Below are 284,727 nucleotides of genomic sequence, written 5' to 3'. Positions count from 1 at the left end.
TTTCCTGAGGCCACCAGAGCGGGTCAGTGAGGTCCCCGTCGTAAGTCGACATCACCTGCCGCAACTCGAGAAAATCCAGGAGGTTTTGCCCTCCAGGCGAGATGAGGCTCATTTCCGCTGAGGCTTCTCGAGGCTAATCACGTCTAAACACTGGAACTTCCAAAGGGTCCTTCACACCCTTGCTGCAACTCAAGAAGTTCCCCGACATACCCGTCTGCACTCGAGAGGAAGCACGTGGGGTCCCGCACACATCCAGGGGAGCCCCGTTTCCGCCTCCTAGCTTGAGATGAGGGATTCTTTCCCTGTTTCGTAGGGAAAGAATTCCCGGCGTTCCCGTCGCATCTCAAGAGGAGGCGCTCTCCACAGGAAAGGCGAGAGGAACTCCAGGGTCGTGTCACCATTCCAAGAGTCCCCCAGATGTGTCAGTCCATTCCAGAGGAACCTGTTTTCCCTGCACTGCCTTGATGTTCAAGCCGAGGATCGACTCCCACCACGTGTGCACGTGGGACAGCCCTGTGGGAAAGCCTCGTGGGAAAGCCTCGTGGGAAAGACTCGAGGGAAAACCATAGATCCTTTGATCCACGCGGCGGACTGCGTGACACTGCTGCTACTGCTCTGGAGGAAAGCGCAAGTGCATGCCCGCATTCGAGACGAGGACTGACTCGCCTGGGGAAACTCCAGAAGTACCCCAAGATCCATGTCAGCACTGGAGAGGAATCCTCAGGTTCCGGCCCCGACTCCACACAAGGTCTTAGGCCCCGGCATCGACGGGAGAGGAATTCCGAGAGGCCCCCGAGGAACTCACATGGGGACTGGCCTTTCCTGAGGCCACCAGAGCGGGTCCCTGAGGTCCCCGTCGTAAGTCGAGAGCACCTGCCGCAACTCGAGAAAATCCAGGAGGTTTTGCCCTCCAGGCGAGATTAGGCCCATTTCCGCTGAGGCTTCTCGAGGCCAATCACATCTAACCACTGGAACTTCCAAAGGGTCCTTCACACCCTTGCTGCAACTCAAGAAGTTCCCCGACATACCCGTCTCCACTCGAGAGGAAGCACGTGGGGTCCCGCACACATCCAGGGGAGCCCCGTTTCCGCCTCCTAGCTCGAGATGAGGGATCCTTTCCCTGTTTCGTAGGGAAAGAATTCCCGGCGTTCCCGTCGCATCTCAAGAGGAGGCGCTCTCCACAGGAAAGGCGAGAGGAACTCCAGGGTCGTGCCACCATTCCAAGAGTCCCCCAGATGTGTCAGTCCATTCCAGAGAAACCTGTTTTCCCTGCACTGCCTTGACGTTCAAGCCGAGGATCGACTCCCACCACGTGTGCACGTGGGACAGCCCTGTGGGAAAGCCTCGTGGGAAAGCCTCGTGGGAAAGACTCGAGGGAAAACCATAGATCCTTTGATCCACGCGGCGGACTGCGTGACACTGCTGCTACCGCTCTGGAGGAAAGCGCAAGTGCATGCCCGCATTCGAGACGAGGACTGACTCCCCTGGGGAGACTCCAGAAGTACCCCAAGATCCATGTCAGCACTGGAGAGGAATCCTCAGGTTCCGGCCCCGACTCCACACAAGGTCTTAGGCCCCGGCATCGACGGGAGAGGAATCCCGAGACGCCCCCGAGGAACTCGCATGGGGACTGGCCTTTCCTGAGGCCACCAGAGAGGGTCCCTGAGGTCCCCGTCGTAAGTCGAGAGCACCTGCCTAAACTCGAGAAAATCCAGGAGGTTTTGCCCTCCAGGCGAGATGAGGCCCATTACCGCTGAGGCTTCTCGACGCCAATCACATCTAACCACTGGAACTTCGATAGGGTCCTTCACACCCTTGCTGCAACTCAAGAAGTTCCCCGACATACCCGTCTCCACTCGAGAGGAAGCACGTGGTGTCCCGCACACATCCAGGGGAGCCCCATTTCCGCCTCCTAGCTCGAGATGAGGGATCCTTTCCCTGTTTCGTAGGGAAAGAATTCCCGGCGTTCCCGTCGCATCTCAAGAGGAGGCGCTCTCCACAGGAAAGGCGAGAGGAACTCCAGGGTCGTGCCACCATTCCAAGAGTCCCCCAGATGTGTCAGTCCATTCCAGAGGAACCTGTTTTCCCTGCACTGCCTTGACGTTCAAGCCGAGGATCGACTCCCACCACGTGTGCACGTGGGACAGCCCTGTGGGAAAGCCTCGTGGGAAAGCCTCATGGGAAAGACTCGAGGGAAAACCATAGATGCTTTGATCCACGCGGCGGACTGCGTTACACTGCTGCTACCGCTCTGGAGGAAAGCGCAAGTGCATGCCCGCATTCGAGACGAGGACTGACTCGCCTGGGGAGACTCCAGAAGTACCCCAAGATCCATGTCAGCACTGGAGAGGAATCCTCAGGTTCCGGCCCCGACTCCACACAAGGTCTTAGGCCCAGGCATCGACGGGAGAGGGATCCTGAGAGGCCCCCGAGGAACTCGCATGGGGACTGGCTTTTCCTGAGGCCACCAGAGCGGGTCAGTGAGGTCCCCGTCGTAAGTCGACATCACCTGCCGCAACTCGAGAAAATCCAGGAGGTTTTGCCCTCCAGGCGAGATGAGGCTCATTTCCACTGAGGCTTCTCGAGGCTAATCACGTCTAAACAATGGAACTTCCAAAGGGTCCTTCACACCCTTGCTGCAACTCAAGAAGTTCCCCGACATACCCGTCTGCACTCGAGAGGAAGCACGTGGGGTCCCGCACACATCCAGGGGAGCCCCGTTTCCGCCTTCTAGCTTGAGATGAGGGATTCTTTCCCTGTTTCGTAGGGAAAGAATTCCCGGCGTTCCCGTCGCATCTCAAGAGGAGGCGCTCTCCACAGGAAAGGCGAGAGGAACTCCAGGGTCGTGTCACCATTCCAAGAGTCCCCCAGATGTGTCAGTCCATTCCAGAGGAACCTGTTTTCCCTGCACTGCCTTGACGTTCAAGCCGAGGATCGACTCCCACCACGTGTGCACGTGGGACAGCCCTGTGGGAAAGCCTCGTGGGAAAGCCTCGTGGGAAAGACTCGAGGGAAAACCATAGATCCTTTGATCCACGCGGCGGACTGCGTGACACTGCTGCTACCGCTCTGGAGGAAAGCGCAAGTGCATGCCCGCATTCGAGACGAGGACTGACTCCCCTGGGGAGACTCCAGAAGTACCCCAAGATCCATGTCAGCACTGGAGAGGAATCCTCAGGTTCCGGCCCCGACTCCACACAAGGTCTTAGGCCCCGGCATCGACGGGAGAGGAATCCCGAGAGGCCCCCGAGGAACTCGCATGGGGACTGGCCTTTCCTGAGGCCACCAGAGAGGGTCCCTGAAGTCCCCGTCGTAAGTCGAGAGCACCTGCCTAAACTCGAGAAAATCCAGGAGGTTTTGCCCTCCAGGCGAGATGAGGCCCATTACCGCTGAGGCTTCTCGACGCCAATCACATCTAACCACTGGAACTTCGATAGGGTCCTTCACACCCTTGCTGCAACTCAAGAAGTTCCCCGACATACCCGTCTCCACTCGAGAGGAAGCACGTGGTGTCCCGCACACATCCAGGGGAGCCCCATTTCCGCCTCCTAGCTCGAGATGAGGGATCCTTTCCCTGTTTCGTAGGGAAAGAATTCCCGGCGTTCCCGTCGCATCTCAAGAGGAGGCGCTCTCCACAGGAAAGGCGAGAGGAACTCCAGGGTCGTGCCACCATTCCAAGAGTCCCCCAGATGTGTCAGTCCATTCCAGAGGAACCTGTTTTCCCTGCACTGCCTTGACGTTCAAGCCGAGGATCGACTCCCACCACGTGTGCACGTGGGACAGCCCTGTGGGAAAGCCTCGTGGGAAAGCCTCGTGGGAAAGACTCGAGGGAAAACCATAGATCCTTTGATCCACGCGGCGGACTGCGTGACACTGCTGCTACCGCTCTGGAGGAAAGCGCAAGTGCATGCCCGCATTCGAGACGAGGACTGACTCCCCTGGGGAGACTCCAGAAGTACCCCAAGATCCATGTCAGGACTGGAGAGGAATCCTCAGGTTCCGGCCCCGACTCCACACAAGGTCTTAGGCCCCGGCATCGACGGGAGAGGAATCCCGAGAGGCCCCCGAGGAACTCGCATGGGGACTGGCCTTTCCTGAGGCCACCAGAGCGGGTCACTGAGGTCCCCGTCGTAAGTCGAGAGCACCTGCCGCAACTCGAGAAAATACAGGAGGTTTTGCCCTCCAGGCGAGATGAGGCCCATTTCCGCTGAGGCTTCTCGAGGCTAATCACATCTAACCACTGGAACTTCCAAAGGGTCCTTCACACCCTTGCTGCAACTCAAGAAGTTCCCCGACATACCCGTCTGCACACGACAGGAAGCACGTGGTGTCCCACACACATCCAGGGGAGCCCCGTTTCCGCCTCCTAGCTCGAGATGAGGGATCCTTTCCCTGTTTCGTAGGGAAAGAATTCCCGGCGTTCCCGGCGCATATCAAGAGGAGGCGCTCTCCACAGGAAAGGCGAGAGGAACTCCAGGGTCATGCCACCATTCCAAGAGTCCCCCAGATGTGTCAGTCCATTCCAGAGGAACCTGTTTTCCCTGCACTGCCTTGACGTTCAAGCTGAGGATCGACTCCCACCACGTGTGCACGTGGGACAGCCCTCTGGGAAAGCCTCGTGGGAAAGCCACGTGGGAAAGACTCGAGGGAAAACCATAGATCCTTTGATCCACGCGGCGGACTGCGTGACACTGCTGCTACCGCTCTGGAGGAAAACGCAAGTGCATGCCCGCATTCGAGACGAGGACTGACTCCCCTGGGGAGACTCCAGAAGTACCCCATGATCCATGTCAGCACTGGAGAGGAATCCTCAGGTTCCGGCCCCGACTCCACACAAGGTCTTAGGCCCCGGCATCGACGGGAGAGGAATCCCGAGACGCCCCCGAGGAACTCGCATGGGGACTGGCCTTTCCTGAGACCACCAGAGCGGGTGCCTGAGGTCCCCGTCGTAAGTCGAGAGCACCTGCCGCAACTCGAGAAAATCCAGGAGATTTTGCCCTCCAGGCGAGATGAGGCCCATTTCCGCTGAGGCTTCTCGAGGCCAATCACATCTAACCACTGGAACTTCCAAAGGGTCCTTCACACCCTTGCTGCAACTCAAGAAGTTCCCCGACATACCCGTCTCCACTCAAGAGGAAGCACGTGGTGTCCCGCACACATCCAGGGGAGCCCCGTTTCCGCCTCCTAGCTCGAGATGAGGGATCCTTTCCCTGTTTCGTAGGGAAAGAATTCCTGGCGTTCCCGTCGCATCTCAAGAGGAGGCGCTCTCCACAGGAAAGGCGAGAGGAACTCCAGGGTCGTGACACCATTCCAAGAGTCCCCCAGATGTGTCAGTCCAATCCAGAGGAACCTGTTTTCCCTGCACTGCCTTGACGTTCAAGCCGAGGATCGACTCCCACCACGTGTGCACGTGGGACAGCCCATTGGGAAAGCCTCGTGGGAAAGCCTCGTGGGAAAGACTCGAGGGAAAACCATAGATCCTTTGATCCACGCGGCGGACTGGGTGACACTGCTGCTACCGCTCTGGAGGAAAGCGCAAGTGCATGCCCGCATTCGAGACTAGGACTGACTCCCCTGGGGAGACTCCAGAAGTACCCCAAGATCCATGTCAGCACTGGAGAGGAATCCTCAGGTTCCGACCCCGACTCCACACAAGGTCTTAGGCCCCGGCATCGACGGGAGAGGAATCCCGAGAGGCCCCCGAGGAACTCGCATGGGGACTGTCCTTTCCTGAGGCCACCAGAGCGGGTCCCTGAGGTCCCCGTCGTAAGTCTAGAGCACCTGCCGCAACTCGAGAAAATCCAGGAGGTTTTGCCCTCCAGGCGAGATGAGGCCCATTTCCACTGAGGCTTCTCGAGGCTAATCACATCTAACCACTGGAACTTCCAAAGGGTCCTTCACACCCTTGCTGCAACTCAAGAAGTTCCCCGACATACCCGTCTCCACTCGAGAGGAAGCACGTGTGTCCCGCACACATCCAGGGGAGCCCCGTTTCTGCCTCCTAGCTCGAGATGAGGGATCCTTTCCCTGTTTCGTAGGGAAAGAATTCCCGGCGTTCCCGTCACATCTCAAGAGGAGGCGCTCTCCACAGGAAAGGCGAGAGGAACTCCAGGGTCGTGCCACCATTCCAAGAGTCCCCCAGATGTGTCAGTCCATTCCAGAGGAACCTGTTTTCCCTGCACTGCCTTGACGTTCAAGCCGAGGATCGACTCCCACCACGTGTGCACGTGGGACAGCCCTGTGGGAAAGCCTCGTGGGAAAGCCTCGTGGGAAAGACTCGAGGGAAAACCATAGATCCTTTGATCCACGCGGCGGACTGCGTGACACTGCTGCTACCGCTCTGGAGGAAAGCGCAAGTGCATGCCCGCATTCGAGACGAGGACTGACTCCCCTGGGGAGACTCCAGAAGTACCCCAAGATCCATGTCAGCACTGGAGAGGAATCCTCAGGTTCCGGCCCCGACTCCACACAAGGTTTTAGGCCCCGGCATCGACGGGAGAGGAATCCCGAGAGGCCCCCGAGGAACTCGCATGGGGACTGGCCTTTCCTGAGGCCACCAGAGCGGGTCCCTGGGGTCCTCGTCGTAAGTCGAGAGCACCTGCCCCAACTCGAGAAAATCCAGTCGGTTTTGCCCTCCAGGCGAGATGAGGCCCATTTCCGCTGAGGCTTCTCGAGGCCAATCACATCTAACCACTGGAACTTCCAAATGGTCCTTCACACCCTTGCTGCAACTCAAGAAGTTCCCCGACATACCCGTCTCCACTCGAGAGGAAGCACGTGGGGTCCCGCACACATCCAGGGGAGCCCCGTTTCCGCCTCCTAGCTCGAGATGAGGGATCCTTTCCCTGTTTCGTAGGGAAAGAATTCCCGGCGTTCCCGTCGCATCTCAAGAGGAGGCGCTCTCCACAGGAAAGGCGAGAGGAACTCCTGGGTCGTGCCACCATTCCAAGAGTCCCCCAGATGTGTCAGTCCATTCCAGACGAACCTGTTTTCCCTGCACTGCCTTTACGTTCAAGCCAAGGATCGACTCCCACCACGTTTGCACGTGGGACAGCCCTGTGGGAAAGCCTCGTGGGAAAGCCTCTTGGGAAAGACTCGAGGGAAAACCATGGATCCTTTGATCCACGCGGCGGACTGCGTGACACTGCTGCTACCGCTCTGGAGGAAAGCGCAAGTGCATGCCCGCATTCGAGACGAGGACTGACTCCCCTGGGGAGACTCCAGAAGTACCCCAAGATCCATGTCAGCACTGGAGAGGAATCCTCAGGTTCCGGCCCCGACTCCACACAAGGTCTTAGGCACCGGCATCGATGGGAGAGGAATCCCCAGAGGCCCCCGAGAAACTCACATGGGGACTGGCCTTTCCTGAGGCCACCAGAGCGGGTCCCTGAGGTCCCCGTCGTAAGTCGAGAGCACCTGCCGCAACTCGAGAAAATCCAGTAGGTTTTGCCCTCCAGGCCAGATGAGGCCCATTTCCGCTGAGGCTTCTCGAGGCTAATCACGTCTAAATACTGGAATTTCCAACGGGTCCTTCACACCCTTGCTGGGACTAAAGAAGTTCCCCAACATACCCGTCTCCACTCCAGAGGAAGCACGTGGGGTCCCGCACACATCCAGGGGAGCCCCGTTTCCGCCTCCTAGCTCGAGATGAGGGATCCTTTCCCTGTTTTGTAGGGAAAGAATTCCCGGCGATCCCGTCGCATCTCAAGAGGAAGCGCTCTCCACAGGAAAGGGGAGAGGAACTCCAGTGTCGTGCCACCATTCCAAGAGACCCCCAGATGTGTCAGTCCATTACAGAGTAACCTGTTTTCCCTGCACTGCCTTGACGTTCAAGCCGAGGATCGACTCCACCACGTGTGCACGTGGGACAGCCCTGTGGGAAAGCCTCGTGGGAAAGCCTCGTGGGAAAGACTCGAGGGAAAATCATAGATCCTTTGATCCACGCGGCGGACTGCGGGAAACTGCTGCTACCGCTCTGGAGGAAAGCGCAAGTGCATGCCCGCATTTGAGACGAGTACTGACTCCCCTGGGGAGACTCCAGAAGTACCCCAAGATCCATGTCAGCACTGGAGAGGAATGCTCAGGTTCCGGCCCCGACTCCACACAAGGTCTTAGGCCCCGGCATCGACGGGAGAGGGATCCCGAGACGCCCCCGAGGAACTCGCATGGGGACTGGCTTTTCCTGAGGCCACCAGAGCGGGTCCCTGAGGTCCCCGTCGTCAGTCGAGATCACCTGCCGCAACTCGAGAAAATCCAGGAGGTTTTGCCCTCCAGGCGAGATGAGGCTCATTTCCGCTCAGGCTTCTCGAGGCTAATCATGTCTAAACACTGGAACTTCCAAAGGGTCCTTCACACCCTTGCTGCAACTCAAGAAGTTCCCCGACATACCCGTCTCCACACGAAAGGAAGCACGTGGGGTCCCGCACACATCCAGGGGAGCACTGTTTCCGCCTCCTAGCTCGAGATGAGGGATCCTTTCCCTGTTTCGTAGGGAAAGAATTCCCGGCGTTCCCGTCGCATCTCAAGAGGAGGCGCTCTCCACAGGAAAGGCGAGAGGAACTCCAGGGTCGTGCCACCATTCCAAGAGTCCCCCAGATATGTCAGTCCTTTCCAGAGGAACCTGTTTTCCCTGCACTGCCTTGACTTTCAAGCCAAGGATCGACTCCCACCACGTGTGCACGTGGGACAGCTCAGTGGGAAAGCCTCGTGGGAAAGCCTCATGGGAAAGACTCTAGGGAAAAACATAGATCCTTTGATCCACGCGGCAGACTGCGTGACACTGCTGCTACCGCTCTGGAGGAAAGCGCAAGTGCATGCCCACATTCGAGACGAGGACTGACTCCCCTGGGGAGACTCCAGAAGTACCCCAAGATCCATGTCAGCACTGGAGAGGAATCCTCAGGTTCCGGCCCCGACTCCACACAAGGTCTTAGGCCCCGGCATCGACGGGTGAGGAATCCCCAGAGGAACTCGCATGGGGACTGGCTTTTCCTGAGGCCACCGGAGCGGGTCCCTGAGGTCCCCGTCGTCAGTCGAGATCACCTGCCCCAACTCGAGAAAATCCAGGAGGTTTTGCCCTCCAGGCGAGATGAGGCTCATTTCCGCTGAGGCTTCTCGAGGCTAATCACGTCTAAACACTGGAACTTCTAAAGGGTCCTTCACACCCTTGCTGCAACTCAAGAAGTTCCCCGACATACAGGTCTCCACTCGAAAGGAAGCACGTGGGGTCTGCACAAATCCAGGGGAGCCCCGTTTCCGCCTCCTAGCTCGAGATGAGGGATCCTTTCCCTGTTTCGTAGGGAAAGAATTCCCGGCGATCCCGTCGCATCTCAAGAGGAAGCGCTCTCCACAGGAAAGGGGAGAGGAATTCCAGGGTCGTGCCACCATTCCAAGAGACCCCCAGATGTGTCAGTCCATTACAGAGGAACCTGTTTTCCCTGCACTGCCTTGACGTTCAAGCCGAGGATCTACTCCCACCACGTGTGCACGTGGGACAGCCCTGTGGGAAAGCCTCGTGGGAAAGACTCGTGGGAAAGAATCTAGGGAAAACCATAGATCCTTTGATCCACGCGGCGGACTGCGTGACACTGCTGCTACCGCTCTGGAGGAAAGCGCAAGTGCATGCCCGCATTCGAGACGTTGACTAACTCCCCTGGGGAGACTCCAGAAGTACCCCAAGATCCATGTCAGCACTGGAGAGGAATGCTCAGGTTCCGGCCCCGACTCCACACAAGGTCTTAGGCCCCGGCATCGACGGGAGAGGGATCCCGAGAGGCCCCCGAGGAACTCGCATGGGGACTGGCTTTTCCTGAGGCCACCAGAGCGGGTCCCTGAGGTCCCCGTCGTCAGTCGAGATCACCTGCCCCAACTCGAGAAAATCTAGGAGGTTTTGCCCTCCAGGCGAGATGAGGCTCATTTCCGCTGAGGCTTCTCGAGGCTAATCACGTCTAAACACTGGAACTTCCAAAGGGTCCTTCACACCCTTGCTGCAACTCAAGAAGTTCCCCGACATACCCGTCTCCACTCGAAAGGAAGCACGTGGGGTCCCGCACAAATCCAGGGGAGCCCCGTTTCCGCCTCCTAGCTCGAGATGAGGGATCCTTTCCCTGTTTCGTAGGGAAAGAATTCCCGGCATTCCCGTCGCATCTCAAGAGGAGGCGCTCTCCACAGGAAATGCGAGTGGAACTCCAGGGTCGTGCCACCATTTCAAGAGCCCCCAGATGTGTCAGTCCATTCCAGAGGAACCTGTTTTCCCTGCTCTGCCTTGACGTTCAAGCCAAGGATCGACACCCACCACGTGGGCACGTGGGACAGCCCTGAGGGAAAGCCTCGTGGGAAAGCCTCGTTGGAAAGACTCGAGGGAAAACCTTAGATCCTTTGATCAATGCGGCGGACTGCGTGACACTGCTGCTACCGCTCTGGAGGAAAGCGCAAGTGCATGCCCGCATTCGAGACGAGGACTGACTCCCCTGGGGAGACTCCAGAAGTACCCCAAGATCCATGTCAGCACTGGAGAGGAATCCTCAGGTTCCGGCCCCGACTCCACACAAGGTCTTAGGCCCCGGCATCGACGGGAGAGGGATCCCGAGACGCCCCCGAGGAACTCGCATGGGGACTGGCTTTTCCTGAGGCCACCAGAGCGGGTCCCTGAGGTCCCCGTCGTCAGTCGAGATCACCTGCCGCAACTCGAGAAAATCCAGGAGGTTTTGCCCTCCAGGCGAGATGAGGCTCATTTCCGCTCAGGCTTCTCGAGGCTAATCATGTCTAAACACTGGAACTTCCAAAGGGTCCTTCACACCCTTGCTGCAACTCAAGAAGTTCCCCGACATACCCGTCTCCACACGAAAGGAAGCACGTGGGGTCCCGCACACATCCAGGGGAGCACTGTTTCCGCCTCCTAGCTCGAGATGAGGGATCCTTTCCCTGTTTCGTAGGGAAAGAATTCCCGGCGTTCCCGTCGCATCTCAAGAGGAGGCGCTCTCCACAGGAAAGGCGAGAGGAACTCCAGGGTCGTGCCACCATTCCAAGAGTCCCCCAGATATGTCAGTCCTTTCCAGAGGAACCTGTTTTCCCTGCACTGCCTTGACTTTCAAGCCAAGGATCGACTCCCACCACGTGTGCACGTGGGACAGCTCAGTGGGAAAGCCTCGTGGGAAAGCCTCATGGGAAAGACTCTAGGGAAAAACATAGATCCTTTGATCCACGCGGCAGACTGCGTGACACTGCTGCTACCGCTCTGGAGGAAAGCGCAAGTGCATGCCCACATTCGAGACGAGGACTGACTCCCCTGGGGAGACTCCAGAAGTACCCCAAGATCCATGTCAGCACTGGAGAGGAATCCTCAGGTTCCGGCCCCGACTCCACACAAGGTCTTAGGCCCCGGCATCGACGGGTGAGGAATCCCCAGAGGAACTCGCATGGGGACTGGCTTTTCCTGAGGCCACCGGAGCGGGTCCCTGAGGTCCCCGTCGTCAGTCGAGATCACCTGCCCCAACTCGAGAAAATCCAGGAGGTTTTGCCCTCCAGGCGAGATGAGGCTCATTTCCGCTGAGGCTTCTCGAGGCTAATCACGTCTAAACACTGGAACTTCCAAAGGGTCCTTCACACCCTTGCTGCAACTCAAGAAGTTCCCCGACATACAGGTCTCCACTCGAAAGGAAGCACGTGGGGTCTGCACAAATCCAGGGGAGCCCCGTTTCCGCCTCCTAGCTCGAGATGAGGGATCCTTTCCCTGTTTCGTAGGGAAAGAATTCCCGGCGATCCCGTCGCATCTCAAGAGGAAGCGCTCTCCACAGGAAAGGGGAGAGGAATTCCAGGGTCGTGCCACCATTCCAAGAGACCCCCAGATGTGTCAGTCCATTACAGAGGAACCTGTTTTCCCTGCACTGCCTTGACGTTCAAGCCGAGGATCTACTCCCACCACGTGTGCACGTGGGACAGCCCTGTGGGAAAGCCTCGTGGGAAAGACTCGTGGGAAAGAATCTAGGGAAAACCATAGATCCTTTGATCCACGCGGCGGACTGCGTGACACTGCTGCTACCGCTCTGGAGGAAAGCGCAAGTGCATGCCCGCATTCGAGACGTTGACTGACTCCCCTGGGGAGACTCCAGAAGTACCCCAAGAACCATGTCAGCACTGGAGAGGAATGCTCAGGTTCCGGCCCCGACTCCACACAAGGTCTTAGGCCCCGGCATCGACGGGAGAGGGATCCCGAGAGGCCCCCGAGGAACTCGCATGGGGACTGGCTTTTCCTGAGGCCACCAGAGCGGGTCCCTGAGGTCCCCGTCGTCAGTCGAGATCACCTGCCCCAACTCGAGAAAATCCAGGAGGTTTTGCCCTCCAGGCGAGATGAGGCTCATTTCCGCTGAGGCTTCTCGAGGCTAATCACGTCTAAACACTGGAACTTCCAAAGGGTCCTTCACACCCTTGCTGCAACTCAAGAAGTTCCCCGACATACCCGTCTCCACTCGAAAGGAAGCACGTGGGGTCCCGCACAAATCCAGGGGAGCCCCGTTTCCGCCTCCTAGCTCGAGATGAGGGATCCTTTCCCTGTTTCGTAGGGAAAGAATTCCCGGCATTCCCGTCGCATCTCAAGAGGAGGCGCTCTCCACAGGAAATGCGAGTGGAACTCCAGGGTCGTGCCACCATTTCAAGAGCCCCCAGATGTGTCAGTCCATTCCAGAGGAACCTGTTTTCCCTGCTCTGCCTTGACGTTCAAGCCAAGGATCGACACCCACCACGTGGGCACGTGGGACAGCCCTGAGGGAAAGCCTCGTGGGAAAGCCTCGTTGGAAAGACTCGAGGGAAAACCTTAGATCCTTTGATCAATGCGGCGGACTGCGTGACACTGCTGCTACCGCTCTGGAGGAAAGCGCAAGTGCATGCCCGCATTCGAGACGAGGACTGACTCCCCTGGGGAGACTCCAGAAGTACCCCAAGATCCATGTCAGCACTGGAGAGGAATCCTCAGGTTCCGGCCCCGACTCCACACAAGGTCTTAGGCCCCGGCATCGACGGGAGAGGAATCCCCCGAGGAACTCGCATGGGGACTGGCCTTTCCTGAGGCCACCAGAGCGGGTCCCTGAGGTCCCCGTCATAAGTCCAGAGCACCTGCCGCAACTCGAGAAAATCCAGGAGGTTTTGCCCTCCAGGCGAGATGAGGCCCATTTCCGCTGAGGCTTCTCGAGGCTAATCACGTCTAAATACTGGAATTTCCAACGGGTCCTTCACACCCTTGCTGGGACTAAAGAATTCCCCGACATACCCGTCTCCACACGAAAGGAAGCACGTGGGGTCCCGCACACATCCAGGGGAGCCCCGTTTCCGCCTCCTAGCTCGAGATGAGGGATCCTTTCCCTGTTTCGTAGGGAAAGAATTCCCGGCGTTCCCGTCGCATCTCAAGAGGAGGCGCTCTCCACAGGTAAGGCGAGTGGAACTCCAGGGTCGTGCCACCATTTCAAGAGCCCCCAGATGTGTCAGTCCATTCCAGAGGAACCTGTTTTCCCTGCTCTGCCTTGACGTTCAAGCCAAGGATCGACACCCACCACGTGGGCACGTGGGACAGCCCTGTGGGAAAGCCTCGTGGGAAAGCCTCGTGGGAAAGACTCGAGGGAAAATCATAGATCCTTTGATCCACGCGGCGGACTGCGTGACACTGCTGCTACCGCTCTGGAGGAAAGCGCAAGTGCATGCCCGCATTCGAGACGAGGACTGACTTCCCTGGGGAGACTCCAGAAGTACCCCAAGATCCATGTCAGCACTGGAGAGGAATGCTCAGGTTCCGGCCCCGACTCCACACAAGGTCTTAGGCCCCGGCATCGACGGGAGAGGGATCCCGAGAGGCCCCCGAGGAACTCGCATGGGGACTGGCTTTTCCTGAGGCCACCAGAGCGGGTCCCTGAGGTCCCCGTCGTCAGTCGAGATCACCTGCCACAACTCGAGAAAATCCAGGAGGTTTTGCCCTCCAGGCGAGATTAGGCTCATTTCCGCTCAGGCTTCTCGAGGCTTAACATGTCTAAACACTGGAACTTCCAAAGGGTCCTTCACACCCTTGCTGCAACTCAAGAAGTTCCCCGACATACCCGTCTCCACACGAAAGGAAGCACGTGGGGTCCCGCACACATCCAGGGGAGCACTGTTTCCGCCTCCTAGCTCGAGATGAGGGATCCTTTCCCTGTTTCGTAGGGAAAGAATTCCCGGCGTTCCCGTCGCATCTCAAGAGGAGGCGCTCTCCACAGGAAAGGCGAGAGGAACTCCAGTGTCGTGCCACCATTCCAAGAGTCCCCCAGATGTGTCAGTCCATTCCAGAGGAACCTGTTTTCCCTGCACTGCCTTGACTTTCAAGCCAAGGATCGACTCCCACCACGTGTGCACGTGGGACAGCCCTGTGGGAAAGCCTCGTGGGAAAGCCTCGTGGGAAAGACTCGAGGGAACACCATAGATCCTTTGATCCATGCGGCGGACTGCGTGACACTGCTGCTACCGCTCTGGAGGAAAGCGCAAGTGCATGCCCGCATTCGAGACGAGGACTGACTCCCCTGGGGAGACTCCAGAAGTACCCCAAGATCCATGTCAGCACTGGAGAGGAATCCTCAGGTTCCGGCCCCGACTCCACACAAGGTCTTAGGCCCCGGCATCGACGGGAGAGGAATCCCCAGAGGAACTCGCATGGGGACTGGCCTTTCCTGAGGCCACCAGAGCGGGTCACTGAGGTCCCCGTCGTAAGTCGAGAGCACCTGCCGCAACTCGAGAAAATACAGGAGGTTTTGCCCTCCAGGCGAGATGAGGCCCATTTCCGCTGAGGCTTCTCGAGGCCAATCACATCTAACCACTGGAACTTCCAAAGGGTCCTTCACACCCTTGCTGCAACTCAAGAAGTTCCCCGACATACCCGTCTGCACACGACAGGAAGCACGTGGTGTCCCACACACATCCAGGGGAGCCCCGTTTCCGCCTCCTAGCTCGAGATGAGGGATCCTTTCCCTGTTTCGTAGGGAAAGAATTCCCGGTGTTCCCGGCGCATATCAAGAGGAGGCGCTCTCCACAGGAAAGGCGAGAGGAACTCCAGGGTCATGCCACCATTCCAAGAGTCCCCCAGATGTGTCAGTCCATTCCAGAGGAACCTGTTTTCCCTGCACTGCCTTGACGTTCAAGCTGAGGATCGACTCCCACCACGTGTGCACGTGGGACAGCCCTCTGGGAAAGCCTCGTGGGAAAGCCACGTGGGAAAGACTCGAGGGAAAACCATAGATCCTTTGATCCACGCGGCGGACTGCGTGACACTGCTGCTACCGCTCTGGAGGAAAACGCAAGTCCATGCCCGCATTCGAGACGAGGACTGACTCCCCTGGGGAGACTCCAGAAGTACCCCATGATCCATGTCAGCACTGGAGAGGAATCCTCAGGTTCCGACCCCGACTCCACACAAGGTCTTAGGCCCCGGCATCGACGGGAGAGGAATCCCGAGACGCCCCCGAGGAACTCGCATGGGGACTGGCCTTTCCTGAGACCACCAGAGCGGGTGCCTGAGGTCCCCGTCGTAAGTCGAGAGCACCTGCCGCAACTCGAGAAAATCCAGTCGGTTTTGCCCTCCAGGCGAGATGAGGCCCATTTCCGCTGAGGCTTCTCGAGGCCAATCACATCTAACCACTGGAACTTCCAAAGGGTCCTTCACACCCTTGCTGCAACTCAAGAAGTTCCCCGACATACCCGTCTCCACTCGAGAGGAAGCACGTGGTGTCCCGCACACATCCAGGGGAGCCCCGTTTCCGCCTCCTAGCTCGAGATGAGGGATCCTTTCCCTGTTTCGTAGGGAAAGAATTCCTGGCGTTCCCGTCGCATCTCAAGAGGAGGCGCTCTCCACAGGAAAGGCGAGAGGAACTCCAGGGTCGTGACACCATTCCAAGAGTCCCCCAGATGTGTCAGTCCATTCCAGAGGAACCTGTTTTCCCTGCACTGCCTTGACGTTCAAGCCGAGGATCGACTCCCACCACGTGTGCACGTGGGACAGCCCATTGGGAAAGCCTCGTGGGAAAGCCTCGTGGGAAAGACTCGAGGGAAAACCATAGATCCTTTGATCCACGCGGCGGACTGGGTGACACTGCTGCTACCGCTCTGGAGGAAAGCGCAAGTGCATGCCCGCATTCGAGACTAGGACTGACTCCCCTGGGGAGACTCCAGAAGTACCCCAAGATCCATGTCAGCACTGGAGAGGAATCCTCAGTTTCCGACCCCGACTCCACACAAGGTCTTAGGCCCCGGCATCGACGGGAGAGGAATCCCGAGAGGCCCCCGAGGAACTCGCATGGGGACTGTCCTTTCCTGAGGCCACCAGAGCGGGTCCCTGAGGTCCCCGTCGTAAGTCTAGAGCACCTGCCGCAACTCGAGAAAATCCAGGAGGTTTTGCCCTCCAGGCGAGATGAGGCCCATTTCCACTGAGGCTTCTCGAGGCTAATCACATCTAACCACTGGAACTTCCAAAGGGTCCTTCACACCCTTGCTGCAACTCAAGAAGTTCCCCGACATACCCGTCTCCACACGAAAGGAAGCACGTGGGGTCCCGCACACATCCAGGGGAGCACTGTTTCCGCCTCCTAGCTCGAGATGAGGGATCCTTTCCCTGTTTCGTAGGGAAAGAATTCCCGGCGTTCCCGTCGCATCTCAAGAGGAGGCGCTCTCCACAGGAAAGGCGAGAGGAACTCCAGGGTCGTGCCACCATTCCAAGAGTCCCCCAGATATGTCAGTCCTTTCCAGAGGAACCTGTTTTCCCTGCACTGCCTTGACTTTCAAGCCAAGGATCGACTCCCACCACGTGTGCACGTGGGACAGCTCAGTGGGAAAGCCTCGTGGGAAAGCCTCATGGGAAAGACTCTAGGGAAAAACATAGATCCTTTGATCCACGCGGCAGACTGCGTGACACTGCTGCTACCGCTCTGGAGGAAAGCGCAAGTGCATGCCCGCATTCGAGACGAGGACTGACTCCCCTGGGGAGACTCCAGAAGTACCCCAAGTTCCATGTCAGCACTGGAGAGGAATCCTCAGGTTCCGGCCCCGACTCCACACAAGGTCTTAGGCCCCGGCATCGACGGGTGAGGAATCCCCAGAGGAACTCGCATGGGGACTGGCTTTTCCTGAGGCCACCGGAGCGGGTCCCTGAGGTCCCCGTCGTCAGTCGAGATCACCTGCCCCAACTCGAGAAAATCCAGGAGGTTTTGCCCTCCAGGCGAGATGAGGCTCATTTCCGCTGAGGCTTCTCGAGGCTAATCACGTCTAAACACTGGAACTTCCAAAGGGTCCTTCACACCCTTGCTGCAACTCAAGAAGTTCCCCGACATACAGGTCTCCACTCGAAAGGAAGCACGTGGGGTCTGCACAAATCCAGGGGAGCCCCGTTTCCGCCTCCTAGCTCGAGATGAGGGATCCTTTCCCTGTTTCGTAGGGAAAGAATTCCCGGCGATCCCGTCGCATCTCAAGAGGAAGCGCTCTCCACAGGAAAGGGGAGAGGAATTCCAGGGTCGTGCCACCATTCCAAGAGACCCCCAGATGTGTCAGTCCATTCCAGAGGAACCTGTTTTCCCTGCACTGCCTTGACGTTCAAGCCGAGGATCTACTCCCACCACGTGTGCACGTGGGACAGCCCTGTGGGAAAGCCTCGTGGGAAAGACTCGTGGGAAAGAATCTAGGGAAAACCATAGATCCTTTGATCCACGCGGCGGACTGCGTGACACTGCTGCTACCGCTCTGGAGGAAAGCGCAAGTGCATGCCCGCATTCGAGACGTTGACTGACTCCCCTGGGGAGACTCCAGAAGTACCCCAAGATCCATGTCAGCACTGGAGAGGAATGCTCAGGTTCCGGCCCCGACTCCACACAAGGTCTTAGGCCCCGGCATCGACGGGAGAGGGATCCCGAGAGGCCCCCGAGGAACTCGCATGGGGACTGGCTTTTCCTGAGGCCACCAGAGCGGGTCCCTGAGGTCCCCGTCGTCAGTCGAGATCACCTGCCCCAACTCGAGAAAATCCAGGAGGTTTTGCCCTCCAGGCGAGATGAGGCTCATTTCCGCTGAGGCTTCTCGAGGCTAATCACGTCTAAACACTGGAACTTCCAAAGGGTCCTTCACACCCTTGCTGCAACTCAAGAAGTTCCCCGACATACCCGTCTCCACTCGAAAGGAAGCACGTGGGGTCCCGCACAAATCCAGGGGAGCCCCGTTTCCGCCTCCTAGCTCGAGATGAGGGATCCTTTCCCTGTTTCGTAGGGAAAGAATTCCCGGCATTCCCGTCGCATCTCAAGAGGAGGCGCTCTCCACAGGAAATGCGAGTGGAACTCCAGGGTCGTGCCACCATTTCAAGAGCCCCCAGATGTGTCAGTCCATTCCAGAGGAACCTGTTTTCCCTGCTCTGCCTTGACGTTCAAGCCAAGGATCGACACCCACCACGTGGGCACGTGGGACAGCCCTGAGGGAAAGCCTCGTGGGAAAGCCTCGTTGGAAAGACTCGAGGGAAAACCTTAGATCCTTTGATCAATGCGGCGGACTGCGTGACACTGCTGCTACCGCTCTGGAGGAAAGCGCAAGTGCATGCCCGCATTCGAGACGAGGACTGACTCCCCTGGGGAGACTCCAGAAGTACCCCAAGATCCATGACAGCACTGGAGAGGAATCCTCAGGTTCCGGCCCCGACTCCACACAAGGTCTTAGGCCCCGGCATCGACGGGAGAGGAATCCCCCGAGGAACTCGCATGGGGACTGGCCTTTCCTGAGGCCACCAGAGCGGGTCCCTGAGGTCCCCGTCATAAGTCGAGAGCACCTGCCGCAACTCGAGAAAATCCAGGAGGTTTTGCCCTCCAGGCGAGATGAGGCCCATTTCCGCTGAGGCTTCTCGAGGCTAATCACGTCTAAATACTGGAATTTCCAACGGGTCCTTCACACCCTTGCTGGGACTAAAGAATTCCCCGACATACCCGTCTCTACACGAAAGGAAGCACGTGGGGTCCCGCACACATCCAGGGGAGCCCCGTTTCCGCCTCCTAGCTCGAGATGAGGGATCCTTTCCCTGTTTCGTAGGGAAAGAATTCCCGGCGTTCCCGTCGCATCTCAAGAGGAGGCGCTCTCCACAGGTAAGGCGAGTGGAACTCCAGGGTCGTGCCACCATTTCAAGAGCCCCCAGATGTGTCAGTCCATTCCAGAGGAACCTGTTTTCCCTGCTCTGCCTTGACGTTCAAGCCAAGGATCGACACCCACCACGTGGGCACGTGGGACAGCCCTGTGGGAAAGCCTCGTGGGAAAGCCTCGTGGGAAAGACTCGAGGGAAAATCATAGATCCTTTGATCCACGCGGCGGACTGCGTGACACTGCTGCTACCGCTCTGGAGGAAAGCGCAAGTGCATGCCCGCATTCGAGACGAGGACTGACTTCCCTGGGGAGACTCCAGAAGTACCCCAAGATCCATGTCAGCACTGGAGAGGAATGCTCAGGTTCCGGCCCCGACTCCACACAAGGTCTTAGGCCCCGGCATCGACGGGAGAGGGATCCCGAGAGGCCCCCGAGGAACTCGCATGGGGACTGGCTTTTCCTGAGGCCACCAGAGCGGGTCCCTGAGGTCCCCGTCGTCAGTCGAGATCACCTGCCTAAACTCGAGAAAATCCAGGAGGTTTTGCCCTCCAGGCGAGATTAGGCTCATTTCCGCTCAGGCTTCTCGAGGCTTAACATGTCTAAACACTGGAACTTCCAAAGGGTCCTTCACACCCTTGCTGCAACTCAAGAAGTTCCCCGACATACCCGTCTCCACACGAAAGGAAGCACGTGGGGTCCCGCACACATCCAGGGGAGCACTGTTTCCGCCTCCTAGCTCGAGATGAGGGATCCTTTCCCTGTTTCGTAGGGAAAGAATTCCCGGCGTTCCCGTCGCATCTCAAGAGGAGGCGCTCTCCACAGGAAAGGCGAGAGGAACTCCAGTGTCGTGCCACCATTCCAAGAGTCCCCCAGATGTGTCAGTCCATTCCAGAGGAACCTGTTTTCCCTGCACTGCCTTGACTTTCAAGCCAAGGATCGACTCCCACCACGTGTGCACGTGGGACAGCCCTGTGGGAAAGCCTCGTGGGAAAGCCTCGTGGGAAAGACTCGAGGGAACACCATAGATCCTTTGATCCATGCGGCGGACTGCGTGACACTGCTGCTACCGCTCTGGAGGAAAGCGCAAGTGCATGCCCGCATTCGAGACGAGGACTGACTCCCCTGGGGAGACTCCAGAAGTACCCCAAGATCCATGTCAGCACTGGAGAGGAATCCTCAGGTTCCGGCCCCGACTCCACACAAGGTCTTAGGCCCCGGCATCGACGGGAGAGGAATCCCCAGAGGAACTCGCATGGGGACTGGCCTTTCCTGAGGCCACCAGAGCGGGTCACTGAGGTCCCCGTCGTAAGTCGAGAGCACCTGCCGCAACTCGAGAAAATACAGGAGGTTTTGCCCTCCAGGCGAGATGAGGCCCATTTCCGCTGAGGCTTCTCGAGGCCAATCACATCTAACCACTGGAACTTCCAAAGGGTCCTTCACACCCTTGCTGCAACTCAAGAAGTTCCCCGACATACCCGTCTGCACACGACAGGAAGCACGTGGTGTCCCACACACATCCAGGGGAGCCCCGTTTCCGCCTCCTAGCTCGAGATGAGGGATCCTTTCCCTGTTTCGTAGGGAAAGAATTCCCGGCGTTCCCGGCGCATATCAAGAGGAGGCGCTCTCCACAGGAAAGGCGAGAGGAACTCCAGGGTCATGCCACCATTCCAAGAGTCCCCCAGATGTGTCAGTCCATTCCAGAGGAACCTGTTTTCCCTGCACTGCCTTGACGTTCAAGCTGAGGATCGACTCCCACCACGTGTGCACGTGGGACAGCCCTCTGGGAAAGCCTCGTGGGAAAGCCACGTGGGAAAGACTCGAGGGAAAACCATAGATCCTTTGATCCACGCGGCGGACTGCGTGACACTGCTGCTACCGCTCTGGAGGAAAACGCAAGTGCATGCCCGCATTCGAGACGAGGACTGACTCCCCTGGGGAGACTCCAGAAGTACCCCATGATCCATGTCAGCACTGGAGAGGAATCCTCAGGTTCCGACCCCGACTCCACACAAGGTCTTAGGCCCCGGCATCGACGGGAGAGGAATCCCGAGACGCCCCCGAGGAACTCGCATGGGGACTGGCCTTTCCTGAGACCACCAGAGCGGGTGCCTGAGGTCCCCGTCGTAAGTCGAGAGCACCTGCCGCAACTCGAGAAAATCCAGTCGGTTTTGCCCTCCAGGCGAGATGAGGCCCATTTCCGCTGAGGCTTCTCGAGGCCAATCACATCTAACCACTGGAACTTCCAAAGGGTCCTTCACACCCTTGCTGCAACTCAAGAAGTTCCCCGACATACCCGTCTCCACTCGAGAGGAAGCACGTGGTGTCCCGCACACATCCAGGGGAGCCCCGTTTCCGCCTCCTAGCTCGAGATGAGGGATCCTTTCCCTGTTTCGTAGGGAAAGAATTCCTGGCGTTCCCGTCGCATCTCAAGAGGAGGCGCTCTCCACAGGAAAGGCGAGAGGAACTCCAGGGTCGTGACACCATTCCAAGAGTCCCCCAGATGTGTCAGTCCATTCCAGAGGAACCTGTTTTCCCTGCACTGCCTTGACGTTCAAGCCGAGGATCGACTCCCACCACGTGTGCACGTGGGACAGCCCATTGGGAAAGCCTCGTGGGAAAGCCTCGTGGGAAAGACTCGAGGGAAAACCATAGATCCTTTGATCCACGCGGCGGACTGGGTGACACTGCTGCTACCGCTCTGGAGGAAAGCGCAAGTGCATGCCCGCATTCGAGACTAGGACTGACTCCCCTGGGGAGACTCCAGAAGTACCCCAAGATCCATGTCAGCACTGGAGAGGAATCCTCAGGTTCCGACCCCGACTCCACACAAGGTCTTAGGCCCCGGCATCGACGGGAGAGGAATCCCGAGAGGCCCCCGAGGAACTCGCATGGGGACTGTCCTTTCCTGAGGCCACCAGAGCGGGTCCCTGAGGTCCCCGTCGTAAGTCTAGAGCACCTGCCGCAACTCGAGAAAATCCAGGAGGTTTTGCCCTCCAGGCGAGATGAGGCCCATTTCCACTGAGGCTTCTCGAGGCTAATCACATCTAACCACTGGAACTTCCAAAGGGTCCTTCACACCCTTGCTGCAACTCAAGAAGTTCCCCGACATACCCGTCTCCACTCGAGAGGAAGCACGTGTGTCCCGCACACATCCAGGGGAGCCCCGTTTCTGCCTCCTAGCTCGAGATGAGGGATCCTTTCCCTGTTTCGTAGGGAAAGAATTCCCGGCGTTCCCGTCACATCTCAAGAGGAGGCGCTCTCCACAGGAAAGGCGAGAGGAACTCCAGGGTCGTGCCACCATTCCAAGAGTACCCCAGATGTGTCAGTCCATTCCAGAGGAACCTGTTTTCCCTGCACTGCCTTGACGTTCAAGCCGAGGATCGACTCCCACCACGTGTGCACGTGGGACAGCCCTGTGGGAAAGCCTCGTGGGAAAGCCTCGTGGGAAAGACTCGAGGGAAAACCATAGATCCTTTGATCCACGCGGCGGACTGCGTGACACTGCTGCTACCGCTCTGGAGGAAAGCGCAAGTGCATGCCCGCATTCGAGACGAGGACTGACTCCCCTGGGGAGACTCCAGAAGTACCCCAAGATCCATGTCAGCACTGGAGAGGAATCCTCAGGTTCCGGCCCCGACTCCACACAAGGTTTTAGGCCCCGGCATCGACGGGAGAGGAATCCCGAGAGGCCCCCGAGGAACTCGCATGGGGACTGGCCTTTCCTGAGGCCACCAGAGCGGGTCCCTGGGGTCCTCGTCGTAAGTCGAGAGCACCTGCCGCAACTCGAGAAAATCCAGTCGGTTTTGCCCTCCAGGCGAGATGAGGCCCATTTCCGCTGAGGCTTCTCGAGGCCAATCACATCTAACCACTGGAACTTCCAAATGGTCCTTCACACCCTTGCTGCAACTCAAGAAGTTCCCCGACATACCCGTCTCCACTCGAGAGGAAGCACGTGGGGTCCCGCACACATCCAGGGGAGCCCCGTTTCCGCCTCCTAGCTCGAGATGAGGGATCCTTTCCCTGTTTCGTAGGGAAAGAATTCCTGGCGTTCCCGTCGCATCTCCAGAGGGGGCGCTCTCCACAGGAAAGGCGAGAGGAACTCCTGGGTCGTGCCACCATTCCAAGAGTCCCCCAGATGTGTCAGTCCATTCCAGACGAACCTGTTTTCCCTGCACTGCCTTTACGTTCAAGCCAAGGATCGACTCCCACCACGTTTGCACGTGGGACAGCCCTGTGGGAAAGCCTCGTGGGAAAGCCTCGTGGGAAAGACTCGAGGGAAAACCATGGATCCTTTGATCCACGCGGCGGACTGCGTGACACTGCTGCTACCGCTCTGGAGGAAAGCGCAAGTGCATGCCCGCATTCGAGACGAGGACTGACTCCCCTGGGGAGACTCCAGAAGTACCCCAAGATCCATGTCAGCACTGGAGAGGAATCCTCAGGTTCCGGCCCCGACTCCACACAAGGTCTTAGGCACCGGCATCGATGGGAGAGGAATCCCCAGAGGCCCCCGAGGAACTCACATGGGGACTGGCCTTTCCTGAGGCCACCAGAGCGGGTCCCTGAGGTCCCCGTCGTAAGTCGAGAGCACCTGCCGCAACTCGATAAAATCCAGTAGGTTTTGCCCTCCAGGCCAGATGAGGCCCATTTCCGCTGAGGCTTCTCGAGGCTAATCACGTCTAAATACTGGAATTTCCAACGGGTCCTTCACACCCTTGCTGGGACTAAAGAAGTTCCCCAACATACCCGTCTCCACTCCAGAGGAAGCACGTGGGGTCCCGCACACATCCAGGGGAGCCCCGTTTCCGCCTCTTAGCTCGAGATGAGGGATCCTTTCCCTGTTTTGTAGGGAAAGAATTCCCGGCGATCCCGTCGCATCTCAAGAGGAAGCGCTCTCCACAGGAAAGGGGAGAGGAACTCCAGTGTCGTGCCACCATTCCAAGAGACCCCCAGATGTGTCAGTCCATTACAGAGTAACCTGTTTTCCCTGCACTGCCTTGACGTTCAAGCCGAGGATCGACTCCACCACGTGTGCACGTGGGACAGCCCTGTGGGAAAGCCTCGTGGGAAAGCCTCGTGGGAAAGACTCGAGGGAAAATCATAGATCCTTTGATCCACGCGGCGGACTGCGGGAAACTGCTGCTACCGCTCTGGAGGAAAGCGCAAGTGCATGCCCGCATTTGAGACGAGTACTGACTCCCCTGGGGAGACTCCAGAAGTACCCCAAGATCCATGTCAGCACTGGAGAGGAATGCTCAGGTTCCGGCCCCGACTCCACACAAGGTCTTAGGCCCCGGCATCGACGGGAGAGGGATCCCGAGAGGCCCCCGAGGAACTCGCATGGGGACTGGCTTTTCCTGAGGCCACCAGAGCGGGTCCCTGAGGTCCCCGTCGTCAGTCGAGATCACCTGCCGCAACTCGAGAAAATCCAGGAGGTTTTGCCCTCCAGGCGAGATGAGGCTCATTTCCGCTCAGGCTTCTCGAGGCTAATCATGTCTAAACACTGGAACTTCCAAAGGGTCCTTCACAACCTTGCTGCAACTCAAGAAGTTCCCCGACATACCCGTCTCCACACGAAAGGAAGCACGTGGGGTCCCGCACACATCCAGGGGAGCACTGTTTCCGCCTCCTAGCTCGAGATGAGGGATCCTTTCCCTGTTTCGTAGGGCAAGAATTCCCGGCGTTCCCGTCGCATCTCAAGAGGAGGCGCTCTCCACAGGAAAGGCGAGAGGAACTCCAGGGTCGTGCCACCATTCCAAGAGTCCCCCAGATATGTCAGTCCTTTCCAGAGGAACCTGTTTTCCCTGCACTGCCTTGACGTTCAAGCCAAGGATCGACTCCCACCACGTGTGCACGTGGGACAGCTCAGTGGGAAAGCCTCGTGGGAAAGCCTCATGGGAAAGACTCTAGGGAAAAACATAGATCCTTTGATCCACGCGGCAGACTGCGTGACACTGCTGCTACCGCTCTGGAGGAAAGCGCAAGTGCATGCCCACATTCGAGACGAGGACTGACTCCCCTGGGGAGACTCCAGAAGTACCCCAAGATCCATGTCAGCACTGGACAGGAATCCTCAGGTTCCGGCCCCGACTCCACACAAGGTCTTAGGCCCCGGCATCGACGGGTGAGGAATCCCCAGAGGAACTCCCATGGGGACTGGCTTTTCCTGAGGCCACCGGAGCGGGTCCCTGAGGTCCCCGTCGTCAGTCGACATCACCTGCCCCAACTCGAGAAAATCCAGGAGGTTTTGCCCTCCAGGCGAGATGAGGCTCATTTCCGCTGAGGCTTCTCGAGGCTAATCACGTCTAAACACTGGAACTTCCAAAGGGTCCTTCACACCCTTGCTGCAACTCAAGAAGTTCCCCGACATACCCGTCTCCACTCGAAAGGAAGCACGTGGGGTCCCGCACAAATCCAGGGGAGCCCCGTTTCCGCCTCCTAGCTCGAGATGAGGGATCCTTTCCCTGTTTCGTAGGGAAAGAATTCCCGGCATTCCCGTCGCATCTCAAGAGGAGGCGCTCTCCACAGGAAATGCGAGTGGAACTCCAGGGTCGTGCCACCATTTCAAGAGCCCCCAGATGTGTCAGTCCATTCCAGAGGAACCTGTTTTCCCTGCTCTGCCTTGACGTTCAAGCCAAGGATCGACACCCACCACGTGGGCACGTGGGACAGCCCTGAGGGAAAGCCTCGTGGGAAAGCCTCGTTGGAAAGACTCGAGGGAAAACCTTAGATCCTTTGATCAATGCGGCGGACTGCGTGACACTGCTGCTACCGCTCTGGAGGAAAGCGCAAGTGCATGCCCGCATTCGAGACGAGGACTGACTCCCCTGGGGAGACTCCAGAAGTACCCCAAGATCCATGTCAGCACTGGAGAGGAATCCTCAGGTTCCGGCCCCGACTCCACACAAGGTCTTAGGCCCCGGCATCGACGGGAGAGGAATCCCCCGAGGAACTCGCATGGGGACTGGCCTTTCCTGAGGCCACCAGAGCGGGTCCCTGAGGTCCCCGTCATAAGTCGAGAGCACCTGCCGCAACTCGAGAAAATCCAGGAGGTTTTGCCCTCCAGGCGAGATGAGGCCCATTTCCGCTGAGGCTTCTCGAGGCTAATCACGTCTAAATACTGGAATTTCCAACGGGTCCTTCACACCCTTGCTGGGACTAAAGAATTCCCCGACATACCCGTCTCCACACGAAAGGAAGCACGTGGGGTCCCGCACACATCCAGGGGAGCCCCGTTTCCGCCTCCTAGCTCGAGATGAGGGATCCTTTCCCTGTTTCGTAGGGAAAGAATTCCCGGCGTTCCCGTCGCATCTCAAGAGGAGGCGCTCTCCACAGGTAAGGCGAGTGGAACTCCAGGGTCGTGCCACCATTTCAAGAGCCCCCAGATGTGTCAGTCCATTCCAGAGGAACCTGTTTTCCCTGCTCTGCCTTGACGTTCAAGCCAAGGATCGACACCCACCACGTGGGCACGTGGGACAGCCCTGTGGGAAAGCCTCGTGGGAAAGCCTCGTGGGAAAGACTCGAGGGAAAATCATAGATCCTTTGATCCACGCGGCGGACTGCGTGACACTGCTGCTACCGCTCTGGAGGAAAGCGCAAGTGCATGCCCGCATTCGAGACGAGGACTGACTTCCCTGGGGAGACTCCAGAAGTACCCCAAGATCCATGTCAGCACTGGAGAGGAATGCTCAGGTTCCGGCCCCGACTCCACACAAGGTCTTAGGCCCCGGCATCGACGGGAGAGGGATCCCGAGAGGCCCCCGAGGAACTCGCATGGGGACTGGCTTTTCCTGAGGCCACCAGAGCGGGTCCCTGAGGTCCCCGTCGTCAGTCGAGATCACCTGCCGCAACTCGAGAAAATCCAGGAGGTTTTGCCCTCCAGGCGAGATTAGGCTCATTTCCGCTCAGGCTTCTCGAGGCTTATCATGTCTAAACACTGGAACTTCCAAAGGGTCCTTCACACCCTTGCTGCAACTCAAGAAGTTCCCCGACATACCCGTCTCCACACGAAAGGAAGCACGTGGGGTCCCGCACACATCCAGGGGAGCACTGTTTCCGCCTCCTAGCTCGAGATGAGGGATCCTTTCCCTGTTTCGTAGGGAAAGAATTCCCGGCGTTCCCGTCGCATCTCAAGAGGAGGCGCTCTCCACAGGAAAGGCGAGAGGAACTCCAGGGTCGTGCCACCATTCCAAGAGACCCCCAGATGTGTCAGTCCATTCCAGAGGAACCTGTTTTCCCTGCACTGCCTTGACGTTCAAGCCAAGGATCGACTCCCACCACGTGTGCACGTGGGACAGCCCTGTGGGTAAGCCTCGTGGGAAAGCCTCGTGGGAAAGACTCGAGGGAAAACCATAGATCCTTTGATCCACGCGGCGGACTGCGTGACACTGCTGCTACCGCTCTGGAGGAAAGCGCAAGTGCATGCCCGCATTCGAGACGAGGACTGACTCCCCTGGGGAGACTCCAGAAGTACCCCAAGATCCATGTCAGCACTGGAGAGGAATCCTCAGGTTCCGGCCCCGACTCCACACAAGGTCTTAGGCCCCGGCATCGACGGGAGAGGAATCCCCCGAGGAACTCGCATGGGGACTGGCCTTTCCTGAGGCCACCAGAGGGGGTCCCTGAGGTCCCCGTCGAAAGTCGAGAGCACCTGCCGCAACTCGAGAAAATCCAGGAGGTTTTGCCCTCCAGGCGAGATGAGGCCCATTTCCGCTGAGGCTTCTCGAGGCTAATCACGTCTAAATACTGGAATTTCCAACGGGTCCTTCACACCCTTGCTGCGACTAAAGAAGTTCCCCATCATACCCGTCTCCACTCGAGAGGAAGCACGTGGGGTCCCGCACACATCCAGGGGAGCACCGTTTCCGCCTCCTAGCTCGAGATGAGGGATCCTTTCCCTGTTTCGTAGGGAAAGAATTCCCGGCGTTCCCGTCGCATCTCAAGAGGAGGCGCTCTCCACAGGAAAGGCGAGAGGAACTGAAGGGTCGTGCCACCATTCCAAGAGACCCCCAGATGTGTCAGTCCATTCCAGAGGAACCTGTTTTCCCTGCACTGCCTTGACGTTCAAGCCGAGGATCGACTCCCACCACGTGTGCACGTGGGACAGCCCTGTGGGAAAGCCTCGTGGGAAAGACTCGAGGGAAAACCATAGATCCTTTGATCCACGCGGCGGACTGCGTGACACTGCTGCTACCGCTCTGGAGGAAAGCGCAAGTGCATGCCCGCATTCGAGACGAGGACTGACTCCCCTGGGGAGACTCCAGAAGTACCCCAAGATCCATGTCAGCACTGGAGAGGAATCCTCAGGTTCCGGCCCCGACTCCACACAAGGTCTTAGGCCCCGGCATCGACGGGAGTGGAATCCCGAGAGGCCCCCGAGGAACTCGCATGGGGACGGGCCTTTCCTGAGGCCACCAGAGCGGGTCCCTGAGGTCCCCGTCGTAAGTCGAGAGCACCTGCCGCAACTCGAGAAAATCCAGGAGGTTTTGCCCTCCAGGCGAGATGAGGCCCATTTCCGCTGAGGCTTCTCGAGGCTAATCACGTCTAACCACTGGAACTTCCAAAGGGTCCTTCACACCCATGCTGCAACTCAAGAAGTTCCCCGACATACCCGTCTCCACTCGAGAGGAAGCACGTGGGTCCCGTACACATCCAGGGGAGCCCCGTTTCCGCCTCCTAGATCGAGATGAGGGATCCTTTCCCTGTTTCGTAGGGAAAGAATTCCCGGCGTTCCGTCGCATCTCAAGAGGAGGCGCTCTCCACAGGAAAGGCGAGAGGAACTCCAGGGTCGTGCCACCATTCCAAGAGACCCCCAGATGTGTCAGTCCATTCCAGAGGAACCTGTTTTCCCTGCACTGCCTTGACGTTCAAGCCGAGGATCGACTCCCACCACGTGTGCACGTGGGACAGCCCTGTGGGAAAGCCTCGTGGGAAAGCCTCGTGGGAAAGACTCGAGGGAAAACCATAGATCCTTTGATCCACGCGGCGGACTGCGTGACACTGCTGCTACCGCTCTGGAGGAAAGCGCAAGTGCATGCCCGCATTCGAGACGAGGACTGACTCCCGTGGGGAGACTCCAGAAGTGCCCCAAGATCCATGTCAGCACTGGAGAGGAATCCTCAGGTTCCGTCCCCGACTCCACACTAGGGCTTAGGCCCCGGCATCGACGGGAGAGGAATCCCCAGAGGCCCCCGTGGAACTCACATGGGGACTGGCCTTTCCTGAGGCCACCAGAGCGGGTCCCTGAGGTCCCCGTCGTAAGTCGAGAGCACCTGCCGCAACTCGAGAAAATCCAGGAGGTTATGCCCTCCAGGCGAGATGAGGCCCATTTCCGCTGAGGCTTCTCGAGGCCAATCACATCTAACCACTGGAACTTCCAAAGGGTCCTTCACACCCTTGCTGCAACTCAAGAAGTTCCCCGACATACCCGTCTGCACTCGAGAGGAAGCACGTGGTGTCCCGCACACATCCAGGGGAGCCCCGTTTCCGCCTCCTAGCTCGAGATGAGGGATCCTTTCCCTGTTTCGTAGGGAAAGAATTCCCGGCGTTCCCGTCGCATCTCAAGAGGAGGCGCTCTCCACAGGAAAGGCGAGAGGAACTCCAGGGTCGTGCCACCATTCCAAGAGTCCCCCAGATGTGTCAGTCCATTCCAGAGGAACCTGTTTTCCCTGCACTGCCTTGACGTTCAACCCGAGGATCGACCTCCACCACGTGTGCACGTGGAACAGCCCTGTGGGAAAGCCTCGTAGGAAAGCCTCGTGGGAAAGACTCGAGGGAAAACCATAGATCCTTTGATCCACGCGGCGGACAGCGTGACACTGCTGCTACCGCTCTGGAGGAAAGCGCAAGTGCATGCCTGCATTCGAGACGAGGACTGACTCCCCTGGGGAGACTCCAGAAGTACCCCAAGATCCATGTCAGCACTGGAGAGGAATCCTCAGGTTCCGGCCCCGACTTCACACAAGGTCTTAGGCCCCGGCATCGACGGGAGTGGAATCCCCAGAGGAACTCGCATGGGGACTGGCCTTTCCTGAGGCCACCAGAGCGGGTCCCTGAGGACCTCGTTGTAAGTCGAGAGCACCTGCCGCAACTCGAGAAAATCCAGGAGATTTTGCCCTCCAGGCGAGATGAGGCCCATTTCCGCTGAGGCTTCTCGAGGCTAATCACATCTAACCACTGAAACTTACAAAGGGTCCTTCACACCCTTGCTGCAACTCAAGAATTTCCCCGCCTTACCCGTCTCCACTCGAGAGGAAGCACCAGGGTCCCGCACACATCCAGGGGAGCCCCGTTTCCGCCTCCTAGCTCGAGATGAGGGATCCTTTCCCTGTTTCGTAGGGAAAGAATTCCCGGCGTTCCCGTCGCATCTCAAGAGGAGGCGCTCTCCACAGGAAAGGCGAGAGGAACTCCAGGGTCGTGCCACCATTCCAAGAGTCCCCCAGATGTGTCAGTCCATTCCAGAGGAACCTGTTTTCCTTGCACTGCCTTGACGTTCAAGCCGAGGATCGACTCCCACCAGGTGTGCACGTGGGACTGCCCTGTGCGAAAGCCTCGTGGGAAACCTCATGGGAACGACTCGAGGGAAAACCATAGATCCTTTGATCCACGCGGCGGACTGCGTGACACTGCTGCTACCGCTCTGGAGGAAAGCGCAAGTGCATGCCCGCATTCGAGACGAGGACTGACTCCCCTGGGGAGACTCCAGACGTACCCCAAGATCCATGTCAGCACTGGAGAGGAATCCTCAGGTTCCGGCCCCGACTCCACACAAGGTCTTAGGCCCCGGCATCGACGGGAGAGCAATCCCGAGAGGCCCCCGAGGAACTCGCCTGGGGACTGGCCTTTCCTGAGGCCAGCAGAGCGGGTCCCTGAGGTCCCCGTCGTAAGTCGAGAGCACCTGCCGCAACTCGAGAAAATCCAGGAGGTTTTGCCCTCCAGGCGAGATGAGGCCCATTTCCGCTGAGGCTTCTCGAGGCTAATCACATCTAACCACTGGAACTTCCAAAGGGTCCTTCACACCCTTGCTGCAACTCAAGAAGTTCCCTGACATACTCGTCTCCACTCGAGAGGAAGGACGAGTGTCCCGCACACATCCAGCAGAGCCCCGTTTCCGCCTCCTAGCTGGAGATGAGGGATCCTTTCCCTGTTTCGTAGGGAAAGAATTCCCGGCGTTCCCTTCGCACCTCAAGAGGAGACGCTCTCCACAGGAAAGGCGAGAGGAACTACAGGGTCGTGCCACCATTCCAAAAGTCCCCCAGATGTGTCAGTCCATTCCAGAGGAACCTGTTTTCCCTGCACTGCCTTGACGTTCAAGCCGAGGATCGACTCCCACCACGTGTGCACGTGGGACAGCCCTGTGAGAAAGCCTCGTGGGAAAGCCTCGTGAGAAAGACTCGAGGGAAAACCATAGATCCTTTGATCCACGCGGCGGAATGCGAGACACGGCTGCTACCGCTCTGGAGGAAAGCGCAAGTGCATGCCCGCATTCGAGACGAGGACTGACTCCCCTGGGGAGACTCCAGAAGTACCCCAAGATCCATGTCAGCACTGGAGAGGAATCCTCAGGTTCCGGCCCCGACTCCACGCAAGGTCTTAGGCCCCGGCATCGACGGGAGAGGAATCCCGAAAGGCCCCCGAGGAACTCGCATGGGGACTGGCCTTTCCTGAGGCCACCAGAGCGGGTCCCTGAGGTCCCCGTCGTAAGTCGAGAGCACCTGCTGCAACTCGAGAAAATCCAGGAGGTTTTGCCCTCCAGGCGAGATGAGGCCCGTTTCCGCTGAGGCTTCTTGAGGCTAATCACATCTAACCACTGGAACTTCCAAAGGGTCCTTCACACCCTTGCTGCAACTCAAGAAGTTCCCCAACATACCGGTCTCCACTCGAGAGGAAGCACGAGGGTCCCGCACACATCCAGGGGAGCCCCGTTTCCGCCTCCTAGCTCGAGATGAGGGATCCTTTCCCTGTTTCGTAGGGAAAGAATTCCCTTCGTTCCCGTCACATCTCAAGAGGAGGCGCTCTCCACAGGAAAGGCGAGAGGAACTCCGGGGTCGTGCCACGATTCCAAGAGTCCCCCATGTGTTTCAGTCCATTCCAGAGGAACCTGTTTTCCCTGCACTGCCTTGACGTTCAAGCCGAGGATTGACTCCCACCACGTGTGCACGTGGGACAGCCCTGTGGGAAAGCCTTGTGGGAAAGCCTCGTGGGAAAGACTCGAGGGAAAACCATAGATCCTTTGATCCACGGGTCAGACTGCGTGACACTGCTGCTACCGCTCTGGAGGAAAGCGCAAGTGCATGCCCGCATTCGAGACGAGGACTGACTCCCCTGGGGAGACTCCAGAAGTACCCCAAGATCCATGTCAGCACTGGAGAGGAATCCTCAGGTTCCGGCCCCGACTCCACACAAGGTCTTAGGCCCCGGCATCGACGGGAGAGCAATCCCGAGAGGCCCCCGAGGAACTCGCCTGGGGACTGGCCTTTCCTGAGGCCAGCAGAGCCGGTCCCTGAAGTCCCCGTCGTAAGTCGAGAGCACCTGCCGCAACTCGAGAAAATCCAGGAGGTTTTGCCCTCCAGGCGAGATGAGGCCCATTTCAGCTGAGGCTTCTCGAGGCTAATCACATCTAACCACTGGAACTTCCAAAGGGTCCTTCACACCCTTGCTGCAACTCAAGAAGTTCCTTGACATACTCGTCTCCACTCGAGAGGAAGGACGAGTGTCCCACACACATCCAGCAGAGCCCCGATTCCGCCTCCTAGCTGGAGATGAGGGATCCTTTCACTGCTTTGTCGGGAAAGAATTCTGGGCATTCCCGTCCAATCTCAAGAGGAGGCGGTCTCCACAGGAAACGCGGGAGGAACTACAGCATCGTTCCACCATTCCAAGAGTCCTCCAGAAGTCTCAGTCCATTCCAGAGGAACCTGTTTTCCCTGCACTGCCTCGACTTTCAAGCCGAGGTTCGACTCCCACCTCGGTGATACGTGGGAGAGCACTGTGGGAGAGCCTTTTGGGAAAGCCTCGTGGGAAATCCTCAAAGGAAAACCAGAGATCCCATGATCAACGTGACAGGAAACGTGACACTGCTGGTACAGCTCGGGAGGACAGCACACGTGAATACCCCCTCTGGAGACAATGACTGACTCCCCTGGGGAGACTCCAGAAGTACCCCAAGATCCATGTCAGCACTGGGGAGGAATCCGCAGGTTCCGGCCCCAACTCCACACAAGGTCTTGAGTCCCGGCATCGATGGTACAGGAATCCCGAGAGGCCCCTGAGCAACTCGCATACGGACTGGCCTTTCCTGAGGCCACTAGAGAGCGTCCCTGAGGTCGCCGTGGTAAGTCGAGAGCAGCTGCCACAACTGGATAAAATCCAGGAAGTTTTGCCCTCCAGGCGAGGTGATGCCCATTTCCACTGAGGCTTCTCGAAGCTAATGACACCTAAACTCTGGAACTTCAAAAAGGTCCTTCACACCCTTGCTTCAACTCACGAGGTTCCCTGACATAACCGTTTACACTAGAGAGGAAGCACGAGGGTCCTTGCCACATCCAGAAGAGCCCCGTTTCCGCCTTGTAGCTCGAGATGAGGGATCCTTTCCCTGCTTGGTCGAGAAAGAATTCGGGGCATTCCCGTCGCATCTTAAGAGGAGAAGCTCTCCACAGGAAAGGAGAGAAGAACTCCAGGGTCGTGCGACCATTCCCAGAGTCCCCCAGATGTCTTCGTCCATTCCAGAGGAACCTGTTTTCCCTGCACTGCCTTGACTTTCACGCCGAGGATCGACTCCCACCACAGTGGCACTTGGGACCGCCCTGTGGGAAAGCCTCGTGGAAAATACTCGTTGGAAAACCTCGAGGGAAAGCCACAGATCTCATGATCCATGCTCCTGGAACCAGACACTGCTGCTACCGTTCTGGAGGAAAGCGCACGTGCATGACCCCCTCTCGAGACGAGGACTTACTCCCCTGGGGAGACTCCAGAAGTTCCCCCAAGATCCATGTCAGCACTGAAGAGGAATCCTCATGTTCCGCCCCGACCCCACACAAGGTCTCAGGCCCCGGCATCGAAGCGAGAGGAATCCCGAGAGGCACCCGAGCAACTCGCATGAGGACTGGCATTGCCTGAGGCCACCAGAGCGAGTCCCTGAGGTCCCCGTCGTAAATCGAGAGCACCTGCCGCAACTCGAAAAAATCTAGGAGGTATTGCCCTTCAGGCGAGAAGAGCCCATTTCCGCTGAGGCTTCTCGAAGCTAATCAAACCTAACCTCTGTAACTTCCAAAAGTTCCTTCACACCCTTGCTGTAACTCAAGAAGTTGCCTGACATACCCGTCTCCACTCTATAGGAAGCACAAGGGTCCCGGCCACATCCAGAGGAGACCCGTTTCCGCCTCGAGATGAGGGACATTTCGCTGCTTTGTCGGGAAAGAATTCCCGGCGTTCCACTCTCACCTCAAGAGGAGGTGCTCTCCACAGGAAAGGCGAGAGGAACTCCAGCGTCGTGCCACCATTCCAAGAGTTCCCCAGAAGTCTCAGTCCATTCCAGTGGAACCTGTTTTCCCTGCACTGCCTCGACTTTCACGCCGAGAATTGACTCCCACCACAGTGGCACGTGTGACAGCCCTGTGGGAAAGCCTCGTGGGAAAGCCTCGAGGGAAACCACAGATCCCTTGTTCCAGGCGATGGAAAGCATGACACTGCTGCTACCGCTCTGGAGGAAAGCACACGTGCATGCCCCCATTTGAGACGAGGACTTACTCCCCTGGGGAGACTCCAGAATTACCCCATTATCCATGTCAGCACTGGAGAGGAATCCTCCGATTCCGGCCCCGCCTCCACACAAGGTATTAGGCGCAGGCATCGAAGGGAGAGGTATCCCGAGAGGCCCACGTGCAACTCGCATGGGGACTGGCCTTTCCTGAGGCCACCAGAGCGGGTCCCAGAGGTCCCCGTCGTATGTCGAGAGCACCTGCGGCAACTCGAGAACGTCCAGGAGGATTTGCCCTCCAGGCGAGATGAGGACCATTTCCACTGAGGCTTCTCAAGGCTAATCACACCTAAGCTCTGGAACTTTCAAAGGGTCCTTGACACCCTTGCTGCAACTCAAGAAGTTCCCCGAGATACCCCTCTCCACTCGAGAGGAAGCACGTGGGTCCCACCCACATCCAGAAGAGCTCCATTTCCGCCTCGTAGGTAGAGATGAGGAATCCTTTCGCTGCTTGTTCAGGAGAGATTCCTGGGCGTTCCCGTCGCATCTCAAGAGTAGGGGCTCTCCACAGGAAAGCTGAGAGCAACTCCAGCGTAGTGCCACCATTCCAAGAGTCCCCCAGATGTCTCAGAACATTCCTGAGGAAACTGTTTTCCCTGCACTGCCTTGACTTTCACGAGGAGGATCGACTCCAACCACGGTCTCACGTGGGACAGCCCTGTGGGAAAGCCTCGTGGGAAAGCCTCGAGGGAAAGCCACAGATCCCTTGATCCACGCGACAGGAATCGTGACGCTGGTGCTACAGCTCGGAGGAAAGCGCACGTGCATGCCCCCATTCGAGACGAGGACTTACTCCCTTGGGGAGACTCCAAAAGTACTCCAAGATCCATGTCAGTACTGGAGAGGAATCCTCATGTTCTGGCCCCGACTCCACACAAGGACTTAGGCCCCGGCATCTACGGAAGAGGAAACCCGAGAGGACCCCGAGCAATTCGGATGGGGACGGGCCAGTCTTGAGGCCACCAGAGCTGGTCCCTAAAGTCCCCGTCGTAAGTCGAGAGCACCTGCGGCAACTCGGGAAAATCAAGGAGGTTTGGCACTCCAGGCGAGATGACGCCCATTTCCGCTGAGGGTTCTGGAAGGTAATCACATCTAACCTCTGGAACTTCTAAAAGGTCCTTCACACCCTTGCTGCAACTCAAGAAGTTCCCTAACATACCCATCTCCACTCGAGAGGAAGCACGACGGTCCCGCCCACATCCAGAGGAGCCCCGTGTCCGCCTCGTAGCTCAAGATGAGGGATCCTTTCGCAGCTTTTTCGGGAAATAATTCTGGGAGTTCCTGTTGCATCTCAAGTGGAGGCGCTCCCCACAGGAAAGGCGAGAGGAACTCCAGCGTCGTGCCACCATTCCCAGAGTCCCCCAGATATCTCAGTCCATTCCAGAGGAACCTGTTTTCCCTGCATTGCCTCGAGTTTCACACCGAGCATCGACTCACACCACGGTGGCACGTGGGACAGCCCTGTGGGAAAGCCTCATGGGAAAGCCTCGTGGGTAAGCCACAGATCCCATGATCGGCGTGCCGGGAGGGGTGACACTGTTGTTACACCTCGGGATGAAAGCGAACGTGCATGCCCCCTCTAAAGACGAGTACTGCCTCCCCTCGGGGGACTTCAGAAGAACCCCAAGATCCATGTCAGCACTGGAGTGGAATCTTCACTTTCCGGCCCCGACTCCACACAAGGTCTTAGACCCCGGCAAGGACGGGAGAGGAATCCCGAGAGGCCCCCGAGCAACTCGCATGGGGACTGGCCTTTCCTGAAGTCACCAGAGCGGGTCCCTGAGGTCCCCATCGTAAGTCGAGAGCACCTGCCCCAACTCGAGAAAATCCAGGAGGTTTTGCCCTCCAGGCGAGATGAGGCCCATTTCCTCTGAGGCTTCTCAAGGCTAATCACACCTAATTTGTGGAAATTCTAAAAGGTCCTTCACACACTTGCCGCAACTCAAGAAGGACCCCGACATACCTGTATCCACTCTAGAGGGAGCACGAGGCTCCCTCGCACATCCAGGGGAGCCCCGTTTCTGCCTCATAGCTCGAGATGAGGGATCCTTTCCCTGCTTGTTTGGGAAAGAATTCCCGTCGTTCCCGTTGCATCTCAAGAGGAGGCCGTCTCCACAGGAAAGGCAAGAGGAACTCCAGGGCCGCGCCACCATTCCGAGTCCCCCAGATTTCTCAGTTCATTTCAGAGGAACCTGTTTTCCCTGCACTGCCTCGACTTTCTCGCCGAGGATCGACAGCCACAACGGCGGCACGTGAAGCAGCCCTGTGGGAAAGCCTAGTGGAAAGCCTCGTGGGAAAGCCTCGAGGGAAAGCCACAGATCCCTTGATCCACGGGACGGGAAGAGTGACACTGCAGCTACAGCTCTGGAGGAAAGCACACATGCATGCACCCATTAGAGACGAGGACTTACTCCCCTGGGGAGACTCCAGAAGTACCCCACGATCCATGTCACCACTGGAGAGGAAACCTCATGTTCCAGGCACAACTCCACACAAGGTCTTAGGCCCCGGCTTCGAAGGGAAAGTTATCCTGAGTGGCCCCCGTGCAACTCGCATAGGGACTGGCCTTTCCTGAGGCAACCAGAGCGGGTCCATGAGGTCCCCGTCGGAAGTTGAGAGCACCTGCCGCAACTCGACAGAATCCAAGAGGTTTTGCCCTCCAGGAGAGATGAGGCCCATTTCCACTGAGGCTTTCCGAAGTTAATCACACCTAACCTATGGAATTTCCAAAAGGTCTTTCGCACCCTTGCTGCAGCTCAAGAAGTTGCCTGACATACCCGTCTCACATCTAGAGGAAACACGAGGGTCCCGGCCACATCCAGAGGAGCCCCGTTTCCGCTACGTAGCTCGAGATGAGGAATCCTTTCGCTGCGTGTTCGGGAAAGAATTCTGTGCATTCCTGTCGCATCTCAATTAGGAGGTGCTCTCCACAGGAAAGGCTAGAACTCCAGCGTCGTGCCACCATTCCCAGAAAACCCCAGATGTTTCATTCCATTCTAGAGGAACCTGTTTTCCCTGCACTGCCTCGACTTTCACGCCGAGGATCGACTCCCACCACGGTGGCACGTGTGACAGCCCTGTGGGAAAGCCTGGTGGGAATGCCTCATGTTAAATCCTCGAGGGAAAGCCACAGAACCCATGACTCACGCGATGGGAAGCGTGAAACTGCTGCTACAGCTCAGGAGGAAAGCGCACGTGCATGCCCCTTCTTGAGACGAGGACTGACTTCCCTGGGGAGACTCAAGAATTACCCCAATATCCATTTCAGCACTGGAGAGGAAGCCTCAGGTTCCGGCCCGACTCCACACAACCTCTTAGGCCCCGGCATCAACGGCAGTGTAATCCCAGGAGGCCACCGAACAAGTCGTATGGGGACTGGCCAGTCCTGAGGTCACCAGAGCGGGTTCCTTAGGTCACCGTCGTAAGACGAGACCACCTGCCAAAACTCGAGAAAATCCAGGAAGTTCTCCCATCCAGGCTCGATGAGGCCCATTTTCGCTGAGGCGTCTCGAGGCTAATCACATCTAACCTCTGGAACTTCCAAAGGGTCCTTAACACCATTGCTGCATCTCAAGAAGTTCCCCGACATACCCCTCTCCACTCGAGAGGTAGCACGTGGGTCCCGCCCACATCCAGAAGAGCTCCGTTCCCGCCTCGTAGGTAGAGATGAGGGATCCTTTCACTGCTTGTTCGGGAGAGAATCCTGGGCGTTCCCGTCGCATCACAAGAGGCGGCGCTCTCCACAGGAAAGGCGAGAGGAACTCCAGGGTCGTGCCACCATTCCAAGAGCCCCCAGATGTCTCAGTCCATTCCGGAGGAACCTGTTTTCCCTGCACTGCCTTGACTTTCACGCCGAGGATCGACTCCCACCACTGTCTCACGTGGGACAGCCCTGCGGGAAAGCCTCGTGGGAAAGCCTCATGGGAAAGCATCGAAGGAAAGCCACAGATCCCTTGATCCACGCGACGGGAAGCATGGCACTACTTCTACTGCTCTGGAGGAAAGCGCACGTGCATGCCCCCATTCGAGACGAGGACTTACTCCACTGGGAGACTCCAGAAGTACCCCCAAGATCCATGTCAGCACTGGAGAGGAATCCTCAGGTCCCGGTCTCGACTCCACACAAGGTCTTAGGCCCCGGCATCGAAGGGAGAAGAATCCCGAGAGGGCCCCGAGCAACTCGCATGGGAACTAGCCTTTCCTGAGGCCACCAGAGAGGGTCCCTGAGGTCCCCGTCGTAAGTAGAGAGCACCTGCCCCAACTCGAGAAAATCCAGAAGGTTTTGCCCTCCAGGCGAGATGAGACCCATTTCCGCTGAGCCTTCTCAATGCTAATCACACCTAACTTCTCGAAATTCCAAAAGGTCCTTCACACACTTGCTTCAAATCAAGAAGTTTCCCGACATACAGGTCTCCATTCTAGAGGAAGAACGAGGGTCCCGCCCACATCCAGAGGAGCCCCGTTTCCGCCTCGTAGCTCGAGATGAGGGATCCTTTCCCTGCTTGGTCGGGAAAGCATTCCCAGCGTTCACGTCGCATCTGAAGAGGAGGCGCTCTCCACAGGAAAGGCGAGAGTAACTCCAGGGTCGTGTCCACATTCCAAGAGTCCAGCAGATGTCTCAGTCCATTCCAGAGGAAACTGTTTTGCTCCACTGCTTCGACTTTCATGCCGAGGATGGACTCCCACCATGGTGGCACGTGGGACAGCCCTGTGGGAAAGCCTCCTGGGAAAGCCTCGGGGGAAAGCCTCGCGGGAAAGCCACAGATCCCATGATCGACCCGACGGGAAGCGTGACATTTCTGCTCCAGCGCGGGAGGAAAGCCCATTTTCATGTCCCCTCTAGAGACGAGGACTGACTCCCCTGGGGAGACTCCAGAAGTACCCAAAGTTCCATGTCAGCACTGGAGAGGAATCCTTAGGATCCGGCCCTGACTCCACACAAGGTCTTAGGCCCGGCATCGACGGGAGAGGAATCCCGAGAGGCTCCCGAGCCACTGGAATGGGGACTGGCCAGTCCTGAGGCCACCAGAGCCGGTCCCTTAGGTCACCGTCGTAAGACGAGAGCACCTGCCGCAACTCGAGTAAATCCAGGAGGTTTTTCCCTCCAGGCGAGATGAGGCCCATTTCCGCTGAGGCTTCTCCAGGCTAATCACTTCTAGCCTCTGGAACTTCCAAAAGGTCCTTCACACCCTTGCTGCAACTCAAGAAGTTGCCTGACATGCGCGTCTCCACTCTAGAGGAAGCACGAGTCTCCCATCCACATCCAGAGGAGCCCCGTTTCTGCCTCGTAGCTCGAGATGAGGGACATTTCGCTGCTTTGTCCGGAAAGAATTCCCGGCGTTCCCCTCTCACCACAAGAGGAGGCGCTCTCCACAGGAAAGGCGAGAGGAACTCCAGCGTCGTGCCACCATTCCAAGAGTCCCCGAGATGTCTCAGTCCATTCCAGAGGAACCTGTTTGCCCTGCACTGCCTCGGCTTTCACGCAGAGGATCGACTCCCACGCAGAGGATCGACTCCCACCACGCTGGCACGTGTGACAGCCCAGTGGGAAAGCCTCGTGGAAAAGCCTCGTGGGAAAGCCTCTAGGGAAAGCCACAGGTATCTTGATCCAGGAGATGGGAAGCGTGACACTGCTGCTGCCGCTATGGAGGAAAGCGCACGTGCATGCCCCCATTTGAGACGAGGACTTACTCCCCTGGGGAGACTCCAGAAGTACCCCAAGATCCATGTCAGCACTGGAGAGGAATCTTCAGGTTCCAGCACCGCCTCCACACAAGGTCTTAGGCCCCGGCATCAAAGGGAGAGAAATCCCGAGAGGCCCCCGAGCAACTTGCATTGGGACTGGCCTTTCCTGAGGCCACAAGAGCGGGTCCCTGAGGTCCCCGTCGTAAGTCGAGAGTACCTGCCGCAACTCGAGAAAATCCAGGAGGTTTTGCCCTCCAGGCGAGATTAGGCCCATTTCCGCTGAAGCTTCTCAAGGCTAATCACATCTAAGCCCTGGAACTTCCAAAAGGTCCTTCACACCCTTGCTGCAACTCAAGACGTTCCCCGACTTCCCTGTCTCCACTCTAGAGGAAGCATGAGGGTCCCGCCCACATCCAGAGGAGCCCTGTTTCTTCCTCGTAGCTCAAGATGAGGGACACTTTCCCTGCTTGGTCGGGAAAGAATTCTGGCATTCCTGTCGCATTTCAAGAGGAGGCGCTCTCCACAGCAAAGGCGAGCGGATCTCCAGCATCGTGCCACCATTCCAAGAGTCCCCCAAATATCTCAGTCATTTCAGAGGAACCTGTTTTCCCTGCACTGCCTCGACTTTCACGCCGAGGATCGACTCAAACCAAGGTGGCACGTGGGACCCCTGTGGGGAAGCCTCGTGAGAAAGCCTCCTGGGAAAGCCTGGAGTGAAAGTCACAGATCCCTTGATCCAGGCGATGGAAAGCGTGACACTGCTGCTAGAGCTCTGGAGGAAAGCGCAGGTGCATGTCCCCATTCGAGATGAGGACTTACTCCCCTGAGGAGACTCCAGAAGTACCCCAAGATCCATGTCAGCATAGGAGAGGAATCCTCAGGTTCCGGCCCCGCCTCCACACAGGCCTTAGGCCCCGGCATCGAAGGGAGAGGAATCCCCAAAGGCACCCGAGCAACTCGAAGGGGACTGGCCTTTCCTGAGGCCACCAGAGCGGGTCCCTGAGGTCCCCGACATAAGTCGAGAGCACCTGCCGCAACTCGAGAAAATCCAGGAGGTTTTGCCCTCCAGGCGAGATGGGGCCCATTTCCGCTGAGGCGTCTCAAGGCTAATCACACCTAACATCTGGGACTTTCAAAAGGTCCTTCACACCCTTGCTGCAACTCAAGAAGTTCCCCGACATACCTGTCTCCACTCGAGAGGAAGCACGAGGGTCCCGCCCACATCCAGAGGAGCCCCGTTTCCGCCTCCTAGCTCGACATGAGGGATCCTTTGGCTGCTTGATCGGGAAAGAATTCTGGGTATTCCCGTCCCATCTCAAGAGGATGCGTTTTACACAGGAAAGGCGAAAGGAACACCATCGTCGTGTCACCAAACCAAGAGTCCCCCATTGTCTCAGTCCATTTCAGAGGAACCTGTTTTCCATGCACTGCCTCGACTTTCACGCCGAGGATCGACTCCCACCACGGTGGCACATGGGACAGCCCTGTGGGAAAGCCTCGTGGGAAAGCCTGGTGGGAAATCCTCCAGGGAAAGCCACAGATCCCTTGATAAACGCGACCGGAAGCGTGACACTGCTGCTACCGAACGGGAGGAAAGCGCACGTGCATGACCCCATTCGAGACGAGGACTTACTCCCCTGGGGAGCCTCCAGAAGTACCCCAAGATCCATGTCAGCACTGGAGAGGAATCCGCAGGTTCAGGCCCCGACTCCACACAAGGTCTTAGGCCCCGGCATGGACTGGAGAGGAATCCCGAGAGGCCCCCGAGGAACTCGCATGCTGACTGGCCTTTCCTGAGGCCACCAGAGCCGGTCCCGGAGGACCCCGTTATAAGTCTTGAGCACCTGCCGAAACTCGAGAAAATCCAGGAGGTTTTGGCCTCCATGCGAGATGAGGACCATTTCCAGTGAGGCTTCTCGAGGCTAATCACACCTAACCTCTGGAACTTCCAAAAGGTCCTTCACACCCTTGCTTCAACCCAAGAATTTCCCCGACATCCCCGTCTCCACTCTAGAGAAAGCACGAGAGTCCCGCCCACCTCCAGAGGAGCCCGTTTCCGCCTTGTAGCTCGAGATGAGGGATCCTTTCCCTGCTTGGTCGGGAAAGAATTCCCGGCGTTCCCGTCGCATCTCAAGAGGAGGCGCTCTCCACAGGAAAGGCGAGAGGAACATCAGCGTCGTGCCACCATTCCAAGAGTCCCCCATATGTCTCCGCCCATTCCAGAGGAACCTGTTTTCCCTGCACTGACTCGACTTTCACGCCAAGGATCGACTCCAACCACGGGGGCACATGGGACAGACCTGTGGGAAAGCCTCTTGGGAAAGCCTCGTGGGAAAACCTCGAGGTATAGCCACAGATCCCTTGTCCACGCGTCGGGAAGCGTGACGCTGCTGCTGCCGCTCTGGAGGAAAGCGCATGTGCATGCCCCCATTCGAGACGAGGACTTACTCCGCTGAGGAGACTCCAGAAGTACCCCAAGATCCGTGTCAGCACTGGAGAGGAATCCTCAGGTTCCGGCCCCGACTCCACACAAGGTCTTAGGATCCGGCATCCAACGGTGAGGAATCCCCAGAGGCCCGCGAGCAACTCGCATGGGGACTGGCCTTTCCTGAGGCCACAAGAGCGGGTCCCTGAGGTCCCCGACGTAATTCGACAGCACCTGCCACAACTCGAGAAAATCCAGGAGGTTTTGCCATGCAGGCGAGATGAGGCCCATTTCGCTGAGGAGTCTCGAGGCTAATCACACCTAACCTCTGGAACTTCCAAAAGGTCCTTCACACCCTTGCTGCAACTCAAGTAGTTCCCCGACATACCCCTCTCCACTCTAGAGGAAGCACGAGGGTCCCGCCCACATCCAGAGGAGCCCCATTTCCGCCTCGCCCCTTGAGATGAGGGATCCTTTCCCTGCTTGGTCGGGAAAGAATTCTGGGCATTCCCGTCGCATCTCAAGAGGAGGCACTCTCCACAGGAAAGGCGAGAGGAACTCCAGCGTCGTGCCGCCATTCCAAGAGTCCCCCAAATATCTCAGTCCATTCTAGAGGAACCTGTTTTCCCTGCACTGCCTCGACTTTCACGCCGAGGATCGACTACCACCACGGTGGCACGTGGGAGAGCCCTGTGGGAAAGCCTCGTGGGAAAGCTTTGAGGGAAAGCCACAGATCCCTTGATCCACGCGACGGTAGCGTGACACTGCTGCTACCACTCTGGAGGAAAGCGCACGTGCATGCCCCCATTGGAGACGAGGACTTACTCCCCTGGGAAGACTCCAGAAGTACCCCAAGATCCATGTCAGCACTGGAGAGGAATCCTCAGGTTCCGGCCCGGATTCCACACAAGGTTTTAGGCCCTGGCATCAAAGGGAGAGGAATCCTGAGAGGACCCCGAGAAACTCGCATGGGGACTGGCCTTTCCTGAGGCCACCAGAGCGGGTCCCTGAGGTCCCCGTCGTAAGTCGAGAGCACCTGCCGCAACTCGAGAAAATCCACGAGGTTTTGCCCTCCAGGTGAGATGAGGCCCATTTCCGCTGAGGCGTTTCGAGGCTAATCACACCTAACATCTGGGACTTTGAAAAGGTCCTTCACACCCTTGCTGCAACTGAAGAAGTTCCCCGACTTACCTGTCTCCACTCGAGAGGAAGCACGAAGGTCCCACCCACATCCAGAGGAGCCCCGTTTCCGCCTCCTAGCTTGACATGAGGGATCCTTTCCCTGCTTGGTCGGGAAAGAATTCTGGGCATTCCCGTCCCATCTCAAGAGAATGCGTTCTCCACAGGAAACGCGAAAGGAACACCAGGGTCGTGCCACCAAACCAAGAGTCCCCCATTGTCTCAGTCCATTCCAGAGGACCTGTTTTCCCTCTGCTGCCTCTACTTTCACGCCGAGGATCGACTCCGACCACGGTGGCACGTTGGACAGCTCTGTACGAAATCCTCGTGAGAAAGCTTCGAGGGAAATCCTCGAGGGAAAGCCACAGATCCCATGATCGACGCGATGGCAAGCGTCACACTGCTGCTACAGCTCGGGAGGAAAGCGCACGTGCATGTCCCTTAGAGCGGAGGGCTGACTTCCCTGGGGAGACTCCAGAATTACCCCAATATCCATTTCAGCACTGGAGAGGAATTCTCAGGTTCCGGCCCCGACTCCACACAACAACTTAGGTCCTGGCATCAACGGGAGTGTAATCCCAGGAGGCCACCGAACAAGTCGTATGGGGACTGGCCAGTCCTGAGGTCACTAGAGCGGGTTCCTTAGGTCACCGTCGTAAGACGAGACCACCTGCCAAAACACGAGAAAATCCAGGAAGTTCTCCCATCCAGGCTCGATGAGGACCATTTCCGCTGAGGCGTCTCGAGGCTAATCACATCTAACCTCTGGAACTTCCAAAGGGTCCTTCACACCCTTGTTGCAACTCAAGAAGTTCCCCGACATACCCCTCTCCACTCGAGAGAAAGCACGTGGGTCCCGCCCACATCCAGAAGAGCTCCGTTTCCGCCTCGTAGCTGGAGATGAGGGATCCTTTCGCTGATTGTTCGGGAGAGAATCCTGGGCGTTCCCGTCGCATCGCAAGAGGAGGTGCTCTCCACAGGAAAGGTGAGAGCAACTCCAGTGTCGTGCCACCATTCCAAGAGTCCCCCAGATGTCTCAGTCCATTCCGGAGGAACCTGTTTTCCCTGCACTGCCTCGACTTTCACGCCGAGGATCGACTCCCACCACAGTCTCACGTGGGACAGCCCTGTGGTAAAGCCTCGTGGGAAAGCCTCGAGTGAAAGCCACAGATCCCTTGATCCACGCGACGGGAAGCGTGACACTGCTGTTACAGGTCGGAAGGAAAGCGCACGTGCATGCCCCCTCTCGAGACGAGGACTCACTCCCCTGGGGAGACTCCAGAAGTGACCCAAGATCCATTTCAACACTGAAGAGGAATCCTCATGTTCCGGGCCCAACTCCACACAAGGTCTTAGGCCCCGGCATCAAAGTGAGAGGAATCCCAAGATGCCCACGAGAAACCTGCATGGGGACTGGCCTTTCCTGAGGCCACCAGATCGTGTCCCTGAGGTCCCCGTGGTAAGTCGAGAGCACCAGCCGCAACTCGAAAAAATCCAGGATGTTTTGCCCTCCAGGCGAGAAGAGTCCCATTTCCACTGATGCTTCTCGAGGCTAATCACACCTAACCTCTGGAACTTCCAAAAGTTCCTTCACTCCCTTGCTGCCACTCGAGAAGTTCCCCGACTTACCCGTCTCCACTCTAGAGGAAGCACGAGGGTCCTGGGCACATGCAGAGGAGCCTCGTTTCCGCCTAGTGGCTCGAGATGAGGCATCCTTTCGCTTCTTGGTCGGGGAAGAATTCTCGGCGTTCCCGTTGCATTTCAAGAGGAGGCGGTCGCAATAGGAAAGGCGAGAGGAACTCCAGCGTCGTGCCACCATTCCGAGAGCCCCCAGATGTCTCAGTCCATACCAGAGGAACCTATTTTCCATGCACTGCCTCGACTTTCACGCCGAGGATCGACTCCCACCACGGTGGCACGTGGGACAGCCCTGTGGGAAAGCCTCGTGGGAAAGCCACGTGGGAAAGCCTCGTGGGAAAGCCACGTGGGAAAACCTCGTGGGAAAGCCTCGAGGGAAAGCCACAGATCCCTTGATCCACGCGATAGGAAGCGTGACACTGCTGCTACTGCTCTGGAGGAAAGCGCACGTGCATGCCCCCATTCGAGACGAGGACTTACTCTCCTGGGGAAACTCCAGAAGTACCCCAAGATCCATGTCAGCCCTGGAGAGGAATCCTCAGGTTCTGGCCCCGACTCCACACAAGGTCTTAGGCCCCGGCATCGAACGGAGAGGAATGCCGAGAGGCCCCCGAGCAACTCGCATGGGGACTGGCCTTTCCTAAGGCCACCAGAGAGGGTCCCTGAGGTCCCCGTTGTAAGTCGAGAGCACCTGCCGCAACTCGAGAAAATCCAGGAGGTTTTTCCCTCCAGGCGAGATGAGGCCCATTTCCGTTGAGGCTTCTCGAAGCTAATCAAACCTAAAGTCTGTAACTTCCAAAAGGTCCTTCACACCCTTGCTGCAACTCAAGAAGTTGCCTGACATACCTGTCTCCACTCGAGAGGAAGCACGAGGGTCCGGCCCACATCCAGAAGAGCCCCGTTTCCGCTCGTAGCTCGTGATGAGGGATCCTTTCGCTGGTGGCCGGGAAAGAATTCCCGGCGTTCCCGTCGCATCTCAAGAGGAGGCGCTCTCCACAGGAAAGGCGAGAGGTACGCCAGCGTCGTTCCACCATTCCAAGAGTCCCCCAGATGTCTCAGTCCATTCCAGAGGAACCTGTTTTCCCTGCACTGCCTCGACTTTCACGCCGAGGATCGACTGCCACCAAGGTGGCACGTGAGACAGCCCTGTGCGAAAGCCTCGTGGGACAGCCCTGTGGGAAAGCCTCGTGGGAAAGCCTCGTGGAAAATCCTGGAGGGAAAGCCGCAGATCCCATGACTCACGAGATGGGAAGCGTGACACTGCTGCTACAGATCAGGAGGAAAGCGCACCTGCATGCCCCCTCTCGAGACGAGGACTGACTCCCCTGGGGAGACTCCATAATTACCCCATGATCCATGTCAGCATTGGTGAGGAATCCTCAGGTTCCGGCCCCGACTCCACACAACTTCTTAGGCCCCGGCACCGACGGGAGAGGAATCACGAGAGGCCCCCTAGCAACACGCATGATGACTGGCCTTTCCTGAGGCCGCCAGAGCGGGTCCCTGAAGTCCCCGTGGTAACTTGAGAGCACCTGCTGAAACTGGGGAATATCCAGAAGCCTCTCCATTCCAGGCGCCATGAGGCCCATTTTTGCTGAGGCATCTCGAGACTAACCACACCTAACCTCTGGAATTCGAAAGGGTCCTTCACACCTTTGCTGCAACTCAAGAAGTTCCCCGACATACGCGTTCCTCTTCCCATTCTGCCATAATGGTGGTGACATCTGCATATCTAAGTTTATTGCTATTTCTTCCGGCAATCTTGATTCCAGCTCAGGTATCTTCCATCCCAGCATTTTTCATGATGTAGTCTGCATATAAGCTAAATAAACAGGGTGACAATATACAGCCTTGACATACTCCTTTTCCTTTTTGGAACCAGTATGTTGTTCCATGTCCTGCTCTAACTGTTGCTTCCTGACCTTCATACAGATTTCTCAAGAGGCAGGTTAGGTGGTCTAGTATTCCCTTCTCTTTCAGAATTGTGGCTAAAACAACAGTATAAGGACCTTTCCGATGTCAGGCCAAGGAATTGTGTTTCCAGTCATTGAGCCACACCTGATCACTGAGCACAAATTCATGAATCTGTTCCTCAAGGGGGAATGATATTTTTTTTTACACAAACTTAGTTACCTGATTTATTACCTTACCTAATTGTTCCAGCTGCTGTGAAATCCCACCTCCTTACTTGTGGCAAATCTGCTAACACCTGCCTCATTTGGGGTGGGGGGTTCTCCCATAGAAAATTTCATAAGGACAACAACAATGGGAACGTGCAGTTACCCGTAATATGAGTAAGTCTGCCAGAAGCAAGCCCATCCATGTACAGTCAGTCTCTATGATCCATTTTGAAAGAGTCTCTTCAAGAGTTTGGTTGTTTCTTTCCACCATTCCAGAACACTGGGGCCTATATGCTGTATGTAATTTCCACTGATATTTAGAGCTTCACATACCTGTTAATTAACGCAGCTACAAAGACAGGGCCATTGTCGGATTCTATACTGGTTGGAAACCCAAGTCTGGGAATTATTTCTCAAATCAGCGAGCTACTTCATTTTCTTTTTCAGATCAGGTAGGGAAGGCCTCTGCCCAACCAGAGAAGGTACCTACTATTCTAGTAAGTAATGATAACAGGTGACTGCCTTTGCTTCCCCGAAGGGACACTCGCTTTCCCTGCATCCTGAGAACTCCACGTCTCAGCCAGTTGGAAAAGCGCTTCTTGGAGGTCATTATTCAGGGGCAATTTCCCCTGGAGCCCGGGGCCATAGGGAGTGGCTCCACACTCCCAGGGAAAGGCAGAGCCACAGCCACACATCTGTCCCATCCCCTTTGCTCTGTAGGAGAGCTCTAGTGAGCCTAGGTCTGTCAGGAAAATTCTTGGCTCCTATGGGGACACATTCTATGTGTGAAACTGCATACAGGACCGAGGGGCCACAGGGCGCCTGTTTCTCTCGGGGCCGGAGGGGTGGGGGGCCTGAAGCAGTGCGGCCCAGCAACAGCTTCCACATCCATCCAATTGCTCTTTTCTTACCTCTGATAGAACTAGCTTTGTTCCAGCCTTTGGCAATTTGGAGGCAAGCGGGCCCCACTTCCTCCCCAAGGAGGCATGGGACCTACTTTGAGTGGAAAGGCCCCTCACGGAGCTGAACCCAGGAAGGCACCCAGTCATGTCTGACACATTCCTGCATCCTGCTTCTTCATGAGCAATACCGCTATAAGCTAGGAATGTCTTTCCAAGGCTCAGAAAGGACAGGGGAGATGCATGGTGCTGCCTCTGGAATTTCGGTCCTCTGAGCAGACCTGGAGGTCTCCCCTTGAAGAAGCAAACCAGTTTCTTCCAAATACAGGCTTGCAAACACACACTGGGTGGCTGCCTCTTCTTCCCTGAAGGACGATCACTTTCCCCACATCCTGTGAACTCTGCATCCCAGCCTGCTGGAAAAGCGCTTCTTGGAGGTCATTTTTCAGGGACAATTTTCCCTGGAGCCCGGGGCCGTAGGGAGGGCCCCATGCTCGCTGGGAAAGGCAGAGTCACATCCACAGTCTGTTCTATCCCTTTTGCCCTGTAGGAGAGCTCTAGTGAGCCTAGGTCTGTCAGGAAAATTCTTGGCTCCTATGGGGACACATCCTGTGTGTTAACCTGCATATGGGACCTAGGGGCCACAGGGCGCCTGCTCCTCTCGGGGGGTAACCTGAAGTGGTGCGGCCCAGCAACAGCCTGAACATCCATCTAATTGCTCTTTTCTTCCTTCTGATAGAGCTAGCTTTGCTTCTCGCTTTGGCATTTCGGAAGCCAGGGGGAGCCCCACCGCTGTTGTCCTGGGGTCTATTGGAGGTACCAGGTCTACTGGACCCCAGCATGGCACCCGACCCCCTCAGACACACTCCCGCAGCCTCCTTCCCCATGGGCAGGACTGTTCTGACCTAGGAATGTGTTCCCAAGGCTCAGAAAATGCAGGGAGACACACGGCCCTGACTCTGGAACTGAGGCCGTTGGAGCAGGCCTGGAGGTCTGACGTCTGAGACGGCAAACGCTTGCTGCGAGATACAGGTGTGAAAACACACTCTCTGGGGCTGCCTTTCCTTCCTCCAAGGAAGATAGCTTTTCCAGTCTCCTCCGTGCTGAGTCATACAAGGCTGGAAAGGTCTGGCTTAGAGGGCATTTCTCAGCGGCAATGGCCCCTGAGGCCCTGCACCCAGGGAGGGATCCTACCCTCCCAGGGGAAGTCAAAGCAACCTCCAAACAGCTGTTCTATCATGTTTCCTCTGCAGGAGGGAGCTAGTGAGCCCAGGTCTGTCTGGAACGTTCTTGGATCCTGCGGGGAAATCATCCTGGGAGCCCACCTGGATACCAGTCGTAGGGGCTAACATCTGCATTTTTCTTCCTTGGAGCCCTAACGCAGTACAGCCTAGCAACTGCTTGAAAATCCATCCTGTTGCTGTTTTCTTCCCTCTGACAGAGCGAGCTTTGCTCCCCACTTTGGGATTTCAGAAGCAAGGTGGTGGCCTGCAACTCCTTGCCTGGGGTCCATTGGAGGTGCAAGGTGCCCTCGACCAGGTGACCCCAGCATGGCACCTGGCCCCCTCAGACACACTCCCGCAGCCTGCTTCCCCATGGGCAGGACTGCTCTCCCCTAGGAATGTGTTTGCGAGGCCAGGAAACTGCAGGGAGACACAAGGCCCTGATTCTGGAATGGAGTCTGTTGGAGCAGGCCTGCAGGTCTTATGTCTAACAAGCCAAACACTTGCTGCAAGATACAGGCCTGAAAACACACTCTTGGGCTGCCTTTCCTTCCTCCAAGGAAGAGAGTTTTCTCAGCCTCCTGTGGGCTGAGAGTCACACAGGGCTGAAAAGCACTTACTGGGAGATTAGTTTTCATTGGCCATGGCCCCTGAGGCCCTGTGCTCAGGGAGGGCTCCCTCCCTCCCAGGGAAAGTCAAAGGAAGCTCCAAACGGCTGTTCAATCATGTTTCGGAGAGAGTCATTGCCAAGGCAGGTTTATAAGAAGTTCGAGGGTCCCCAAGGAGAGAGGGGTCTAGAATTCTCAAGGAGGAAGAAAGGGCACACTTTTTTCCCTCTACATTCCTTCGGATTACATAACAATCATGCATCCTTCTTGAGGACGGTCTCTGGAAAAACCTTCTGGCTAATCCTGTTATCTTAAAATGTAAATGATGGGAGTAGGTCTAGTGAGTCTTTACAACCTCCAGACATTCTTTTGTTCGTTGTAATAACTTATTGGAGAGTATATAACTCCATTACTAACACTAGCAAGGGGGTACACTTTCTGCCCCTTGTGATGTCTCTGTCAGAAGCTTTCTCTATCTCCTTTCTACTTGAATAAAACTCGATTGCACAAAAGCTCTGAGCAATCAAGCCTCGTCTTGGGCCCTGGATTGAATTCTTCTCCTCCATAAGCCAAGAATCCCAGCATCTTTTCGTGGCTCAGCAACAATATTTCATTTCCTCTGCAGGAGAGAGCTAGTGAGCTTAGGTCTGTCTGGAACATTCTTGGATCCTGTGGGGAAAATATCCTGTGCACACATCTGGATACTGGGCCTAGAGGCCAAAATTCGCATTTCTTTCCCGCGGAGCCCTCACGTGGTGTGACTTAGCAACTGCTTGAAAATCCATCCCATTGCTGTTTTCCTCCTTCTGACAGACAGAGCTAGCTTTGTTCCCTGCTTTGGGATATCTCAACCGAGGGGCCGGTCCATAGCTACTCGCCTGGGGCCCATTGGATGTGCAAGGTGCCCTCGACTAGGTGACCCTAGCATGGCACTCAGCCCGCTCAGACACACTCCCGAGGCTTCTTTCTCATGGGAAGCACTGCTCCAACCTAGGAATGTGTCTGCAATGCTTGGAAAGTGCAGTGAGACACACAGCCCTGACTCTGGAATTGAGGCCCTCAGAGCAAGCCTGCAGCTCTGATGTCTGAGAAGCAAAACACTTGCTGCAAAGAGAGGCCTGAAAACACACTCTCTGTGGATGACTTTCCTTCCTCTAAGGAAGACAGATGTCCCAGTCTCCTGCTTCCTGCATGTCACACAGCTGGAATGCGCTTGCTTGGATGTCATGATTCAGTGGCAATGACCCCTGAGGCCCTTTGCCCAGGGAGGGCTCCCACACTCATAGGCAAATCAAAGCAACTTCCAAGTGAGTCAGCTCTTCACATCAAGTGGCCAAAGTATTGGAGTTTCAGGTTCAGTATTAGTCCTTCCAATGGATATTCAGACCTGATTTCCTTTAGGATGGAGTGGTTGCGTCTCCTTGTAGTCTAAGCGACCTACAAGCATCTTCTCCAACACCACAGTTCAAAAGCATCACATTTTCAGCTGTCACTTTCTTTATAGTGCATCTTTCATATCCATCCATGACATATGGAAAAACCATAGCCTTGACAGGATGGATCTTTGTTGGCAAAGCAACGTCTCGGCTTTTTAATATGCTGTCTAGTTTGGTCATCACTTTTCTTCCAAGTCATAAATATGTTTTAAGTTCATGGAGGCAGCCATCACCTGCAGTGATTTCCAAGCCCCCCAAAATAGTCTGCTGCTGTTTCCAATGTTTTCCCATCTATTTGCCATGAAGTGATGAGACTGGATGCAATGATTGTAGTTTTCTGAATGCTGAGCTTTAAGCTAACTTTTTCACTCTCCTCTTTCACTTTCATCAGGAGACTCTTTAGCTCTTCTTCACTTTCTGCCATAAGGGTGGTGTCATCTGAATATCTGAGATTATTGATATTTCTCCCAGCAACCTTGATTCCAGCGTGTGCTTCCTCCAGCCCAGTGTTTCTCATGCTGTACTCTGCATATAAGTTAAATAAGCAGGGTGACAATATACAGCCTTGACATGTTCCTTTTCCTATGTAGAACCAGTCTGTTGTTCCATGTCCAGTTCGAACTGTTTCTTCCTGACCTGCATACAGGTTTCTCAAGAGACAGGTCAGGTGGTCTGGTATTCCCATCTCTTTCAGAATTTTTCCCAGTTTCTTGTGATCCACACAGTCAAAGGCTTTGGCATTGTCAATAAAGCAGAAATAGATGGGTTTTTTTTTCCGGAACTCTCTTGCTTTTTCAATGATCCAGTGGATGTTGGCAATTTGATCTCTGGTTTCTCTGCATTTTTTAAATCCCTCTTGAACATCTGGAAGTTCACAGTTCATGTGAACTTGGAGAATTTTGAGCATTACTTTACTAGTGTGTGAGATGAGTGCAATTGTGCAGCAGCTTGAATAGTCTTTGTCATTGCCTTTCTTTGGGATTGGAATGAAAACTGACCTAATGACTAGATGTTTTCAATTGCATATGCTGAAAGAACTGGGTGTGCAGTTTTGAAGGAAAAAAAAAATCATTTTAACCCATTTTCTCTGAAGTGCAAGGCATATCATGGCCATCCCTGAATCATAAAGTCACCTTTTCTTTATGTAGTCATAGTTTCATGCCTAAATTATAGGCCAACTCGTGCTCAACTTGACTCTGATGTCAGGGGCAGATCAACTGATAAAAAGCTTGGATTGTCCCTCTGGAGGAAAGTGAGATCTTGGTCCCACGAGAAGAATCTGAAGGGTTAAGGGAACTTGCAAGAGTGGGGAAAGCTTAGTCCATCCTACATGTACCAAAATCTTAAATAAGGCTTATTTACTTTACCGAAGTAAAAAAACAGATGATGAAAACAATTATAAATCAATGAAAGGTAGAGAAACTCATAGTCTGTGATCAAAAATTGCATTCTAAGAAAACTTTGTTCTCTTAACCTAGAGAGGAGACTAAATTGCATCTGGTACCAGCTTACCAGAAGACAAGCAAACAAACAAACAAATTATCAGTAAGCTTAAAAAAAGTATTTTCCATATATCTTGAAGTAGCAGTATTTCTGCAAAGGCATCAGTGTGAAACCACAGAGGACATGGTTAAAACCTGATGAAATAGAAATTGACAATGTCATCTGGTCACTGCTGCGACTTGAAATGCTTTAATATGATAACTAGAATGATAACTGACAGCATTTGACCAGGACATATCAGATTTTCACGGATGTCATATCATTTCTAGGATATCTATATTAGGAACTGAAGGAATCTTTGAACCTAGGAAAGAAAACAACAGTCTCAAAGGCCCTTGCTGAGTCATCTAGCAGCAAGGAATGTCTTTGCAAGGATCGCAAAGTGAAGGGAAGATACACCGACCTGCCTCTGCAACTTCGGTCCTCTGAGCAGATCTGGAGGTCTCCCTTTGTATAAGCTAACCTGTTCCTTCCAAATAGAGGTTTGCAACACAAAACAAGTGGCCGCCTATTCTTCCCCGAAGGAGGCTCTCTTTCCCCACATCCTGCAAACTCCCTTTCCCAGCCTCCTGGAAAAGTGCTTCTTGCAGTTCCTTTCAGAAAATCCTATGGACAGAGAAGCCTGGTAGGCTGCAGTCCATGGGGTCGCTGAGGGTCGGACACGACTGAGCGACTGCACTTTCATTTTCACTTTCATGCATTGGAGAAGGCAATGGCAACCCACTTACTGTTCTTGCCTGGAGAATCCCAGGGACGGGGGAGCCTAGTGGGCTACCGTCTATGGCGTCGCACAGAGTCGAACACGACTGAACCAACTTAGCAGCAGCAGCAGCAGCAGCAGCAGCAGTTCCTTTCTTAGGGGCAGTTATCCCTGAGATTGGGACCTGGAAAGGCAGAGCCACCTCCACACACACATCTTTTCTGTCCCCTTTCCTCTGGAGGAGAGCTCTAGTGAGCCTAGGTCTGTCAGGAAAATTCTTGGCTTTGACGGGATCACACCCGGTGTGTGAACCTGCATACCCGACCTAGGGGCCACAGGGCACCTGTTTTGCTCGAGTGGGTCCTGGAGGGGTGCAGCATAGCAAGAGCTTAAAGATCCATCCAATTTGTCTTTCTTTTACCTCGGAGAGAACGAGTTTGCTCCACCTCCACCCTTTGGCAGTGTGGAGGGAAGAGGGCACAACCCTCTCCCAAAGGGGACATAGGGCCTACCAGGAGAGAAAGGCCCCTTGAGGAGCTGAGCCCAGGTAGGCAGCCAGTGATGTCAAGCACACTCCCGCTGCTTGCTTCTTCATGGGCACTCCGACAATCTGCTAGGAATGTCTTGGCAAGGATCTCAAAGGGAAGGGGAGATACATGGCCCTGTCTCTGGAACTTCAGTCCTCTGAGCAGATCTGGAGGTCTTGAGTTGTATAAGCAAACGTGTTCCTTCCAAATAGAGGCTTGCGAACACACCCCCGGTGGTTGCCTCTTCTTCCCCGAAGAAGTCTTTCTTTCCCCACATGCTGCGAACTCCCTGTCCCAACCTCCAAGATTAGCGCTTCTTGCCATTCCTTTCTTAGAGGCAGTTATCCCTGAGCTTGGGGCCGTAGGGAGTAGCCCCACACTCACAGGGAAAGGCAAAGACTCCTCCATACATCTCCTCTATCCCCTTTGCTCTGGAGGAGAGCTTTAGTGAGCCTAGGTCTTTCAGGAAAATTGTTGGCTTGGACAGGATCTCACCCTGTTTGTGAACCTGCATACCCAACCGGGGGCCACAGAGCACCTGTTTCAGTAAAGTGGGCCCTGAAAGGGTGCAGCCTAGCAAGAGCTTGAAAATCCATTCAATTGCTGTTTTTGTACCTCTGACAGAGCGAGCTTTGCTCCACCCTTTGGCAGTGTGGAGAAAAGAGGCATGACACCCTCCCCAAGGGGACATGGGGCCTACTTCGAGAGGAAAGGCCCCTTGTGGAGTTGAGGCACACAGTCGTGTCAAACACACTCCCACTGCTTGCTTCTTCATGGGCACTCCCGCTATCAGCTAGGAATGTCTTTGCAATGATCACAAAGGGAAGGGGAGATACACGGCCCTGCCTCTGGACCTCCGGTGCTCTGAGCAAATCTGGTCTCCCGTTGTTGGTCAAGTTCAAGTTCAAGGTCAAGGTCAAGTTCAAGTTCAAGTTCAAGGTCAAAGTCAAGGTCAAGTTCAAGTTCAAGGTCAAATTCAAGTTCAAGGTCAAAGTCAAGTTCAAGGTCAAGTTCAAGTTCAAGGTCAAAGTCAAGGTCAAGTTCAAGTTCAAGTTCAAGGTCAAGGTCAAGTTCAAGTTCAAGGTCAAGTTCAAGTTCAAGGTCAAAGTCAAGTTCAAGTTCAAGGTCAAGTTCAAGTTCAAGGTCAAAGTCAAGGTCAAGTTCAAGTTCAATGTCAAAGTCAAGGTCAAGTTTAAGTTTAAGGGCAAGGAAAAGGTAAGGGCAAGGACAAGTAAGGCCAAGGACAAGGCCTAGGGAAGGCCAAGCCGAAGGCCAAGGGCAAGGGCAAGGGCAACGCCAAGGGTAACGCCAAGGCCCAGGCCAGGGCCAAGGCCAAGGCCGCCAAAGCGAAGCCCAAACCCCGTAACGACTGACAGAAGGCAGAAGGCACTAAGCCCGTGTGCAGAGGAAGCCACTGAAGGCGGCAAGGCCACAGAGCTCCCCGACTCCCGTTCCCACAGGAAGATGTGAGGATAAAGGGCCTCATCCCAGCACAGCACCCGCTCCCACCGGCCCCTGACTCCCGCAGCACGCCCCCTAAAACAACACTGTCTTCCCAGAAAAGAGAACGGAGAAGCCATGTGTGTGCCAAAGGAGCAAGATGAACGAACGATGCAACGCCCTCCAACTTTGGGCACACCTGACGCCTGGGAACCCCGGGCCTGGCCGATGGGTCCCCGCCGTTCTCGGGCGGGAGCGGGGGTCGACACGTGGGCCGAGAGCCCTTGCCCGGGCCACCCGCAAATCCCCTGAGACGTGATCCGACCCCAGGGACCGAGGGCAAACGTACCGCTTGAGGTGCTGGAGGAGCTGGACGAAGCCATGGTGGGAGAGGCACACAGGAGCGCTGCAGACTGCTGGCCGAGTGGGCGGGGACCCAGCAGCCCAGGACTCTGGAGAGCGGGAGGCGTCTCCGCCCCCATTGACGTCAATAGGGTTTGAGTGCGTAGATGGAGGGGGCCGCCCCTGGCCTCTTTCCAAGCAGAGACCCTGGACGGAGTCCCGTGGAGTGAGTGGGCTTTTCCCGGGCACAGCTGTGCCCCGGACCGCCAAGATCCCCGTTGGGGTGGGTGGGCAGTTCGGGGGCTTTGGTTTGTGGCCCTCCCTCACAGCGGATGGTGGGATCAACCCCGGGTGGATCAATCAGGGGCCCTCAGCAGTGCCAAGGGAGCTCACCGCCCAGGAAACGCCCCCTAGGTCCCTTTGAATTGGCCGCCCACGCCCCCTTTCCCAGCCTGCCTTGTTCTGGGGTTTCCCACCTTTTCACATACCACAGGTCCCTGGGCCTGGACTGTCCCCCGCTGGCTCCTCCGAGGCATTCCGGGACAACGGACGCTCTCTCCAGCGCCTCCACCTAGATCCCACGCTGTCCTCGCCTCCATATGCCACCTGCGCCTCCCCAACTCCTCCGTGGGCTCCTGGCGTCCTTTCCCTACAGCAGTCCCAGAGCACCAGCCCCGAGGGCTTTGAGTTGCCTGGAGCCCAAGGCTCCGGCCAGAGACCTGAGGGGCCAGCGTCTGGACCGGCAGCTAATGCCATTAGGGGCTTTTCTCATGTGGAGCCTGAGGCCAACATCCGTGGCAACCCCCAAGCGCCAATGCCCCGGAGATACACGCCCAAGGGGACAGTGTACCCCCTATGTGGGGAAGGAGGTTCCTGTTTTCCCAGCACTGCATGGTGGCACGTGGAATAGCCCTGTGGGAAAGCCCATGGAAAAGCCTCGAGCGAAAGACACAGATCCCTTGATCCACAAGACGGGAAGCGAGACACTGCTGCTACTGCTCAGGAGGAAAGCACACCTGCATGACCCCACTCGAGACGAGGACTGACTCCCCTTGGGAGACTCCAGAAGTACGCCAAGATCCATGTGAGCACGGGAGAGGAATCCTCAGGTTCTGGTCCGACTACACACAAGGTCTTAGGCGCCGGCATCGACGGGCGAGGAATCCTGAGAGGCCACCGAGCAACTCGCATGGGGAATGACCTTTCCTGAGGCCAACAGAGCGGGTCCATGAGGTCCCCGTCGTAAGTCGAGAGCACAAGCCGCAACTCGAGAAAACCAGGAGGTTCCCCCCTCCAGGCGAGATGTGGCCCATTTTGGCTGAGGCGTCTCGAGGCTAATCACATCTAACCTCTGGAACTTCCAAAGGGTCCTTGACACCCTTACTGCAACTCAAGAAGTTCCCCGACATACCCGTCTCCAGTCGAAAGAAAGCACGGGGTTCGGCCCACATCCAGAGGAGCCCCGTTTCCACCTCGTAGCTCGAGATGAGGGATCCTTTCCCTGCTTGGTCGGGAAAGAATTCCCGGCGTTCCCGTCGCATCTCAAGAGCAGGCGCTCTCCAAAGGAAAGGCGAGAGGAACTCCAGGGTCGTGCCACCATTCCCAGAGTCCCCCAGATGTCCCAGTCCATTCCAGAGGAACCTCCTTTCCCTGCACTGCCTCGACTTTCACGCCGAGGATCGACTCACACCAGGGTGGCACGTGAGACAGCCCTGTGGGAAAGCCTCGTGGGAAAGCCTCGTGGGAAAGCCTCGAGGGAAAGCCACAGATCCCATGATCGACACGACGGGAAGCGTGAAACTGCTACTACAGCTCGGGAGGAAAGCGCACGTGCATGCCCCCTCTCGAGACGAGGACTGACTCTCCTGGGCAGACTCCAGAAGTACCGCAAGATCCATGTCAGCACTGGAGAGGAATCCTCAGGTTCCGCCTCCGCCTCCACACAAGGTCTTTGGCCCCGGCATCGAAGGGAGAGGAATCCCGAGCGGCCCCCGAGCAACTCGAATGGGGACTGGCCAGTCCTGAGGCCACCAGAGCGGGTGCCTTAAGTCACCGTCGTAAGACGAGAGCACCTGCCGCAACTCGAGAAAATCCAGGAGGTACTCCCCTCCAGGCGAAATGAGGCCCATTTCCGCCGATGCTTCTCGACACTAATCACAACTAACCTCTGGAACTTCCAAAAGGTCCTTCACACACTTGCTGCAACTCAAGAAGTTCCCCGACTACCCCTGTCCACTCTAGAGGAAGCACAATGGTCCCGGCCACATCAAGAGGAGCCCCGTTTCCGCATTGTAGTTCCAGATGAGGGATCCTTTCCCTGCTTGGTAGGGAAAGAATTCTGGGCGTTCCTGTCGCATCTCAAGAGGAGGCGCTCTCCACAGGAAAGGCGAGAGGAACTCCAGGGTCGTGCCACCATTCTCAGAGTCCCCCAGATGTCCCAGTCCATTCCAGAGGAAGGTGTTTTCCCTCCACTGCCTCGACTTTCACGCCGCAGATCGACTCACACCACGGTGGCACATGGGACAGCCCTGTGGGAAAGCCTCATGGGAAAGCCTTGTGGGAAAAACTCGAGGGAAAGCCACAGATACCATGATGCAGTTGATAGGAAGCGTGACACTGCTGCTACAGCTCTGGAGGAAAGGGCACGTGCATGCACCCATTCGAAACGAGGACTTACTTCCCTGGGGAGACTCCAGAAGTACCCCAAGATCCATGTCAGCACTGGAGAGGAATCCTCGGGTTCCGGGCCCGACTCCACACAAGGTCTTAGGCTCCAGCATCCAAGGGAGAGGAATCCCGAGAGGCCCGCGACCAACTCTCATGGGGACTGGCCTTTCCTGAGGCCACCAGAGCGGGTTCCTGAGGTCCCTGTCATAAGTAGAGAGCACCTGCCGCAACTCGAGAAAATCCAGGAGGTTTTGCCCTCCAGGCAAGATGAGGCCCATTTTCGCTGTTCCTTTTGAAGGCTAGTCACACCTAACCTCTGGAACTTCCAAAAGGTCCTTCACACCCTTGCTGCAAATCAAGAAGCTCCCCGACATACCCGTCTCCACTCGAGAGGAAGCACGCGGGTCCTGCACACATCCAGAGGAGTCCCGTGTCCGCCTCGTAGCTCGAGATGAGGGATCCTTTCGCTGCTTGCCCGGGAAAGATTTCTGGGCGTTCCTGGCGCATCTCAAGAGGAGGCGCTCTCCACAGGAAAGGCGAGAGGAACTCCAGGGTCTTTGCGCCATTCCCAGAGTCCCCCAGATGTCTCAGTCCATTCCAGCGGAACCTGTTTTCCCTGCACTGCCTCGAGTTTCACGCCGAGGATCAACTCCCACCACGGTGGCACGTGGGACAGCCCTGTGGGAAAGCCTCGAGGGAAAGCCACAGATTCCTTGATCCACGCGACAGGAAGTGTGACACTGCTGCTACTGCTCTGGAGGAAAGCGCACGTGCATGCCCCCATTCGAGACGAGGACTTACTCCCCTGGGGAGACTCCAGAAGTACCCCAAGATCCATGTCAGCCCTGGAGAGGAATCCTCAGGTTCCGGCCCCGACTCCACATAAGGTCTTAGGCCCCGGCATCGACGGGAGAGGAATCCCGAGAGGCCCATGAGGAACTCGCATGGGGACTGGCCTTTCCTGAGGCCACCAGATCTGGTCCCCGAGGTCCCCGTCGTAAGTCGAGAGCACCTGCCGCAACGCGAGAAAATCCAGGAGGTTTTGCCCTCCAGGCGAGATGAGGCCCATTTCCACTGAGGCTTCTCGAGGCTAATCACATCTAACCACTGGAACTTCCAAAGGGTCCTTCACACCCTTGCTGCAACTCAAGAAGTTCCCCGACATACCCGTCTCCACTCGAGAGGAAGCACGAGGGTCCCGCACACATCCAGGGGAGCCCCGTTTCCGCCTCCTAGCTCGAGATGAGGGATCCTTTCCCTGTTTCGTAGGGAAAGAATTCCCGGCGTTCCCGTCGCATCTCAAGAGGAGGCGCTCTCCACAGGAAAGGCGAGAGGAACTCCAGGGTCGTGCCACCATTCCAAGAGTCCCCCAGATGTGTCAGTCCATTCCAGAGGAAGCTGTTTTCCATGCACTGCCTTGACGTTCAAGCTGAGGATCCACTCCCACCACGTGTGCACGTGGGACAGCCCTGTGGGAAAGCCTCGTGGGAAAGCCTCGTGGGAAAGACTCGAGGGAAAAACATAGATCGTTTGATCCACGCGGCGGACTGCGTGACACTGCTGCTACCGCTCTGGAGGAAAGCGCAAGTGCATGCCCGCATTCGAGACGAGGACTGACTCCCCTGGGGAGACTCCAGAAGTACCCCAAGATCCATGTCAGCACTGGAGAGGAATCCTCAGGTTCCGGCCCCGACTCCACACAAGGTCTTAGGCCCCGGCATCGATGGGAGAGGAATCCCGAGAGGCCCCCGAGGAAGTCGCATGGGGACTGGCCTTTCCTGAGGCCACCAGAGCGGGTCCCTGAGGTCCCCGTCGTAAGTCGAGAGCACCTGCCGCAACTCGAGAAAATCCAGGAGGTTTTGCCCTCCAGGCGAGATGAGGCCCATTTCCGCTGAGGCTTCTCGAGGCTAATCACGTCTAACCACTGGAACTTCCAAAGGGTCCTTCACACCCTTGCTGCAACTCAAGAAGTTCCCCGACATACCCGTCTCCACTCGAAAGGAAGCACGTGGGGTCCCGCACACATCCAGGGGAGCCCCGTTTCCGCCTCCTAGCTCGAGATGAGGGATCCTTTCCCTGTTTCGTAGGGAAAGAATTCCCGGCGTTCCCGTCGCATCTCAAGAGGAGGCGCTCTCCACAAGAAAGGCGAGAGGAACTCCAGGGTCGTTCCACCATTCCAAGAGTCCCCCAGATGTGTCAGTCCATTCCAGAGGAACCTGTTTTCCCTGCACTGCCTTGACGTTCAAGCCGAGGATCGACTCCCACCACGTGTGCACGTGGGACAGCCCTGTGGGAAAGCCTCGTGGGAAAGCCTCGTGGGAAAGACTCGAGGGAAAACCATAGATCCTTTGATGCACGCGGCGGACTGCGTGACACTACTGCTACAGCTCTGGAGGAAATCGCAAGTGCATGCCCGCATTCGAGACGAGGGCTGACTCCCCTGTGGAGACTCTAGAAGTACCCCAAGATCCATGTCAGCACTGGAGAGGAATCCTCACTTTCGGAACCCGAATCCACACAAGGTCTTAGGCCCCGGCATCGACGGGAGAGGAATCCCTAAGGGCCCCAAAGGAACTCGCATGGGGACTGGCCTTTCCTTAGGCCACCAGAGCGGGTCCCTGAGGTCCCCGTCGTAAGTCGAGAGCACCTGCCGCAACTCGAGAAAATCCAGGAGTTTTTTCCCTCCAGGCGAGATGAGGCCCATTTCCGCTGAGGCTTCTCGAGGCTAATCACATCTAACCACTGGAACTTCCAAAGGGTCCTTCACACCCTTGCTGCAACTCAAGAAGTTCCCCGACATACCCGTCTCCACTCGAGAGGAAGCACGAGGGTCCCGCACACATCCAGGGAAGCCCCTTTTCCGCCTCCTAGCTCGAGATGAGGGATCCTTTCCCTGTTTCGTAGGGAAAGAATTCCCGGCGTTCCCGTCGCCTCTCAAGAGGAGGCGATCTCCACAGGAAAGGCGAGAGGAACTCCAGGGTCGTGCCACCATTCCAAGAGTCCCCCAGATGTGTCAGTCCATTCCAGAGGAACCTGTTTTCCCTGCACTGCCTTGACGTTCAAGCTGAGGATCGACTCCCACCACGTGTGCTCGTGGGACAGCCCTGTGGGAAAGCCTCGTGGGAAAGCCTCGTGGGAAAGACTCGAGGGAAAACCATAGATCCTGTGATCCACGCGGCAGACTGCGTGACACTGCTGCTACCGATCTGGAGGAAAGCGCAAGTGCATGCCCGCATTCGAGACGAGGACTGACTCCCCTGGGGAGACTCCAGAAGTACCCCAAGATCCATGTCAGCACTGCAGAGGAATCCTCAAGTTCCGGCCCCGACTCCACACAAGGTCTTCGGCCCTGGCATCGACGGGAGAGGAATCCCGAGAGGCCCCCGAGGAACTCGCATGGAGACTGGCCTTTCCTGAGGCCACCAGAGCGGGTCCCCGAGGTCCCCGTCGTAAGTCGAGAGCACCTGCCGCAACACGAGAAATTTCAGGAGGTTTTGCCCTCCAGGCGAGATGAGGCCCATTTCCGCTGAGGCTTCTCGAGGCTAATCACATCTAACCACTGGAACTTCCAAAGGGTCCTTCACACCCTTGCTGCAACTCAAGAAGTTCCCCGACATAACCGTCTCCACTCGAGAGGAAGCACGAGGGTCCCTCACACATCCAGCGGAGCCCCGTTTCCGCCTCCTAGCTCGAGATGAGGGATCCTTTCCCTGTTTCATAGGGAAAGAATTTCCGGCGTTCCCGTCGCATTTCAAGAGGAGGCGCTCTCCACAGAAAAGGCGAGAGGAACTCCAGGGTCGTGCCACCATTCCAAGAGTCCCCCAGATGTGTCAGTCCATTCCAGAGGAACCTGTTTTCCCTGCACTGACTTGACGTTCAAGCCGAGGATCGACTCCCACCACGTGTGCACGTGGGACAGCCCTGTGGGAAAGCCTCGTGAGAAAGCCTCGTGGGAAAATCTCGAGAGAAAACCATAGATCCTTTGATCCACGCGGCGAACTGCGTGACACTTCTGCTACCGCTCTGGAGGAAAGTGCAAGTGCATGCCCCCATTCGAGACGAGGACTGACTCCCCTGGGGAGACTCCAGAAGTACCCCAAGATCCATCTCAGCACTGGAGAGGAATCCGCAGGTTCCGACCCCGACTCCACACAAGGTCTTAGGCCCCGGCATCGATGGGAGAGGAATCCCGAGAGGCCCCCGAAGAACTCGCATGTGGACCGGCCTTTCCTGAGGCCACCAGAGCGGGTCCCTGAGGTCCCCGTCGTAAGTCGAGAGCACCTGCCGCAACTCGAGAAAATCCAGGAGGTTTTGCCCTCCAGGCGAGATGAGGCCCATTTCCGCTGAGGCTTCTCGAGGTCAATCACATCTAACCACTGGAACTTCCAAAGGGTCCTTCACACCCTTGCTGCAAATCAAGAAGTTCCCCGACATACCCGTCTCCACTCGAGAGGAAGCACGTGGGGTCCCGCACACATCCAGGGGAGCCCCGTTTCCGCCTCCTAGCTCGAGATGAGGGATCCTTTCCCTGTTTCTTAGGGAAAGAATTCCCGGCGTTCCCGTCGCATCTCAAGAGGAGGCGCTCTCCACAGGAGAGGGGAGAGGAACTCCAGGGTCGTGCCACAATTCAAAGAGACGCCCAGATGAGTCAGTCCATTATAGAGGAACCTGTTTTCCCTGCACTGCCTAACGTTCAAGCCGAGGATCGACTTCCACCACCTGTGCACTTGGGACAGCACTTTGGGAAAGCCTCGTGGGAAAGCCTCGTGGGAAAGACTCGAGGGAAAACCATAGATCCTTTGATCCACGCGGCGGACTGCGTGACACTGCTGCTACCTCTCTGGAGGAAAGCGCAAGTGCATGCCCGCATTCGAGACGAGGACTGACTCCCCTGGGGAGACTCCAGAAGTACCCCAAGATCCATGTCAGCACTGGAGAGGAATCCTCAGGTTCCGGCCCCGACTCCACACAAGGTCTTAGGCCCCGGCATCGACGGGAGAGTAATCCCGAGAGGCCCCCGAAGAATTCGCATGGCGACTGGCCTTTCCTGAGGCCACCAGAGCGGGTCCCTGAGGTCCCCGTCGTAAGTCGAGAGCACCTGCCGCAACTCGAGAAAATCCAGGAGGTTTTGCCCTCCAGGCGAGATGAGGCCCATTTCCGCTGAGGCTTCTCGAGGCTAATCACATCTAACCACTGGAACTTCCAAAGGGTCCTTCACACCCTTGCTGCAACTCAAGAAGTTCCCCGACATACCCGTCTCCACTCGAGAGGAAGCACGTGGGGTCCCGCACACATCCAGGGGAGCCCCGTTTCCGCCTCCTAGCTCGAGATGAGGGATCCTTTCCCTGTTTTGTAGGGAAAGAATTCCCGGCGTTCCCGTCGCATCTCAAGAGGAGGCGCTCTCCACAGGAAAGGCGAGAGGAACTCCAGGGTCGAGGCACCATTCCAAGAGTCCCCCAGATGTGTCAGTCCATTCCAGAGGAACCTGTTTCCCTGCACTGCCTTGACGTTCAAGCCGAGGATCGACTCCCACCACGTGTGCACGTGGGACAGCCCTGTGGGAAAGCCTCTTGGGAAAGCCTCGTGGGAAAGACTCGAGGGGAAACCATAGATCCTTTGATGTACGCGGCGGACTGCTTGACACTGCTGCTACCGCTCTGGAGGATAGCGCAAGTGCATGCCCGCATTCCAGACGAGGACTGACTCCCCTGGGGAGACTGCAGAAGTACCCCAAGATCCATGTCAGCACTGGAGAGGAATCTTCACTTTCGGAACCCGAATCCACACAAGGTCTTCGGCCCCGGCATCGACGGGAGAGGAATCCCGAGAGGCCCCCGAGGAAGTCGCATGGGGACTGGCCTTTCCTGAGGCCACCAGAGCGGGTCCCCGAGGTCCCCGTCGTAAGTCGAGAGCACCTGCCGCAACTCGAGAAAATCCAGGAGTTTTTGCCCTCCAGGCGAGATGAGGCCCATTTCCGCTGAGGCTACTCGAGGCTAATCACATCTAACCACTGGAACTTCCAAAGGGTCCTTCACACCATTGCTGCAACTCAAGAAGTTCCCCGACATACCCGTCTCCACCCGAGAGGAAGCACGAGGGTCCCGCACACATCCAGGGGAGCCCCATTTCCGCCACCTAGCTCGAGATGAGGGATCCTTTCCCTGTTTCGTAGGGAAAGAATTCCCGGCGTTCCCGTCGCCTCTCAAGAGGAGGCGCTCTCCACAGGAAAGGCGAGAGGAACTCCAGGGTCGTGCCACCATTCCAAGAGTCCCCCAGATGTGTCAGTCAATTCCAGAGGAACCTGTTTTCCCTGCACTGCCTTGACGTTCAAGCCGAGGATCGACTCCCACCACGTGTGCACGTGGGACAGCCCTGTGGGAAAGCCTCGTGGGAAAGACTCGTGGGAAAGACTCGAGGGAAAACCATAGATCCTTTAATGCACGTGGCGGACTGCGTGACCCTGCTGTTACAGCTCTGGAGGAAAGCGCAAGTGCATGCCCGCATTCGAGACGAGGTCTGACTCCCCTGGGGAGACTCTAGAAGTACCCCAAGATCCATGTCAGCACTGGAGAGGAATCCTCACTTTCGGAACCCGAATCCACACAAGGTCTTCGGCCCCGGCATCGACGGGAGAGGAATCCCTAAGGGCCCCAAAGGAACTCGCATGGGGACTGGCCTTTCCTTAGGCCACCAGAGCGGGTCCCTGAGGTCCCTGTCGTAAGACGAGAGCACCTGCCGCAACTCGAGAAAATCCAGGAGTTTTTTCCCTCCAGGCGAGATGAGGCCCATTTCCGCTGAGGCTTCTCGAGGCTAATCACATCTAACCACTGGAACTTCCAAAGGGTCCTTCACACCCTTGCTGCAACTCAAGAAGTTCCCCGACATACCCGTCTCCACTCGAGAGGAAGCACGAGGGTCCCGCACACATCCAGGGAAGCCCCTTTTCCGCCTCCTAGCTCGAGATGAGGGATCCTTTCCCTGTTTCATAGGGAAAGAATTACCGGCGTTCCCGTCTCCTCTCAGGAGGAGTCGATCTCCACAGGAAAGGCGTGAGGAACTCCAGGGTCGTGCCACCATTCCTAGAGTCCCCCAGATGTGTCAGTCCATTCCAGAGGAACCTGTTTTCCCTGCACTGCCTTGACGTTCAAGCTGAGGATCGACTCCCACCACGTGTGCACGTGGGACAGCCCTGTGGGAAAGCCTCGTGGGAAAGCCTCGTGGGAAAGACTCGAGGGAAAACCATAGATCCTGTGAACCACGCGGCAGACTGCGTGACACTGCTGCTACCGATCTGGAGGATAGCGCAAGTGCATGCCCGCATTCCAGACGAGGACTGACTCCCTGGGGAGACTCCAGAAGTACCCCAAGATCCATGTCAGCACTGGAGAGGAATCCTGAGGTTCCGGCCCCGACTCCACACAAGGTCTTAGGCCCCGGCATCGACGGGAGAGGAATCCCGAGAGGCCCCCGAGGAACTCGCATGGGGACTGGCCTTTCCTGAGGCCACCAGAGCGGGTCCCTGAGGTCCCCGTCGTAAGTCGAGAGCACCTGCCGCAACTCGAGGAAATCCAGGAGGTTTTGCCCTCCAGGCGAGATGAGGCCCATTTCCGCTGAGGCTTCTCGAGGCTAATCACGTCTAACCACTGGAACTTCCAAAGGGTCCTTCACACCATTGCTGCAACTCAAGAAGTTCCCCGACATACCCGTCTCCACTCGAGAGGAAGCACGTGGGGTCCCGCACACATGCAGGGGAGCCCCGTTTCCGCCTCCTAGCTCGAGATGAGGGATCCGTTCCCTGTTTCGTAGGGAAAGAATTCCCGGCGTTCCCGTCGCATCTCAAGAGGAGGCGCTCACCACAGGAAAGGCGAGAGGAACTCCAGGGTCGAGACACCATTCCAAGAGTCCCCCAGATGTGTCAGTCCATTCCAGAGGAACCTGTTTTCCCTGCACTGCCTTGACGTTCAAGCCGAGGATCGACTCCCACCACGTGTGCACGTGGGACAGCCCTGTGGGAAAGCATCGTGGGAAAGCCTCGTGGGAAAGACTCGAGGGAAAACCATAGATCCTTTGATCCACGCGGCGGACTGCGTGACACTGCTGCTACCGCTCTGGAGGAAAGCGCAAGTGCATGCCCGCATTCGACACGAGGACTGACTCCCCTGGGGAGACTCCAGAAGTACCCCAAGATCCATGTCAGCACTGGAGAGGAATCCTCAGGTACCGGCCCCGACTCCACACAAGGTCTTCGGCCCCGGCCTCGACGGGACAGGAATCCCGAGAGGCCCCCGAGGAAGTCGCATGGGGACTGGCCTTTCCTGAGGCCACCAGAGCGGGTCCCCGAGGTCCCCGTCGTAAGTCGAGAGCACCTGCCGCAACTCGAGAAAATCCAGGAGTTTTTGCCCTCCAGGCGAGATGAGGCCCATTTCCGCTGAGGCTACTCGAGGCTAATCACATCTAACCACTGGAACTTCCAAAGGGTCCTTCACACCATTGCTGCAACTCAAGAAGTTCCCCGACATACCCGTCTCCACCCGAGAGGAAGCACGAGGGTCCCGCACACATCCAGGGGAGCCCCGTTTCCGCCTACTAGCTCGAGATGAGGGATCCTTTCCCTGTTTCGTAGGGAAAGAATTCCCGGCGTTCCCGTCGCCTCTCAAGAGGAGGCGCTCTCCACAGGAAAGGCGAGAGGAACTCCATGGTCGAGGCACCATTCCAAGAGTCCCCCAGATGTGTCAGTTCATTCCAGAGGAACCTGTTTTCCCTGCACTGCCTTGACGTTCAAGCCGAGGATCGACTCCCACCACGTGTGCACGTGGGACAGCCCTGTGGGAAAGCCTCGTGGGAAAGCCTCGTGGGAAAGACTCGAGGGAAAACCATAGATCCTTTGATGCACGCGGCGGACTGCGTGACCCTGCTGCTACAGCTCTGGAGGAAAGCGCAAGTGCATGCCCGCATTCGAGACGAGGTCTGACTCCCCTGGGGAGACTCTAGAAGTACCCCAAGATCCATGTCAGCACTGGAGAGGAATCCTCACTTTCGGAACCCGAATCCACACAAGGTCTTAGGCCCCGGCATCGACGGGAGAGGAATCCCTATGGGCCCCAAAGGAACTCGCATGGGGACTGGCCTTTCCTTAGGCCACCAGAGCGGGTCCCTGAGGTCCCCGTCGTAAGTCGAGAGCACCTGCCGCAACTCGAGAAAATCCAGGAGTTTTTTCCCTCCAGGCGAGATGAGGCCCATTTCCGCTGAGGCTTCTCGAGGCTAATCACATCTAACCACTGGAACTTCCAAAGGGTCCTTCACACCCTTGCTGCAACTCAAGAAGTTCCCCGACATACCCGTCTCCACTCGAGAGGAAGCACGAGGGTCCCGCACACATCCAGGGAAGCCCCTTTTCCGCCTCCTAGCTCGAGATGAGGGATCCTTTCCCTGTTTCGTAGGGAAAGAATTCCCGGCGTTCCCGTCGCCTCTCAAGAGGAGGCGCTCTCCACAGGAAAGGCGAGAGGAACTCCAGGGTCGTGCCACCATTCCAAGAGTCCCCCAGATGTGTCAGTCCATTCCAGAGGAACCTGTTTTCCCTGCACTGCCTTGACGTTCAAGCTGAGGATCGACTCCCACCACGTGTGCACGTGGGACAGCCCTGTGGGAAAGCCTCGTGGGAAAGCCTCGTGGGAAAGACTCGAGGGAAAACCATAGATCCTGTGATCCACGCGGCAGACTGCATGACACTGCTGCTACCGATCTGGAGGAAAGCGCAAGTGCATGCCCGCATTCGAGACGAGGACTGACTCCCCTGGGGAGACTCCAGAAGTACCCCAAGATCCATGTCAGCACTGGAGAGGAATCCTCAGGTCCCGGCCCCGACTCCACACAAGGTCTTAGGCCCCGGCATCGACGGGATAGGAATCCCGAGAGGCCCCCGAGGAACTCGCATGGGGACTGGCCTTTCCTGAGGCCACCAGAGCGGGTTCCTGAGGTCCCCGTGGTAAGTCGAGAGCACCTGCCGCAACTCGAGAAAATCCAGGAGGTTTTGCCCTCCAGGCGAGATGAGGCCCATTTCCGCTGAGGCTTCTCGAGGTCAATCACATCTAACCACTGGAACTTCCAAAGAGTCCTTCACACCCTTGCTGCAACTCAAGAAGTTACCCGACATACCCGTCTCCACTCGAGAGGAAGCACGTGGTGTCCCGCACACATCCAGGGGAGACCCGTTTCCGCCTCCTAGCTCGAGATGAGGGATCCTTTCCCTGTTTCGTAGGGAAAGAATTCCCGGCGTTCCCGTCGCATCTCAAGAGGAGGCGCTCTCCACTGGAAAGGCGAGAGGAACTCCAGGGTCGAGGCACCATTCCAAGAGTCCCCCAGATGTGTCAGTTCATTCCAGAGGAACCTGTTTTCCCTGCACTGCCTTGATGTTCAAGCCGAGGATTGACTCCCACCACGTGTGCTCGTGGGACAGCCCTGTGGGAAAGCCTCGTGGGAAAGCCTCGTGGGAAAGACTCGAGGGAAAACCATAGATCCTTTGATCCACGCGGCGGACTGCGTGACACTGCTGCTACCGCTCTGGAGGAAAGCGCAAGTGCATGACCGCATTCGAGACGAGGTCTGACTCCCCTGGGGAGACTCTAGAAGTACCCCAAGATCCATGTCAGCACTGGAGAGGAATCCTCACTTTCGGAACCCGAATCCACACAAGGTCTTCGGCCCCGGCATCGACGGGAGAGGAATCCCTAAGGGCCCCAAAGGAACTCGCATGGGGACTGGCCTTTCCTTAGGCCACCAGAGCGGGTCCCTGAGGTCCCCGTCGTAAGTCGAGAGCACCTGCCGCAACTCGAGAAAATCCAGGAGTTTTTTCCCTCCAGGCGAGATGAGGCCCATTTCCGCTGAGGCTTCTCGAGGCTAATCACATCTAACCACTGGAACTTCCAAAGGGTCCTTCACACCCTTGCTGCAACTCAAGAAGTTCCCCGACATACCCGTCTCCACTCGAGAGGAAGCACGAGGGTCCCGCACACATCCAGGGAAGCCCCTTTTCCGCCTCCTAGCTCGAGATGAGGGATCCTTTCCCTGTTTCGTAGGGAAAGAATTACCGGCGTTCCCGTCTCCTCTCAAGAGGAGGCGATCTCCACAGGAAAGGCGAGAGGAACTCCAGGGTCGTGCCACCATTCCTAGAGTCCCCCAGATGTGTCAGTCCATTCCAGAGGAACCTGTTTTCCCTGCACTGCCTTGACGTTCAAGCTGAGGATCGACTCCCACCACGTGTGCACGTGGGACAGCCCTGTGGGAAAGCCTCGTGGGAAAGCCTCGTGGGAAAGACTCGAGGGAAAACCATAGATCCTGTGAACCACGCGGCAGACTGCGTGACACTGCTGCTGCCGATCTGGAGGATAGCGCAAGTGCATGCCCGCATTCCAGACGAGGACTGACTCCCCTGGGGAGACTCCAGAAGTACCCCAAGATCCATGTCAGCACTGCAGAGGAATCCTCAAGTTCCGGCCCCGACTCCACACAAGGTCTTCGGCCCCGGCATCGACGGGAGAGGAATCCCGAGAGGCCCCCGAGGAACTCGCATGGAGACTGGCCTTTCCTGAGGCCACCAGAGCGGGTCCCCGAGGTCCCCGTCGTAAGTCGAGAGCACCTGCCGCAACACGAGAAATTCCAGGAGGTTTTGCCCTCCAGGCGAGATGAGGCCCATTTCCGCTGAGGCTTCTCGAGGCTAATCACATCTAACCACTGGAACTTCCAAAGGGTCCTTCACACCCTTGCTGCAACTCAAGAAGTTCCCCGACATAACCGTCTCCACTCGAGAGGAAGCACGAGGGTCCCTCACACATCGAGCGGAGCCCCGTTTCCGCCTCCTACCTCGAGATGAGGGATCCTTTCCCTGTTTCGTAGGGAAAGAATTCCCGGCGTTCCCGTCGCATCTCAAGAGGAGGCGCTCTCCACAGGAAAGGCGAGAGGAACTCCAGGGTCCTGCCACCATTCCAAGAGTCCCCCAGATGTGTCAGTCCTTTCCAGAGGAACCTGTTTTCCCTGCACTGCCTTGATGTTCAAGCCGAGGATCCACTCCCACCACGTGTGCACGTGGGACAGCCCTGTGGGAAAGCCTCGTGGGAAAGCCTCGTGGGAAAGACTCGAGGGAAAACCATAGATCCTTTGATCCACGCGGCGGACTGCGTGACACTGCTGCTACCGCTCTGGAGGAAAGCGCAAGTGCATGCCCACATTCGACACGAGGACTGACTCCCCTGGGGAGACTCCAGAAGTACCCCAAGATCCATGTCAGCACTGGAGAGGAATCCTCAGGTTCCGGCCCCGACTCCACACAAGGTCTTAGGCCCCGGCATCGATGGGAGAGGAATCCCGAGAGGCCCCCGAAGAACTCGCATGGGGACCGGCCTTTCCTGAGGCCACCAGAGCGGGTCCCTGAGGTCCCCGTTGTACGTCGAGAGCACCTGCCGCAACTCGAGAAAATCCAGGAGGTTTTGCCCTCCAGGCGAGATGAGGCCCATTTCCTCTGAGGCTTCTCGAGGCCAATCACATCTAACCACTGGAACTTCCAAAGGGTCCTTCACACCCTTGCTGCAACTCAAGAAGTTCACCGACATACCCGTCTGCACTCGAGAGGAAGCACGTGGTGTCCCGCACACATCCAGGGGAGCCCCGTTTCCGATTCCTAGCTCGAGATGAGGGATCCTTTCCCTGTTTCGTAGGGAAAGAATTCCCGGCGTTCCCGTCGCATCTCAAGAGGAGGCGCTCTCCACAGGAAAGGCGAGAGGAACTCCAGGGTCGTGCCACCATTCCAAGAGTCCCCCAGATGTGTCAGTCCATTCCAGAGGAACCTATTTTCCCTGCACTGCCTTGACGTTCAAGCCGAGGATCGACTCCCACCACGTGTGCACGTGGGACAGCCCTGTGGGAAAGCCTCGTGGGAAAGCCTCGTGGGAAAGACTCGAGGGAAAACCATAGATCCTTTGATCCACGCGGCGGACTGCGTGACACTGCTGCTACCGCTCTGGAGGAAAGCGCAATGCATGCCCGCATTCGAGACGAGGACTGACTCCCCTGGGGAGACTCCAGAAGTACCCCAAGATCCATGTCAGCACTGGAGAGGAATCCTGAGGTTCCGGCCCCGACTCCACACAAGGTCTTCGGCCCCGGCATCGACGGGAGAGGAATCCCGAGAGGCCCCCGAGGAAGTCGCATGGGGACTGGCCTTTCCTGAGGCCACCAGAGCGGGTCCCTGAGGTCCCCGTCGTAAGTCGAGAGCACCTGCCGCAACTCGAGGAAATCCAGGAGGTTTTGCCCTCCAGGCGAGATGAGGCCCATTTCCGCTGAGGCTTCTCGAGGCTAATCACGTCTAACCACTGGAACTTCCAAAGGGTCCTTCACACCATTGCTGCAACTCAAGAAGTTCCCCGACATACCCGTCTCCACTCGAGAGGAAGCACGTGGGGTCCCACACACATCCAGGGGAGCCCCGTTTCCGCCTCCTAGCTCGAGATGAGGGATCCGTTCCCTGTTTCGTAGGGAAAGAATTCCCGGCGTTCCCGTCGCATCTCAAGAGGAGGCGCTCACCACAGGAAAGGCGAGAGGAACTCCAGGGTCGAGACACCATTCCAAGAGTCCCCCAGATGTGTCAGTCCATTCCAGAGGAACCTGTTTTCCCTGCACTGCCTTGACGTTCAAGCCGAGGATCGACTCCCACCACGTGTGCACGTGGGACAGCCCTGTGGGAAAGCATCGTGGGAAAGCCTCGTGGGAAAGACTCGAGGGAAAACCATAGATCCTTTGATCCACGCGGCGGACTGCGTGACACTGCTGCTACCGCTCTGGAGGAAAGCGCAAGTGCATGCCCGCATTCGACACGAGGACTGACTCCCCTGGGGAGACTCCAGAAGTACCCCAAGATCCATGTCAGCACTGGAGAGGAATCCTCAGGTACCGGCCCCGACTCCACACAAGGTCTTCGGCCCCGGCCTCGACGGGACAGGAATCCCGAGAGGCCCCCGAGGAAGTCGCATGGGGACTGGCCTTTCCTGAGGCCACCAGAGCGGGTCCCCGAGGTCCCCGTCGTAAGTCGAGAGCACCTGCCGCAACTCGAGAAAATCCAGGAGTTTATGCCCTCCAGGCGAGATGAGGCCCATTTCCGCTGAGGCTACTCGAGGCTAATCACATCTAACCACTGGAACTTCCAAAGGGTCCTTCACACCATTGCTGCAACTCAAGAAGTTCCCCGACATACCCGTCTCCACCCGAGAGGAAGCACGAGGGTCCCGCACACATCCAGGGGAGCCCCGTTTCCGCCTACTAGCTCGAGATGAGGGATCCTTTCCCTGTTTCGTAGGGAAAGAATTCCCGGCGTTCCCGTCGCCTCTCAAGAGGAGGCGCTCTCCACTGGAAAGGCGAGAGGAACTCCAGGGTCGAGGCACCATTCCAAGAGACCCCAGATGTGTCAGTCAATTCCAGAGGAACCTGTTTTCCCTGCACTGCCTTGACGTTCAAGCCGAGGATCGACTCCCACCACGTGTGCACGTGGGACAGCCCTGTGGGAAAGCCTCGTGGGAAAGCCTCGTGGGAAAGACTCGAGGGAAAACCATAGATCCTTTGATGCACGCGGCGGACTGCGTGAGCCTGCTGCTACAGCTCTGGAGGAAAGCGCAAGTGCATGCCCGCATTCGAGACGAGGTCTGACTCCCCTGGGGAGACTCTAGAAGTACCCCAAGATCCATGTCAGCACTGGAGAGGAATCCTCACTTTCGGAACCCGAATCCACACAAGGTCTTAGGCCCCGGCATCGACGGGAGAGGAATCCCTAAGGGCCCCAAAGGAACTCGCATGGGGACTGGCCTTTCCTTAGGCCACCAGAGCGGGTCCCTGAGGTCCCCGTCGTAAGTCGAGAGCACCTGCCGCAACTCGAGAAAATCCAGGAGTTTTTTCCCTCCAGGCGAGATGAGGCCCATTTCCGCTGAGGCTTCTCGAGGCTAATCACATCTAACCACTGGAACTTCCAAAGGGTCCTTCACACCCTTGCTGCAACTCAAGAAGTTCCCCGACATACCCGTCTCCACTCGAGAGGAAGCACGTGGTGTCCCGCACACATCCAGGGAAGCCCCTTTTCCGCCTCCTAGCTCGAGATGAGGGATCCTTTCCCTGTTTCGTAGGGAAAGAATTCCCGGCGTTCCCGTCGCCTCTCAAGAGGAGGCGATCTCCACAGGAAAGGCGAGAGGAACTCCAGGGTCGTGCCACCATTCCAAGAGTCCCCCAGATGTGTCAGTCCATTCCAGAGGAACCTGTTTTCCCTGCACTGCCTTGACGTTCAAGCCGAGGATCGACTCCCACCACGTGTGCACGTGGGACAGCCCTGTGGGAAAGCCTCGTGGGAAAGCCTCGTGGGAAAGACTCGAGGGAAAACCATAGATCCTGTGATCCACGCGGCAGACTGCATGACACTGCTGCTACCGATCTGGAGGAAAGCGCAAGTGCATGCCCGCATTCGAGACGAGGACTGACTCCCCTGGGGAGACTCCAGAAGTACCCCAAGATCCATGTCAGCACTGCAGAGGAATCCTCAAGTTCCGGCCCCGACTCCACACAAGGTCTTCGGCCCCGGCATCGACGGGAGAGGAATCCCGAGAGGCCCCCGAGGAACTCGCATGGAGACTGGCCTTTCCTGAGGCCACCAGAGCGGGTCCCCGAGGTCCCCGTCGTAAGTCGAGAGCACCTGCCGCAACTCGAGAAAATCCAGGAGGTTTTGCCCTCCAGGCGAGATGAGGCCCATTTCCGCTGAGGCTTCTCGAGGCCAATCACATCTAACCACTGGAACTTCCAAAGGGTCCTTCACACCCTTGCTGCAAATCAAGAAGTTCCCCGACATACCCGTCTCCACTCAAGAGGAAGCACGTGGGGTCCCGCACACATCCAGGGGAGCCCTGTTTCCGCCTCCTAGCTCGAGATGAGGGATCCTTTCCCTGTTTCGTAGGGAAAGAATTCCCGGCGTTCTCGTCGCATCTCAAGAGGAGGCGCTCTCCACAGGAAAGGCGAGAGGTACTCCAGGGTCGTGCCACCATTCCAAGAGTCCCCCAGATGTGTCAGTCCATTCCAGAGGAACCTGTTTTCCCTGCACTGCCTTGACGTTCAAGCCGAGGATCCACTGCCACCACGTGTGCACGTGGGACAGCCCTGTGGGAAAACCTCGTGGGAAAGCCTCGTGGGAAAGACTCGAGGGAAAACCATAGATCCTTTGATCCACGCGGCGGACTGCGTGACACTGCTGCTACCGCTCTGGAGGAAAGCGCAAGTGCATGCCCACATTCGACACGAGGACTGACTCCCCTGGGGAGACTCCAGAAGTACCCCAAGATCCATGTCAGCACTGCAGAGGAATCCTCAGGTTCGGGCCCCGACTCCACACAAGGTCTTAGGCCCCGGCATCGATGGGAGAGGAATCCCGAGAGGCCCCCGAAGAACTCGCATGCGGACCGGCCTTTCCTGAGGCCACCAGAGCGGGTCCCTGAGGTCCCCGTCGTAAGTCGAGAGCACCTGCCGCAACTCGAGAAAATCCAGGAGGTTTTGCCCTCCAGGCGAGATGAGGCCCATTTCCGCTGAGGCTTCTCGAGGCTAATCACGTCTAACCACTGGAACTTCCAAAGGGTCCTTCACACCCTTGCTGCAACCCAAGAAGTTCCCCGACATACCCGTCTCCACTCGAGAGGAAGCAAGTGGGGTCCCGCACACATCCAGGGGAGCCCCGTTTCCGCCTCCTAGCTCGAGATGAGGGATCTTTTCCCTGTTTCCTGGGGAAAGAATTCCCGGCGTTCCCGTCGCATCTCAAGAGGAGGCGATCTCCACAGGAAAGGCGAAAGGAACTCCAGGGTCGTGCCACCATTCCAAGAGTGCCCCAGATGTGTCAGTCCATTCTAGAGGAACCTGTTTTCCCTGCACTGTCTTGACGTTCAAGCCGAGGATCCACTCCCACCACGTGTGCACGTGGACAGCCCTGTGGGAAAGCCTCGTGGGAAAGCCTCGAGGGAAAGAATCGAGGGAAAACCATAGATATTTGATCCACGCGGGGGACTGCGTGACACTGCTGCTACCGCTCTGGAGGAAAGCGCAAGTGCATGCCCGCATTCGAGACGAGGACTGACTCCCCTGGGGAGACTCCAGAAGTACCCCAAGATCCATGTCAGCACTGGAGAGGAATCCTCAGGTTCCGGCCCCGACTCCACACATGGTCTTAGGCCCCGGCATCGACGTGAGAGTAATCCCGAGAGGCCCCCGAAGAATTCGCATGGGGACTGGCCTTTCCTGAGGCCACCAGAGCGGGTCCCTGAGGTCCCCGTCGTAAGTCGAGAGCACCTGCCGCAACTCGAGAAAATCCAGGAGGTTTTGCCCTCCAGGCGAGATGAGGCCCATTTCCGCTGAGGCTTCTCGAGGCTAATCACGTCTAACCACTGGAACTTCCAAAGGGTCCTGCACACCCTTGCTGCAACTCAAGAAGTTCCCCGACATACCCGTCTCAACTCGAGAGGAAGCACGTGGGGTCCCGCACACATCCAGGGGAGCCCCGTTTCCGCCTCCTAGCTCCAGATGAGGGATCCTTTCCCTGTTTCGTAGGGAAAGAATTCCCGGCGTTCCCGTCGCATCTCAAGAGGAGGCGCTCTCCACAGGAAAGGCGAGAGGAACTCCAGGGTCGAGGCACCATTCCAAGAGACCCCCAGATGTGTCAGTCCATTCCAGAGGAACCTGTTTTCCCTGCACTGCCTTGACGTTCAAGCCGAGGATCGACTCCCACCACGTGTGCACGTGGGACAGCCCTGTGGGAAAGCCTCGTGGGAAAGCCTCGTGGGAAAATCTCGAGAGAAAACCATAGATCCTTTGATCCACGCGGGGGACTGCGTGACACTTCTGCTACCGCTCTGGAGGAAAGTGCAAGTGCATGCCCCCATTCGAGACGAGGACTGACTCCCCTGGGGAGACTCCAGAAGTACCCCAAAATCCATGTCAGCACTGGAGAGGAATCCGCAGGTTCCGGCCCCGACTCCACACAAGGTCTTAGGACCCGGCGTCGATGGGAGAGGAATCCCGAGTGGCCCCCGAAGAACTCGCATGGGGACTGGCCTTTCCTGAGGCCACCAGAGCGGGTCCCTGAGGTCCTCGTCTTAAGTCGAGAGTACCTGCCGCAACTCGAGAAAATCCAGGAGGTTTTGCCCTCCAGGCGAGATGAGGCCCATTTCCGTTGAGGCTTCTGGAGGCTAATCACGTCTAACCACTGGAACTTCCAAAGGGTCCTTCACACCCTTGCTGCAACTCAAGAAGTTCCCCGACATACCCGTCTCTACTAGAGAGGAAGCACGTGGGGTCCCGCACACATCCAGGGGAGCCCCGTTTCCGCCTCCTACCTCGAGATGAGGGATCCTTTCCCTGTTTCGTAGGGAAAGAATTCCCGGCGTTCCCGTCGCATCTCAAGAGGAGGCGCTCTGCACAGGAAAGGCGAGAGGAAATCCAGGGTCGTGCCACCATTCCAAGAGTCCCCCAGATGTGTCAGTCCATTCCAGAGGAACCTGTTTTCCCTGCACTGCCTTGACATTCAAGCCGAGGATCGACTCCCACCACGTGTGCACGTGGGACAGCCCTGTGGGAAAGCCTCGTGGGAAAGCCTCGTGGGAAAGACTCGAGGGAAAACCATAGATCCTTTGATCCACGCGGCGGACTGCGTGACACTGCTGCTACCGCTCTGGAGGAAAGCGCAAGTGCATGCCCGCATTCGACACGAGGACTGACTCCCCTGGGGAGACTCCAGAAGTACCCCAAGATCCATGTCAGCACTGGAGAGGAATCCTCAGGTTCCGGCCCCGACTCCACACAAGGTCTTAGGCCCCGGCATCGACGGGAGAGGAATCCCGAGAGGCCCCCGAGGAACTCGCATGGGGACTGGCCTTTCCTGAGGCCACCAGAGCGGGTCCCCGAGGTCCCCGTCGTAAGTCGAGAGCACCTGCCGCAACTCGAGAAAATCCAGGAGGTTTTGCCCTCCAGGCGAGATGAGGCCCATTTCCGCTGAGGCTTCTCGAGGCTAATCACATCTAACCACTGGAACTTCCAAAGGGTCCTTCACACCCTTGCTGCAACTCAAGAAGTTCCCCGACATACCCGTCTCCACCCGAGAGGAAGCACGAGGGTCCCGCACACATCCAGGGGAGCCCGGTTTCCGCCTCCTAGCTCGAGATGAGGGATCCTTTCCCTGTTTCGTAGGGAAAGAATTCCCGGCGTTCCCGTCGCCTCTCAAGAGGAGGCGCTCTCCACAGGAAAGGCGAGAGGAACTCCAGGGTCGTGCCACCATTCCAAGAGTCCCCCAGATGTGTCAGTCAATTCCAGAGGAACCTGTTTTCCCTGCACTGCCTTGACGTTCAAGCCGAGGATCGACTCCCACCACGTGTGCACGTGGGACAGCCCTGTGGGAAAGCCTCGTGGGAAAGCCTCGTGGGAAAGACTCGAGGGAAAACCATAGATCCTTTGATGCACGCGGCGGACTGCGTGACCCTGCTGCTACAGCTCTGCAGGAAAGCGCAAGTGCATGCCCGCATTCGAGACGAAGTCTGACTCCCCTGGGGAGACTCTAGAAGTACCCCAAGATCCATGTCAGCACTGGAGAGGAATCCTCACTTTCGGAACCCGAATCCACACAAGGTCTTAGGCCCCGGCATCCACGGGAGAGGAATCCCTAAGGGCCCCATAGGAACTCGCATGGGGACTGGCCTTTCCTTAGGCCACCAGAGCGGGTCCCTGAGGTCCCCGTCGTAAGTCGAGAGCACCTGTCGCAACTCGAGAAAATCCAGGAGTTTTTTCCCTCCAGGCGAGATGAGGCCCATTTCCGCTGAGGCTTCTCGAGGCTAATCACATCTAACCACTGGAACTTCCAAAGGGTCCTTCACACCCTTGCTGCAACTCAAGAAGTTCCCCGACATACCCGTCTCCACTCGAGAGGAAGCACGAGGGTCCCGAACACATCCAGGGAAGCCCCTTTTCCGCCTCCTAGCTCGAGATGAGGGATCCTTTCCCTGTTTCTTAGGGAAAGAATTCCCGGCGTTCCCGTCGCCTCTCAAGAGGAGGCGCTCTCCACAGGAAAGGCGAGAGGAACTCCAGGGTCGTGCCACCATTCCAAGAGTCCCCCAGATGTGTCAGTCCATTCCAGAGGAACCTGTTTTCCCTGCACTGCCTTGACGTTCAAGCTGAGGATCGACTCCCACCACGTGTGCACGTGGGACATCCCTGTGGGAAAGCCTCGTGGGAAAGCCTCGTGGGAAAGACTCGAGGGAAAACCATAGATCCTGTGATCCACGCGGCAGACTGCGTGACATTGCTGCTACCGATCTGGAGGAAAGCGCAAGTGCATGCCCGCATTCCAGACGAGGACTGACTCCCCTGGTGAGACTCCAGAAGTACCCCAAGATCCATGTCAGCACTGCAGAGGAATCCTCAGGTTCCGGCCCCGACTCCACACAAGGTCTTCGGCCCCGGCATCGACGGGAGAGGAATCCCGAGAGGCCCCCGAGGAACTCGCATGGGGACTGGCCTTTCATGAGGCCACCAGAGCGGGTCCCCGAGGTCCCCGTCGTAAGTCGAGAGCACCTGCCGCAACACGAGAAATTCCAGGAGGTTTTGCCCTCCAGGCGAGATGAGGCCCATTTCCGCTGAGGCTTCTCGAGGCTAATCACATCTAACCACTGGAACTTCCAAAGGGTCCTTCACACCCTTGCTGCAACTCAAGAAGTTCCCCGACATAACCGTCTCCACTCGAGAGGAAGCACGAGGGTCCCTCACACATCCAGGGGAGCCCCGTTTCCGCCTCCTATCTCGAGATGAGGGATCCTTTCCTGTTTCATAGGGAAAGAATTTCCGGCGTTCCCGTCGCATCTCAAGAGGAGGCGCTCTCCACAGGAAAGGCGAGAGGAACTCCAGGGTCTTGCCACCATTCCAAGAGTCCCCCAGATGTGTCAGTCCATTCAAGAGGAACCTGTTTTCCCTGCACTGCCTTGACGTTCAAGCCGATGATCCACTCCCACCACGTGTGCACGTGGGACAGCTCTGTGGGAAAGCCTCGTGGGAAAGCCTCGTGGGAAAGACTCGAGGGAAAACCATAGATCCTTTGATGCACGCGGCGGACTGCGTGACCCTGCTGCTACAGCTCTGGAGGAAAGCGCAAGTGCATGCCCGCATTCGAGACGAAGTCTGACTCCCCTGGGGAGACTCTAGGAGTACCCCAAGATCCATGTCAGCACTGGAGAGGAATCCTCACTTTCGGAACCCGAATCCACACAAGGTCTTAGGCCCCGGCATCGACGGGAGAGGAATCCCTAAGGGCCCCATAGGAACTCGCATGGGGACTGGCCTTTCCTTAGGCCACCAGAGCGGGTCCCTGAGGTCCCCGTCGTAAGTCGAGAGCACCTGTCGCAACTCGAGAAAATCCAGGAGTTTTTTCCCTCCAGGCGAGATGAGGCCCATTTCCGCTGAGGCTTCTCGAGGCTAATCACATCTAACCACTGGAACTTCCAAAGGGTCCTTCACACCCTTGCTGCAACTCAAGAAGTTCCCCGACATACCCCTCTACACTCGAGAGGAAGCACGAGGGTCCAGCACACATCCAGGGGAGCCCCGTTTCCGCCTCCTAGCTCGAGATGAGGGATCCTTTCGCTGTTTCGCAGGGAAAGAAGTCCCGGCGTTCCCATCGCATCTCAAGAGGTGGCGCTCTCCACAGGAAGGGCGAGAGAAACTCCTGGGTCGTGGCACCATTCCAAGAGACGCCCAGATGTGTCAGTCCATTCCAGAGGAACCTGTTTTCCCTGCACTGCCTTGACGTTCAAGCCGAGGATCGACTCCCACCACGTGTGCACGTCTGACAGCCCTGTGGGAAAGCCTCGTGGGAAAGCCTCGTGGGAAAGAGTCGAGGGAAAACCATAGATCCTTTGATCCACGCGGCGGACTGCGTGACACTGCTGCTACCGCTCTGGAGGAAAGCACAAGTGCATGCCCGCATTCGAGACGAGGACTGACTCCCCTGGGGAGACTCCAGAAGTACCCCAAGATCCATGTCAGCACTGGAGAGGAATCCTCAGGTTCCGGCCCCGACTCCACGCATGGTCTTAGGCCCTGGCATTGACGGGAGAGGAATCCCGAGTGGCCCCCGAGGAACTCGCATGGGGACTGGCCATTCCTGAGGCCACCAGAGCGGGTCCCTGAGGTCCCCGTCATAAGTCGAGAGCACCTGCCGCAACTCGAGAAAATCCAGGAGGTTTTGCCCTCCAGGCGAGATGAGGCCCATTTCCGATGAGGCTTCTCGAGGCTAACCACATCTAACCACTGGAACTTCCAAAGGGTCCTTCACACCCTTGCTGCAACTCAAGAAGTTCCCCGACATACCCGTCTCCACTCGAGAGGAAGCACGTGGGGTCCCGCACACATCCAGGGGAGCCCCGTTTCCGCCTCCTAGCTCGAGATGAGGGATCCTTTCCCTGTTTCGTAGGGAAAGAATTCCCGGCGTTCCCGTCGCATCTCAAGAGGAGGCGCTCTGCACAGGAAAGGCGAGAGGAACTCCAGGGTCGTGCCACCATTCCAAGAGTCCCCCAGATGTGTCAGTCCATTCCAGAGGAACCTGTTTTCCCTGCACTGCCTTGACGTTCAAGCCGAGGATCGACTCCCACCACGTGTGCACGTGGGACAGCCCTGTGGGAAAGCCTCGTGGGAAAGCCTCGTGGGAAAGACTCGAGGGAAAACCATAGATCCTTTGATCCACGCGGCGGACTGCGTGACACTGCTGCTACCGCTCTGGAGGAAAGCGCAAGTGCATGCCCGCATTCGAGTTGAGGACTGACTCCCTTGGGGAGACTCCAAAAGTATCCCAAGATCCATGTCAGCACTGGAGAGGAATCCTCAGGTTCCGGCCCCGACTCCACACAAGGTCTTCGGCCCCGGCATCGACGGGAGAGGAATCCCGAGAGGCCCCCGAGGAAGTCGCATGGGGACTGGCCTTTCCTGAGGCCACCAGAGCGGGTCCCTGAGGTCCCCGTCGTAAGTCGAGAGCACCTGCCGCAACTCGAGAAAATCCAGGAGGTTTTGCCCTCCAGGGGAGATGAGGCCCATTTCCGCTGAGGCTTCTCGAGGCTAATCACATCTAACCATTGGTACTTCCAAAGGGTCCTTCACATTCTTGCTGCAACTCAAGAATTTCCCCGACATACCCTTCTCCACTCGAGAGGAAGCACGTGGGGTCCCGCACACATCCAGGGGAGCCCCGTTTCCGCCTCCTAGCTCGAGATGAGGGATCCTTTCCCTGTTTCGTAGGGAAAGAATTCCCGGCGTTCCCGTCGCATCTCAAGAGGAGACGCTCTCGACAGGAGAGGCGAGAGGAACTCCAGGGTCGTGCCACCATTCCAAGAGACCCCCAGATGTGTCAGGCCATACCAGAGGAACCTGTTTTCCCTGCACTGCCTTGACGTTCAAGCCGAGGATCGACTCCCACCACGTGTGCACGTGGCACAGCCCTGTGGGAAAGCCTCGTGGGAAAGCCTCGTGGGAAAGACTCGAGGGAAAACCATAGATCCTTTGATCCACGCGGCGGACTGCGTGACACTGCTGCTACCGCTCTGGAGGAAAGCGCAAGTGCATGCCCGCATTCGAGACGAGGACTGACTCCCCTGGGGAGACTCCAGAAGTACCCCAAGATCTATGTCAGCACTGGAGAAGAATCCTCAAGTTCCGGCCCCGACTCCACACAAGGTCTTAGGCCCTGGCATCGACGGGAGAGGAATCCCGAGAGGCCCCCGAGGAACTCGCATGGGGACTGGCCTTTCCTGAGGCCACCAGAGAGGGTCCCTGAGGTCCCCGTCGTACGTCGAGAGCACCTGCCGCAACTCGAGAAAATCCAGGAGGTTTTGCCCTCCAGGCGAGATGAGGCCCATTTCCGCTGAGGCTTCTCGAGGCTAATCACGACTAACCACTGGAACTTCCAAAGGGTCCTTCACACCCTTGCTGCAACTCAAGAAGTTCCCCGACATACCCGTCTCCACTCGAGAGGAAGCACGTAGGGTACCGCACACATCCAGGGGAGCCCCGTTTCCGCCTCCTAGCTCGAGATGAGGGATCCTTTCCCTGTTTCGTAGGGAAAGAATTCGCGGCGTTCCCGTCGCATCTCAAGAGGAGGCGCTCTGCACAGGAAAGGCGAGAGGAACTCCAGGGTCGTGCCACCATTCCAAGAGTCCCCCAGATGTGTCAGTGCATTCCAGAGGAACCTGTTTTCCCTGCACTGCCTTGACGTTCAAGCCGAGGATCGACTCCCACCACGTGTGCACGTGGGACAGCCCTGTGGGAAAGCCTCGTGGGAAAGCCTCGTGGGTAAGACTCGAGGGAAAACCATAGATCCTTTGATCCACGCGGCGGACTGCGTGACACTGCTGCTACCGCTCTGGAGGAAAGCGCAAGTGCATGCCCGCATTCGAGACGAGGACTGACTCCCCTGGGGAGACTGCAAAAGTGCCCCAAGATCCATGTCAGCACTGGAGAGGAATCCTCAGTTTCCGGCCCCGACTCCACACAAGGTCTTAGGCCCCGGCATGGACCGGAGAGGAATCCCGAAAGGGCCCTGAGGAACTCGCATGGGGACTGGCCTTTCCTGAGGCCACCAGAGCGGGTCCCTGAGGTCCTCGTCGTAAGTCGAGAGCACCTGCCGCAACTCGAGAAAATCCAGGAGGTTTTGCCCTCCAGGCGATATGAGGCCCATTTCAGCTGAGTCTTCTCGAGGCTAATCATATCTAACCACTGGAACTTCCAACGAGTCCTTCACACCCTTGCTGCAACTCAAGAAGTTCCCCGACATACCCGTCTCCACTCGAGAGGAAGCACGTGGGGTCCCGCACACATCCAGGGGAGCCCCGTTTCCGCCTCCTAGCTGAGATGAGGGATCCTTTCCCTGTTTCGTAGGGAAAGAATTCCCGGCGTTCCCGTCGCATCTCAAGAGGAGGCGCTCTCCACAGGAAAGGCGAAAGGAACTCCAGGGTCGTGCCACCATTCCAAGAGTCCCCCAGATGTGTCAGTCCATTCCAGAGGAACCTGTTTTCCCTGCACTGCCTTGACGTTCAAGCCGAGGATCGACTCCCACCACGTGTGCACGTGGGACAGCCCTGTGGGAAAGCCTCGTGGGAAAGCCTCGTGGGAAAGACTCGAGGGAAAACCATAGATCCTTTGATCCACGCGGCGGACTGCGTGACACTGCTGCTACCGCTCTGGAGGAAAGCGCAAGTGCATGCTCGCATTCGAGACGAGGACTGACTCCCCTGGGGAGACTCCAGAAGTACCCCAAGAACCATGTCAGCACTGGAGAGGAATCCTCAGGTTCCGGCCCCGACTCCACACAAGGTCTTCGGCCCCGGCATCGACGGAAGAGGAATCCCGAGAGGCCCCCGAGGAACTCGCATGGGGACTGGCCTTTCCTGAGGCCACCAGAGCGGGTCCCTGAGGTCCTCGTCGTAAGTCGAGAGCTCCTGCCGCAACTCGAGAAAATCCAGGAGGTTTTGCCGTCCAGGCGAGATGAGGCCCATTTCCGCTGAGGCTCTCGAGGCTAATCACGTCTAAATACTGGAACTTCCAACGGGTCCTTCACACCCTTGCTGCAACTCAAGAAGTTCCCCGACATACCCGTCTCCACTCGAGAGGAAGCACGTGGGGTCCCGCACACATCCAGGGGAGCCCCGTTTCCGCCTCCTACCTCGAGATGAGGGATCCTTTCCCTGTTTCGTAGGGAAAGAATTCCCAGCATTCCCGTCGCATCTCAAGAGGAGGCGCTCTGAACAGGAAAGGCGAGAGGAACTCCAGGGTCGTGCCACCATTCCAAGAGTCCCCCAGATGTGTCAGTCCATACCAGAGGAACCTGTTTTCCCTGCACTGCCTTGACGTTCAAGCCGAGGATCGACTCCCACCACGTGTGCACGTGGGAGAGCCCTGTGGGAAAGCCTCGTGGGAAAGCCTCATAGGAAAGACTCGAGGGAAAACCATAGATCCTTTGATCCACGCGGCGGACTGCGTGATACTGCTGCTACCGCTCTGGAGGAAGGTGCAAGTGCATGTTCGCATTCGAGACGAGGACTGACTCCCCTGGGGAGACTCCAGAAGTACCCCAAGATCCATGTCAGCACTGTAGAGGAATCCTCACATTCGGGCCCCGACTCCACACAAGGTCTTAGGCCCCGGCATCGAAGGGAGAGGAATCCCGAGAGGCCCCAAATGAACTCGCATGGGGACTGGCCTTTCCTGAGGCCACCAGAGCGGGTCCCCGTGGTCCCCGTCGTAAGTCGAGAGCACTTGCCGCAACTCGAGAAAATCCAGGAGGTTTTGCCCTCCAGGCGAGATGAGGCCCATTTCCGCTGAGGCTTCTCGAGGCCAATCATATCTAACCACTGGAACTTCCAAAGGGTCCTTCACACCCTTGCTGCAACTCAAGAAGTTCCCCGACATACCCGTCTCCACTCGAGAGGAAGCACGTGGGTTCCCGCACACATACAGGGGAGCCCCGTTTCCGCCTCCCAGCTCGAGATGAGGGATCCTTTCACTGTTTTGTAGGGAAAGATTTCCCGGCGTTCCCTTCGCATCTCAAGAGGAGGCGCTCTCCACAGGAAAGGCGAGAGGAACTCCAGGTCGTGCCACCATTCCAGGAGTCCCCCAGATATGTCAGTCCATTCCAGAGGAACCTGTTTTCCCTGCACTGCCTTGACGTTCAAGCCGAGGATCGACTCCCACCACGTGTGCACGTGGGACAGCACTGTGGGAAAGCCTCGTGGGAAAGCCTCGTGGGAAAGACTCGAGGGAAAACCATAGATCCTTTCATCCATGCGGCGGACAGCGTGACACTGCTGCTACCGCTCTGGAGGAAAGCGCAAGTGCATGCGCGCATTCGAGTCGAGGACTGACTCCCCTGGGGAGACTCCAGAAGTACCCCAAGATCCATGTCAGCACTGGAGAGGAATCCTCAGGTTCCGGCCCCGACTCCACACAAGGTCTTAGGCCCCAGCATCAACAGGAGGGGAATCCCGAGAGGCCCCCTAGGAACTCGCATGGGGACTGGCCTTTCCTGAGGCCACCAGAGCGGGTCCCCGAGGTCCCCGTCGTAAGTCGAGAGCACCTGCCGCAACTCGAGAAAATCCAGGAGGTTTTGCCCTCCAGGCGAGATGAGGCCCATTTCCGCTGAGGCTGCTCGAGGCTAATCCCATCTAACCACTGGAACTTCCAAAGGGTCCTTCACACCCTGGCTGCAACTCAAGAAGTTCCCCGACATACCCGTCTCCACTCAAGAGGAAGCACGGTTGTCCCACACACATCCAGGGAAGCCCCGTTTCCGCCGCCTAGCTCGAGATGAGGGATCCTTTCCCTGTTTCGTAGGGAAAGAATTCCCGGCGTTCCCGTCGCATCTCAAGAGGAGGAGCTCTCCACAGGAAAAGCTAGAGGAACTCCAGGTTCGTGCCACCATTCCAAGAGTCCCCCAGATGTGTCAGTCCATTCCAGAGGAACCTGTTTTCCCTGCACTGCCTTGACGTTCAAGCCGAGGATCGACTCCCACCACGTGTGCACGTGGGACAGCCCTGTGGGAAAGCCTCATGGGAAAGCCTCATAGGAAAGACTCGAGGGAAAACCATAGATCCTTTGATCCACTCGGCGGACAGCGTGACACTGCTGCTACCGCTCTGGAGGAAAGCGCAAGTGCATGCGCGCATTCGAGTCGAGGACTGACTCCCCTGGGGAGACTCCAGAAGTACCCCAAGATCCATGTCAGCACTGGAGAGGAATCCTCAGGTTCCGGCCCCGACTCCACACAAGGTCTTAGGCCCCGGAATCGACAGGAGGGGTATCCCGAGAGGCCCCCTATGAACTCGCATGGGGACTGGCCTTTCCTGAGGCCACCAGAGCGGGTCCCTGAGGTTCCCGCCGTAAGTCGAGAGCACCTGCCGCAACTCGAGAAAATCCAGGAGGTTTTGCCCTCCAGGCGAGATGAGGCCCATTTCCGCTGAGGCTTCTCGAGGCTAATCACATCTAACCACTGGAACTTCCAAAGGGTCCTTCACACCCTTGCTGCAACTCAAGAAGTTCCCCGACATACCCGTCTCCACTCGAGAGGAAGCACGAGGGTCCCGCACACATCCAGGGGAACCCCGTTTCCGCCTCCTAGCTCGAGATGAGGGATCCTTTCCCTGTTTCGTAGGGAAAGAATTCCTGGCATTCCCGTCGCATCTCTAGAGGAGGCGCTCTCCACAGGAAAGGCGAGAGGAACTCGAGGGTCGTGCCACCATTCCAAGAGTCCCCCAGATGTATCAGTCCATTCCAGAGGAACCTGTTTTCCCTGCACTGCCTTGACGTTCAAGCCGAGGATCGACTCCCAACACGTGTGCACGTGGGACAGCCCTGTGGGAAAGCCTCGTGGGAAAGCCTCGTGGGAAAGTCTCGAGAGAAAACCATAGATCCTTTGATGCACGCGGCGTACTGCGTGACACTGCTGCTACCGCTCTGGAGGAAAGCGCCAGTGCATGCCCGCATTCGAGACGAGGACTGACTCCCCTGGGGAAACTCCAGAAGTACCCCAAGATCCATGTCAGCACTGGAGAGGAATCCTCAGGTTCCGGCCCCGACTCCACACAAGGTCTTAGTCCCCATAATCGACGGGGGAGGAATCCCGAGAGGCCCCCGAAGAACTCACATGGGGACTGCGCTTTCCTGAGGCCACCAGAGCGGGTCCCTGAGGTCCAAGTCGTAAGTCGAGAGCACCTGCCGCAACTCGAGAAAACACAGGAGGTTTTGCCCTCCAGGCGATATGAGGCCCATTTCCGCTGAGGCTTCTCGAGGCTAATCACATCTAAACACTGGAATTTCCAAAGGGTCCTTCACACCCTTGCTGCAACTCAAGAAGTTCCCCGACATACCCGTCTCCCCTTGAGAGGAAGCACGAGGGTCGCGCACACATCCAGGGGAGCCCCGTTTCCGCCGCCTAGCTCGAGATGAGGGATCCTTTCCCTGTTTCGTAGGGAAAGAATTCCCGGCGTTCCCGTCGCATCTCAAGAGGAGGCGCTCTCCACAGGAGAGGCGAGAGGAACTCCAGGGTCGTGCCACCATTCAAAGAGTCCCCCAGATGTGTCAGTCCATTCCAGAGGAACCTGTTTTCCCTGCACTGCCTTGACGTTCAAGCCGAGGATCGACTCCCACCACGTGTGCACGTGGGACAGCCCTGTGGGAAAGCCTCGTGGGAAGGACTCGAGGGAAAACCATAGATCCAATGATCCACGCGGAGGACTGTGGGACACTGCTGCTACCGCTCTGGAGGAAAGCGCAAGTGCATGTCCGCATTCGAGACGAGGACTGACTCCCCTGGGCAGACTACAGAAGTACCCCAGGATCCATGTCAGCACTGGAGAGGAATCCTCAGGATCCGGCCCCGACTCCACACAAGGTCTTAGGCCCCGGCATCGAAGGGAGAGGAATCCCGAGAGGCCTCTGAGGAAGTCGCATGGGGACTGGCCTTTCCTGAGGCCACCAGAGCGGGTCGCCGAGGTCCCCATCGTAAGTCGAGAGCACCTGCCGCAACTCGAGAAAATCCAGGAGGTTTTGCCCTCCAGGCGAGATGAGGCCCATTTCTGCTGAGGCTTCTCGAGGCTAATCACATCTAACACCTGGAACTTCCAAAGGGTCCTTCACACCCTTGCTGCAACTCAAGAAGTTCCACGACATACCCGTCTCCCCTCGAGAGGAAGCACAAGGGTCCCGCACACATCTAGGGAAGCACCGTTTCCGCCTCCCACCTCGAGATGAGGGATCCTTTCCCTGTTTCGTAGGGAAAGAATTCCCGGCGTTCCCGTCGCATCTCAAGAGGAGGCGCTCTCCACAGGAAAGGCGAGAGGAACTCCAGGGTCGTGCCACCATTCCAAGATTCCCCCAGATGTGTCAGTCCATTCCAGAGGAACCTGTTTGCCCTGCACTGCCTTGACGTTCAAGCCGAGGATCGACTCCCACAACGTTTGCACGTTAGACAGCCCTGTGGGAAAGCCTCGTGGGAAAGCCTCGTGGGAAAGACTCGAGGGAAAACCATAGATCCTTTGATGCACGCGGCGGACTGCGTGACACTGCTGCTACAGCTCTGGAGGAAAGCGCAAGTGCCTGCCAGCATTCGAGACGAGGACTGACTCCCCTGGGGAGACTCTAGAAGTACCCCAAGATCCATGTCAGCACTGGAGAGGAATCCGCAGGTTCCGGCCCCAACTCCACACAAGGTCTTAGGCCCCGGCATCGACGGGAGAGGAATCCCGAGTGGCCCCCGAAGAACTTGCATGGGGACTGGCCTTTCCTGAGGCCACCAGAGCGGGTCCCCGAGGTCCCCGTCGTAAGTCGAGAACACCTGCCGCAACTCGAGAAAATCCAGGAGGTTTTGCCCTCCAGGCGAGATGAGGCCCATTTCCGCTGAGGCTTCTCGAGGCTAATCACATCTAAGCACTGGAACTTCCAAGCGATCCTTCACACCCTTGCTGCAACTCAAGAAGTTCCCCGACATACCCGTCTCCACTCGAGAGGAAGCACGAGGGTCCCGCACACATCCAGGGGAGCCCCGTTTCCGCCTCCTAGCTCGAGATGAGGGATCCTTTCCCTGTTACGTAGGGAAAGAATTCCCGGCATTCCCGTCGCATCTCAAGAGGAGGCGCTCTGCACAGGAAAGGCGAGAGGAACTCCAGGGTCGTGCCACCATTCCAAGAGGCCCCCAGATGTGTCAGTCCATTCCAGAGGAAACTGTTTTCCCTGCACTGCCATGACCCTCAAGCAGAGGATCGACTCCCACCACGTGTGCGCGTGGGACAGACCTGTGGGAAAGCCTCGTGGGAAAGCCTCGTGGGAAAGACTCGAGGGAAACCATAGAACCTTTGATGCACGCGGCGGACTGCGTGACACTGCTGCTACCGCACCGGAAGAAAGCGCAAGTGCATGCGCGCATTCGAGACGAGGACTGACTCCCCTGGTTAGACTCCAGAAGTACCCCATGACCATGTCAGCACTGTAGAGGAATCCTCAGGTTCCGGCCCCGACTCCACACAAGGTCTTAGGCCCCGGCATCGATGGGAGAGGAATCCAGAGAGGCACCCGAAGAACTCGCATGGGGACTGGCCTTTCCTGAGACCACCAGAGCGGGTCCCTGAGGGCCCCGTCGTAAGTCGAGAGCACCTGCCGCAACTCGAGAAAATCCAGGAGGTTTGGCCCTCCAGGCGAGATGAGGCCCATTTCCGCTGAGGCTTCTCGAGGCCAATCACATCTAACCACTGGAACATCCAAAGGGTCCTTCACACCCTTGCTGCAACTCAAGAAGTTCCCCGACATACCCGTCTCCACTCGAGAGCAAGCATGTGTGGTCCCGCACACATCCAGGGGAGCCCCGTTTCCGCCTCCAAGCTCGAGATGAGGGATCCTTTCCCTGTTTCGTAGGGAAAGAATTCCCGGCGTTCCCGTCTCATCTCAAGAGGAGGCGCTCTCCACAGGAAAGGCGAGAGGAACTCCAGGGTCGTGCCACCATTCCAAGAGTCCCCCAGATGTGTCAGTCCATTCCAGAGGAACCTGTTTTCCCTGCACTGCCTTGACGTTCAAGCCGAGGATCGACTCCCACCACGTGTGCACGTGGGACAGCCCTGTGGGAAAGCCTCGTGGGAAAGCCTCGTGGGAAAGACTCGAGGGAAAACCATAGATCCTTTGATCCACGCGGCGGACTGCGTGACACTGCTGCTACCGCTCTGGAGGAAAGCGCAAGTGCATGCCCGCATTCGAGACGAGGACTGACTCCCCTGGGGAGACTCCAGAAGTACCCCAAGATCCATGTCAGCACTGGAGAGGAATCCTCAGGTTCCGGCCCCGACTCCACACAAGGTCTTAGGCCCCGGCATCGACGGGAGAGGAATCCCGAGAGGCCCCCGAGGAACTCGCATGGGGACTGGCCTTTCCTGAGGCCACCAGAGCGGGTCCCTGAGGTCCCCGTCATAAGTCGAGAGCACCTGCCGCAACTCGAGAAAATCCAGGAGGTTTTGCCCTCCAGGCGAGATGAGGCCCATTTCCGCTGAGGCTTCTCGAGGCTAATCACGTCTAACCACTGGAACTTCCAAAGGGTCCTTCACACCCTTGCTGCAACTCAAGAAGTTCCCCGACATACCCGTCTTCACTCGAGAGGAAGTACGTGGGGTCCCGCACACATCCAGGGGAGCCCCGTTTCCGCCTCCTAGCTCGAGATGAGGGATCCTTTCCCTGTTTCGTAGGGAAAGAATTCCCGGCGTTCCCATCGCATCTCAAGAGGAGGCGCTCTCCACAGGAAAGGCGAGAGGAACTCCAGGGTCGTGCCACCATTCCAAGAGTCCCCCAGATGTGTCAGTCCATTCAGGAGGAACCTGTTTTCCCTTCACTGCCTTGACGTTCAAGCCGAGGATCGACTCCCACCACGTGTGCACGTGGGACAGCCCTGTGGGAAAGCCTCGTGGGAAAGCCTCGTTGGAAAGACTCGAGGGAAAACCATAGATCTTTGATCCACGCGGCGGACTGCGTGACACTGCTGCTACCGCTCTGGAGGAAAGCGCAAGTGCATGCCCGCATTCGAGACGAGGACTGACTCCCCTGGGGAGACTCCAGAAGTACCCCCAGATCCATGTCAGCACTGGAGAGGAATCCTCAGGTTCCGGCCCCGACTCCACACAAGGTCCTAGTCCGCGGCATCGACGGGGGAGGAATGCCGAGAGGCCCCCGAGGAACTCGCATGGGGACTGGCCTTTCCTGAGACCACCAGAGCGGGTCCCTGAGGGCCCCGTCGTAAGTCGAGAGCACCTGCCTCAACTCGAGAAAATCCAGGAGGTTTGGCCCTCCAGGCGAGATGAGGCCCATTTCCGCTGAGGCTTCTCGAGGCCAATCACATCTAAGCACTGGAACTTCCAAAGGGTCCTTCACACCCTTGCTGCAACTCAAGAAGTTCCCCGACATACCCGTCTCCACTCGAGAGGAAGCACGTGGGGTCCCGCACACATCCAGGGGAGCCCCGTTTCCGCCTCCTAGCTCGAGATGAGGGATCCTTTCCCTGTTTCGTAGGGAAAGAATTCACGGCGTTCCCGTCGCATCTCAAGAGGAGGCGCTCTCCACAGGAAACGCGAGAGGAACTCCAGGGTCGTGCCACCATTCCAAGAGTCCCCCAGATGTGTCAGTCCATTCCAGAGGAACCTGTTTTCCCTGCACTGCCTTGACGTTCAACCCGAGGATCGACTCCCACCACGTGTGCACGTGGGACAGCCCTGTGGGAAAGCCTCGTGGGAAAGCCTCGTGGGAAAGACTCGAGGGAAAACCATAGATCCTTTGATCCACGCGGCGGACTGCGTGACACTGCTGCTACCGCTCTGGAGGAAAGCGCAAGTGAATGCCCACATTCGAGACGAGGACTGACTCCACTGGGGAGACTCCAGAAGTACCCCAAGATCCATGTCAGCACTGGAGAGGAATCCTCAGGTTCCGGCCCCGACTCCACACAAGGTCTTAGTCCCCGGCATCGACGGGAGAGGAATCCCGAGAGGCCCCCGAGGAACTCGCATGGGGACTGGCCTTTCCTGAGGCCACCAGAGCGGGTCCCTGAGGTCCAAGTCGTAAGTCGAGAGCACCTGCCGCAACTCGAGAAAACACAGGAGGTTTTGCCCTCCAGGCGAGATGAGGCCCATTTCCGCTGAGGCTTCTCGAGGCTAATCACATCTAACCACTGGAATTTCCAAAGGGTCCTTCACACCCTTGCTGCAACTCAAGAAGTTCCCCGACATACCCGTCTCCCCTTGAGAGGAAGCACGAGGGTCGCGCACACATCCAGGGGAGCCCCGTTTCCGCCGCCTAGCTCGAGATGAGGGATCCTATCCCTGTTTCGAAGGGAAAGAATTCCCGGCGTTCCCGTCGCATCTCAAGTGGAGGCGCTCTCCACAGGAAAGGCGAGAGGAACTCCAGGGTCGTGCCACCATTCCAAGAGTCCCCCAGATGTGTCAGTCCATTCCAGAGGAACCTGTTTTCCCTGTACTGCCTTGACGTTCAAGCCGAGGATCAACTCCCACCACGTGTGCACGTGGGACAGCCCTGTGGGAAAGCCTCGTGGGAAGGACTCGAGGGAAAACCATAGATCCAATGATCCACGCGGAGGACTGCGGGACACTGCTGCTACCGCTCTGGAGGAAAGCGCAAGTGCATGTCCGCATTCGAGACGAGGACTGACTCCCCTGGGCAGACTACAGAAATACCCCAGGATCCATGTCAGCACTGGAGAGGAATCCTCAGGTTCCGGCCCCGACTCCACACAAGGTCTTAGGCCCCGGCATCGAAGGGAGAGGAATCCCGAGAGGCCTCTGAGGAACTCCCATGGGGACTGGCCTTTCCTGAGGCCACCAGAGCGGGTCGCCGAGGTCCCCATCGTAAGTCGAGAGCACCTGCCGCAACTCGAGAAAATCCAGGAGGTTTTGCCCTCCAGGCGAGATGAGGCCCATTTCCGCTGAGGCTTCTCGAGGCTAATCACATCTAACCACTGGAACTTCCAAAGGGTCCTTCACACCCTTGCTGCAACTCAAGAAGTTCCCCGACATACCCGTCTCCCCTCGAGAGGAAGCACAAGGGTCCCGCACACATCCAGGGAAGCCCCGTTTCCGCCTCCCAACTCGAGATGAGGGATCCTTTCCCTGTTTCGTAGGGAAAGAATTCCCGGCGTTCCCGTCGCATCTCAAGAGGAGGCGCTCTCCACAGGAAAGGCGAGAGGAACTCCAGGGTCGTGCCACCATTCCAAGAGTCCCCCAGATGTGTCAGTCCATTCCAGAGGAACCTGTTTGCCCTGCACTGCCTTGACGTTCAAGCCGAGGATCGACTCCCACAACGTTTGCACGTTAGACAGCCCTGTGGGAAAGCCTCGTGGGAAAGCCTCGTGGGAAAGACTCGAGGGAAAACCATAGATCCTTTGATCCACGCGACGGACTGCGTGACACTGCTGCTACCGCTCTGGAGGAAAGCGGAAGTGCATGCGTGCATTCGAGACGAGGACTGACTCCCCTGGGGAGACTCCAGAAGTACCCCAAGATCCATGTCAGCACTGGAGAGGAATCCTAAGGTTCCGGCCCCGACTCCATACAAGGTCTTAGGCCCCGGCATCGACGGGAGAGGAATCCCGAGAGGCCCCCGAGGAACTCGCATGGGGACTGGCCTTTCCTGAGGCCACCAGAGCGGGTCCCTGAGGTCCCCGTCGTAAGTCGAGAGCACCTGCCGCAACTCGAGAAAATCCAGGAGGTTTTGCCCTCCAGGCGAGATGAGGCCCATTTCCGCTGAGGCTTCTCGAGGCTAATCACATCTAACCACTGGAACTTCCAAAGGGTCCTTCACACCCTTGCTGCAACTCAAGAAGTTCCCCGACATACCCGTCTCCACTCGAGAGGAAGCACGAGGGTCCCGCACACATCCAGGGGAACCCCGTTTCCGCCTCCTAGCTCGAGATGAGGGATCCTTTCCCTGTTTCGTAGGGAAAGAATTCCCGGCATTCCCGTCGCATCTCTAGAGGAGGCGCTCTCCACAGGAAAGGCGAGAGGAACTCGAGGGTCGTGCCACCATTCCAAGAGTCCCCCAGATGTGTCATTCCTTCCAGAGGAACCTGTTTTCCCTGCACTGCCTTGACGTTCAAGCCGAGGATCGACTCCCACCACGTGTGCACTTGGGACAGCCCTTTGGGAAAGCCTCGTGGGAAAGCCTCGTGGGAAAGTCTAGAGAGAAAACCATAGATCCATTGATGCACGCGGCGGACTGCGTGACACTGCTGCTACCGCTCTGGAGGAAAGTGCAAGTGCATGCCCGCATTCGAGACGAGGACTGACTCCCCTGGGGAAACTCCAGAAGTACCCCAAGATCCATGTCAGCACTGGAGAGGAATCCTCAGGTTCCGGCCCCTACTCCACACAAGGTCTTAGTCCCCGGCATCGACGGGAGAGGAATCCCGAGAGGCCCCCGAAGAACTCGCATGGGGACTGCGCTTTCCTGAGGCCACCAGAGCGGGTCCCTGAGGTCCAAGTCGTAAGTCGAGAGCACCTGCCGCAACTCGAGAAAACACAGGAGGTTTTGCCCTCCAGGCGAGATGAGGCCCATTTCCGCTGAGGCTTCTCGAGGATAATCACATCTAACCACTGGAATTTCCAAAGGGTCCTTCACACCCTTGCTGCAACTCAAGAAGTTCCCCGACATACCCGTCTCCCCTTGAGAGGAAGCACGAGGGTCGCGCACACATCCAGGGGAGCCCCGTTTCCGCCGCCAAGCTCGAGATGAGGGATCCTTTCCCTGTTTCGTAGGGAAAGAATTCCCGGCGTTCCCGTCGCATCTCAAGAGGAGGCGCTTTCCACAGGAAAAGCGAGAGGAACTTCAGGGTCGTGCCACCATTCCAAGAGTCCCCCAGATGTGTCAGTCCATTCCAGAGGAACCTGTTTTCCCTGCACTGCCTTGACGTTCAAGCCGAGGATCGACTCCCACCACGTGTGCACGTGGGACAGCCCTGTGGGAAAGCCTCGTGGGAAGGACTCGAGGGAAAACCATAGATCCAATGATCCACGCGGAGGACTGCGGGACACTGCTGCTACCGCTCTGGAGGAAAGCGCAAGTGCATGTCCGCATTCGAGACGAGGACTGACTCCCCTGGGCAGACTACAGAAGTACCCCAGGATCCATGTCAGCACTGGAGAGGAATCCTCAGGTTCCGGCCCCGACTCCACACAAGGTCTTAGGCCCCGGCATCGACGGGAGAGGAATCCCGAGTGGCCCCCGAAGAACGTGCATGGGGACTGGCCTTTCCTGAGGCCACCAGAGCGGGTCCCCGAGGTCCCCGTCGTAAGTCGAGAACACCTGCCGCAACTCGAGAAAATCCAGGAGGTTTTGCCCTCCAGGCGAGATGAGGCCCATTTCCGCTGAGGCTTCTCGAGGCTAATCACATCTTACCACTGGAACTTCCAAGCGGTCCTTCACACCCTTGCTGCAACTCAAGAAGTTCCCCGACATACCCGTCTCCACTCGAGAGGAAGCACGAGGGTCCCGCACACATCCAGGGGAGCCCCGTTTCCGCCTCCTAGCTCGAGATGAGGGATCCTTTCCCTGTTACGTAGGGAAAGAATTCCCGGCATTCCCGTCGCATCTCAAGAGGAGGCGCTCTGCACAGGAAAGGCGAGAGGAACTCCAGGGTCGTGCCACCATTCCAAGAGGCCCCCAGATGTGTCAGTCCATTCCAGAGGACCCTGTTTTCCCTGCACTGCCTTGACGTTCAAGCCGAGGATCGACTCCCACCACGTGTGCACGTGGGACAGCCCTGTGGGAAAGCCTCGTGGGAAAGCCTCGTGGGAAAGACTCGAGGAAAACCATAGATCCTTTGATCCACGCGACGGACTGCGTGACACTGCTGCTACCGCTCTGGAGGAAAGCGCAAGTGCATGCGTGCATTCCAGACGAGGACTGACTCCCCTGGGGAGACTCCAGAAGTACCCCAAAATCCATGTCAGCACTGGAGAGGAATCCTCAGGTTCCGGCCCCGACTCCATACAAGGTCTTAGGCCCCGGCATCGACGGGAGAGGAATCCCGAGACGCCCCCGAGGAACTCGCATGGGGACTGGCCTTTCCTGAGGCCACCAGAGCGGGTCCCTGAGGTCCCCGTCGTAAGTCGAGAGCACCTGCCGCAACTCGAGAAAATCCAGGAGGTTTTGCCCTCCAGGGGAGATGAGGCCCATTTCCGCTGAGGCTTCTCGAGGCTAATCACATCTAACCATTGGTACTTCCAAAGGGTCCTTCACATTCTTGCTGCAACTCAAGAATTTCCCCGACATACCCTTCTCCACTCGAGAGGAAGCACGTGGGGTCCCGCACACATCCAGGGGAGCCCCGTTTCCGCCTCCTAGCTCGAGATGAGGGATCCTTTCCCTGTTTCGTAGGGAAAGAATTCCCGGCGTTCCCGTCGCATCTCAAGAGGAGACGCTCTCGACAGGAGAGGCGAGAGGAACTCCAGGGTCGTGCCACCATTCCAAGAGACCCCCAGATGTGTCAGGCCATACCAGAGGAACCTGTTTTCCCTGCACTGCCTTGACGTTCAAGCCGAGGATCGACTCCCACCACGTGTGCACGTGGCACAGCCCTGTGGGAAAGCCTCGTGGGAAAGCCTCGTGGGAAAGACTCGAGGGAAAACCATAGATCCTTTGATCCACGCGGCGGACTGCGTGACACTGCTGCTACCGCTCTGGAGGAAAGCGCAAGTGCATGCCCGCATTCGAGACGAGGACTGACTCCCCTGGGGAGACTCCAGAAGTACCCCAAGATCTATGTCAGCACTGGAGAGGAATCCTCAAGTTCCGGCCCCGACTCCACACAAGGTCTTAGGCCCTGGCATCGACGGGAGAGGAATCCCGAGAGGCCCCCGAGGAACTCGCATGGGGACTGGCCTTTCCTGAGGCCACCAGAGAGGGTCCCTGAGGTCCCCGTCGTACGTCGAGAGCACCTGCCGCAACTCGAGAAAATCCAGGAGGTTTTGCCCTCCAGGCGAGATGAGGCCCATTTCCGCTGAGGCTTCTCGAGGCTAATCACGACTAACCACTGGAACTTCCAAAGGGTCCTTCACACCCTTGCTGCAACTCAAGAAGTTCCCCGACATACCCGTCTCCACTCGAGAGGAAGCACGTAGGGTACCGCACACATCCAGGGGAGCCCCGTTTCCGCCTCCTAGCTCGAGATGAGGGATCCTTTCCCTGTTTCGTAGGGAAAGAATTCGCGGCGTTCCCGTCGCATCTCAAGAGGAGGCGCTCTGCACAGGAAAGGCGAGAGGAACTCCAGGGTCGTGCCACCATTCCAAGAGTCCCCCAGATGTGTCAGTGCATTCCAGAGGAACCTGTTTTCCCTGCACTGCCTTGACGTTCAAGCCGAGGATCGACTCCCACCACGTGTGCACGTGGGACAGCCCTGTGGGAAAGCCTCGTGGGAAAGCCTCGTGGGTAAGACTCGAGGGAAAACCATAGATCCTTTGATCCACGCGGCGGACTGCGTGACACTGCTGCTACCGCTCTGGAGGAAAGCGCAAGTGCATGCCCGCATTCGAGACGAGGACTGACTCCCCTGGGGAGACTGCAAAAGTGCCCCAAGATCCATGTCAGCACTGGAGAGGAATCCTCAGTTTCCGGCCCCGACTCCACACAAGGTCTTAGGCCCCGGCATCGACCGGAGAGGAATCCCGAAAGGCCCATGAGGAACTCGCATGGGGACTGGCCTTTCCTGAGGCCACCAGAGCGGGTCCCTGAGGTCCTCGTCGTAAGTCGAGAGCACCTGCCGCAACTCGAGAAAATCCAGGAGGTTTTGCCCTCCGGGCGAGATGAGGCCCATTTCAGCTGAGTCTTCTCGAGGCTAATCATATCTAACCACTGGAACTTCCAACGAGTCCTTCACACCCTTGCTGCAACTCAAGAAGTTCCCCGACATACCCGTCTCCACTCGAGAGGAAGCACGTGGGGTCCCGCACACATCCAGGGGAGCCCCGTTTCCGCCTCCTAGCTGAGATGAGGGATCCTTTCCCTGTTTCGTAGGGAAAGAATTCCCGGCGTTCCCGTCGCATCTCAAGAGGAGGCGCTCTCCACAGGAAAGGCGAAAGGAACTCCAGGGTCGTGCCACCATTCCAAGAGTCCCCCAGATGTGTCAGTCCATTCCAGAGGAACCTGTTTTCCCTGCACTGCCTTGACGTTCAAGCCGAGGATCGACTCCCACCACGTGTGCACGTGGGACAGCCCTGTGGGAAAGCCTCGTGGGAAAGCCTCGTGGGAAAGACTCGAGGGAAAACCATAGATCCTTTGATCCACGCGGCGGACTGCGTGACACTGCTGCTACCGCTCTGGAGGAAAGCGCAAGTGCATGCTCGCATTCGAGACGAGGACTGACTCCCCTGGGGAGACTCCAGAAGTACCCCAAGAACCATGTCAGCACTGGAGAGGAATCCTCAGGTTCCGGCCCCGACTCCACACAAGGTCTTCGGCCCCGGCATCGACGGAAGAGGAATCCCGAGAGGCCCCCGAGGAACTCGCATGGGGACTGGCCTTTCCTGAGGCCACCAGAGCGGGTCCCTGAGGTCCTCGTCGTAAGTCGAGAGCTCCTGCCGCAACTCGAGAAAATCCAGGAGGTTTTGCCGTCCAGGCGAGATGAGGCCCATTTCCGCTGAGGCTTCTCGAGGCTAATCACGTCTAAATACTGGAACTTCCAACGGGTCCTTCACACCCTTGCTGCAACTCAAGAAGTTCCCCGACATACCCGTCTCCACTCGAGAGGAAGCACGTGGGGTCCCGCACACATCCAGGGGAGCCCCGTTTCCGCCTCCTACCTCGAGATGAGGGATCCTTTCCCTGTTTCGTAGGGAAAGAATTCCCAGCATTCCCGTCGCATCTCAAGAGGAGGCGCTCTGCACAGGAAAGGCGAGAGGAACTCCAGGGTCGTGCCACCATTCCAAGAGTCCCCCAGATGTGTCAGTCCATACCAGAGGAACCTGTTTTCCCTGCACTGCCTTGACGTTCAAGCCGAGGATCGACTCCCACCACGTGTGCACGTGGGAGAGCCCTGTGGGAAAGCCTCGTGGGAAAGCCTCATAGGAAAGACTCGAGGGAAAACCATAGATCCTTTGATCCACGCGGCGGACTGCGTGATACTGCTGCTACCGCTCTGGAGGAAGGTGCAAGTGCATGTTCGCATTCGAGACGAGGACTGACTCCCCTGGGGAGACTCCAGAAGTACCCCAAGATCCATGTCAGCACTGTAGAGGAATCCTCACATTCGGGCCCCGACTCCACACAAGGTCTTAGGCCCCGGCATCGACGGGAGAGGAATCCCGAGAGGCCCCAAATGAACTCGCATGGGGACTGGCCTTTCCTGAGGCCACCAGAGCGGGTCCCCGTGGTCCCCGTCGTAAGTCGAGAGCACTTGCCGCAACTCGAGAAAATCCAGGAGGTTTTGCCCTCCAGGCGAGATGAGGCCCATTTCCGCTGAGGCTTCTCGAGGCCAATCATATCTAACCACTGGAACTTCCAAAGGGTCCTTCACACCCTTGCTGCAACTCAAGAAGTTCCCCGACATACCCGTCTCCACTCGAGAGGAAGCACGTGGGTTCCCGCACACATACAGGGGAGCCCCGTTTCCGCCTCCCAGCTCGAGATGAGGGATCCTTTCACTGTTTTGTAGGGAAAGATTTCCCGGCGTTCCCTTCGCATCTCAAGAGGAGGCGCTCTCCACAGGAAAGGCGAGAGGAACTCCAGGTCGTGCCACCATTCCAGGAGTCCCCCAGATATGTCAGTCCATTCCAGAGGAACCTGTTTTCCCTGCACTGCCTTGACGTTCAAGCCGAGGATCGACTCCCACCACGTGTGCACGTGGGACAGCCCTGTGGGAAAGCCTCGTGGGAAAGCCTCGTGGGAAAGACTCGAGGGAAAACCATAGATCCTTTCATCCATGCGGCGGACAGCGTGACACTGCTGCTACCGCTCTGGAGGAAAGCGCAAGTGCATGCCCGCATTCGAGTCGAGGACTGACTCCCCTGGGGAGACTCCAGAAGTACCCCAAGATCCATGTCAGCACTGGAGAGGAATCCTCAGGTTCCGGCCCCGACTCCACACAAGGTCTTAGGCCCCAGCATCAACAGGAGGGGAATCCCGAGAGGCCCCCTAGGAACTCGCATGGGGACTGGCCTTTCCTGAGGCCACCAGAGCGGGTCCCCGAGGTCCCCGTCGTAAGTCGAGAGCACCTGCCGCAACTCGAGAAAATCCAGGAGGTTTTGCCCTCCAGGCGAGATGAGGCCCATTTCCGCTGAGGCTGCTCGAGGCTAATCCCATCTAACCACTGGAACTTCCAAAGGGTCCTTCACACCCTGGCTGCAACTCAAGAAGTTCCCCGACATACCCGTCTCCACTCAAGAGGAAGCACGGTGGTCCCACACACATCCAGGGAAGCCCCGTTTCCGCCGCCTAGCTCGAGATGAGGGATCCTTTCCCTGTTTCGTAGGGAAAGAATTCCCGGCGTTCCCGTCGCATCTCAAGAGGAGGAGCTCTCCACAGGAAAAGCTAGAGGAACTCCAGGTTCGTGCCACCATTCCAAGAGTCCCCCAGATGTGTCAGTCCATTCCAGAGGAACCTGTTTTCCCTGCACTGCCTTGACGTTCAAGCCGAGGATCGACTCCCACCACGTGTGCACGTGGGACAGCCCTGTGGGAAAGCCTCGTGGGAAAGCCTCATAGGAAAGACTCGAGGGAAAACCATAGATCCTTTGATCCACTCGGCGGACAGCGTGACACTGCTGCTACCGCTCTGGAGGAAAGCGCAAGTGCATGCGCGCATTCGAGTCGAGGACTGACTCCCCTGGGGAGACTCCAGAAGTACCCCAAGATCCATGTCAGCACTGGAGAGGAATCCTCAGGTTCCGGCCCCGACTCCACACAAGGTCTTAGGCCCCGGAATCGACAGGAGGGGTATCCCGAGAGGCCCCCTATGAACTCGCATGGGGACTGGCCTTTCCTGAGGCCACCAGAGCGGGTCCCTGAGGTTCCCGCCGTAAGTCGAGAGCACCTGCCGCAACTCGAGAAAATCCAGGAGGTTTTGCCCTCCAGGCGAGATGAGGCCCATTTCCGCTGAGGCTTCTCGAGGCTAATCACATCTAACCACTGGAACTTCCAAAGGGTCCTTCACACCCTTGCTGCAACTCAAGAAGTTCCCCGACATACCCGTCTCCACTCGAGAGGAAGCACGAGGGTCCCGCACACATCCAGGGGAACCCCGTTTCCGCCTCCTAGCTCGAGATGAGGGATCCTTTCCCTGTTTCGTAGGGAAAGAATTCCTGGCATTCCCGTCGCATCTCTAGAGGAGGCGCTCTCCACAGGAAAGGCGAGAGGAACTCGAGGGTCGTGCCACCATTCCAAGAGTCCCCCAGATGTATCAGTCCATTCCAGAGGAACCTGTTTTCCCTGCACTGCCTTGACGTTCAAGCCGAGGATCGACTCCCAACACGTGTGCACGTGGGACAGCCCTGTGGGAAAGCCTCGTGGGAAAGCCTCGTGGGAAAGTCTCGAGAGAAAACCATAGATCCTTTGATGCACGCGGCGTACTGCGTGACACTGCTGCTACCGCTCTGGAGGAAAGCGCCAGTGCATGCCCGCATTCGAGACGAGGACTGACTCCCCTGGGGAAACTCCAGAAGTACCCCAAGATCCATGTCAGCACTGGAGAGGAATCCTCAGGTTCCGGCCCCGACTCCACACAAGGTCTTAGTCCCCATAATCGACGGGGGAGGAATCCCGAGAGGCCCCCGAAGAACTCACATGGGGACTGCGCTTTCCTGAGGCCACCAGAGCGGGTCCCTGAGGTCCAAGTCGTAAGTCGAGAGCACCTGCCGCAACTCGAGAAAACACAGGAGGTTTTGCCCTCCAGGCGAGATGAGGCCCATTTCCGCTGAGGCTTCTCGAGGCTAATCACATCTAACCACTGGAACTTCCAAAGGGTCCTTCACACCCTTGCTGCAACTCAAGAAGTTCCCCGACATACCCGTCTCCACTCGAGAGGAAGCACGTGGGGTCCCGCACACATCCAGGGGAGCCCCGTTTCCGCCTCCTAGCTGAGATGAGGGATCCTTTCCCTGTTTCGTAGGGAAAGAATTCCCGGCGTTCCCGTCGCATCTCAAGAGGAGGCGCTCTCCACAGGAGAGGCGAGAGGAACTCCAGGGTCGTGCCACCATTCAAAGAGTCCCCCAGATGTGTCAGTCCATTCCAGAGGAACCTGTTTTCCCTGCACTGCCTTGACGTTCAAGCCGAGGATCGACTCCCACCACGTGTGCACGTGGGACAGCCCTGTGGGAAAGCCTCGTGGGAAGGACTCGAGGGAAAACCATAGATCCAATGATCCACGCGGAGGACTGTGGGACACTGCTGCTACCGCTCTGGAGGAAAACGCAAGTGCATGTCCGCATTCGAGACGAGGACTGACTCCCCTGGGCAGACTACAGAAGTACCCCAGGATCCATGTCAGCACTGGAGAGGAATCCTCAGGATCCGGCCCCGACTCCACACAAGGTCTTAGGCCCCGGCATCGAAGGGAGAGGAATCCCGAGAGGCCTCTGAGGAAGTCGCATGGGGACTGGCCTTTCCTGAGGCCACCAGAGCGGGTCGCCGAGGTCCCCATCGTAAGTCGAGAGCACCTGCCGCAACTCGAGAAAATCCAGGAGGTTTTGCCCTCCAGGCGAGATGAGGCCCATTTCTGCTGAGGCTTCTCGAGGCTAATCACATCTAACACCTGGAACTTCCAAAGGGTCCTTCACACCCTTGCTGCAACTCAAGAAGTTCCACGACATACCCGTCTCCCCTCGAGAGGAAGCACAAGGGTCCCGCACACATCTAGGGAAGCACCGTTTCCGCCTCCCACCTCGAGATGAGGGATCCTTTCCCTGTTTCGTAGGGAAAGAATTCCCGGCGTTCCCGTCGCATCTCAAGAGGAGGCGCTCTCCACAGGAAAGGCGAGAGGAACTCCAGGGTCGTGCCACCATTCCAAGATTCCCCCAGATGTGTCAGTCCATTCCAGAGGAACCTGTTTGCCCTGCACTGCCTTGACGTTCAAGCCGAGGATCGACTCCCACAACGTTTGCACGTTAGACAGCCCTGTGGGAAAGCCTCGTGGGAAAGCCTCGTGGGAAAGACTCGAGGGAAAACCATAGATCCTTTGATTCACGCGGCGGACTGCGTGACACTGCTGCTACAGCTCTGGAGGAAAGCGCAAGTGCCTGCCAGCATTCGAGACGAGGACTGACTCCCCTGGGGAGACTCTAGAAGTACCCCAAGATCCATGTCAGCACTGGAGAGGAATCCGCAGGTTCCGGCCCCAACTCCACACAAGGTCTTAGGCCCCGGCATCGACGGGAGAGGAATCCCGAGTGGCCCCCGAAGAACTTGCATGGGGACTGGCCTTTCCTGAGGCCACCAGAGCGGGTCCCCGAGGTCCCCGTCGTAAGTCGAGAACACCTGCCGCAACTCGAGAAAATCCAGGAGGTTTTGCCCTCCAGGCGAGATGAGGCCCATTTCCGCTGAGGCTTCTCGAGGCTAATCACATCTAAGCACTGGAACTTCCAAGCGATCCTTCACACCCTTGCTGCAACTCAAGAAGTTCCCCGACATACCCGTCTCCACTCGAGAGGAAGCACGAGGGTCCCGAACACATCCAGGGGAGCCCCGTTTCCGCCTCCTAGCTCGAGATGAGGGATCCTTTCCCTGTTACGTAGGGAAAGAATTCCCGGCATTCCCGTCGCATCTCAAGAGGAGGCGCTCTGCACAGGAAAGGCGAGAGGAACTCCAGGGTCGTGCCACCATTCCAAGAGGCCCCCAGATGTGTCAGTCCATTCCAGAGGAAACTGTTTTCCCTGCACTGCCATGACCTTCAAGCAGAGGATCGACTCCCACCACGTGTGCGCGTGGGACAGACCTGTGGGAAAGCCTCGTGGGAAAGCCTCGTGGGAAAGACTCGAGGGAAACCATAGAACCTTTGATGCACGCGGCGGACTGCGTGACACTGCTGCTACCGCACCGGAAGAAAGCGCAAGTGCATGCGCGCATTCGAGACGAGGACTGACTCCCCTGGTTAGACTCCAGAAGTACCCCATGACCATGTCAGCACTGTAGAGGAATCCTCAGGTTCCGGCCCCGACTCCACACAAGGACTTAGGCCCCGGCATCGATGGGAGAGGAATCCAGAGAGGCACCCGAAGAACTCGCATGGGGACTGGCCTTTCCTGAGACCACCAGAGCGGGTCCCTGAGGGCCCCGTCGTAAGTCGAGAGCACCTGCCGCAACTCGAGAAAATCCAGGAGGTTTGGCCCTCCAGGCGAGATGAGGCCCATTTCCGCTGAGGCTTCTCGAGGCCAATCACATCTAACCACTGGAACATCCAAAGGGTCCTTCACACCCTTGCTGCAACTCAAGAAGTTCCCCGACATACCCGTCTCCACTCGAGAGCAAGCATGTGTGGTCCCGCACACATCCAGGGGAGCCCCGTTTCCGCCTCCAAGCTCGAGATGAGGGATCCTTTCCCTGTTTCGTAGGGAAAGAATTCCCGGCGTTCCCGTCTCATCTCAAGAGGAGGCGCTCTCCACAGGAAAGGCGAGAGGAACTCCAGGGTCGTGCCACCATTCCAAGAGTCCCCCAGATGTGTCAGTCCATTCCAGAGGAACCTGTTTTCCCTGCACTGCCTTGACGTTCAAGCCGAGGATCGACTCCCACCACGTGTGCACGTGGGACAGCCCTGTGGGAAAGCCTCGTGGGAAAGCCTCGTGGGAAAGACTCGAGGGAAAACCATAGATCCTTTGATCCACGCGGCGGACTGCGTGACACTGCTGCTACCGCTCTGGAGGAAAGCGCAAGTGCATGCCCGCATTCGAGACGACGACTGACTCCCCTGGGGAGACTCCAGAAGTACCCCAAGATCCATGTCAGCACTGGAGAGGAATCCTCAGGTTCCGGCCCCGACTCCACACAAGGTCTTAGGCCCCGGCATCGACGGGAGAGGAATGCCGAGAGGCCCCGGAGGAACTCGCATGGGGACTGGCCTTTCCTGAGACCACCAGAGCGGGTCCCTGAGGGCCCCGTCGTAAGTCGAGAGCACCTGCCGCAACTCGAGAAAATCCAGGAGGTTTGGCCCTCCAGGCGAGATGAGGCCCATTTCCGCTGAGGCTTCTCGAGGCCAATCACATCTAAGCACTGGAACTTCCAAAGGGTCCTTCACACCCTTGCTGCAACTCAAGAAGTTCCCCGACATACCCGTCTCCACTCGAGAGGAAGCACGTGGGGTCCCGCACACATCCAGGGGAGCCCCGTTTCCGCCTCCTAGCTCGAGATGAGGGATCCTTTCCCTGTTTCGTAGGGAAAGAATTCCCGGCGTTCCCGTCGCATCTCAAGAGGAGGCGCTCTCCACAGGAAACGCGAGAGGAACTCCAGGGTCGTGCCACCATTCCAAGAGTCCCCCAGATGTGTCAGTCCATTCCAGAGGAACCTGTTTTCCCTGCACTGCCTTGACGTTCAACCCGAGGATCGACTCCCACCACGTGTGCACGTGGGACAGCCCTGTGGGAAAGCCTCGTGGGAAAGCCTCGTGGGAAAGACTCGAGGGAAAACCATAGATCCTTTGATCCACGCGGCGGACTGCGTGACACTGCTGCTACCGCTCTGGAGGAAAGCGCAAGTGAATGCCCACATTCGAGACGAGGACTGACTCCACTGGGGAGACTCCAGAAGTACCCCAAGATCCATGTCAGCACTGGAGAGGAATCCTCAGGTTCCGGCCCCGACTCCACACAAGGTCTTAGTCCCCGGCATCGACGGGAGAGGAATCCCGAGAGGCCCCCGAGGAACTCGCATGGGGACTGGCCTTTCCTGAGGCCACCAGAGCGGGTCCCTGAGGTCCAAGTCGTAAGTCGAGAGCACCTGCCGCAACTCGAGAAAACACAGGAGGTTTTGCCCTCCAGGCGAGATGAGGCCCATTTCCGCTGAGGCTTCTCGAGGCTAATCACATCTAACCACTGGAATTTCCAAAGGGTCCTTCACACCCTTGCTGCAACTCAAGAAGTTCCCCGACATACCCGTCTCCCCTTGAGAGGAAGCACGAGGGTCGCGCACACATCCAGGGGAGCCCCGTTTCCGCCGCCTAGCTCGAGATGAGGGATCCTTTCCCTGTTTCGAAGGGAAAGAATTCCCGGCGTTCCCGTCGCATCTCAAGTGGAGGCGCTCTCCACAGGAAAGGCGAGAGGAACTCCAGGGTCGTGCCACCATTCCAAGAGTCCCCCAGATGTGTCAGTCCATTCCAGAGGAACCTGTTTTCCCTGTACTGCCTTGACGTTCAAGCCGAGGATCAACTCCCACCACGTGTGCACGTGGGACAGCCCTGTGGGAAAGCCTCGTGGGAAGGACTCGAGGGAAAACCATAGATCCAATGATCCACGCGGAGGACTGCGGGACACTGCTGCTACCGCTCTGGAGGAAAGCGCAAGTGCATGTCCGCATTCGAGACGAGGACTGACTCCCCTGGGCAGACTACAGAAATACCCCAGGATCCATGTCAGCACTGGAGAGGAATCCTCAGGTTCCGGCCCCGACTCCACACAAGGTCTTAGGCCCCGGCATCGAAGGGAGAGGAATCCCGAGAGGCCTCTGAGGAACTCCCATGGGGACTGGCCTTTCCTGAGGCCACCAGAGCGGGTCGCCGAGGTCCCCATCGTAAGTCGAGAGCACCTGCCGCAACTCGAGAAAATCCAGGAGGTTTTGCCCTCCAGGCGAGATGAGGCCCATTTCCGCTGAGGCTTCTCGAGGCTAATCACATCTAACCACTGGAACTTCCAAAGGGTCCTTCACACCCTTGATGCAACTCAAGAAGTTCCCCGACATACCCGTCTCCCCTCGAGAGGAAGCACAAGGGTCCCGCACACATCCAGGGAAGCCCCGTTTCCGCCTCCCAACTCGAGATGAGGGATCCTTTCCCTGTTTCGTAGGGAAAGAATTCCCGGCGTTCCCGTCGCATCTCAAGAGGAGGCGCTCTCCACAGGAAAGGCGAGAGGAACTCCAGGGTCGTGCCACCATTCCAAGAGTCCCCCAGATGTGTCAGTCCATTCCAGAGGAACCTGTTTGCCCTGCACTGCCTTGACGTTCAAGCCGAGGATCGACTCCCACAACGTTTGCACGTTAGACAGCCCTGTGGGAAAGCCTCGTGGGAAAGCCTCGTGGGAAAGACTCGAGGGAAAACCATAGATCCTTTGATCCACGCGACGGACTGCGTGACACTGCTGCTACCGCTCTGGAGGAAAGCGGAAGTGCATGCGTGCATTCGAGACGAGGACTGACTCCCCTGGGGAGACTCCAGAAGTACCCCAAGATCCATGTCAGCACTGGAGAGGAATCCTAAGGTTCCGGCCCCGACTCCATACAAGGTCTTAGGCCCCGGCATCGACGGGAGAGGAATCCCGAGAGGCCCCCGAGGAACTCGCATGGGGACTGGCCTTTCCTGAGGCCACCAGAGCGGGTCCCTGAGGTCCCCGTCGTAAGTCGAGAGCACCTGCCGCAACTCGAGAAAATCCAGGAGGTTTTGCCCTCCAGGCGAGATGAGGCCCATTTCCGCTGAGGCTTCTCGAGGCTAATCACATCTAACCACTGGAACTTCCAAAGGGTCCTTCACACCCTTGCTGCAACTCAAGAAGTTCCCCGACATACCCGTCTCCACTCGAGAGGAAGCACGAGGGTCCCGCACACATCCAGGGGAACCCCGTTTCCGCCTCCTAGCTCGAGATGAGGGATCCTTTCCCTGTTTCGTAGGGAAAGAATTCCCGGCATTCCCGTCGCATCTCTAGAGGAGGCGCTCTCCACAGGAAAGGCGAGAGGAACTCGAGGGTCGTGCCACCATTCCAAGAGTCCCCCAGATGTGTCATTCCTTCCAGAGGAACCTGTTTTCCCTGCACTGCCTTGACGTTCAAGCCGAGGATCGACTCCCACCACGTGTGCACTTGGGACAGCCCTTTGGGAAAGCCTCGTGGGAAAGCCTCGTGGGAAAGTCTAGAGAGAAAACCATAGATCCATTGATGCACGCGGCGGACTGCGTGACACTGCTGCTACCGCTCTGGAGGAAAGTGCAAGTGCATGCCCGCATTCGAGACGAGGACTGACTCCCCTGGGGAAACTCCAGAAGTACCCCAAGATCCATGTCAGCACTGGAGAGGAATCCTCAGGTTCCGGCCCCTACTCCACACAAGGTCTTAGTCCCCGGCATCGACGGGAGAGGAATCCCGAGAGGCCCCCGAAGAACTCGCATGGGGACTGCGCTTTCCTGAGGCCACCAGAGCGGGTCCCTGAGGTCCAAGTCGTAAGTCGAGAGCACCTGCCGCAACTCGAGAAAACACAGGAGGTTTTGCCCTCCAGGCGAGATGAGGCCCATTTCCGCTGAGGCTTCTCGAGGATAATCACATCTAACCACTGGAATTTCCAAAGGGTCCTTCACACCCTTGCTGCAACTCAAGAAGTTCCCCGACATACCCGTCTCCCCTTGAGAGGAAGCACGAGGGTCGCGCACACATCCAGGGGAGCCCCGTTTCCGCCGCCAAGCTCGAGATGAGGGATCCTTTCCCTGTTTCGTAGGGAAAGAATTCCCGGCGTTCCCGTCGCATCTCAAGAGGAGGCGCTCTCCACAGGAAAAGCGAGAGGAACTTCAGGGTCGTGCCACCATTCCAAGAGTCCCCCAGATGTGTCAGTCCATTCCAGAGGAACCTGTTTTCCCTGCACTGCCTTGACGTTCAAGCCGAGGATCGACTCCCACCACGTGTGCACGTGGGACAGCCCTGTGGGAAAGCCTCGTGGGAAGGACTCGAGGGAAAACCATAGATCCAATGATCCACGCGGAGGACTGCGGGACACTGCTGCTACCGCTCTGGAGGAAAGCGCAAGTGCATGTCCGCATTCGAGACGAGGACTGACTCCCCTGGGCAGACTACAGAAGTACCCCAGGATCCATGTCAGCACTGGAGAGGAATCCTCAGGTTCCGGCCCCGACTCCACACAAGGTCTTAGGCCCCGGCATCGACGGGAGAGGAATCCCGAGTGGCCCCCGAAGAACGTGCATGGGGACTGGCCTTTCCTGAGGCCACCAGAGCGGGTCCCCGAGGTCCCCGTCGTAAGTCGAGAACACCTGCCGCAACTCGAGAAAATCCAGGAGGTTTTGCCCTCCAGGCGAGATGAGGCCCATTTCCGCTGAGGCTTCTCGAGGCTAATCACATCTTACCACTGGAACTTCCAAGCGGTCCTTCACACCCTTGCTGCAACTCAAGAAGTTCCCCGACATACCCGTCTCCACTCGAGAGGAAGCACGAGGGTCCCGCACACATCCAGGGGAGCCCCGTTTCCGCCTCCTAGCTCGAGATGAGGGATCCTTTCCCTGTTACGTAGGGAAAGAATTCCCGGCATTCCCGTCGCATCTCAAGAGGAGGCGCTCTGCACAGGAAAGGCGAGAGGAACTCCAGGGTCGTGCCACCATTCCAAGAGGCCCCCAGATGTGTCAGTCCATTCCAGAGGAACCTGTTTTCCCTGCACTGCCTTGACGTTCAAGCCGAGGATCGACTCCCACCACGTGTGCACGTGGGACAGCCCTGTGGGAAAGCCTCGTGGGAAAGCCTCGTGGGAAAGACTCGAGGAAAACCATAGATCCTTTGATCCACGCGACGGACTGCGTGACACTGCTGCTACCGCTCTGGAGGAAAGCGCAAGTGCATGCGTGCATTCCAGACGAGGACTGACTCCCCTGGGGAGACTCCAGAAGTACCCCAAAATCCATGTCAGCACTGGAGAGGAATCCTCAGGTTCCGGCCCCGACTCCATACAAGGTCTTAGGCCCCGGCATCGACGGGAGAGGAATCCCGAGACGCCCCCGAGGAACTCGCATGGGGACTGGCCTTTCCTGAGGCCACCAGAGCGGGTCCCTGAGGTCCCCGTCGTAAGTCGAGAGCACTTGCCGCAACTCGAGAAAATCCAGGAGGTTTTGCCCTCCAGGTGAGATGAGGCCCATTTCCGCTGAGGCTTCTCGAGGCTAATCACATCTAACCACTGGAACTTCCAAAGGGTCCTTCACACCCTTGCTGCAACTCAAGAAGTTCCCCGACATACCCGTCTCCACTCGAGAGGAAGCACGAGGGTCCCGCACACATCCAGGGGAACCCCGTTTCCGCCTCCTAGCTCGAGATGAGGGATCCTTTCCCTGTTTCGTAGGGAAATAATTCCCGGCATTCCCGTCTCATCTCTAGAGGAGGCGCTCTCCACAGGAAAGGCGAGAGGAACTCGAGGGTCGTGCCACCATTCCAAGAGTCCCACAGATGTGTCAGTCCATTCCAGAGGAACCTGTTTTCCCTGCACTGCCTTGACGTTCATGCCGAGGATCGACTCCCACCACGTGTGCACGTGGGACAGCCCTGTGGGAAAGCCTCGTGGGAAAGCCTCGTGGGAAAGTCTCGAGAGAAAACCATAGATCCTTTGATGCACGCGGCGGACTGCGTGACACTGCTGCTACCGCTCTGGAGGAAAGTGCAAGTGCATGCCCGCATTCGAGACGAGGACTGACTCCCCTGGGGAAACTCCAGAAGTACCCCAAGATCCATGTCAGCACTGGAGAGGAATCCTCAGGTTCCGGCCCCGACTCCATACAAGGTCTTAGTCCCCGGCATCGACGGGAGAGGAATCCCGAGAGGCCCCCGAAGAACTCGCATGGGGACTGCGCTTTCCTGAGGCCACCAGAGCGGGTCCCTGAGGTCCAAGTCGTAAGTCGAGAGCACCTGCCGCAACTCGAGAAAACACAGGAGGTTTTGCCCTCCAGGCGAGATGAGGCCCATTTCCGCTGAGGCTTCTCGAGGCTAATCACATCTAACCACTGGAACTTCCAAAGGGTCCTTCACACCCTTGCTGCAACTCAAGAAGTTCCCCGACATACCCGTCTCCACTCGAGAGGAAGCACGAGGGTCCCGCACACATCCAGGGGAACCCCGTTTCCGCCTCCTAGCTCGAGATGAGGGATCCTTTCCCTGTTTCGTAGGGAAATAATTCCCGGCATTCCCGTCTCATCTCTAGAGGAGGCGCTCTCCACAGGAAAGGCGAGAGGAACTCGAGGGTCGTGCCACCATTCCAAGAGTCCCACAGATGTGTCAGTCCATTCCAGAGGAACCTGTTTTCCCTGCACTGCCTTGACGTTCATGCCGAGGATCGACTCCCACCACGTGTGCACGTGGGACAGCCCTGTGGGAAAGCCTCGTGGGAAAGCCTCGTGGGAAAGTCTCGAGAGAAAACCATAGATCCTTTGATGCACGCGGCGGACTGCGTGACACTGCTGCTACCGCTCTGGAGGAAAGTGCAAGTGCATGCCCGCATTCGAGACGAGGACTGACTCCCCTGGGGAAACTCCAGAAGTACCCCAAGATCCATGTCAGCACTGGAGAGGAATCCTCAGGTTCCGGCCCCGACTCCATACAAGGTCTTAGTCCCCGGCATCGACGGGAGAGGAATCCCGAGAGGCCCCCGAAGAACTCGCATGGGGACTGCGCTTTCCTGAGGCCACCAGAGCGGGTCCCTGAGGTCCAAGTCGTAAGTCGAGAGCACCTGCCGCAACTCGAGAAAACACAGGAGGTTTTGCCCTCCAGGCGAGATGAGGCCCATTTCCGCTGAGGCTTCTCGAGGCTAATCACATCTAACCACTGGAATTTCCAAAGGGTCCTTCACACCCTTGTTGCAACTCAAGAATTTCCCCGACATACCCGTCTCCCCTTGAGAGGAAGCAGGAAGGTCGCGCACACATCCAGTGGAGCCCCGTTTCCGCCGCCTAGCTCGAGATGAGGGATCCTTTCCCTGTTTCGTAGGGAAAGAATTCCCGGCGTTCCCGTCGCATCTCAAGAGGAGGCGCTCTCCACAGGAAAGGCGAGAGGAACTCCAGGGTCGTGCCACCATTCCAAGAGTCCCCCAGATGTGTCAGTCCATTCCAGAGGAACCTGTTTTCCCTGTACTGCCTTGACGTTCAAGCCGAGGATCGACTCCCACCACGTGTGCACGTGGGACAGCCCTGTGGGAAAGCCTCGTGGGAAGGACTCGAGGGAAAACCATAGATCCAATGATCCACGCGGAGGACTGCGGGACACTGCTGCTACCGCTCTGGAGGAAAGCGCAAGTGCATGTCCGCATTCGAGACGAGGACTGACTCCCCTGGGCAGACTACAGAAATACCCCAGGATGCATGTCAGCACTGGAGAGGAATCCTCAGGTTCCGGCCCCGACTCCACACAAGGTCTTAGGCCCCGGCATCGAAGGGAGAGGAATCCCGAGAGGCCTCTGAGGAACTCGCATGGGGACTGGCCTTTCCTGAGGCCACCAGAGCGGGTCCCCGAGGTCCCCGTCGTAAGTCGAGAGCACATGCCGCAACTCGAGAAAATCCAGGAGGTTTTGCCCTCCAGGCGAGATGAGGCCCCTTTCCGCTGAGTCTTCTCGAGGCTAATCACATCTAACCACGGGAACTTCCAAAGGGTCCTTCACACCCTGGCTGCAGCTCAAGAAGTTCCCCGACATACCCGTCTCCACTCGACAGGAAGCACGTGGGGTTCCGCACACATCCAGGGGAGCCCCGTTTCCGCCTCCTAGCTCGAGATGAGGGATCCTTTCCCTGTTTCGTAGGGAAAGAATTCCCGGCGTTCCCGTCGCATCTCAAGAGGAGGCGCTCTCCACAGGAAAGGCGAGAGGAACTCCAGGGTCGTGCCACCATTCCAAGAGACGCCCAGATGTGTCAGTCCATTACAGAGGAACCTGTTTTCCCTGCACTGCCATGACGTTCAAGCCGAGGATCGACTCCCACCACGTGTGCACGTGGGACAGCCCTGTGGGAAAGCCTCGAGGCAAAGCCTCGTGGGAAAGACTCGAGGGAAAACCATAGATCCTTTGATCCACGCGGCGGACTGCGTGACACTGCTGCTACCGCTCTGGAGGAAAGCGCAAGTGCATGCCCGCATTCGAGACGAGGACTGACTCCCCTCGGGAGACTGCAGAAGTACCCCAAGATCCATGTCAGCACTGGAGAGGAATCCTCAGGTTCCGGCCCCGACTCCACACAAGGTCTTAGGCCCCGGCATCGACGGGAGCGGAATCCCGAGAGGCCCCCGAGGAACTCGCATGGGGACTGGCCTTTCCTGAGGCCACCAGAGCGGGTCCCTGATGTCCCCGTCGTAAGTCGAGAGCACCTGCGGCAACTCGAGAAAATCCAGGAGGTTTTGCCCTCCAGGCGAGATGAGGCCCATTTCCACTGAGGCTTATCGAGGCCAATCACATCTAACCACTGGAACTCCCAAAGGTTACTCACACCCTTGCTGCAACTCAAGAAGTTCCACGACATACCCGTCTCCACTCGAGAGGAAGCACGTGGGGTCCCGCACACTTCCAGGGGAGCCCCGTTTCCGCCTCCTAGCTCGAGATGAGGGATCCTTTCCCTGTTTCGTAGGGAAAGAATTCCCGGCGTTCCCGTCGCATCTCAAGAGGAGGCGGTCTCCACAGGAAAGGCGAGAGGAACTCCAGGGTCGTGCCACCATTCCAAGAGTCCGACAGATGTGTCAGTCCATTCCAGAGGAACCTGTTTTCCCTGCACTGCCTTGACGTTCAAGCCGAGGATCGCCTCCCACCACGTGTGCACGTGGGACAGCCCTGTGGGAAAGCCTCGTGGGAAAGTCTCGTGGGAAAGACTCGAGGGAAAACCATAGATCCTTTGATCAACGCGGCGGACTGCGTGACACTGCTGCTACCGCTCTGGAGGAAAGCGCAAGTGCATGCCCGCATTCCAGACGAGGACTGACTCCCCTGGGGAGACTCCAGAAGTACCCCAAGAACCATGTCAGCACTGGAGAGGAAACCTCAGGTTCCGGCCCCGACTCAACACAAGGTCTTAGTCCCCGGCATCGACGGGAGAGGAATGCCGACAGGCCCCCGAGGAACTCGCATGGGGACTGGCCTTTCCTGAGGCCACCATAGCGGGTCCCTGAGGTCCCGTCGTAAGTCGAGAGCACCTGCCGCAACTCGAGAAAATCCAGGAGGTTTTGCCCTCCAGGCGAGATGAGGCCCATTTCCCCTGAGGCTTATCGAGGCTAATCACATCTAACCACTGGAACTTCCAAAGGGTACTTCACACCCTTGCTGCAACTCAAGAAGTTCCCCGACATACCCGTCTCCACTCGAGAGGAAGCACGAGGGTCCCGCACACATCCAGGGGAGCCCCGTTTCAGCCTCCTAGCTCGAGATGAGGGATCCTTTCCCTGTTTCGTAGGGAAAGAATTCCCGGCGTTCCCGTCGCATCTCAAGAGAAGGCGCTCTCCACAGGAAAGGCAAGAGGAACTCCAGGGTCGTGCCACCATTCCAAGAGTCCCCCAGATGTGTCAGTCCATTCCAGAGGAACCTGTTTTCCCTGCACTGCCTTGACGTTCAAGCCGAGGATCGACTCTCACCACGTGTGCACGTGGGACAGCCCTGTGGGAAAGCCTCGTGGGAAAGCCTCGTGGGAATGTCTCGAGAGAAAACCATAGATCCTTTGATCCACGCGGCGGACTGCGAGACACTGCTGCTACCGCTCTGGAGGAAAGTGCAAGTGCATGCACGCATTCGAGACGAGGACTGACTCCCCTGGGGAGACTCCAGAAGTACCCCAAGATCCATGTCAGCACTGGAGAGGAATCCTCAGGTTCCGGTCCCGACTCCACACAAGGTCTTAGGCCCTGGCATCGACGGGAGAGGAATCCCGAGAGGCCCCCGAAGAACTTGCATGGGGACTGGGCTTTCCTGAGGCCACCAGAGCGGGTCCCTGTGGTCCACGTCGTAAGTCGAGAGCACCTGCCGCAACTCGAAAAAATCCAGGAGGTTTTCACCTCCAGGCGAGATGAGGCCCATTTCCGCTGAGGCTTCTCGAGGCTAATCACATTTAACCACTGGAATTTCCAACGGGTCCTTCACACCCTTGCTGCGACTCAAGAAGTTCCCCGACATACCCGTCTCCACTCCAGAGGAAGCACGTGGGGTCCCGTACACATCCAGGGGAGTACCGTTTCCGCCTCCTAGCTCAAGATGAGGGATCCTTTCCCTGTTTCGTAGGGAAAGAATTCCCGGCGTTCCCGTCGCAACTCAAGAGGAGGCGCTCTCCACAGGAAAGGCGAGAGGAACTCCAGGGTCGTGACACCATTCCAAGAGTCCCCCAGATGTGTCAGTCCATTCCAGAGGAACCTGTTTTCCCTGCACTGCCTTGACGTTCAAGCCGAGGATCGACTCCCACCACGTGTGCACGTGGGACAGCCCTGTGGGAAAGCCTCGAGGCAAAGCCTCGTGGGAAAGACTCGAGGGAAAACCATAGATCCTTTGATCCACGCGGCAGACTGCGTGAAACTGCTGCTACCGCTCTGGAGGAAAGCGCAAGTGCATGCACGCATTCGAGACGAGGCCTGACTCCCCTGGGGAGACTCCAGAAGTACCCCAAGATCCATGTCAGCACTGGAGAGGAATCCTCAGGTTCCGGCCCCGACTCCACACAAGGTCTTAGGCCCCGGCATCGACGAGAGAGGAATCCCGAGAGGCCCCCGAGGAACTCGCATGGGGACTGGCATTTCCTGAGACCACCAGAGCAGGTCCCTGAGGTCCCCGTCGTAAGTCGAGAGCACCTGCCGCAACTCGAGAAAATACAGGAGGTTTTGCCCTCCAGGCGAGATGAGGCCCCTTTACGATGAGTCTTCTCGAGGCTAATCACGTCTCACCACTGGAACATCCAAAGGGTCCTTCACACCCTTGCCGCAACTCAAGAAATTCCCCGACATACCCGTCTCCACTAGAGAGGAAGCACGTGGGGTCCCGCACACATCCAGTGGAGCCCCGTTTCCGCCTCCTAGCTCGAGATGAGGGATCCTTTCCCTGTTTCGTAGGGAAAGAATTCCCGGCGTTCCCGTCGCATCTCAAGAGGAGGCGCTTTCCACAGGAAAGGCGAGAGGAACTCCAGGGTCGTGCCACCATTCCAAGAGTCCCCCAGATGTGTCAGTCCATTCCAGAGGAACCTGTTTTCCCTGCACTGCCTTGACGTTCAAGCCGAAGATCGACTCCCACCACGTGTGCACGTGGGAAAGCCCTGAGGGAAAGCCTCGTGGGAAAGCCTTGTGGGAAAGACTCGAGGGAAAACAATAGATCCTTTGATCCACGCGGAGGACTGCATGACATTGCTGCTTCCGCTCTGGAGGAAAGCGCAAGTGCATGCCCGTATTCGAGACGAGGACTGACTCCCCTGGGGAGACTCCAGAAGTAGCCCAAGATCCATGTCAGCACTGGAGAGGAATCCTCAGTTTCCGGCCCCGACTCCACACAAGGTCTTAGGCCACGCATCGACGGGAGAGGAATCCCGAGAGGCCCGCGAGGAACTCGCATGGGAACTGGCCTTTCCTGAGGCCACCAGAGCGTGTCCCTGAGGTCCTCGTCGTAAGTCGAGAGCACCTGCCGCAACTCGAGAAAATCCAGGAGGTTTTGCCATCCAGGCGAGATGAGGCCCATTTCCGCTGACGCTTCTCGAGGCTAATCACGTCTAAATACTGGAACTTCCAAAGGGTCCTTCACACCCTTGCTGCAACTCAAGAAGTTCCCCGACATACCCGTCTCCACTCGAGAGGAAGCACGTGGGGTCCCGCGCACATCCAGGGGAGCCCCGTTTCCGCCTCCTAGCTCGAGATGAGGGATCCTTTCCCTGTTTCGTAGGGAAAGAATTCCCGGCGTTCCCGTCGCATCTCAAGAGGAGGCGCTCTGCACAGGAAAGGCGAGAGGAACTCCAGGGTCGTGCCACCATTCCAAGAGTCCCCCAGATGTGTCAGTCCATTCCAGAGGAACCTGTTTTCCCTGCACTGCCTTGACGTTCAAGCCGAGGATCGACTCCCACCACGTGTGCACGTGGGACAGCCCTGTGGGAAAGCCTCGTGGGAAAGACTCGTGGGAAAGACTCGAGGGAAAACCATAGATCCTTTGATCCACGCGGCGGACTGAGTGACACTGCTGCTACCGCTCTGGAGGAAAGCGCAAGTGCATGCCCGCATTCGAGACGAGGACTGACTCCCCTGGGGAGACTGCAGAAGTACCCCAAGATCCATGTCAGCACTGGAGAGGAATCCTCAGTTTCCGGCCCCGACTCCACACAAGGTCTGAGGTCCCGGCATCGACCGGAGAGGAATCCCGAGAGGCCCCTGAGGAACTCGCATGGGGACTGGCCTTTCCTGAGGCCACCAGAGCGGGTCCCTGAGGTCCTCATCGTAAGTCGAGAGCACCTGCCGCAACTCGAGAAAATCCAGGAGGTTTTGCCCTCCAGGCGAGATGAGGCCCATTTCCGCTGAGTCTTCTCGAGGCTAATCACATCTAACCACTGGAACTTCCAACGGGTCCTTCACACCCTTGCTGCAACTCAAGAAGTTCCCCGACATACCAGTCTCCACTCGAGAGGAAGCACGTGGAGTCCCGCACACATCCAGGGGAGCCCCGTTTCCGCCTCCTACCTCGAGATGAGGGATCCTTTCCCTGTTTCGTAGGGAAAGAATTCCCGGCGTTCCCGTCGCATCTCAAGAGGAGGCGCTCTCCACAGGAAAGGCGAAAGGAACTCCAGGGTCGTGCCACCATTCCAAGAGTCCCCCAGATGTGTCAGTCCATTCCAGAGGAACCTGTTTTCCCTGCACTGCCTTGACGTTCAACCCGAGGATCGACTCCCACCACGTGTGCACGTGGGACAGCCCTGTGGGAAAGCCTCGTGGGAAAGCCTCGTGGGAAAGACTCGAGGGAAAACCATAGATCCTTTGATCCACGCGGCGGACTGCGTGACACTGCTGCTACCGCTCTGGAGGAAAGCGCAAGTGCATGCTCGCATTCGAGACGAGGACTGACTCCCCTGGGGAGACTCCAGAAGTACCACAAGATCCATGTCAGCACTGGAGAGGAATCCTCAGTTTCCGGCCCCGACTCCACACAAGGTCTTAGTCCCCGGCATTGACGGGAGAGGAATGCCGAGAGGCCCCCGAGAAACTCGCATGCGGACTGGCCTTTCCTGAGGCGACCAGAGCGGGTCCCTGAGGTCCTCGTCGTAAGTCGAGAGCACCTGCCTCAACTCGAGAAAATCCAGGAGGTTTTGCCCTCCAGGCGAGATGAGGCCCATTTCCGCTGACGCTTCTGCAGGCTAATCACGTCTAAATACTGGAACTTCCAACGGGTCCTTCACACCCTTGCTGCAACTCAAGAAGTTCCCCGACATACCCGTCTCCACTCGAGAGGAAGCACGTGGGGTCCCACACACATCCAGGGGAGCCCCGTTTCCGCCTCCTAGCTCGAGATGAGGGATCCTTTCCCTGTTTCGTAGGGAAAGAATTCCCGGCGTTCCGTCGCATCTCAAGAGGAGGCGCTCTCCACAGGAAAGGCGAGAGGAACGCCAGGGTCGTGCCACCATTCCAAGAGTCCCCCAGATGTGTCAGTCCATTCCAGAGGAACCTGTTTTCCCTGCACTGCCTTGACGTTCAAGCCGAGGATCGACTCCCACCACGTGTGCACGTGGGACAGCCCTGTGGGAAAGCCTCGTGGGAAAGCCTCGTGGGAAAGACTCGAGGGAAAACCATAGATCCTTTGATCCACACGGAGGACTGCGGGACACTGCTGCTACCGCTCTGGAGGAAAGCGCAAGTGCATGCTCGCATTCGAGACGAGGACTGACTCCCCTGGGGAGACTCCAGAAGTACCCCAAGATCCATGTCAGCACTGGAGAGGAATCCTCAGGTTCCGGCCCCGACTCCACATAAGGTCTTAGGCCCTGGCATCGACGGGAGAGGAATCCCGAGAGGCCCCCGAGGAACTCGCATGGGGACTGGCCTTTCCTGAGGCCACCAGAGCGGGTCTATGAGGTCCTCGTCGTGATTCGAGAGCACCTGCCGCAACTCGAGAAAATCCAGGAGGTTTTGCCCTCCAGGCGAGAAGAGGCCCATTTCCGCTGACGTTTCTCGAGGCTAATCACGTCTAAATACTGGAACTTCCAAAGGGTCCTTCACACCCTTGCTGCAACTCAAGAAGTTCCCCGACATACCCGTCTCCACTTGAGAGGAAGCACGTGGGGTCCCGCACACATCCAGGGGAGACCCGTTTCCGCCTCCTAGGTCAAGATGAGGGATCCTTTCCCTGTTTCGTAGGGAAAGAATTCCCGGCATTCCCGTCGCATCTCAAGAGGAGGCGCTCTCCACAGGAAAGGCGAGAGGAACTCCAGGGTCGTGCCACCATTCCAAGAGTCCCCCAGATGTGTCAGTCCATTCCAGAGGAACCTGTTTTCCCTGAACTGCCTTGATGTTCAAGCCGAGGATCCACTCCCACCACGTGTGCACGTGGGACAGCCCTGTGGGAAAGCCTCGTGGGAAAGCCTCGTGGGAAAGACTCGAGGGAAAACCAGAGATCTTTGATCCACGTGGCGGACTGCGTGACACTGCTGCTACCGCTCTGTAGGAAAGTGAAAGTGCATGCCCGCATTCGAGACGAGGACTGACTCCCCTGGGGAGACTCCAGAAGTACCCCAAAATCCAAGTCACCACTGGAGAGGAATCCTCAGGTTCCGGCCCCGACTCCACACAAGGTCTTAGGCCCCGGTATCGACGGGAGAGGAATGCCGAGAGGACCCGAGGAACTCGCATGGGAACTGGCCTTTCCTGAGGCCACCAGAGCGGGTCCCTGAGGTCCCCGTCGTAAGTCGAGAGCACCTGCCGCAACTCGAGAAAATCCAGGAGGTTTTGCCCTCCCAGCGAGATGAGGCCCATTTCCGCTGAGGCTTCTCGAGGCCAATCACATCTAACCACTGGAACTTCCAAAGGGCCCTTCACACCCTTGCTGCAACTCAAGCAGTTCCGCGACATACCCGTCTCCACTCGAGAGGAAGCACGTGGGGTCCCGCACACATCCAGGGGAGCCCCGTTTCCGCCTCCTAGCTCGAGATGAGGGATCCTTTCCCTGTTTCGTAGGGAAAGAATTCCCGGCGTTCCCGTCGCAACTCAAGAGGTGGCGCTCTCCACAGGAAAGGCGAGAGGAACTCCAGGGTCGTGGCACCATTCCAAGAGACCCCCAGATGTGTCAGTCCATTCCAGAGGAACCTGTTTTCCCTGCACTGCCTTGACGTTCAAGCCGAGGATCGCCTCCCAACACGTGTGCACGTGGAACAGCCCTGTGGGAAAGCCTCGTGGGAAAGCCTCGAGGGAAAGACTCGAGGGAAAACCATAGATCCTTTGATCCACGCGGCGGACTGCGTGACACTACTGCTACCGCTCTGGAGGAAAGCGCAAGTGCATGCCCGCATTCCAGACGAGGACTGACTCCCCTGGGGAGACTCCAGAAGTACCCCAAGATCCATGTCAGCACTGGAGAGGAATCCTCAGGTTCCGGCCCCGACTCCACACAAGGTCTTAGGCCCCGGCATCGACGGGAGAGGAATGCCGAGAGGCCCCCGAGGAACTCACATGGGGACTGGCCTTTCATGAGGCCACCATAGCGGGTCCCTGAGGTCCCCGTCGTAAGTCGAGAGCACCTGCCGCAACTCGAGAAAATCCAGGAGGTTTTGCCCTCCAGGCGAGATGAGGCCCATTTCCCCTGAGGCTTCTCGAGGCTAATCACGTCTAACCACTGGAACTTCCAAAGGGTCCTTCACACCCTTGCTGCAACTCAAGAAGTTCCCCGACATACCCGTCTCCACTCGAGAGGAAGCACGTGGGGTCCCGCACACATCCAGGGGAGCCCCGCTTCCGCCTAGTAGCTCGAGATGAGGGATCCTTTCCCTGTTTCTTAGGGAAAGAATTCCCGGCGTTCCCGTCGCATCTCAAGAGGAGGCGCTCTGCACAGGAAAGGCGAGAGGAACTCCAGGGTCGTGCCACCATTCCAAGAGTCCCCCAGATGTGTCAGTCCATTCCAGAGGAACCTGTTTTCCCTGCACTGCCTTGACGTTCAAGCCGAGGATCGACTCCCACCACGTGTGCACGTGGGACAGCCCTGTGGGAAAGCCTCGTGGGAAAGCCTCGTGGGAAAGACTCGAGGGAAAACCATAGATCCTTTGATCCACGCGGCGGACTGCGTGACACTGCTGCTACCGCTCTGGAGGAAAGCGCAAGTGCATGCCCGCATTCGAGACGAGGACTGACTCCCGTGGGGAGACTGCAGAAGTACCCCAAGATCCATGTCAGCACTGGAGAGGAATCCTCAGTTTCCGGCCCTGACTCCACACAAGGTCTGAGGTCCCGGCATCGACCGGAGAGGAATCCCGAGAGGCCCCCGAGGAACTCGCATGGGGACTGGCCTTTCCTGAGCCGACCAGAGCGGGTCCCTGAGGTCCTCATCGTAAGTCGAGAGCACCTGCCGCAACTCGAGTAAATCCAGGAGGTTTTGCCCTCCAGGCGAGATGAGGCCCATTTCCGCTGAGTCTTCTCGAGGCTAATCACATCTAACCACTGGAACTTCCAACGGGTCCTTCACACCCATGCTGCAACTCAAGAAGTTCCCCGACATACCCGTCTCCACTCGAGAGGAAGCACGTGGAGTCCCGCACACATCCAGGGGAGCCCCGTTTCCGCCTCCTACCTCGAGATGAGGGATCCTTTCCCTGTTTCGTAGGGAAAGAATTCCCGGCGTTCCCGTCGCATCTCAAGAGGAGGCGCTCTCCACAGGAAAGGCGAAAGGAACTCCAGGGTCGTGCCACCATTCCAAGAGTCCCCCAGATGTGTCAGTCCATTCCAGAGGAACCTGTTTTCCCTGCACTGCCTTGACGTTCAAGCCGAGGATCGACTCCCACCACGTGTGCACGTGGGACAGCCCTCTGGGAAAGCCTCGTGGGAAAGCCTCGTGGGAAAGACTCGACGGAAAACCATAGATCCTTTGATCCACGCGGCGGACTGCGTGACACTGCTGCTACCGCTCTGGAGGAAAGGGCAAGTGCATGCCCGCATTCGAGACGAGGACTGACTCCCCTGGGGAGACTCCAGAAGTACCCCAAGATCCATGTCAGCACTGGAGAGGAATCCTCAGGTTCCGGCCCCGACTCCACACAAGGTCTTCGGCCCCGGCATCGACGGGAGAGGAATCCCGAGAGGCCCCCGAGGAACTCGCATGCGGACTGGCCTTTCCTGAGGCCACCAGAGCGGGTCCCTAGGGTCCTCGTCGTAAGTCGAGAGCACCTGCCGCAACTCGAGAAAATCCAGGAGGTTTTGCCCTCCAGGCGAGATGAGGCCCATTTCCGCTGAGGCTTCTAGAGGCTAATCACGTCTAAATACTGGAACTTCCAACGGGTCCTTCACACCCTTGCTGCAACTCAAGAAGTTCCCCGACATACCCGTCTCCACTCGAGAGGAAGCACGTGGGGTCCCGCACACATCCAGGGGAGCCCCGTTTCCGCCTCCTAGCTCGAGATGAGGGATCCTTTCCCTGTTTCGTAGGGAAAGAATTCCCGGCGTTCCCGTCGCATCTCAAGAGGAGGCGCTCTCCACAGGAAAGGCGAGAGGAACGCCAGGGTCGTGCCACCATTCCAAGAGTCCCCCAGATGTGTCAGTCCATTCCAGAGGAACCTGTTTTCCCTGCACTGCCTTGACGTTCAAGCCGAGGATCGACTCCCACCACGTGTGCACTTGGGACAGCCCTGTGGGAAAGCCTCGTGGGAAAGCCTCGTGGGAAAGACTCGAGGGAAAACCATAGATCCTTAGATCCACGCGGAGGACTGCGGGACACTGCTGCTACCGCTCTGGAGGAAAGCGCAAGTGCATGCTCGCATTCGAGACGAGGACTGACTCCCCTGGGGAGACTCCAGAAGTACCCCAAGATCCATGTCAGCACTGGAGAGGAATCCTCAGGTTCCGGGCCCGACTCCACATAAGGTCTTCGGCCCCGGCATCGACGGGAAAGGAATCCCGAGAGGCCCCCGAGGAACTCGCATGGGGACTGGCGTTTCCTGAGGCCACCAGAGCGGGTCCCTAGGGTCCTCGTCGTGAGTCGAGAGCACCTGCCGCAACTCCAGAAAATCCAGGAGGTTTTGCCCTCCAGGTGAGATGAGGCCCATTTCCGCTGAGGCTTCTCCAGGCTAATCACGTCTAAATACTGGAACTTCCAACGGGTCCTTCACACCCTTGCTGCAACTCAAGAAGTTCCCCGACATACCCGTCTCCACTCGAGAGGAAGCACGTGGGGTCCCGCACACATCCAGGGGAGCCCCGTTTCCGCCTCCTAGCTCGAGATGAGGGATCCTTTCCCTGTTTCGTAGGGAAAGAATTCCCGGCGTTCCCGTCGCATCTCAAGAGGAGGCGCTCTCCACAGGAAAGGCGAGAGGAACTCCAGGGTCGTGCCACCATTGCAAGAGTCCCCCAGATGTGTCAGTCCATTCCAGAGGAACCTGTTTGCCCTGCACTGCCTTGACGTTCAAGCCAAGGATCGACTCCCACCACGTGTGCACGTGGGACAGCCCTGTGGGAAAGCCTCGTGGGAAAGCCTCGTGGGAAAGACTCGAGGGAAAACCATAGATCCTTTGATGCACGCGGCGGACTGCGTGACACTGCTGCTACCGCTCTGGAGGAAAGCGCAAGTGCATGCCCGCATTCCAGACGAGGACTGACTCCCCTGGGGAGACTCCAGAAGTACCCCAAGATCCATGTCAGCACTGGAGAGGAATCCTCAGGTTCCGGCCCCGACTCCACATAAGGTCTTCGGCCCCGGCATCGACGGGAGAGGAATCCCGAGAGGCCCCCGAGGAACTCGCATGGGGACAGGCCTTTCCTGAGGCCACCAGAGCGGGTCCCTGAGGTCCTCGTCGTGAGTCGAGAGCACCTGCCGCAACTCCAGAAAATCCAGGAGGTTTTGCCCTCCAGGCGAGATGAGGCCCACTTCCGCTGACGCTTCTGCAGGCTAATCACGTCTAAATACTGGAACTTCCAAAGGGTCCTTCACACCCTTGCTGCAACTCAAGAAGTTCCCCGACATACCCGTCTCCACTCGAGAGGAAGCACGTGGGGTCCCGCACACATCCAGGGGAGCCCCGTTTCCGCCTCCTAGCTCGAGATGAGGGATCCTTTCCCTGTTTCCTAGGGAAAGAATTCCCGGCATTCCCGTCGCATCTCAAGAGGAGGCGCTCTCCACAGGAAAGGCGAGAGGAACTCCAGGGTCGTGCCACCATTCCAAGAGTCCCCCAGATGTGTCAGTCCATTCCAGAGGAACCTGTTTTCCCTGAACTGCCTTGATGTTCAAGCCGAGGATCCACTCCCACCACGTGTGCACGTGGGACAGCCCTGTGGGAAAGCCTCGTGGGAAAGCCTCGTGGGAAAGCCTCGTGGGAAAGACTCGAGGGAAAAACATAGATCCTTTGATCCACGCGGAGGACTGTGGGACACTGCTGCTACCGCTCTGGAGGAAAGAGCAAGTGCATGCCCGCATTCGAGACGAGGACTGACTCCCCTGGGGAGACTCCAGAAGTACCCCAAGATCCTTGTCAGCACTGGAGAGGAATCCTCAGGTTCCGGCCCCGAGCCCACACAAGGTCTTAGGCCCCGGCATCGACGGGAGAGGAATCCCGAGAGGCCCCCGAGGAACTCGCATGGGGACTGGCCTTTCCTGAGGCCACCAGAGCTGGTCCCCGAGGTCCCCGTCGTAAGTCGAGAGCACCTGCCGCAACTCGAGAAAATCCAGGAGGTTTTGCCCTCCAGGCGAGATGAGGCCCATTTCCGCTGAGGCTTCTCGAGACTAATCACATCTAACCACTGGAACTTCCAAAGGGTCCTTCACACCCTTGCTGCAACTCAAGAAGTTCCCCGACATACCCGTCTCCACTCGAGAGGAAGCACGAGGGTCCCGCACACATCCAGGGGAGCCCCATTTCCGCCTCCTAGCTCGAGATGAGGGATCCTTTCCCTGTTTCGTAGGGAAAGAATTCCCGGCGTTCCCGTCGCATCTCAAGAGGAGGCGCTCTCCACAGGAAAGGCGAGAGGAACTCCAGGGTCGTGCCACCATTGCAAGAGTCCCCCAGATGTGTCAGTCCATTCCAGAGGAACCTGTTTGTCCTGCACTGACTTGACGTTCAAGCCAAGGATCGACTCCCACCACGTGTGCACGTGGGACAGCCCTGTGGGAAAGCCTCGTGGGAAAGCCTCGTGGGAAAGACTCGAGGGAAAACCATAGATCCTTTGATGCACGCGGCGGACTGCGTGACACTGCTGCTACCGCACTGGAGGAAAGCGCAAGTGCATGCCCGCATTCCCTACGAGGACTGACTCCACTGGGGAGACTCCAGAAGTACCCCAAGATCCATGTCAGCACTGGAGAGGAATCCTCAGGTTCCGGCCCCGACTCCACATAAGGTCTTCGGCCCCGGCATCGACGGGAGAGGAATCCCGAGAGGCCCCCGAGGAACTCGCATGGGGACAGGCCTTTCCTGAGGCCACCAGAGCGGGTCCCTGAGGTCCTCGTCGTGAGTCGAGAGCACCTGCCGCAACTCCAGAAAATCCAGGAGGTTTTGCCCTCCAGGCGAGATGAGGCCCATTTCCGCTGACGCTTCTGCAGGCTAATCACGTCTAAATACTGGAACTTCCAAAGGGTCCTTCACACCCTTGCTGCAACTCAAGAAGTTCCCCGACATACCCGTCTCCACTCGAGAGGAAGCACGTGGGGTCCCGCACACATCCAGGGGACCCCCGTTTCCGCCTCCTAGCTCGAGATGAGGGATCCTTTCCCTGTTTCCTAGGGAAAGAATTCCCGTCATTCCCGTCGCATCTCAAGAGGAGGCGCTCTCCACAGGAAAGGCGAGAGGAACTCCAGGGTCGTGCCACCATTCCAAGAGTCCCCCAGATGTGTCAGTCCATTCCAGAGGAACCTGTTTTCCCTGAACTGCCTTGATGTTCAAGCCGAGGATCCACTCCCACCACGTGTGCACGTGGGACAGCCCTGTGGGAAAGCCTCGTGGGAAAGCCTCGTGGGAAAGCCTCGTGGGAAAGACTCGAGGGAAAAACATAGATCCTTTGATCCACGCGGAGGACTGTGCGACACTGCTGCTACCGCTCTGGAGGAAAGAGCAAGTGCATGCCCGCATTCGAGACGAGGACTGACTCCCCTGGGGAGACTCCAGAAGTACCCCAAGATCCATGTCAGCACTGGAGAGGAAACCTCAGGTTCCGGCCCCGAGCCCACACAAGGTCTTAGGCCCCGGCATCGACGGGAGAGGAATCCCGAGAGGCCCCCGAGGAACTCGCATGGGGACTGGCCTTTCCTGAGGCCACCAGAGCTGGTCCCCGAGGTCCCCGTCGTAAGTCGAGAGCACCTGCCGCAACTCGAGAAAATCCAGGAGGTTTTGCCCTCCAGGCGAGATGAGGCCCGTTTCCGCTGAGTCTTCTCGAGGCTAATCACGTCTAACCACTGGAACTTCCAAAGGGTCCTTCACACCCTTGCCGCAACACAAGAAGTTCCCCGACATACCCTTCTCCACTCGAGAGGAAGCACGTGGGGTCCTGCACACATCCAGGGGAGCCCCGTTTCCGCCTCCTAGCTCGAGATGAGGGATCCTTTCCCTGTTTCGTAGGGAAAGAATTCCCGGCGTTCCCGTCGCATCTCAAGAGGAGGCGCTCTCCACAGGAAAGGCGAGAGGAACGCCAGGGTCGTGCCACCATTCCAAGAGTCCCCCAGATGTGTCAGTCCATTCCAGAGGAACCTGTTTTCCCTGCACTGCCTTGACGTTCAAGCCGAGGATCGACTCCCAACACGTGTGCACGTCTGACATCCCTGTGGGAAAGCCTCGTTGGAAAGCCTCGTGGGAAAGAGTCGAGGGAAAACCATAGATCCTTTGATCCACGCGGCGGACTGCGTGACACTGCTGCTACCGCTCTGGAGGAAAGCGCAACTGCATGCCTGCATTCGAGACGAGGACTGACTCCCCTGGGGAGACTCCAGAAGTACCCCAAGATCCATGTCAACACTGGAGAGGAATCCTCAGGTTCCGGCCCCGACTCCACGCAAGGTCTTAGGCCCTGGCATTGACGGGAGAGGAAACCCGAGAGGCCCCCGAGGAACTCGCATGGGGACTGGCCATTCCTGAGGCCACCAGAGCGGGTCCCTGAGGTCCCCGTCATAAGTCGAGAGCACCTGCCGCAACTCGAGAAAATCCAGGAGGTTTTGCCCTCCAGGCGAGATGAGGCCCATTTCCGCTGAGGCTTCTCGAGGCTAATCACGTCTAACCACTGGAACTTCCAAAGGGTCCTTCACACCCTTGCTGCAACTCAAGCAGTTCCGCGACATACCCGTCTCCACTCGAGAGGAAGCAAGTGGGGTCCCGCACACATCCAAGGGAATCCCGTTTCCGCCTCCTAGCTCGAGATGAGGGATCCTTTCCCTGTTTCGTAGGGAAAGAATTCCCGGCGTTCCCGAAGAGGTGGCGCTCTCCACAGGAGAGGCGAGAGGAACTCCAGGGTCGTGGCACCATTCCAAGAGACCCCCAGATGTGTCAGTCCATTCCAGAGGAACCTGTTTTCCCTGCACTGCCTTTACGTTCAAGCCGAGGATCGACTCCCAGCACGTGTGCACGTGGAACAGCCCTGTGGGAAAGCCTCGTGGGAAAGCCTCGTGGGAAAGACTCGAGGGAAAACCATAGATCCTTTGATCCACGCGGTGGACTGCGTGACACTGCTGCTACCGCTCTGGAGGAAAGCGCAAGTGCATGCCCGCATTTGAGACGAGGACTGACTCCCCTGGGGAGACTCCAGAAGTACCCCAAGATCTATGTCAGCACTGGAGAGGAATCCTCAAGTTCCGGCCCCGACTCCACACAAGGTCTTAGGCCCTGGCATCGACGGGAGAGGAATCCCGAGAGGCCCCTGAGGAAATCGCATGGGGACTGGCCTTTCCTGAGGCCACCAGAGCGGGTCCCTGAGGTCCTCGTCGTAAGTCGAGAGCACCTGCCGCAACTCGCGAAAATCCAGGAGGTTTTGCACTCCAGGCGAGATGAGGCCCATTTCCGCTGAGGCTTCTCGAGGCTAATCAAGTCTAAATACTGGAACTTCCAACGGGTCCTTCACAACCATGCTGCGACTCAAGAAGTTCCCCGACATACCCGTCTCCACTCCAGAGGAAGCACGTGGTGTCCCGCACACATCCAGGGGAGCACCGTTTCCGTCTCCTAGCTCGAGATGAGGGATCCTTTCCCTGTTTAGTAGGGAAAGAATTCCCGGCGTTCCCGTCGCATCTCAAGAGGAGGCGCTCTGCACAGGAAAGGCGAGAGGAACTCCAGGGTCGTGCCACCATTCCAAGAGTCCCCCAGATGTGTCAGTCCATTCCAGAGGAACCTGTTTTCCCTGCACTGCCTTGACGTTCAAGCCGAGGATCGACTCCCACCACGTGTGCACGTGGGACAGCCCTGTGGGAAAGCCTCGTGGGAAAGACTCGTGGGAAAGACTCGAGGGAAAACCATAGATCCTTTGATCCACGCGGCGGACTGCGTGACACTGCTGCTACCGCTCTGGAGGAAAGCGCAAGTGCATGCCCGCATTCGAGACGAGGACTGACTCCCCTGGGGAGACTCCAGAAGTACCCCAAGATCCATGTCAGCACTGGAGAGGAATCCTCAGGTTCCGGCCCCGACTCCACACAAGGTCTTAGGCCCCGGCATCGACGGGAGAGGAATCCCGAGAGGCCCCCGAGGAACTCGCATGGGGACTGGCATTTCCTGAGGCCACCAGAGCGGGTCCCTGAGGTCCCCGTCATAAGTCGAGAGCACCTGCCGCAACTCGAGAAAATCCAGGAGGTTTTGCCCTCCAGGCGAGATGAGGCCCCTTTCCGCTGAGTCTTCTCGAGGCTAATCACGTCTAACCACTGGAACTTCCAAAGGGTCCTTCACACCCTTGCCGCAACACAAGAAGTTCCCCGACATACCCGTCTCCACTCGAGAGGAAGCACGTGGGGTCCCGCACACATCCAGTGGAGCCCCGTTTCCGCCTCCTAGCTCGAGATGAGGGATCCTTTCCCTGTTTCGTAGGGAAAGAATTCCCGGCGTTCCCGTCGCATCTCAAGTGGAGGCGCTCTCCACAGGAAAGGCGAGAGGAACTCCAGGGTCGTGCCACCATTCCAAGAGGCCCCCAGATGTGTCAGTCCATTCCAGAGGAACCTGTTTTCCCTGCACTGCCTTGACGTTCAAGCCGAGGATCGACTCCCACCACGTGTGCACGTGGGACATCCCTGTGGGAAAGCCTCGTGGGAAAGCCTCGTGGGAAAGACTCGAGGGAAAACCATAGATCCTTTGATCCACGCGGCGGACTGCGTGACACTGCTGCTACCGCTCTGGAAGAAAGCGCAAGTGCATGCTCGCATTCGAGACGAGGACTGACTCCCCTGGGGAGACTCCAGAAGTACCCCAAGATCCATGTCAGCACTGGAGAGGAATCCTCAGGTTCCGGCCCCGACTCCACACAAGGTCTTCGGCCCCGGCATCGACGGAAGAGGAATCCCGAGAGGCCCCCGAGGAACTCGCATGGGGACTGGCCTTTCCTGAGGCGACCAGAGCGGGTCCCTGAGGTCCTCGTCGTAAGTCGAGAGCACCTGCCGCAACTCGAGAAAATCCAGGAGGTTTTGCCCTCCAGGCGAGATGAGGCCCATTTCCGCTGAGGCTTCTCGAGGCTAATCACGTCTAAATACTGGAACTTCCAAAGGGTCCTTCACACCCTTGCTGCAACTCAAAAAGTTCCCCGACATACCCTTCTCCACTCGAGAGGAAGCACGTGGGGTCCTGCACACATCCAGGGGAGCCCCGTTTCCGCCTCCTAGCTCGAGATGAGGGATCCTTTCCCTGTTTCGTAGGGAAAGAATTCCCGGCGTTCCCGTCGCATCTCAAGAGGAGGCGCTCTCCACAGGAAAGGCGAGAGGAACGCCAGGGTCGTGCCACCATTCCAAGAGTTCCCCAGATGTGTCAGTCCATTCCAGAGGAACCTGTTTTCCCTGCACTGCCTTGACGTTCAAGCCGAGGATCGACTCCCAACACGTGTGCACGTCTGACATCCCTGTGGGAAAGCCTCGTTGGAAAGCCTCGTGGGAAAGAGTCGAGGGAAAACCATAGATCCCCTGATCCACGCGGCGGACTGCGTGACACTGCTGCTACCGCTCTGGAGGAAAGCGCAACTGCATGCCCGCATTCGAGACGAGGACTGACTCCCCTGGGGAGACTCCAGAAGTACCCCAAGATCCATGTCAACACTGGAGAGGAATCCTCAGGTTCCGGCCCCGACTCCACGCAAGGTCTTAGGCCCTGGCATTGACGGGAGAGGAAACCCGAGAGGCCCCCGAGGAACTCGCATGGGGACTGGCCATTCCTGAGGCCACCAGAGCGGGTCCCTGAGGTCCCCGTCATAAGTCGAGAGCACCTGCCGCAACTCGAGAAAATCCAGGAGGTTTTGCCCTCCAGGCGAGATGAGGCCCCTTTCCGCTGAGTCTTCTCGAGGCTAATCACGTCTAACAACTGGAACTTCCAAAGGGTCCTTCACACCCTTGCCGCAACTCAAGAAGTTCCCCGACATACCCGTCTCCACTAGAGAGGAAGCACGTGGGGTCCGGCACACATCCAGTGGAGCCCCGTTTCCGCCTCCTAGCTCGAGATGAGGGATCCTTTCCCTGTTTCGTAGGGAAAGAATTCCCGGCGTTCCCGTCGCATCTCATGAGGAGGCGCTCTCCACAGGAAAGGCGAGAGGAACTCCAGGGTCGTGCCACCATTCCAAGAGTGCCCCGGATGTGTCAGTCCATTCCAGAGGAACCTGTTTTCCCTGCACTGCCTTGACGTTCAAGCCGAGGATCCACTCCCACCACGTGTGCACGTGGGACAGCCCTGTGGGAAAGCCTCGTGGGAAAGCCTCGTGGGAAAGGCTCGAGGGAAAACCATAGATCCTTTGATCCACACGGCGGACTGCGTGACACTGCTGCTACCGCTCTGGAGGAAAGCGCAAGTGCATGCCCGCATTCGAGACGAGGACTGACTCCCCTGGGGAGACTCCAGAAGTACCCCAAGATCCATGTCAGCACTGGAGAGGAATCCTCAGGTTCCGGCCCCGACTCCACACAAGGTCTTAGGCCCCGGCATCGACGGGAGAGGAATCCCGAGAGGCCCCCGAGGAACTCGCATGGGGACTGGCCTTTCCTGAGGCCACCAGAGCGGGTCCCTGAGGTCCCCGTCGTAAGTCGAGAGCACCTGCCGCAACTCGAGAAAATCCAGGAGGTTTTGCCCTCCAGGCGAGATGAGGCCCATTTCCGCTGAGGCTTCTCGAGCCTAATCACGTCTGACCACTGGAACTTCAAAAGGGTCCTTCACACCCTTGCTGCAACTCAAGAAGGTCCCCGACATACCCGTCTCCACTCGAGAGGAAGCATGTGGGGTCCCGCACACATCCAGGGGAGCCCCGTTTCCCCCTCCTAGCTCGAGATGAGGGATCCCTTCCCTGTTTCGAAGGGAAAGAATTCCCGGCGTTCCCGTCGCATCTCAAGAGGAGGCGCTCTCCACAGGAAAGGCGAGAGGAACTCCAGGGTCGTGCCACCATTCCAAGAGTCCCCCAGATGTGTCAGTCCATTCCAGAGGAACCTGTTTTCCCTGCACTGCCTTGACGTTCAAGCCGAGGATCCACTCCCACCACGTGTGCACGTGGGACAGCCCTGTGGGAAAGCCTCGTGGGAAAGCCTCGTGGGAAAGACTCGAGGGAAAACCATAGATCCTTTGATCCACGCGGCGGACTGCGTGACACTGCTGCTACCGCTCTGGAGGAAAGCGCAAGTGCATGCCCGCATTCGAGACGAGGACTGACTCCCCTGGGGAGACTCCAGAAGTACCCCAAGATCCATGTCAGCACTGGAGAGGAATCCTCAGGTTCCGGCCCCGACTCCACACAAGGTCTTAGGCCCCGGCATCGACGGGAGAGGAATGCCGAGAGGTCCCCGAGGAACTCGTAAGGGGACTGGCCTTTCCTGAGGCCACCAGAGCGGGTCCCTGAGGTCCCCATCGTAAGTCGAGAGCACCTACCGCAACTCGAGAAAATCCAGGAGGTTTTGCCCTCCAGGCGAGATGAGGCCCATTTCCGCTGAGGCTTCTCGAGGCTAATCACATCTAACCACTGGAACTTCCAAAGGTTCCTTCACACCCTTGCTGCAACTGAAGCAGTTCCGCGACATACCCGTCTCCACTCGAGAGGAAGCACGTGGGGTCCCGCATACATCCAGGGGAGCCCCGTTTCCGCCTCCTAGCTCGAGATGAGGGATCCTTTCCCTGTTTCGTAGGGAAAGAATTCCCGGCGTTCCCGACGCATCTCAAGAGGTGGCGCTCTCCACAGGAAAGGCGAGAGGAACTTCAGGGTCGTGGCACCATTCCAAGAGACCCCCAGATGTGTCAGTCCATTCCAGAGGAACCTGTTTTCCCTGCACAGCCTTGACGTTCAACCCGAGGATCGACTCCCACCACGTGTGCACGTGGGACAGCCCTGTGGGAAAGCCTCGTGGGAAAGCCTCGTGGGAAAGACTCGAGGGAAAACCATAGATCCTTTGATCCACGCGGCGGACTGCGTGACACTGCTGCTACCGCTCTGGAGGAAAGCGCAAGTGCATGCCCGCATTCGAGACGAGGACTGACTCCCCTGGGGAGACTCCAGAAGTACCCCAAGATCCATGTCAGCACTGGAGAGGAATCCTCAGGTTCCGGCCCCGACTCCACACAAGGTCTTAGGCCCCGGCATCGACGGGAGAGGAATCCCGAGAGGCCCCCGAGGAACTCGCATGGGGACTGGCCTTTCCTGAGGCCACCAGAGCGGGTCCCTGAGGTCCCCGTCATAAGTCGAGAGCACCTGCCGCAACTCGAGAAAATCCAGGAGGTTTTGCCCTCCAGGCGATATGAGGCCCATTTCCGCTGAGGCTTCTCGTGCCTAATCACGTCTAACCACGGGAACTTCCAAAGGGTCCTTCACACCCTTGCTGCAACTCAAGAAGTTCCCCGACATACCCTTCTCCACTCGAGAGGAAGCACGTGGGGTCCCGCACACATCCAGGGGAGCCCCGTTTCCGCCTCCTAGCTCGAGATGAGGGATCCCTTCCCTGTTTCGTAGGGAAAGAATTCCCGGCGTTCCCGTCGCATCTCAAGAGGAGGCGCTCTCCACAGGAAAGGCGAGAGGAACTCCAGGGTCGTTCCACCATTCCAAGAGTCCCCCAGATGTGTCAGTCCATTCCAGAGGAAACTGTTTTCCCTGCACTGCCTTGACGTTCAAGCCGAGGATCGACTCCCACCACGTGTGCACGTGGGACAGCCCTGTTGGAAAGCCTCGTGGGAAAGCCTCGTGGGAAAGACTCGAGGGAAAACCATAGATCCTTTGATCCACGCGGCGGACTGCGTGACAATGCTGCTACCGCTCTGGAGGAAAGCGCAAGTGCATGCCCGCATTCGAGAGGAGGACTGACTCCCCTGGGGAGACTCCAGAAGTACCCAAGATCCATGTCAGCACTGGAGAGGAATCCTCAGGTTCCGGCCCCGACTCCACACAAGGTCTTAGGCCCCGGCATCGATGGGAGAGGAATCCCGAGAGGCCCCCGAGGAACTCGCATGGGGACTGGCCTTTCCTGAGGTCACCAGATCGGGTCCCCGAGGTCCCCGTCGTAAGTCGAGAGCTCATGCCGCAACTCGAGAAAATCCATGAGGTTTTGCCCTCCAGGCGAGATGAGGCCCATTTCCGCTGAGGCTTCTCGAGGCTAATCACATCTAACCACTGGAACTTCCAAAGGGTCCTTCACACCCTTGCTGCAACTCAAGAAGTTCCCCGACATACCCGTCTCCCCTCGAGAGGAAGCACGTGGGGTCCCACACACATCCAGGGAGACCCGTTTCCGCCTCCTAGCTCGAGATGAGGGATCCTTTCCCTGTTTCGTAGGGAAAGAATTCCCGGCGTTCCCATCGCATCTCAAGAGGAGGCGCTCTCCACAGGAGAGGTGAGAGGAACTCCAGGGTCGTGCCACCATTCCAAGAGACGCCCAGATGTGTCAGTCCATTACAGAGGAACCTGTTTTCCCTGCACTGCCTTGACGTTCAAGCCGAGGATCGACTCCCACCACCTGTGCACGTGGGACAGCCCTGTGGGAAAGCCTCGTGGGAAAGCCTCGTGGGAAAGACTCGAGGGAAAACCATAGATCCTTCGATCCACGCGGCGGACTGCGTGACACTGCTGCTACCGCTCTAGAGGACAGCGCAAGTGCATGCCCGCATTCGAGACGAGGACTGACTCCCCTGGGGAGACTCCAGAATTACCCCAAGATCCATGTCAGCACTGGAGAGGAATCCTCTGGTTCCGGCCCCGACTCCACACAAGGTCTTCGGCCCCGGCATCGACGGGAGAGGAATCCCGAGAGGCCCCCGAGGAAGTCGCATGGGGACTGGCCTTTCCTGAGGCCACCAGAGCGGGTCCCTGAGGTCCCCATCGTAAGTCGAGAGCACCTGCCGGAACTCGCTAAATCCAGGAGGTTTTGCCCTCCAGGCGAGAAGAGGCCCATTTCCGCTGAGGCTTCTCGAGGCCAATCACATCTAACCACTGGAACTTACAAAGGGTCCTTCACACCCTTGCTGCAACTCAAGAAGTTCCCCGACATACCCGTCTACACTCGATAGGAACCACGCGGTGTCCCGGACACATCCAGGGGAGCCCCGTTTCCGCCTCCTAGCTCGAGATGAGGGATCCTTTCCCTGTTTCTTAGGGAAAGAATTCCCGGCGTTCCCGTCGCATCTCAAGAGGAGGCACTCTCCACAGGAAAGCCGAGAGGAACTCCAGGGTCGTTCCACCATTCCAAGAGTCCCCCAGATGTGTCAGTCCATTCCAAAGGAACCTGTTTTCCCTGCACTGCCTTGACGTTCAAGCCGAGGATCCACTCCCACCACGTGTGCACGTGGGACAGCCCTGTGGGAAAGCCTCGTGGGAAAGCCTCGTGGGAAAGACTCGAGGGAAAACCATAGATCCTTTGATCCACGCGGCGGACTGCGTGACACTGCTGCTACCGCTCTGGAGGAAAGCGCAAGTGCATGCCCGCATTCGAGACGAGGACTGACTCCCCTGGGGAGACTCCAGAAGTACCCAAGATCCATGTCAGCACTGGAGAGGAATCCTCAGGTTCCGGCCCCGACTCCACACAAGGTCTTAGGCCCCGGCATCGATGGGAGAGGAATCCCGAGAGGCCCCCGAGGAACTCGCATGGGGTCTGGCCTTTCCTGAGGTCACCAGAGCGGGTCCCCGAGGTCCCCGTCGTAAGTCGAGAGCACATGCCGCACCTCGAGAAAATCCAGGAGGTTTTGCCCTCCAGGCGAGATGATGCCCATTTCCGCTGAGGCTTCTCGAGGCTAATCACATCTAACCACTGGAACTTCCAAAGGGTCCTTCACACCCTTGCTGCAACTCAAGAAGTACCCCGACATACCCGTCTCCAATCGAGAGGAAGCAAGTGGGGTCCCGCACACATCCAGGGAGACCCGTTTCCGCCTCCTAGCTCGAGATGAGGGATCCTTTCCCTGTTTCTTAGGGAAAGAATTCCCGGCGTTCCCATCGCATCTCAAGAGGAGGCGCTCTCCACAGGAAAGGCGAGAGGAACTCCAGGGTCGTGCCACCATTCCAAGAGACGCCCAGATGTGTCAGTCCATTACAGAGGAACCTGTTTTCCCTGCACTGCCTTGACGTTCAAGCCGAGGATTGACTCCCACCACCTGTGCACGTGGGACAGCCCTGTGGGAAAGCCTCGTGGGAAAGCCTCGTGGGAAAGACTTGAGGGAAAACCATAGATCCTTTGATCCACGCGGCGGACTGCGTGACACTGCTGCTACCGTTCTAGAGGAAAGCGCAAGTGCATGCCCGCATTCGAGACGAGGACTGACTCCCCTGGGGAGACTCCAGAAGTACCCCAAAATCCATGTCAGCACTGGAGAGGAATCCTCTGGTTCCGGCCCCAACTCCACACAAGGTCTTCGGCCCCGGCATCGACGGGAGAGGAATCCCGAGAGGCCCCCGAGGAAGTCGCATGGGGACTGGCCTTTCCTGAGGCCACCAGAGCGGGTCCCTGAGGTCCCCATCGTAAGTCGAGAGCACCTGCCGTAACTCGAGTAAATCCAGGAGGTTTTGCCCTCCAGGCGAGATGAGGCCCATTTCCGCTGAGGCTTCTCGAGGCCAATCACATCTAACCACTGGAACTTCCAAAGGGTCCTTCACACCCTTGCTGCAACTCAAGAAGTTCCCCGACATACCCGTCTCCACTCGATAGGAACCACGCGGTGTCCCGCACACATCCAGGGGAGCCCCGTTTCTGCCTCCTAGCTCGAGATGAGGGATCCTTTCCCTGTTTCGTAGGGAAAGAATTCCCGGCGTTCCCGTCGCATCTCAAGAGGAGGCACTCTCCACAGGAAAGGCGAGAGGAACTCCAGGGTCGTGCCACCATTCCAAGAGTCCCCCAGATGTGTCAGTCCATTTCAGAGGAACCTGTTTTCCCTGCACTGCCTTGACGTTCAAGCCGAGGATCCACTCCCACCACGTGTGCACGTGGGACAGCCCTGTGGGCAAGCCTCGTGGGAAAGCCTCGTGGGAAAGACTCGAGGGAAAACCATAGATCCTTTGATCCACGCGGCGGACTGCGTGACACTGCTGCTACCGCTCTGGAGGAAAGCGCAAGTGCATGCCCGCATTCGAGACGAGGACTGACTCCCCTGGGGAGACTCCAGAAGTACCCCAAGATCCATGTCAGCACTGGAGAGGAATCCTCAGGTTCCGGCCCCGACTCCACACAAGGTCTTTGGCCCCGGCATCGACGGGAGAGGAATCCCGAGAGGCCCCCGAGGAAGTCGCATGGGGATTGGCCTTTCCTGAGGTCACCAGAACGGGTCCCCGAGGTCCCCGTCGTACGTCGAGAGCACATGCCGCAACTCGAGAAAATCCAGGAGGTTCTGCCCTCCAGGCGAGATGAGGCTCATTTCCGCTGAGGCTTCTCGAGGCTAATCACATCTAACCACTGGAACTCCCAAAGGGTCCTTCACACCCTTGCTGCAACTCAAGAAGTTCCCCGACATACCCGTCTCCCCTCGAGAGGAAGCACGTGGGGTCCCACACACATCCAGGGAGACCCGTTTCCGCCTCCTAGCTCGAGATGAGGGATCCTTTCCCTGTTTCTTAGGGAAAGAATTCCCGGCGTTCCCATCGCATCTCAAGAGGAGGCGCTCTCCACAGGAGAGGCGAGAGGAACTCCAGGGTCGTGCCACCATTCCAAGAGACGCCCAGATGTGTCAGTCCATTACAGAGGAACCTGTTTTCCCTGCACTGCCTTGACGTTCAAGCCGAGGATCGACTCCCACCACCTGTGCACGTGGGACAGCCCTGTGGGAAAGCCTCGTGGGAAAGCCTCGTGGGAAAGACTCGAGGGAAAACCATAGATCCTTTGATCCACGCGGCGGACTGCGTGACACTGCTGCTACCGCTCTAGAGGACAGCGCAAGTGCATGCCCGCATTCGAGACGAGGACTGACTCCCCTGGGGAGACTCCAGAATTACCCCAAGATCCATGTCAGCACTGGAGAGGAATCCTCTGGTTCCGGCCCCGACTCCACACAAGGTCTTCGGCCCCGGCATCGACGGGAGAGGAATCCCGAGAGGCCCCCGAGGAAGTCGCATGGGGACTGGCCTTTCCTGAGGCCACCAGAGCGGGTCCCTGAGGTCCCCATCGTAAGTCGAGAGCACCTGCCGGAACTCGAGTAAATCCAGGAGGTTTTGCCCTCCAGGCGAGAAGAGGCCCATTTCCGCTGAGGCTTCTCGAGGCCAATCACATCTAACCACTGGAACTTACAAAGGGTCCTTCACACCCTTGCTGCAACTCAAGAAGTTCCCCGACATACCCGTCTACACTCGATAGGAACCACGCGGTGTCCCGGACACATCCAGGGGAGCCCCGTTTCCGCCTCCTAGCTCGAGATGAGGGATCCTTTCCCTGTTTCTTAGGGAAAGAATTCCCGGCGTTCCCGTCGCATCTCAAGAGGAGGCACTCTCCACAGGAAAGCCGAGAGGAACTCCAGGGTCGTTCCACCATTCCAAGAGTCCCCCAGATGTGTCAGTCCATTCCAAAGGAACCTGTTTTCCCTGCACTGCCTTGACGTTCAAGCCGAGGATCCACTCCCACCACGTGTGCACGTGGGACAGCCCTGTGGGAAAGCCTCGTGGGAAAGCCTCGTGGGAAAGACTCGAGGGAAAACCATAGATCCTTTGATCCACGCGGCGGACTGCGTGACACTGCTGCTACCGCTCTGGAGGAAAGCGCAAGTGCATGCCCGCATTCGAGACGAGGACTGACTCCCCTGGGGAGACTCCAGAAGTACCCAAGATCCATGTCAGCACTGGAGAGGAATCCTCAGGTTCCGGCCCCGACTCCACACAAGGTCTTAGGCCCCGGCATCGATGGGAGAGGAATCCCGAGAGGCCCCCGAGGAACTCGCATGGGGTCTGGCCTTTCCTGAGGTCACCAGAGCGGGTCCCCGAGGTCCCCGTCGTAAGTCGAGAGCACATGCCGCACCTCGAGAAAATCCAGGAGGTTTTGCCCTCCAGGCGAGATGATGCCCATTTCCGCTGAGGCTTCTCGAGGCTAATCACATCTAACCACTGGAACTTCCAAAGGGTCCTTCACACCCTTGCTGCAACTCAAGAAGTACCCCGACATACCCGTCTCCAATCGAGAGGAAGCAAGTGGGGTCCCGCACACATCCAGGGAGACCCGTTTCCGCCTCCTAGCTCGAGATGAGGGATCCTTTCCCTGTTTCTTAGGGAAAGAATTCCCGGCGTTCCCATCGCATCTCAAGAGGAGGCGCTCTCCACAGGAAAGGCGAGAGGAACTCCAGGGTCGTGCCACCATTCCAAGAGACGCCCAGATGTGTCAGTCCATTACAGAGGAACCTGTTTTCCCTGCACTGCCTTGACGTTCAAGCCGAGGATTGACTCCCACCACCTGTGCACGTGGGACAGCCCTGTGGGAAAGCCTCGTGGGAAAGCCTCGTGGGAAAGACTTGAGGGAAAACCATAGATCCTTTGATCCACGCGGCGGACTGCGTGACACTGCTGCTACCGTTCTAGAGGAAAGCGCAAGTGCATGCCCGCATTCGAGACGAGGACTGACTCCCCTGGGGAGACTCCAGAAGTACCCCAAAATCCATGTCAGCACTGGAGAGGAATCCTCTGGTTCCGGCCCCAACTCCACACAAGGTCTTCGGCCCCGGCATCGACGGGAGAGGAATCCCGAGAGGCCCCCGAGGAAGTCGCATGGGGACTGGCCTTTCCTGAGGCCACCAGAGCGGGTCCCTGAGGTCCCCATCGTAAGTCGAGAGCACCTGCCGTAACTCGAGTAAATCCAGGAGGTTTTGCCCTCCAGGCGAGATGAGGCCCATTTCCGCTGAGGCTTCTCGAGGCCAATCACATCTAACCACTGGAACTTCCAAAGGGTCCTTCACACCCTTGCTGCAACTCAAGAAGTTCCCCGACATACCCGTCTCCACTCGATAGGAACCACGCGGTGTCCCGCACACATCCAGGGGAGCCCCGTTTCTGCCTCCTAGCTCGAGATGAGGGATCCTTTCCCTGTTTCGTAGGGAAAGAATTCCCGGCGTTCCCGTCGCATCTCAAGAGGAGGCACTCTCCACAGGAAAGGCGAGAGGAACTCCAGGGTCGTGCCACCATTCCAAGAGTCCCCCAGATGTGTCAGTCCATTTCAGAGGAACCTGTTTTCCCTGCACTGCCTTGACGTTCAAGCCGAGGATCCACTCCCACCACGTGTGCACGTGGGACAGCCCTGTGGGCAAGCCTCGTGGGAAAGCCTCGTGGGAAAGACTCGAGGGAAAACCATAGATCCTTTGATCCACGCGGCGGACTGCGTGACACTGCTGCTACCGCTCTGGAGGAAAGCGCAAGTGCATGCCCGCATTCGAGACGAGGACTGACTCCCCTGGGGAGACTCCAGAAGTACCCCAAGATCCATGTCAGCACTGGAGAGGAATCCTCAGGTTCCGGCCCCGACTCCACACAAGGTCTTTGGCCCCGGCATCGACGGGAGAGGAATCCCGAGAGGCCCCCGAGGAAGTCGCATGGGGATTGGCCTTTCCTGAGGTCACCAGAACGGGTCCCCGAGGTCCCCGTCGTACGTCGAGAGCACATGCCGCAACTCGAGAAAATCCAGGAGGTTCTGCCCTCCAGGCGAGATGAGGCTCATTTCCGCTGAGGCTTCTCGAGGCTAATCACATCTAACCACTGGAACTCCCAAAGGGTCCTTCACACCCTTGCTGCAACTCAAGAAGTTCCCCGACATACCCGTCTCCACTAGAGAGGAAGCACGTGGGGTCCCGCACACATCCAGGGGAGCCCCGTTTCCGCCTCGTAGCTCGAGATGAGGGATCCTTTCCCTGTTTCTTAGGGAAAGAATTCCCGTCGTTCCCGTCGCATCTCAAGAGGAGGCGCTCTCCACAGGAGAGGCGAGAGGAACTCCAGGGTCGTGCCACCATTCCAAGAGACGCCCAGATGTGTCAGTCCATTCCAGAGGAACCTGTTTTCCCTGCACTGCCTTGACGTTCAAGCCGAGGATCGACTCCCACCACGTGTGCACGTGGGACAGCCCTGTGGGAAAGCCTCGTGGGAAAGCCTCGTGGGAAAGACTCGAGGGAAAACCATAGATCCTTTGATCCACGCGGCGGACTGCGTGACACTGCTGCTACCGCTCTGGAGGAAAGCGCAAGTGCATGCCCGCATTCGAGACGAGGACTGACTCCCCTGGGGAGACTCCAGAAGTACCCCAAGATCCATGTCAGCACTGGAGAGGAATCCTCAGGTTCCGGCTCCGACTCCACACAAGGTCTTAGGCCCCGGCATCGACGGGAGAGTAATCCCGAGAGGCCCCCGAGGAATTCGCATGGGGACTGGCCTTTCCTGAGGCCACCAGAGCGGGTCCCTGAGGTCCCCGTCGTAAGTCGAGAGCACCTGCCGCAACTCGAGAAAATCCAGGAGGTTTTGCCCTCCAGGCGAGATGAGGCCCATTTCCGCTGAGGCTTCTCGTGGCTAATCACGTCTAACCACTGGATATTCCAAAGGGTACTTCACACCCTTGCTGCAACTCAAGAATTTCCCCGACATACCCGTCTCCACTCGAGAGGAAGCACGTGGGTCCCGCACACATCCAGGGGAGCCCCGTTTCCGCCTCCTAGCTCGAGATGAGGGATCCTTTCCCTGTTTCGTAGGGAAAGAATTCCCGGCGTTCCCGTCACATCTCAAGAGGAGGCACTCTCCACACGAAAGGCGAGAGGAACTCCAGGGTCGTGCCACCATTCCAAGAGTCCCCCAGATGTGTCAGTCCATTCCAGAGGAACCTGTTTTCCCTGCACTGCCTTGACGTTCAAGCCGAGGATCGACTCCCACCACGTGTGCACGTGGGACAGCCCTGTGGGAAAGCCTCGTGGGAAGCCTCGTTGGAAAGACTCGAGGGAAAACCATAGATCCTTTGATCCACGCGGCGGACTGCCTGACACTGCTGCTACCGCTCTGGAGGAAAACGCAAGTGCATGCCCGCATTCGAGACGAGGACTGACTCCCCTGGGGAGACTCCAGAAGTACCCCAAGATCCATGTCAGCACTGGAGAGGAATCCCCAGGTTCCGGCCCCGACTCCACACAAGTTCTTAGGCCCCGGCATCGACGGGAGAGGAATCCCGAGAGGCCCCCGTGAAACTCGCATGGGCACTGGCCTTTCCTGAGGCCACCAGAGCGGGTCCCTGAGGTCCCCGTCGTAAGTCGAGAGCACCTGCCGCAACTCGAGAAAATCCAGGAGGTTTTGCCCTCCAGGCGAGATGAGGCCCATTTCCGCTGAGGCTTCTCGAGGCCAATCACATCTAACCACTGGAACTTCCAAAGGGTCCTTCACACCCTTGCTGCAACTCAAGAAGTTCCCCGACATACCCGTCTCCCCTCGAGAGGAAGCACGTGGGGTCCCACACACATCCAGGGGAGCCCCGTTTCTCCCTCCTAGCTCGAGATGAGGGATCCTTTCCCTGTTTCGTTGGGAAAGAATTCCCGGCGTTCCCGTCGCATCTCAAGAGGAGGCGCTCTCCACAGGAAAGGCGAGAGGAACTCCAGGGTCGTGCCACCATTCCAAGAGTCCCCCAGATGTGTCAGTCCATTCCAGAGGAACCTGTTTTCCCTGTACTGCCTTGACGTTCAAGCCGAGGATCGACTCCCACCACGTGTGCACGTGGGACAGCCCTGTGGGAAAGTCTCCTGGGAAAGCCTCGTGGGAAAGACTCGAGGGAAAACCATAGATCCTTTGATCCACGCGGCGGACTGCGTGACACTGCTGCTACCGCTCTAGAGAAAAGCGCAAGTGCATGCCCGCATTCGAGACGAGGACTGACTCCCCTGGGGAGACTCCAGAAGTACCCCAAGATCCATGTCAGCACTGGAGAGGAATCCTCTGGTTCCGGCCCCGACTCCACACAAGGTCTTAGGCCCCGGCATCGACGGGAGAGGAATCCCCAGAGGCCCCCGAGGAACTCGCATGGGGACTGGCCTTTCCTGAGGCCACCAGAGCGGGTCCCTGAGGTCCCCGTCGTAAGTCGAGAGCACCTGCCGCAACTCGAGAAAATCCGGGAGGTTTTGCCCTCCAGGCGAGATGAGGCCCATTTCCGCTGAGGCTTCTCGTGGCTAATCACGTCTAACCACTGGAAATTCCAAAGGGTACTTCACACCCTTGCTGCAACTCAAGAATTTCCCCGACATACCCGTCTCCACTCGAGAGGAAGCACGTGGGTCCCGCACACATCCAGGGGAGCCCCGTTTCCGCCTCCTAGCTCGAGATGAGGGATCCTTTCCCTGTTTCGTAGGGAAAGAATTCCCGGCGTTCCCGTCGCATCTCAAGAGGAGGCACTCTCCACAGGAAAGGCGAGAGGAACTCCAGGGTCGTGCCACCATTCCAAGAGTCCCCCAGATGTGTCAGTCCATTCCAGAGGCACCTGTTTTCCCTGCACTGCCTTGACGTTCAAGCCGAGGATCGACTCCCACCACGTGTGCACGTGGGACAGCCCTGTGGGAAAGCCTCGTGGGAAGCCTCGTTGGAAAGACTCGAGGGAAAACCATAGATCCTTTGATCCACGCGGCGGACTGCCTGACACTGCTGCTACCGCTCTGGAGGAAAACGCAAGTGCATGCCCGCATTCGAGACGAGGACTGACTCCCCTGGGGAGACTCCAGAAGTACCCCAAGATCCATGTCAGCACTGGAGAGGAATCCCCAGGTTCCGGCCCCGACTCCACACAAGTTCTTAGGCCCCGGCATCGACGGGAGAGGAATCCCGAGAGGCCCCCGTGAAACTCGCATGGGGACTGGCCTTTCCTGAGGCCACCAGAGCGGGTCCCTGAGGTCCCCGTCGTAAGTCGAGAGCACCTGCCGCAACTCGAGAAAATCCAGGAGGTTTTGCCCTCCAGGCGAGATGAGGCCCATTTCCGCTGAGGCTTCTCGAGGCCAATCACATCTAACCACTGGAACTTCCAAAGGGTCCTTCACACCCTTGCTGCAACTCAAGAAGTTCCCCGACATACCCGTCTCCCCTCGAGAGGAAGCACGTGGGGTCCCACACACATCCAGGGGAGCCCCGTTTCTCCCTCCTAGCTCGAGATGAGGGATCCTTTCCCTGTTTCGTTGGGAAAGAATTCCCGGCGTTCCCGTCGCATCTCAAGAGGAGGCGCTCTCCACAGGAAAGGCGAGAGGAACTCCAGGGTCGTGGCACCATTCCAAGAGACCCCCAGATGTGTCAGTCCATTGCAGAGGAACCTGTTTTCTCTGCACTGCCTTGACGTTCAACCCGAGGATCGACTCCCACCACGTGTGCACGTGGGACAGCCCTGTGGGAAAGCCTCGTGGGAAAGCCTCGTGGGAAAGACTCGAGGGAAAACCATAGATCCTTTGATCCACGCGGCGGACTGCGTGACACTGCTGCTACCGCTCTGGAGGAAAGCGCAAGTGCATGCCCGCATTCGAGACGAGGACTGACTCCCCTGGGGAGACTCCAGAAGTACCCCAAGATCCATGTCAGCACTGGAGAGGAATCCTCAGGTTCCGGCCCCGACTCCACACAAGGTCTTAGGCCCCGGCATCGACGGGAGAGGAATGCCGAGAGGCCCCCGAGGAACTCGCATGGGGACTGGCCTTTCCTGAGGCCACCCGAGCGGGTCCCTGAGGTCCCCGTCGTAAGTCGAGACCACCTGCCGCAACTCGAGAAAATCCAGGAGGTTTTGCCCTCCAGGCGAGATGAGGCGCATTTCCGCTGAGGCTTCTCGAGCCTAATCACGTCTAACCACTGGAACTTCAAAAGGGTCCTTCACACCCTTGCTGCAACTCAAGAAGTTCCCCGACATACCCGTCTCCACTCGAGAGGAAGCACGTGGGGTCCCGCACACATCCAGGGGAGCCCCGTTTCCGCCTCCAACTCGAGATGAGGAATCCTTTCCCTGTTTCGTAGGGAAAGAATTCCCGGCATTCCCGTCGCATCTCAAGAGGAGGCGCTCTCCACAGGAAAGGCGAGAGGAACTCCAGGGTCGTGCCACCATTCCAAGAGTCCCCCTGATGTGTCAGTCCATTCCAGAGGAACCTGTTTTCCCTGCACTGCCTTGACGTTCAAGCCGAGGATCGACTCCCACCACGTGTGCACGTGGGACAGCCCTGTGGGAAAGCCTCGTTGGAAAGCCTCGTGGGAAAGACTCGAGGGAAAACCATAGATCCTTTGATCCACGCGGCGGACTGCGTGACACTGCTGCTACCGCTCTAGAGGAAAGCGCAAGTGCATGCCCGCATTCGAGACGAGGACTGACTCCCCTGGGGAGACTCCAGAAGTACCCCAAGATCCATGTCAGCACTGGAGAGGAATCCTCTGGTTCCGGCCCCGACTCCACACAAGGTCTTAGGCCCCGGCATCGACGAGAGAGGAATCCCGAGAGGCCCCCGAGGAACTCGCATGGGGACTGGCCTTTCCTGAGGCCACCAGAGCGGGTCCCTGAGGTCCCCGTCGTAAGTCGAGAGCACCTGCCGCAACTCGAGAAAATCCAGGAGGTTTTGCCCTCCAGGCGAGATGAGGCCCATTTCCGCTGAGGCTTCTCGTGGCTAATCACGTCTAACCACTGGAAATTCCAAAGGGTACTTCACACCCTTGCTGCAACTCAAGAATTTCCCCGACATACCCGTCTCCACTCGAGAGGAAGCACGTGGGTCCCGCACACATCCAGGGGAGCCCCGTTTCCGCCTCCTACCTCGAGATGAGGGATCCTTTCCCTGTTTCGTAGGGAAAGAATTCCCGGCGTTCCCGTCGCATCTCAAGAGGAGGCACTCTCCACAGGAAAGGCGAGAGGAACTCCAGGGTCGTGCCACCATTCCAAGAGTCCCCCAGATGTGTCAGTCCATTCCAGAGGAACCTGTTTTCCCTGCACTGCCTTGACGTTCAAGCCGAGGATCGACTCCCACCACGTGTGCACGTGGGACAGCCCTGTGGGAAAGCCTCGTGGGAAGCCTCGTTGGAAAGACTCGAGGGAAAACCATAGATCCTTTGATCCACGCGGCGGACTGCCTGACACTGCTGCTACCGCTCTGGAGGAAAACGCAAGTGCATGCCCGCATTCGAGACGAGGACTGACTCCCCTGGGGAGACTCCAGAAGTACCCCAAGATCCATGTCAGCACTGGAGAGGAATCCTCTGGTTCCAGCCCCGACTCCACACAGGGTCTTAGGCCCCGGCACCGACGGGAGAGGAATCCCGAGAGGCCCCCGAGGAACTCGCATGGGGACTGGCCTTTCCTGAGGCCACCAGAGCGGGTCCCCGAGGTCCCCGTCGTAAGTCGAGAGCACCTGCCGCAACTCGAGAAAATCCAGGAGGTTTTGCCCTCCAGGCGAGATGAGGCCCATTTCCGCTGAGGCTTCTCGAGACCAATCACATCTAACCACTGGAACTTCGAAAGGGTCCTTCACACCATTGCTGCAACTCAAGAAGTTCCCCGACATACCCGTCTCCACTCGAGAGGAGGCACGTGGGGTCCCGCACACATCCAGGGGAGCTCCGTTTCCGCCCCCTAGCTCGAGATGAGGGATCCTTTCCCTGTTTCGTAGGGAAAAAATTCCCGGCGTTCCCGTCGCATCTCAAGAGGAGACGCTCTCAACAGGAAAGGCGAGAGGAACTCCAGGGTCGTGACACCATTCCAAGAGTCCCCCAGATGTGTCAGTCCATTCCAGAGGAACCTGTTTTCCCTGCACTGCCTTGACGTTCAAGCCGAGGATCGACTCCCACCACGTGTGCACGTGGGACAGCCCTGTGGGAAAGCCTCGTGGGAAAGCCTCGTGGGAAAGACTCGAGGGAAAAACATAGATCCTTTGATCCACGCGGCGGACTGCGTGACACTGCTGCTACCGCTCTGGAGGAAAGCGCAAGTGCATGCCCGCATTCGAGACGAGGACTGACTCCCCTGGGGAGACTCCAGAAGTACCCCAAGATCCATGTCAGCACTGGAGAGGAATCCTCAGGTTCCGGCCCCGACTCCACACAAGGTCTTAGGCCCCGGCATCGACGGGAGAGGAATGCTGAGAGGCCCCGGAGGAACTCGCATGGGGACTGGCCTTTCCTGAGGCCACCAGAGCGGGTCCCTGAGGTCCCAGTCGTAAGTCGAGAGCACCTGCCGCAAGTCGAGAAAATCCAGGAGGTTTTGCCCTCCAGGCGAGATGAGGCCCATTTCCGCTGAGGCTTCTCGAGGCCAATCACATCTAACCACTGGAACTTCGAAAGGGTCCTTCACACCCTTGCTGCAACTCAAGAAGTTCCCCGACATACCCGTCTCCACTCGAGAGGAAGCACGTGGGGTCCCGCACACATCCAGGGGAGCCCCGTTTCCGCCTCCTAGCTCGAGATGAGGGATCCTTTCCCTGTTTCGTAGGGAAAGAATTCCCAGCGTTCCCGTCGCATCTCAAGAGGAGGCGCTCTCCATAGGAAAGGCGAGAGGAACTCCAGGGTCGTGCCACCATTCCAAGAGTCCCCCAGATGTGTCAGTCCATTCCAGAGGAACCTGTTTTCCCTGCACTGCCTTGACGTTCAAGCCGAGGATCGACTCCCACCACGTGTGCACGTGGGACAGCCCTGTGGGAAAGCCTCGTGGGAAAGCCTCGTGGGAAAGACTCGAGGGAAAACCATAGATCCTTTGATCCACGCGGCGGACTGCGTGACACTGCTGCTACCGCTCTGGAGGAAAGCGCAAGTGCAAGCCCGCATTCGAGACGAGGACTGACTCCCCTGGGGAGACTCCAGAAATACCCCAAGATCCATGTCAGCACTGGAGAGGAATCCTCAGGTTCCGGCACCGACTCCACACAAGGTCTTAGGCCCCGGCATCGACGGGAGAGGAATCCCGAGAGGCCCCCGAGGAACTCGCATGGGGACTGGCCTTTCCTGAGGCCACCAGAGCGGGTCCCTGAGGTCCCCGTCGTAAGTCGAGAGCACCTGCCGCAACTCGAGAAAATCCAGGAGGTTTTGCCCTCCAGGCGAGATGAGGCCCAATTCCTCTGAGGCTTCTCGAGGCCAATCACATCTAACCACTGGAACTTCCAAAGGGTCCTTCACACCCTTGCTGCAACTCAAGAAGTTCCCCGACATACCCGTCTCCACTCGAGAGGAAGCACGTGGGTCCCGCACACATCCAGGGGAGTCCCGTTTCCGCCTCCTAGCTCGAGATGAGGGATCCTTTCCCTGTTTCGTAGGGAAAGAATTCCCGGCGTTCCCGTCGCATCTCAAGAGGAGGCGCTCTCCACAGGAAAGGCGAGAGGAACTCCAGGGTCGTGACACCATTCCAAGAGTCCCCCAGATGTGTCAGTTCATTCCAGAGGAACCTGTTTTCCCTGCACTGCCTTGACGTTCAAGCCGAGGATCGACTCCCACCACGTGTGCACGTGGGACAGCCCTGTGGGAAAGCCTCGTGGGAAGCCTCGTTGGAAAGACTCGAGGGAAAACCATAGATCCTTTGATCCACGCGGCGGACTGCGTGACACTGCTGCTACCGCTCTGGAGGAAAGCGCAAGTGCATGCCCGCATTCGAGACGAGGACTGACTCCCCTGGGGAGACTCCAGAAGTACCCCTAGATCCATGTCAGCACTGGAGAGGAATCCTCAGGTTCCGGCCCCGACTCCACACAAGGTCTTAGGCCCCGGCATCGACGGGAGAGGAATCCCGAGAGGCCCCCGAGGAACGCGCATGGGGACTGGCCTTTCCTGAGGCCACCAGATCGGGTCCCTGAGGTCCCCGTCGTAAGTCGAGAGCACCTGCCGCAACTCGAGAAAATCCAGGAGGTTTTGCCCTCCAGGCGAGATGAGGCCCATTTCCGCTGAGGCTTCTCGAGGCCAATCACATCTAACCACTGGAACTTCCAAAGGGTCCTTCACACCCTTGCTGCAAGTCAATAAGTTCCCCGACATACCCGTCTCCACTCGAGAGGAAGCACGTGGGGTCCCGCACACATCCAGGGGAGCCCAGTTTCCGCCTCCTAGCTCGAGATGAGGGATCCTTTCCCTGTTTCGTAGGGAAAGAACTCCCGGCGTTCCCGTCGCATCTCAAGAGGAGGCGCTCTCCACAGGAAAGGCGAGAGGAACTCCAGGGTCATGCCACCATTCCAAGAGTCCCCCAGATGTGTCAGTCCATTCCAGAGGAACCTGTTTTCCCTGCACTGCCTTGACGTTCAAGCCGAGGATCGACTCCCACCACGTGTGCACGTGGGACAGCCCTGTGGGAAAGCCTCGTGGGAAAGCCTCGTGGGAAAGACTCGAGGGAAAACCATAGATCCTTTGATCCAAGCGGCGGACTGCGTGACACTGCTGCTACCGCTCTGGAGGAAGCGCAAGTGCATGCCCGCATTCGAGACGAGGACTGACTCCCCTGGGGAGACTCCAGAAGTACCCCAAGATCCATGTCAGCACTGGAGAGGATTCCTCAGGTTCCGGCCCCGACTCAACACAAGGTCTTAGGCCCCGGCATCGACGGGAGAGGAATCCCGAGACGCCCCCGAGGAACTCGCATGGGGACTGGCCTTTCCTGAGGCCACCAGAGCGGGTCCCTGAGGTCCCCGTCGTAAGTCGAGAGCACCTGCCGCAACTCGAGTAAATCCAGGAGGTTTTGCCCTCCATGCGAGATGAGGCCCATTTCCGCTGAGGCTTCTCGAGGACAATCACATCTAACCACTGGAACTTCCAAAGGGTCCTTCACACCATTGCTGCAACTCAAGAAGTTCCCCGACATACCCGTCTGCACTCGAGAGGAAGCACGTGGTGTCCCACACACATCCAGGGGAGCCCGGTTTCCGCCTCCTAGCTCGAGATGAGGGATCCTTTCCCTCTTTCGTAGGGAAAGAATTCCCGGCGTTCCCGTCGCATCTCAAGAGGAGGCGCTCTCCACAGGAAAGGCGAGAGAAACTCCAGGGTCATGTCACCATTCCAAGAGTCCCCCAGATGTGTCAGTCCATTCCAGAGGAAACTGTTTTCCCTGCACTGCCTTGACGTTCAAGACGAGGATCGACTCCCACCACGTGTGCACGTGGGACAGCCCTGTGGAAAAGCCTCGTGGGAAAGCCTCGTGGGAAAGACTCGAGGGAAAACCATAGATCCTTTGATCCACGCGGCGGACTGCGTGACACTGCTGCTACCGCTCTGGAGGAAAGCGCAAGTGCATGCCCGCATTCGAGACGAGGACTGACTCCCCTGGGGAGACTCCAGAAGTACCCCAAGATCCATGTCAGCACTGGAGAGGAATCCTCAGGTTCCGGCCCCGACTCCACACAAGGTCTTAGGCCCCCGCATCGACGGGAGAGGAATCCCGAGAGGCCCCCGAGGAACTCGCATGGGGACTGGCCTTTCCTGAGGCCACCAGAGCGGTTCCCTGAGGTCCCCGTCGTAAGTCGAGAGCACCTGCCGCAACTCGAGAAAATCCAGGAGGTTTTGCCCTCCAGGCGAGATGAGGCCCATTTCCGCTGAGGCTTCTCGAGGCCAATCACATCTAACCACTGGAACTTCCAAAGGGTCCTTCACACCGTTGCTGCAACTCAAGAAGTTCCCCGACATACCCGTCTCCACTCGAGAGGAAGCACGTGGGGTCCCGCACACATCCAGGGGAGCCCCGTTTCCGCCTCCTAGCTCGAGATGAGGGATCCTTTCCCTGTTTCGTAGGGAAAGAATTCCCGGCGTTCCCGTCGCATCTCAAGAGGAGGCGCTCTCCACAGGAAAGGCGAGAGGAACTCCAGGGTCGTGACACCATTCCAAGAGTCCCCCAGATGTGTCAGTCCATTCCAGAGGAACCTGTTTTCCCTGCACTGCCTTGACGTTCAAGCCGAGGATCGACTCCCACCACGTGTGCACGTGGGACAGCCCTGTGGGAAAGCCTCGTGGGAAAGCCTCGTGGGAAAGACTCGAGGGAAAACCATAGATCCTTTGATCCACGCGGCGGACTGCGTGACACTGCTGCTACCGCTCTGGAGGAAAGCGCAAGTGCATGCCCGCATTCGAGACGAGGACTGACTCCCCTGGGGAGACTCCAGAAGTACCCCAAGATCCATGTCAGCACTGGAGAGGAATCCTCAGGTTCCGGCCCCGACTCCACACAAGGTCTTAGGCCCCGGCATCGACGGGAGAGGAATCCCGAGAGGCCCCCGAGGAACTCGCATGGGGACTGGCCTTTCCTGAGGCCACCAGAGCGGGTCCCTGAGGTCCCCGTCGTAAGTCGAGAGCACCTGCCGCAACTCGAGAAAATCCAGGAGGTTTTGCCCTCCAGGCGAGATGAGGCCCATTTCCGCTGAGGCTTCTCGAGGCCAATCACATCTAACCACTGGAACTTCCAAAGGGTCCTTCACACCGTTGCTGCAACTCAAGAAGTTCCCCGACATACCCGTCTCCACTCGAGAGGAAGCACGTGGGGTCCCGCACACATCCAGGGGAGCCCCGTTTCCGCCTCCTAGCTCGAGATGAGGGATCCTTTCCCTGTTTCGTAGGGAAAGAATTCCCGGCGTTCCCGTCGCATCTCAAGAGGAGACGCTCTCCACAGGAAAGGCGACAGGAACTCCATGGTCGTGCCACCATTCCAAGAGTCCCCCAGATGTGTCAGTCCATTCCAGAGGAACCTGTTTTCCCTGCACTGCCTTGACGTTCAAGCCAAGGATCGACTCCCACCACGTGTGCACGTGGGACAGCCCTGTGGGAAAGCCTCGTGGGAAAGCCTCGTGGGATAGGCTCGAGGGAAAACCATAGATTCTTTGATCCACGCGGCGGACTGCGTGACACTGCTGCTACCGCTCTGGAGGAAGCGCAAGTGCATGCCCGCATTCGAGACGAGGACTGACTCCCCTGGGGAGACTCCAGAAGTACCCCAAGAACCATGTCAGCACTGGAGAGGAATGCTCAGGTTCCGGCCCCGACTCCACACAAGGTCTTAGGCCCCCGCATCGACGGGAGAGGAATCCCGAGAGGCCCCCGAGGAACTCGCATGGGGACTGGCCTTTCCTGAGGCCACCAGAGCGGGTCCCTGAGGTCCCCGTCGTAAGTCGAGAGCACCTGCCGCAACTCGAGAAAATCCAGGAGGTTTTCACCTCCAGGCGAGATGAGGCCCATTTCCGCTGAGGCTTCTCGAGGCTAATCAAGTCTAACCACTGGAACTTCCAAAGGGTCCTTCACACCCTTGCTGCAACTCAAGAAGTTCCCCGACATACCCGTCTGCACTCGAGAGGAAGCACGTGGGTCCCGCACACATCCAGGGGAGCCCCGTTTCCGCCTACTAGCTCGAGATGAGGGATCCTTTCCCTCTTTCGTAGGGAAAGAATTCCCGGCGTTCCCGTCGCATCTCAAGAGGAGGCGCTCTCCACAGGAAAGGCGAGAGGAACTCCAGGGTCATGCCACCATTCCAAGAGTCCCCCAGATGTGTCAGTCCATTCCAGAGGAACCTGTTTTCCCTGCACTGCCTTGACGTTCAAGCCGAGGATCGACTCCCACCACGTGTGCACGTGGGACAGCCCTGTGGGAAAGCCTCGTGGGAAAGCCTCGTCGGAAAGACTCGAGGGAAAACCATAGATCCTTTGATCCACGCGGCGGACTGCGTGACACTGCTGCTACCGCTCTGGAGGAAAGCGCAAGTGCATACCCGCATTCGAGACAAGGACTGACTCCCCTGGGGAGACTCCAGAAGTACCCCAAGATCCATGTCAGCACTGGAGAGGAATCCTCAGGTTCCGGCCCCGACTCCACACAAGGTCTTAGGCCCCGGCATCGACGGGAGAGGAATCCCGAGAGGCCCCCGAGGAACTCGCATGGGGACTGGCCTTTCCTGAGGCCACCAGAGCGGTTCCCTGAGGTCCCCGTCGTAAGTCGAGAGCACCTGCCGCAACTCGAGAAAATCCAGGAGGTTTTGCCCTCCAGGCGAGATGAGGCCCATTTCCGCTGAGGCTTCTCGAGGCCAATCACATCTAACCACTGGAAATTCCAAAGGGTCCTTCACACCGTTGCTGCAACTCAAGAAGTTCCCCGACATACCCGTCTCCACTCGAGAGGAAGCACGTGGGGTCCCGCACACATCCAGGGGAGCCCCGTTTCTGCCTCCTAGCTCGAGATGAGGGATCCTTTCCCTGTTTCGTAGGGAAAGAATTCCCGGCGTTCCCGTCGCATCTCAAGAGGAGGCGCTCTCCACAGGAAAGGCGAGAGGAACTCCAGGGTCGTGCCACCATTCCAAGAGTCCCCCAGATGTGTCAGTCCATTCCAGAGGAACCTGTTTTCCCTGCACTGCCTTGACGTTCAAGCCGAGGATCGACTCCCACCACGTGTGCACGTGGGACAGCCCTGTGGGAAAGCCTCGTGGGAAAGCCTCGTGGGAAAGACTCGAGGGAATACCATAGATCCTTTGATCCACGCGGCGGACTGCGTGACACTGCTGCTACCGCTCTGGAGGAAAGCGCAAGTGCATGCCCGCATTCAAGACGAGGACTGACTCCCCTGGGGAGACTCCAGAAGTACCCCAAGATCCATGTCAGCACTGGAGAGGAATCCTCAGGTTCCGGCCCCGACTCCACACAAGGTCTTAGGCCCCGGCATCGACGGGAGAGGAATCCCGAGAGGCCTCCGATGAACTCGCATGGTGACTGGCCTTTCCTGTGGCCACCAGAGCGGTTCCCTGAGGTCCCCGTCGTAAGTCGAGAGCACCTGCCGCAACTCGAGAAAATCCAGGAGGTTTTGCCCTCCAGGCGAGATGAGGCCCATTTCCGCTGAGGCTTCTCGAGGCCAATCACATCTAACCACTGGAACTTCCAAAGGGTCCTTCACACCATTGCTGCAACTCAAGAAGTTCCCCGACATACCCGTCTCCACTCGAGAGGAAGCACGTGGGGTCCCGCACACATCCAGGGGAGCCCCGTTTCCGCCTCCTAGCTCGAGATGAGGGATCCTTTCCCTGTTTCGTAGGGAAAGAATTCCCGGCGTTCCCGTCGCATCTCAAAAGGAGGCGCTCTCCACAGGAAAGGCGAGAGGAACTCCAGGGTCGTGCCACCATTCCAAGAGTCCCCCAGATGTGTCAGTCCATTCCAGAGGAACCTGTTTTCCCTGCACTGCCTTGACGTTCAAGCCGAGGATCGACTCCCACCACGTGTGCACGTGGGACAGCCCTGTGGGAAAGCCTCGTGGGAAAGCCTCGTGGGAAAGGCTCGAGGGAAAACCATAGATCCTTTGATCCACGCGGCGGACTGCGTGACACTGCTGCTACCGCTCTGGAGGAAGCGCAAGTGCATGCCCGCATTCGAGACGAGGACTGACTCCCCTGGGGAGACTCCAGAAGTACCCCAAGATCCATGTCAGCACTGGAGAGGAATCCTCAGGTTCCGGCCCCGACTCAACACAAGGTCTTAGGCCCCGGCATCGACGGAAGAGAAATCCAGAGAGGCCCCCGAGGAACTCGCATGGGGACTGGCCTTTCCTGAGGCCACCAGAGCGGGTCCCTGAGGTCCCCGTCGTAAGTCGAGAGCACCTGCCGCAACTCGAGTAAATCCAGGAGGTTTTCACCTCCAGGCGAGATGAGGCCCATTTCCGCTGAGGCTTCTCGAGGCCAATCACATCTAACCACTGGAACTTCCAAAGGGTCCTTCACACCATTGCTGCAACTCAAGAAGTTCCCCGACATACCCGTCTCCACTCGAGAGGAAGCACGTGGGTCCCGCACACATCCAGGGGAGCCCCGTTTCCGCCTCCTAGCTCGAGATGAGGGATCCTTTCCCTCTTTCGTAGGGAAAGAATTCCCGGCGTTCCCGTCGCATCTCAAGAGGAGGCGCTCTCCACAGGAAAGGCGAGAGGAACTCCAGGGTCGTGCCACCATTCCAAGAGTCCCCCAGATGTGTCAGTCCATTCCAGAGGAACCTGTTTTCCCTGCACTGCCTTGACGTTCAAGCCGAGGATCGACTCCCACCACGTGTGCACGTGGGACAGCCCTGTGGGAAAGCCTCGTGGGAAAGCCTCGTGGGAAAGACTCGAGGGAAAACCAGAGATCCTTTGATCCACGCGGCGGACTGCGTGACACTGCTGCTACCGCTCTGGAGGAAAGCGCAAGTGCATGCCCGCATTCGAGACGAGGACTGACTCCCCTGGGGAGACTCCAGAAGTACCCCAAGATCCATGTCAGCACTGGAGAGGAATCCTCAGGTTCCTGCCCCGACTCCACACAAGGTCTTAGGCCCCGGCATCGACGGGAGAGGAATCCCGAGAGGCCCCCGAGGAACTCGCATGGGGACTGGCCTTTCCTGAGGCCACCAGAGCGGGTCCCTGAGGTCCCCGTCGTAAATCGAGAGCACCTGCCGCAACTCGAGAAAATCCAGGAGGTTTTGCCCTCCAGGCGAGATGAGGCCCATTTCCGCTGAGGCTTCTCGAGGCCAATCACATCTAACCACTGGAACTTCCAAAGGGTCCTTCACACCCTTGCTGCAACTCAAGAAGTTCCCCGACATACCCGTCTCCACTCGAGAGGAAGCACGTGGTGTCCCGCACACATCCAGTGGAGCCCTGTTTCCGCCTCCTAGCTCGAGATGAGGGATCCTTTCCCTGTTTCGTAGGGAAAGAATTCCCGGCGTTCCCGTCGCATCTCAAGAGGAGGCGCTCTCCACAGGAAAGGCGAGAGGAACTCCAGGGTCATGCCACCATTCCAAGAGTCCCCCAGATGTGTCAGTCCATTCCAGATGAACCTGTTTTCCCTGCACTGCCTTGACGTTCAAGCCGAGGATCGACTCCCACCACGTGTGCACGTGGGACAGCCCTGTGGGAAAGCCTCGTGGGAAAGCCTAGTGGGAAAGACTCGAGGGAAAACCATAGATCCTTTGATCCACGCGGCGGACAGCGTGACACTGCTGCTACCGCTCTGGAGGAAGCGCAAGTGCATGCCCGCATTCGAGACGAGGACTGACTCCCCTGGGGAGTCTCCAGAAGTACCCCAAGATCCATGTCAGCACTGGAGAGGAATCCTCAGGTTCCGGCCCCGACTCCACACAAGGTCTTAGGCCCCTGCATCGACGGGAGAGGAATCCCGAGAGGCCTCCGAGGAACTCGCATGGTGACTGGCCTTTCCTGTGGCCACCAGAGCGGTTCCCTGAGGTCCCCGTCGTAAGTCGAGAGCACCTGCCGCAACTCGAGAAAATCCAGGAGGTTTTGCCCTCCAGGCGAGATGAGGCCCATTTCCGCTGAGGCTTCTCGAGGCCAATCACATCTAACCACTGGAACTTCCAAAGGGTCCTTCACACCATTGCTGCAACTCAAGAAGTTCCCCGACATACCCGTCTCCACTCGAGAGGAAGCACGTGGGGTCCCGCACACATCCAGGGGAGCCCCGTTTCCGCCTCCTAGCTCGAGATGAGGGATCCTTTCCCTGTTTCGTAGGGAAAGAATTCCCGGCATTCCCGTCGTATCTCAAAAGGAGGCGCTCTCCACAGGAAAGGCGAGAGGAACTCCAGGGTCGTGCCACCATTCCAAGAGTCCCCCAGATGTGTCAGTCCATTCCAGAGGAACCTGTTTTCCCTGCACTGCCTTGACGTTCAAGCCGAGGATCGACTCCCACCACGTGTGCACGTGGGACAGCCCTGTGGGAAAGCCTCGTGGGAAAGCCTCGTGGGAAAGGCTCGAGGGAAAACCATAGATCCTTTGATCCACGCGGCGGACTGCGTGACACTGCTGCTACCGCTCTGGAGGAAGCGCAAGTGCATGCCCGCATTCGAGACGAGGACTGACTCCCCTGGGGAGACTCCAGAAGTACCCCAAGATCCATGTCAGCACTGGAGAGGAATCCTCAGGTTCCGGCCCCGACTCAACACAAGGTCTTAGGCCCCGGCATCGACGGAAGAGAAATCCAGAGAGGCCCCCGAGGAACTCGCATGGGGACTGGCCTTTCCTGAGGCCACCAGAGCGGGTCCCTGAGGTCCCCGTCGTAAGTCGAGAGCACCTGCCGCAACTCGAGTAAATCCAGGAGGTTTTCACCTCCAGGCGAGATGAGGCCCATTTCCGCTGAGGCTTCTCGAGGCCAATCACATCTAACCACTGGAACTTCCAAAGGGTCCTTCACACCATTGCTGCAACTCAAGAAGTTCCCCGACATACCCGTCTGCACTCGAGAGGAAGCACGTGGTGTCCCATACACATCCAGGGGAGCCCGGTTTCCGCCTCCTAGCTCGAGATGAGGGATCCTTTCCCTGTTTCGTAGGGAAAGAATTCCCGGCGTTCCCGTCGCATCTCAAGAGGAGGCGCTCTCCACAGGAAAGGCGAGAGAAACTCCAGGGTCATGTCACCATTCCAAGAGTCCCCCAGATGTGTCAGTCCATTCCAGAGGAACCTGTTTTCCCTGCACTGCCTTGACGTTCAAGCCGAGGATCGACTCCCACCACGTGTGCACGTGGGACAGCCCTGTGGGAAAGCCTCGTGGGAAAGGCTCGAGGGAAAACCATAGATCCTTTGATCCACGCGGCGGACTGCGTGACAATGCTGCTACCGCTCTGGAGGAAGCGCAAGTGCATGCCCGCATTCGAGACGAGGACTGACTCCCCTGGGGAGACTCCAGAATTACCCCAAGATCCATGTCAGCACTGGAGAGGAATCCTCAGGTTCCGGCCCCGACTCCACACAAGGTCTTAGGCCCCGGCATCGACGGGAGAGGAATCCCGAGAGGCCCCCGAAGAAGTCGCATGGGGACTGGCCTTTCCTGAGGCCACCAGAGCGGTTCCCTGAGGTCCCCGTCGTAAGTCGAGAGCACCTGCCGCAACTCGAGAAAATCCAGGAGGTTTTGCCCTCCAGGCGAGATGAGGCCCATTTCCGCTGAGGCTTCTCGAGGCCAATCACATCTAAGCACTGGAACTTCCAAAGGGTCCTTCACACCGTTGCTGCAACTCAAGAAGTTCCCCGACATACCCGTCTCCACTCGAGAGGAAGCACGTGGGGTCCCGCACACATCCAGGGGAGCCCCGTTTCCGCCTCCTAGCTCGAGATGAGGGATCCTTTCCCTGTTTCGTAGGGAAAGAATTCCCGGCGTTCCCGTCGCATCTCAAGAGGAGGCGCTCTCCACAGGAAAGGCGAGAGGAACTCCAGGGTCGTGCCACCATTCCAAGAGTCCCCCAGATGTGTCAGTCCATTCCAGAGGAACCTGTTTTCCCTGCACTGCCTTGACGTTCAAGCCGAGGATCGACTCCCACCACGTGTGCACCTGGGACAGCCCTGTGGGAAAGCCTCGTGGGAAAGCCTCGTAGGAAAGGCTCGAGGGAAAACCATAGATCCTTTGATCCACGCGGCGGACTGCGTGACACTGCTGCTACCGCTCTGGAGGAAGCGCAAGTGCATGCCCGCATTCGAGACGAGGACTGACTCCCCTGGGGAGACTCCAGAAGTACCCCAAGATCCATGTCAGCACTGGAGAGGAATCCTCAGGTTCCGGCCCCGACTCCACACAAGGTCTTAGGCCCCGGCATCGACGGTAGAGGAATCCCGAGAGGCCCCCGAGGAACTCGTATGGGGACTGGCCTTTCCTGAGGCCACCAGAGCGGGTCCCTGAGGTCCCCGTCGTAAGTCGAGAGCACCTGCCGCAACTCGAGTAAATCCAGGAGGTTTTCACCTCCAGGCGAGATGAGGCCCATTTCCGCTGAGGCTTCTCGAGGCTAATCACGTCTAACCACTGGAACTTCCAAAGGGTCCTTCACACCCTTGCTGCAAGTACAGAAGTTCCCTGACATACCCTTCTCCACTCGAGAGGAAGCACGTGGGGTCCCGCATACATCCAGGGGAGCCCCGTTTCCGCCTCCTAGCTCGAGATGAGGGATCCTTTCCCTCTTTCGTAGGGAAAGAATTCCCGGCGTTCCCGTCGCATCTCAAGAGGAGGCGCTCTCCACAGGAAAGGCGAGAGGAACTCCAGGGTCGTGCCACCATTCCAAGAGTCCCCCAGATGTGTCAGTCCATTCCAGAGGAACCTGTTTTCCCTGCACTGCCTTGACGTTCAAGCCGAGGATCGACTCCCACCACGTGTGCACGTGGGACAGCCCTGTGGGAAAGCCTCGTGGGAAAGCCTCGTGGGAAAGACTCGAGGGAAAACCAGAGATCCTTTGATCCACGCGGCGGACTGCGTGACACTGCTGCTACCGCTCTGGAGGAAAGCGCAAGTGCATGCCCGCATTCGAGACGAGGACTGACTCCCCTGGGGAGACTCCAGAAGTACCCCAAGATCCATGTCAGCACTGGAGAGGAATCCTCAGGTTCCTGCCCCGACTCCACACAAGGTCTTAGGCCCCGGCATCGACGGGAGAGGAATCCCGAGAGGCCCCCGAGGAACTCGCATGGGGACTGGCCTTTCCTGAGGCCACCAGAGCGGGTCCCTGAGGTCCCCGTCGTAAATCGAGAGCACCTGCCGCAACTCGAGAAAATCCAGGCGGTTTTGCCCTCCAGGCGAGATGAGGCCCATTTCCGCTGAGGCTTCTCGAGGCCAATCACATCTAACCACTGGAACTTCCAAAGGGTCCTTCACACCCTTGCTGCAACTCAAGAAGTTCCCCGACATACCCGTCTCCACTCGAGAGGAAGCACGTGGTGTCCCGCACACATCCAGGGGAGCCCTGTTTCCGCCTCCTAGCTCGAGATGAGGGATCCTTTCCCTGTTTCGTAGGGAAAGAATTCCCGGCGTTCCCGTCGCATCTCAAGAGGAGGCGCTCTCCACAGGAAAGGCGAGAGGAACTCCAGGGTCATGCCACCATTCCAAGAGTCCCCCAGATGTGTCAGTCCATTCCAGATGAACCTGTTTTCCCTGCACTGCCTTGACGTTCAAGCCGAGGATCGACTCCCACCACGTGTGCACGTGGGACAGCCCTGTGGGAAAGCCTCGTGGGAAAGCCTAGTGGGAAAGACTCGAGGGAAAACCATAGATCCTTTGATCCACGCGGCGGACAGCGTGACACTGCTGCTACCGCTCTGGAGGAAGCGCAAGTGCATGCCCGCATTCGAGACGAGGACTGACTCCCCTGGGGAGTCTCCAGAAGTACCCCAAGATCCATGTCAGCACTGGAGAGGAATCCTCAGGTTCCGGCCCCGACTCCACACAAGGTCTTAGGCCCCGGCATCGACGGGAGAGGAATCCCGAGAGGCCTCCGAGGAACTCGCATGGTGACTGGCCTTTCCTGTGGCCACCAGAGCGGTTCCCTGAGGTCCCCGTCGTAAGTCGAGAGCACCTGCCGCAACTCGAGAAAATCCAGGAGGTTTTGCCCTCCAGGCGAGATGAGGCCCATTTCCGCTGAGGCTTCTCGAGGCCAATCACATCTAACCACTGGAACTTCCAAAGGGTCCTTCACACCATTGCTGCAACTCAAGAAGTTCCCCGACATACCCGTCTCCACTCGAGAGGAAGCACGTGGGGTCCCGCACACATCCAGGGGAGCCCCGTTTCCGCCTCCTAGCTCGAGATGAGGGATCCTTTCCCTGTTTCGTAGGGAAAGAATTCCCGGCATTCCCGTCGCATCTCAAAAGGAGGCGCTCTCCACAGGAAAGGCGAGAGGAACTCCAGGGTCGTGCCACCATTCCAAGAGTCCCCCAGATGTGTCAGTCCATTCCAGAGGAACCTGTTTTCCCTGCACTGCCTTGACGTTCAAGCCGAGGATCGACTCCCACCACGTGTGCACGTGGGACAGCCCTGTGGGAAAGCCTCGTGGGAAAGCCTCGTGGGAAAGGCTCGAGGGAAAACCATAGATCCTTTGATCCACGCGGCGGACTGCGTGACACTGCTGCTACCGCTCTGGAGGAAGCGCAAGTGCATGCCCGCATTCGAGACGAGGACTGACTCCCCTGGGGAGACTCCAGAAGTACCCCAAGATCCATGTCAGCACTGGAGAGGAATCCTCAGGTTCCGGCCCCGACTCAACACAAGGTCTTAGGCCCCGGCATCGACGGAAGAGAAATCCAGAGAGGCCCCCGAGGAACTCGCATGGGGACTGGCCTTTCCTGAGGCCACAAGAGCGGGTCCCTGAGGTCCCCGTCGTAAGTCGAGAGCACCTGCCGCAACTCGAGTAAATCCAGGAGGTTTTCACCTCCAGGCGAGATGAGGCCCATTTCCGCTGAGGCTTCTCGAGGCCAATCACATCTAACCACTGGAACTTCCAAAGGGTCCTTCACACCATTGCTGCAACTCAAGAAGTTCCCCGACATACCCGTCTGCACTCGAGAGGAAGCACGTGGTGTCCCATACACATCCAGGGGAGCCCGGTTTCCGCCTCCTAGCTCGAGATGAGGGATCCTTTCCCTGTTTCGTAGGGAAAGAATTCCCGGCGTTCCCGTCGCATCTCAAGAGGAGGCGCTCTCCACAGGAAAGGCGAGAGAAACTCCAGGGTCATGTCACCATTCCAAGAGTCCCCCAGATGTGTCAGTCCATTCCAGAGGAACCTGTTTTCCCTGCACTGCCTTGACGTTCAAGCCGAGGATCGACTCCCACCACGTGTGCACGTGGGACAGCCCTGTGGGAAAGCCTCGTGGGAAAGGCTCGAGGGAAAACCATAGATCCTTTGATCCACGCGGCGGACTGCGTGACAATGCTGCTACCGCTCTGGAGGAAGCGCAAGTGCATGCCCGCATTCGAGACGAGGACTGACTCCCCTGGGGAGACTCCAGAAGTACCCCAAGATCCATGTCAGCACTGGAGAGGAATCCTCAGGTTCCGGCCCCGACTCCACACAAGGTCTTAGGCCCCGGCATCGACGGGAGAGGAATCCCGAGAGGCCCCCTAGGAACTCGCATGGGGACTGGCCTTTCCTGAGGCCACCAGAGCGGGTCCCTGAGGTCCCCGTCGTAAGTCGAGAGCACCTGCCGCAACTCGAGAAAATCCAGGAGGTTTTGCCCTCCAGGCGAGATGAGGCCCATTTCCGCTGAGGCTTCTCGAGGCTAATCAAGTCTAACCACTGGAACTTCCAAAGGGTCCTTCACACCCTTGCTGCAACTCAAGAAGTTCCCCGACATACCCGTCTCCACTCGAGAGGAAGCACGTGGGTCCCGCACACATCCAGGGGAGCCCCGTTTCCGCCTCCTAGCTCGAGATGAGGGATCCTTTCCCTCTTTCGTAGGGAAAGAATTCCCGGCGTTCCCGTCGCATCTCAAGAGGAGGCGCTCTCCACAGGAAAGGCGAGAGGAACTCCAGGGTCGTGCCACCATTCCAAGAGTCCCCCAGATGTGTCAGTCCATTCCAGAGGAACCTGTTTTCCCTGCACTGCCTTGACGTTCAAGCCGAGGATCGACTCCCACCACGTGTGCACGTGGGACAGCCCTGTGGGAAAGCCTCGTGGGAAAGCCTCGTGGGAAAGACTCGAGGGAAAACCATAGATCCTTTGATCCACGCGGCGGACTGCGTGACACTGCTGCTACCGCTCTGGAGGAATGCGCAAGTGCATGTCCGCATTCGAGACAAGGACTGACTCCCCTGGGGAGACTCCAGAAGTACCCCAAGATCCATGTCAGCACTGGAGAGGAATCCTCAGGTTCCGGCCCCGACTCCACACAAGGTCTTAGGCCCCGGCATCGACGGGAGAGGAATCCCGAGAGGCCCCCGAGGAACTCGCATGGGGACTGGCCTTTCCTGAGGCCACCAGAGCGGGTCCCTGAGGTCCCCGTCGTAAGTCGAGAGCACCTGCCGCAACTCGAGAAAATCCAGGAGGTTTTGCCCTCCAGGCGAGATGAGGCCCATTTCCGCTGAGGCTTCTCGAGGCCAATCACATCTAACCACTGGAACTTCCAAAGGGTCCTTCACACCCTTGCTGCAACTCAAGAAGTTCCCCGACATACCCGTCTCCACTCGAGAGGAAGCACGTGGTGTCCCGCACACATCCAGGGGAGCCCTGTTTCCGCCTCCTAGCTCGAGATGAGGGATCCTTTCCCTGTTTCGTAGGGAAAGAATTCCCGGCGTTCCCGTCGCATCTCAAGAGGAGGCGCTCTCCACAGGAAAGGCGAGAGGAACTCCAGGGTCATGCCACCATTCCAAGAGTCCCCCAGATGTGTCAGTCCATTCCAGATGAACCTGTTTTCCCTGCACTGCCTTGACGTTCAAGCCGAGGATCGACTCCCACCACGTGTGCACGTGGGACAGCCCTGTGGGAAAGCCTCGTGGGAAAGCCTAGTGGGAAAGACTCGAGGGAAAACCATAGATCCTTTGATCCACGCGGCGGACAGCGTGACACTGCTGCTACCGCTCTGGAGGAAGCGCAAGTGCATGCCCGCATTCGAGACGAGGACTGACTCCCCTGGGGAGTCTCCAGAAGTACCCCAAGATCCATGTCAGCACTGGAGAGGAATCCTCAGGTTCCGGCCCCAACTCCACACAAGGTCTTAGGCCCCGGCATCGACGGGAGAGGAATCCCAAGAGGCCTCCGAGGAACTCGCATGGTGACTGGCCTTTCCTGTGGCCACCAGAGCGGTTCCCTGAGGTCCCCGTCGTAAGTCGAGAGCACCTGCCGCAACTCGAGAAAATCCAGGAGGTTTTGCCCTCCAGGCGAGATGAGGCCCATTTCCGCTGAGGCTTCTCGAGGCCAATCACATCTAACCACTGGAACTTCCAAAGGGTCCTTCACACCATTGCTGCAACTCAAGAAGTTCCCCCACATACCCGTCTCCACTCGAGAGGAAGCACGTGGGGTCCCGCACACATCCAGGGGAGCCCCGTTTCCGCCTCCTAGCTCGAGATGAGGGATCCTTTCCCTGTTTCGTAGGGAAAGAATTCCCGGCGTTCCCGTCGCATCTCAAAAGGAGGCGCTCTCCACAGGAAAGGCGAGAGGAACTCCAGGGTCGTGCCACCATTCCAAGAGTCCCCCAGATGTGTCAGTCCATTCCAGAGGAACCTGTTTTCCCTGCACTGCCTTGACGTTCAAGCCGAGGATCGACTCCCACCACGTGTGCACGTGGGACAGCCCTGTGGGAAAGCCTCGTGGGAAAGCCTCGTGGGAAAGGCTCGAGGGAAAACCATAGATCCTTTGATCCACGCGGCGGACTGCGTGACACTGCTGCTACCGCTCTGGAGGAAGCGCAAGTGCATGCCCGCATTCGAGACGAGGACTGACTCCCCTGGGGAGACTCCAGAAGTACCCCAAGATCCATGTCAGCACTGGAGAGGAATCCTCAGGTTCCGGCCCCGACTCAACACAAGGTCTTAGGCCCCGGCATCGACGGAAGAGAAATCCAGAGAGGCCCCCGAGGAACTCGCATGGGGACTGGCCTTTCCTGAGGCCACCAGAGCGGGTCCCTGAGGTCCCCGTCGTAAGTCGAGAGCACCTGCCGCAACTCGAGTAAATCCAGGAGGTTTTCACCTCCAGGCGAGATGAGGCCCATTTCCGCTGAGGCTTCTCGAGGCCAATCACATCTAACCACTGGAACTTCCAAAGGGTCCTTCACACCCTTGCTGCAACTCAAGAAGTTCCCCGACATACCCGTCTGCACTCGAGAGGAAGCACGTGGTGTCCCACACACATCCAGGGGAGCCCGGTTTCCGCCTCCTAGCTCGAGATGAGGGATCCTTTCCCTGTTTCGTAGGGAAAGAATTCCCGGCGTTCCCGTCGCATCTCAAGAGGAGGCGCTCTCCACAGGAAAGGCGAGAGAAACTCCAGGGTCATGTCACCATTCCAAGAGTCCCCCAGATGTGTCAGTCCATTCCAGAGGAACCTGTTTTCCCTGCACTGCCTTGACGTTCAAGCCGAGGATCGACTCCCACCACGTGTGCACGTGGGACAGCCCTGTGGGAAAGCCTCGTGGGAAAGCCTCGTGGGAAAGACTCGAGGGAAAACCATAGATCCTTTGATCCACGCGGCGGACTGCGTGACACTGCTGCTACCGCTCTGGAGGAAAGCGCAAGTGCATGCCCGCATTCGAGACGAGGACTGACTCCCCTGGGGAGACTCCAGAAGTACCCCAAGATCCATGTCAGCACTGGAGAGGAATCCTCAGGTTCCGGCCCCGACTCCACACAAGGTCTTAGGCCCCGGCATCGACGGGAGAGGAATCCCGAGAGGCCCCCGAAGAAGTCGCATGGGGACTGGCCTTTCCTGAGGCCACCAGAGCGGTTCCCTGAGGTCCCCGTCGTAAGTCGAGAGCACCTGCCGCAACTCGAGAAAATCCAGGAGGTTTTGCCCTCCAGGCGAGATGAGGCCCATTTCCGCTGAGGCTTCTCGAGGCCAATCACATCTAAGCACTGGAACTTCCAAAGGGTCCTTCACACCGTTGCTGCAACTCAAGAAGTTCCCCGACATACCCGTCTCCACTCGAGAGGAAGCACGTGGTGTCCCGCACACATCCAGGGGAGCCCCGTTTCCGCCTCCTAGCTCGAGATGAGGGATCCTTTCCCTGTTTCGTAGGGAAAGAATTCCCGGCGTTCCCGTCGCATCTCAAGAGGAGGCGCTCTCCACAGGAAAGGCGAGAGGAACTCCAGGGTCGTGCCACCATTCCAAGAGTCCCCCAGATGTGTCAGTCCATTCCAGAGGAACCTGTTTTCCCTGCACTGCCTTGACGTTCAAGCCGAGGATCGACTCCCACCACGTGTGCACCTGGGACAGCCCTGTGGGAAAGCCTCGTGGGAAAGCCTCGTAGGAAAGGCTCGAGGGAAAACCATAGATCCTTTGATCCACGCGGCGGACTGCGTGACACTGCTGCTACCGCTCTGGAGGAAGCGCAAGTGCATGCCCGCATTCGAGACGAGGACTGACTCCCCTGGGGAGACTCCAGAAGTACCCCAAGATCCATGTCAGCACTGGAGAGGAATCCTCAGGTTCCGGCCCCGACTCCACACAAGGTCTTAGGCCCCGGCATCGACGGTAGAGGAATCCCGAGAGGCCCCCGAGGAACTCGCATGGGGACTGGCCTTTCCTGAGGCCACCAGAGCGGGTCCCTGAGGTCCCCGTCGTAAGTCGAGAGCACCTGCCGCAACTCGAGTAAATCCAGGAGGTTTTCACCTCCAGGCGAGATGAGGCCCATTTCCGCTGAGGCTTCTCGAGGCTAATCACGTCTAACCACTGGAACTTCCAAAGGGTCCTTCACACCCTTGCTGCAAGTACAGAAGTTCCCTGACATACCCTTCTCCACTCGAGAGGAAGCACGTGGGGTCCCGCATACATCCAGGGGAGCCCCGTTTCCGCCTCCTAGCTCGAGATGAGGGATCCTTTCCCTGTTTCGTAGGGAAAGAATTCCCGGCGTTCCAGTCGCATATCAAGAGGAGGCGCTCTCCACAGGAAAGGCGAGAGGAACTCCAGGGTCGTGCCACCATTCCAAGAGTCCCCCAGATGTGTCAGTCCATTCCAGAGGAACCTGTTTTCCCTGCACTGCATTGACGTTCAAGCCGAGGATCGACTCCCACCACCTGTGCATGTTGGACAGCCCTGTGGGAAAGCCTCATGGGAAAGCCTCGTGGGAAAGACTCGAGTGAAAACCATAGATCCTTTGATCCACGCGGCGGACTGCGTGACACTGCTGCTACCGCTCTGGAGGAATGCGCTAGTGCATGCCCGCATTCGAGACGAGGACTGACTCCCCTGGGGAGACTCCAGAAGTACCCCAAGATCCATGTCAGCACTGGAGAGGAATCCTCAGGTTCCGGCCCCGACTCCACACAAGGTCTTAGGCCCCGGCATCGACGGGAGAGGAATGCCGAGAGGCCCCCGAGGAACTCGCATGGGGACTGGCCTTTCCTGAGGCCTCCAGAGCGGGTCCCTGAGGTCCCCGTCATAAGTCGAGAGCACCTGCCGCAACTCGAGAAAATCCAGGAGGTTTTGCCCTCCATGCGAGATGAGGCCCATTTCCGCTGAAGCTTCTCGAGCCTAATCACGTCTAACCACTGGAACTTCCAAAGGGTCCTTCACACCCTTGCTGCAACTCAAGAAGTTCCCCGACATACCCGTCTCCACTCGAGAGGAAGCACGTGGGGTCCCGCACACATCCAGGGGAGCCCCGTTTCCGCCTCCTAGCTCGAGATGAGGGATCCTTTCCCTGTTTCGTAGGGAAAGAATTCCCGGCGTTCCCGTCGCATCTCAAGAGGAGGCGCTCTCCACAGGAAAGGCGAGAGGAACTCCAGGGTCATGCCACAATTCCAAGAGTCCCCCAGATGTGTCAGTCCATTCCAGAGGAACCTGTTTTCCCTGCACTGCCTTGACGTTCAAGCCGAGGATCGACTCCCACCACGTGTGCACGTGGGACAGCCCTGTGGGAAAGCCTCGTGGGAAAGCCTCGTGGGAAAGACTCGACGGAATATCATAGATCCTTTGATCCACGCGGCGGACTGCGTGACACTGCTGCTACCGCTCTGGAGGAAAGCGCAAGTGCATGACCGCATTCGAGACGAGGACTGACTCCCCTGGGGAGACTCCAGAAGTACCCCAAGATCCATGTCAGCACTGGAGAGGAATCCTCAGGTTCCGGCCCCGACTCCACACAAGGTCTTAGGCCCCGGCATCGACGGGAGAGGAATTCCGAGAGGCCCCCGAGGAACTCGCATGGGGACTGGCCTTTCCTGAGGCCACCAGAGCGGGTCCCTGAGGTCCCCGTCATAAGTCGAGAGCACCTGCCGCAACTCGAGAAAATCCAGGAGGTTTTGCCCTCCAGGCGAGATGAGGCCCATTTCCGCTGAGGCTTCTCGAGGCTAATCACGTCTAACCACTGGAACTTACAAAGGGTCCTTCACACCCTTGCTGCAAGTCCAGAAGTTCCCTGACATACCCGTCTCCACTCGAGAGGAAGCACGTGGGGTCCCGCACACATCCAGGGGAGCCCCGTTTCCGCCTCCTAGCTCGAGATGAGGGATCCTTTCCCTGTTTCGTAGGGAATGAATTCCCGGCGTTCCCGTCGCATCTCAAGAGGAGGCGCTCTCCACAGGAAAGGCGAAAGGAACTCCAGGGTCGTGCCACCATTCCAAGAGTCCCCCAGATGTGTCAGTCCATTCCAGAGGAACCTGTTTTCCCTGCACTGCCTTGACGTTCAAGCCGAGGATCGACTCCCACCACGTGTGCACGTGGGACAGCCCTGTGGGAAAGCCTCGTGGGAAAGCCTCGTGGGAAAGACTCGAGGGAAAACCATAGATCCTTTGATCCACGCGGCGGACTGCGTGACACTGCTGCTACCGCTCTGGAGGATAGCGAAAGTGCATGCCCGCATTCGAGACAAGGACTGACTCCCCTGGGGAGACTCCAGAAGTACCCCAAGATCCATGTCAGCACTGGAGAGGAATCCTCAGGTTCCGGCGCCGACTACACACAAGGTCTTAGGCCCCGGCATCGACGGGAGAGGAATGCCGAGAGGCCCCCGAGGAACTCGCATGGGGACTGGCCTTTCCTGAGGCCACCAAAGCGGGTCCCTGAGGTCCCCGTCGTAAGTCGAGAGCACCTGCCGCAACTCGAGAAAATCCAGGAGGTTTTGCCCTCCAGGCGAGATGAGGCCCATTTCCGCTGAGGATTCTCGAGGACAATCACATCTAACCACTGGAACTTCCAAAGGGTCCTTCACACCATTGCTGCAACTCAAGAAGTTCCCCGACATACCCGTCTGCACTCGAGAGGAAGCACGTGGTGTCCCACACACATCCAGGGGAGCCCGGTTTCCGCCTCCTAGCTCGAGATGAGGGATCCTTTCCCTCTTTCGTAGGGAAAGAATTCCCGCGTTCCCGTCGCATCTCAAGAGGAGGCGCTCTCCACAGGAAAGGCGAGAGAAACTCCAGGGTCATGTCACCATTCCAAGAGTCCCCCAGATGTGTCAGTCCATTCCAGAGGAACCTGTTTTCCCTGCACTGCCTTGACGTTCAAGACGAGGATCGACTCCCACCACGTGTGCACGTGGGACAGCCCTGTGGAAAAGCCTCGTGGGAAAGCCTCGTGGGAAAGACTCGAGGGAAAACCATAGATCCTTTGATCCACGCGGCGGACTGCGTGACAGTGCTGCTACCGCTCTGGAGGAAAGCGCAAGTGCATGCCCGCATTCGAGACGAGGACTGACTCCCCTGGGGAGACTCCAGAAGTACCCCAAGATCCATGTCAGCACTGGAGAGGAATCCTCAGGTTCCGGCCCCGACTCCACACAAGGTCTTAGGCCCCGGCATCGACGGGAGAGGAATCCCGAGAGGCCCCCGAGGAAGTCGCATGGGGACTGGCCTTTCCTGAGGCCACCAGAGCGGTTCCCTGAGGTCCCCGTCGTAAGTCGAGAGCACCTGCCGCAACTCGAGAAAATCCAGGAGGTTTTGCCCTCCAGGCGAGATGAGGCCCATTTCCGCTGAGGCTTCTCGAGGCCAATCACATCTAAGCACTGGAACTTCCAAAGGGTCCTTCACACCGTTGCTGCAACTCAAGAAGTTCCCCGACATACCCGTCTCCACTCGAGAGGAAGCACGTGGTGTCCCGCACACATCCAGGGGAGCCCCGTTTCCGCCTCCTAGCTCGAGATGAGGGATCCTTTCCCTGTTTCGTAGGGAAAGAATTCCCGGCGTTCCCGTCGCATCTCAAGAGGAGGCGCTCTCCACAGGAAAGGCGAGAGGAACTCCAGGGTCGTGCCACCATTCCAAGAGTCCCCCAGATGTGTCAGTCCATTCCAGAGGAACCTGTTTTCCCTGCACTGCCTTGACGTTCAAGCCGAGGATCGACTCCCACCACGTGTGCACGTGGGACAGCCCTGTGGGAAAGCCTCGTGGGAAAGGCTCGAGGGAAAACCATAGATCCTTTGATCCACGCGGCGGACTGCGTGACACTGCTGCTACCGCTCTGGAGGAAGCGCAAGTGCATGCCCGCATTCGAGACGAGGACTGACTCCCCTGGGGAGACTCCAGAAGTACCCCAAGATCCATGTCAGCACTGGAGAGGAATGCTCAGGTTCCGGCCCCGACTCCACACAAGGTCTTAGGCCCCGGCATCGACGGGAGAGGAATCCCGAGAGGCCCCCTAGGAACTCGCATGGGGACTGGCCTTTCCTGAGGCCACCAGAGCGGGTACCTGAGGTCCCCGTCGTAAGTCGAGAGCACCTGCCGCAACTCGAGAAAATCCAGGAGGTTTTGCCCTCCAGGCGAGATGAGGCCCATTTCCGCTGAGGCTTCTCGAGGCTAATCAAGTCTAACCACTGGAACTTCCAAAGGGTCCTTCACACCCTTGCTGCAACTCAAGAAGTTCCCCGACATACCCGTCTCCACTCGAGAGGAAGCACGTGGGTCCCGCACACATCCAGGGGAGCCCCGTTTCCGCCTCCTAGCTCGAGATGAGGGATCCTTTCCCTGTTTCGTAGGGAAAGAATTCCCGGCGTTCCCGTCGCATCTCAAGAGGAGGCGCTCTCCACAGGAAAGGCGAGAGGAACTCCAGGGTCGTGCCACCATTCCAAGAGTCCCCCAGATGTGTCAGTCCATTCCAGAGGAACCTGTTTTCCCTGCACTGCCTTGACGTTCAAGCCGAGGATCGACTCCCACCACGTGTGCACGTGGGACAGCCCTGTGGGAAAGCCTCGTGGGAAAGCCTCGTGGGAAAGACTCGAGGGAAAACCATAGATCCTTTGATCCACGCGGCGGACTGCGTGACACTGCTGCTACCGCTCTGGAGGAAAGCGCAAGTGCATGTCCGCATTCGAGACGAGGACTGACTCCCCTGGGGAGACTCCAGAAGTACCCCAAGATCCATGTCAGCACTGGAGAGGAATCCTCAGGTTCCGGCCCCGACTCCACACAAGGTCTTAGGCCCCGGCATCGACGGGAGAGGAATCCCGAGAGGCCCCCGAGGAACTCGCATGGGGACTGGCCTTTCCTGAGGCCACCAGAGCGGGTCCCTGAGGTCCCCGTCGTAAGTCGAGAGCACCTGCCGCAACTCGAGAAAATCCAGGAGGTTTTGCCCTCCAGGCGAGATGAGGCCCATTTCCGCTGAGGCTTCTCGAGGCCAATCACATCTAACCACTGGAACTTCCAAAGGGTCCTTCACACCCTTGCTGCAACTCAAGAAGTTCCCCGACATACCCGTCTCCACTCGAGAGGAAGCACGTGGTGTCCCGCACACATCCAGGGGAGCCCTGTTTCCGCCTCCTAGCTCGAGATGAGGGATCCTTTCCCTGTTTCGTAGGGAAAGAATTCCCGGCGTTCCCGTCGCATCTCAAGAGGAGGCGCTCTCCACAGGAAAGGCGAGAGGAACTCCAGGGTCATGCCACCATTCCAAGAGTCCCCCAGATGTGTCAGTCCATTCCAGATGAACCTGTTTTCCCTGCACTGCCTTGACGTTCAAGCCGAGGATCGACTCCCACCACGTGTGCACGTGGGACAGCCCTGTGGGAAAGCCTCGTGGGAAAGCCTAGTGGGAAAGACTCGAGGGAAAACCATAGATCCTTTGATCCACGCGGCGGACAGCGTGACACTGCTGCTACCGCTCTGGAGGAAGCGCAAGTGCATGCCCGCATTCGAGACGAGGACTGACTCCCCTGGGGAGTCTCCAGAAGTACCCCAAGATCCATGTCAGCACTGGAGAGGAATCCTCAGGTTCCGGCCCCAACTCCACACAAGGTCTTAGGCCCCGGCATCGACGGGAGAGGAATCCCGAGAGGCCTCCGAGGAACTCGCATGGTGACTGGCCTTTCCTGTGGCCACCAGAGCGGTTCCCTGAGGTCCCCGTCGTAAGTCGAGAGCACCTGCCGCAACTCGAGAAAATCCAGGAGGTTTTGCCCTCCAGGCGAGATGAGGCCCATTTCCGCTGAGGCTTCTCGAGGCCAATCACATCTAACCACTGGAACTTCCAAAGGGTCCTTCACACCATTGCTGCAACTCAAGAAGTTCCCCGACATACCCGTCTCCACTCGAGAGGAAGCACGTGGGGTCCCGCACACATCCAGGGGAGCCCCGTTTCCGCCTCCTAGCTCGAGATGAGGGATCCTTTCCCTGTTTCGTAGGGAAAGAATTCCCGGCGTTCCCGTCGCATCTCAAAAGGAGGCGCTCTCCACAGGAAAGGCGAGAGGAACTCCAGGGTCGTGCCACCATTCCAAGAGTCCCCCAGATGTGTCAGTCCATTCCAGAGGAACCTGTTTTCCCTGCACTGCCTTGACGTTCAAGCCGAGGATCGACTCCCACCACGTGTGCACGTGGGACAGCCCTGTGGGAAAGCCTCGTGGGAAAGCCTCGTGGGAAAGGCTCGAGGGAAAACCATAGATCCTTTGATCCACGCGGCGGACTGCGTGACACTGCTGCTACCGCTCTGGAGGAAGCGCAAGTGCATGCCCGCATTCGAGACGAGGACTGACTCCCCTGGGGAGACTCCAGAAGTACCCCAAGATCCATGTCAGCACTGGAGAGGAATCCTCAGGTTCCGGCCCCGACTCAACACAAGGTCTTAGGCCCCGGCATCGACGGAAGAGAAATCCAGAGAGGCCCCCGAGGAACTCGCATGGGGACTGGCCTTTCCTGAGGCCACCAGAGCGGGTCCCTGAGGTCCCCGTCGTAAGTCGAGAGCACCTGCCGCAACTCGAGTAAATCCAGGAGGTTTTCACCTCCAGGCGAGATGAGGCCCATTTCCGCTGAGGCTTCTCGAGGCCAATCACATCTAACCACTGGAACTTCCAAAGGGTCCTTCACACCCTTGCTGCAACTCAAGAAGTTCCCCGACATACCCGTCTGCACTCGAGAGGAAGCACGTGGTGTCCCACACACATCCAGGGGAGCCCGGTTTCCGCCTCCTAGCTCGAGATGAGGGATCCTTTCCCTGTTTCGTAGGGAAAGAATTCCCGGCGTTCCCGTCGCATCTCAAGAGGAGGCGCTCTCCACAGGAAAGGCGAGAGAAACTCCAGGGTCATGTCACCATTCCAAGAGTCCCTCAGATGTGTCAGTCCATTCCAGAGGAACCTGTTTTCCCTGCACTGCCTTGACGTTCAAGCCGAGGATCGACTCCCACCACGTGTGCACGTGGGACAGCCCTGTGGGAAAGCCTCGTGGGAAAGCCTCGTGGGAAAGACTCGAGGGAAAACCATAGATCCTTTGATCCACGCGGCGGACTGCGTGACACTGCTGCTACCGCTCTGGAGGAAAGCGCAAGTGCATGCCCGCATTCGAGACGAGGACTGACTCCCCTGGGGAGACTCCAGAAGTACCCCAAGATCCATGTCAGCACTGGAGAGGAATCCTCAGGTTCCGGCCCCGACTCCACACAAGGTCTTAGGCACCGGCATCGACGGGAGAGGAATCCCGAGAGGCCCCCGAAGAAGTCGCATGGGGACTGGCCTTTCCTGAGGCCACCAGAGCGGTTCCCTGAGGTCCCCGTCGTAAGTCGAGAGCACCTGCCGCAACTCGAGAAAATCCAGGAGGTTTTGCCCTCCAGGCGAGATGAGGCCCATTTCCGCTGAGGCTTCTCGAGGCCAATCACATCTAAGCACTGGAACTTCCAAAGGGTCCTTCACACCGTTGCTGCAACTCAAGAAGTTCCCCGACATACCCGTCTCCACTCGAGAGGAAGCACGTGGTGTCCCGCACACATCCAGGGGAGCCCCGTTTCCGCCTCCTAGCTCGAGATGAGGGATCCTTTCCCTGTTTCGTAGGGAAAGAATTCCCGGCGTTCCCGTCGCATCTCAAGAGGAGGCGCTCTCCACAGGAAAGGCGAGAGGAACTCCAGGGTCGTGCCACCATTCCAAGAGTCCCCCAGATGTGTCAGTCCATTCCAGAGGAACCTGTTTTCCCTGCACTGCCTTGACGTTCAAGCCGAGGATCGACTCCCACCACGTGTGCACGTGGGACAGCCCTGTGGGAAAGCCTCGTGGGAAAGCCTCGTAGGAAAGGCTCGAGGGAAAACCATAGATCCTTTGATCCACGCGGCGGACTGCGTGACACTGCTGCTACCGCTCTGGAGGAAGCGCAAGTGCATGCCCGCATTCGAGACGAGGACTGACTCCCCTGGGGAGACTCCAGAAGTACCCCAAGATCCATGTCAGCACTGGAGAGGAATCCTCAGGTTCCGGCCCCGACTCCACACAAGGTCTTAGGCCCCGGCATCGACGGTAGAGGAATCCCGAGAGGCCCCCGAGGAACTCGCATGGGGACTGGCCTTTCCTGAGGCCACCAGAGCGGGTCCCTGAGGTCCCCGTCGTAAGTCGAGAGCACCTGCCGCAACTCGAGTAAATCCAGGAGGTTTTCACCTCCAGGCGAGATGAGGCCCATTTCCGCTGACGCTTCTCGAGGCTAATCACGTCTAACCACTGGAACTTCCAAAGGGTCCTTCACACCCTTGCTGCAAGTACAGAAGTTCCCTGACATACCCTTCTCCACTCGAGAGGAAGCACGTGGGGTCCCGCATACATCCAGGGGAGCCCCGTTTCCGCCTCCTAGCTCGAGATGAGGGATCCTTTCCCTGTTTCGTAGGGAAAGAATTCCCGGCGTTCCAGTCGCATATCAAGAGGAGGCGCTCTCCACAGGAAAGGCGAGAGGAACTCCAGGGTCGTGCCACCATTCCAAGAGTCCCCCAGATGTGTCAGTCCATTCCAGAGGAACCTGTTTTCCCTGCACTGCATTGACGTTCAAGCCGAGGATCGACTCCCACCACCTGTGCATGTTGGACAGCCCTGTGGGAAAGCCTCATGGGAAAGCCTCGTGGGAAAGACTCGAGTGAAAACCATAGATCCTTTGATCCACGCGGCGGACTGCGTGACACTGCTGCTACCGCTCTGGAGGAATGCGCTAGTGCATGCCCGCATTCGAGACGAGGACTGACTCCCCTGGGGAGACTCCAGAAGTACCCCAAGATCCATGTCAGCACTGGAGAGGAATCCTCAGGTTCCGGCCCCGACTCCACACAAGGTCTTAGGCCCCGGCATCGACGGGAGAGGAATGCCGAGAGGCCCCCGAGGAACTCGCATGGGGACTGGCCTTTCCTGAGGCCACCAGAGCGGGTCCCTGAGGTCCCCGTCATAAGTCGAGAGCACCTGCCGCAACTCGAGAAAATCCAGGAGGTTTTGCCCTCCATGCGAGATGAGGCCCATTTCCGCTGAAGCTTCTCGAGCCTAATCACGTCTAACCACTGGAACTTCCAAAGGGTCCTTCACACCCTTGCTGCAACTCAAGAAGTTCCCCGACATACCCGTCTCCACTCGAGAGGAAGCACGTGGGGTCCCGCACACATCCAGGGGAGCCCCGTTTCCGCCTCCTAGCTCGAGATGAGGGATCCTTTCCCTGTTTCGTAGGGAAAGAATTCCCGGCGTTCCCGTCGCATCTCAAGAGGAGGCGCTCTCCACAGGAAAGGCGAGAGGAACTCCAGGGTCATGCCACAATTCCAAGAGTCCCCCAGATGTGTCAGTCCATTCCAGAGGAACCTGTTTTCCCTGCACTGCCTTGACGTTCAAGCCGAGGATCGACTCCCACCACGTGTGCACGGGGGACAGCCCTGTGGGAAAGCCTCGTGGGAAAGCCTCGTGGGAAAGACTCGACGGAATATCATAGATCCTTTGATCCACGCGGCGGACTGCGTGACACTGCTGCTACCGCTCTGGAGGAAAGCGCAAGTGCATGACCGCATTCGAGACGAGGACTGACTCCCCTGGGGAGACTCCAGAAGTACCCCAAGATCCATGTCAGCACTGGAGAGGAATCCTCAGGTTCCGGCCCCGACTCCACACAAGGTCTTAGGCCCCGGCATCGACGGGAGAGGAATCCCGAGAGGCCCCCGAAGAAGTCGCATGGGGACTGGCCTTTCCTGAGGCCACCAGAGCGGTTCCCTGAGGTCCCCGTCGTAAGTCGAGAGCACCTGCCGCAACTCGAGAAAATCCAGGAGGTTTTGCCCTCCAGGCGAGATGAGGCCCATTTCCGCTGAGGCTTCTCGAGGCCAATCACATCTAAGCACTGGAACTTCCAAAGGGTCCTTCACACCGTTGCTGCAACTCAAGAAGTTCCCCGACATACCCGTCTCCACTCGAGAGGAAGCACGTGGTGTCCCGCACACATCCAGGGGAGCCCCGTTTCCGCCTCGTAGTTCGAGATGAGGGATCCTTTCCCTGTTTCGTAGGGAAAGAATTCCCGGCGTTCCCGTCGCATCTCAAGAGGAGGCGCTCTCCACAGGAAAGGCGAGAGGAACTCCAGGGTCGTGCCACCATTCCAAGAGTCCCCCAGATGTGTCAGTCCATTCCAGAGGAACCTGTTTTCCCTGCACTGCCTTGACGTTCAAGCCGAGGATCGACTCCCACCACGTGTGCACGTGGGACAGCCCTGTGGGAAAGCCTCGTGGGAAAGCCTCGTAGGAAAGGCTCGAGGGAAAACCATAGATCCTTTGATCCACGCGGCGGACTGCGTGACACTGCTGCTACCGCTCTGGAGGAAGCGCAAGTGCATGCCCGCATTCGAGACGAGGACTGACTCCCCTGGGGAGACTCCAGAAGTACCCCAAGATCCATGTCAGCACTGGAGAGGAATCCTCAGGTTCCGGCCCCGACTCCACACAAGGTCTTAGGCCCCGGCATCGACGGTAGAGGAATCCCGAGAGGCCCCCGAGGAACTCGCATGGGGACTGGCCTTTCCTGAGGCCACCAGAGCGGGTCCCTGAGGTCCCCGTCGTAAGTCGAGAGCACCTGCCGCAACTCGAGTAAATCCAGGAGGTTTTCACCTCCAGGCGAGATGAGGCCCATTTCCGCTGAGGCTTCTCGAGGCTAATCACGTCTAACCACTGGAACTTCCAAAGGGTCCTTCACACCCTTGCTGCAAGTACAGAAGTTCCCTGACATACCCTTCTCCACTCGAGAGGAAGCACGTAGGGTCCCGCATACATCCAGGGGAGCCCCGTTTCCGCCTCCTAGCTCGAGATGAGGGATCCTTTCCCTGTTTCGTAGGGAAAGAATTCCCGGCGTTCCAGTCGCATATCAAGAGGAGGCGCTCTCCACAGGAAAGGCGAGAGGAACTCCAGGGTCGTGCCACCATTCCAAGAGTCCCCCAGATGTGTCAGTCCATTCCAGAGGAACCTGTTTTCCCTGCACTGCATTGACGTTCAAGCCGAGGATCGACTCCCACCACCTGTGCATGTTGGACAGCCCTGTGGGAAAGCCTCATGGGAAAGCCTCGTGGGAAAGACTCGAGTGAAAACCATAGATCCTTTGATCCACGCGGCGGACTGCGTGACACTGCTGCTACCGCTCTGGAGGAATGCGCTAGTGCATGCCCGCATTCGAGACGAGGACTGACTCCCCTGGGGAGACTCCAGAAGTACCCCAAGATCCATGTCAGCACTGGAGAGGAATCCTCAGGTTCCGGCCCCGACTCCACACAAGGTCTTAGGCCCCGGCATCGACGGGAGAGGAATGCCGAGAGGCCCCCAAGGAACTCGCATGGGGACTGGCCTTTCCTGAGGCCTCCAGAGCGGGTCCCTGAGGTCCCCGTCATAAGTCGAGAGCACCTGCCGCAACTCGAGAAAATCCAGGAGGTTTTGCCCTCCATGCGAGATGAGGCCCATTTCCGCTGAAGCTTCTCGAGCCTAATCACGTCTAACCACTGGAACTTCCAAAGGGTCCTTCACACCCTTGCTGCAACTCAAGAAGTTCCCCGACATACCCGTCTCCACTCGAGAGGAAGCACGTGGGGTCCCGCACACATCCAGGGGAGCCCCGTTTCCGCCTCCTAGCTCGAGATGAGGGATCCTTTCCCTGTTTCGTAGGGAAAGAATTCCCGGCGTTCCCGTCGCATCTCAAGAGGAGGCGCTCTCCACAGGAAAGGCGAGAGGAACTCCAGGGTCATGCCACAATTCCAAGAGTCCCCCAGATGTGTCAGTCCATTCCAGAGGAACCTGTTTTCCCTGCACTGCCTTGACGTTCAAGCCGAGGATCGACTCCCACCACGTGTGCACGTGGGACAGCCCTGTGGGAAAGCCTCGTGGGAAAGCCTCGTGGGAAAGACTCGACGGAATATCATAGATCCTTTGATCCACGCGGCGGACTGCGTGACACTGCTGCTACCGCTCTGGAGGAAAGCGCAAGTGCATGACCGCATTCGAGACGAGGACTGACTCCCCTGGGGAGACTCCAGAAGTACCCCAAGATCCATGTCAGCACTGGAGAGGAATCCTCAGGTTCCGGCCCCGACTCCACACAAGGTCTTAGGCCCCGGCATCGACGGGAGAGGAATTCCGAGAGGCCCCCGAGGAACTCGCATGGGGACTGGCCTTTCCTGAGGCCACCAGAGCGGGTCCCTGAGGTCCCCGTCATAAGTCGAGAGCACCTGCCGCAACTCGAGAAAATCCAGGAGGTTTTGCCCTCCAGGCGAGATGAGGCCCATTTCCGCTGAGGCTTCTCGAGGCTAATCACGTCTAACCACTGGAACTTACAAAGGGTCCTTCACACCCTTGCTGCAAGTCCAGAAGTTCCCTGACATACCCGTCTCCACTCGAGAGGAAGCACGTGGGGTCCCGCACACATCCAGGGGAGCCCCGTTTCCGCCTCCTAGCTCGAGATGAGGGATCCTTTCCCTGTTTCGTAGGGAAAGAATTCCCGGCGTTCCCGTCGCATCTCAAGAGGAGGCGCTCTCCACAGGAAAGGCGAAAGGAACTCCAGGGTCGTGCCACCATTCCAAGAGTCCCCCAGATGTGTCAGTCCATTCCAGAGGAACCTGTTTTCCCTGCACTGCCTTGACGTTCAAGCCGAGGATCGACTCCCACCACGTGTGCACGTGGGACAGCCCTGTGGGAAAGCCTCGTGGGAAAGCCTCGTGGGAAAGACTCGAGGGAAAACCATAGATCCTTTGATCCACGCGGCGGACTGCGTGACACTGCTGCTACCGCTCTGGAGGAAAGCGAAAGTGCATGCCCGCATTCGAGACAAGGACTGACTCCCCTGGGGAGACTCCAGAAGTACCCCAAGATCCATGTCAGCACTGGAGAGGAATCCTCAGGTTCCGGCGCCGACTACACACAAGGTCTTAGGCCCCGGCATCGACGGGAGAGGAATGCCGAGAGGCCCCCGAGGAACTCGCATGGGGACTGGCCTTTCCTGAGGCCACCAAAGCGGGTCCCTGAGGTCCCCGTCGTAAGTCGAGAGCACCTGCCGCAACTCGAGAAAATCCAGGAGGTTTTGCCCTCCAGGCGAGATGAGGCCCATTTCCGCTGAGGATTCTCGAGGCTAATCACATCTAACCACTGGAACTTCCAAAGGGTCCTTCACACCCTTGCTGCAACTGAAGCAGTTCCGCGACATACCCGTCTCCACTCGAGAGGAAGCACGTGAGGTCCCGCACACATCCAGGGGAGCCCCGTTTCCGCCTCCTAGCTCGAGATGAGGGATTCTTTCCCTGTTTCGTAGGGAAAGAATTCCCGGCGTTCCCGTCGCATCTCAAGAGGTGGCGCTCTCCACAGGAAAGGCGAGAGGAACTCCAGGGTCGTGCCACCATTCCAAGAGACCCCCAGATGTGTCAGTCCATTCCAGAGGAACCTGTTTTCTCTGCACTGCCTTGACGTTCAAGCCGAGGATCGACTCCCACCACGTGTGCACGTGGGACAGCCCTGTGGGAAAGCCTCGTGGGAAAGCCTCGTGGGAAAGACTCGAGGGAAAACCATAGATCCTTTGATCCACGCGGCGGACTGCGTGACACTGCTGCTACCGCTCTAGAGGAAAGCGCAAGTGCATGCCCGCATTCGAGACGAGGACTGACTCCCCTGGGGAGACTCCAGAAGTACCCCAAGATCCATGTCAGCACTGGAGAGGAATCCTCTGGTTCCTGCCCCGACTCCACACAAGGTCTTAGGCCCCGGCATCGACGGGAGAGGAATCCCGAGAGGCCCCCGAGGAAGTCGCATGGGGACTGGCCTTTCCTGAGGCCACCAGAGCGGGTCCCTGAGGTCCCCGTCGTAAGTCGAGAGCACCTGCCGCAACTCGAGAAAATCAAGGAGGTTTTGCCCTCCAGGCGAGATGAGGCCCATTTCCGCTGAGGCTTCTCGTGGCTAATCACGTCTAACCACTGGAAATTCCAAAGGGTACTTCACACCCTTGCTGCAACTCAAGAATTTCCCCGACATACCCGTCTCCACTCGAGAGGAAACACGTGGGTCCCGCACACATCCAGGGGAGCCCCGTTTCCGCCTCCTAGCTCGAGATGAGGGATCCTTTCCCTGTTTCGTAGGGAAAGAATTCCCGGCGTTCCCGTCGCATCTCAAGAGGAGGCGCTCTCCACAGGAAAGGCGAGAGGAACTCCAGGGTCGTGCCACCATTCCAAGAGTCCCCCAGATGTGTCAGTCCATTCCAGAGGAACCTGTTTTCCCTGCACTGCCTTGACGTTCAAGCCGAGGATCGACTCCCACCACGTGTGCACGTGGGACAGCCCTGTGGGAAAGCCTCGTGGGAAAGCCTCGTTGGAAAGACTCGAGGGAAAACCATAGATCCTTTGATCCACGCGGCGGACTGCCTGACACTGCTGCTACCGCTCTGGAGGAAAACGCAAGTGCATGCCCGCATTGGAGACGAGGACTGACTCCCCTGGAGAGACTCCAGAAGTACCCCAAGATCCATGTCAGCACTGGAGAGGAATCCCCAGGTTCCGGCCCCGACTCCACACAAGTTCTTAGGCCCCGGCATCGACGGGAGAGGAATCCCGAGAGGCCCCCGTGAAACTCGCATGGGGACTGGCCTTTCCTGAGGCCACCAGAGCGGGTCCCTGAGGTCCCCGTCGTAAGTCGAGAGCACCTGCCGCAACTCGAGAAAATCCAGGAGGTTTTGCCCTCAAGGCGAGATGAGGCCCATTTCCGCTGAGGCTTCTTGAGGCCAATCACATCTAACCACTGGAACTTCCAAAGGGTCCTTCACACCCTTGCTGCAACTCAAGAAGTTCCCCGACATACCCGTCTCCCCTCGAGAGGAAGCACGTGGGGTCCCACACACATCCAGGGGAGCCCCGTTTCTCCCTCCTAGCTCGAGATGAGGGATCCTTTCCCTGTTTCGTTGGGAAAGAATTCCCGGCGTTCCCGTCGCATCTCAAGAGGAGGCGCTCTCCACAGGAAAGGCGAGAGGAACTCCAGGGTCGTGCCACCATTTCAAGAGTCCCCCAGATGTGTCAGTCCATTCCAGAGGAACCTGTTTTCCCTGCACTGCCTTGACGTTCAAGCCGAGGATCGACTCCCACCACGTGTGCACGTGGGACAGCCCTGTGGGAAAGCCTCGTGGGAAAGCCTCGTGGGAAAGACTCGAGGGAAAACCATAGATCCTTTGATCCACGCGGCGGACTGCGTGACACTGCTGCTACCGCTCTGGAGGAAAGCGCAAGTGCATGCCCGCATTCGAGACGAGGACTGACTCCCCTGGGGAGACTCCAGAAGTACCCCAAGATCCATGTCAGCACTGGAGAGGAATCCTCAGGTTCCGGCCCCGACTCCACACAAGGTTTTAGGCCCCGGCATCGACGGGAGAGGAATCCCGAGAGGCCCCCGAGGAACTCCCTTGGGGACTGGCCTTTCCTGAGGCCACAAGAGCGGGTCCCTGAGGTCCCCGTCGTAAGTCGAGAGCACTTGCCGCAACTCGAGAAAATCCAGGAGGTTTTGCCCTCCAGGCGAGATGAGGCCCATTTCCGCTGAGGCTTCTCGAGGCCAATCACATCTAACCACTGGAACTTCCAAAGGGTCCTTCACACCCTTGCTGCAACTCAAGAAGTTCCCCGACATACCCGTCTCCACTCGAGAGGAAGCACGTGGGGTCCCGCACACATCCAGGGGAGCCCCGTTTCCGCCTCCTAGCTCGAGATGAGTGATCCTTTCCCTGTTTCGTAGGGAAAGAATTCCCGGCGTTCCCGTCGCATCTCAAGAGGAGGCGCTCTCCACAGGAAAGGCGAGAGGAACTCCAGGGTCGTGACACCATTCCATGAGTCCCCCAGATGTGTCAGTCCATTCCAGAGGAACCTGTTTTCCCTTCACTGCCTTGACGTTCAAGCCGAGGATCGACTCCCACCACGTGTGCACGTGGGACAGCCCTGTGGGAAAGCCTCGTGGGAAAGCCTCGTGGGAAAGTCTCGAGGGAAAACCACAGATCCTTTGATCCACGCAGAGGACTGCGTGACACTGCTGCTACCGCTCTGGAGGAAAGTGCAAGTGCATGTCGGCATTCGAGACGAGGACTGACTCCCCTGGGGAGACTCCAGAAGTACCCCAAGATCCATGTCAGCACTGGAGAGGAACCCTCTGGTTCCAGCCCCGACTCCACACAGGGTCTTAGGCCCCGGTACCGACCGGAGAGGAATCCCGAGAGGCCCCCGAGGAACTCGCATGGGGACTGGCCTTTCCTGAGGCCACCAGAGCGGGTCCCCGAGGTCCCCGTCGTAAGTCGAGAGCACCTGCCGCAACTCGAGAAAATCCAGGAGGTTTTGCCCTCCAGGCGAGATGAGGCCCATTTCCGCTGAGGCTTCTCGAGGCCAATCACATCTAACCACTGGAACTTCCAAAGGGTCCTTCACACCATTGCTGCAACTCAAGAAGTTCCCCGACATACCCGTCTCCACTTGAGAGGAGGCACGTGGGGTCCCGCACACATCCAGGGGAGCTCCGTTTCCGCCCCCTAGCTCGAGATGAGGGATCCTTTCCCTGTTTCGTAGGGAAAAAATTCCCGGCGTTCCCGTCGCATCTCAAGAGGAGACGCTCTCAACAGGAAAGGCGAGAGGAACTCCAGGGTCGTGACACCATTCCAAGAGTCCCCCAGATGTGTCAGTCCATTCCAGAGGAATCTGTTTTCCCTGCACTGCCTTGACGTTCAAGCCGAGGATCGACTCCCACCACGTGTGCACGTGGGACAGCCCTGTGGGAAAGCCTCGTGGGAAAGCCTCGTGGGAAAGACTCGAGGGAAAACCATAGATCCTTGATCCACGCGGCGAACTGCGTGACACTGCTGCTACCGCTCTGGAGGAAAGCGCAAGTGCATGCCCGCATTCGAGAGGAGGACTGACTCCCCTGGGGAGACTCCAGAAGTACCCCAAGATCCATGTCAGCACTGGAGAGGAATCCTCAGGTTCCGGCCCCGACTCCACACAAGGTCTTAGGCCCCGGCATCGACGGGAGAGGAATGCTGAGAGGCCCCGGAGGAACTCGCATGGGGACTGGCCTTTCCTGAGGCCACCAGAGCGGGTCCCTGAGGTCCCCGTCGTAAGTCGAGAGCACCTGCCGCAACTCGAGAAAATCCAGGAGGTTTTGCCCTCCATGCGAGATGAGGCCCATTTCCGCTGAGGCTTCTCGAGGCCAATCACATCTAACCACTGGAACTTCGAAAGGGTCCTTCACACCCTTGCTGCAACTCAAGAAGTTCCCCGACATACCCGTCTCCACTCGAGAGGAAGCACGTGGGGTCCCGCACACATCCAGGGGAGCCCCGTTTCCGCCTCCTAGCTCGAGATGAGGGATCCTTTCCCTGTTTCGTAGGGAAAGAATTCCCAGCGTTCCCGTAGCATCTCAAGAGGAGGCGCTCTCCATTGAAAAGGCGAGAGGAACTCCAGGGTCGTGCCGCCATTCCAAGAGTCCCCCAGATGTGTCAGTCCATTCCAGAGGAACCTGTTTTCCCTGCACTGCCTTGACGTTCAAGCCGAGGATCGACTCCCACCACGTGTGCACGTGGGACAGCCCTGTGGGAAAGCCTCGTGGGAAAGACTCGAGGGAAAACCATAGATCCTTGATCCACACGGCGGACTGCGTGACACTGCTGCTACCGCTCTGGAGGAAAGCGCAAGTGCATGCCCGCATTCGAGACGAGGACTGACTCCCCTGGGGAGACTCCAGAAGTACCCCAAGATCCATGTCAGCACTGGAGAGGAATCCTCAGGTTCCGGCCCCGACTCCACACAAGGTCTTAGGCCCCGGCATCGACGGGAGAGGAATGCTGAGAGGCCCCGGAGGAACTCGCATGGGGACTGGCCTTTCCTGAGGCCACCAGAGCGGGTCCCTGAGGTCCCCGTCGTAAGTCGAGAGCACCTGCCGCAACTCGAGAAAATCCAGGAGGTTTTGCCCTCCATGCGAGATGAGGCCCATTTCCGCTGAGGATTCTCGAGGCCAATCACATCTAACCACTGGAACTTCGAAAGGGTCCTTCACACCCTTGCTGCAACTCAAGAAGTTCCCCGACATACCCGTCTCCACTCGAGAGGAAGCACGTGGGGTCCCACACACATCCAGGGGAGCCCCGTTTCCGCCTCCTAGCTCGAGATGAGGGATCCTTTCCCTGTTTCGTAGGGAAAGAATTCCCAGCGTTCCCGTCGCATCTCAAGAGGAGGCGCTCTCCATTGGAAAGGCGAGAGGAACTCCAGGGTCGTGCCACCATTCCAAGAGTCCTGCAGATGTGTCAGTCCATTCCAGAGGAACCTGTTTTCCCTGCACTGCCTTGACGTTCAAGCCGAGGATCGACTCCCACCACGTGTGCACGTGGGACAGCCCTGTGGGAAAGCCTCGTGGGAAAGCCTCGTGGGAAAGACTCGAGGGAAAACCATAGATCCTTTGATCCACGCGGCGGACTGCGTGACACTGCTGCTACCGCTCTGGAGGAAAGCGCAAGTGCAAGCCCGCATTCGAGACGAGGACTGACTCCCCTGGGGAGACTCCAGAAGTACCCCAAGATCCATGTCAGCACTGGAGAGGAATACTCAGGTTCCGGCACCGACTCCACACAAGGTCTTAGGCCCCGGCATCGACGGGAGAGGAATCCCGAGAGGCCCCCGAGGAACTCGCATGGGGACTGGCCTTTCCTGAGGCCACCAGAGCGGGTCCCTGAGATCCCCGTCGTAAGTCGAGAGCACCTGCCGCAACTCGAGAAAATCCAGGAGGTTTTGCCCTCCAGGCGAGATGAGGCCCAATTCCGCTGAGGCTTCTCGAGGCCAATCACATCTAACCACTGGAACTTCCAAAGGGTCCTTCACACCGTTGCTGCAACTCAAGAAGTTCCCCGACATACCCGTCTCCACTCGAGAGGAAGCACGTGGGTCCCGCACACATCCAGGGGAGCCCCGTTTCCGCCTCCTAGCTCGAGATGAGCGATCCTTTCCCTGTTTCGTAGGGAAAGAATTCCCGGCGTTCCCGTCGCATCTCAAGAGGAGGCGCTCTCCACAGGAAAGGCGAGAGGAACTCCAGGGTCGTGACACCATTCCAAGAGTCCCCCAGATGTGTCAGTTCATTCCAGAGGAACCTGTTTTCCCTGCACTGCCTTGACGTTCAAGCCGAGGATCGACTCCCACCACGTGTGCACGTGGGACAGCCCTGTGGGAAAGCCTCGTGGGAAAGACTCGAGGGAAAACCATAGATCCTTTGATCCACGCGGCGGACTGCGTGACACTGATGCTACCGCTCTGGAGGAAAGCGCAAGTGCATGCCCGCATTCGAGACGAGGACTGACTCCCCTGGGGAGACTCCAGAAGTACTCCTAGATCCATGTCAGCACTGGAGAGGAATCCTCAGGTTCCGGCCCCGACTCCACACAAGGTCTTAGGCCCCGGCATCGACGGGAGAGGAATCCCGAGAGGCCCCCGAGGAACGCGCATGGGGACTGGCCTTTCCTGAGGCCACCAGATCGGGTCCCTGAGGTCCCCGTCGTAAGTCGAGAGCACCTGTCGCAACTCGAGAAAATCCAGGAGGTTTTGCCCTCCAGGCGAGATGAGGCCCATTTCCGCTGAGGCTTCTCGAGGCCAATCACATCTAACCACTGGAACTTCCAAAGGGTCCTTCACACCCTTGCTGCAACTCAATAAGTTCCCCGACATACCCGTCTCCACTCGAGAGGAAGCACGTGGGGTCCCGCACACATCCAGGGGAGCCCAGTTTCCGCCTCCTAGCTCGAGATGAGGGATCCTTTCCCTGTTTCGTAGGGAAAGAACTCCCGGCGTTCCCGTCGCATCTCAAGAGGAGGCGCTCTCCACAGGAAAGGCGAGAGGAACTCCAGGGTCATGCCACCATTCCAAGAGTCCCCCAGATGTGTCAGTCCATTCCAGAGGAACCTGTTTTCCCTGCACTGCCTTGACGTTCAAGCCGAGGATCGACTCCCACCACGTGTGCACGTGGGACAGCCCTGTGGGAAAGCCTCGTGGGAAAGCCTCGTGGGAAAGACTCGAGGGAAAACCATAGATCATTTGATCCAAGCGGCGGACTGCGTGACACTGCTGCTACCGCTCTGGAGGAAGCGCAAGTGCATGCCCGCATTCGAGACGAGGACTGACTCCCCTGGGGAGACTCCAGAAGTACCCCAAGATCCATGTCAGCACTGGAGAGGATTCCTCATGTTCCGTCCCCGACTCAACACAAGGTCTTAGGCCCCGGCATCGACGGGAGAGGAATCCCGAGACGCCCCCGAGGAACTCGCATGGGGACTGGCCTTTCCTGAGGCCACCAGAGCGGGTCCCTGAGGTCCCCGTCGTAAGTCGAGAGCACCTGCCGCAACTCGAGTAAATCCAGGAGGTTTTGCCCTCCATGCGAGATGAGGCCCATTTCCGCTGAGGCTTCTCGAGGACAATCACATCTAACCACTGGAACTTCCAAAGGGTCCTTCACACCATTGCTGCAACTCAAGAAGTTCCCCGACATACCCGTCTGCACTCGAGAGGAAGCACGTGGTGTCCCACACACATCCAGGGGAGCCGGGTTTCCGCCTCCTAGCTCGAGATGAGGGATCCTTTCCCTCTTTCGTAGGGAAAGAATTCCCGGCGTTCCCGTCGCATCTCAAGAGGAGGCGCTCTCCACAGGAAAGGCGAGAGAAACTCCAGGGTCATGTCACCATTCCAAGAGTCCCCCAGATGTGTCAGTCCATTCCAGAGGAACCTGTTTTCCCTGCACTGCCTTGACGTTCAAGACGAGGATCGACTCCCACCACGTGTGCACGTGGGACAGCCCTGTGGAAAAGCCTCGTGGGGAAGCCTCGTGGGAAAGACTCGAGGGAAAACCATAGATCCTTTGATCCACGCGGCGGACTGCGTGACACTGCTGCTACCGCTCTGGAGGAAAGCGCAAGTGCATGCCCGCATTCGAGACGAGGACTGACTCCCCTGGGGAGACTCCAGAAGTACCCCAAGATCCATGTCAGCACTGGAGAGGAATCCTCAGGTTCCGGCCCCGACTCCACACAAGGTCTTAGGCCCCGGCATCGACGGGAGAGGAATCCCGAGAGGCCCCCGAGGAAGTCGCATGGGGACTGGCCTTTCCTGAGGCCACCAGAGCGGGTCCCTGAGGTCCCCGTCGTAAGTCGAGAGCACCTGCCGCAACTCGAGTAAATCCAGGAGGTTTTGCCCTCCATGCGAGATGAGGCCCATTTCCGCTGAGGCTTCTCGAGGACAATCACATCTAACCACTGGAACTTCCAAAGGGTCCTTCACACCATTGCTGCAACTCAAGAAGTTCCCCGACATACCCGTCTGCACTCGAGAGGAAGCACGTGGTGTCCCACACACATCCAGGGGAGCCCGGTTTCCGCCTCCTAGCTCGAGATGAGGGATCCTTTCCCTCTTTCGTAGGGAAAGAATTCCCGGCGTTCCCGTCGCATCTCAAGAGGAGGCGCTCTCCACAGGAAAGGCGAGAGAAACTCCAGGGTCATGTCACCATTCCAAGAGTCCCCCAGATGTGTCAGTCCATTCCAGAGGAACCTGTTTTCCCTGCACTGCCTTGACGTTCAAGACGAGGATCGACTCCCACCACGTGTGCACGTGGGACAGCCCTGTGGAAAAGCCTCGTGGGAAAGCCTCGTGGGAAAGACTCGAGGGAAAACCATAGATCCTTTGGTCCACGCGGCGGACTGCGTGACACTGCTGCTACCGCTCTGGAGGAAAGCGCAAGTGCATGCCCGCATTCGAGACGAGGACTGACTCCCCTGGGGAGACTCCAGAAGTACCCCAAGATCCATGTCAGCACTGGAGAGGAATCCTCAGGTTCCGGCCCCGACTCCACACAAGGTCTTAGGCCCCGGCATCGACGGGAGAGGAATCCCGAGAGGCCCCCGAGGAAGTCGCATGGGGACTGGCCTTTCCTGAGGCCACCAGAGCGGGTCCCTGAGGTCCCCGTCGTAAGTCGAGAGCACCTGCCGCAACTCGAGAAAATCCAGGAGGTTTTGCCCTCCATACGAGATGAGGCCCATTTCCGCTGAGGCTTCTCGAGGCTAATCAAGTCTAACCACTGGAACTTCCAAAGGGTCCTTCACACCCTTGCTGCAACTCAAGAAGTTCCCCGACATACCCGTCTCCACTCGAGAGGAAGCACGTGGGTCCCGCACACATCCAGGGGAGCCCCGTTTCCGCCTCCTAGCTCGAGATGAGGGATCCTTTCCCTGTTTCGTAGGGAAAGAATTCCCGGCGTTCCCGTCGCATCTCAAGAGGAGGCGCTCTCCACAGGAAAGGCGAGAGGAACTCCAGGGTCATGCCACCATTCCAAGAGTCCCCCAGATGTGTCAGTCCATTCCAGATGAACCTGTTTTCCCTGCACTGCCTTGACGTTCAAGCCGAGGATCGACTCCCACCACGTGTGCACGTGGGACAGCCCTGTGGGAAAGCCTCGTGGGAAAGCCTAGTGGGAAAGACTCGAGGGAAAACCATAGATCCTTTGATCCACGCGGCGGACAGCGTGACACTGCTGCTACCGCTCTGGAGGAAGCGCAAGTGCATGCCCGCATTCGAGACGAGGACTGACTCCCCTGGGGAGACTCCAGAAGTACCCCAAGATCCATGTCAGCACTGGAGAGGAATCCTCAGGTTCCGGCCCCGACTCCACACAAGGTCTTAGGCCCCGGCATCGACGGGAGAGGAATCCCGAGAGGCCTCCGAGGAACTCGCATGGTGACTGGCCTTTCCTGTGGCCACCAGAGCGGTTCCCTGAGGTCCCCGTCGTAAGTCGAGAGCACCTGCCGCAACTCGAGAAAATCCAGGAGGTTTTGCCCTCCAGGCGAGATGAGGCCCATTTCCGCTGAGGCTTCTCGAGGCCAATCACATCTAACCACTGGAACTTCCAAAGGGTCCTTCACACCATTGCTGCAACTCAAGAAGTTCCCCGACATACCCGTCTCCACTCGAGAGGAAGCACGTGGGGTCCCGCACACATCCAGGGGAGCCCCGTTTCCGCCTCCTAGCTCGAGATGAGGGATCCTTTCCCTGTTTCGTAGGGAAAGAATTCCCGGCGTTCCCGTCGCATCTCAAAAGGAGGCGCTCTCCACAGGAAAGGCGAGAGGAACTCCAGGGTCGTGCCACCATTCCAAGAGTCCCCCAGATGTGTCAGTCCATTCCAGAGGAACCTGTTTTCCCTGCACTGCCTTGACGTTCAAGCCGAGGATCGACTCCCACCACGTGTGCACGTGGGACAGCCCTGTGGGAAAGCCTCGTGGGAAAGCCTCGTGGGAAAGGCTCGAGGGAAAACCATAGATCCTTTGATCCACGCGGCGGACTGCGTGACACTGCTGCTACCGCTCTGGAGGAAAGCGCAAGTGCATGCCCGCATTCGAGACGAGGACTGACTCCCCTGGGGAGTCTCCAGAAGTACCCCAAGATCCATGTCAGCACTGGAGAGGAATCCTCAGGTTCCGGCCCCGACTCAACACAAGGTCTTAGGCCCCGGCATCGACGGAAGAGAAATCCAGAGAGGCCCCCGAGGAACTCGCATGGGGACTGGCCTTTCCTGAGGCCACCAGAGCGGGTCCCTGAGGTCCCCGTCGTAAGTCGAGAGCACCTGCCGCAACTCGAGTAAATCCAGGAGGTTTTCACCTCCAGGCGAGATGAGGCCCATTTCCGCTGAGGCTTCTCGAGGCCAATCACATCTAACCACTGGAACTTCCAAAGGGTCCTTCACACCATTGCTGCAACTCAAGAAGTTCCCCGACATACCCGTCTGCACTCGAGAGGAAGCACGTGGTGTCCCACACACATCCAGGGGAGACCGGTTTCCGCCTCCTAGCTCGAGATGAGGGATCCTTTCCCTGTTTCGTAGGGAAAGAATTCCCGGCGTTCCCATCGCATCTCAAGAGGAGGCGCTCTCCACAGGAAAGGCGAGAGAAACTCCAGGGTCATGTCACCATTCCAAGAGTCCCCCAGATGTGTCAGTCCATTCCAGAGGAACCTGTTTTCCCTGCACTGCCTTGACGTTCAAGCCGAGGATCGACTCCCACCACGTGTGCACGTGGGACAGCCCTGTGGGAAAGCCTCGTGGGAAAGCCTCGTGGGAAAGACTCGAGGGAAAACCATAGATCCTTTGATCCACGCGGCGGACTGCGTGACACTGCTGCTACCGCTCTGGAGGAAAGCGCAAGTGCATGCCCGCATTCGAGACGAGGACTGACTCCCCTGGGGAGTCTCCAGAAGTACCCCAAGATCCATGTCAGCACTGGAGAGGAATCCTCAGGTTCCGGCCCCGACTCCACACAAGGTCTTAGGCCCCGGCATCGACGGGAGAGGAATCCCGAGAGGCCTCCGAGGAACTCGCATGGGGACTGGCCTTTCCTGTGGCCACCAGAGCGGTTCCCTGAGGTCCCCGTCGTAAGTCGAGAGCACCTGCCGCAACTCGAGAAAATCCAGGAGGTTTTGCCCTCCAGGCGAGATGAGGCCCATTTCCGCTGAGGCTTCTCGAGGCCAATCACATCTAACCACTGGAACTTCCAAAGGGTCCTTCACACCGTTGCTGCAACTCAAGAAGTTCCCCGACATACCCGTCTCCACTCGAGAGGAAGCACGTGGGGTCCCGCACACATCCAGGGGAGCCCCGTTTCCGCCTCCTAGCTCGAGATGAGGGATCCTTTCCCTCTTTCGTAGGGAAAGAATTCCCGGCGTTCCCGTCGCATCTCAAGAGGAGGCGCTCTCCACAGGAAAGGCGAGAGGAACTCCAGGGTCGTGCCACCATTCCAAGAGTCCCCCAGATGTGTCAGTCCATTCCAGAGGAACCTGTTTTCCCTGCACTGCCTTGACGTTCAAGCCGAGGATCGACTCCCACCACGTGTGCACGTGGGACAGCCCTGTGGGAAAGCCTCGTGGGAAAGCCTCGTGGGAAAGACTCGAGGGAAAACCATAGATCCTTTGATCCACGCGGCGGACTGCGTGACACTGCTGCTACCGCTCTGGAGGAAAGCGCAAGTGCATGCCCGCATTCGAGACGAGGACTGACTCCCCTGGGGAGACTCCAGAAGTACCCCAAGATCCATGTCAGCACTGGAGAGGAATCCTCAGGTTCCGGCCCCGACTCCACACAAGGTCTTAGGCCCCGGCATCGACGGGAGAGGAATCCCGAGAGGCCCCCGAGGAACTCGCATGGGGACTGGCCTTTCCTGAGGCCACCAGAGCGGGTCCCTGAGGTCCCCGTCGTAAGTCGAGAGCACCTGCCGCAACTCGAGAAAATCCAGGAGGTTTTGCCCTCCAGGCGAGATGAGGCCCATTTCCGCTGAGGCTTCTCGAGGCCAATCACATCTAACCACTGGAACTTCCAAAGGGTCCTTCACACCCTTGCTGCAACTCAAGAAGTTCCCCGACATACCCGTCTCCACTCGAGAGGAAGCACGTGGTGTCCCGCACACATCCAGGGGAGCCCTGTTTCCGCCTCCTAGCTCGAGATGAGGGATCCTTTCCCTGTTTCGTAGGGAAAGAATTCCCGGCGTTCCCGTCGCATCTCAAGAGGAGGCGCTCTCCACAGGAAAGGCGAGAGGAACTCCAGGGTCATGCCACCATTCCAAGAGTCCCCCAGATGTGTCAGTCCATTCCAGATGAACCTGTTTTCCCTGCACTGCCTTGACGTTCAAGCCGAGGATCGACTCCCACCACGTGTGCACGTGGGACAGCCCTGTGGGAAAGCCTCGTGGGAAAGCCTAGTGGGAAAGACTCGAGGGAAAACCATAGATCCTTTGATCCACGCGGCGGACAGCGTGACACTGCTGCTACCGCTCTGGAGGAAGCGCAAGTGCATGCCCGCATTCGAGACGAGGACTGACTCCCCTGGGGAGTCTCCAGAAGTACCCCAAGATCCATGTCAGCACTGGAGAGGAATCCTCAGGTTCCGGCCCCGACTCCACACAAGGTCTTAGGCCCCGGCATCGACGGGAGAGGAATCCCGAGAGGCCTCCGAGGAACTCGCATGGTGACTGGCCTTTCCTGTGGCCACCAGAGCGGTTCCCTGAGGTCCCCGTCGTAAGTCGAGAGCACCTGCCGCAACTCGAGAAAATCCAGGAGGTTTTGCCCTCCAGGCGAGATGAGGCCCATTTCCGCTGAGGCTTCTCGAGGCCAATCACATCTAACCACTGGAACTTCCAAAGGGTCTTTCACACCATTGCTGCAACTCAAGAAGTTCCCCGACATACCCGTCTCCACTCGAGAGGAAGCACGTGGGGTCCCGCACACATCCAGGGGAGCCCCGTTTCCGCCTCCTAGCTCGAGATGAGGGATCCTTTCCCTGTTTCGTAGGGAAAGAATTCCCGGCGTTCCCGTCGCATCTCAAAAGGAGGCGCTCTCCACAGGAAAGGCGAGAGGAACTCCAGGGTCGTGCCACCATTCCAAGAGTCCCCCAGATGTGTCAGTCCATTCCAGAGGAACCTGTTTTCCCTGCACTGCCTTGACGTTCAAGCCGAGGATCGACTCCCACCACGTGTGCACGTGGGACAGCCCTGTGGGAAAGCCTCGTGGGAAAGCCTCGTGGGAAAGGCTCGAGGGAAAACCATAGATCCTTTGATCCACGCGGCGGACTGCGTGACACTGCTGCTACCGCTCTGGAGGAAGCGCAAGTGCATGCCCGCATTCGAGACGAGGACTGACTCCCCTGGGGAGACTCCAGAAGTACCCCAAGATCCATGTCAGCACTGGAGAGGAATCCTCAGGTTCCGGCCCCGACTCAACACAAGGTCTTAGACCCCGGCATCGACGGAAGAGAAATCCAGAGAGGCCCCCGAGGAACTCGCATGGGGACTGGCCTTTCCTGAGGCCACCAGAGCGGGTCCCTGAGGTCCCCGTCGTAAGTCGAGAGCACCTGCCGCAACTCGAGTAAATCCAGGAGGTTTTCACCTCCAGGCGAGATGAGGCCCATTTCCGCTGAGGCTTCTCGAGGCCAATCACATCTAACCACTGGAACTTCCAAAGGGTCCTTCACACCATTGCTGCAACTCAAGAAGTTCCCCGACATACCCGTCTGCACTCGAGAGGAAGCACGTGGTGTCCCACACACATCCAGGGGAGCCCGGTTTCCGCCTCCTAGCTCGAGATGAGGGATCCTTTCCCTGTTTCGTAGGGAAAGAATTCCCGGCGTTCCCGTCGCATCTCAAGAGGAGGCGCTCTCCACAGGAAAGGCGAGAGAAACTCCAGGGTCATGTCACCATTCCAAGAGTCCCCCAGATGTGTCAGTCCATTCCAGAGGAACCTGTTTTCCCTGCACTGCCTTGACGTTCAAGCCGAGGATCGACTCCCATAACGTGTGCACCTGGGACAGCCCTGTGGGAAAGCCTCGTGGGAAAGCCTCGTGGGAAAGACTCGAGGGAAAACCATAGATCCTTTGATCCACGCGGCGGACTGCGTGACACTGCTGCTACCGCTCTGGAGGAAAGCGCAAGTGCATGCCCGCATTCGAGACGAGGACTGACTCCCCTGGGGAGACTCCAGAAGTACCCCAAGATCCATGTCAGCACTGGAGAGGAATCCTCAGGTTCCGGCCCCGACTCCACACAAGGTCTTAGGCCCCGGCATCGACGGGAGAGGAATCCCGAGAGGCCCCCGAGGAACTCCCTTGGGGACTGGCCTTTCCTGAGGCCACCAGAGCGGGTCCCTGAGGTCCCCGTCGTAAGTCGAGAGCACCTGCCGCAACTCGAGAAAATCCAGGAGGTTTTGCCCTCCAGGCGAGATGAGGCCCATTTCCGCTGAGGCTTCTCGAGGCCAATCACATCTAACCACTGGAACTTCCAAAGGGTCCTTCACACCCTTGCTGCAACTCAAGAAGTTCCCCGACATACCCGTCTCCACTCGAGAGGAAGCACGTGGTGTCCCGCACACATCCAGGGGAGCCCTGTTTCCGCCTCCTAGCTCGAGATGATGGATCCTTTCCCTGTTTCGTAGGGAAAGAATTCCCGGCGTTCCCGTCGCATCTCAAGAGGAGGCGCTCTCCACAGGAAAGGCGAGAGGAACTCCAGGGTCATGCCACCATTCCAAGAGTCCCCCAGATGTGTCAGTCCATTCCAGATGAACCTGTTTTCCCTGCACTGCCTTGACGTTCAAGCCGAGGATCGACTCCCACCACGTGTGCACGTGGGACAGCCCTGTGGGAAAGCCTCGTGGGAAAGCCTAGTGGGAAAGACTCGAGGGAAAAACATAGATCCTTTGATCCACGCGGCGGACAGCGTGACACTGCTGCTACCGCTCTGGAGGAAGCGCAAGTGCATGCCCGCATTCGAGACGAGGACTGACTCCCCTGGGGAGTCTCCAGAAGTACCCCAAGATCCATGTCAGCACTGGAGAGGAATCCTCAGGTTCCGGCCCCGACTCCACACAAGGTCTTAGGCCCCGGCATCGACGGGAGAGGAATCCCGAGAGGCCTCCGAGGAACTCGCATGGGGACTGGCCTTTCCTGTGGCCACCAGAGCGGTTCCCTGAGGTCCCCGTCGTAAGTCGAGAGCACCTGCCGCAACTCGAGAAAATCCAGGAGGTTTTGCCCTCCAGGCGAGATGAGGCCCATTTCCGCTGAGGCTTCTAGAGGCCAATCACATCTAACCACTGGAACTTCCAAAGGGTCCTTCACACCATTGCTGCAACTCAAGAAGTTCCCCGACATAATCGTCTCCACTCGAGAGGAAGCACGTGGGGTCCCGCACACATCCAGGGGAGCCCCGTTTCCGCCTCCTAGCTCGAGATGAGGGATCCTTTCCCTGTTTCGTAGGGAAAGAATTCCCGGCGTTCCCGTCGCATCTCAAAAGGAGGCACTCTCCACAGGAAAGGCGAGAGGAACTCCAGGGTCGTGCCACCATTCCAAGAGTCCCCCAGATGTGTCAGTCCATTCCAGAGGAACCTGTTTTCCCTGCACTGCCTTGACGTTCAAGCCGAGGATCGACTCCCACCACGTGTGCACGTGGGACAGCCCTGTGGGAAAGCCTCGTGGGAAAGCCTCGTGGGAAAGACTCGAGGGAAAACCATAGATCCTTTGATCCACGCGGCGGACTGCGTGACACTGCTGCTACCGCTCTGGAGGAAGCGCAAGTGCATGCCCGCATTCGAGACGAGGACTGACTCCCCTGGGGAGACTCCAGAAGTACCCCAAGATCCATGTCAGCACTGGAGAGGAATCCTCAGGTTCCGGCCCCGACTCAACACAAGGTCTTAGGCCCCGGCATCGACGGAAGAGAAATCCAGAGAGGCCCCCGAGGAACTCGCATGGGGACTGGCCTTTCCTGAGGCCACCAGAGCGGGTCCCTGAGGTCCCCGTCGTAAGTCGAGAGCACCTGCCGCAACTCGAGTAAATCCAGGAGGTTTTCACCTCCAGGCGAGATGAGGCCCATTTCCGCTGAGGCTTCTCGAGGCCAATCACATCTAACCACTGGAACTTCCAAAGGGTCCTTCACACCATTGCTGCAACTCAAGAAGTTCCCGACATACCCGTCTGCACTCGAGAGGAAGCACGTGGTGTCCCACACACATCCAGGGGAGCCCGGTTTCCGCCTCCTAGCTCGAGATGAGGGATCCTTTCCCTGTTTCGTAGGGAAAGAATTCCCGGCGTTCCCGTCGCATCTCAAGAGGAGGCGCTCTCCACAGGAAAGGCGAGAGAAACTCCAGGGTCATGTCACCATTCCAAGAGTCCCCCAGATGTGTCAGTCCATTCCAGAGGAACCTGTTTTCCCTGCACTGCCTTGACGTTCAAGCCGAGGATCGACTCCCACCACGTGTGCACGTGGGACAGCCCTGTGGGAAAGCCTCGTGGGAAAGCCTCGTGGGAAAGACTCGAGGGAAAACCATAGATCCTTTGATCCACGCGGCGGACTGCGTGACACTGCTGCTACCGCTCTGGAGGAAAGCGCAAGTGCATGCCCGCATTCGAGACGAGGACTGACTCCCCTGGGGAGACTCCAGAAGTACCCCAAGATCCATGTCAGCACTGGAGAGGAATCCTCAGGTTCCGGCCCCGACTCCACACAAGGTCTTAGGCCCCGGCATCGACGGGAGAGGAATCCCGAGAGGCCCCCGAAGAAGTCGCATGGGGACTGGCCTTTCCTGAGGCCACCAGAGCGGTTCCCTGAGGTCCCCGTCGTAAGTCGAGAGCACCTGCCGCAACTCGAGAAAATCCAGGAGGTTTTGCCCTCCAGGCGAGATGAGGCCCATTTCCGCTGAGGCTTCTCGAGGCCAATCACATCTAAGCACTGGAACTTCCAAAGGGTCCTTCACACCGTTGCTGCAACTCAAGAAGTTCCCCGACATACCCGTCTCCACTCGAGAGGAAGCACGTTGTGTCCCGCACACATCCAGGGGAGCCCCGTTTCCGCCTCCTAGCTCGAGATGAGGGATCCTTTCCCTGTTTCGTAGGGACAGAATTCCCGGCGTTCCCGTCGCATCTCAAGAGGAGGCGCTCTCCACAGGAAAGGCGAGAGGAACTCCAGGGTCGTGCCACCATTCCAAGAGTCCCCCAGATGTGTCAGTCCATTCCAGAGGAACCTGTTTTCCCTGCACTGCCTTGACGTTCAAGCCGAGGATCGACTCCCACCACGTGTGCACGTGGGACAGCCCTGTGGGAAAGCCTCGTGGGAAAGCCTCGTGGGAAAGGCTCGAGGGAAAACCATAGATCCTTTGATCCACGCGGCGGACTGCGTGACACAGCTGCTACCGCTCTGGAGGAAGCGCAAGTGCATGCCCGCATTCGAGACGAGGACTGACTCCCCTGGGGAGACTCCAGAAGTACCCCAAGATCCATGTCAGCACTGGAGAGGAATCCTCAGGTTCCGGCCCCGACTCCACACAAGGTCTTAGGCCCCGGCATCGACGGGAGAGGAAACCCGAGAGGCCCCCGAGGAACTCGCATGGGGACTGGCCTTTCCTGAGGCCACCAGAGCGGGTCCCTGAGGTCCCCGTCGTAAGTCGAGAGCACCTGCCGCAACTCGAGAAAATCCAGGAGGTTTTGCCCTCCAGGCGAGATGAGGCCCATTTCCGCTGAGGCTTCTCGAGGCCAATCACATCTAACCACTGGAACTTCCAAAGGGTCCTTCACACCGTTGCTGCAACTCAAGAAGTTCCCCGACATACCCGTCTCCACTCGAGAGGAAGCACGTGGGGTCCCGCACACATCCAGGGGAGCCCCGTTTCCGCCTCCTAGCTCGAGATGAGGGATCCTTTCCCTGTTTCGTAGGGAAAGAATTCCCGGCGTTCCCGTCGCATCTCAAGAGGAGGCGCTCTCCACAGGAAAGGCGACAGGAACTCCAGGGTCGTGCCACCATTCCAAGAGTCCCCCAGATGTGTCAGTCCATTCCAGAGGAACCTGTTTTCCCTGCACTGCCTTGACGTTCAAGCCGAGGATCGACTCCCACCACGTGTGCACGTGGGACAGCCCTGTGGGAAAGCCTCGTGGGAAAGCCTCGTGGGAAAGGCTCGAGGGAAAACCATAGATCCTTTGATCCACGCGGCGGACTGCGTGACACTGCTGCTACCGCTCTGGAGGAAGCGCAAGTGCATGCCCGCATTCGAGACGAGGACTGACTCTCCTGGGGAGACTCCAGAAGTACCCCAAGATCCATGTCAGCACTGGAGAGGAATGCTCAGGTTCCGGCCCCGACTCCACACAAGGTCTTAGGCCCCGGCATCGACGGGAGAGGAATCCCGAGAGGCCCCCGAGGAACTCGCATGGGGACTGGCCTTTCCTGAGGCCACCAGAGCGGGTCCCTGAGGTCCCCGTCGTAAGTCGAGAGCACCTGCCGCAACTCGAGAAAATCCAGGAGGTTTTCACCTCCAGGCGAGATGAGGCCCATTTCCGCTGAGGCTTCTCGAGGCTAATCAAGTCTAACCACTGAAACTTCCAAAGGGTCCTTCACACCCTTGCTGCAACTCAAGAAGTTCCCCGACATACCCGTCTCCACTCGAGAGGAAGCACGTGGGTCCCACACACATCCAGGGGAGCCCCGTTTCCGCCTCCTAGCTCGAGATGAGGGATCCTTTCCCTGTTTCGTAGGGAAAGAATTCCCGGCGTTCCCGTCGCATCTCAAGAGGAGGCGCTCTCCACAGGAAAGGCGAGAGGAACTCCAGGGTCGTGCCACCATTCCAAGAGTCCCCCAGATGTGTCAGTCCATTCCAGAGGAACCTGTTTTCCCTGCACTGCCTTGACGTTCAAGCCGAGGATCGACTCCCACCACGTGTGCACGTGGGACAGCCCTGTGGGAAAGCCTCGTGGGAAAGCCTCGTGGGAAAGACTCGAGGGAAAACCATAGATCCTTTGATCCACGCGGCGGACTGCGTGACACTGCTGCTACCGCTCTGGAGGAAAGCGCAAGTGCATGCCCGCATTCGAGACGAGGACTGACTCCCCTGGGGAGACTCCAGAAGTACCCCAAGATCCATGTCAGCACTGGAGAGGAATCCTCAGGTTCCGGCCCCGACTCCACACAAGGTCTTAGGCCCCGGCATCGACGGGAGAGGAATCCCGAGAGGCCCCCGAGGAACTCGCATGGGGACTGGCCTTTCCTGAGGCCACCAGAGCGGGTCCCTGAGGTCCCCGTCGTAAGTCGAGAGCACCTGCCGCAACTCGAGAAAATCCAGGAGGTTTTGCCTTCCAGGCGAGATGAGGCCCATTTCCGCTGAGGATTTTCGAGGCCAATCACATCTAACCACTGGAACTTCCAAAGGGTCCTTCACACCGTTGCTGCAACTCAAGAAGTCCCGGGACATACCCGTCTCCACTCGAGAGGAAGCACGTGGGGTCCCGCACACATCCAGGGGAGCCCCGTTTCCGCCTCCTAGCTCGAGATGAGGGATCCTTTCCCTGTTTCGTAGGGAAAGAATTCCCGGCGTTCCCGTCGCATCTCAAGAGGAGGCGCTCTCCACAGGAAAGGCGACAGGAACTCCAGGGTCGTGCCACCATTCCAAGAGTCCCCCAGATGTGTCAGTCCATTCCAGAGGAACCTGTTTTCCCTGCACTGCCTTGACGTTCAAGCCGAGGATCGACTCCCACCACGTGTGCACGTGGGACAGCCCAGTGGGAAAGCCTCGTGGGAAAGCCTCGAGGGAAAACCATAGATCCTTTGATCCACGCGGCGGACTGCGTGACACTGCTGCTACCGCTCTGGAGGAAAGCGCAAGTGCATGCCCGCATTCGAGACGAGGACTGACTCCCCTGGGGAGACTCCAGAAGTACCCCAAGATCCATGTCAGCACTGGAGAGGAATCCTCAGGTTCCGGCCCCGACTCCACACAAGGTCTTAGGCCCCGGCATCGACGGGAGAGGAATCCCGAGAGGCCCCCGAGGAACTCGCATGGGGACTGGCCTTTCCTGAGGCCACCAGAGCGGGTCCCTGAGGTCCCCGTCGTAAGTCGAGAGCACCTGCCGCAACTCGAGAAAATCCAGGAGGTTTTGCCCTCCAGGCGAGATGAGGCCCATTTCCGCTGAGGCTTCTCGAGGCCAATCACATCTAACCACTGGAACTTCCAAAGGGTCCTTCACACCGTTGCTGCAACTCAAGAAGTTCCCCGACATACCCGTCTCCACTCGAGAGGAAGCACGTGGGGTCCCGCACACATCCAGGGGAGCCCCGTTTCCGCCTCCTAGCTCGAGATGAGGGATCCTTTCCCTGTTTCGTAGGGAAAGAATTCCCGGCGTTCCCGTCGCATCTCAAGAGGAGGCGCTCTCCACAGGAAAGGCGACAGGAACTCCAGGGTCGTGCCACCATTCCAAGAGTCCCCCAGATGTGTCAGTCCATTCCAGAGGAACCTGTTTTCCCTGCACTGCCTTGACGTTCAAGCCGAGGATCGACTCCCACCACGTGTGCACGTGGGACAGCCCTGTGGGAAAGCCTCGTGGGAAAGCCTCGTGGGAAAGGCTCGAGGGAAAACCATAGATCCTTTGATCCACGCGGCGGACTGCGTGACACTGCTGCTACCGCTCTGGAGGAAGCGCAAGTGCATGCCCGCATTCGAGACGAGGACTGACTCTCCTGGGGAGACTCCAGAAGTACCCCAAGATCCATGTCAGCACTGGAGAGGAATGCTCAGGTTCCGGCCCCGACTCCACACAAGGTCTTAGGCCCCGGCATCGACGGGAGAGGAATCCCGAGAGGCCCCCGAGGAACTCGCATGGGGACTGGCCTTTCCTGAGGCCACCAGAGCGGGTCCCTGAGGTCCCCGTCGTAAGTCGAGAGCACCTGCCGCAACTCGAGAAAATCCAGGAGGTTTTCACCTCCAGGCGAGATGAGGCCCATTTCCGCTGAGGCTTCTCGAGGCTAATCAAGTCTAACCACTGAAACTTCCAAAGGGTCCTTCACACCCTTGCTGCAACTCAAGAAGTTCCCCGACATACCCGTCTCCACTCGAGAGGAAGCACGTGGGTCCCACACACATCCAGGGGAGCCCCGTTTCCGCCTCCTAGCTCGAGATGAGGGATCCTTTCCCTGTTTCGTAGGGAAAGAATTCCCGGCGTTCCCGTCGCATCTCAAGAGGAGGCGCTCTCCACAGGAAAGGCGAGAGGAACTCCAGGGTCGTGCCACCATTCCAAGAGTCCCCCAGATGTGTCAGTCCATTCCAGAGGAACCTGTTTTCCCTGCACTGCCTTGACGTTCAAGCCGAGGATCGACTCCCACCACGTGTGCACGTGGGACAGCCCTGTGGGAAAGCCTCGTGGGAAAGCCTCGTGGGAAAGACTCGAGGGAAAACCATAGATCCTTTGATCCACGCGGCGGACTGCGTGACACTGCTGCTACCGCTCTGGAGGAAAGCGCAAGTGCATGCCCGCATTCGAGACGAGGACTGACTCCCCTGGGGAGACTCCAGAAGTACCCCAAGATCCATGTCAGCACTGGAGAGGAATGCTCAGGTTCCGGCCCCGACTCCACACAAGGTCTTAGGCCCCGGCATCGACGGGAGAGGAATCCCGAGAGGCCCCCGAGGAACTCGCATGGGGACTGGCCTTTCCTGAGGCCACCAGAGCGGGTCCCTGAGGTCCCCGTCGTAAGTCGAGAGCACCTGCCGCAACTCGAGAAAATCCAGGAGGTTTTCACCTCCAGGCGAGATGAGGCCCATTTCCGCTGAGGCTTCTCGAGGCCAATCACATCTAACCACTGGAACTTCCAAAGGGTCCTTCACACCATTGCTGCAACTCAAGAAGTTCCCCGACATACCCGTCTCCACTCGAGAGGAAGCACGTGGTGTCCCGCACACATCCAGGGGAGCCCCGTTTCCGCCTCCTAGCTCGAGATGAGGGATCCTTTCCCTGTTTCGTAGGGAAAGAATTCCCGGCGTTCCCGTCGCATCTCAAGAGGAGGCGCTCTCCACAGGAAAGGCGAGAGGAACTCCAGGGTCGTTCCACCATTCCAAGAGTCCCCCAGATGTGTCAGTCCATTCCAGAGGAACCTGTTTTCCCTGCACTGCCTTGACGTTCAAGCCGAGGATCGACTCCCACCACGTGTGCACGTGGGACAGCCCTTTGGGAAAGCCTCGTGGGAAAGCCTCGTGGGAAAGGCTCGAGGGAAAACCATAGATCCTTTGATCCACGCGGCGGACTGCGTTACACTGCTGCTACCGCTCTGGAGGAAGCGCAAGTGCATGCCCGCATTCGAGACGAGGACTGACTCCCCTGGGGAGACTCCAGAAGTACCCCAAGATCCATGTCAGCACTGGAGAGGAATCCTCAGGTTCCGGCCCCGACTCCACACAAGGTCTTAGGCCCCGGCATCGACGGGAGAGGAATCCCGAGAGGCCCCCGAGGAACTCGCATGGGGACTGGCCTTTCCTGAGGCCACCAGAGCGGGTCCCTGAGGTCCCCGTCGTAAGTCGAGAGCACCTGCCGCAACTCGAGAAAATCCAGGAGGTTTTGCCCTCCAGGCGAGATGAGGCCCATTTCCGCTGAGGCTTCTCGAGGCCAATCACATCTAACCACTGGAACTTCCAAAGGGTCCTTCACACCGTTGCTGCAACTCAAGAAGTTCCCCGACATACCCGTCTCCACTCGAGAGGAAGCACGTGGGGTCCCGCACACATCCAGGGGAGCCCCGTTTCCGCCTCCTAGCTCGAGATGAGGGATCCTTTCCCTGTTTCGTAGGGAAAGAATTCCCGGCGTTCCCGTCGCATCTCAAGAGGAGGCGCTCTCCACAGGAAAGGCGACAGGAACTCCAGGGTCGTGCCACCATTCCAAGAGTCCCCCAGATGTGTCAGTCCATTCCAGAGGAACCTGTTTTCCCTGCACTGCCTTGACGTTCAAGCCGAGGATCGACTCCCACCACGTGTGCACGTGGGACAGCCCTGTGGGAAAGCCTCGTGGGAAAGGCTCGAGGGAAAACCATAGATACTTTGATCCACGCGGCGGACTGCGTGACACTGCTGCTACCGCTCTGGAGGAAGCGCAAGTGCATGCCCGCATTCGAGACGAGGACTGACTCCCCTGGGGAGACTCCAGAAGTACCCCAAGATCCATGTCAGCACTGGAGAGGAATGCTCACGTTCCGGCCCCGACTCCAAACAAGGTCTTAGGCCCCGGCATCGACGGGAGAGGAATCCCGAGAGGCCCCCGAGGAACTCGCATGGGGACTGGCCTTTCCTGAGGCCACCAGAGCGGGTCCCTGAGTTCCCCGTCGTAAGTCGAGAGCACCTGCCGCAACTCGAGAAAATCCAGGAGGTTTTGCCCTCCAGGCGAGATGAGGCCCATTTCCGCTGAGGCTTCTCGAGGCTAATCAAGTCTAACCACTGGAACTTCCAAAGGGTCCTTCACACCCTTGCTGCAACTCAAGAAGTTCCCCGACATACCCGTCTCCACTCGAGAGGAAGCACGTGGGTCCCGCACACATCCAGGGGAGCCCCGTTTCCGCCTCCTAGCTCGAGATGAGGGATCCTTTCCCTCTTTCGTAGGGAAAGAATTCCCGGCGTTCCCGTCGCATCTCAAGAGGAGGCGCTCTCCACAGGAAAGGCGAGAGGAACTCCAGGGTCGTGCCACCATTCCAAGAGTCCCCCAGATGTGTCAGTCCATTCCAGAGGAACCTGTTTTCCCTGCACTGCCTTGACGTTCAAGCCGAGGATCGACTCCCACCACGTGTGCACGTGGGACAGCCCTGTGGGAAAGCCTCGTGGGAAAGCCTCGTGGGAAAGACTCGAGGGAAAACCATAGATCCTTTGATCCACGCGGCGGACTGCGTGACACTGCTGCTACCGCTCTGGAGGAAAGCGCAAGTGCATGCCCGCATTCGAGACGAGGACTGACTCCCCTGGGGAGACTCCAGAAGTACCCCAAGATCCATGTCAGCACTGGAGAGGAATGCTCAGGTTCCGGCCCCGACTCCACACAAGGTCTTAGGCCCCGGCATCGACGGGAGAGGAATCCCGAGAGGCCCCCGAGGAACTCGCATGGGGACTGGCCTTTCCTGAGGCCACCAGAGCGGGTCCCTGAGGTCCCCGTCGTAAGTCGAGAGCACCTGCCGCAACTCGAGAAAATCCAGGAGGTTTTGCCCTCCAGGCGAGATGAGGCCCATTTCCCCTGAGGCTTCTCGAGGCCAATCACATCTAACCACTGGAACTTCCAAAGGGTCCTTCACACCCTTGCTGCAACTCAAGAAGTTCCCCGACATACCCGTCTCCACTCGAGAGGAAGCACGTGGTGTCCCGCACACATCCAGGGGAGCCCTGTTTCCGCCTCCTAGCTCGAGATGAGGGATCCTTTCCCTGTTTCGTAGGGAAAGAATTCCCGGCGTTCCCGTCGCATCTCAAGAGGAGGCGCTCTCCACAGGAAAGGCGAGAGGAACTCCAGGGTCGTGCCACCATTCCAAGAGTCCCCCAGATGTGTCAGTCCATTCCAGAGGAACCTGTTTTCCCTGCACTGCCTTGACGTTCAAGCCGAGGATCGACTCCCACCACGTGTGCACGTGGGACAGCCCTGTGGGAAAGCCTCGTGGGAAAGCCTCGTGGGAAAGGCTCGAGGGAAAACCATAGATCCTTTGATCCACGCGGCGGACTGCGTGACACTGCTGCTACCGCTCTGGAGGAAGCGCAAGTGCATGCCCGCATTCGAGACGAGGACTGACTCCCCTGGGGAGACTCCAGAAGTACCCCAAGATCCATGTCAGCACTGGAGAGGAATCCTCAGGTTCCGGCCCCGACTCCACACAAGGTCTTAGGCCCCGGCATCGACGGGAGAGGAATCCCGAGAGGCCCCCGAGGAACTCGCATGGGGACTGGCCTTTCCTGAGGCCACCAGAGCGGGTCCCTGAGGTCCCCGTCGTAAGTCGAGAGCACCTGCCGCAACTCGAGAAAATCCAGGAGGTTTTCACCTCCAGGCGAGATGAGGCCCATTTCCGCTGAGGCTTCTCGAGGCCAATCACATCTAACCACTGGAACTTCCAAAGGGTCCTTCACACCATTGCTGCAACTCAAGAAGTTCCCCGACATACCCGTCTCCACTCGAGAGGAAGCACGTGGTGTCCCGCACACATCCAGGGGAGCCCCGTTTCCGCCTCCTAGCTCGAGATGAGGGATCCTTTCCCTGTTTCGTAGGGAAAGAATTCCCGGCGTTCCCGTCGCATCTCAAGAGGAGGCGCTCTCCACAGGAAAGGCGAGAGGAACTCCAGGGTCGTGCCACCATTCCAAGAGTCCCCCAGATGTGTCAGTCCATTCCAGAGGAACCTGTTTTCCCTGCACTGCCTTGACGTTCAAGCCGAGGATCGACTCCCACCACGTGTGCACGTGGGACAGCCCTTTGGGAAAGCCTCGTGGGAAAGCCTCGTGGGAAAGGCTCGAGGGAAAACCATAGATCCTTTGATCCACGCGGCGGACTGCGTTACACTGCTGCTACCGCTCTGGAGGAAGCGCAAGTGCATGCCCGCATTCGAGACGAGGACTGACTCCCCTGGGGAGACTCCAGAAGTACCCCAAGATCCATGTCAGCACTGGAGAGGAATCCTCAGGTTCCGGCCCCGACTCCACACAAGGTCTTAGGCCCCGGCATCGACGGGAGAGGAATCCCGAGAGGCCCCCGAGGAACTCGCATGGGGACTGGCCTTTCCTGAGGCCACCAGAGCGGGTCCCTGAGGTCCCCGTCGTAAGTCGAGAGCACCTGCCGCAACTCGAGAAAATCCAGGAGGTTTTGCCCTCCAGGCGAGATGAGGCCCATTTCCGCTGAGGCTTCTCGAGGCCAATCAAGTCTAACCACTGGAACTTCCAAAGGGTCCTTCACACCCTTGCTGCAACTCAAGAAGTTCCCCGACATACCCGTCTCCACTCGAGAGGAAGCACGTGGGTCCCGCACACATCCAGGGGAGCCCCGTTTCCGCCTCCTAGCTCGAGATGAGGGATCCTTTCCCTCTTTCGTAGGGAAAGAATTCCCGGCGTTCCCGTCGCATCTCAAGAGGAGGCGCTCTCCACAGGAAAGGCGAGAGGAACTCCAGGGTCGTGCCACCATTCCAAGAGTCCCCCAGATGTGTCAGTCCATTCCAGAGGAACCTGTTTTCCCTGCACTGCCTTGACGTTCAAGCCGAGGATCGACTCCCACCACGTGTGCACGTGGGACAGCCCTGTGGGAAAGCCTCGTGGGAAAGCCTCGTGGGAAAGACTCGAGGGAAAACCATAGATCCTTTGATCCACGCGGCGGACTGCGTGACACTGCTGCTACCGCTCTGGAGGAAAGCGCAAGTGCATGCCCGCATTCGAGACGAGGACTGACTCCCCTGGGGAGACTCCAGAAGTACCCCAAGATCCATGTCAGCACTGGAGAGGAATGCTCAGGTTCCGGCCCCGACTCCACACAAGGTCTTAGGCCCCGGCATCGACGGGAGAGGAATCCCGAGAGGCCCCCGAGGAACTCGCATGGGGACTGGCCTTTCCTGAGGCCACCAGAGCGGGTCCCTGAGGTCCCCGTCGTAAGTCGAGAGCACCTGCCGCAACTCGAGAAAATCCAGGAGGTTTTGCCCTCCAGGCGAGATGAGGCCCATTTCCCCTGAGGCTTCTCGAGGCCAATCACATCTAACCACTGGAACTTCCAAAGGGTCCTTCACACCCTTGCTGCAACTCAAGAAGTTCCCCGACATACCCGTCTCCACTCGAGAGGAAGCACGTGGTGTCCCGCACACATCCAGGGGAGCCCTGTTTCCGCCTCCTAGCTCGAGATGAGGGATCCTTTCCCTGTTTCGTAGGGAAAGAATTCCCGGCGTTCCCGTCGCATCTCAAGAGGAGGCGCTCTCCACAGGAAAGGCGAGAGGAACTCCAGGGTCGTGCCACCATTCCAAGAGTCCCCCAGATGTGTCAGTCCATTCCAGAGGAACCTGTTTTCCCTGCACTGCCTTGACGTTCAAGCCGAGGATCGACTCCCACCACGTGTGCACGTGGGACAGCCCTGTGGGAAAGCCTCGTGGGAAAGCCTCGTGGGAAAGGCTCGAGGGAAAACCATAGATCCTTTGATCCACGCGGCGGACTGCGTGACACTGCTGCTACCGCTCTGGAGGAAGCGCAAGTGCATGCCCGCATTCGAGACGAGGACTGACTCCCCTGGGGAGACTCCAGAAGTACCCCAAGATCCATGTCAGCACTGGAGAGGAATCCTCAGGTTCCGGCCCCGACTCCACACAAGGTCTTAGGCCCCGGCATCGACGGGAGAGGAATCCCGAGAGGCCCCCGAGGAACTCGCATGGGGACTGGCCTTTCCTGAGGCCACCAGAGCGGGTCCCTGAGGTCCCCGTCGTAAGTCGAGAGCACCTGCCGCAACTCGAGAAAATCCAGGAGGTTTTGCCCTCCAGGCGAGATGAGGCCCATTTCCGCTGAGGCTTCTCGAGGCCAATCACATCTAACCACTGGAACTTCCAAAGGGTCCTTCACACCGTTGCTGCAACTCAAGAAGTTCCCCGACATACCCGTCTCCACTCGAGAGGAAGCACGTGGGGTCCCGCACACATCCAGGGGAGCCCCGTTTCCGCCTCCTAGCTCGAGATGAGGGATCCTTTCCCTGTTTCGTAGGGAAAGAATTCCCGGCGTTCCCGTCGCATCTCAAGAGGAGGCGCTCTCCACAGGAAAGGCGACAGGAACTCCAGGGTCGTGCCACCATTCCAAGAGTCCCCCAGATGTGTCAGTCCATTCCAGAGGAACCTGTTTTCCCTGCACTGCCTTGACGTTCAAGCCGAGGATCGACTCCCACCACGTGTGCACGTGGGACAGCCCTGTGGGAAAGCCTCGTGGGAAAGGCTCGAGGGAAAACCATAGATCCTTTGATCCACGCGGCGGACTGCGTGACACTGCTGCTACCGCTCTGGAGGAAGCGCAAGTGCATGCCCGCATTCGAGACGAGGACTGACTCCCCTGGGGAGACTCCAGAAGTACCCCAAGATCCATGTCAGCACTGGAGAGGAATGCTCAGGTTCCGGCCCCGACTCCACACAAGGTCTTAGGCCCCGGCATCGACGGGAGAGGAATCCCGAGAGGCCCCCGAGGAACTCGCATGGGGACTGGCCTTTCCTGAGGCCACCAGAGCGGGTCCCTGAGGTCCCCGTCGTAAGTCGAGAGCACCTGCCGCAACTCGAGAAAATCCAGGAGGTTTTGCCCTCCAGGCGAGATGAGGCCCATTTCCGCTGAGGCTTCTTGAGGCTAATCAAGTCTAACCACTGGAACTTCCAAAGGGTCCTTCACACCCTTGCTGCAACTCAAGAAGTTCCCCGACATACCCGTCTCCACTCGAGAGGAAGCACGTGGGTCCCGCACACATCCAGGGGAGCCCCGTTTCCGCCTCCTAGCTCGAGATGAGGGATCCTTTCCCTCTTTCGTAGGGAAAGAATTCCCGGCGTTCCCGTCGCATCTCAAGAGGAGGCGCTCTCCACAGGAAAGGCGAGAGGAACTCCAGGGTCGTGCCACCATTCCAAGAGTCCCCCAGATGTGTCAGTCCATTCCAGAGGAACCTGTTTTCCCTGCACTGCCTTGACGTTCAAGCCGAGGATCGACTCCCACCACGTGTGCACGTGGGACAGCCCTGTGGGAAAGCCTCATGGGAAAGCCTCGTGGGAAAGACTCCAGGGAAAACCATAGATCCTTTGATCCACGCGGCGGACTGCGTGACACTGCTGCTACCGCTCTGGAGGAAAGCGCAAGTGCATGCCCGCATTCGAGACGAGGACTGACTCCCCTGGGGAGACTCCAGAAGTACCCCAAGATCCATGTCAGCACTGGAGAGGAATGCTCAGGTTCCGGCCCCGACTCCACACAAGGTCTTAGGCCCCGGCATCGACGGGAGAGGAATCCCGAGAGGCCCCCGAGGAACTCGCATGGGGACTGGCCTTTCCTGAGGCCACCAGAGCGGGTCCGTGAGTTCCCCGTCGTAAGTCGAGAGCACCTGCCGCAACTCGAGAAAATCCAGGAGGTTTTCACCTCCAGGCGAGATGAGGCCCATTTCCGCTGAGGCTTCTCGAGGCCAATCACATCTAACCACTGGAACTTCCAAAGGGTCCTTCACACCATTGCTGCAACTCAAGAAGTTCCCCGACATACCCGTCTCCACTCGAGAGGAAGCACGTGGTGTCCCGCACACATCCAGGGGAGCCCCGTTTCCGCCTCCTAGCTCGAGATGAGGGATCCTTTCCCTGTTTCGTAGGGAAAGAATTCCCGGCGTTCCCGTCGCATCTCAAGAGGAGGCGCTCTCCACAGGAAAGGCGACAGGAACTCCAGGGTCGTGCCACCATTCCAAGAGTCCCCCAGATGTGTCAGTCCATTCCAGAGGAACCTGTTTTCCCTGCACTGCCTTGACGTTCAAGCCGAGGATCGACTCCCACCACGTGTGCACGTGGGACAGCCCTGTGGGAAAGCCTCGTGGGAAAGCCTCGTGGGAAAGGCTCGAGGGAAAACCATAGATCCTTTGATCCACGCGGCGGACTGCGTTACACTGCTGCTACCGCTCTGGAGGAAGCGCAAGTGCATGCCCGCATTCGAGACGAGGACTGACTCCCCTGGGGAGACTCCAGAAGTACCCCAAGATCCATGTCAGCACTGGAGAGGAATCCTCAGGTTCCGGCCCCGACTCCACACAAGGTCTTAGGCCCCGGCATCGACGGGAGAGGAATCCCGAGAGGCCCCCGAGGAACTCGCATGGGGACTGGCCTTTCCTGAGGCCACCAGAGCGGGTCCCTGAGGTCCCCGTCGTAAGTCGAGAGCACCTGCCGCAACTCGAGAAAATCCAGGAGGTTTTGCCCTCCAGGCGAGATGAGGCCCATTTCCGCTGAGGCTTCTCGAGGCCAATCACATCTAACCACTGGAACTTCCAAAGGGTCCTTCACACCGTTGCTGCAACTCAAGAAGTTCCCCGACATACCCGTCTCCACTCGAGAGGAAGCACGTGGGGTCCCGCACACATCCAGGGGAGCCCCGTTTCCGCCTCCTAGCTCGAGATGAGGGATCCTTTCCCTGTTTCGTAGGGAAAGAATTCCCGGCGTTCCCGTCGCATCTCAAGAGGAGGCGCTCTCCACAGGAAAGGCGACAGGAACTCCAGGGTCGTGCCACCATTCCAAGAGTCCCCCAGATGTGTCAGTCCATTCCAGAGGAACCTGTTTTCCCTGCACTGCCTTGACGTTCAAGCCGAGGATCGACTCCCACCACGTGTGCACGTGGGACAGCCCTGTGGGAAAGCCTCGTGGGAAAGGCTCGAGGGAAAACCATAGATACTTTGATCCACGCGGCGGACTGCGTGACACTGCTGCTACCGCTCTGGAGGAAGCGCAAGTGCATGCCCGCATTCGAGACGAGGACTGACTCCCCTGGGGAGACTCCAGAAGTACCCCAAGATCCATGTCAGCACTGGAGAGGAATGCTCACGTTCCGGCCCCGACTCCACACAAGGTCTTAGGCCCCGGCATCGACGGGAGAGGAATCCCGAGAGGCCCCCGAGGAACTCGCATGGGGACTGGCCTTTCCTGAGGCCACCAGAGCGGGTCCCTGAGTTCCCCGTCGTAAGTCGAGAGCACCTGCCGCAACTCGAGAAAATCCAGGAGGTTTTGCCCTCCAGGCGAGATGAGGCCCATTTCCGCTGAGGCTTCTCGAGGCTAATCAAGTCTAACCACTGGAACTTCCAAAGGGTCCTTCACACCCTTGCTGCAACTCAAGAAGTTCCCCGACATACCCGTCTCCACTCGAGAGGAAGCACGTGGGTCCCGCACACATCCAGGGGAGCCCCGTTTCCGCCTCCTAGCTCGAGATGAGGGATCCTTTCCCTCTTTCGTAGGGAAAGAATTCCCGGCGTTCCCGTCGCATCTCAAGAGGAGGCGCTCTCCACAGGAAAGGCGAGAGGAACTCCAGGGTCGTGCCACCATTCCAAGAGTCCCCCAGATGTGTCAGTCCATTCCAGAGGAACCTGTTTTCCCTGCACTGCCTTGACGTTCAAGCCGAGGATCGACTCCCACCACGTGTGCACGTGGGACAGCCCTGTGGGAAAGCCTCGTGGGAAAGCCTCGTGGGAAAGACTCGAGGGAAAACCATAGATCCTTTGATCCACGCGGCGGACTGCGTGACACTGCTGCTACCGCTCTGGAGGAAAGCGCAAGTGCATGCCCGCATTCGAGACGAGGACTGACTCCCCTGGGGAGACTCCAGAAGTACCCCAAGATCCATGTCAGCACTGGAGAGGAATGCTCAGGTTCCGGCCCCGACTCCACACAAGGTCTTAGGCCCCGGCATCGACGGGAGAGGAATCCCGAGAGGCCCCCGAGGAACTCGCATGGGGACTGGCCTTTCCTGAGGCCACCAGAGCGGGTCCCTGAGGTCCCCGTCGTAAGTCGAGAGCACCTGCCGCAACTCGAGAAAATCCAGGAGGTTTTGCCCTCCAGGCGAGATGAGGCCCATTTCCCCTGAGGCTTCTCGAGGCCAATCACATCTAACCACTGGAACTTCCAAAGGGTCCTTCACACCCTTGCTGCAACTCAAGAAGTTCCCCGACATACCCGTCTCCACTCGAGAGGAAGCACGTGGTGTCCCGCACACATCCAGGGGAGCCCTGTTTCCGCCTCCTAGCTCGAGATGAGGGATCCTTTCCCTGTTTCGTAGGGAAAGAATTCCCGGCGTTCCCGTCGCATCTCAAGAGGAGGCGCTCTCCACAGGAAAGGCGAGAGGAACTCCAGGGTCGTGCCACCATTCCAAGAGTCCCCCAGATGTGTCAGTCCATTCCAGAGGAACCTGTTTTCCCTGCACTGCCTTGACGTTCAAGCCGAGGATCGACTCCCACCACGTGTGCACGTGGGACAGCCCTGTGGGAAAGCCTCGTGGGAAAGCCTCGTGGGAAAGGCTCGAGGGAAAACCATAGATCCTTTGATCCACGCGGCGGACTGCGTGACACTGCTGCTACCGCTCTGGAGGAAGCGCAAGTGCATGCCCGCATTCGAGACGAGGACTGACTCCCCTGGGGAGACTCCAGAAGTACCCCAAGATCCATGTCAGCACTGGAGAGGAATCCTCAGGTTCCGGCCCCGACTCCACACAAGGTCTTAGGCCCCGGCATCGACGGGAGAGGAATCCCGAGAGGCCCCCGAGGAACTCGCATGGGGACTGGCCTTTCCTGAGGCCACCAGAGCGGGTCCCTGAGGTCCCCGTCGTAAGTCGAGAGCACCTGCCGCAACTCGAGAAAATCCAGGAGGTTTTGCCCTCCAGGCGAGATGAGGCCCATTTCCGCTGAGGCTTCTCGAGGCCAATCACATCTAACCACTGGAACTTCCAAAGGGTCCTTCACACCGTTGCTGCAACTCAAGAAGTTCCCCGACATACCCGTCTCCACTCGAGAGGAAGCACGTGGGGTCCCGCACACATCCAGGGGAGCCCCGTTTCCGCCTCCTAGCTCGAGATGAGGGATCCTTTCCCTGTTTCGTAGGGAAAGAATTCCCGGCGTTCCCGTCGCATCTCAAGAGGAGGCGCCCTCCACAGGAAAGTCGACAGGAACTCCAGGGTCGTGCCACCATTCCAAGAGTCCCCCAGATGTGTCAGTCCATTCCAGAGGAACCTGTTTTCCCTGCACTGCCTTGACGTTCAAGCCGAGGATCGACTCCCACCACGTGTGCACGTGGGACAGCCCTGTGGGAAAGCCTCGTGGGAAAGGCTCGAGGGAAAACCATAGATCCTTTGATCCACGCGGCGGACTGCGTGACACTGCTGCTACCGCTCTGGAGGAAGCGCAAGTGCATGCCCGCATTCGAGACGAGGACTGACTCCCCTGGGGAGACTCCAGAAGTACCCCAAGATCCATGTCAGCACTGGAGAGGAATGCTCAGGTTCCGGCCCCGACTCCACACAAGGTCTTAGGCCCCGGCATCGACGGGAGAGGAATCCCGAGAGGCCCCCGAGGAACTCGCATGGGGACTGGCCTTTCCTGAGGCCACCAGAGCGGGTCCCTGAGGTCCCCGTCGTAAGTCGAGAGCACCTGCCGCAACTCGAGAAAATCCAGGAGGTTTTGCCCTCCAGGCGAGATGAGGCCCATTTCCGCTGAGGCTTCTTGAGGCTAATCAAGTCTAACCACTGGAACTTCCAAAGGGTCCTTCACACCCTTGCTGCAACTCAAGAAGTTCCCCGACATACCCGTCTCCACTCGAGAGGAAGCACGTGGGTCCCGCACACATCCAGGGGAGCCCCGTTTCCGCCTCCTAGCTCGAGATGAGGGATCCTTTCCCTCTTTCGTAGGGAAAGAATTCCCGGCGTTCCCGTCGCATCTCAAGAGGAGGCGCTCTCCACAGGAAAGGCGAGAGGAACTCCAGGGTCGTGCCACCATTCCAAGAGTCCCCCAGATGTGTCAGTCCATTCCAGAGGAACCTGTTTTCCCTGCACTGCCTTGACGTTCAAGCCGAGGATCGACTCCCACCACGTGTGCACGTGGGACAGCCCTGTGGGAAAGCCTCATGGGAAAGCCTCGTGGGAAAGACTCCAGGGAAAACCATAGATCCTTTGATCCACGCGGCGGACTGCGTGACACTGCTGCTACCGCTCTGGAGGAAAGCGCAAGTGCATGCCCGCATTCGAGACGAGGACTGACTCCCCTGGGGAGACTCCAGAAGTACCCCAAGATCCATGTCAGCACTGGAGAGGAATGCTCAGGTTCCGGCCCCGACTCCACACAAGGTCTTAGGCCCCGGCATCGACGGGAGAGGAATCCCGAGAGGCCCCCGAGGAACTCGCATGGGGACTGGCCTTTCCTGAGGCCACCAGAGCGGGTCCGTGAGTTCCCCGTCGTAAGTCGAGAGCACCTGCCGCAACTCGAGAAAATCCAGGAGGTTTTGCCCTCCAGGCGAGATGAGGCCCATTTCCGCTGAGGCTTCTCGAGGCCAATCACATCTAACCACTGGAACTTCCAAAGGGTCCTTCACACCGTTGCTGCAACTCAAGAAGTTCCCCGACATACCCGTCTCCACTCGAGAGGAAGCACGTGGGGTCCCGCACACATCCAGGAGAGCCCCGTTTCCGCCTCCTAGCTCGAGATGAGGGATCCTTTCCCTGTTTCGTAGGGAAAGAATTCCCTGCGTTCCCGTCGCATCTCAAGAGGAGGCGCTCTCCACAGGAAAGGCGAGAGGAACTCCAGGGTCGTGCCACCATTCCAAGAGTCCCCCAGATGTGTCAGTCCATTCCAGAGGAACCTGTTTTCCCTGCACTGCCTTGACGTTCAAGCCGAGGATCGACTCCCACCACGTGTGCACGTGGGACAGCCCTGTGGGAAAGCCTCGTGGGAAAGCCTCGTGGGAAAGGCTCGAGGGAAAACCATAGATCCTTTGATCCACGCGGCGGACTGCGTGACACTGCTGCTACCGCTCTGGAGGAAGCGCAAGTGCATGCCCGCATTCGAGACGAGGACTGACTCCCCTGGGGAGACTCCAGAAGTACCCCAAGATCCATGTCAGCACTGGAGAGGAATCCTCAGGTTCCGGCCCCGACTCCACACAAGGTCTTAGGCCCCGGCATCGACGGGAGAGGAATCCCGAGAGGCCCCCGAGGAACTCGCATGGGGACTGGCCTTTCCTGAGGCCACCAGAGCGGGTCCCTGAGGTCCCCGTCGTAAGTCGAGAGCACCTGCCGCAACTCGAGAAAATCCAGGAGGTTTTGCCCTCCAGGCGAGATGAGGCCCATTTCCGCTGAGGCTTCTCGAGGCCAATCACATCTAACCACTGGAACTTCCAAAGGGTCCTTCACACCGTTGCTGCAACTCAAGAAGTTCCCCGACATACCCGTCTCCACTCGAGAGGAAGCACGTGGGGTCCCGCACACATCCAGGGGAGCCCCGTTTCCGCCTCCTAGCTCGAGATGAGGGATCCTTTCCCTGTTTCGTAGGGAAAGAATTCCCGGCGTTCCCGTCGCATCTCAAGAGGAGGCGCTCTCCACAGGAAAGGCGACAGGAACTCCAGGGTCGTGCCACCATTCCAAGAGTCCCCCAGATGTGTCAGTCCATTCCAGAGGAACCTGTTTTCCCTGCACTGCCTTGACGTTCAAGCCGAGGATCGACTCCCACCACGTGTGCACGTGGGACAGCCCTGTGGGAAAGCCTCGTGGGAAAGGCTCGAGGGAAAACCATAGATCCTTTGATCCACGCGGCGGACTGCGTGACACTGCTGCTACCGCTCTGGAGGAAGCGCAAGTGCATGCCCGCATTCGAGACGAGGACTGACTCCCCTGGGGAGACTCCAGAAGTACCCCAAGATCCATGTCAGCACTGGAGAGGAATGCTCAGGTTCCGGCCCCGACTCCACACAAGGTCTTAGGCCCCGGCATCGACGGGAGAGGAATCCCGAGAGGCCCCCGAGGAACTCGCATGGGGACTGGCCTTTCCTGAGGCCACCAGAGCGGGTCCCTGAGGTCCCCGTCGTAAGTCGAGAGCACCTGCCGCAACTCGAGAAAATCCAGGAGGTTTTGCCCTCCAGGCGAGATGAGGCCCATTTCCGCTGAGGCTTCTTGAGGCTAATCAAGTCTAACCACTGGAACTTCCAAAGGGTCCTTCACACCCTTGCTGCAACTCAAGAAGTTCCCCGACATACCCGTCTCCACTCGAGAGGAAGCACGTGGGTCCCGCACACATCCAGGGGAGCCCCGTTTCCGCCTCCTAGCTCGAGATGAGGGATCCTTTCCCTCTTTCGTAGGGAAAGAATTCCCGGCGTTCCCGTCGCATCTCAAGAGGAGGCGCTCTCCACAGGAAAGGCGAGAGGAACTCCAGGGTCGTGCCACCATTCCAAGAGTCCCCCAGATGTGTCAGTCCATTCCAGAGGAACCTGTTTTCCCTGCACTGCCTTGACGTTCAAGCCGAGGATCGACTCCCACCACGTGTGCACGTGGGACAGCCCTGTGGGAAAGCCTCATGGGAAAGCCTCGTGGGAAAGACTCCAGGGAAAACCATAGATCCTTTGATCCACGCGGCGGACTGCGTGACACTGCTGCTACCGCTCTGGAGGAAAGCGCAAGTGCATGCCCGCATTCGAGACGAGGACTGACTCCCCTGGGGAGACTCCAGAAGTACCCCAAGATCCATGTCAGCACTGGAGAGGAATGCTCAGGTTCCGGCCCCGACTCCACACAAGGTCTTAGGCCCCGGCATCGACGGGAGAGGAATCCCGAGAGGCCCCCGAGGAACTCGCATGGGGACTGGCCTTTCCTGAGGCCACCAGAGCGGGTCCGTGAGTTCCCCGTCGTAAGTCGAGAGCACCTGCCGCAACTCGAGAAAATCCAGGAGGTTTTCACCTCCAGGCGAGATGAGGCCCATTTCCGCTGAGGCTTCTCGAGGCCAATCACATCTAACCACTGGAACTTCCAAAGGGTCCTTCACACCATTGCTGCAACTCAAGAAGTTCCCCGACATACCCGTCTCCACTCGAGAGGAAGCACGTGGTGTCCCGCACACATCCAGGGGAGCCCCGTTTCCGCCTCCTAGCTCGAGATGAGGGATCCTTTCCCTGTTTCGTAGGGAAAGAATTCCCGGCGTTCCCGTCGCATCTCAAGAGGAGGCGCTCTCCACAGGAAAGGCGAGAGGAACTCCAGGGTCGTGCCACCATTCCAAGAGTCCCCCAGATGTGTCAGTCCATTCCAGAGGAACCTGTTTTCCCTGCACTGCCTTGACGTTCAAGCCGAGGATCGACTCCCACCACGTGTGCACGTGGGACAGCCCTGTGGGAAAGCCTCGTGGGAAAGCCTCGTGGGAAAGGCTCGAGGGAAAACCATAGATCCTTTGATCCACGCGGCGGACTGCGTTACACTGCTGCTACCGCTCTGGAGGAAGCGCAAGTGCATGCCCGCATTCGAGACGAGGACTGACTCCCCTGGGGAGACTCCAGAAGTACCCCAAGATCCATGTCAGCACTGGAGAGGAATCCTCAGGTTCCGGCCCCGACTCCACACAAGGTCTTAGGCCCCGGCATCGACGGGAGAGGAATCCCGAGAGGCCCCCGAGGAACTCGCATGGGGACTGGCCTTTCCTGAGGCCACCAGAGCGGGTCCCTGAGGTCCCCGTCGTAAGTCGAGAGCACCTGCCGCAACTCGAGAAAATCCAGGAGGTTTTGCCCTCCAGGCGAGATGAGGCCCATTTCCGCTGAGGCTTCTCGAGGCCAATCACATCTAACCACTGGAACTTCCAAAGGGTCCTTCACACCGTTGCTGCAACTCAAGAAGTTCCCCGACATACCCGTCTCCACTCGAGAGGAAGCACGTGGGGTCCCGCACACATCCAGGGGAGCCCCGTTTCCGCCTCCTAGCTCGAGATGAGGGATCCTTTCCCTGTTTCGTAGGGAAAGAATTCCCGGCGTTCCCGTCGCATCTCAAGAGGAGGCGCTCTCCACAGGAAAGGCGACAGGAACTCCAGGGTCGTGCCACCATTCCAAGAGTCCCCCAGATGTGTCAGTCCATTCCAGAGGAACCTGTTTTCCCTGCACTGCCTTGACGTTCAAGCCGAGGATCGACTCCCACCACGTGTGCACGTGGGACAGCCCTGTGGGAAAGCCTCGTGGGAAAGGCTCGAGGGAAAACCATAGATACTTTGATCCACGCGGCGGACTGCGTGACACTGCTGCTACCGCTCTGGAGGAAGCGCAAGTGCATGCCCGCATTCGAGACGAGGACTGACTCCCCTGGGGAGACTCCAGAAGTACCCCAAGATCCATGTCAGCACTGGAGAGGAATGCTCACGTTCCGGCCCCGACTCCACACAAGGTCTTAGGCCCCGGCATCGACGGGAGAGGAATCCCGAGAGGCCCCCGAGGAACTCGCATGGGGACTGGCCTTTCCTGAGGCCACCAGAGCGGGTCCCTGAGTTCCCCGTCGTAAGTCGAGAGCACCTGCCGCAACTCGAGAAAATCCAGGAGGTTTTGCCCTCCAGGCGAGATGAGGCCCATTTCCGCTGAGGCTTCTCGAGGCTAATCAAGTCTAACCACTGGAACTTCCAAAGGGTCCTTCACACCCTTGCTGCAACTCAAGAAGTTCCCCGACATACCCGTCTCCACTCGAGAGGAAGCACGTGGGTCCCGCACACATCCAGGGGAGCCCCGTTTCCGCCTCCTAGCTCGAGATGAGGGATCCTTTCCCTCTTTCGTAGGGAAAGAATTCCCGGCGTTCCCGTCGCATCTCAAGAGGAGGCGCTCTCCACAGGAAAGGCGAGAGGAACTCCAGGGTCGTGCCACCATTCCAAGAGTCCCCCAGATGTGTCAGTCCATTCCAGAGGAACCTGTTTTCCCTGCACTGCCTTGACGTTCAAGCCGAGGATCGACTCCCACCACGTGTGCACGTGGGACAGCCCTGTGGGAAAGCCTCGTGGGAAAGCCTCGTGGGAAAGACTCGAGGGAAAACCATAGATCCTTTGATCCACGCGGCGGACTGCGTGACACTGCTGCTACCGCTCTGGAGGAAAGCGCAAGTGCATGCCCGCATTCGAGACGAGGACTGACTCCCCTGGGGAGACTCCAGAAGTACCCCAAGATCCATGTCAGCACTGGAGAGGAATGCTCAGGTTCCGGCCCCGACTCCACACAAGGTCTTAGGCCCCGGCATCGACGGGAGAGGAATCCCGAGAGGCCCCCGAGGAACTCGCATGGGGACTGGCCTTTCCTGAGGCCACCAGAGCGGGTCCCTGAGGTCCCCGTCGTAAGTCGAGAGCACCTGCCGCAACTCGAGAAAATCCAGGAGGTTTTGCCCTCCAGGCGAGATGAGGCCCATTTCCCCTGAGGCTTCTCGAGGCCAATCACATCTAACCACTGGAACTTCCAAAGGGTCCTTCACACCCTTGCTGCAACTCAAGAAGTTCCCCGACATACCCGTCTCCACTCGAGAGGAAGCACGTGGTGTCCCGCACACATCCAGGGGAGCCCTGTTTCCGCCTCCTAGCTCGAGATGAGGGATCCTTTCCCTGTTTCGTAGGGAAAGAATTCCCGGCGTTCCCGTCGCATCTCAAGAGGAGGCGCTCTCCACAGGAAAGGCGAGAGGAACTCCAGGGTCGTGCCACCATTCCAAGAGTCCCCCAGATGTGTCAGTCCATTCCAGAGGAACCTGTTTTCCCTGCACTGCCTTGACGTTCAAGCCGAGGATCGACTCCCACCACGTGTGCACGTGGGACAGCCCTGTGGGAAAGCCTCGTGGGAAAGCCTCGTGGGAAAGGCTCGAGGGAAAACCATAGATCCTTTGATCCACGCGGCGGACTGCGTGACACTGCTGCTACCGCTCTGGAGGAAGCGCAAGTGCATGCCCGCATTCGAGACGAGGACTGACTCCCCTGGGGAGACTCCAGAAGTACCCCAAGATCCATGTCAGCACTGGAGAGGAATCCTCAGGTTCCGGCCCCGACTCCACACAAGGTCTTAGGCCCCGGCATCGACGGGAGAGGAATCCCGAGAGGCCCCCGAGGAACTCGCATGGGGACTGGCCTTTCCTGAGGCCACCAGAGCGGGTCCCTGAGGTCCCCGTCGTAAGTCGAGAGCACCTGCCGCAACTCGAGAAAATCCAGGAGGTTTTGCCCTCCAGGCGAGATGAGGCCCATTTCCGCTGAGGCTTCCCGAGGCCAATCACATCTAACCACTGGAACTTCCAAAGGGTCCTTCACACCGTTGCTGCAACTCAAGAAGTTCCCCGACATACCCGTCTCCACTCGAGAGGAAGCACGTGGGGTCCCGCACACATCCAGGGGAGCCCCGTTTCCGCCTCCTAGCTCGAGATGAGGGATCCTTTCCCTGTTTCGTAGGGAAAGAATTCCCGGCGTTCCCGTCGCATCTCAAGAGGAGGCGCTCTCCACAGGAAAGGCGACAGGAACTCCAGGGTCGTGCCACCATTCCAAGAGTCCCCCAGATGTGTCAGTCCATTCCAGAGGAACCTGTTTTCCCTGCACTGCCTTGACGTTCAAGCCGAGGATCGACTCCCACCACGTGTGCACGTGGGACAGCCCTGTGGGAAAGCCTCGTGGGAAAGGCTCGAGGGAAAACCATAGATCCTTTGATCCACGCGGCGGACTGCGTGACACTGCTGCTACCGCTCTGGAGGAAGCGCAAGTGCATGCCCGCATTCGAGACGAGGACTGACTCCCCTGGGGAGACTCCAGAAGTACCCCAAGATCCATGTCAGCACTGGAGAGGAATGCTCAGGTTCCGGCCCCGACTCCACACAAGGTCTTAGGCCCCGGCATCGACGGGAGAGGAATCCCGAGAGGCCCCCGAGGAACTCGCATGGGGACTGGCCTTTCCTGAGGCCACCAGAGCGGGTCCCTGAGGTCCCCGTCGTAAGTCGAGAGCACCTGCCGCAACTCGAGAAAATCCAGGAGGTTTTGCCCTCCAGGCGAGATGAGGCCCATTTCCGCTGAGGCTTCTTGAGGCTAATCAAGTCTAACCACTGGAACTTCCAAAGGGTCCTTCACACCCTTGCTGCAACTCAAGAAGTTCCCCGACATACCCGTCTCCACTCGAGAGGAAGCACGTGGGTCCCGCACACATCCAGGGGAGCCCCGTTTCCGCCTCCTAGCTCGAGATGAGGGATCCTTTCCCTCTTTCGTAGGGAAAGAATTCCCGGCGTTCCCGTCGCATCTCAAGAGGAGGCGCTCTCCACAGGAAAGGCGAGAGGAACTCCAGGGTCGTGCCACCATTCCAAGAGTCCCCCAGATGTGTCAGTCCATTCCAGAGGAACCTGTTTTCCCTGCACTGCCTTGACGTTCAAGCCGAGGATCGACTCCCACCACGTGTGCACGTGGGACAGCCCTGTGGGAAAGCCTCATGGGAAAGCCTCGTGGGAAAGACTCCAGGGAAAACCATAGATCCTTTGATCCACGCGGCGGACTGCGTGACACTGCTGCTACCGCTCTGGAGGAAAGCGCAAGTGCATGCCCGCATTCGAGACGAGGACTGACTCCCCTGGGGAGACTCCAGAAGTACCCCAAGATCCATGTCAGCACTGGAGAGGAATGCTCAGGTTCCGGCCCCGACTCCACACAAGGTCTTAGGCCCCGGCATCGACGGGAGAGGAATCCCGAGAGGCCCCCGAGGAACTCGCATGGGGACTGGCCTTTCCTGAGGCCACCAGAGCGGGTCCGTGAGTTCCCCGTCGTAAGTCGAGAGCACCTGCCGCAACTCGAGAAAATCCAGGAGGTTTTGCCCTCCAGGCGAGATGAGGCCCATTTCCGCTGAGGCTTCTCGAGGCCAATCACATCTAACCACTGGAACTTCCAAAGGGTCCTTCACACCGTTGCTGCAACTCAAGAAGTTCCCCGACATACCCGTCTCCACTCGAGAGGAAGCACGTGGGGTCCCGCACACATCCAGGAGAGCCCCGTTTCCGCCTCCTAGCTCGAGATGAGGGATCCTTTCCCTGTTTCGTAGGGAAAGAATTCCCTGCGTTCCCGTCGCATCTCAAGAGGAGGCGCTCTCCACAGGAAAGTCGACAGGAACTCCAGGGTCGTGCCACCATTCCAAGAGTCCCCCAGATGTGTCAGTCCATTCCAGAGGAACCTGTTTTCCCTGCACTGCCTTGACGTTCAAGCCGAGGATCGACTCCCACCACGTGTGCACGTGGGACAGCCCTGTGGGAAAGCCTGGTGGGAAAGCCTAGTGGGAAAGACTCGAGGGAAAACCATAGATCCTTTGATCCACGCGGCGGACAGCGTGACACTGCTGCTACCGCTCTGGAGGAAGCGCAAGTGCATGCCCGCATTCGAGACGAGGACTGACTCCCCTGGGGAGTCTCCAGAAGTACCCCAAGATCCATGTCAGCACTGGAGAGGAATCCTCAGGTTCCGGCCCCAACTCCACACAAGGTCTTAGGCCCCGGCATCGACGGGAGAGAAATCCCGAGAGGCCTCCGAGGAACTCGCATGGTGACTGGCCTTTCCTGTGGCCACCAGAGCGGTTCCCTGAGGTCCCCGTCGTAAGTCGAGAGCACCTGCCGCAACTCGAGAAAATCCAGGAGGTTTTGCCCTCCAGGCGAGATGAGGCCCATTTCCGCTGAGGCTTCTCGAGGCCAATCACATCTAACCACTGGAACTTCCAAAGGGTCCTTCACACCATTGCTGCAACTCAAGAAGTTCCCCGACATACCCGTCTCCACTCGAGAGGAAGCACGTGGTGTCCCGCACACATCCAGGGGAGCCCCGTTTCCGCCTCCTAGCTCGAGATGAGGGATCCTTTCCCTGTTTCGTAGGGAAAGAATTCCCGGCGTTCCCGTCGCATCTCAAGAGGAGGCGCTCTCCACAGGAAAGGCGAGAGGAACTCCAGGGTCGTGCCACCATTCCAAGAGTCCCCCAGATGTGTCAGTCCATTCCAGAGGAACCTGTTTTCCCTGCACTGCCTTGACGTTCAAGCCGAGGATCGACTCCCACCACGTGTGCACGTGGGACAGCCCTGTGGGAAAGCCTCGTGGGAAAGCCTCGTGGGAAAGGCTCGAGGGAAAACCATAGATCCTTTGATCCACGCGGCGGACTGCGTGACACTGCTGCTACCGCTCTGGAGGAAGCGCAAGTGCATGCCCGCATTCGAGACGAGGACTGACTCCCCTGGGGAGACTCCAGAAGTACCCCAAGATCCATGTCAGCACTGGAGAGGAATGCTCAGGTTCCGGCCCCGACTCCACACAAGGTCTTAGGCCCCGGCATCGACGGGAGAGGAATCCCGAGCGGCCCCCGAGGAACTCGCATGGGGACTGGCCTTTCCTGAGGCCACCAGAGCGGGTCCCTGAGTTCCCCGTCGTAAGTCGAGAGCACCTGCCGCAACTCGAGAAAATCCAGGAGGTTTTGCCCTCCAGGCGAGATGAGGCCCATTTCCGCTGAGGCTTCTCGAGGCCAATCACATCTAACCACTGGAACTTCCAAAGGGTCCTTCACACCCTTGCTGCAACTCAAGAAGTTCCCCGACATACCCGTCTCCACTCGAGAGGAAGCACGTGGTGTCCCGCACACATCCAGGGGAGCCCTGTTTCCGCCTCCTAGCTCGAGATGAGGGATCCTTTCCCTGTTTCGTAGGGAAAGAATTCCCGGCGTTCCCGTCGCATCTCAAGAGGAGGCGCTCTCCACAGGAAAGGCGAGAGGAACTCCAGGGTCGTGCCACCATTCCAAGAGTCCCCCAGATGTGTCAGTCCATTCCAGAGGAACCTGTTTTCCCTGCACTGCCTTGACGTTCAAGCCGAGGATCGACTCCCACCACGTGTGCACGTGGGACAGCCCTGTGGGAAAGCCTCGTGGGAAAGCCTCGTGGGAAAGGCTCGAGGGAAAACCATAGATCCTTTGATCCACGCGGCGGACTGCGTGACACTGCTGCTACCGCTCTGGAGGAAGCGCAAGTGCATGCCCGCATTCGAGACGAGGACTGACTCCCCTGGGGAGACTCCAGAAGTACCCCAAGATCCATGTCAGCACTGGAGAGGAATCCTCAGGTTCCGGCCCCGACTCCACACAAGGTCTTAGGCCCCGGCATCGACGGGAGAGGAATCCCGAGAGGCCCCCGAGGAACTCGCATGGGGACTGGCCTTTCCTGAGGCCTCCAGAGCGGGTCCCTGAGGTCCCCGTCGTAAGTCGAGAGCACCTGCCGCAACTCGAGAAAATCCAGGAGGTTTTGCCCTCCAGGCGAGATGAGGCCCATTTCCGCTGAGGCTTCTCGAGGCCAATCACATCTAACCACTGGAACTTCCAAAGGGTCCTTCACACCGTTGCTGCAACTCAAGAAGTTCCCCGACATACCCGTCTCCACTCGAGAGGAAGCACGTGGGGTCCCGCACACATCCAGGGGAGCCCCGTTTCCGCCTCCTAGCTCGAGATGAGGGATCCTTTCCCTGTTTCGTAGGGAAAGAATTCCCGGCGTTCCCGTCGCATCTCAAGAGGAGGCGCTCTCCACAGGAAAGGCGAGAGGAACTCCAGGGTCGTGCCACCATTCCAAGAGTCCGCCAGATGTGTCAGTCCATTCCAGAGGAACCTGTTTTCCCTGCACTGCCTTGACGTTCAAGCCGAGGATCGACTCCCACCACGTGTGCACGTGGGACAGCCCTGTGGGAAAGCCTCGTGGGAAAGGCTCGAGGGAAAACCATAGATCCTTTGATCCACGCGGCGGACTGCGTGACACTGCTGCTACCGCTCTGGAGGAAGCGCAAGTGCATGCCCGCATTCGAGACGAGGACTGACTCCCCTGGGGAGACTCCAGAAGTACCCCAAGATCCATGTCAGCACTGGAGAGGAATGCTCAGGTTCCGGCCCCGACTCCACACAAGGTCTTAGGCCCCGGCATCGACGGGAGAGGAATCCCGAGAGGCCCCCGAGGAACTCGCATGGGGACTGGCCTTTCCTGAGGCCACCAGAGCGGGTCCCTGAGGTCCCCGTCGTAAGTCGAGAGCACCTGCCGCAACTCGAGAAAATCCAGGAGGTTTTGCCCTCCAGGCGAGATGAGGCCCATTTCCGCTGAGGCTTCTCGAGGCTAATCAAGTCTAACCACTGGAACTTCCAAAGGGTCCTTCACACCCTTGCTGCAACTCAAGAAGTTCCCCGACATACCCGTCTCCACTCGAGAGGAAGCACGTGGGTCCCGCACACATCCAGGGGAGCCCCGTTTCCGCCTCCTAGCTCGAGATGAGGGATCCTTTCCCTCTTTCGTAGGGAAAGAATTCCCGGCGTTCCCGTCGCATCTCAAGAGGAGGCGCTCTCCACAGGAAAGGCGAGAGGAACTCCAGGGTCGTGCCACCATTCCAAGAGTCCCCCAGATGTGTCAGTCCATTCCAGAGGAACCTGTTTTCCCTGCACTGCCTTGACGTTCAAGCCGAGGATCGACTCCCACCACGTGTGCACGTGGGACAGCCCTGTGGGAAAGCCTCGTGGGAAAGCCTCGTGGGAAAGACTCGAGGGAAAACCATAGATCCTTTGATCCACGCGGCGGACTGCGTGACACTGCTGCTACCGCTCTGGAGGAAGCGCAAGTGCATGCTCGCATTCGAGACGAGGACTGACTCCCCTGGGGAGTCTCCAGAAGTACCCCAAGATCCATGTCAGCACTGGAGAGGAATCCTCAGGTTCCGGCCCCGACTCCACACAAGGTCTTAGGCCCCGGCATCGACGGGAGAGGAATCCCGAGAGGCCTCCGAGGAACTCGCATGGTGACTGGCCTTTCCTGTGGCCACCAGAGCGGTTCCCTGAGGTCCCCGTCGTAAGTCGAGAGCACCTGCCGCAACTCGAGAAAATCCAGGAGGTTTTGCCCTCCAGGCGAGATGAGGCCCATTTCCGCTGAGGCTTCTCGAGGCCAATCACATCTAACCACTGGAACTTCCAAAGGGTCCTTCACACCATTGCTGCAACTCAAGAATTTCCCCGACATACCCGTCTCCACTCGAGAGGAAGCACGTGGGATCCCGCACACATCCAGGGGAGCCCCGTTTCCGCCTCCTAGCTCGAGATGAGGGATCCTTTCCCTGTTTCGTAGGGAAAGAATTCCCGGCGTTCCCGTCGCATCTCAAAAGGAGGCGCTCTCCACAGGAAAGGCGAGAGGAACTCCAGGGTCGTGCCACCATTCCAAGAGTCCCCCAGATGTGTCAGTCCATTCCAGAGGAACCTGTTTTCCCTGCACTGCCTTGACGTTCAAGCCGAGGATCGACTCCCACAACGTGTGCACGTGGGACAGCCCTGTGGGAAAGCCTCGTGGGAAAGCCTCGTGGGAAAGGCTCGAGGGAAAACCATAGATCCTTTGATCCACGCGGCGGACTGCGTGACACTGCTGCTACCGCTCTGGAGGAAGCGCAAGTGCATGCCCGCATTCGAGACGAGGACTGACTCCCCTGGGGAGACTCCAGAAGTACCCCAAGATCCATGTCAGCACTGGAGAGGAATCCTCAGGTTCCGGCCCCGACTCAACACAAGGTCTTAGGCCCCGGCATCGACGGAAGAGAAATCCAGAGAGGCCCCCGAGCAACTCGCATGGGGACTGGCCTTTCCTGAGGCCACCAGAGCGGGTCCCTGAGGTCCCCGTCGTAAGTCGAGAGCACCTGCCGCAACTCGAGTAAATCCAGGAGGTTTTCACCTCCAGGCGAGATGAGGCCCATTTCCGCTGAGGCTTCTCGAGGCCAATCACATCTAACCACTGGAACTTCCAAAGGGTCCTTCACACCATTGCTGCAACTCAAGAAGTTCCCCGACATACCCGTCTGCACTCGAGAGGAAGCACGTGGTGTCCCACACACATCCAGGGGAGCCCGGTTTCCGCCTCCTAGCTCGAGATGAGGGATCCTTTCCCTGTTTCGTAGGGAAAGAATTCCCGGCGTTCCCGTCGCATCTCAAGAGGAGGCGCTCTCCACAGGAAAGGCGAGAGGAACTCCAGGGTCGTGCCACCATTCCAAGAGTCCCCCAGATGTGTCAGTCCATTCCAGAGGAACCTGTTTTACCTGCACTGCCTTGACGTTCAAGCCGAGGATCGACTCCCACCACGTGTGCACGTGGGACAGCCCTGTGGGAAAGCCTCGTGGGAAAGCCTCGTGGGAAAGACTCGAGGGAAAACCATAGATCCTTTGATCCACGCGGCGGACTGCGTGACACTGCTGCTACCGCTCTGGAGGAAAGCGCAAGTGCATGCCCGCATTCGAGACGAGGACTGACTCCCCTGGGGAGACTCCAGAAGTACCCCAAGATCCATGTCAGCACTGGAGAGGAATCCTCAGGTTCCGGCCCCGACTCCACACAAGGTCTTAGGCCCCGGCATCGACGGGAGAGGAATCCCGAGAGGCCCCCGAGGAACTCGCATGGGGACTGGCCTTTCCTGAGGCCACCAGAGCGGTTCCCTGAGGTCCCCGTCGTAAGTCGAGAGCACCTGCCGCAACTCGAGAAAATCCAGGAGGTTTTGCCCTCCAGGCGAGATGAGGCCCATTTCCGCTGAGGCTTCTCGAGGCCAATCACATCTAAGCACTGGAACTTCCAAAGGGTCCTTCACACCGTTGCTGCAACTCAAGAAGTTCCCCGACATACCCGTCTCCACTCGAGAGGAAGCACGTGGTGTCCCGCACACATCCAGGGGAGCCCCGTTTCCGCCTCCTAGCTCGAGATGAGGGATCCTTTCCCTGTTTCGTAGGGAAAGAATTCCCGGCGTTCCCGTCGCATCTCAAGAGGAGGCGCTCTCCACAGGAAAGGCGAGAGGAACTCCAGGGTCGTGCCACCATTCGAAGAGTCCCCCAGATGTGTCAGTCCATTCCAGAGGAACCTGTTTTCCCTGCACTGCCTTGACGTTCAAGCCGAGGATCGACTCCCACCACGTGTGCACGTGGGACAGCCCTGTGGGAAAGCCTCGTGGGAAAGCCTCGTGGGAAAGGCTCGAGGGAAAACCATAGATCCTTTGATCCACGCGGCGGACTGCGTGACACTGCTGCTACCGCTCTGGAGGAAGCGCAAGTGCATGCCCGCATTCGAGACGAGGACTGACTCCCCTGGGGAGACTCCAGAAGTACCCCAAGATCCATGTCAGCACTGGAGAGGAATCCTCAGGTTCCGGCCCCGACTCCACACAAGGTCTTAGGCCCCGGCATCGACGGGAGAGGAATCCCGAGAGGCCCCCGAGGAACTCGCATGGGGACTGGCCTTTCCTGAGGCCACCAGAGCGGGTCCCTGAGGTCCCCGTCGTAAGTCGAGAGCACCTGCCGCAACTCGAGAAAATCCAGGAGGTTTTGCCCTCCAGGCGAGATGAGGCCCATTTCCGCTGAGGCTTCTCGAGGCCAATCACATCTAACCACTGGAACTTCCAAAGGGTCCTTCACACCGTTGCTGCAACTCAAGAAGTTCCCCGACATACCCGTCTCCACTCGAGAGGAAGCACGTGGTGTCCCGCACACATCCAGGGGAGCCCCGTTTCCGCCTCCTAGCTCGAGATGAGGGATCCTTTCCCTGTTTCGCAGGGAAAGAATTCCCGGCGTTCCCGTCGCATCTCAAGAGGAGGCGCTCTCCACAGGAAAGGCGACAGGAACTCCAGGGTCGTGCCACCATTCCAAGAGTCCCCCAGATGTGTCAGTCCATTCCAGAGGAACCTGTTTTCCCTGCACTGCCTTGACGTTCAAGCCGAGGATCGACTCCCACCACGTGTGCACGTGGGACAGCCCTGTGGGAAAGCCTCGTGGGAAAGCCTCGTGGGAAAGGCTCGAGGGAAAACCATAGATCCTTTGATCCACTCGGCGGACTGCGTGACACTGCTGCTACCGCTCTGGAGGAAGCGCAAGTGCATGCCCGCATTCGAGACGAGGACTGACTCTCCTGGGGAGACTCCAGAAGTACCACAAGATCCATGTCAGCACTGGAGAGGAATGCTCAGGTTCCGGCCCCGACTCCACACAAGGTCTTAGGCCCCGGCATCGACGGGAGAGGAATCCCGAGAGGCCCCCGAGGAACTCGCATGGGGACTGGCCTTTCCTGAGGCCACCAGAGCGGGTCCCTGAGGTCCCAGTCGTAAGTCGAGAGCACCTGCTGCAACTCGAGAAAATCCAGGAGGTTTTCACCTCCAGGCGAGATGAGGCCCATTTCCGTTGAGGCTTCTCGAGGCTAATCAAGTCTAACCACTGAAACTTCCAAAGGGTCCTTCACACCCTTGCTGCAACTCAAGAAGTTCCCCGACATACCCGTCTCCACTCGAGAGGAAGCACGTGGGTCCCACACACATCCAGGGGAGCCCCGTTTCCGCCTCCTAGCTCGAGATGAGGGATCCTTTCCCTGTTTCGTAGGGAAAGAATTCCCGGCGTTCCCGTCGCATCTCAAGAGGAGGCGCTCTCCACAGGAAAGGCGAGAGGAACTCCAGGGTCGTGCCACCATTCGAAGAGTCCCCCAGATGTGTCAGTCCATTCCAGAGGAACCTGTTTTCCCTGCACTGCCTTGACGTTCAAGCCGAGGATCGACTCCCACCACGTGTGCACGTGGGACAGCCCTGTGGGAAAGCCTCGTGGGAAAGCCTCGTGGGAAAGACTCGAGGGAAAACCATAGATCCTTTGATCCACGCGGCGGACTGCGTGACACTGCTGCTACCGCTCTGGAGGAAAGCGCAAGTGCATGCCCGCATTCGAGACGAGGACTGACTCCCCTGGGGAGACTCCAGAAGTACCCCAAGATCCATGTCAGCACTGGAGAGGAATCCTCAGGTTCCGGCCTCGACTCCACACAAGGTCTTAGGCCCCGGCATCGACGGGAGAGGAATCCCGAGAGGCCCCCGAGGAACTCGCATGGGGACTGGCCTTTCCTGAGGCCACCAGAGCGGGTCCCTGAGGTCCCCGTCGTAAGTCGAGAGCACCTGCCGCAACTCGAGAAAATCCAGGAGGTTTTGCCTTCCAGGCGAGATGAGGCCCATTTCCGCTGAGGCTTTTCGAGGCCAATCACATCTAACCACTGGAACTTCCAAAGGGTCCTTCACACCGTTGCTGCAACTCAAGAAGTTCCGCGACATACCCGTCTCCACTCGAGAGGAAGCACGTGGGGTCCCGCACACATCCAGGGGAGCCCCGTTTCCGCCTCCTAGCTCGAGATGAGGGATCCTTTCCCTGTTTCGTAGGGAAAGAATTCCCGGCGTTCCCGTCGCATCTCAAGAGGAGGCGCTCTCCACAGGAAAGGCGACAGGAACTCCAGGGTCGTGCCACCATTCCAAGAGTCCCCCAGATGTGTCAGTCCATTCCAGAGGAACCTGTTTTCCCTGCACTGCCTTGACGTTCAAGCCGAGGATCGACTCCCACCACGTGTGCACGTGGGACAGCCCTGTGGGAAAGCCTCGTGGGAAAGCCTCGAGGGAAAACCATAGATCCTTTGATCCACGCGGCAGACTGCGTGACACTGCTGCTACCGCTCTGGAGGAAGCGCAAGTGCATGCCCGCATTCGAGACGAGGACTGACTCCCCTGGGGAGACTCCAGAAGTACCCCAAGATCCATGTCAGCACTGGAGAGGAATGCTCAGGTTCCGGCCCCGACTCCACACAAGGTCTTAGGCCCCGGCATCGACGGGAGAGGAATCCCGAGAGGCCCCCGAGGAACTCGCATGGGGACTGGCCTTTCCTGAGGCCACCAGAGCGGGTCCCTGAGGTCCCCGTCGTAAGTCGAGAGCACCTGCCGCAACTCGAGAAAATCCAGGAGGTTTTCACCTCCAGGCGAGATGAGGCCCATTTCCGCTGAGGCTTCTCGAGGCCAATCACATCTAACCACTGGAACTTCCAAAGGGTCCTTCACACCCTTGCTGCAACTCAAGAAGTTCCCCGACATACCCGTCTCCACTCGAGAGGAAGCACGTGGGGTCCCGCACACATCCAGGGGAGCCCCGTTTCCGCCTCCTAGCTCGAGATGAGGGATCCTTTCCCTGTTTCGTAGGGAAAGAATTCCCGGCGTTCCTGTCGCATCTCAAGAGGAGGCACTCTCCACAGGAAAGGCGAGAGGAACTCCAGGGTCGTGCCACCATTCCAAGAGTCCCCCAGATGTGTCAGTCCATTCCAGAGGAACCTGTTTTCCCTGCACTGCCTTGACGTTCAAGCCGAGGATCGACTCCCACCACGTGTGCACGTGGGACAGCCCTGTGGGAAAGCCTCGTGGGAAAGCCTCGTGGGAAAGACTCGAGGGAAAACCATAGATCCTTTGATCCACGCGGCGGACTGCGTGACACTGCTGCTACCGCTCTGGAGGAAAGCGCAAGTGCATGCCCGCATTCGAGACGAGGACTGACTCCCCTGGGGAGACTCCAGAAGTACCCCAAGATCCATGTCAGCACTGGAGAGGAATCCTCAGGTTCCAGCCCCGAATCCACACAAGGTCTTAGGCCCCGGCATCGACGGGAGAGGAATCCCGAGACGCCCCCGAGGAACTCGCATGGGGACTGGCCTTTCCTGAGGCCACCAGAGCGGGTCCCTGAGGTCCCCGTCGTAAGTCGAGAGCACCTGCCGCAACTCGAGAAAATCCAGGAGGTTTTGCCCTCCAGGCGAGATGAGGCCCATTTCCGCTGAGGCTTCTCGAGGCCATTCACATCTAACCACTGGAACTTCCAAAGGGTCCTTCACACCATTGCTGCAACTCAAGAAGTGCCCCGACATACCCGTCTGCACTCGAGAGGAAGCACGTGGTGTCCCACACACATCCAGGGGAGCCCGGTTTCCGCCTCCTAGCTCGAGATGAGGGATCCTTTCCCTGTTTCGTAGGGAAAGAATTCCCGGCGTTCCCGTCGCATCTCAAGAGGAGGCGCTCTCCACAGGAAAGGCGAGTGAAACTCCAGGGTCATGTCACCATTCCAAGAGTCCCCCAGATGTGTCAGTCCATTCCAGAGGAACCTGTTTTACCTGCACTGCCTTGACGTTCAAGCCGAGGATCGACTCCCACCACGTGTGCACGTGGGACAGCCCTGTGGGAAAGCCTCGTGGGAAAGCCTCGTGGGAAAGACTCGAGGGAAAACCATAGATCCTTTGATCCACGCGGCGGACTGCGTGACACTGCTGCTACCGCTCTGGAGGAAAGCGCAAGTGCATGCCCGCATTCGAGACGAGGACTGACTCCCCTGGGGAGACTCCAGAAGTACCCCAAGATCCATGTCAGCACTGGAGAGGAATCCTCAGGTTCCGGCCCCGACTCCACACAAGGTCTTAGGCCCCGGCATCGACGGGAGAGGAATCCCGAGAGGCCCCCGAAGAAGTCGCATGGGGACTGGCCTTTCCTGAGGCCACCAGAGCGGTTCCCTGAGGTCCCCGTCGTAAGTCGAGAGCACCTGCCGCAACTCGAGAAAATCCAGGAGGTTTTGCCCTCCAGGCGAGATGAGGCCCATCTCCGCTGAGGCTTCTCGAGGCCAATCACATCTAAGCACTGGAACTTCCAAAGGGTCCTTCACACCGTTGCTGCAACTCAAGAAGTTCCCCGACATACCCGTCTCCACTCGAGAGGAAGCACGTGGTGTCCCGCACACATCCAGGGGAGCCCCGTTTCCGCCTCCTAGCTCGAGATGAGGGATCCTTTCCCTGTTTCGTAGGGAAAGAATTCCCGGCGTTCCCGTCGCATCTCAAGAGGAGGCGCTCTCCACAGGAAAGGCGAGAGGAACTCCAGGGTCGTGCCACCATTCGAAGAGTCCCCCAGATGTGTCAGTCCATTCCAGAGGAACCTGTTTTCCCTGCACTGCCTTGACGTTCAAGCCGAGGATCGACTCCCACCACGTGTGCACGTGGGACAGCCCTGTGGGAAAGCCTCGTGGGAAAGCCTCGTGGGAAAGGCTCGAGGGAAAACCATAGATCCTTTGATCCACGCGGCGGACTGCGTGACACTGCTGCTACCGCTCTGGAGGAAGCGCAAGTGCATGCCCGCATTCGAGACGAGGACTGACTCCCCTGGGGAGACTCCAGAAGTACCCCAAGATCCATGTCAGCACTGGAGAGGAATCCTCAGGTTCCGGCCCCGACTCCACACAAGGTCTTAGGCCCCGGCATCGACGGGAGAGGAATCCCGAGAGGCCCCCGAGGAACTCGCATGGGGACTGGCCTTTCCTGAGGCCACCAGAGCGGGTCCCTGAGGTCCCCGTCGTAAGTCGAGAGCACCTGCCGCAACTCGAGAAAATCCAGGAGGTTTTGCCCTCCAGGCGAGATGAGGCCCATTTCCGCTGAGGCTTCTCGAGGCCAATCACATCTAACCACTGGAACTTCCAAAGGGTCCTTCACACCGTTGCTGCAACTCAAGAAGTTCCCCGACATACCCGTCTCCACTCGAGAGGAAGCACGTGGGGTCCCGCACACATCCAGGGGAGCCCCGTTTCCGCCTCCTAGCTCGAGATGAGGGATCCTTTCCCTGTTTCGTAGGGAAAGAATTCCCGGCGTTCCCGTCGCATCTCAAGAGGAGGCGCTCTCCACAGGAAAGGCGACAGGAACTCCAGGGTCGTGCCACCATTCCAAGAGTCCCCCAGATGTGTCAGTCCATTCCAGAGGAACCTGTTTTCCCTGCACTGCCTTGACGTTCAAGCCGAGGATCGACTCCCACCACGTGTGCACGTGGGACAGCCCTGTGGGAAAACCTCGTGGGAAAGCCTCGTGGGAAAGGCTCGAGGGAAAACCATAGATCCTTTGATCCACGCGGCGGACTGCGTGACACTGCTGCTACCGCTCTGGAGGAAGCGCAAGTGCATGCCCGCATTCGAGACGAGGACTGACTCTCCTGGGGAGACTCCAGAAGTACCACAAGATCCATGTCAGCACTGGAGAGGAATGCTCAGGTTCCGGCCCCGACTCCACACAAGGTCTTAGGCCCCGGCATCGACGGGAGAGGAATCCCGAGAGGCCCCCGAGGAACTCGCATGGGGACTGGCCTTTCCTGAGGCCACCAGAGCGGGTCCCTGAGGTCCCAGTCGTAAGTCGAGAGCACCTGCCGCAACTCGAGAAAATCCAGGAGGTTTTCACCTCCAGGCGAGATGAGGCCCATTTCCGCTGAGGCTTCTCGAGGCTAATCAAGTCTAACCACTGGAACTTCCAAAGGGTCCTTCACACCCTTGCTGCAACTCAAGAAGTTCCCCGACATACCCGTCTCCACTCGAGAGGAAGCACGTGGGTCCCACACACATCCAGGGGAGCCCCGTTTCCGCCTCCTAGCTCGAGATGAGGGATCCTTTCCCTGTTTCGTAGGGAAAGAATTCCCGGCGTTCCCGTCGCATCTCAAGAGGAGGCGCTCTCCACAGGAAAGGCGAGAGGAACTCCAGGGTCGTGCCACCATTCGAAGAGTCCCCCAGATGTGTCAGTCCATTCCAGAGGAACCTGTTTTCCCTGCACTGCCTTGACGTTCAAGCCGAGGATCGACTCCCACCACGTGTGCACGTGGGACAGCCCTGTGGGAAAGCCTCGTGGGAAAGCCTCGTGGGAAAGACTCGAGGGAAAACCATAGATCCTTTGATCCACGCGGCGGACTGCGTGACACTGCTGCTACCGCTCTGGAGGAAAGCGCAAGTGCATGCCCGCATTCGAGACGAGGACTGACTCCCCTGGGGAGACTCCAGAAGTACCCCAAGATCCATGTCAGCACTGGAGAGGAATCCTCAGGTTCCGGCCCCGACTCCACACAAGGTCTTAGGCCCCGGCATCGACGGGAGAGGAATCCCGAGAGGCCCCCGAGGAACTCGCATGGGGACTGGCCTTTCCTGAGGCCACCAGAGCGGGTCCCTGAGGTCCCCGTCGTAAGTCGAGAGCACCTGCCGCAACTCGAGAAAATCCAGGAGGTTTTGCCTTCCAGGCGAGATGAGGCCCATTTCCGCTGAGGCTTTTCGAGGCCAATCACATCTAACCACTGGAACTTCCAAAGGGTCCTTCACACCGTTGCTGCAACTCAAGAAGTTCCGCGACATACCCGTCTCCACTCGAGAGGAAGCACGTGGGGTCCCGCACACATCCAGGGGAGCCCCGTTTCCGCCTCCTAGCTCGAGATGAGGGATCCTTTCCCTGTTTCGTAGGGAAAGAATTCCCGGCGTTCCCGTCGCATCTCAAGAGGAGGCGCTCTCCACAGGAAAGGCGACAGGAACTCCAGGGTCGTGCCACCATTCCAAGAGTCCCCCAGATGTGTCAGTCCATTCCAGAGGAACCTGTTTTCCCTGCACTGCCTTGACGTTCAAGCCGAGGATCGACTCCCACCACGTGTGCACGTGGGACAGCCCTGTGGGAAAGCCTCGTGGGAAAGCCTCGAGGGAAAACCATAGATCCTTTGATCCACGCGGCAGACTGCGTGACACTGCTGCTACCGCTCTGGAGGAAGCGCAAGTGCATGCCCGCATTCGAGACGAGGACTGACTCCCCTGGGGAGACTCCAGAAGTACCCCAAGATCCATGTCAGCACTGGAGAGGAATGCTCAGGTTCCGGCCCCGACTCCACACAAGGTCTTAGGCCCCGGCATCGACGGGAGAGGAATCCCGAGAGGCCCCCGAGGAACTCGCATGGGGACTGGCCTTTCCTGAGGCCACCAGAGCGGGTCCCTGAGGTCCCCGTCGTAAGTCGAGAGCACCTGCCGCAACTCGAGAAAATCCAGGAGGTTTTCACCTCCAGGCGAGATGAGGCCCATTTCCGCTGAGGCTTCTCGAGGCTAATCAAGTCTAACCACTGGAACTTCCAAAGGGTCCTTCACACCGTTGCTGCAACTCAAGAAGTTCCCCGACATACCCGTCTCCACTCGAGAGGAAGCACGTGGGTCCCGCACACATCCAGGGGAGCCCCGTTTCCGCCTCCTAGCTCGAGATGAGGGATCCTTTCCCTCTTTCGTAGGGAAAGAATTCCCGGCGTTCCCGTCGCATCTCAAGAGGAGGCGCTCTCCACAGGAAAGGCGAGAGGAACTCCAGGGTCGTGCCACCATTCCAAGAGTCCCCCAGATGTGACAGTCCATTCCAGAGGAACCTGTTTTCCCTGCACTGCCTTGAAGTTCAAGCCGAGGATCGACTCCCACCACGTGTGCACGTGGGACAGCCCTGTGGGAAAGCCTCGTGGGAAAGCCTCGTGGGAAAGACTCGAGGGAAAACCATAGATCCTTTGATCCACGCGGCGGACTGCGTGACACTGCTGCTACCGCTCTGGAGGAAAGCGCAAGTGCATGCCCGCATTCGAGACGAGGACTGACTCCCCTGGGGAGACTCCAGAAGTACCCCAAGATCCATGTCAGCACTGGAGAGGAATGCTCAGGTTCCGGCCCCGACTCCACACAAGGTCTTAGGCCCCGGCATCGACGGGAGAGGAATCCCGAGAGGCCCCCGAGGAACTCGCATGGGGACTGGCCTTTCCTGAGGCCACCAGAGCGGGTCCGTGAGTTCCCCGTCGTAAGTCGAGAGCACCTGCCGCAACTCGAGAAAATCCAGGAGGTTTTGCCCTCCAGGCGAGATGAGGCCCATTTCCGCTGAGGCTTCTCGAGGCCAATCACATCTAACCACTGGAACTTCCAAAGGGTCCTTCACACCGTTGCTGCAACTCAAGAAGTTCCCCGACATACCCGTCTCCACTCGAGAGGAAGCACGTGGGGTCCCGCACACATCCAGGGGAGCCCCGTTTCCGCCTCCTAGCTCGAGATGAGGGATCCTTTCCCTGTTTCGTAGGGAAAGAATTCCCGGCGTTCCCGTCGCATCTCAAGAGGAGGCGCTCTCCACAGGAAAGGCGACAGGAACTCCAGGGTCGTGCCACCATTCCAAGAGTCCCCCAGATGTGTCAGTCCATTCCAGAGGAACCTGTTTTCCCTGCACTGCCTTGACGTTCAAGCCGAGGATCGACTCCCACCACGTGTGCACGTGGGACAGCCCTGTGGGAAAGCCTCGTGGGAAAGCCTCGTGGGAAAGGCTCGAGGGAAAACCATAGATCCTTTGATCCATGCGGCGGACTGCGTGACACTGCTGATACCGCTCTGGAGGAAGCGCAAGTGCATGCCCGCATTCGAGACAAGGACTGACTCTCCTGGGGAGACTCCAGAAGTACCCCAAGATCCATGTCAGCACTGGAGAGGAATCCTCAGGTTCCGGCCCCGACTCAACACAAGGTCTTAGGCCCCGGCATCGCCGGGAGAGGAATCCCGAGACGCCCCCGAGGAACTCGCATGGGGACTGGCCTTTCCTGAGGCCACCAGAGCGGGTCCCTGAGGTCCCCGTCGTAAGTCGAGAGCACCTGCCGCAACTCGAGAAAATCCAGGAGGTTTTGCCCTCCAGGCGAGATGAGGCCCATTTCCGCTGAGGCTTCTCGAGGCCAATCACATCTAACCACTGGAACTTCCAAAGAGTCCTTCACACCGTTGCTGCAACTCAAGAAGTTCCCCGACATACCCGTCTCAACTCGAGAGGAAGCACGTGGGGTCCCGCACACATCCAGGGGAGCCCCGTTTCCGCCTCCTAGCTCGAGATGAGGGATCCTTTCCCTGTTTCGTAGGGAAAGAATTCCCGGCGTTCCCGTCGCATCTCAAGAGGAGGCGCTCTCCACAGGAAAGGCGAGAGGAACTCCAGGGTCGTGCCACCATTCCAAGAGTCCCCCAGATGTGTCAGTCCATTCCAGAGGAACCTGTTTTCCCTGCACTGCCTTGACGTTCAAGCCGAGGATCGACTCCCACCACGTGTGCACGTGGGACAGCCCTGTGGGAAAGCCTCGTGGGAAAGCCTCGTGGGAAAGGCTCGAGGGAAAACCATAGATCCTTTGATCCACGCGGCGGACTGCGTGACACTGCTGCTACCGCTCTGGAGGAAAGCGCAAGTGCATGCCCGCATTCGAGACGAGGACTGACTCCCCTGGGGAGACTCCAGAAGTACCCCAAGATCCATGTCAGCACTGGAGAGGAATCCTCAGGTTCCCGCACCGACTCCACACAAGGTCTTAGGCCCCGGCATCGACGGGAGAGGAATCCCGAGAGGCCCCCGAGGAACTCGCATGGGGACTGGCCTTTCCTGAGGCCACCAGAGCGGGTCCCTGAGGTCCCCGTCGTAAGACGAGAGCACCTGCCGCAACTCGAGAAAATCCAGGAGGTTTTGCCCTCCAGGCGAGATGAGGCCCATTTCCGCTGAGGCTTCTCGAGGCCAATCACATCTAACCACTGGAACTTCCAAAGGGTCCTTCACACCCTTGCTGCAACTCAAGAAGTTCCCCGACATACCCGTCTCCACTCGAGAGGAAGCACGTGGGTTCCCGCACACATCCAGGGGAGCCCCGTTTCCGCCTCCTAGCTCGAGATGAGGGATCCTTTCCCTGTTTCGTAGGGAAAGAATTCCCGGCGTTCCTGTCGCATCTCAAGAGGAGGCGCTCTCCACAGGAAAGGCGAGAGGAACTCCAGGGTCGTGCCACCATTCCAAGAGTCCGCCAGATGTGTCAGTCCATTCCAGAGGAACCTGTTTTCCCTGCACTGCCTTGACGTTCAAGCCGAGGATCGACTCCCACCACGTGTGCACGTTGGACAGCCCTGTGGGAAAGCCTCGTGGGAAAGCCTCGTGGGAAAGACTCGAGGGAAAACCATAGATCCTTTGATCCACGCGGCGGACTGCGTGACACTGCTGCTACCGCTCTGGAGGAAAGCGCAAGTGCATGCCCGCATTCGAGACGAGGACTGACTCCCCTGGGGAGACTCCAGAAGTACCCCAAGATCCATGTCAGCACTGGAGAGGAATCCTCAGGTTCCGGCCCCGAATCCACACAAGGTCTTAGGCCCCGGCATCGACGGGAGAGGAATCCCGAGACGCCCCCGAGGAACTCGCATGGGGACTGGCCTTTCCTGAGGCCACCAGAGCGGGTCCCTGAGGTCCCCGTCGTAAGTCGAGAGCACCTGCCGCAACTCGAGAAAATCCAGGAGGTTTTGCCCTCCAGGCGATATGAGGCCCATTTCCGCTGAGGCTTCTCGAGGCCATTCACATCTAACCACTGGAACTTCCAAAGGGTCCTTCACACCATTGCTGCAACTCAAGAAGTGCCCCGACATACCCGTCTGCACTCGAGAGGAAGCACGTGGTGTCCCGCACACCTGCAGGGAAGCCCCGTTTCCGCCTCCTAGCTCGAGATGAGGGATCCTTTCCCTGTTTCGTAGGGAAAGAATTCCCGGCGTTCCCGTCGCATCTCAAGAGGAGGCGCTCTCCACAGGAAAGCCGAGAGGAACTCCAGGGTCATGCCACCATTCCAAGTGTCCCCCAGATGTGTCAGTCCATTCCAGAGGAACCTGTTTTCCCTGCACTGCCTTGACGTTCAAGCCGAGGATCGACTCCCACCACGTGTGCACGTGGGACAGCCCTGTGGGAAAGCCTCGTGGGAAAGCCTCGTGGGAAAGACTCGAGGGAAAACCATAGATCCTTTGTTCCACGCGGCGGACTGTGTGACACTGCTGCTACCGCTCTGGAGGAAAGCGCAAGTGCATGCCCGCATTCGAGACGAGGACTGACTCCCCTGGGGAGACTCCAGAAGTACCCCAAGATCCATGTCAGCACTGGAGAGGAATCCTCAGGTTCCGGCCCCGACTCCACACAAGGTCTTAGTCCCCGGCATCAACGGGAGAGGAATCCCGAGAGGCCCCCGAGGAACTCGCATGGGGACTGGCCTTTCCTGAGGCCACCAGAGCGGGTCCCTGAGGTCCCCGTCGTAAGTCGAGAGCACCTGCCGCAACTCGAGAAAATCCAGGAGGTTTTCACCTCCAGGCGAGATGAGGCCCATTTCCGCTGAGGCTTCTCGAGGCTAATCACGTCTAACCACTGGAACTTCCAAAGGGTCCTTCACACCCTTGCTGCAACTCAAGAAGTTCCGTGACATACCCGTCTCCACTCGAGAGGAATCACGTGGGTCCCGCACACATCCAGGGGAGCCCCGTTTCCGCCTCCTAGCTCGAGATGAGGGATCCTTTTCCTGTTTCGTAGGGAAAGAATTCCCGGCGTTCCTGTCGCATCTCAAGAGGAGGCGCTCTCCACAGGAAAGGCGAGAGGAACTCCAGGGTCGTGCCACCATTCCAAGAGTCCCCCAGATGTGTCAGTCCATTCCAGAGGAACCTGTTTTCCCTGCACTGCCTTGACGTTCAAGCCGAGGATCGACTCCCATAACGTGTGCACCTGGGACAGCCCTGTGGGAAAGCCTCGTGGGAAAGCCTCGTGGGAAAGACTCGAGGGAAAACCATAGATCCTTTGATCCACGCGGCGGACTGCGTGACACTGCTGCTACCGCTCTGGAGGAAAGCGCAAGTGCATGCCCGCATTCGAGACGAGGACTGACTCCCCTGGGGAGACTCCAGAAGTACCCCAAGATCCATGTCAGCACTGGAGAGGAATCCTCAGGTTCCGGCCCCGACTCCACACAAGGTCTTAGGCCCCGGCATCGACGGGAGAGGAATCCCGAGAGGCCCCCGAGGAACTCGCATGGGGACTGGCCTTTCCTGAGGCCACCAGAGCGGGTCCCTGAGGTCCCCGTCGTAAGTCAAGAGCACCTGCCGCAACTCGAGAAAATCCAGGAGGTTTTGCCCTCCAGGCGAGATGAGGCCCATTTCCGCTGAGGCTTCTCGAGGCCATTCACATCTAACCACTGGAACTTCCAAAGGGTCCTTCACACCATTGCTGCAACTCAAGAAGTGCCCCGACATACCCGTCTGCACTCGAGAGGAAGCACGTGGTGTCCCGCACACCTGCAGGGAAGCCCCGTTTCCGCCTCCTAGCTCGAGATGAGGGATCCTTTCCCTGTTTCGTAGGGAAAGAATTCCCGGCGTTCCCGTCGCATCTCAAGAGGAGGCGCTCTCCACAGGAAAGCCGAGAGGAACTCCAGGGTCATGCCACCATTCCAAGTGTCCCCCAGATGTGTCAGTCCATTCCAGAGGAACCTGTTTTCCCTGCACTGCCTTGACGTTCAAGCCGAGGATCGACTCCCACCACGTGTGCACGTGGGACAGCCCTGTGGGAAAGCCTCGTGGGAAAGCCTCGTGGGAAAGACTCGAGGGAAAACCATAGATCCTTTGTTCCACGCGGCGGACTGTGTGACACTGCTGCTACCGCTCTGGAGGAAAGCGCAAGTGCATGCCCGCATTCGAGACGAGGACTGACTCCCCTGGGGAGACTCCAGAAGTACCCCAAGATCCATGTCAGCACTGGAGAGGAATCCTCAGGTTCCGGCCCCGACTCCACACAAGGTCTTAGTCCCCGGCATCAACGGGAGAGGAATCCCGAGAGGCCCCCGAGGAACTCGCATGGGGACTGGCCTTTCCTGAGGCCACCAGAGCGGGTCCCTGAGGTCCCCGTCGTAAGTCGAGAGCACCTGCCGCAACTCGAGAAAATCCAGGAGGTTTTCACCTCCAGGCGAGATGAGGCCCATTTCCGCTGAGGCTTCTCGAGGCTAATCACGTCTAACCACTGGAACTTCCAAAGGGTCCTTCACACCCTTGCTGCAACTCAAGAAGTTCCGTGACATACCCGTCTCCACTCGAGAGGAATCACGTGGGTCCCGCACACATCCAGGGGGGCCCCGTTTCCGCCTCCTAGCTCGAGATGAGGGATCCTTTTCCTGTTTCGTAGGGAAAGAATTCCCGGCGTTCCTGTCGCATCTCAAGAGGAGGCGCTCTCCACAGGAAAGGCGAGAGGAACTCCAGGGTCGTGCCACCATTCCAAGAGTCCCCCAGATGTGTCAGTCCATTCCAGAGGAACCTGTTTTCCCTGCACTGCCTTGACGTTCAAGCCGAGGATCGACTCCCATAACGTGTGCACCTGGGACAGCCCTGTGGGAAAGCCTCGTGGGAAAGCCTCGTGGGAAAGACTCGAGGGAAAACCATAGATCCTTTGATCCACGCGGCGGACTGCGTGACACTGCTGCTACCGCTCTGGAGGAAAGCGCAAGTGCATGCCCGCATTCGAGACGAGGACTGACTCCCCTGGGGAGACTCCAGAAGTACCCCAAGATCCATGTCAGCACTGGAGAGGAATCCTCAGGTTCCGGCCCCGACTCCACACAAGGTCTTAGGCCCCGGCATCGACGGGAGAGGAATCCCGAGAGGCCCCCGAGGAACTCGCATGGGGACTGGCCTTTCCTGAGGCCACCAGAGCGGGTCCCTGAGGTCCCCGTCGTAAGTCGAGAGCACCTGCCGCAACTCGAGAAAATCCAGGAGGTTTTGCCCTCCAGGCGAGATGAGGCCCATTTCCGCTGAGGCTTCTCGAGGCCATTCACATCTAACCACTGGAACTTCCAAAGGGTCCTTCACACCATTGCTGCAACTCAAGAAGTGCCCCGACATACCCGTCTGCACTCGAGAGGAAGCACGTGGTGTCCCGCACACATCCAGGGAATCCCCGTTTCCGCCTCCTAGCTCGAGATGAGGGATCCTTTCCCTGTTTCGTAGGGAAAGAATTCCCGGTGTTCCCGTCGCATCTCAAGAGGAGGCGCTCTCCTCAGGAAAGGCGAGAGGAACTCCAGGGTCATGCCACCATTCCAAGTGTCCCCCAGATGTGTCAGTCCATTCCAGAGGAACCTGTTTTCCCTGCACTGCCTTGACGTTCAAGCCGAGGATCGACTCCCACCACGTGTGCACGTGGGACAGCCCTGTGGGAAAGCCTCGTGGGAAAGCCTCGTGGGAAAGACTCGAGGGAAAACCATAGATCCTTTGTTCCACGCGGCGGACTGCGTGACACTGCTGCTACCGCTCTGGAGGAAAGCGCAAGTGCATGCCCGCATTCGAGACGAGGACTTACTCCCCTGGGGAGACTCCAGAAGTACCCCAAGATCCATGTCAGCACTGGAGAGGAATCCTCAGGTTCCGGCCCCGACTCCACACAAGGTCTTAGGCCCCGGCATCGACGGGAGAGGAATCCCGAGAGGCCCCCGAGGAACTCCCATGGGGACTGGCCTTTCCTGAGGCCACCAGAGCGGGTCCCTGAGGTCCCCGTCGTAAGTCGAGAGCACCTGCCGCAACTCGAGAAAATACAGGAGGTTTTGCCCTCCAGGCGAGATGAGGCCCATTTCCGCTGAGGCTTCTCGAGGCTAATCACCTCTAACCACTGGAACTTCCAAAGGGTCCTTCACACCATTGCTGCAACTCAAGAAGTTCCCCGACATACCCGTCTCCACTCGAGAGGAAGCACGTGGGTTCCCGCACACATCCAGGGGAGCTCCGTTTCCGCCTCCTAGCTCGAGATGAGGGATCCTTTCCCTGTTTCCTAGGGAAAGAATTCCCGGCGTTCCCGTCGCATCTCAAGAGGAGGCGCTCTCCACAGGAAAGGCGAGATGAACTCCAGGGTCATGCCACCATTCCAAGAGTCCCCCAGATGTGTCAGTCCATTCCAGAGGAACCTGTTTTCCCTGCACTGCCTTGACGTTCAAGCCGAGGATCGACTCCCACCACGTGTGCACGTGGGACAGCCCTGTGGGAAAGCCTCGTGGGAAAGCCTCGTGGGAAAGACTCGAGGGAAAACCATAGATCCTTTGATCCACGCGGCGGACTGCGTAACACAGCTGCTACCGCTCTGGAGGAAAGCGCAAGTGCATGCCCGCATTCGAGACGAGGACTGACTCCCCTGGGGAGACTCCAGAAGTACCCCAAGATCCATGTCAGCACTGGAGAGGAATCCTCAGGTTCCGGGCCCGACTCCACACAAGGTCTTAGGCCCCGGCATCGACGGGAGAGGAATCCCGAGAGGCCCCCGAGGAACTCGCATGGGGACTGGCCTTTCCTGAGGCCACCAGAGCATGTCCCTGAGATCCCCGTCGTAAATCGAGAGCACCTGCCGCAACTCGAGAAAATCCAGGAGGTTTTGCCCTCCAGGCGAGATGAGGCCCATTTCCGCTGAGGCTTCTCGAGGCCAATCACGTCTAACCACTGGAAATTCCAAAGGGTCCTTCACACCCTTGCTGCAACTCAAGAAGTTCCCCGACATACCCGTCTGCACTCGAGAGGAAGCACATGGTGTCCCACACACATCCAGGGGAGCCCCGTTTCCGCCTCCTAGCTCGAGATGAGGGATCCTTTCCCTGTTTCGTAGGGAAAGAATTCCCGGCGTTCCCGTCGCATCTCAAGAGGTGGCGCTCTCCACAGGAAAGGCGAGAGGAAATCCAGGGTCGTGGCACCATTCCAAGAGACCCCCAGATGTGTCAGTCCATTCCAGAGGAACCTGTTTTCCCTGCACTGCCTTGACGTTCAACCCGAGGATCGACTCCCACCACGTGTGCACGTGGGACAGCCCTGTGGGAAAGCCTCGTGGGAAAGCCTCGTGGTAAAGACTCGAGGGAAAACCATAGATCCTTTGATCCACGCGGCGGACTGCGTGACACTGCTGCTACCGCTCTGGAGGAAAGCGCAAGTGCATGCCCGCATTCGAGACGAGGACTGACTCCCCTGGGGAGACTCCAGAAGTACCCCAAGATCCATGTCAGCACTGGAGAGGAATCCTCAGGTTCCGGCCCCGACTCCACACAAGGTCTTAGGCCCCGGCATCGACGGGAGAGGAATCCCGAGAGGCCCCCGAGGAACTCGCATGGGGACTGGCCTTTCCTGAGGCCACCAGAGCGGGTCCCTGAGGTCCCCGTCGTAAGTCGAGAGCACCTGCCGCAACTCGAGAAAATCCAGGAGGTTTTGCCCTCCAGGCGAGATGAGGCCCATTTCCGCTGAGGCTTCTAGAGGCCATTCACATCTAACCACTGGAACTTCCAAAGGGTCCTTCACACCATTGCTGCAACTCAAGAAGTGCCCCGACATACCCGTCTCCACTCGAGAGGAAGCACGTGGGGTCCCGCACACATCCAGGGGAGCCCCGTTTCCGCCTCCTAGCTCGAGATGAGGGATCCTTTCCCTGTTTCGTAGGGAAAGAATTCCCGGCGTTCCCGTCGCATCTCAAGAGGAGGCGCTCTCCACAGGAAAGGCGAGAGGAACTCCAGGGTCATGCCACCATTCCAAGAGTCCCCCAGATGTGTCAGTCCATTCCAGAGGAACCTGTTTTCCCTGCACTGCCTTGACGTTCAAGCCGAGGATCGACTCCCACCACGTGTGCACGTGGGACAGCCCTGTGGGAAAGCCTCGTGGGAAAGCCTCGTGGGAAAGACTCGAGGGAAAACCATAGATCCTTTGATCCACGCGGCGGACTGCGTGACACTGCTGCTACCGCTCTGGAGGAAAGCGCAAGTGCATGCCCGCATTCGAGACGAGGACTGACTCCCCTGGGGAGACTCCAGAAGTACCCCAAGATCCATGTCAGCACTGGAGAGGAATCCTCAGGTTCAGGCCCCGACTCCACACAAGGTCTTAGGCCCCGGCATCGACGGGAGAGGAATCCCGAGAGGCCCCCGAGGAACTCGCATGGGGACTGGCCTTTCCTGAGGCCACCAGAGCGGGTCCCTGAGGTCCCCGTCGTAAGTCGAGAGCACCTGCCGCAACTCGAGAAAATCCAGGAGGTTTTGCCCTCCAGGCGAGATGAGGCCCATTTCCACTGAGGCTTCTCGAGGCCAATCACATCTAACCACTGGAACTTCCAAAGGGTCCTTCACACCATTGCTGCAACTCAAAAAGTTCCCCGACATACCCGTCTCCACTCGAGAGGAAGCACGTGGGTTCCCGCACACATCCAGGGGAGCTCCGTTTCCGCCTCCTAGCTCGAGATGAGGGATCCTTTCCCTGTTTCGTAGGGAAAGAATTCCCGGCGTTCCCGTCGCATCTCAATAGGAGGCGCTCTCCACAGGAAAGGCGAGAGGAACTCCAGAGTCGTGACACCATTCCAAGAGTCCCCCAGATGTGTCAGTCCATTCCAGAGGAACCTTTTTTCCCTGCACTGCCTTGACGTTCAAGCCGAGGATCGACTCCCACCACGTGTGCACGTGGGACAGCCCTGTGGGAAAGCCTCGTGGGAAAGCCTCGTGGGAAAGACTCGAGGGAAAACCATAGATCCTTTGATCCACGCGGCGGACTGCGTGACACTGCTGCTACCGCTCTGGAGGAAAGCGCAAGTACATGCCCGCATTCGAGACGAGGACTGACTCCCCTGGGGAGACTCCAGAAGTACCCCAAGATCCATGTCAGCACTGGAGAGGAATCCTCAGGTTCCGGCCCTGACTCCACACAAGGTCTTAGGCCCCGCCATCGACGGGAGAGGAATCCCGAGAGGCCCCGGAGGAACTCGCATGGGGACTGGCCTTTCCTGAGGCCACCAGAGCGGGTCCCTGAGGTCCCGGTCCTAAGTCGAGAGCACCTGCCGCAACTCGAGAAAATCCAGGAGGTTTTGCCCTCCAGGCGAGATGAGGCCCATTTCCGCTGAGGCTTCTCGAGGCCAATCACATCTAACCACTGGAACTTCCAAAGGGTCCTTCACACCATTGCTGCAACTCAAGAAGTTCCCCGACATACCCGTCTCCACTCGAGAGGAAGCACGTGGGTTCCCGCACACATCCAGGGGAGCTCCGTTTCCGCCTCCTAGCTCGAGATGAGTGATCCTTTCCCTGTTTCGTAGGGAAAGAATTCCCGGCGTTCCCGTCGCATCTCAATAGGAGGCGCTCTCCACAGGAAAGGCGAGAGGAACTCCAGAGTCGTGACACCATTCCAAGAGTCCCCCAGATGTGTCAGTCCATTCCAGAGGAACCTTTTTTCCCTGCACTGCCTTGACGTTCAAGCCGAGGATCGACTCCCACCACGTGTGCACGTGGGACAGCCCTGTGGGAAAGCCTCGTGGGAAAGCCTCGTGGGAAAGACTCGAGGGAAAACCATAGATCCTTTGATCCACGCGGCGGACTGCGTGACACTGCTGCTACCGCTCTGGAGGAAAGCGCAAGTGCATGCCCGCATTCGAGACGAGGACTGACTCCCCTGGGGAGACTCCAGAAATACCCCAAGATCCATGTCAGCACTGGAGAGGAATCCTCAGGTTCCGGCCCCGACTCCACACAAGGTCTTAGGCCCCGGCATCGACGGGAGAGGAATCCCGAGAGGCCCCCGAGGAACTCGCATGGGGACTGGCCTTTCCTGAGGCCACCAGAGCGGTTCCCTGAGGTCCCCGTTGTAAGTCGAGAGCACCTGCCGCAACTCGAGAAAATCAAGGAGGTTTTGCCCTCCAGGCGAGATGAGGCCCATTTCCGCTGAGGCTTCTCGAGGCCAATCACATCTAACCACTGGAACTTCCAAAGGGTCCTTCACACCATTGCTGCAACTCAAGAAGTTCCCCGACATACCCGTCTGCACTCGAGAGGAAGCACGTGGGGTCCCGCACACATCCAGGGGAGCCCCGTTTCCGCCTCCTAGCTCGAGATGAGGGATCCTTTCCCTGTTTCGTAGGGAAAGAATTCCCGGCGTTCCCGTCGCATCTCAAGAGGAGGCGCTCTCCACAGGAAGGGCGAGAGGAACTCCAGGGTCGTGCCACCATTCCAAGAGACCCCCAGATGTGTCAGTCCATTCCAGAGGAACCTGTTTTCCCTGCACTGCCTTGACGTTCAAGCCGAGGATCGACTCCCACCACGTGTGCACGTGGGACAGCCCTGTGGGAAAGCCTCGTGGGAAAGACTCGTGGGAAAGACTCGAGGGAAAACCATCGATCCTTTGATCCACGCGGCGGACTGCGTGACACTGCTGCTACCGCTCTGGAGGAAAGCGCAAGTGCATGCCCGCATTCGAGACGAGGACTGACTCCCCTGGGGAGACTCCAGAAGTACCCCAAGATCCATGTCAGCACTGGAGAGGAATCCTCAGGTTCCGGCCCCGACTCCACACAAGGTCTTAGGCCCCGGCATCGACGGGAGAGGAATCCCGAGAGGCCCCCGAGGAACTCCCATGGGGACTGGCCTTTCCTGAGGCCACCAGAGCGGGTCCCTGAGGTCCCCGTTGTAAGTCGAGAGCACCTGCCGCAACTCGAGAAAATACAGGAGGTTTTGCCCTCCAGGCGAGATGAGGCCCATTTCCGCTGAGGCTTCTCGAGGCCAATCACCTCTAACCACTGGAACTTCCAAAGGGTCCTTGACACCATTGCTGCAACTCAAGAAGTTCCCCGACATACCCGTCTGCACTCGAGAGGAAGCACGTGGGGTCCCGCACACATCCAGGGGAGCCCCGTTTCCGCCTCCTAGCTCGAGATGAGGGATCCGTTCCCTGTTTCGTAGGGAAAGAATTCCCGGCGTTCCCGTCGCATCTCAAGAGGAGGCGCTCTCCACAGGAAGGGCGAGAGGAACTCCAGGGTCGTGCCACCATTCCAAGAGTCCCCCAGATGTGTCAGTCCATTCCAGAGGAACCTGTTTTCCCTGCACTGCCTTGACGTTCAAGCCGAGGATCGACTCCCACCACGTGTGCACGTGGGACAGCCCTGTGGGAAAGCCTCGTGGGAAAGACTCGTGGGAAAGACTCGAGGGAAAACCATAGATCCTTTGATCCACGCGGCGGACTGCGTGACACTGCTGCTACCGCTCTGGAGGAAAGCGCAAGTGCATGCCCGCATTCGAGACGAGGACTGACTCCCCTGGGGAGACTCCAGAAGTACCCCAAGATCCATGTCAGCACTGGAGAGGAATCCTCAGGTTCCGGCCCCGACTCCACACAAGGTCTTAGGCCCCGGCATCGACGGGAGAGGAATCCCCAGAGGCCCCCGAGGAACTCGCATGGGGACTGGCCTTTCCTGAGGCCACCAGAGCGTGTCCCTGAGGTCCCCGTCGTAAGTCGAGAGCACCTGCCGCAACTCGAGAAAATCCAGGAGGTTTTGCCCTCCAGGCGAGATGAGGCCCATTTCCGCTGAGGCTTCTCGAGGCCAATCACATCTAACCACTGGAACTTCCAAAGGGTCCTTCACACCCTTGCTGCAACTCAAGAAGTTCCCCGACATACCCGTCTGCACTCGAGAGGAAGCACGTGGTGTCCCGCACACATCCAGGGGAGCCCCGTTTCCGCCTCCTAGCTCGAGATGAGGGATCCTTTCCCTGTTTCGTAGGGAAAGAATTCCCGGCGTTCCCGTCGCATCTCAAGAGGAGGCGCTCTCCACAGGAAAGGCGAGAGGAACTCCAGGGTCATGCCACCATTCCAAGAGTCCCCCAGATGTGTCAGTCCATTCCAGAGGAACCTGTTTTCCCTGCACTGCCTTGACGTTCAAGCCAAGGATCGACTCCCACCACGTGTGCACGTGGGACAGCCCTGTGGGAAAGCCTCCTGGGAAAGCCTCGTGGGAAAGACTCGAGGGAAAACCATAGATCCTTTGATCCACGCGGCGGACTGCGTGACACTGCTGCTACCGCTCTGGAGGAAAGCGCAAGTGCATGCCCGCATTCGAGACGAGGACTGACTCCCCTGGGGAGACTCCAGAAGTACCCCAAGATCCATGTCAGCACTGGAGAGGAATCCTCAGGTTCCGGCCCCGACTCCACACAAGCTCTTAGGCCCCGGCATCGACGGGAGAGGAATCCCGAGAGGCCCCCGAGGAACTCGCATGGGGAATGGCGTTTCCTGAGGCCACCAGAGCGGGTCCCTGAGGTCCCCGTCGTAAGTCGAGAGCACCTGCCGCAACTCGAGAAAATCCAGGAGGTTTTGCCCTCCAGGCGAGATGAGGCCCATTTCCGCTGAGGCTTCTCGAGGCCAATCACGTCTAACCACTGGAACTTCCAAAGGGTCCTTCACACCCTTGCTGCAACTCAAGAAGTTCCCCGACATACCCGTCTGCACTCGAGAGGAAGCACGTGGGTCCCGCACATATCCAGGGGAGCCCCGTTTCCGCCTCCTAGCTCGAGATGAGGGATCCTTTCCCTCTTTCGTACGGAAAGAATTCCCGGCGTTCCCGTCGCATCTCAAGAGGAGGCGCTCTCCACAGGAAAGGCGAGAGGAACTCCAGGGTCGTGCCACCATTCCAAGAGTCCCCCAGATGTGTCAGTCCATTCCAGAGGAACCTGTTTTCCCTTCACTGCCTTGACGTTCAAGCCGAGGATCGACTCCCACCACGTGTGCACGTGAGACAGCCCTGTGGGAAAGCCTCGTGGGAAAGCCTCGTGGGAAAGACTCGAGGGAAAACCATAGATCCTTTGATCCACGCGGCGGACTGCGTGACACTGCTGCTACCGCTCTGGAGGAAAGCGCAAGTGCATACCCGCATTCGAGACGAGGACTGACTCCCCTGGGGAGACTCCAGAAGTACCCCAAGATCCATGTCAGCACTGGAGAGGAATCCTCAGGTTCCGGCCCCGACTCCACACAAGGTCTTAGGCCCCGGCATCGACGGGAGAGGAATCCCGAGAGGCCCCCGAGGAACTCGCATGGGGACTGGACTTTCCTGAGGCCACCAGAGCGGGTCCCTGAGGTCCCCGTCGTAAGTCGAGAGCACCTGCCGCAACTCGAGAAAATCCAGGAGGTTTTGACCTCCAGGCGAGATGAGGCCCATTTCCGCTGAGGCTTCTCGTGGCCAATCACATCTAACCACTGGAACTTCCAAAGGGTCCTTCACAATATTGCTGCAACTCAAGAAGTTCCCCGACATACCCGTCTCCACTCGAGAGGAAGCACGTGGGATCCCGCACACATCCAGGGGAGCCCCGTTTCCGCCTCCTAGCTCGAGATGAGGGATCCTTTCCCTGTTTCGTAGGGAAAGTATTCCCGGCGTTCCCGTCGCATCTCAAGAGGAGGCGCTTTCCACAGGAAAGGCGAGAGGAACTCCAGGGTCGTGCCACCATTCCAAGAGTCCCCCAGATGTGTCAGTCCATTCCAGAGGAACCTGTTTTCCCTGCACTGCCTTGACGTTCAAGCCGAGGATCGACTCCCACCACGTGTGCACGTGGGACAGCCCTGTGGGAAAGCCTCGTGGGAAAGCCTCGTGGGAAAGACTCGAGGGAAAACCATAGATCCTTTGATCCACGAGGCGGACTGCGTGACACTGCTGCTACCGCTCTGGAGGAAAGCGCAAGTGCATGCCCGCATTCGAGACGAGGACTGACTCCCCTGGGGAGACTCCAGAAGTACCCCAAGATCCATGTCAGCACTGGAGAGGAATCCTCAGGTTCCGGCCCCGACTCCACACAAGGTCTTAGGCCCCGGCATCGACGGGAGAGGAATCCCGAGAGGCCCCCGAGGAACTCGCATGGGGACTGGCCTTTCCTGAGGCCACCAGAGCGGGTCCCTGAGGTCCCCGTCGTAAGTCGAGAGCACCTGCCGCAACTCGAGAAAATCCAGGAGGTTTTGCCCTCCAGGCGAGATGAGGCCCATTTCCGCTGAGGCTTCTCGAGGCCAATCACGTCTAACCACTGGAACTTCCAAAGGGTCCTTCACACCCTTGCTGCAACTCAAGAAGTTCCCCGACATACCCGTCTGCACTCGAGAGGAAGCACGTGGTGTCCCGCACACATCCAGGGGAGCCCCGTTTCCGCCTCCAAGCTCGAGATGAGGGATCCTTTCCCTGTTTCGTAGGGAAAGAATTCCAGGCGTTCCCGTCGCATCTCAAGAGGAGGCGCTCTCCACAGGAAAGGCGAGAGGAACTCCAGGGTCGTGCCACCATTCGAAGAGTCCCCCAGATGTGTCAGTCCATTCCAGAGGAACCTGTTTTCCCTGCACTGCCTTGACGTTCAAGCCGAGGATCGACTCCCACCACGTGTGCACGTGGGACAGCCCTGTGGGAAAGCCTCGTGGGAAAGCCTCGTGGGAAAGACTCGAGGGAAAACCATAGATCCTTTGATCCACGTGGCGGACTGCGTGACACTGCTGCTACCGCTCTGGAGGAAAGCGCAAGTGCATGCCCGCATTCGAGACGAGGACTGACTCCCCTGGGGAGACTCCAGAAGTACCCCAAGATCCATGTCAGCACTGGAGAGGAATCCTCAGGTTCCGGCCCCGACTCCACACAAGGTCTTAGGCCCCGGCATCGACGGGAGAGGAATCCCGAGAGGCCCCCGGGGAACTCGCATGGGGACTGGCCTTTCCTGAGGCCACCAGAGCGGGTCCCTGAGGTCCCCGTCGTAAGTCGAGAGCACCTGCCGCAACTCGAGAAAATCCAGGAGGTTTTGCCCTCCAGGCGAGATGAGGCCCATTTCCGCTGAGGCTTCTCGAGGCCAATCACGTCTAACCACTGGAACTTCCAAAGGGTCCTTCACACCCTTGCTGCAACTCAAGAAGTTCCCCGACATACCCGTCTGCACTCGAGAGGAAGCACGTGGTGTCCCGCACACATCCAGGGGAGCCCCGTTTCCGCCTCCTAGCTCGAGATGAGGGATCCTTTCCCTGTTTCGTAGGGAAAGAATTCCCGGCGTTCCCGTCGCATCTCAAGAGGAGGCGCTCTCCACAGGAAAGGCGAGAGGAACTCCAGGGTCGTGCCACCATTCCAAGAGTCCCCCAGATGTGTCAGTCCATTCCAGAGGAACCTGTTTTCCCTGCACTGCCTTGACGTTCAAGCCGAGGATCGACTCCCACCACGTGTGCACGTGGGACAGCCCTGTGGGAAAGCCTCGTGGGAAAGCCTCGTGGGAAAGACTCGAGGGAAAACCATAGATCCTTTGATCCACGCGGCGGACTGCGTGACACTGCTGCTACCGCTCTGGAGGAAAGCGCAAGTGCATGCCCGCATTCGAGACGAGGACTGACTCCCCTGGGGAGACTCCAGAAGTACCCCAAGATCCATGTCAGCACTGGAGAGGAATCCTCAGGTTCCGGCCCCGACTCCACACAAGGTCTTAGGCCCCGGCATCGACGGGAGAGGAATCCCGAGAGGCCCCCGAGGAACTCGCATGGGGAATGGCCTTTCCTGAGGCCACCAGAGCGGGTCCCTGAGGTCCCCGTCGTAAGTCGAGAGCACCTGCCGCAACTCGAGAAAATCCAGGAGGTTTTGCCCTCCAGGCGAGATGAGGCCCATTTCCGCTGAGGCTTCTCGAGGCCAATCACGTCTAACCACTGGAACTTCCAAAGGGTCCTTCACACCCTTGCTGCAACTCAAGAAGTTCCCCGACATACCCGTCTGCACTCGAGAGGAAGCACGTTGTGTCCCGCACACATCCAGGGGAGCCCCGTTTCCGCCTCCTAGCTCGAGATGAGGGATCCTTTCCCTGTTTCGTAGGGAAAGAATTCCCGGCGTTCCCGTCGCATCTCAAGAGGAGGCGCTCTCCACAGGAAAGGCGAGAGGAACTCCAGGGTCGTGCCACCATTCCAAGAGTCCCCCAGATGTGTCAGTCCATTCCAGAGGAACCTGTTTTCCCTGCACTGCCTTGACGTTCAAGCCGAGGATCGACTCCCACCACGTGTGCACGTGGGACAGCCCTGTGGGAAAGCCTCGTGGGAAAGCCTCGTGGGAAAGACTCGAGGGAAAACCATAGATCCTTTGATCCAGGCGGCGGACTGCGTGACACTGCTGCTACCGCTCTGGAGGAAAGCGCAAGTGCATGCCCGCATTCGAGACGAGGACTGACTCCCCTGGGGAGACTCCAGAAGTACCCCAAGATCCATGTCAGCACTGAAGAGGAATCCTCAGGTTCCGGCCCCGACTCCACACAAGGTCTTAGGCCCCGGCATCGACGGGAGAGGAATCCCGAGAGGCCCCCGAGGAACTCGCATGGGGACTGGCCTTTCCTGAGGCCACCAGAGCGGGTCCCTGAGGTCCCCGTCGTAAGTCGAGAGCACCTGCCGCAACTCGAGAAAATCCAGGAGGTTTTGCCCTCCAGGCGAGATGAGGCCCATTTCCGCTGAGGCTTCTCGAGGCCAATCACGTCTAACCACTGGAACTTCCAAAGGGTCCTTCACACCCTTGCTGCAACTCAAGAAGTTCCCCGACATACCCGTCTGCACTCGAGAGGAAGCACGTGGTGTCCCGCACACATCCAGGGGAGCCCCGTTTCCGCCTCCTAGCTCGAGATGAGTGATCCTTTCCCTGTTTCGTAGGGAAAGAATTCCCGGCGTTCCCGTCGCATCTCAAGAGGAGGCGCTCTCCACAGGAAAGGCGAGAGGAACTCCAGGGTCGTGCCACCATTCCAAGAGTCCCCCAGATGTGTCAGTCCATTCCAGAGGAACCTGTTTTCCCTGCACTGCCTTGACGTTCAAGCCGAGGATCGACTCCCACCACGTGTGCACGTGGGACAGCCCTGTGCGAAAGCCTCGTGGGAAAGCCTCGTGGGAAGACTCTAGGGAAAACCATAGATCCTTTGATCGACGCGGCGGACTGCGTGACACTGCTGCTACCGCTCTGGAGGAAAGCGCAAGTGCATGCCCGCATTCGAGACGAGGACTGACTCCCCTGGGGAGACTCCAGAAGTACCACAAGATCCATGTCAGCACTGGAGAGGAATCCTCAGGTTCCGGCCCCGACTCCACACAAGGTCTTAGGCCCCGGCATCGACGGGAGAGGAATCCCGAGAGGCCCCCGAGGAACTCGCATGGGGACTGGCCTTTCCTGAGGCCACCAGAGAGGTTCCCTGAGGTCCCCGTCGTAAGTCGAGAGCACCTGCCGCAACTCGAGAAAATCCAGGAGGTTTTGCCCTCCAGGCGAGATGAGGCCCATTTCCGCTGAGGCTTCTCGTGGCCAATCACATCTAACCACTGGAACTTCCAAAGGGTCCTTCACACCCTTGCTGCAACTCAAGAAGTTCCCCGACATACCCGTCTCCACTCGAGAGGAAGCACGTGGTGTCCCGCACACATCCAGGGGAGCCCCGTTTCCGCCTCCTAGCTCGAGATGAGGGATCCTTTCCCTGTTTCGTAGGGAAAGAATTCCCGGCGTTCCCGTCGCATCTCAAGAGGAGGCGCTCTCCACAGGAAAGGTGAAAGGAACTCCAGGGTCATGCCACCATTCCAAGAGTCCCCCAGATGTGTCAGTCCATTCCAGAGGAATCTGTTTTCCCTGCACTGCCTTGACGTTCAAGCCGAGGATCGACTCCCACCACGTGTGCACGTGGGACAGCCCTGTGGGAAAGCCTCGTGGGAAAGCCTCGTGGGAAAGACTCGAGGGAAAACCATAGATCCTTTGATCCACGCGGCGGACTGCGTGACACTGCTGCTACCGCTCTGGAGGAAAGCGCAAGTGCATGCCCGCATTCGAGACGAGGACTGACTCCCCTGGGGAGACTCCAGAAGTACTCCAAGATCCATGTCAGCACTGGAGAGGAATCCTCAGGTTCCGGCCCCGAATCCACACAAGGTCTTAGGCCCCGGCATCGACGGGAGAGGAATCCCGAGAGGCCCCCGAGGAACTCGCATGGGGAATGGCCTTTCCTGAGGCCACCAGAGCGGGTCCCTGAGGTCCCCGTCGTAAGTCGAGAGCACCTGCCGCAACTCGAGAAAATCCAGGAGGTTTTGCCCTCCAGGCGAGATGAGGCCCATTTCCGCTGAGGCTTCTCGTGGCCAATCACATCTAACCACTGGAACTTCCAAAGGGTCCTTCACACCCTTGCTGCAACTCAAGAAGTTCCCCGACATACCCGTCTCCACTCGAGAGGAAGCACGTGGGGTCCCGCACACATCCAGGGGAGCCCCGTTTCCGCCTCCTAGCTCGAGATGAGGGATCCTTTCCCTGTTTCGTAGGGAAAGAATTCCCGGCGTTCCCGTCGCATCTCAAGAGGAGGCGCTCTCCACAGGAAAGGCGAGAGGAACTCCAGGGTCATGCCACCATTCCAAGAGTCCCCCAGATGTGTCAGTCCATTCCAGAGGAACCTGTTTTCCCTGCACTGCCTTGACGTTCAAGCCGAGGATCGACTCCCACCACGTGTGCACGTGGGACAGCCCTGTGGGAAAGCCTCGTGGGAAAGCCTCGTGGGAAAGACTCGAGGGAAAACCATAGATCCTTTGATCCACGCGGCGGACTGCGTGACACTGCTGCTACCGCTCTGGAGGAAAGCGCAAGTGCATGCCCGCATTCGAGACGAGGACTGACTCCCCTGTGGAGACTCCAGAAGTACCCCAAGATCCATGTCAGCACTGGAGAGGAATCCTCAGGTTCCGGCCCCGACTCCACACAAGGTCTTAGGCCCCGGCATGGACGGGAGAGGAATCCCGAGAGGCCCCCGAGGAACTCGCATGGGACTGGCCTTTCCTGAGGCCACCAGAGCGGGTCCCTGAGGTCCCCGTCGTAAGTCGAGAGCACCTGCCGCAACTCGAGAAAATCCAGGAGGTTTTGCCCTCCAGGTGAGATGAGGCCCATTTCCGCTGAGGCTTCTCGAGGCCAATCACGTCTAACCACTGGAACTTCCAAAGGGTCCTTCACACCCTTGCTGCAACTCAAGAAGTTCCCCGACACACCCGTCTGCACTCCAGATGAAGCACGTGGTGTCCCGCACACATCCAGGGGAGCCCCGTTTCCGCCTCCTAGCTCGAGATGAGGGATCCTTTCCCTGTTTCGTAGGGAAAGAATTCCCGGCGTTCCCGTCGCATCTCAAGAGGAGGCGCTCTCCACAGGAAAGGCGAGAGGAACTCCAGGGTCATGCCACCATTCCAAGAGTCCCCCAGATGTGTCAGTCCATTCCAGAGGAACCTGTTTTCCCTGCACTGCCTTGACGTTCAAGCCGAGGATCGACTCCCACCACGTGTGCACGTGGGACAGCCCTGTGGGAAAGCCTCGTAGGAAAGCCTCTTGGGAAAGACTCGAGGGAAAACCATAGATCCTTTGATCCACGCGGCGGAATGCGTGACACTGCTGCTACCGCTCTGGAGGAAAGCGCAAGTGCATGCCCGCATTCGAGACGAGGACTGACTCCCCTGTGGAGACTCCAGAAGTACCCCAAGATCCATGTCAGCACTGGAGAGGAATCCTCAGGTTCCGGCCCCGACTCCACACAAGGTCTTAGGCCCCGGCATGGACGGGAGAGGAATCCCGAGAGGCCCCCGAGGAACTCGCATGGGACTGGCCTTTCCTGAGGCCACCAGAGCGTGTCCCTGAGGTCCCCGTCGTAAGTCGAGAGCACCTGCCGCAACTCGAGAAAATCCAGGAGGTTTTACCCTCCAGGCGAGATGAGGCCCATTTCCGCTGAGGCTTCTCGAGGATAATCACATCTAACCACTGGAACTTCCAAAGGGTCCTTCACACCCTTGCTGCAACTCAAGAAGTTCCCCGACATACCCGTCTCCACTCGAGAGGAAGCACGAGGGTCCCGCACACATCCAGGGGAGCCCCGTTTAGGCCTCCTAGCTCGAGATGAGGGATCCTTTCCCTGTTTCGTAGGAAAGAATTCCCGGCGTTCCCGTCGCATCTCAAGAGAAGGCGCTCTCCACAGGAAAGGCGAGAGGAACTCCAGGGTCGTGCCACCATTCCAAGAGTCCCCCAGATGTGTCAGTCCATTCCAGAGGAACCTGTTTTCCCTGCACTGCCTTGACGTTCAAGCCGAGGATCGACTCCCACCACGTGTGCACGTGGGACAGCCCTGTGGGAAAGCCTCGTAGGAAAGCCTCGTGGGAAAGACTCGAGGGAAAACCATACATCCTTTGATCCACGCGGCGGACTGCGTGACACTGCTGCTACCGCTCTGGAGGAAAGCGCAAGTGCATGTCCGCATTCGAGACGAGGACTGACTCCCCTGGGGAGACTCCAGAAGTACCCCAGGATCCATGTCAGCCCTGGAGAGGAATCCTCAGGTTCCGGCCCCGACTCCACACAAGGTCTTAGGCCCCGGCATCGACGGGAGAGGAATCCCGAGAGGCCCCCGAGGAACTCGCATGGGGACTGGCCTTTCCTGAGGCCACCAGAGCGGGTCCCTGAGGTCCCCTTCGTAAGTCGAGAGCACCTGCCGCAGCTCGAGAAAATCCACGAGGTTTTGCCCTCCAGGCGAGATGAGGCCCATTTCCGCTGAGGCTTCTCGAGGCTAATCACATCTAACCACTGGAACTTCCAAAGGGTCCTTCACACCCTTGCTGCAACTCAAGAAGTTCCCCGACATACCCGTCTCCACTCGAGAGGAAGCACGAGGGTCCCGCACACATCCAGGGGAGCCCCGTTTCTGACTCCTAGCTCGAGATGAGGGATCCTTTCCCTGTTTCGTAGGGAAAGAATTCCCGGCGTTCCCGTCGCATCTCAAGAGGAGGCGCTCTCCACAGGAAAGGCGAGAGGAACTCCAGGGTCGTACCACCATTCCAAGAGTCCCCCAGATGTGTCAGTCCATTCCAGAGGAACCTGTATTCCCTGCACTGCCTTGACGTTCAAGCCGAGGATCGACTCCCACCACGTGTGCACGTGGGACAGCCCTGTGGCAAAGCCTCATGGGAAAGCCTCGTGGGAAAGACTCGAGGGAAAACCATAGATCCTTTGATCCACGCGGCGGACTGCGTGACACTGCTGCTACCGCTCTGGAGGAAAGCGCAAGTGCATGCCCGCATTCGAGACGAGGACTGACTCCGCTGGTTAAACTCCAGAAATACCCCAAGATCCATGTCAGCACTGGAGAGGAATCCTCAGGTTCCGGCCCCGAATCCACACAAGGTCTTAGGCCCCGGCATCGACGGGAGAGGAATCCCGAGAGGCCCCCGAGGAACTCGCATGGGGACTGGCCTTTCCTGAGGCCACCAGAGCGAGTCCCTGAGGTCCCCGTCGTAAGTCGAGAGCACCTGCCGCAACTCGAGAAATTCCAGGAGGTTTTGCCTCCAGGCGAGATGAGGCCCATTTCCGCTGAGGCTTCTCGAGGCTAATCACATCTAACCACTGGAACTTCCAAAGGGTCCTTCACACCCTTGCTGCAACTCAAGAAGTTCCCCGACATACCCGTCTCCACTCGAGAGGAAGCACGAGGGTCGCCCACACATCCAGGGGAGCCCCGTTTCCGCCGCCTAGCTCGAGATGAGGGATCCTTTCCCTGTTTCCTAGGGAAAGAATTCCCGGGGTTCCCGTCGCATCTCAAGAGGAGGCGCTCTTCACAGGAAAGGCGAGAGGAACTCCAGGGTCGTGCCACCATTCCAAGAATCCCCCAGATGTGTCAGTCCATTCCAGAGGAACCTGTTTTCCCTGCACTGCCTTGACTTTCAAGCCGAGGATCGACTCCCACCACGTGTGCACGTGGGACAGCCCTGTGGGAAAGCCTCGTGGGAAAGCCTCGTGGGAAAGACTCGAGGGAAAACCATAGATCCTTTGATCCACGCGGCGGACTGCGTGACACTGCTGCTACCGCTCTGGAGGAAAGCGCAAGTGCATGCCCACATTCGAGACGAGGACTGTCTCCACTGGTTAAACTCCAGAAGTACCCCAAGATCCATGTCAGCACTTGAGAGGAATCCTCAGGTTCCGGCCCCGACTCCACACAAGTTCTTAGGCCGCGGCATCGCCGGGAGAGAAATCCCGAGAGGCCCCCGAGGAACTCGCATGGGGACTGGCCTTTCCTGAGGCCACCAGAGCGGGTCCCTGAGGTCCCCGTCGTAAGTCGAGAGCACCTGTCGCAACTCGAGAAAATCCAGGAGGTTTTGCCCTCCAGGCGAGATGAGGCCCATTTCCGCTGAGGCTTCTCGAGGCTAATCACATCTAACCACTGGAACTTCCAAAGGGTCCTTCACACCCTTGCTGTAACTCAAGAAGTTCCCCGACACACCCGTCTCCACTCGAGAGGAAGCACGAGGGTCCCGCACACATCCAGGGGAGCCCCGTTTCCGCCTCCTAGCTCGAGATGAGGGATCCTTTCCCTGTCTCGTAGGGAAAGAATTCCCGGCGTTCCCATCGCATTTCAAGAGGAGGCGCTCTCCACAGGAAAGGCGAGAGGAACTCCAGGTTCGTGCCACCATTCCAAGAGACCCCAGATGTGTCAGTCGATTCCAGAGGTACCTGTATTCCCTGCACTGCCTTGACATTCAAGCCGAGGATCGACTCCCACCACGTGTGCACGTGGGACAGCCCTGTGGGAAAGCCTCGTGGGAAAGCCTCGTGGGAAAGACTCGAGGGAAAACCATAGATCCTTTGATCCACGCGGCGGACTGCGTGACACTGCTGCTACCGCTCTGGAGGAAAGCGCAAGTGCATGTCCGCATTCGAGACGAGGACTGACGCCCCTGGGGAGACTCCAGAAGTACCCCAGGATCCATGTCAGCACTGGAAAGGAATCCTCAGGTTCCGGCCCCGACTCCACACAAGGTCTTAGGCCCCAGCATCGACGGGAGAGGAATCCCGAGAGGCCCCCGAGGAACTCGCATGGGGACTGGCCTTTCCTGAGGCCACCAGAGCGGGTCCCTGAGGTCCCCGTCGTAAGTCCACAGCACCTGCCGCAACTCGAGAAAATCCAGGAGGTTTTGCCCTCCAGGCGAGATGAGGCCCATTTCCGCTGAGGCTTCTCGAGGCTAATCACATCTAACCACTGGAACTTCCAAAGGGTCCTTCACACCCTTGCTGTAACTCAAGAAGTTCCCCGACACACCCGTCTCCACTCGAGAGAAAGCACGAGGGTCCCGCACACATCCAGGGGAGCCCCGTTTCCGCCTCCTAGCTCGAGATGAGGGATCCTTTCCCTGTCTCGTAGGGAAAGAATTCCCGGCGTTCCCATCGCATTTCAAGAGGAGGCGCTCTCCACAGGAAAGGCGAGAGGAACTCCAGGTTCGTGCCACCATTCCAAGAGACCCCAGATGTGTCAGTCTATTCCAGAGGTACCTGTATTCCCTGCACTGCCTTGACGTTCAAGCCGAGGATCGACTCCCACCACGTGTGCACGTGGGACAGCCCTGTGGGAAAGCCTCGTGGGAAAGCCTCGTGGGAAAGACGCGAGGGAAAACCATAGATCCTTTGATCCACGCGGCGGACTGCGTGACACTGCTGCTACCGCTCTGGAGGAAAGCGCAAGTGCATGTCCGCATTCGAGACGAGGACTGACTCCCCTGGGGAGACTCCTGAAGTACCCCAAGATCCATGTCAGCACTGGAGAGGAATCCTCAGGTTCCGGCCCCGACTCCACACAAGGTCTTAGGCCCCGGCATCGATGGGAGAGGAATCCCGAGAGGCCCCCGAGGAACTCGCATGGGGACTGGCCTTTCCTGAGGCCACCAGAGGGGGTCCCCGAGGTCCCCGTCATAAGTCTAGAGCACCTGCCGCATCTCGAGAAAATCCAGGAGGTTTTGCCCTCCAGGCGAGATGAGGCCCATTTCCGCTGAGGCTTCTCGAGGCTAATCACATCTAACCACTGGAACTTCCAAAGGGTCCTTCACACCCTTGCTGCAACTCAAGAAGTTCCCCGACATATCCGTCTCCACTCGAGAGGAAGCACGAGGGTCCCGCACACATCCAGGAGAGCCCCGTTTCCGCCTCCAAGCTCGAGATGAGGGATCCTTTCCCTGTTTCGTAGGAAAAGAATTCCCGGCGTTCCCGTCGCATCTCAAGAGGAGGCGCTCTCCACAGGAAAGGCGAGAGGAACTCCAGGGTCGTGCCACCATTCCACAAGTCCAGCAGATGGGTCAGTCCATTCCAGAGGAACCTGTATTCCCTGCACTGCCTTGACGTTCAAGCCGAGGATCGACTCCCACCACGTGTGCACGTGGGACAGCCCTGTGGGAAAGCCTCGTGGGAAAGCCTCGTGGGAAAGACTCGAGGGAAAACCATAGAACCTTTGATCCACGCGGCGGACTGCGTGACACTGCTGCTACCGCTCTGGAGGAAAGCGCAAGTGCATGCCCGCATTCGAGACGAGGACTGACTCCCCTGGGGAGACTCCAGAAGTACCCCAAGATCCATGTCAGCACTGGAGAGGAATCCTCAGGTTCCGGCCCCGACTCCACACAAGGTCTTAGGCACCGGCATCGACGGGAGAGGAATCCTGAGAGGCCCCCGAGGAACTCGCATGGGGACTGGCCTTTCCTGAGGCCACCAGAGCGAGTCCCCGAAGTCCCGGTCGTAAGTCGAGAGCACCTGCCGCAACTCGAGAAAATCCAGGAGGTTTTGCCCTCCAGGCTAGATGAGGCCCATTTCCGCTGAGGCTTCTCGAGGCTAATCACATCTAACCACTGGAACTTCGAAAGAGTCCTTCACACCCTTGCTGCAACTCAAGAAGTTCCCCGACATACCCTTCTCCACTCGAGAGGAAGCACGAGGGTCCCGCACACATCCAGGGGAGCCCCGTTTCCGCCTCCTAGCTCGAGATGAAGGATCCTTTCCCTGTTTCGTAGGGAAAGAATTCACGGCGTTCCCGTCTCATCTCAAGAGGAGGCGCTCTCAACAGGAAAGGCGAGAGAAACTCCAGGGTCGTGCCACCATTCCAAGAGTCCCCCAGATGTGTCAGTCCATTCCAGAGGAACCTGTTTTCCCTGCACTGCCTTGACGTTCAAGCCGAGGATCGACTCCCACCACGTGTGCACGTGGGACAGCCCTGTGGGAAAGCCTCGTGGGAAAGCCTCGTGGGAAAGACTCGAGGGAAAACCATAGATCCTTTGATCCACGCGGCGGACTGCGTGACACTGCTGCTACCGCTCTGGAGGAAAGCGCAAGTGCATGCCCGCATTCGAGACGAGGATTGATTCCCCTGGGGAGACTCCAGAAGTACCCCCAAGATCCATATCAGCACTGGAGAGGAATCCTCAGGTACCGGCCTCGACTCCACACAAGGTCTTAGGCCCCGGCATCGACGGGAGAGGAATCCCGAGAGGCCCACGATGAGCTCGCATGGGGACTGACCTTTCCTGAGGCCACCAGAGCGGGTCCCTGAGGTCCCCGTCGTAAGTCGAGAGCACCTGCCGCAACTCGAGAAAATCCAGGAGGTTTTGCTCTCCAGGCGAGATGAGGCCCATTTCCGCTGAGGCTTCTCGAGGCTAATCACATCTAACCACTGGAACTTCCAAAGTGTCCTTCACACCCTTGCTGCAACTCAAGCAGTTCCGCGACATACCCGTCTCCACTCGAGAGGAAGCACGTGGGGTGCCGCACACATCCAGGGCAGCCCCGTTTCCGCCTCCTAGTTCGAGATGAGGGATCCTATCCCTGTTTCAAAGGGAAAGAATTCCCGGCGTTCCCGTCGCATCTCAAGAGGAGGCGCTCTCCACAGGAAAGGCGAGAGGAACTCCAGGGTCGTGCCACCATTACACGAGTCCCCCAGATGTGACAGTCCATTACAGAGGAAACTGTTTTCCCTGCACTGCCTTGACGTTCAAGCCGAGGATCGACTCCCACCACGTGTGCACGTGGGACAGCCCTGTGGGAAAGCCTCGTGGGAAAGCCTCGTGGGAAAGACTAGAGGGAAAACCATAGATCCTTTGATCCACGCGGCGGACTGCGTGACACTGGTGCTACCATTCTGGAGGAAAGCGCAATTGCATGCCCGCATTCGAGACGAGGACTGACTCCCCTGGGGAGACCTCAGAAGTACCCCAAGACCCATGTCAGCACTGGAGAGGAATCCTCAGGTTCGGGCCCCGACTCCACACAAGGTCATAGGCCCCGGCATCGACGGGAGAGGAATCCCGAGAGGCCCCCGAGGAACTCGCATGGGGACTGGCATTTCCTGAGGCCACCAGAGCGGGTCCCTGAGGTCCCCGTCATAAGTCGAGAGCACCTGCCGCAACTCGAGAAAGTCCAGGAGGTTTTGCCCTCCAGGCGAGATGAGGCCCATTTCCGCTGAGGCTTCTCGAGGCTAATCACATCTAACCACTGAAACTTCCAAAGTGTCCTTCACACCCTTGCTGCAATCAAGAAGTTCTCCGACATACCCTTCTCCACTCGAGAGGAAGCACGAGGGTCCCGCACACATCCAGGGGAGCCCCGTTTCCGCCTCCTAGCTCGAGATGAAGGATCCTTTCCCTGTTTCGTAGGGAAAGAATTCACGGCGTTCCCGTCTCATCTCAAGAGGAGGCGCTCTCCACAGGAAAGGCGAGAGGAACTCCAGGGTCGTGCCACCATTCCAAGAGTCCCCCAGATGTGTCAGTCCATTCCAGAGGAACCTGTTTTCCCTGCACTGCCTTGACGTTCAAGCCGAGGATCGACTCCCACCACGTGTGCACGTGGGACAGCCCTGTGGGAAAGCCTCGTGGGAAAGCCTCGTGGGAAAGACTCGAGGGAAAACCATAGATCCTTTGATCCACGCGGCGGACTGCGTGACACTGCTGCTACCGCTCTGGAGGAAAGCGCAAGTGCATGCCCGCATTCGAGACGAGGATTGATTCCCCTGGGGAGACTCCAGAAGTACCCCCAAGATCCATGTCAGCACTGGAGAGGAATCCTCAGGTACCGGCCTCGACTCCACACAAGGTCTTAGGCCCCGGCATCGACGGGAGAGGAATCCCGAGAGGCCCACGATGAGCTCGCATGGGGACTGACCTTTCCTGAGGCCACCAGAGCGGGTCCCTGAGGTCCCCGTCGTAAGTCGAGAGCACCTGCCGCAACTCGAGAAAATCCAGGAGGTTTTGCTCTCCAGGCGAGATGAGGCCCATTTCCGCTGAGGCTTCTCGAGGCTAATCACATCTAACCACTGGAACTTCCAAAGTGTCCTTCACACCCTTGCTGCAACTCAAGCAGTTCCGCGACATACCCGTCTCCACTCGAGAGGAAGCACGTGGGGTGCCGCACACATCCAGGGCAGCCCCGTTTCCGCCTCCTAGTTCGAGATGAGGGATCCTATCCCTGTTTCAAAGGGAAAGAATTCCCGGCGTTCCCGTCGCATCTCAAGAGGAGGCGCTCTCCACAGGAAAGGCGAGAGGAACTCCAGGGTCGTGCCACCATTACACGAGTCCCCCAGATGTGTCAGTCCATTCCAGAGGAACCTGTTTTCCCTGCACTGCCTTGACGTTCAAGCCGAGGATCGAAGCCCACCACGTGTGCACGTGGGACAGCCCTGTGGGAAAGCGTCGTGGGAAAGCCTGGTGGGAAAGACTCGAGGGAAAAACATAGACCCTTTGATCCACGCGGCGGACTGCGTGACACTGCTGCTACCGCTCTGGAGGAAAGGGCAAGTGCATGCCCGCATTCGAGACGAGGACTGACTCCCCTGGGGAGACTCCAAAAGTACCCCAAGATCCATGTCAGCACTGGAGAGGAATCCTCAGGTTCCGGCCCCGACTCCACACAAGGTCTTAGGCCCGGGCATCGACGGGAGAGGAATCCCGAGAGGCCCCCGAGGAACTCGCATGGGGACTGGCCTTTCCTGAGGCCACCAGAGCGGGTCCCTGAGGTCCCCGTCGTGAGTCGAGAGCACCTGCCGCAACTCGAGAAAATCCAGGAGGTTTTGCCCTCCAGGCGAGATGAGACCCATTTCCGCTGAGGCTTCTCGAGGCTAATCACATCTAACCACTGGAACTTCCAAAGGGTCCTTCACACCCTTGCTGCAACTCAAGCAGTTCCCCGACATACCCGTCTCCACTGGAGAGGAAGCACGTGGGGTGCCGCACACATCCAGGGGAGCCCCGTTTCCGCCTCCTAGTTCGAGATGAGGGATCCTATCCCTGTTTCGTAGGGAAAGAATTCCCGGCGTTCCCGTCGCATCTCAAGAGGAGGCGCTCTCCACAGGAAAGGCGAGAGGAACTCCAGGGTCGTGCCACCATTCCAAGAGTCCCCCAGATGGGTCAGTCCATTCCAGAGGAACCTGTTTTCCCTGGACTGCCTTGACGTTAAAGCCGAAGATCGTATCCCACCACGTGTGCACCTGGGACAGCCCTGTGGGAAAGCCTCGTGGGACAGCCTCGTGGGAAAGACTCGAGGGAAAACCATAGATCCTTTGATCCACACGGCGGACTGTGTGACACTGCTGCTACCGCTCTGGAGGAAAGCGCAAGTGCATGCCCGCATTCGAGACGAGACTGACTCCCCTGGGGAGACTCCAGAAGTACCCCAAGATCCATGTCTGCACTGGAGAGGAATCCTCAGGTTCGTTCCCCGACTCCACACAAGGTCTTACGCCCCGACATCGACGGGAGAGGAATCCCGAGAGGCCCCCGAGGAACTCGCATGGGGACTGGCCTTTCCTGAGGCCACCAGAGCGGGTCCCTGAGGTCCCCATCGTAAGTCGAGAGCACCTGCCGCAACTCGAGAAAATCCAGGAGGTTTTGCCCTCCAGGCGAGATGAGGCCCATTTCCGCTGAGGCTTCTCGAGGGTAATCACATCTAACCCCTGGAACTTCCAAAGGGTCCTTCTCACCCTTGCTGCAACTCAAGAAGTTCCCGACATACTCGTCTCCATTCGAGAGGAAGCACGAGGGTCCCGCACACATCCAGGGGAGCCCCGTTTCCGCCTCCTAACTCGAGATGAGGGATCCTTTCCCTGTTTCGTAGGGAAAGAATTCCCGGCGTTCCCGTCGCATCTCAAGAGGAGGCGCTCTCCACAGGAAAGGCGAGAGAAACTCCAGGGTCGTGCCACCATTCCAAGAGGCCCCCAGATGTGTCAATCCATTCCAGAGGAACCTGTTTTCCCTGCACTGCCTTGACGTTCAAGCCCAGGATCGAATCCCACCACGTGTGCTCGTAGGACAGCCCTGTGTGAAAGCCTCGTGGGACAGCCTCGTGGAAAAGACTCGAGGGAAAACCATAGATCCTTTGATCCATGCGGCGGACTGCGTGACACTATTGCTACCGCTCTGGAGGAAACGCAAGTGCATGCCCGCATTCGAGACGAGGACTGACTCCCCTGGGGAGACTGAAGAAGTACCCCAAGATCCATGTCAGCACTGGAGAGGAATCCTCAGGTTCCGGCCCCGTCTCCACACAAGGTCTTAGTCCCCGGCATCGACGGGAGAGGAATCCCGAGAGGCCCCCGAGGAAGTCGTATGGGGACTGGCCTTTCCTGAGGCCACCAGAGAGGGTCCCTGAGGTCCCCGTCGTAAGTCGAGAGCACCTGCCGCAACTCGAGAAAATCCAGGAGGTTTTCACCTCCAGGCGAGATGAGGCCCATTTCCGCTGAGGCTTCTCGAGGCTAATCACATCTAACCACTGGAACTTCCAAAGGGTCCTTCACACCCCTGCTGCAACTCAAGCAGTTCCCCGACATACCCGTCTCCACTCGAGAGGAAGCACGTGGGGTGCCGCACACATCCAGGGGAGCCCCGTTTCCGCCTCCTAGTTCGAGATGAGGGATCCTATCCCTGTTTCGTAGGGAAAGAATTCCCGGCGTTCCCGTCGCATCTCAAGAGGAGGCGCTCTCCACAGGAAAGGCGAGAGGAACTCCAGGGTCGTGCCACCATTCCAAGAGTCCCCCAGATGTGTCAGTCCATTCCAGAGGAACCTGTTTTCCCTGAACTGCCTTGACGTTAAAGCCGAAGATCGTATCCCACCACGTGTGTACCTGGGACAGCCCTGTGGGAAAGCCTCGTGGGACAGCCTCGTGGGAAAGACTCGAGGGAAAACCATAGATCCTTTGATCCACGCGGCGGACTGTGTGACACTGCTGCTACCGCTCTGGAGGAAAGCGCAAGTGCATGCCCGCATTCGAGACGAGACTGACTCCCCTGGGGAGACTCCAGAAGTACCCCAAGATCCATGTCTGCACTGGAGAGGAATCCTCAGGTTCGTTCCCCGACTCCACACAAGGTCTTACGCCCCGACATCGACGGGAGAGGAATCCCGAGAGGCCCCCGAGGAACTCGCATGGGGACTGGCCTTTCCTGAGGCCACCAGAGCGGGTCCCTGAGGTCCCCATCGTAAGTCGAGAGCACCTGCCGCAACTCGAGAAAATCCAGGAGATTTTGCCCTCCAGGCGAGATGAGGCCCATTTCCGCTGAGGCTTCTCGAGGGTAATCACATCTAACCCCTGGAACTTCCAAAGGGTCCTTCTCACCCTTGCTGCAACTCAAGAAGTTCCCGACATACTCGTCTCCATTCGAGAGGAAGCACGAGGGTCCCGCACACATCCAGGGGAGCCCCGTTTCCGCCTCCTAACTCGAGATGAGGGATCCTTTCCCTGTTTCGTAGGGAAAGAATTCCCGGCATTCCCGTCGCATCTCAAGAGGAGGCGCTCTCCACAGGAAAGGCGAGAGGAACTCCAGGGTCGTGCCACCATTCCACGAGTCCCCCAGATGTGTCAATCCATTCCAGAGGAACCTGTTTTCCCTGCACTGCCTTGACGTTCAAGCCCAGGATCGAATCCCACCACGTGTGCTCGTAGGACAGCCCTGTGTGAAAGCCTCGTGGGACAGCCTCGTGGAAAAGACTCGAGGGAAAACCATAGATCCTTTGATCCATGCGGCGGACTGCGTGACACTATTGCTACCGCTCTGGAGGAAACGCAAGTGCATGCCCGCATTCGAGACGAGGACTGACTCCCCTGGGGAGACTGAAGAAGTACCCCAAGATCCATGTCAGCACTGGAGAGGAATCCTCAGGTTCCGGCCCCGTCTCCACACAAGGTCTTAGTCCCCGGCATCGACGGGAGAGGAATCCGGAGAGGCCCCCGAGGAAGTCGTATGGGGACTGGCCTTTCCTGAGGCCACCAGAGAGGGTCCCTGAGGTCCCCGTCGTAAGTCGAGAGCACCTGCCGCAACTCGAGAAAATCCAGGAGGTTTTGCCCTCCAGGCGAGATGAGGCCCATTTCCGCTGAGGCTTCTCGAGGCTAATCACATCTAACCACTGGAACTTCCAAAGGGTCCTTCACACCCTTGCTGCAACTCAAGAAGTTCCCCAATATACCCGTCTCCACTCGAGAGGAAGCACGAGGGTCCCGCACACATCCAGGGGAGCCCCGTTTCCGCCTCCTAGCTCGAGATGAGGGATCCTTTCCCTGTTTCGTAGGGAAAGAATTCCCAGCGTTCCCGTCGCATCTCAAGAGGAGGCGCTCTCCACAAGAAAGGCGAGAGGAACTCCAGGGTCGTGCCACCATTCCAAGAGACCCCCAGATGTGTCTGTCCATTCCAGAGGAACCTGTTTTCCCTGCACTGCCTTGACGTTCAAGCCGAGGATCGACTCCCACCACGTGTGCACGTGGGACAGCCCTGTGGGAATGTCTCGTGGGAAAGCCTCGTGGGAAAGACTCGAGGGAAAACCATAGATCCTTTGATCCACGCGGCGGACTGCGTGACACTGCTGCTACCGCTCTGGAGGAAAGCGCAAGTGCATGCCCGCATTCGAGGCGAGGACTGACTCCCCTGGGGAGACTCCAGAAGTAGCCCAAGATCCATTTCTGCACTGGAGAGGAATCCTCAGGTTCCGGCCCCGACTCCACACAAGGTTTTAGGCCCCGGCATCGACGGGAGAGGAATCCCGAGAGGCCCCCGAGGAACTCGCATGGGGACTGGCCTTTCCTGAGGCCACCAGAGCCGGTCCCCGAGGTCCCCGTCGTAATTCGAGAGCACCTGCCGCAACTCGAGAAAATCCAGGAGGTTTTGCCCTCCAGGCGAGATGAGGCCCATTTCCGCTGAGGCTTCTCGAGGCTAATCACATCTAACCACTGGAACTTCCAAAGGGTCCTTCACACCCTTGCTGCAACTCAAGAAGTTCCCCGACACACCCGTCTCCACTCGAGAGGAAGCACGAGGGTCCCGCACACATCCAGGGGAGCCCCGTTTCCGCCTCCTAGCTCGAGATGAGGGATCCTTTCCCTGTTTCGTTAGGAGGAATTCCCGGCGTTCCCGTCGCATCTCAAGAGGAGGCGCACTCCACAGGAAAGGCGAGAGGAACTCCAGGGTCGTGCCACCATTCCAAGAGTCCCCCAGATGTGTCAGTCCATTCCAGAGGAACCTGTTTTCCCTGCACTGCCTTGACATTCAAGCCGAGGATCGACTCTCACCACCTGTGCACGTGGGACAGCCCGGTGGGAAAGCCTCGTGGGAAAGACTCGAGGGAAAACCATGGATCCTTTGATCCACGCGGAGGACTGCGTGACACTGCTGTTACCGCTCGAGAGGAAAGCGCAAGTGCATGCCCGCATTCGAGACGAGGACTGACTCCCCTGGGGAGACTCCAGAAGTACCCCAAGATCCATGTCAGCACTGGAGAGGAATCCTCAGGTTCCTGCCCCGTCTCCACACAAGGTTTTAGGCCCCGGCATCGACGGGAGAGGAATCCCGAGAGGCCCCCGAGGAACTCGCATGGGGACTGGCCTTTCCTGAGGCCACCAGAGCGAGTCCCCGAGGTCCCCGTCGTAAGTCGAGAGCACCTGCCGCAACTCGAGAAAATCCAGGAGGTTTTGCCCTCCAGGCGAGATGAGGCCCATTTCCGCTGAGGCTTCTCGAGGCTAATCACATCTAACCACTGGAACTTCAAAAGGGTCCTTCACACCCTTGCTGCAACTCAAGAAGTTCTCCGACATACCCGTCTCCACTCGAGAGGAAGCACGTGGGGTCCCGCACACATCCAGGGGAGCCCCGTTTCCGCCTCCTAGCTCGAGATGAGGGATCCTTTCCCTGTTTCGTAGGGAAAGAATTCCCGGCGTTCCCGTCGTATCTCAAGAGGAGGCACTCTCCACAGGAAAGGCGAGAGGAACTCCAGGGTCGTGTCACCATTCCAAGAGACCCCCAGATGTGTCAGTCCATTCCAGAGGAACCTGTTTTCCCTGCACTGCCTTGACGTTCAAGCCGAAGATCGACTTCCACCAGGTGTGCACGTGGGACAGCCCTGTGGAAAGCCTCTTGGGAAAGCCTCGTGGGAAAGACTCGAGGGAAAACCATAGATCCTTTGATCCACGCGGCGGACTGCGTGACACTGCTGCTACCGCTCTGGAGGAAAGCGCAAGTGCATGCCCGCATTCGAGACGAGGACTGACTCCCCTGGGGAGACCCCAGAAGTACCCCAAGATCCATGTCAGCACTGGAGAGGAATCCTCAGGTTCCGGCCCCGACTCCACACAAGGTCTTAGGCACCGGCATCGACGGGAGAGGAATCCCGAGAGGCCCCCGAGGAACTCGCATGGGGACTGGCCTTTCCTGAGGCCTCCAGAGCGGGTTCCTGAGGTCCCCGTCGTAAGTCGAGAGCACCTGCCGCAACTCGAGAAAATCCAGGAGGTTTTGCCCTCCAGGCGAGATGAGGCCCATTTCCGCTGAGGCTTCTCGAGGCTAATCACATCTAACCACTGGAACTTCCAAAGGGTCCTTCACACCCTTGCTGCAACTCAAGAAGTTCCCCGACATACACGTCTCCACTCAAGAAAAAGCACGTTGGGTCCCGCACACATCCAGGGGAGCCCCGTTTCCGCCTCCTAGCTCGAGATGAGGGATCCTTTCCCTGTTTCGTAGGGAAAGAATTCCCGGCGTTCCCGTCGCATCTCAAGAGGAGGCGCTCTCCACAGGAAAGGCGAGAGGAACTCCAGGGTCGTGCCACCATTCCAAGAGTCCCCAGATGGGTCAGTCCATTCCAGAGGAACCTGTTTTCCCTGCACTGCCTTGACGTTCAAGCCGAGGATCGACTCCCACAACGTGTGCACGTGGGACAGCCCTGTGGGAAAGCCTCGTGGGAAAGCCTCGTGGGAAAGACTCGAGGGAAAACCATAGATCCTTGATCCACACGGCGGACTGCGTGACACTGCTGCTACCACTCTGGAGGAAAGCGCAAGTGCATGCCCGAATTCGAGACGAGGACTGACTCCCCTGGGGAGACTCCAGAAGTACCCCAAGATCCATGTCAGCACTGGAGAGGAATCCTCAGGTTCCGGCCCCGACTCCACACAAGGTCTTAGGCCCCGGCATCGACGGGAGAGGAATCCCGAGAGGCCCCCGAGGAACTCGCATGGGGACTGGCCTTTCCTGAGGCCACCAGAGCGGGTCCCTGAGGTCCCCGTCGTAAGTCGAGAGCACCTGCCACAACTCGAGAAAATCCAGGAGGTTTTGACCTCCAGGCGAGATGAGGCCCATTTCCGCTGAGGCTTCTCGAGGCTAATCAAATCCAACCACTGGAACTTCCAAAGGGTCCTTCACACCCTTGCTGCAACTCAAGCAGTTCCACGACATACCCGTCTCCACTCGAGAGGAAGCACGTGGGGTGCCGCACACATCCAGGGGAGCCCCGTTTCCGCCTCCTAGTTCGAGATGAGGGATCCTATCCCTGTTTCGTAGGGAAAGAATTCCCGGCGTTCCCGTCGCATCTCAATAGGAGGCGCTCTCCACAGGAAAGGCGAGAGGAATTCCATTGTCGTGCCACCATTCCAAGAGTCCCCCAGATGTGTCAGTCCATTCCAGAGGAACCTGTTTTCCCTGAACTGCCTTTACGTTAAAGCCGAGGATCGTCTCCCACCACGTGTGCACCTGGGACAGCCCTGTGGGAAAGCCTCGTGGGACAGCCTCGAGGGAAAGACGGGAGGGAAAACCATAGATCCTTTGATCCACGCGGCGGACTGTGTGACACTGCTGCTACCGCTCTGGAGGAAAGCGCAAGTGCATGCCCGCATTCGAGACGAGGACTGACTCCCCTGGGGAGACTCCAGAAGTACCCCAAGATCCATGTCAGCACTGGAGAGGAATCCTCAGGTTCCGGTCCCGACTCCACACAAGGTCTTAGGCCCCGGCATCGACGGGAGAGGAATCCCGAGAGGCCCCCGAGGAACTCGCATGGGGACTGGCCTTTCCTGAGGCCACCAGAGCGGGTCCCTGAGGTCCCCGTCGTAAGTCGAGAGCACCTGCCTCAACTCGAGAAAATCCAGGAGGTTTTGCCCTCCAGGCGAGATGAGGCCCATTTCCGCTGAGGCTTCTCGAGGCTAATCACATCTAACCGCTGGAACATCCAAAGGGTCCTTCACACCCTTGCTGCAACTCAAGAAGCTCCCCGACATACACGTCTCCACTCGAGAGGAAGCACGAGGGTCCCCCACACATCCAGGGGAGCCCCGTTTCCGCCTCCTAGCTCGAGATGAGGGATCCTTTCCCTGTTTCGTAGGGAAAGAATTCCCGGCGTTCCCGTCGCATCTCAAGAGGAGGTGCTCTCCACAGGAAAGGCGAGAGGAACTCCAGGGTCGTGCCACCATTCCAAGAGTCCCCCAGATGTGTCAGTCCATTAAAGAGGAAACTGTTTTCCCTGCACTGACTTGACGTTCAAGCCGAGGATCGACTCCCACCACGTGTGCACGTGGGACAGCCCTGTGGGAAAGCCTCGTGGGAAAGCCTCATGGGAAAGACTCGAGGGAAAACCATAGATCCTTTGATCCACGCGGCGGACTGCGTGACACTGCTGCTACCGCTCTGGAGGAAAGCGGAAGTGCATGCCCGCATTCGAGACGAGGACTGACTCCCCTGGGGAGACTCCAGAAGTACCCCAAGATCCATGTCTGCACTGGAGAGGAATCCTCAGGTTCGGTCCCCGACTCCACACAAGGTCTTACGCCCCAACATCGACGGGAGAGGAATCCCGAGAGGCCCCCGAGGAACTCGCATGGGGACTGGCCTTTCCTGAGGCCACCAGAGCGGGTCCCTGAGGTCCCCATCGTAAGTCGAGAGCACCTGCCGCAACTCGAGAAAATCCAGGAGGTTTTGCCCTCCAGGCGAGATGAGGCCCATTTCCGCTGAGGCTTCTCGAGGGTAATCACATCTAACCCCTGGAACTTCCAAAGGGTCCTTCTCACCCTTGCTGCAACTCAAGAAGTTCCCGACATACTCGTCTCCATTCGAGAGGAAGCACGAGGGTCCCGCACACATCCAGGGGAGCCCCGTTTCCGCCTCCTAACTCGAGATGAGGGATCCTTTCCCTGTTTCGTAGGGAAAGAATTCCCGGCGTTCCCGTCGCATCTCAAGAGGAGGCGCTCTCCACAGGAAAGGCGAGAGGAACTCCAGGGTCGTGCCACCATTCCAAGAGGCCCCCAGATGTGTCAATCCATTCCAGAGGAACCTGTTTTCCCTGCACTGCCTTGACGTTCAAGCCCAGGATCGAATCCCACCACGTGTGCTCGTAGGACAGCCCTGTGTGAAAGCCTCGTGGGACAGCCTCGTGGAAAAGACTCGAGGGAAAACCATAGATCCTTTGATCCATGCGGCGGACTGCGTAACACTATTGCTACCGCTCTGGAGGAAACGCAAGTGCATGCCCGCATTCGAGACGAGGACTGACTCCCCTGGGGAGACTGAAGAAGTACCCCAAGATCCATGTCAGCACTGGAGAGGAATCCTCAGGTTCCGGCCCCGTCTCCACACAAGGTCTTAGGCCCCGGCATCGACGGGAGAGGAATCCCGAGAGGCCCCCGAGGAAGTCGTATGGGGACTGGCCTTTCCTGAGGCCACCAGAGAGGGTCCCTGAGGTCCCCGTCGTAAGTCGAGAGCACCTGCCGCAACTCGAGAAAATCCAGGAGGTTTTGCCCTCCAGGCGAGATGAGGCCCATTTCCGCTGAGGCTTCTCGAGGCTAATCACATCTAACCACTGGAACTTCCAAAGGGTCCTTCACACCCTTGCTGCAACTCAAGAAGTTCCCCAATATACCCGTCTCCACTCGAGAGGAAGCACGAGGGTCCCGCACACATCCAGGGGAGCCCCGTTTCCGCCTCCTAGCTCGAGATGAGGGATCCTTTCCCTGTTTCGTAGGGAAAGAATTCCCGGCGTTCCCGTCGCATCTCAAGAGGAGGCGCTCTCCACAGGAAAGGCGAGAGGAACTCCAGGGTCGTGCCACCATTCCAAGAGACCCCCAGATGTGTCTGTCCATTCCAGAGGAACCTGTTTTCCCTGCACTGCCTTGACGTTCAAGCCGAGGATCGACTCCCACCACGTGTGCACGTGGGACAGCCCTGTGGGAAAGTCTCGTGGGAAAGCCTCGTGGGAAAGACTCGAGGGAAAACCATAGATCCTTTGATCCACGCGGCGGACTGCGTGACACTGCTGCTACCGCTCTGGAGGAAAGCGCAAGTGCATGCCCGCATTCGAGGCGAGGACTGACTCCCCTGGGGAGACTCCAGAAGTAGCCCAAGATCCATTTCTGCACTGGAGAGGAATCCTCAGGTTCCGGCCCCGACTCCACACAAGGTTTTAGGCCCCGGCATCGACGGGAGAGGAATCCCGAGAGGCCCCCGAGGAACTCGCATGGGGACTGGCCTTTCCTGAGGCCACCAGAGCCGGTCCCCGAGGTCCCCGTCGTAAGTCGAGAGCACCTGCCGCAACTCGAGAAAATCCAGGAGGTTTTGCCCTCCAGGCGAGATGAGGCCCATTTCCGCTGAGGCTTCTCGAGGCTAATCACATCTAACCACTGGAACTTCCAAAGGGTCCTTCACACCCTTGCTGCAACTCAAGAAGTTCCCCGACACACCCGTCTCCACTCGAGAGGAAGCACGAGGGTCCCGCACACATCCAGGGGAGCCCCGTTTCCGCCTCCTAGCTCGAGATGAGGGATCCTTTCCCTGTTTCGTAAGGAGGAATTCCCGGCGTTCCCGTCGCATCTCAAGAGGAGGCGCACTCCACAGGAAAGGCGAGAGGAACTCCAGGGTCGTGCCACCATTCCAAGAGTCCCCCAGATGTGTCAGTCCATTCCAGAGGAACCTGTTTTCCCTGCACTGCCTTGACATTCAAGCCGAGGATCGACTCTCACCACCTGTGCACGTGGGACAGCCCGGTGGGAAAGCCTCGTGGGAAAGACTCGAGGGAAAACCATGGATCCTTTGATCCACGCGGAGGACTGCGTGACACTGCTGTTACGGCTCGAGAGGAAAGCGCAAGTGCATGCCCGCATTCGAGACGAGGACTGACTCCCCTGGGGAGACTCCAGAAGTACCCCAAGATCCATGTCAGCACTGGAGAGGAATCCTCAGGTTCCTGCCCCGTCTCCACACAAGGTTTTAGGCCCCGGCATCGACGGGAGAGGAATCCCGAGAGGCCCCCGAGGAACTCGCATGGGGACTGGCCTTTCCTGAGGCCACCAGAGCGAGTCCCCGAGGTCCCCGTCGTAAGTCGAGAGCACCTGCCGCAACTCGAGAAAATCCAGGAGGTTTTGCCCTCCAGGCGAGATGAGGCCCATTTCCGCTGAGGCTTCTCGAGGCTAATCACATCTAACCACTGGAACTTCCAAAGGGTCCTTCACACCCTTGCTGCAACTCAAGAAGTTCTCCGACATACCCGTCTCCACTCGAGAGGAAGCACGTGGGGTCCCGCACACATCCAGGGGAGCCCCGTTTCCGCCTCCTAGCTCGAGATGAGGGATCCTTTCCCTGTTTCGTAGGGAAAGAATTCCCGGCGTTCCCGTCGCATCTCAAGAGGAGGCACTCTCCACAGGAAAGGCGAGAGGAACTCCAGGGTCGTGTCACCATTCCAAGAGACCCCCAGATGTGTCAGTCCATTCCAGAGGAACCTGTTTTCCCTGCACTGCCTTGACGTTCAAGCCGAAGATCGACTTCCACCACGTGTGCACGTGGGACAGCCCTGTGGAAAGCCTCTTGGGAAAGCCTCGTGGGAAAGACTCGAGGGAAAACCATAGATCCTTTGATCCACGCAGCGGACTGCGTGACACTGCTGCTACCGCTCTGGAGGAAAGCGCAAGTGCATGCCCGCATTCGAGACGAGGACTGCCTCCCCTGGGGAGACTCCAGAAGTACCCCAAGATCCATGTCAGCACTGGAGAGGAATCCTCAGGTTCCGGCCCCGACACCACACAAGGTCTTAGGCCCCGGCATCGACGGGAGAGGAATCCCGAGAGGCCCCCGAGAAACTCGCATGGGGACTGGCCTTTCCTGTGGCCACCAGAGCGGGTCCCTGAGGTCCCCGTCGTAAGTCGAGAGCATCTGCCGCAACTCGAGAAAATCCAGGAGGTTTTGCCCTCCAGGCGAGATGAGGCCCATTTCCGCTGAGGCTTCTCGAGGCTAATCCCATCTAAACACTGGAACTTCCAAAGGGTCCTTCACACCCTTGCTGCAACTTAAGAAGTTGCCCGACATACCAGTCTCCACTCGAGAGGAAGCACGAGGGTCCCGCACACATCCAGGGGAGACCCGTTTCCGCCTCCTAGCTCGAGATGAGGGATCTTTCCCTGTTTCGTAGGGAAAGAATTCCCGGCGTTCCCGTCGCATCTCAAGAGGAGGCGCTCCCCACAGGAAAGGCGAGAGGAACTCCAGGGTCGTGCCACCATTCCAAGAGTCCCCCAGATGTGTCAATCCATTCCAGAGGAACCTGTTTTCCCTGCACTGCCTTGACGTTCAAGCCGAGGATCGACTCCCACCACGTGTGCACGTGGGACAGCCCTGTGGGAAAGCCTCGTGGGAAAGCCTAGTGGGAAAGACTCGAGGGAAAACCATAGATCCTTTGATCCACGCGGCGGACTGCGTGACACTGCTGCTACCACTCTGGAGGAAAGCGCAAGTGCATGCCCGCATTCGAGACGAGGACTGACTCCCCTGGGGAGACTCAAGAATTACCCCAAGATCCATGTCAGCACTGGAGAGGAATCCTCAGGTTCCGGCCCCGACTCCATACAAGGTCTTAGGCCCCGGCATCGACGGGAGAGGAATCCCTAGAGGCCCCCGAGGATCTCGCATGGGGACTGGCCTTTCCTGAGGCCTCCAGAGCGGGTCCCTGAGGTCCCCGTCGTAAGTCGAGAGCACCTGCCGAAACTCGAGAAAATCCAGGAGGTTTTGCCCTCCAGGCGAGATGAGGCCCATTTCCGCTGAGGTTTCTCGAGGCTAATCACATCTAAACACTGGAACTTCCAAAGGGTCCTTCACACCCTTTCTGCAACTCAAGCAGTTCCGCGACATACCCGTCTCCACTCGAGAGGAAGCACGAGGGTCCCGCACACATCCAGGGGAGCCCCGTTTCCGCCTCCTAGCTCGAGATGAGGGATCCTTTCCCTGTTTCGTATGGAAAGAATTCCCGGCGTTCCCGTCGCATCTCAAGAGGAGGCGCTCTCCACAGGAAAGGCGACAGGAACTCCAGGGTCGTGCCACCATTCCACGAGTCCCCCAGATGGGTCAGTCCATTCCAGAGGAACCTGTTTTCCCTGCACTGCCTTGACGTTCAAGCCGAGGATCGATTCCCACCACGTGTGCACGTGGGACAGCCCTGTGGGAAAGCCTCGTGGGAAAGACTCGTGGGAAAGACTCGAGGGAAAACCATAGATCCTTTGAACCACGCGGCGGACTGCGTGACACTGCTGCTACCGCTCTGGAGGAAAGCACAATTGCATGCCCGCATTCGAGACGAGGACTGACTCCCCTGGGGAGACTCCAGAAGTACCCCAAGATCCATGTCAGCACTGGAGAGGAATCCTCAGGTTCCGGCCCCGACTCCACACAAGGTCTTAGGCCCCGGCATCCACGGGAGAGGAATCCCGAGAGGGCCCCGAGGAACTCGCATGGGGACTGGCCTTTCCTGTGGCCACCAGAGCGGGTCCCTGAGGTCCCCGTCGTAAGTCGAGAGCACCTGCCGCAACTCGAGAAAATCCAGGAGGTTTGCCCTCCAGGCTAGATGAGGCCCATTTCCGCTGAGGCTTCTCGAGGCTAATCACATCTAACCACTGGAACTTCCAAAGGGTCCTTCACACCCTTGATGCAACTCAAGAAGTTGCCCGACATACCCGTCTCCACTCGAGAGGAAGCACGAGGGTCCCGCACACATCCAGGGGAGCCCCGTTTCCGCCTCCTAGCTCGAGATGAGGGATCTTTCCCTGTTTCGTAGGGAAAGAATTCCCGGCGTTCCCGTCGCATCTCAAGAGGAGGCGCTCCCCACAGGAAAGGCGAGAGGAACTCCAGGGTCGTGCCACCATTCCAAGAGTCCCCCAGATGTGTCAATCCATTCCAGAGGAACCTGTTTTCCCTGCACTGCCTTGACGTTCAAGCCGAGGATCGACTCCCACCACGTGTGCACGTGGGACAGCCCTGTGGGAAAGCCTCGTGGGAAAGCCTAGTGGGAAAGACTCGAGGGAAAACCATAGATCCTTTGATCCATGCGGCGGACTGCGTGACACTGCTGCTACCACTCTGGAGGAAAGCGCAAGTGCATGCCCGCATTCGAGACGAGGACTGACTCCCCTGGGGAGACTCAAGAATTACCCCAAGATCCATGTCAGCACTGGAGAGGAATCCTCAGGTTCCGGCCCCGACTCCATACAAGGTCTTAGGCCCCGGCATCGACGGGAGAGGAATCCCTAGAGGCCCCCGAGGATCTCGCATGGGGACTGGCCTTTCCTGAGGCCTCCAGAGCGGGTCCCTGAGGTCCCCGTCGTAAGTCGAGAGCACCTGCCGAAACTCGAGAAAATCCAGGAGGTTTTGCCCTCCAGGCTAGATGAGGCCCATTTCCGCTTAGGCTTCTCCAGGCTAATCACATCTAACCACTGGAACTTCCAAAGGGTCCTTCACACCCTTGCTGCAACTCAAGCAGTTCCGCGACATACCCGTCTCCACTCGAGAGGAAGCACGAGGGTCCCGCACACATCCAGGGGAGCCCCGTTTCCGCCTCCTAGCTCGAGATGAGGGATCTTTCCCTGTTTCGTAGGGAAAGAATTCCCGGCGTTCCCGTCGCATCTCAAGAGGAGGCGCTCTCCACAGGAAAGGCGAGAGGAACTCCAGGGTCGTGCCACCATTCCACGAGTCCCCCAGATGTGTCAATCCATTCCAGAGGAACCTGTTTTCCCTGCACTGCCTTGACGTTCAAGCCGAGGATCGACTCCCACCACGTGTGCACGTGGGACAGCCCTGTGGGAAAGCCTCGTGGGAAAGCCTAGTGGGAAAGACTCGAGGGAAAACCATAGATCCTTTGATCCACGCGGCGGACTGCGTGACACTGCTGCTACCACTCTGGAGGAAAGCGCAAGTGCATGCCCGCATTCGAGACGAGGACTGACTCCCCTGGGGAGACTCAAGAATTACCCCAAGATCCATGTCAGCACTGGAGAGGAATCCTCAGGTTCCGGCCCCGACTCCATACAAGGTCTTAGGCCCCGGCATCGACGGGAGAGGAATCCCTAGAGGCCCCCGAGGATCTCGCATGGGGACTGGCCTTTCCTGAGGCCTCCAGAGCGGGTCCCTGAGGTCCCCGTCGTAAGTCGAGAGCACCTGCCGAAACTCGAGAAAATCCAGGAGGTTTTGCCCTCCAGGCGAGATGAGGCCCATTTCCGCTGAGGCTTCTCGAGGCTAATCACATCTAACCACTGGAACTTCCAAAGGGTCCTTCACACCCTTGCTGCAACTCAAGCAGTTCCGCGACATACCCGTCTCCACTCGAGAGGAAGCACGAGTGTCCCGCACACATTCAGGGGAGCCCCGTTTCCGCCTCCTAGCTCGAGATGAGGGATCCTTTCCCTGTTTCGTATGGAAAGAATTCCCGGCGTTCCCGTCGCATCTCAAGAGGAGGCGCTCTCCACAGGAAAGGCGACAGGAACTCCAGGGTCGTGCCACCATTCCACGAGTCCCCCAGATGGGTCAGTCCATTCCAGAGGAACCTGTTTTCCCTGCACTGCCTTGACGTTCAAGCCGAGGATCGATTCCCACCACGTGTGCACGTGGGACAGCCCTGTGGGAAAGCCTCGTGGGAAAGCCTCGTGGGAAAGACTCGCGGGAAAACCATAGATCCTTTGAACCACGCGGCGGACTGCGTGACACTGCTGCTACCGCTCTGGAGGAAAGCGCAATTGCATGCCCGCATTCGAGACGAGGACTGACTCCCCTGGGGAGACTCCAGAAGTACCCCAAGATCCATGTCAGCACTGGAGAGGAATCCTCAGGTTCCGGCCCCGACTCCACACAAGGTCTTAGGCCCCGGCATCGACGGGAGAGGAATCCCGAGAGGGCCCCGAGGAACTCGCATGGGGACTGGCCTTTCCTGTGGCCACCAGAGCGGGTCCCTGAGGTCCCCGTCGTAAGTCGAGAGCACCTGCCGCAACTCGAGAAAATCCAGGAGGTTTTGCCCTCCAGGCGAGATGAGGCCCATTTCCGCTGAGGCTTCTCGAGGCTAATCACATCTAACCACTGGAACTTCCAAAGGGTCCTTCACACCCTTGCTGCAACTCAAGCAGTTCCGCGACATACCCGTCTCCACTCGAGAGGAAGCACGAGGGTCCCGCACACATCCAGGGGAGCCCCGTTTCCGCCTCCTAGCTCGAGATGAGGGATCCTTTCCCTGTTTCGTAGGGAAAGAATTCCCGGCGTTCCCGTCGCATCTCAAGAGGAGGCGCTCGTCACAGGAAAGGCGAGAGGAACTCCAGGGTCGTGCCACCATTCCAAGAGTCCCCCAGATGGGTCAGTCCATTCCAGAGGAACCTGTTTTCCCTGCACTGCCTTGACGTTCAAGCCGAGGATCGACTCCCACCACGTGTGCACGTGGGACAGCCCTGTGGGAAAGCCTCGTGGGAAAGCCTCGTGGGAAAGACTCGAGGGAAAACCATAGATCCTTTGATCCACGCGGCGGACTGCGTGACACTGCTGCTACCGCTCTGGAGGAAAGCGCAAGTGCATGCCCGCATTCGAGACGAGGACTGACTCCCCTGGGGAGACTCCAGAAGTACCCCAAGATCCATGTCAGCACTGGAGAGGAATCCTCAGGTTCCGGCCCCGACTCCACACAAGGTCTTAGGCCCCGGCATCGATGGGAGAGGAATCCCGAGAGGCCCCCGAGGAACTTGCATGGGGACTGGCCTTTCCTGTGGCCACCAGAGCGGGTCCCTGAGGTCCCCGTCGTAAGTCGAGAGCACCTGCCGCAACTCGAGAAAATCCAGGAGGTTTTGCCCTCCAGGCGAGATGAGGCCCATTTCCGCTGAGGCTTCTCTAGGCTAATCATATCTGACCACTGGAACTTCCAAAGGGTCCTTCACACCCTTGCTGCAACTCAAGAAGTTCCCCGACATACCCGTCTCCACTCGAGAGGAAGCACGAGGGTCCCGCACACATCCAGGGAGCCCCGTTTCCGCCTCCTAGCTCGAGATGAGGGATCCTTTCCCTGTTTCGTATGGAAAGAATTCCCGGCGTTCCCGTCGCATCTCAAGAGGAGGCGCTCTCCACAGGAAAGGCGACAGGAACTCCAGGGTGGTGCCACCATTCCACGAGTCCCCCAGATGGGTCAGTCCATTCCAGAGGAACCTGTTTTCCCTGCACTGCCTTGACATTCAAGCCGAGGATCGACTCTCACCACCTGTGCACGTGGGACAGCCCGGTGGGAAAGCCTCGTGGGAAAGCCTCGTGGGAAAGACTCGAGGGAAAAACATAGATCCTTTGATCCACGCGGCGGACTGCGTGACACTGCTGCTACCGCTCTGGAGGAAAGCGCAAGTGCATGCCCGCATTCGAGACGAGGACTGACTCCCCTGGGGAGACTCCAGAAGTACCCCAAGATCCATGTCAGCACTGGAGAGGAATCCTCAGGTTCCGGCCCCGACTCCACACAAGGTCTTAGGCCCCGGCATCGACGGGAGAGGAATCCCGAGAGGCCCCCGAGGAACTCGCATGGGGACTGGCCTTTCCTGAGGCCTCCAGAGCGGGTCCCTGAGGTCCCCGTCGTAAGTCGAGAGCACCTGCCGCAACTCGAGAAAATCCAGGAGGTTTTGCCCTCCAGGAGAGATGAGGCCCATTTCCGCTGAGGCTTCTCGAGGCTAATAACATCTAACCACTGGAACTTCAAAAGGGTCCTTCACACCCTTGCTGCAACTCAAGAAGTTCCCCGACATACCCGTCTCCACTCGAGAGGAAGCACGAGGGTCCCGCACACATCCAGGGGAGCCCCGTTTCCGCCTCCTAGCTCGAGATGAGGGATCCTTTCCCTGTTTCGTAGGGAAAGAATTCCCGGCGTTCCCGTCGCATCTCAAGAGGAGGCGCTCTCCACAGGAAAGGCGACAGGAACTCCAGGGTCGTGCCACCATTCCACGAGTCCCCCAGATGGGTCAGTCCATTCCAGAGGAACCTGTTTTCCCTGCACTGCCTTGACGTTCAAGCCGAGGATCGACTCTCACCACCTGTGCACGTGGGACAGCCCTGTGGGAAAGCCTCGTGGGAAAGCCTCGTGGGAAAGACTCGAGGGAAAACCATAGATCCTTTGATCCACGCGGCGGACTGCGTGACACTGCTGCTACCGCTCTGGAGGAAAGCGCAAGTGCATGCCCGCATTCGAGACGAGGACTGACTCCCCTGGGGAGACTCCAGAAGTACCCCAAGATCCATGTCAGCACTGGAGAGGAATCCTCAGGTTCCGGCCCCGACTCCACACAAGGTCTTAGGCCCCGGCATCGATGGGAGAGGAATCCCGAGAGGCCCCCGAGGAACTTGCATGGGGACTGGCCTTTCCTGTGGCCACCAGAGCGGGTCCCTGAGGTCCCCGTCGTAAGTCGAGAGCACCTGCCGCAACTCGAGAAAATCCAGGAGGTTTTGCCCTCCAGGCGAGATGAGGCCCATTTCCGCTGAGGCTTCTCTAGGCTAATCATATCTGACCACTGGAACTTCCAAAGGGTCCTTCACACCCTTGCTGCAACTCAAGAAGTTCCCCGACATACCCGTCTCCACTCGAGAGGAAGCACGAGGGTCCCGCACACATCCAGGGAGCCCCGTTTCCGCCTCCTAGCTCGAGATGAGGGATCCTTTCCCTGTTTCATATGGAAAGAATTCCCGGCGTTCCCGTCGCATCTCAAGAGGAGGCGCTCTCCACAGGAAAGGCGACAGGAACTCCAGGGTCGTGCCACCATTCCACGAGTCCCCCAGATGGGTCAGTCCATTCCAGAGGAACCTGTTTTCCCTGCACTGCCTTGACGTTCAAGCCGAGGATCGACTCCCACCACGTGTGCACGTGGGACAGCCCTGTGGGAAAGCCTCGTGGGAAAGCCTCGTGGGAAAGACTCGAGGGAAAACCATAGATCCTTTGATCCACGCGGCGGACTGCGTGACACTGCTGCTACCGCTCTGGAGGAAAGCGCAAGTGCATGCCCGCATTCGAGACGAGGACTGACTCCCCTGGGGAGACTCCAGAAGTACCCCAAGATCCATGTCAGCACTGGAGAGGAATCCTCAGGTTCCGGCCCCGACTCCACACAAGGTCTTAGGCCCCGGCATCGACGGGAGAGGAATCCCGAGAGGGCCCCGAGGAACTCGCATGGGGACTGGCCTTTCCTGTGGCCACCAGAGCGGGTCCCTGAGGTCCCCGTCGTAAGTCGAGAGCACCTGCCGCAACTCGAGAAAATCCAGGAGGTTTTGCCCTCCAGGCGAGATGAGGCCCATTTCCGCTGAGGCTTCTCGAGGCTAATCACATCTAACCACTGGAACTTCCAAAGGGTCCTTCACACCCTTGCTGCAACTCAAGAAGTTGCCCGACATACCCGTCTCCACTCGAGAGGAAGCACGAGGGTCCCGCACACATCCAGGGGAGTCCCGTTTCCGCCTCCTAGCTCGAGATGAGGGATCTTTCCCTGTTTCGTAGGGAAAGAATTCCCGGCGTTCCCGACGCATCTCAAGAGGAGGCGCTCTCCACAGGAAAGGCGAGAGGAACTCCAGGGTCGTGCCACCATTCCACGAGTCCCCCAGATGTGTCAATCCATTCCAGAGGAACCTGTTTTCCCTGCACTGCCTTGACGTTCAAGCCGAGGATCGACTCCCACCACGTGTGCACGTGGGACAGCCCTGTGGGAAAGCCTCGTGGGAAAGCCTCGAGGGAAAGACTCGAGGGAAAACCATAGATCCTTTGATCCACGCGGCGGACTGCGTGACACTGCTGTTACCACTCTGGAGGAAAGCGCAAGTGCATGCCCGCATTCGAGACGAGGACTGACTCCCCTGGGGAGACTCCAGAAGTACCCCAAGATCCATGTCAGCACTGGAGAGGAATCCTCAGGTTCCGGCCCCGACTCCACACAAGGTCTTAGGCCCCGGCATCGACGGGAGAGGAATCCCGAGAGGCCCCCGAGGAACTCGCATGGGGACTGGCCTTTCCTGAGGCCTCCAGAGCGGGTCCCTGAGGTCCCCGTCGTAAGTCGAGAGCACCTGCCGCAACTCGAGAAAATCCAGGAGGTTTTGCCCTCCAGGCGAGATGAGGCCCATTTCCGCTGAGGCTTCTCGAGGCTAATAACATCTAACCACTGGAACTTCCAAAGGGTCCTTCACACCCTTGCTGCAACTCAAGCAGTTCCGCGACATACCCGTCTCCACTCGAGAGGAAGCACGAGGGTCCCGCACACATCCAGGGGAGCCCCGTTTCCGCCTCCTAGCTCGAGATGAGGGATCCTTTCCCTGTTTCGTAGGGAAAGAATTCCCGGCGTTCCCGTCGCATCTCAAGAGGAGGCGCTCGTCACAGGAAAGGCGAGAGGAACTCCAGGGTCGTGCCACCATTCCAAGAGTCCCCCAGATGGGTCAGTCCATTCCAGAGGAACCTGTTTTCCCTGCACTGCCTTGACGTTCAAGCCGAGGATCGACTCCCACCACGTGTGCACGTGGGACAGCCCTGTGGGAAAGCCTCGTGGGAAAGCCTCGTGGGAAAGACTCGAGGGAAAACCATAGATCCTTTGATCCACGCGGCGGACTGCGTGACACTGCTGCTACCGCTCTGGAGGAAAGCGCAAGTGCATGCCCGCATTCGAGACGAGGACTGACTCCCCTGGGGAGACTCCAGAAGTACCCCAAGATCCATGTCAGCACTGGAGAGGAATCCTCAGGTTCCGGCCCCGACTCCACACAAGGTCTTAGGCCCCGGCATCGATGGGAGAGGAATCCCGAGAGGCCCCCGAGGAACTTGCATGGGGACTGGCCTTTCCTGTGGCCACAAGAGCGGGTCCCTGAGGTCCCCGTCGTAAGTCGAGAGCACCTGCCGCAACTCGAGAAAATCCAGGAGGTTTTGCCC

Source organism: Ovis canadensis, chromosome 24 (assembly GCF_042477335.2).
Source record: "Ovis canadensis isolate MfBH-ARS-UI-01 breed Bighorn chromosome 24, ARS-UI_OviCan_v2, whole genome shotgun sequence".
Classification (NCBI taxonomy): Eukaryota; Metazoa; Chordata; class Mammalia; order Artiodactyla; family Bovidae; genus Ovis; species Ovis canadensis.
Note: the sequence above shows the minus strand (reverse complement) of the source record.